The sequence below is a fragment of the Phoenix dactylifera genome, chromosome 11, assembly GCF_051530095.1.
Source record: "Phoenix dactylifera cultivar Ajwa chromosome 11, Ajwa_hap1_PhDact_Kaust_v1.1, whole genome shotgun sequence".
Classification (NCBI taxonomy): Eukaryota; Viridiplantae; Streptophyta; class Magnoliopsida; order Arecales; family Arecaceae; genus Phoenix; species Phoenix dactylifera.
In genome coordinates this window covers 2,848,760-3,068,689 of record NC_143200.1, presented here as the reverse complement: position 1 = coordinate 3,068,689, position 219,930 = coordinate 2,848,760, and the positions used below count along the sequence as shown (strand labels likewise).

Sequence of the window (219,930 nt, the reverse complement as noted above, 5' to 3'; positions counted from 1 at the left end):
CAAATTATTTCCGATATTTGTTTATGAAGCCCCTAAAAACTTGAGTTGAGTGTTCTATCTATACATTACTTTTTTTTTTAAGGAGATAAAAAGAAGCAAGCAATCATAGCAACCATACTTCCTCTTCTATGTTTCAATTACATGTGCTCATTGCTAGTTCCATCTAGTTTAAAGCTTTGCTACTTTTCAAATAGGTTCAAATATTTTGATAAATGTGTTATTTGAAATCGTGCAATCTTTTGTCAAGACCGTAAACACACCAGCCAAAAGTCCCATAATGAAAAACATATAAATAAATGCATATATACATGTATAAGTACATGAATGTAAATGAATAGATATACACATACAAATATACATATAGAATTTGACTATTAAAATTTAATTTTTAATTTTAATTTATTTTTATTATTTTTTTATTACATTTTTAATGATATTAACTATTTTATGTGTATTATATACATATATATAACACAACTCATGGATAAACATGTGATAATTCTTCTCATATAAAAATATGTTGAGGAACATAGGTGAAGTCTAAAATAGTTTATTAATAGAGATAAAAAAGATAAATAATCTTGAAAGAGCAAGCGATAGCACCTATATTAGGAAGTGAAAAGTCATGTGCATCACTTATTCTCTCTCTAATAATTAGGCAAAGTTCAAAGGGCTAGCTTTGACTCTCTCTTTTTCCCCCAAAGTGTTTGTCTAATTTCATGTTTTTAGTATCATTCATGTTCTCAAAACTCAAATTTAGTGAGAAAAAGATCAAAAAGTTTACCATCTTGTAAGAGAGGGCTCATGACATATTTGATTGTAGATGAGTGTTTTTCTTTATTAATTTGCTATGCAAGAATGAGCTTGTTAGAATGGGATACATCTATCTAAAGAATTTTAATAAAGTTTTCTCTTACCCCAAGCAGAGAGAGAGAGGTAGTTCCATAAAGCTAAGCTTATTGATAAGACCTCAAAATTGTTTATGAATGTCAAATTAAGAGACTATAGAAAAAATTTATTTGATAAATATGATGCAGTGGGATGTCCTTGTCAAATGTACGAAACTTTCTGTCACGACCCCCGCCCCGTTCCCGGCGGGCCGCCGCGACGGTCCTAGGGTGCGGGTAGGCATAAGGCCACCAGCCACCGCGTAGAACCCTACTACCTATCAATCATCAATAAATCTTGAAAAAATTTGGCATGATGCATGCACAAAATGATCACTTTTCCTATAGTGACCTGTCAGGATTATCTCAATACATACAACACACTACCTGTCAGAGCAGCAATCACATAATCTGTCACATAATAAACCTGGACAATATATAGCAATACATCATCTCAGGCATATAACTCATCTGCACACATATATATATACCTGCTTCCTAATCCATCCATGGTCAAACCCATATCCACAACAGGATCTATAACTGTAACTATGCACTATATACAATAGAAGGTTTATAATACACCAAAAGGTATAAACCTCTATCTACATTATACTATACTATGGAGCGGCACAGCTAGCAGGCAACCACTAATCCTGCTCCTCTCTATACAATACCTGCCCTGCAATCAAAAACACCAAACTGGGGAGTGAGTATATAAATACTCAGTGAGTGGAGTAGAGAGTACTATGCACATGAGACAGAATATAATCATGGCTCGAGATGAAATCTCAAGATCAATAACAAGATGAACATGAACTCAATATAGAGAATATGGAGTGAATCATCACAATCCCAATCAACACATCTGGAGCACATATGGAATAATCAAGTAATTATATATGCTACCCATGAATATGCTCAATAGGTCATAGTACTGAATCATATAAATCAGGTGTCAATAGGCTGAATCATCAACAAGACAGCTATCGGGAGGTGGGTTTTACGCCCCAGGCGAACCAGCAACAACTCCCTACTGCCATATAAATACATCGAATATGACACCACACCAATATGTAAATCATCACTAGACAGCTGTTGGGAGGTGGGTTTTACGCCCCAGGCGAACCAGCAACAACTCCCCACTGTCACATGCATATGCAGAATAAGACACCATACTGATAATGTAAATGCTGGCCAGTATCCAGAACAGAAATCCATCTCACATCTATATACTAAACGGCACCTCGCGGGAATTCTACATCCGCGGAAAGCCATACTGCACCTCGCGGGGTCTTACTATGCCCGGCGGCAAGCAGAATATAAGTCGTAGGACCGGCCGATCCTACGCCTAGGGCCGTGTCCCCCCCTAGGAAGGGACTGGGCTCCGCCCACCCAGAAGGCTACTATGTGCACAAAGGCCGATGTTCAACCCCCATCGACTATAGGTGTCCTGCAGATACTGCCAAGCCATGCATAAATGCCATAATGCACCCTCCCAATACTCTACTAAAAAGGAGTATAATCAAGACTACCACTCACTTGATCATGACCCAATCATAAACTAACATCAGGGTTAGAAGTGAGGGTCAAGGAAGTGCAATACAACTCAATATACCACTAAAAAGGCTCTACAAATCTTTGAAATGGAGGAAATGAAATCAATTTACAAAAGAAGTTATTTCACAATTTGGAACCAATTTAATTACTCATAAAAGAGTAAAATCAAGCTACGACTCACAAGTCTTTAAAATAGAGGAAATGAAATCAATTTACAAAAGAAATCATTTCACAATTCGGAATCAATTTGATTACTCATCAACCCCTCGTAATTCCTCTCAATGTTCCCTCAAATGCATGTACAGAATAATCAAGCATGGAGAATCAAGATTATAGAGGAATCTACTACAATATCAATCAATATGCTCAAGTGGAATCAATTCACACTTGGCGACATTCATGAAAATGAATTAAGAATGCTCATAGTGCAAAGTACATGACTCCCACTCACAAGTCTTTGAAATAGATGAAATGAAATCACTTTACAAAAGATGTCATTTCCCAATTCAGATCCATCGTAATTCCTCTCAATGTTCCCTCGAATGCATGTACAGAATAATCAAGTATGGAGAACAAAATATAGAGGAATCTACAACAACAATTAATCAATAGGCTCAGGTGGAATCAAGTCACACTTGGCAACATTCATGAAAATGAATAAGGAATGCTCATGGTGCAAAGTACATGACTCCCACTCACCTGCCAATCCGGCACGGCCTCGATACGCCTCTAGAATTTTACAGTAGACAGCAGGAAACTTCTTCCTCTTGTTCCCTAGCTTCTTGCCCAACTGTGACATGCATTTACAATACATTTAGTTTTGTATCAAGGGCTATAATCTACGTGCCAATTATAATATAGGGAACTTTAATTGATTCAACTCCCCCATTCCTTAAATCTTTTCTTTTCTTTCTCTTTTTCTTTTTCTATTAATTAACTCATCATTTATGTGTATTAGGGACTCCCTTGCACGAGTACAAGGTCTCCCTTAGCCTAATCTAGGCTTAATACCCTATTATGGCATGAAATCCCTTATTTTCCACCCGGATGAACAGTAATCCGAACTGACAGTGGGTTACTTCATCCCGGTTTTGATCCACTTTCAGGACTCCAAATTTGATGAAATTTTTACCTAACATTCTACACTCATAGAGGATTCCAAAGAGATAACATGCATCATCATCGGAGGCCGTTTGACCCCCTAAATAATTCGCCGAAGTTGGGACTTCGACACAGTTTTTCCGTAGTGCCGGAAAAATTTGTTAAAATCCGATTCTTCCTCTTTTAACCGCCTCTACAATCCTTATCCGACCCCTCTAGACTATATCCACCCTTTGTATAGCCTAATGTCATCAAAAGACTAGATAGGGACGGATATTTACCTTTTTCTTTTTGGAAATCGAGGTCTTTGCGTAGAGGGGAAGGAGATCTACACTTTTCCCTTCAGCTGGAAGTGCAACCGAGATTTCTTTCCCTTTCTTTTTCTTCTTCTTCTTCCTCTTCCTTTCTTCCTTTTCTTTCATCTTCTTCTTTTTTCTTCCTCTCTGTCGCCTGAGAACTCCCTCTCCTCTCTGTTTCACGTCTGAGCCACCAAACCCTCCTAATTAAGTCACATCACACACCAAAAATTCCCATTTTGCCCCTAACACTTCAACATATCTACTGTTATGCCATTAACTTTTGATTCCTTCCAATTTTACCCTTACCACTTCAATACATCTACAACTATGCCATTATCTTTTGATTCCTTCCAATTTTACCCCTCATATCAATTTTAAAGGACTATTCTATCCTTTTTTATATAAAAAAAATATTTTGGGGTTATTACATCCTCCCCCCCTTATATAAAATTCGTCCTCGAATTTAAAAGAGTAAATTACCTGATTACTCAAAGGGGTGAGTGTATCTGCTTTTCATATTCTGCTCGGTGTGGTATTGGAAATCAAATCAATTAGAAGTGTTTTACCTTCTATCTCTACCACACAGGTAGGATACACATACTTCGCTTTTATACTATCCCCTACAGGTGTACTAATAGCTAAGAGAATATGCATCAATATCTTATCCTTAGCTAACTTTTTAGCAAAATAAGGGGACACAAATGAATGGGTAGCTCCAGAATCAAATAACACTCTAGCTTTAATCTTATCAATGAGGAGCATACCTGTCACAGCTGCATTTGATGCCCGTGCCTCCTGTGGATTTACCGTGAACACCCTTCCTTGCCCTCTGCCTACTGGAGCTGACAGTTGAGATGGTCCAGCACTCTGCTGTGATGTTTGTGCTTGACCTCTGCCTCTGCCTACAGGCCTCCTACTACTAGGCCTGTCCATCTGCACAGAAGGGTAGGATGCCAAGGGCACAAATTGCTGGGTGGCACCCTGCGGGCATTCTCTGGCAAAATGACCCGGCTGTCCACATCTGTAGCACACTCCCTGGCCCATTCTGCATCTGCCAGGGTGCTGCTTCCCACATATGCCACATACTGGCCATGATTGGAACTTGGATTCCGTTCTGGCCATAGTGACCGGAGGACGAGGTACTGATGGCAGAAAAGTATCTTGTGATTGACCTCTTTCCCTCCATTTCCTCTTACGTGGGGCAGGTGGAGCTGAGCGTACAGACTGCTCCGTCGGGCCCTCCGAGAGATCTACTCCCTCAGATCTACCTCTACTGCTTTGCTCCTTCCCCACACTCATTTTTCTCTGTTCTCTTTCAGCTCTTTCCTCTTTGTTTCTGGTCTCCCACTGTTTTGCTTTATCTATCAACCTAGACAAGGTGGGGACCTCTACTGCCAGTACTGCATTATAAAGCGGGAAAATCAGACCTCGTCTGAACCTTTCTATCCTGGCAGCTTCAGTGGGGATGATGTAAGGAGCATACTTCCCCAATCTAGTGAACTCACGAGCGTACCAGATACGCTCATTCCGGGCATCTGCTTCAGCCTCTCAAACTGAAGAGCCCGATTCTGCCTCTCAGCCGGAGACAAGAACTCATCCATCACTGCTTGCCTGAACTCTTCCCAGGTTGGAGGATTCCTACTGTACAATCTGTCCTCCACGTGCCTCTGGTACCAGCCCCAGGCATCTTCTTTCATTGTGAGCCCTACAAGTTCTATTGCCCTTGCATCAGAACAGGGCAGTCTCCGTATCATCTTTTCAGTCTCCTCCAGAAATCTCTGAGGATCTTCACCTTCTTCCCCCTTAAACTCCGGGGTTCTGAGCCTCAGAAACTCCTGTACAGTAATCCCCTCATCATCTAGAGCCCGCCTGGCCAAACTTCTTGGCACAGGTACAGGAGGTGGGATAGATACTACTGACGGGGCAGGAGGTTTCCCCCGAGCAATCTGCTCCCTCAGAGCCTGATTCTCCGCCAGTAACTGTTCCATTAATGCATCTCTACTTCCTACCTCTCCTTGATCATCAACCCTCCGTCTATCAGCAGAAGGAGGTTTTTCTCTTTGGGGCTCGACATGTGCAGAACCCACATCCAATGCTATATCTGGCTCCATTTTCCTTGGAAGTATTCTTTATATGTCTCTAAAAGAGTCAAAAAGAGACGGCAGTCGTTACACAGAGCCATAATATATTTTACTGAATTGTAAATGACTCAAAATAACATACAGAAAAATCCTACGCTCCATAGTATAATCCTATACTTAATCCTGACTCACTCTATTGCTCTGACAGGACTCTTCTTAACCCTTGGCTCTGATACCAAGCTTTGTCACGACCCCCGCCCCGTTCCCGGCGGGCCGCCGCGACGGTCCTAGGGTGCGGGTAGGCATAAGGCCACCAGCCACCGCGTAGAACCCTACTACCTATCAATCATCAATAAATCTTGAAAAAATTTGGCATGATGCATGCACAAAATGATCACTTTTCCTATAGTGACCTGTCAGGATTATCTCAATACATACAACACACTACCTGTCAGAGCAGCAATCACATAATCTGTCACATAATAAACCTGGACAATATATAGCAATACATCATCTCAGGCATATAACTCATCTGCACACATATATATATACCTGCTTCCTAATCCATCCATGGTCAAACCCATATCCACAACAGGATCTATGACTGTAACTATGCACTATATACAATAGAAGGTTTATAATACACCAAAAGGTATAAACCTCTATCTACATTATACTATACTATGGAGCGGCACAGCTAGCAGGCAACCACTAATCCTGCTCCTCTCTATACAATACCTGCCCTGCAATCAAAAACACCAAACTGGGGAGTGAGTATATAAATACTCAGTGAGTGGAGTAGAGAGTACTATGCACATGAGACAGAATATAATCATGGCTCGAGATGAAATCTCAAGATCAATAACAAGATGAACATGAACTCAATATAGAGAATATGGAGTGAATCATCACAATCCCAATCAACACATCTGGAGCACATATGGAATAATCAAGTAATTATATATGCTACCCATGAATATGCTCAATAGGTCATAGTACTGAATCATATAAATCAGGTGTCAATAGGCTGAATCATCAACAAGACAGCTATCGGGAGGTGGGTTTTACGCCCCAGGCGAACCAGCAACAACTCCCTACTGCCATATAAATACATCGAATATGACACCACACCAATATGTAAATCATCACTAGACAGCTGTTGGGAGGTGGGTTTTACGCCCCAGGCGAACCAGCAACAACTCCCCACTGTCACATGCATATGCAGAATAAGACACCATACTGATAATGTAAATGCTGGCCAGTATCCAGAACAGAAATCCATCTCACATCTATATACTAAACGGCACCTCGCGGGAATTCTACATCCGCGGAAAGCCATACTGCACCTCGCGGGGTCTTACTATGCCCGGCGGCAAGCAGAATATAAGTCGTAGGACCGGCCGATCCTACGCCTAGGGCCGTGTCCCCCCCTAGGAAGGGACTGGGCTCCGCCCACCCAGAAGGCTACTATGTGCACAAAGGCCGATGTTCAACCCCCATCGACTATAGGTGTCCTGCAGATACTGCCAAGCCATGCATAAATGCCATAATGCACCCTCCCAATACTCTACTAAAAAGGAGTATAATCAAGACTACCACTCACTTGATCATGACCCAATCATAAACTAACATCAGGGTTAGAAGTGAGGGTCAAGGAAGTGCAATACAACTCAATATACCACTAAAAAGGCTCTACAAATCTTTGAAATGGAGGAAATGAAATCAATTTACAAAAGAAGTTATTTCACAATTTGGAACCAATTTAATTACTCATAAAAGAGTAAAATCAAGCTACGACTCACAAGTCTTTAAAATAGAGGAAATGAAATCAATTTACAAAAGAAATCATTTCACAATTCGGAATCAATTTGATTACTCATCAACCCCTCGTAATTCCTCTCAATGTTCCCTCAAATGCATGTACAGAATAATCAAGCATGGAGAATCAAGATTATAGAGGAATCTACTACAATATCAATCAATATGCTCAAGTGGAATCAATTCACACTTGGCGACATTCATGAAAATGAATTAAGAATGCTCATAGTGCAAAGTACATGACTCTCACTCACAAGTCTTTGAAATAGATGAAATGAAATCACTTTACAAAAGATGTCATTTCCCAATTCAGATCCATCGTAATTCCTCTCAATGTTCCCTCGAATGCATGTACAGAATAATCAAGTATGGAGAACAAAATATAGAGGAATCTACAACAACAATTAATCAATAGGCTCAGGTGGAATCAAGTCACACTTGGCAACATTCATGAAAATGAATAAGGAATGCTCATGGTGCAAAGTACATGACTCCCACTCACCTGCCAATCCGGCACGGCCTCGATACGCCTCTAGAATTTTACAGTAGACAGCAGGAAACTTCTTCCTCTTGTTCCCTAGCTTCTTGCCCAACTGTGACATGCATTTACAATACATTTAGTTTTGTATCAAGGGCTATAATCTACGTGCCAATTATAATATAGGGAACTTTAATTGATTCAACTCCCCCATTCCTTAAATCTTTTCTTTTCTTTCTCTTTTTCTTTTTCTATTAATTAACTCATCATTTATGTGTATTAGGGACTCCCTTGCACGAGTACAAGGTCTCCCTTAGCCTAATCTAGGCTTAATACCCTATTATGGCATGAAATCCCTTATTTTCCACCCGGATGAACAGTAATCCGAACTGACAGTGGGTTACTTCATCCCGGTTTTGATCCACTTTCAGGACTCCAAATTTGATGAAATTTTTACCTAACATTCTACACTCATAGAGGATTCCAAAGAGATAACATGCATCATCATCGGAGGCCGTTTGACCCCCTAAATAATTCGCCGAAGTTGGGACTTCGACACAGTTTTTCCGTAGTGCCGGAAAAATTTGTTAAAATCCGATTCTTCCTCTTTTAACCGCCTCTACAATCCTTATCCGACCCCTCTAGACTATATCCACCCTTTGTATAGCCTAATGTCATCAAAAGACTAGATAGGGACGGATATTTACCTTTTTCTTTTTGGAAATCGAGGTCTTTGCGTAGAGGGGAAGGAGATCTACACTTTTCCCTTCAGCTGGAAGTGCAACCGAGATTTCTTTCCCTTTCTTTTTCTTCTTCTTCTTCCTCTTCCTTTCTTCCTTTTCTTTCATCTTCTTCTTTTTTCTTCCTCTCTGTCGCCTGAGAACTCCCTCTCCTCTCTGTTTCACGTCTGAGCCACCAAACCCTCCTAATTAAGTCACATCACACACCAAAAATTCTCATTTTGCCCCTAACACTTCAACATATCTACTGTTATGCCATTAACTTTTGATTCCTTCCAATTTTACCCTTACCACTTCAATACATCTACAACTATGCCATTATCTTTTGATTCCTTCCAATTTTACCCCTCATATCAATTTTAAAGGACTATTCTATCCTTTTTTATATAAAAAAAATATTTTGGGGTTATTACACTTTCTCCTAGTCATTTGTGCCATCATTGAGGCCACTATGACTAAGTGGGCAATAATAAGGACACAAGCAACTAGAGCACACACCATCACTCATGAGATAATATTGCCCAGTTATGAAAATTTGAGCAATCAAAAAAAATTATATGCGTGCCTTAAAAATTAATGTTCCCAAATTTCAAGCTAAAAACTAAATTGTTTAATTAGAAAGCAAATATCTTAGTTGTGCATTATCTGTTGGGAATTATGTCCTAAATCCAATCAATTGTTGATTGTAAATGTATTTGAATCAATTATAAATAACATGGTATTTATTCATCACCAGAACATCTTCACAAACTCCGATGTGATGAAGTCCTTAGGACTGCTTTGTGTAATGAAATATGATTTTGTCACACAGGTCCTTAAAAGTTCATGATCGTATGATATACTATTAATAGGACGATAGTATTATCGGGCGTAGGTCATTGTGTATCATATTTGTTGGTTGTCTTCCAAACCAAAGAGTATAGAGATACTAGTATGTTATACAGGTGAATGGTAGTCTACGTTCACTGAACGTGACCAATTGACGGACTCTCTCTTGTCAAGAGTTGTTCCGAGTGGATATGGGTATATGTATCCTTTAGACCTAAGATTGCAACCGGTGGCTTGCAAGCAACTCACTGTACTTTGGTGCCGGACTACCTAGATTTCTAATCCAGCGACGGAAGGTTTCTGGGTCCAGTCAAGTACTTGTGGTAGTCAGTTGCAAATCAAGATGGGATTGACCTCCCTTAGGAATAAGGGTGAATGTCTTGTGTTTTCAATTAAGTAGTACCCTGGCCAGGGAAAGTCAAATCTCTATCACTTGACTTATTGAATTGAAACATATTTCCGGATGGATCGTTTCAGGATAGACAGACTCTGAACCCACCCTGGGCATTTTCTGGTCAAGAGGATGAATTATGCGGTAACCATGGTCCATAGGTTCTAGAATGTTGCTTTGCATCTATTCGGCCTATCCGGTCGTCGGGTCCCATTGCTAGATGGTTACTTCGATTAGTGCAGAAAGTGTTCTTGTACTACCGGCTTAGGTTCGAACCTGTGAGGTCACACGCTTAGAAGTTTCAGGATTGATCAAATGGCTGATTGACGATTGAGAATCGTCTAGAGGTAAAATAGTCAATGTGATTGACTGATTGCCCTAAGCAATTGTTGCTTGGAGAAGTTAATTGGTGATTAGATCACTGATTAGACTCAATTTGATTGAGTAATAGAGATTGGGCTTGACCAAATTCAAATATGATTTGAAATTTGGTAAAACCGTAATTGACACCAAAATTGGTTTGGTGAAAATGTCTAATTTGCTCAACCAAATCAGATTTGGCTTGAGTCAAATTGGATTAAAATCAATTATGATCCTAGTATGACTAGGACTTCCTTCCCTATGTGGGACCCACATACTGTATGTGGGACCCACATCCTGCCTAGGTGGGACCCACACACTGTATGTGGGACCCATGTCCTGCTTAGGTGGGACCCACATACTATATGTGGGACCCACATCCCGGCCACCTCACCCCTTTGCATGCGTGACACGTGGCGGAGCAGGATACCTCTTTTGCTTGCATGTGTGACATGTGGCGGGCCTGGACACCTCACACTCTTCCTGATGTCATCCATGACCTCATCTGCCTCATGAGGTCACCCATGACATCGCCCTCCAGGCCACCTCACCCCTTTGCATGCGTGACACGTGGCGGAGCAGGACATCTCTCTTCCTTGCATGTGTGATATATGTCCTGGCAGGACACCTCACAGGACACCTCATAGGGACACCTCACCTTCTTCTTGGCCTATAAATAGGCCACCCCTCTTCCTTCTTCTCAACACATGAAGAGCACCAGAGAAAGAGAGTGAGAGGAGAGAGTAGTTCTGAAGGTGAAAGCCCAAGAAGGAGTTCTTGAGCTGTAAAGGTCCATCTTCTTCCTTCTCCTTTTCAGCCAACCTTCTGCCTCCCTGCGAGTTAGCACTCCCCGGGAGCTGATCATTCCGGAGCTTCGCGTGGACGAGTCATCGAGGCCGGACGCTTGTGCGGCTGCGAAGCATCCTTGAAGGAACCCCCTTCTAAAGGTAAGAGACCTGATCTCTTTTACGGTTGAGATATGATCTCAATCTTCAAATCACAAGAAGTTGTGATTTATGCATATTTATTCGAATCACATAATCCTCGGGATCTGAGGGCTTTGTGATATTTGGTGTCAAAGCAAAGGATTAGTGGAGACTATCCGATTCTCGGGAACTCTCACGCGTGATCGTGTGACAAAGCGTGGCTCTCCACCCGGGGGCTCATATGATGAGTGCTTTGATAGGCACGTGCGGGTGTCACCCTATGTATTGGGACTAAGCCCGTGCCACATGTGATGTGTAGTTGAAGATTGTCTTCGACTGGTACAAGAGTTAAAATATCTAAAATATCAAGCATGTTATGGGTTAAAATGTTTAACCCGTTCTTTCCGCATAAAAATTTTCTGAAATTCATGCTTAGCCCTCTGCACGCATACTATCATTATCGTATACCTATGCTATTCTAATTAAACTTATCATATATACATATGCATGTAGATCAAATTATATCAAATAAAAACTTTTACTAAGATTTTATATACAAAAATTTATCTTATTTAATTATATTCATTTTGAGTTTGTAAACAGAGGCTTATACCAACCGCCATATTACTCTACATGGTGATCAAAGATTCTGATTCTAACCCTAAATAATATATCTTCAGATGTTTATAACTAAATACTTATATTATAAATAAGTTTCTATTTTAAAAAAATATTTGTTTTGACAAATCTTGATTAAGTTAGATTTTGATGTGTCATACATGTCGGATACGAATATATCTAAAAAAAGTCAAAAATAATAATTTTCAGAATACACCGGATAATCTTCTTTTTTCTAGCCACAGAGTTTTTCAACATGATTAGTACATAGAAGGCTACCTAATTTATTATTTTATTAGCCCCATAGCCCTTGGATTTGATAGTGTCGCAATGCCGAATTAATTTGGATGTTCGGCACACTTAGATTCCTTTTGACAAAAGCCCAAGATTACTTGTCGTAGCTTATCTTGAAAATAGTACAGGAAGGAGGTTGGCTCATTTCTTAGAATCCTTAAACAATCAAGAAGATTACTGACTGCAGCTTATTCTTTTGGTCGGCCAAGTTAGATGCTTCACTTTTTTCACACCACTGGAGTTGGACCTATTTATGCTTCAAAGTAGAAGCGAGATTGAGCAATATCCATCATACGACCGATGTGCATTTTAAGATGGGACCCACCATGACGCGACACCAACTTTTTTTTTTTTTTTTTTGCTAATGCGGGTGGATCATACCTGATGGGTACGGATACACCCAATAAAATCAACAAATAGGATACCTCGGAGTGCCAAAGGCAGCTCCCCATTTTCAGTCCACAAGGTGCCTCCGGAATGACTAATTACATACGCAGTCACCCAATCCGCCGCATCATTGGCTTCACGGTAAATATGCTTGGCCTGAAAGCCCCATCCATCCCTCACTATAGCCCAAATGTTCCGGAGCAAGAAATGGTCTCTACCGTCACTTCTAGGATTTTCCTGAATCCAACTGATAACGGTAGCGACACCAACTCTTTAGCCCAACCCTTTGAGCCGCCGTGTTGGGAGCATTGCGTGCGGTGCCGAGCGAGAAAGTTGGGCATCCCGAGTTTTTGGGGACACCCAATAGGATCAGCGGGACCCACCCACCTTATCCCGTGATGTATCGGACGGTCGGTGGCTGTCTGAAACGGAAAATCCAATCACGCAACGGGAGTTAGGCCCGGAGTCTTAACCACCAACCCACTTGTCGTGCCATGCGCCAATTAATTGGTGGACAACCTTATCACCCATGTAACAAGAATTGGCAGCTTCTCCACCAACAACATGCTTCAGGTTTCCATATGATACATATGTATATAAGAAGTCAAAGAGAAATTGAACTATGGAACGATCGACCTCGTGTAGTGGACCGGTTGACCTAGCGATCAGACTTGCCATGATGATCGCATGATGTAAACTTCGAATGGTAATCTTTTGTCATAGTTTGTGAAAGTTTTGTCGCAAATATCTTGGTCATTGCATGTGCCCAAACTTGATTGTGATGGGTAAATTTTTTCGGACAGTGGATTCTGTTAAAAAGGATGTGTAAATATATTTATGCTTTCGGGTTTATAAGTTGATATCTATTTTGCAAGGGATAATGAGTGGCCGTTTAATCAAGATAAGATTAGGAGAATAAGGTCATCCGATGCTCTAAACTGCTATTAAAATAAACTCATGGATCAATAATAAAGGCATTGGCTTTGTTGAATAGGCTGGATGGTATAATATGGGTCTAGGTTGTTTAAAAAGAGTTGCCTTGTTATCTTTCATTATATACTCAAGAAGTTCCAAAGTATCATCCTTAAAAGATAGTGTGTGCAGCATGATCATGAAGCCATTTTTGATTATGAAAGGTTTCCAATCAAGAATGGAACTACAGTAGAGTTTTAGTTTCTATTTTTGTTGTTCTTCGTAGCTCTTAAGTAGGTTGCAGCATCAGTTTTCGATAGAGGTAGAATGAAAGATTAGCATGAAGGAAGAGATGCCTGAGCTTATTTGAAGAATAAAACATAGCCCTCAATACCTGGTTGTAAAAGGGTACTCTTATGTGAGATCTACAAGAAAGATTACCACAAGTATATGGAACAGAAGCATGGAAGTTTAAATAGTTAGTTTCGTGATGGCTTTTTAGGACTTTTAATTCTATTATTTAAAAGTTAATGAATGTTTAGCAGGAGCTCTTTGGTTGTCTTTGGAAATGTGTTGATTGCCCAAGTAATGATTGAAGAACTTTCATTACCAATTAGGTGAATAATAATTTGATTGCTTTGCTCAACTTTTCAACCAACCCTAAGAATGACAATCAAGATATATTAGCCATCAATTTGTGATTGTTCAGCAGTTAAAGTTAATCTTTTTTTCTTGTACCTACATTATATTCATGACCATTAATTGTGGTCCTCTAGAGGTTAAGCGTTCTTTCAAAGCAGGCTTCTATGCTCTTGGTTTCATTGGAGCAAAGGACTTTTATTCGAGGTCATAATATTCTTGAACTTATGCATTCTCTTCTATTCTATCCTTGTTCTCGTGGATTGATAATGTTCAAGGTGGATATGGAGAAGGCTTAAGACGGGATTCAATAGCACTTTCTTCTTTAGGTCCTCAAGCAATTTAATTTTCATGATAAATTTATTAAATGGATTGAAGTCTATGTTGCTCCGCTGCAGTTTGCTTTGCTTATCAATGGAAGTCCCACCGAGTGGTTTACCATTGCATGTAGGTTGAGGCAAAGATGTCCCTTGTTGCCCTACTTATTCATATTATGGTTTCGAGATGTTTTCTGAGTCACTCACGCTGCTGTCCAAACAAACCTATTACGAGCATATCAGCCTCAGCCAATAGGATCTATGATTTCTCATGTGTTGTGTAAAAATACTTGCAAAAGAAAAGAAAAACCAAAAAAAAGTGAGAAAAAAATAATTTTTTTTCTTTGTTCTACTATATTCGGTACATCTCAGGGGTTATATATACTTGTGTATAGACTCGATACAAAAACAATAATATTCGCTGATACAAGTTGATCATGCTAATAAAGAAAAATAATATGAGTTGATACAGATTGTTATGTGATTTTTAAAATTGTGCTAATATGTGGTTTGCTCACAATTACTTACCGGTTACCAAAGCCATAGTTCACAATGCATTATGTCTTAAAGCTAGTCTTGGATGCTTATTGTTCTTATTCAGGGTAGGCGGTTAAGACTGCCAAATTCCATTTCCTATTCAGCCCAACCACTCCTAGAGCTATCACTCATGTTATGTAACAACTCAGGACCTCACCCAAAATGGCTAGCCGGAAGTTATTATTTGGGTTCCTTGATCCTATATAAATACCCAAGATCTACCCAGCGAATAACCGATGTGGGACTAAACACACGCCCGCACGGATCCTCACATACTCCCCCGTTCAAGCCCTGACGTCCTCGTTATGCTAAGGGTTCAAATTCATTCGAATATAATCACAAACACCACGATCAGCCCATGGTCAGCTCCAATAGATCCGTGCTGCAGTGTCCCCTAGTCCACATAGGTTATGGGCCGGGTCCGCTCTGATACCATTTGTAACAACCTAGGACCTCATCCAAAATGGCTAGCCGGAAGTTATTATTTGGGTTCCTTGATCCTGTATAAGTACCCAAGATCTACCCAATGAATAACCGATGTGGGACTAAACACACGCCCACACGGGTCCTCACATGTTATAGCTTCTTATTCCTTGGGATACCATTTGTCACTTCCTATCTTCTCTCTTTCTTCCATGCATGTGCCTTGTTCGGTGATAAAGACAATGGAGAAGGAACTCCATGGGAGGTGGTAGCCCAATGGAAACGTGGCCTTACTTCCAACCAAATAGTTCCGAGTTCGAAACGCACGGGCATCGATTAAATTGTGGAGACCGGATGCTCCCTACTCGGACACGGGGTCTGGAAGGGCGTATCGCTTTGTTGGTAGCCTTGGTGGTGCCAGATGTGATGTACTCACATGTGGTATTCGTGCCGGAGCCCAGAGGGGTAACCGAGTCGGACCCACAGGTGGGGAAGGTATGAGTAAAATCGGTCGGGATGCCCAACATACGGTCATTTCTGCCCGCATCAAACATTCTCCTGGCAGGATGGGAGCCCAGTGGGGGCTGCTACGCGGGGGTGGGCTTGTCCCTTCCTCCCCCCTTCCCCTTTTATTTACCAAAAAAAAAAGAGTATGCTATGCGGCATTAATTGTATTATCGCACAAAATGTTACTAGTGCAATTCATAGGGATAAGTTGAATTAGTATATGCCACACTAGTGCTATATCGATATTTGAAACTTTATGTGTGATTAGCATTTTCATATTATATAATAAAGAGTTTTTTTGCATGAATATCCTCTTAAATATCGAATTTTGCATGAATACCCTTCCAAAGGTGATATTTGTATGTATACCCTTGTTTTGTTATTTTGTCTTTTTTTTTTATTCTTATTTTTGCATATATATTCACTTCATCTAACGCATTAAAAAATTAATGGTTTCAAATTAAAATGACTAAAATATCCTTAATAGATAGATATACAAAAAGAAACATTTATAAAGCGATCACAATGGGAAACAAAAAAGTAATTTAAAATTTTATTTATTTTAAAGTAATAAATATGGTTTTATTAATGGTGTTAGAAAAAGCATTATGTTAGGGGCATTTGTGCAAAAATAGTATTTTACGAAGGTGCAAAAATAAATATAAATTTTAAAAGAATATTTACGTAAATTTGAATTTTTAGAAGGGTATTTATGTAAAAAAAATCTATAATACAACATGCACCTATGTCTTCTAAAAATTGTTGCCTACTTTATGACAATCATAATTAACAAAAACTACAAATTCTTACAAGTTTGAAAGGTATCGAGTCTGGCAAGATCTTTAACTTTATGCTTTTTATTTTCTGAGATTAGAAGACCCTAATCTACACTTTTCTACCCTATACCCACCCTATTCTCGGGGGCTGCTCCAATTGGAATCAAACACTCATCTCCTTATCCAAGCGACAAAGAATGATACCATCTTAGCAAGGGCTCAGTTAATTCTATATCTGTAGTTATAAATAACCACAATGCAACAACAAGATTTCTTTTATTTTTTAATCGCATCTAGGTTTAAATTATCCCAACTTCTACTTTTTCCTACCCGTTCAGACCTCTCAAAACTCTCCACCTATGGGCTCGTTTGGTTCGCGGGAAGTATTTTCCTTCCTAGGAATATGATTCCTGGGAATCAGATTCCTAGGAAGAGGATACCTAGGAAAGTACTTTTGGCATGTTTGGTTAACCATGGGAAAGTGACAAATTTCCAAAGTGCTTATGTTTGGTTGACCATCCACTTTCCTAGGAAAATTATGTATAATTCCTATTATGCCCTTAATAAAAAATAGGTCTTTAATGCCTCTTTAATGCTTCTTTAATGCTGAAGGGTCTTTTTGGGAAAAAATAAAAAAGGAGTGATTCCCACCTCATGGGAAAGTAACTTTCCCATGTTTTTCATGGGAAAGACTTTCCCATGAAATGTGGGAATCATATTCCCATGGGAATACAACTTTCCCATCTCTCTCCTTTGAAAACTCCAACCAAACAAGAGGCATTTCATTACTTTTCCGTTGACCACACTTTCCCCCCTCCTTTTTCTGCGAACCAAACGAGCCCTATGTGTAATTCTCTGGGATTCTCCTTTTGAGTTAATTTATATGGAGCTTTATAATTCAAGCTACAATTATTACCTTATATCTATTTTTTAAACTAATAGATGGGTTTTGCTATAATGCTACATAAGATTCCATACCTTATTTTTTTCAAAATAATATCGGCCAATCATTGAAGAATCGATGGTTAAGATGAATCCAAAATTGACCGGTGATGGCCAATTCCAAACTTTGGCAAGTACGATAGTTAGGAAAAAAATTGTAAGGATATTTTTTTCTTCGGAAATGAGAAAAGTTGAGCCTTCTTTGCTCTATCGAGCCTGTAGGGTGGCCACTGCTCCTTGCTCTTGTTGGATGCTCCCCGTGATGTCCTCTCCTCCGACTCTCACCTCATCATGCCACTAAAAAACCTGATGCTATTGATTTGGTGAGGATAACATCGATCGACAGTATGACAACCCAAAACATCACCCAAAATAGTTAGCCGGAAGATATTATTTGGATTTTTTGATCCTAAATAAATACCCAAGATTCGTCCATACGGATTTTTATATGCTCCTCCTATTTAAGCCCGATGTCATCGTCAAACTAAAAGTTCAAATCCATTCAAATTTAATCACAAGCATTATGATCGGTCTATGTTCAGCGTCAATGAATTCGTGCTGCAACGTCTTCTAGTCTACATAGATTATGAGTCAGGTTCGCTTTGATGCTATTTGTAACAACCTAGGACCTCATCCAAAATGGCAAGTCGAAAAGTATTATTTAAGCTTCTTGATCCGGTATGAGTATGTAAGATTTATCCATCGAATAACCGATGTGGAATTAAACATATGCCTGTATGGGTCCTTACAGGTAGCCTCCTGTCTAATAAATTTTTCTCCTCCACTGCCATTGGCAGAGAGAGGGAGAGATAAGGTCGCCAGAGGAGGAGGCAGAGAGAAACGGATGGAGATGGGATTATGGTGGGGAAATGAGTTGGAGGCTACAGCGAGGAAGGGGCCAACGAGTTTAGGAAGGGTGCGGGCGTGTACGGGAAGAACGAGTCGGAGGTTAGGTGGGGGAAGAGTGAGGGAGAGGTTGCTGTTGAGAGAGGACAATCAGATAGATACCGGTTAAGCTAAATTTCAAATTATAACGTCAGACAATGAATGGCGATTTGTTGCATGCCCCCACCCAAAAAAGGATGGAGTTCCTTCTCCATTGTCTTTATCACCGAACAAGGCACACGCACAGAAGAAAGAGAAAAGATAGGAAGTGACAAATGGTATCCCAAGGAATAAGAAGATATAACATGAGTGATAGCTCTAGGAGTGGTTGGGCTGAATAGGAAATGGAATTTGGCGTTTCGAACTCGGAACCACTTGATTGGAAGTAACCCCTTTATTGAGTTTGAATACATACATGCTTGTTGGTTTTGGCTTGTATGGCTCATGTGGATGATTCCATTCTCCACCCATAGCCCAATTAAGAGGAAAATAAATGGGAACACTTGACTTGCAAGTGTCCAAATAGCTTAACATTTTGCAGAAATTGGTCAACATGTAATGTTAGGTATAGTTTGACGTATATCGATTTGAAATATAGCTTCATACTGTTTAGAATATATTGAATTTAAATTTCAACTGAAAGATTTCTAATGCTATTTAAATCACCTCATTGGAGCTCGGATGAGACAGATATGGCAGAATGCTGAAGAAATGTTAGTGCAGTTGAGTTTAAAGACCAAAAATATGAGAGCCAGGTCGGTGCCATTGGATATCTAACAACAGTACCAAGACCATTAGGCCTATTTTCTAATGACAGTTACCTATTTTCATATCCAAATTGGCCTTAAAAGTCCAAAGTCATCACACAATGAGTCATGGTCAAGATGAAAGAAAGACTACATTGAGATATGTTTTTTGAGCTACAACATTCACTTGGTCATCAAAGAAGCAACCTTTTTGTACCATCAACTTGTGAAATAAAATTTGTTAATATCAACTCACATATAAATGAATACTAATTTGTATTATACAATGCTTCCTTTTTTTTCATGCCACATCATGCTTCCCCAAGGGAAAATCCTGGATCCACCCTATGCCGAGCACTTTTTTGGTTGCAACAGGCTTTATTAGCTCCTCCCTCTTCTGCGTCAGAATAGCATTACTCCAAATCTTTTTGTATCTTTTCATCACTTTTTAGTAATCATTCGTACTTTCTTAATAAAAATAAATTTCTCCAAAGAGTTGAGAGTAGGTCATGAATTTCTTCTACATTTTTTCATGAAAGCCAGTGCATAGAGTCTTGATGCACAGCCAATCTATTTTAATGAGGAAAAACATACCCAATGACGAGGAAATGTCATTAGCCTATTTTTCCACACAAATTCTGATAGTTTGACATAGCAAGACAGCCAGTTCAGGCTCAACAGCTTCAGGAAATGTCATGAGAAATTAACATGAATGCTTACCATCGACGGTGGACATCTTCTCCATCAGCCATAGCCCATAAGCAATGTTGTCAGGCAGATCAGACCTCTGAAATTAAAGTTTTAGCCTCAGCAACTGGCCATTGCAGGTCTCCAACCAGGAGTTGCATCCATACACCTGTCCTTGAATCGAAAGTAATCCACCACCTTACATCTGATGAATTTTATACATAAAAATTGCATTGCTTCGTGCAATTGTTAAAATGCTGGATTACTAAATTCATCTATCAATCAAAATCAAGGATGCCCATCTTTTTAACTTCTCACATACATGCCAGCAACAAGTACAAATAGATGACTAACCAAAATTGCAGTGGAGAATGCAGATAAGCCCATATTCCTACCAACTAGGTCTACCAGGACAACATTGGGTGTCTTTGGGGTTTATTCATCCACAGCTGCAGAAGCTATGCTCCACTTGCATCAGACTAGTTCAGTGCAACCATCAGTTTCCCCTCAATCTGATCATTCAACTTCTTTGATGATTCTCCTTTTCCTGAAGGGTTGTACAGGCATGCTTCCTGGGGCACTGTGAGCTCTCTTCCTCTCATCTTTCTTCCTCTCCGCTTCCATCATTGTCCGTCTCAAAGAAGCTGCCTTGTATATTGGTTTTGGCAAATGCCTATGTCTGCGCAACAAATTATTCCATCAAGGAATCATGATATTTTGATAATATATTCTCACAATTTTGCTACGTTGTAATTGGGAACTGCAATTTTAGAGAAGCACAAAGAAGATAACTTGAAATTGAATTTCAGTAAACAATGGCCATGGTGCAGCTTCGTTTCAATAGTCTTTATCATTCTACATTCTCATATGAGATTGGAATGACGTAAGAATTTCTGGCGGGGCCTTTGATTCACGGATTATACTGTGTACCTTGAGGAGTTTTTTTCTTTATTTACCAGACGCTAGAGTTGATGCATACAATAAACAGCTTACCTAACTATGCGCTTGACCTCAGGAAGGTGCTTATACCGCTCCTTGACAGCATCAAGGTATTCTTGCTTTTTCTGTTCCCTTGGAAGAAGCTGTATAATATAAAGCAACTTGTCAGAGTGATCACAACAGAAGATATCTTTTGATGACGTAAATTACTGTAAGTTAAGCCCAAAGGAATAATAAAATCAACAGCAATTGTCTAAGTAACCTTAAGCAGTGAGACCATTGGTGCAATCACTCTTTTGTTCAGTGGAATGTAAATCAAGAAAATAAATGAAAAGAAAAAAGAAATACAGACTGCACCTTAAATAGAGATAGAGCAATTGTGGGGTAATACATATTGCAACCATGGTAAATTGTAACACATATTACTTTGACATGAATGAACATTATGTTACCAGGAGTACTGTACCAGATCTGTGAAAAATGGCATAGCAAATTAGTTTTACCAGATAATCCTGAGTTTGAGCCTCACATGGAAAATATTGCCTCATGATACTGGTAATCAAAATCCTATTTGAAGTTGCAGCGAAGAATTACATTGTGTACAACTTATTACTTGTTTTAGGGGATGTTAGGATTTCCATATGGATACAATCTGGAGGGGCAGGGAAGAGCAAAAAACTTAACTAAATTCCACATGACAGAATTTTAATACTTCAAGATCACTTTATTCTCGCAAAGCCATTTCCTGTCAATATGAACTTTTCTTCACTTACCCTCCAGCATAAACTTTGCATGTGATTCTGAAATTTAAAAATTAAATAAAGGCCACCTCCTCTGCCACCCCCCCCCCCAACCCTCCACTTCAGACTACTACAGAAATCTGATGCATAAAAAGAATCCCTCCCTTCGCCACCTCCCACTCCTTCCCTTAATGTGGTCTAGCTTAAGGGATCAATGATCCGATGACTCATGAGACTGCTTTAAAGCTGGGTCTCAGCTTTGGCTAACACCTCAGGAGGAGGTGCCAAAATTTCTTACAAGGCAACTCTGGGCAAGAAAGGCTCATCATGAACCTCCGAAGCCAGTTGGCAGGTGGAGAGACTACCTCAATGAGTCACAGACAGTTCATGCCACTAACAAGCAACTCCCAGTTAAATAGCAAAGAAATACTTACAACTCCCAGCTGTTCCGAAGCTTTGGCTTTCCACAGCCGAAGGTTGGTATCATCACTCCCAGAAATAACATAAGATCCATCACAGCTATATTTTACACAAAATACCCTACATAGGAGAGGTGATTTGTGTCAGCACCTAGGAGAAAGGAAAAGGACACATAGTAGAAGGAAAGGCATGATGATAACAGAAATGCTGTAATACAAGAGAAAAAAGACGTAAACCAAACAATATACCAAATCATAAACCAAGAAATAGTATTGAAGGTGCTAGCAAATTTGTCGCAAATAAAATTCAAGTACTTACATAACTAATATTTTATCATGTGCGGTTTAAGAGAGAGCTTATAAAAAGATTGATAAGTAAAATTAAACAATAAGCTCCGAATTAAGGGCAGAGAGAAAGCTAGAGATAGGAAAACCTTTGCATCCTCTTAGTATGGTATATCTCCCTGCTATGGTCTCCATTATACTGGAACAACCTTACCTGCAAAGTCGGGAGTTCATTATTTAATTTTTTTTACATGCAAATACTTCCATGATAACTTAATATTGTCATGGGAAAAACATTATTTAGAAAGAGTCAAACTCACTGTTCTATCATAGGAGCCGGTTACAAATTCCCGGCCTGTTGGAGAGTAATCAATATCCATCCTGTAATTAATACCATTTAACAACATATATTTACTGACTTGCACAGAAAGGTATTATGTAGCAAGGTTTGGAGATAAGATAACAGCAAGTTATTCTAGCCAGGTTACTCACACTGCAGAAACATGATCTCTATGAACAACCTTGGCTTCGTTCAATTTTCTAGCATCATAGCTATAGCAGTTGCAATCTTCATTAGCCTGCAATAATATTCAGCGTATTCGTTAGCCTTTTAAGCATTATATCCATACGTGTTTCGAGGCATGGCGCATAATTAGTTTTGACCGCATATGAGAGTAAGAATAATATGGACATGCAACTGCCAAAATAAAGCTTATTGGACCCAGTCAAATTTGGTTCCTTGGACAGACTCGTGAAATAATAAATGCTCATATCATCCCAACAAGAAAGCTTAGTTAACTGTTCAGAAATCCCAAATCCCAGGACAAAAGCACAATGGGAAGGGCAGAAACAACTAGTACAGGCTAAACAATCACATTATTCTTGAAAAGGTATTTCCACAAAAAAGAAATTGTGAATGTCATAAAGAATTAACTTCTATTGGCATTGCTTACAGCTGTGAAGTTCATTGGCTCCATAGGATTCCAGCATAGTGCATTTGTTTTTGTCTGTATATCAACAAAACAAGTGTCAGCTTCCCTGAAAGACATTCATGAACCAGCAAATGTTGAATGCCCAATAAATACTGCAGTAGACAGATTCCATATTACCAATAAAAACAGTTGATACTATGGCAAACCACACTGTCTAAAATGACTCTTCTAAGTTCTAACGATAAATAAATAACCACCATAAAGGCATATTATGATTGGTCAGTCCAATCAAGCATTATGTAATATGAATATTTAAAACAACATCAGAGGTTGCCAGAAGCTTATGCTCATGTACTATACTACTAGCCAATATAATGTTTTGAGACATCATAATCTACAATGACTTTATATCAGTAAAAGTGGGTGAAACAGCAGGGACATATTGATTGTCCATTTTTAACATAAATAAATATGTTATGCTATACATCAATGAACTTCTACTTAAGCATTTCTTAATGGACCTTATGAAACAGAAGTTTGGTTTTGACTATATTTGGATTTTCCTATTTTTAAGATAAACTTTATGAAATCTGGGACAAAACCCGGATTTGCTTACCAAATTAAGCAGTAATGCTTCTCTGAGTGTATCTCACTGATCTCCATCAACGGTGATTATTTTGTACTAAGTAGTCAGCTATATCAACTTTCCAACTACATTGCTATTTTAATACAAATACTATTTTAATACACTGGAAGCCCCTTTGATGAGATCCTTATATTGTTTATGTAAATGACAATTAAAATTACTGGAAATAGAAAATGAATGGACAGATAGAAGGCTTCATCATAAAAACTTCCATATCAAAGATTCGGGGTCAAGGTACATTTTGAGAATTAAAGTGGCAAGATTTAAGATGTTTGTCTTGAAACAAGTATGTGGTTGATCTTTCGATAAAGAACAGATTGCTAGAAACACCGCCAGTAGATACTGCAGTGAACTGAAATACTAAACGTAGTAGTAGATCAAGTGGATCTTTTAAATAATAATGAACTCTTACAGGAAGACAATAATAATATAATGTAAAATTTAAATAATGAAATTAAATAGCATAGTTATTTAGATATTGTATGATAAAGAACACATGCTGTAAAAATATGCAAAGATAATAAAAACAAACTTTACTGAATAAGACCTGGTTGTGTTGGAAACCTGACATTACTAATAGATGCTCAATGGAAAAGCATCAGAATTCAGAACTTGGTGGTCCAAGGTTTTAAATACCGGTGCTGAAATTTTTTCCATTGGAAGGTACCAGTATCAACGGCATGCCCCGAAACTGAAAATATCAAAAAGAATAAAAAAACCATCGGTACGGACTTGTACGGTTGGTATGGAACCATCATTATGCACTAACATGCATGGGTATGGACTGATAAGGCCAGTATATAACAGTATAGTGGCATCCCCTCACCCATCTGGGTGCTGCCTTAACATTGGAACAATCGGTAACGATGGTACTGTCCTGTTTCAGTGGCTTTTGAATCCACTTAGTGCTCCCAGTGTAAGATTTCTTTGTTGATGAAAGCTCATAGCATGGTATCCCATACCGGCCCGAACCGAACGGTATATAACATACCATACCGTACCGATTCGGTACCGGTACCTAGTACGGATGACGTACCGACACTTGGTACGCCAAAAAAAATTTGCATCGGACCGTACCGACACCGTACTAGTGTAACACCAGTACGGAGTCCGGTACGAAAACAGCGAACCTTGGCTCATAGAAAATTTCCATGCAAATGTAACACCCTAGGCAAATAAGATGCTTATGTAGGAGCTTTTCCCTGAGAAGTGTCTTCCACGCACTCATAAGAGAATCATGCATAGGAGGTCTCCCACCCACAAGAAAATCATGCATATAATTTTCCTTTTAAATTGGACCAGAAAAGTCACCATCGAGGTATTGTAACTTCATTGAAGTGAATGGGTGACTTAGAAGAACAAGAAACAGGCGTTGTTGCTAGATCCAAGAAGCCAAGCAATGGCTAACAAAACCATGTGGAGTTAACTACTTAAGCTGCTAAAGATATTGATGCACGAGGTTGCATTTGGTAATATTGAGAACAACCCATGTATTAGTATGAATCTCCATCAACCAGCAGCAACCTACATAGCATGTAACCTCATGCTTCAAGAGCAAATGAATCAATATCAAAACTGACCGTCTTTCATAAGAGAGATAATAACTAAATTCAGTCAGATATATCATCAATAACTGGGAAACAGCTATCTGTATTCTCAAAAAAGTCCCACCAAGTGCTCCAAACATCCTCAACATCAAGCTGCATGTACTCTAGCTTGAATATTGTTGAGGAAATAATTAAAAAAAGAAATGCATTGGGGTATAATCTCTTGCTTTCACCTAAATGAATTTACACACATTTCTTCACACCAGACTAGTAGCAACAACCCCATTTATAGCCGGACTCACTAAAAGGTATTTTCCCATTTGCTAAAACTAGTTTGGAAACCTTAATTATATAAAAGAGAGAGGGCAAACAGTCCATATGTCTGTGGTGCATCCACTTGTTCCCTCATTTATTCTTTTGTTTCTTCTATCTAACTTGTCCGCTGTTATTCTTAACTTTCTTTCGTTATAATTTCTTCTATTTCTTCATTGTTTTTGTTGTTTCACATCCATCCTACTCGTTAAGGCATTAAACCCCCATATAGGACAAAAAACATTATTTAAGGACTTAATCCACAACAACTTGTAAATATGATGATAAAAATCCTAAATCCACAAGCCTAAGGATTCCCTTTGGTTATCACCAATATGCACTCTAAAATAACAAGACAAAAATTGTAAGTCCCTATTACTTTTAATTTTTAGCTAAATCTAAACCGTCAAAGAAATCATTATGCACACTACATGTATTGTGCTCATGCAAATGCACACAAAAAGCACACATGCATTTTCAATGCACATAAAAACCTTTATCCATGCAAACAAAACAATCAATATAGTCCTCTCTTTGCAATAAAAGTAAATAAATTAAATAAAATGGGAGTAGGAGAAAAGAAAAACATAAGTATGGAAAGCCCCTACATGATTATGTTATAGCATTGCTCACAAGACGAGGGACAGGAAGCCCTCTCCTCCATAATCAATCAGAAAAATGCTTGGACTTTTTAAAACATGATAATTAGAAATATTGTGACCAGTAATGATCTACAGATTTATTTCAAAATATTGTTAAGGATTTGTTGTTGAATGTTCAATCCTTAGAAAATGAACTACATCAAGAAGAGGGACCTTCCACAATGAGCCCCCACTCTCATAGACTGATGATTAGTTCACATTGGACAATCCTAGCGCACTCCATATTTTGAGTTTTTTGACATGTCGGACACTTGGGGTGCTTGATGACATTCCTTAACACTTCAAACTATCAAAATAATATGCCATCATCATTACATGTCTACTTTCAGGACTCCTATTTGAACATTTCAATTCCAACACAACAATTAGAACCAATTTATTAAATTTTATGAACTTAAGGACCATACATCTAGCTCATTATTCATTAATCGCATCCAACAATACATATTTACACATACACACACAGACACACACGCATGCACACACACGCACACGCACGCATTCACATATATAAGATACGTCTGTCCTCGTGTCCATTTTTAGAAGATTCTTGTCTCGGAATCTCATGGACTCCAAGCTAGTGGGCAACTAAAGAATTTGGTTACTTCAAAGCATGCAGAATTGAAATGCCAACAATCCCAACCAACCGAGGAATCTCATGAAATGACCATCAATTTTGGCTTTGGATGGAATGGGTACCAGGTGGTGGCTAATAAGAGTCATTAATCAGTGAGCATCTCAGGAAGAAAAAGAAAATTATGTTCTACCTTTCTTAGCAAGGTAGAAACTTAGAATACATAAAATCGCTGACTTAGTACACATGTCAACAAAATCTTACTTTTTACCATTAAAAAACATAGGCTAAGCAAGCTATGAGCTTTGAAAGACTGTATTCGAACTTTGATAATTATCCATATAAAATATTTAGCAAATGAAGGCAAAACATATAGCCTTGTGAAACAAAGGTCAGCAATGCACGTTCACTGATGAAACCAATGAAATAGGCGCATAGGCTTATATCAAAGATCCAAATTTGACTGGATAAATTGGAGGATTCAAATGGTGATCTGTATCATAGCATGCCTTACAATATGTACAGTGCTGCAAAACTGTCAAACAACACATGTTGTACCTAGAAAAGCAACAAGTATAGATGGGGAACTGTCCCTAATAGCTCATATCGAGTGTGTCACAGTGGCTTAAGAGAGAAAGCATCATCATGTCGTACATTATGATACAATTTAGTACATAATGATAATGGTACCTTGTAGTAATGAGCTTTTATTGATTACATTGCACCGTTCACATAGAATATGATTATTAGGGCCATGGTTAGTCATAAATTGATTAATACTTGTTACATTCAAATTCGAGTTCCACTTTGTTTTTTGTTAAAGCCCTATATAATCCTAGTTCGCTAGTTTCTTTGCTGGCTTTGTTGACATAGCATAATGCACATCTTTAGTTTTCCAAGAATATCTTAGCATGTAATTTTTTGTGCTGTTACATGCCAAAGGTTGACATAAAAGGGTCTGCAAATATCTGGGCTGTAATAAACACAGGCACGATGTGCAGTATTTTGATCCTTTGCTCAAATCTTTGCAGGTAAATAAGCATCAAATACCTCTCCATGCCCCAATTGTACCACTACACACATTAGAACTTCTGATCTCATGGTTGATTGATGACTAGAACTTAAAATTATAACAATAAAGATTCAAAAGCATCCAAATCACAGAGATATAATCTAAAAAAAGCGAACAGATAATGAGAGGCCATCTTTTGCCTCCATGAATAATGAAATTTTGGTTATGGAAGAGGACATCTATGAAAGCATGCTTTCAGCTGAAATGAATTCTTGCTTTTATTATGACAATGTGATTAACAATAAATGTCCATGAGGTATTAATGACTAGGAAATTTAGTGCACAAAAGATTTGCTGTCCATTAAATATAGGAAATAAATTTGCAAAGTTATAGCCGAAATTTGTTGAAAAGAAGGGAGCCTTATGCTCTGTTCCTTGAACGGGTCCGTCAAATACCGAAGAAGAGAATAAAGTCAGGTTCATTTTCATTGATAATGTCTCATTATTATCCAGTTGACTAACAAACCCCTCAATCTAAACCAACTTATGGAGTTGCAAAATATGGCACATCCCATCTTAAAATCATGCCCATAAGCTTTAACTGCCTTCTTAGAAAAACCTCAAGAAAAGGTCTTTACATTCAAGTTTCAAACTGACTTCAAATTCAAATTCCAAAAGAAAGTATATTAAAAGCTATATGGAATTTTGTTTACTATTGTACTTCTAGCAAATACTGAAATTGCCACTGAAGCAATCTTTAATTGGAAAATCAGGTACAAGTAAACCAACCATAGAAAACAAAATATGTAAATAGAATATTCCAAACAGATAAAAGAATGACGAGTTTGGTTCCTGCAAGTACAGCTAATTCAATAAACAAGTCGTCAAGATTGTGAAAATGATAATAATATTAGCGTCTACAAGTAAGACTGGAAGTCATAAGTATACCTTCATTATTAGTTTCCTAGCTGGAGATGACATTCGTAGGTCATACAGTGTTATGCTGCGATCGCTACAAAATCATATTCACTCCCTTAATGAGCACAGTTGCAGCAGTAAAGAGCTCAAAAAGATAAAACAATATCAATGAATTATATGTCAAACTACAAGAATATCAAACGGGCAAGCAGCAAGCCTGCTAATTTTCTGCTAGAAACAAACAGCCAAGAATCACTAAGGATCGAAAATGTCAATCTTGTTAAGTTGGAAACTGAGAGATACTTAACATGGTTTGGCAAAAAAAATTATTATGAAAGACGACATGTCTCTCCCTTGTCAGTAGTCATGTAGTTACTAGTGCACGAAAATTATGAATATTATTGTTAACAATAAAATGTCCATAAGGTATTCATGACTAGCAATGGGTGCTATTTTGCAAGATATTGCAAAAATAGTTTAATTTGACCAGTTTACAGAAACATTAAAAAAATTATAGTATCATTAGAATGTTTGGTGGAAAAGGGTCTTAAAAATACGTCAAACTAACCATAGAGGATAAGAATGCAAAATCTTGAAGGAAATATATTAAGAAAGCAGATTCCTTACATAAATGTAATGGAGAATATGCACTATATCATCTGTAATATTCTCAGTTAATATAAAAAAAAAAACGAAATGTTCCTAATAAATAAGGATTCAGAAATTGCATGTTATGATTAAGGCCAGCAAAATATCAGTACGATTATCACGTTGAGTGTCAGAACAAACTAGCACATTAGAAAGCAGAATTTAGGTGAAACATGTAAAGGATATACTGAAAAAAAATATGAATCCTTTTCTAACTCTGGGTTGATTTTGTTTTTTTACAACAACAATTTGGATGACACTTTTAAATATGATGTTTTCTATCTTCTAGACAATTATTCTAAACATCCGCAACTTAGCTCAAAAACATAATCAACATTTAATTACCCAATGTGCTAAAATAAATTCCTTTATTACTTCAAATTTTCATGAAAAACAAAAAATTGTGTATTAAAAGAAAAATGATCTCTTGTCGATCCTATATGTTGTTTTCATCATCATTTATTTAGTCCTAGATCTCATGGGGAACCTCTAGCGCGACACTAGTAGATCCCCAACTCACGGAGCACAATGCATCCAGATACTTCAAATCAACCACAACTCCTGGTAGGATGTAGTAAATGTTGCACCAATAGCGCCCCCCAACTGAGATCCAACAAAACAAATAGCAAACAAGAGAACAAGAAATACTTAACATGGCTTGGCAAAAACCTGCCTATGGACAAGGGAGAGCATAGATGATCCACTATTTGTAGAGAAAATTATGAAGGGTAGAGAAACAACAAGCTAACACAAAAAACCTAAGCCCTGAAACAAATCCCATTTCCCTGTTCCTGGTGTATGCTCTCTCTCCTTAGTGACCATATGTAGATGCAGCTGCTGATTGTTTGGATGCATGGTGAACTATGATTAATTTGCTGATGAGGATTCATTTGCATTCACTTAACCCCAACAAATTAAAAAAGTAAAACAAAATATGTTAAAATGGAAACTGAACATGGTGAACGAAAACTTTAAAAAATCCATTAAGATTGTATCAAAAATTGGTGGCGCTTCATGCACATCTAGAAGGAATCTAGAGCTCCCTAATTAGCTTTTAATAGAATGAAATATAAATAATATAATCTTTCATCTGCATACTAATTAGGACAAACATATATGAGTCAGAGAATATAGAATTTACTTTTTATGGCTAATGTATGTATTCTTAGAAAGGATTAAGCTGCATCCGCCCAAAACTTGAATTAGCAAAATTAATGATAGAATCTTTGTTTTTGTGGGGGTGGAGGGGGCAATGATAGAATCTTTTTGAGAGCAAAGAGTTGCATACCTAGATGATGTTGCCAGCACATCAGGTTCTCCAGGATTGAATCGTACAGAAATAACAGTATCCTTACCCCACTCAAAAGTGTTAACTGGCTCTGACCTATTCTCAGGAAAGAACTTGTATTTATGTCAGAGAAATACCATATTTCATGGACTAAAATAAAGATAGAAAATAAAAATAACACCTGTTGTGATCCCATATGTCAACCTGTGCGCCAGCCGTGGCAAAGAGGTTACCATCCCACTGGTGATCAACAGCCCTAAGAGTGTAAGATAAATAAGTGAATGAACAAACTCAAGAGCAATCATAAAGACATAAAATGAAAATTAAACCTAACAAATAATCAGATCCAAGTATCACTGTAAAATTGTATTAGACACAATTTTTTCATATATAGTTCTATTGTGAATCTAAATTCTCACCAGAATGCATGCTTCCATACATAAACTGCCAACGGCTGAAATGGCAAAACACCCACTTAGGCACGCCAAGAGATAAGGCAAAAGGAACATAATACTATTCCACAATATATTGTTCACTAGGAAACTACATACCTTCGAGGCATTTTCCATTGAGTCACTAAAGTCCATTTTTAAAACAGGAACTTTCCAGAGCCTCACACTGTCCACAGCAAAATGGATTACACAAAATATGCATGGAAATCTTTCACATGTACTGTCCTAATACTGATGAAACTATACACCAACAATATTTTAAAAACAAAAGATAAAGCATGCCACCACCATTTTTTTTGTTTTTTAACGCAACAAGGTCAACAAGATCAAATATAATTAGGATAGGTATACTTATCCCTTCTTCTTTTTGATCATCAGGACAAGATGTGCATTAACTCAAATGGAGAAAACTAAGGTGAAATTGGGCTAGGCAGCAGGAATAAACTTACGTGCAATCAGTACCACATGATATGAGAACATCACCATCTGTAGATGCTGTTAAGCCTCGTACAGCACCTTGGTGTCCAGGGAATTGCCGCATTGTTTTCCTTTTTTTAGAAAATAAAGCATTGATCATGCAAGCTGCCTGGAAGGCTTCCAGAATTGAAAAATAACACAACAATGATGTGGAATGAATGATAGTCTATGCAACAAACATAACATCCAGTAAAAATAAGGATTTCCCCAAAAGGAGAACGAAAAAAACAGAGCAAATATAAAAGAACTAAGCATAAAAAGGAAGCCACACTAAGACCATTTCACAACAACTCACAAAATTATATCTGCCATACTTTGTAATAGATATTTAATAAAAATGGTCAATTCTCAGAGACAAAACAAAAGAAAATGAAGCACGGATCTTGGTGGTAGTACCTGGTTGCTATGTCCCAAAGACGAATATCTGCAACAGAACAGAGTGTTAGAATGGTTCCCCTTTCCAAATCCAAAAGCACATGAAACCATTTTAAAAGAACAGCCAAAAGAACAAAACTAGAAATATATGGAACCACTTAAGAAGTACAATGAGGACGAAATTAACCTCCATACTTCACTTCTTCAATCCACCAAAGCAAAGATAATGGAAATATGAATAGTCTTACACGTCACTTTCCTAGTTCAGAAGCCAAAGAAACCCTCTTTACCTAACTTTGGCTGGTATACGAGTGGGAACAGGCTCAGTTCAAAAACCATATCTGTCAAAAAATACCATTACCAACTGAAATTTGACAATGGATGAAACGGGGATGAGTCCTAAGGATACAAAGATCAATGTGGGACTTAGATCAACTCATCTTCGTTTTGTGTATTTGTGAATCATTTTTTGATTGGCTTTTCCGAAATCGCCTAATTACATTGTTGTCATCAATAAGGCATCACTCACATGAGTCAAAAATAAACTCTCCCAATGATAGCTATCACCTCTTTGCTCACAAGGGCATCAGGATAAGCATCACAATAAAGAGAGAGTTTTTCTGAAAGGAGTTAAAATGAGATGTATGCCTGAAGAAGGCGAAAGTGAAAAGTTTACAGATGGAGTTTTGGAAAAAGGGCTTAGGTCAAAAGAAGTTAAGGCCGTATTTCTTAGCAATCTGGTTATTTTCTTTGCCCACATAAACAAAAGTTTAATAGATGTAACTGATTGCATGTTAAATATGCCTTTTCTTGTAGATATAACAGATTATTTACAATACAAAAGATAAAGGACGACAACAATATCTAATTATACCATGTTGGTAGAGACAATAAAAGGAAGAATAGAACAGAGCTTATATAAGTTAACCATAAACAAAGCCAGTAATTGACTCTTATAAGGAAATGTACTTTAGTTTGTGTTGGGGGTTGTAAGAAAAGAAGAGGGAGACTTATATTAACAATTCTGAGGAAGGATATGGAGAAACTTAAGAGTAACATCAGACGTGATCCTAGATAGGAATACTTGGCAATGAGGATCCATAAAGCCGACCCTAGATAGTTAAAAAAAAGTTAGATGGTTCTGATTATGATTACGATAAACAAAGCCAGTAATCCTTAGTTACTAGTGCTTCCTACCAACAACCAAATGGTAAAAGGAAATAATGGTATCAGTTTTCTCTCTCCTGATTCCCATTCCCATTCCAATTCAACCGTATGCACCAAAAGTCAAACAATAACAAAGTTGACATATTAACAAAAATGAATTCCCTAAATACTGCTATCTATCCCAAGCTTTATACAGGTACCATATTTACTATCACAAGAAAAGGTCAGAAAATAGAAATGCCGCACTTGTATGGAGCAAGTACCTCCATCCATTGAACCTGAAAATATCCCTTTCAGGTGATTTGGGTTCTTTGCCATACAGGATACAGCGTCGATGTGCCCATCCATGGCTCCAACAAAAGGTCTTGCAAATATCTGAGACAATAATAAACCATTAATGGGGACAAGACAGCAAAAATTATGCATTAAAAAACAACAATTAAAAAAAAATAAAAGAGGCACACCTTGTCCAATTTTGCAGCATTAAGAGCCCTCGTGTATTCAACTGCTTTTTCTTGAGTACGAAGGCTTGGATCATAATTGTGGAAAACTTTCTGTTGGAAGATAGGAGAAGTGAATCAGGAAAATCCCCCACAAATATCAGAAATTAAATCATAAAACCCTGCAGACTAAACTAGAAATAATTGATCTGCTTCAAGACAACAGGATCATCCAAATATTAAACATGTGTATCAATGAAGAACCCAGAATTTGTTTTTTTCGGAACCATGTTTCATATTGAGGGCTTGACTAACGCACAGATAAGGTGCATTGATCAGTAAGCCAGATTTAGCCACATCACACAAACAATGAAAAACTAACCCTGCCCACCACAGTGATCCATTGAAGTGTTATTCCAAATTATCTTTTAGTTCAATTGTCATATCCAATTTCTATCTCTATCCTCAAGAAATCCCATGAGCACCCAAATATTCATTGAAATCAGTATAAATCAAGAAAACTACCGACTAGGTTGCTTGTATGAATGCAAGAATTGCTTGTCGGTTTCAGCAAGAAATCCCCAAGAAACCAAAAAAGAAACGTTTTGCTTGTACCAAATTAAAAATCTTCGAGGTTTCAGGGAAAGGAAACAATTTTGCACTTCAAAAGGAGCTGAAGAGTGAACGGAAAACAAGTATCAACTGAATAAAGTAACCATAATAAAGGAAAAACACAGTAAAGCAATTGGACAAGTCACCTGAAGATCTTGGCTCCTTTCGCGAGTGAATTCGTCTGTGGACCGAGATATGACCTTCACCTTCATCTCTCACGGTTTCAGAGGCCTCAGACTGTGGATTACGTCCCAAATCAGATCATAAAAGGAAAAGAGAGAGAAAGAGAGAGAGAGAGAGATCAAACTACAGCAGCCCAAAAAAATATGATCGCAGAGAAACATAGTTGTGGGTTTTCTGAATAAAAAAAATAATCGAAACCCTAAGGAGGACCTGTTAACTGGAATGAAAGAGGAAGAGAACCGAGCAGCCAAATCACCCAAAAGGATCGTTGAGGAGGACTTGAGCAAGCCAACGTCGCTGGACCAGTTCGTCGTGATCCCTCGGGAGATCGACGCGGTGGAGGAGAGCGAGAATAGATGTCGAGCACGCCGCGACGCCGGACGGAAGGATATTTCGATCGGGAATCTAGCTAGGGTTTCGAAGGGAAAATAGGGGGAATCGAAACTAGGGTCGGGACGCGGGAGAGCTCGACCTACCCCTTCCGGGTTATCGGGTTTGCCGGATTCCGGTCGGGTGAGAACGGGTAATAAATAAACAGACTTTTTTAGATCCGGATAACAAATGGGTCGGATCAGATCCAAACGGGTCAAAAAAATAGCTAACTTAAACCCAGCCTAAAATACGGCCTATGGGAACCAATCAAGCTAGCCCTGCAGATCCTTTAAAATAGATGGATTAGATTAAATCTAAGCAGGTTGGATCAAGTCGAGGCCGATCAACCTAACCTATTTACAGCCTTACTCATTATTTATAAAAAAAAAATTCAACATAGAGAAGAGAAAAAAAAACCTAGATACCACTTCTGATTCAAAATCTTAGGTTTTTCTCCGATCTTGATCCAAGATCAAAGGCCTCCAGTAATAATCCAATTTTGTTAGATCTTAATAAATTGTTTGATATATTTTGATCACGAATGTGCATGTGACATAATCTATGTCAGAAGATATAATGGTGTCTTCTATTTTTCTCGTGGAAGAAAAATATCAGCATCGAAAAGTTTTCCAATCTAAGGGCAAGGCTTGTTCAAAGATCTTTTATTCTCATCTTATACTCTTCAAGAATGCCAGTTCTATTTAATCTCTCCTGATACTGAATTTGATCTTCGATTACCATTATCTTTTTTGGAGCGATAAATATGGTAATTGTTGACATATGAGAATGAGGAATTTTTTAAATTTTATGCTTTATGGCTTTTTATTATAAAGATTCTTTCTTGGGACTGCATGAAGAATTGAAGGATGTTTATCTAAGAACATAATAAAACAGGACTGAATATGATTATAGTACTCATCAAATTCACTGCAGTTGGGAGAAACATTTTAAGTTGCCATTTTGACAGGATGTAGATAGCTTGCTTTTCAATGATTCTATCATTCTATTGGTAATAAACATAATTCTATTGGTATTAGTGATCGCTGTAATTCTGGTGACAATGAAGCCCATTAAAGCAATGTAGGTTCTTTTTCCTATCTCATGTATTTGTGTTTGTTAATTGATATTTTTATACTATGTTGTTGGTATACTTTGATTATTTCAAAGTTTGTGTGCTCGCACTTTTATCGTTTTATATTTCGTCACATTCGACTAGTAAATTTGCATGCTATGCAGCATGATGTATGCAATCTACTAGCAAATTTTGCTTCATAATGTTTGGCTAATTCTGCAGGTGCTAATTCTGCAGGTGTTAAACTTTTACATATATTACATCCTACTCAGATAAAAATATTTAGTTGTGCTATATATTTTGAGTTATATTCAATTAGCATATAGTCCTACTAAGTAGTTTGCTGAGTAATGGTTAAGCCCCTCTTGTTGAATGTTGCTGCTAAATGTGAGAAAGTGCAACATTTTCTTTTCCTTCAGTTATGCAACTAAGTCTAATTGGCATTCTTTGGTAATTTTATTCTAAATATATTGGAACAAAAATCCTCTAGTGCGCGCACCAAAAGAAATTATATGGAGTAGTATTTCTTTTTTGCCATATATCCTATTGCATCCATCTTAAAGTGAAAGTTGAAGAGTCAAAGTAAGACGGAACTCCTCTTACTAATAGAGTCTGTCCGTCTTGTGACTTAAAAAAAAAAATACATGAAGCATCGTCCATGAAACTGTCTGCTTGTATTCCTCTATTCTTTCTTGTTAAGCAACTTTTTTCTCTCTATCCATCCGTGAGGCCTCCTCCTCCTTGAATCCCTCTTTCATCCTCTGAAATACGGAGTCCTTTTTCTCCTTGTGGTCATAGACTATATTCATCAATATACAGTACATGACCAAATGATACATACCTAGCAAACTAATCACCTAACAACCCTTACATACCCCCAACAATTCGATATACAGTTTTCAGAATATTGTATTTACTAGTACACAATACATATCCAAGTGATATACACTCTCTAGGTTTCTGATACATATTTTAATACGTACTCAATAACAACCCAAAACGTACCTCCAGGCAAATGAATACATATTCAACTAAATTGATAAATAGTTTCCAAAACATTGTGTTCACTAGTACACAGTATATATTCAAGTGATACATACTCGATTGGTTTCTGAGATATACTTAAAGCTTCTTTGATACATACCTAGCAACGATCTGATATACACCTCCAAGCAAATTGATATACGGTTTTCAAAATACCATAGTTACCAGTGTACAATATATGTTCAAGTGATACACACTCAATGGATTTAGAATACATACTTTAAATTTTATTATGCAAACCTAGCAATGACCTAATACATACCTTTAGGCAAATCGATATATAGTTTCAAAAATATGTACTAGTATACGGTCTATGGGCACATGATACATAGTTGGGATGAACGTCTTCATGAGAGAAAATTTAGAGAAGGACAAAGGGACCCAGGAACAAGGAGAAAGACCTTACAAAACGATGGAAAGAGAGGGATGGTTTGATGAGGAAGAAGAGAGAGATACGAACCAATGGCCTCATGGGCAATGCTTTACATATTTTCTTTTTTATTTGGATGGATGAACCTTGTTAGTAGGACTTTTGTCCCACTTTGACTTCTCGATTTCCACTTTAATACCGATGTGATAGGATATGTAATCAAAATAAACTGTTCCATATGATCATAATATTTGTGTTCATCATATTGGGCATGCATCCATTATTTGTCGTGATCCCCCTTGTGGAGAAGGTGGGTCTCTTTGTAGAAAGGAGGGTAGGTCAGCTCAAGGGCAGGCTGCAGCATTTGCTACCGAAGCAAAAAAAACCTTTTAGGTTGCAAATCCATTTTCCTATTTGCTTGCTATAATTTTTTGTTTTCTTAAAGAGTTTTTAGTTGGACTTAATTCAACAATTTTTCAATAGTATATTGGGTCATTTGATAAAATTATGAAGTCCTTGTTCATCTTATTTTGGTTGTATATGGATTTGGATTATTTTTGGGCGACCATAAAGAATTTGTGGTGGCTTCCTTAGTTTCAATACATGTATGACCAGTTTTCTTTAATTCCTTATTATAAGTCTAATCACAAGTCTAGTTTGATGTTTCATTAATAAATACACTTGACTTGCTTAGCCTTGGGCAAAAAATGATCCAAGGTGAGGAAACAAGAGAAAAGTCAAAAAATGGAAGTTAATAACTATTCTAGAAACTAATAGCAATTAAGCAAACTTTTTTGTGTATTGTCTGTAACATAATATTAAATTGAGTAGCAATTTTTTAGATCAGGATCCAATTCAGATATAAATTTTCATGTTAGGTCCGGATCATATATGGATCCGACTCTATTCTGAGTGATCTGTTGGATCTAAAAATTTTGACCGTGGAACCAACCTGATCCAATCTGATCTTTTACTAACTTGAGTCTGGTTCCAATATTAGAATCCGATCAAGAAACCAGGTTGGATCGAGGTTGCTCTTGCCCAGACCTAACCTATTCTCCTCCCACCACCTGTCTCCTTTAAAATTAGCAGCTCTTAGCCCACCTTTGGCCAAAATCTCCCAACGGCCTTCCCCCAAAAAATAGAGCCCTCCGAACGAACGAAAACCAGGTCCCCACCATCTGGCGCAATCCAAGTTGTGGGCTTTCAACAACAGCGACCTCTTCTTCCTCCCCTCCTCTCTTTCTCTCTCCCTCTCTCTCTCTCTCTCTCTCTCTCTCTCTCTCTGAAAACAAGAAGAAGAAGAAGGAAAGCTGATGTCTGTTGCTCTGGGAGCTCCCTCAGGCTCCATGGACATTGCATTTGCCACCCCGGAGATGGAGAAAGAAGAGAACAAGGACAAGAAGCAAGAGGAGGCGGATGAGGAGGTGGAAAAAGGGAGTGAGACCAATGGCGATGCTGACGAGAAGCTGAGCAGGAAATACAGCTGCACTTCGGTCGGTTCGACCGACATCAACGACGACGATGGTGGCGATGATGACGACGACGACGAGAAGAGAGCGGTGCAGCTTGGCCCCCAGGTCCCACTCAAGGAGCAGCTGGAGATGGACAAGGTGGTTTGGTGACACTGTTGGTGTTCATAGTTTTGGTTAAGGAAAAGTAGACTCACTGTTTTCAGATTCTTGTTGGCTTTGGCTTTGGCTTTTCCTAATACAACTGGGGGTGTTGGGAATGGGAAATGTGGTTGGCAGGATGATGAGAGCTTAAGGAGGTGGAAGGAGCAGCTCCTGGGAAGTGTTGATCTTAATGATGTTGGAGGTATTTCTTCTTGGAATTCATTTGCTCATTTATTCATTTCTTCAATCTTATTTTAGTGTAGTAGTTGTATGCCTGCCTGTTTAGTTAACGCCTAGTTTTTTTTTTTAATTTTTTTAATTAGTTTTCGGAGTTTTCTTTCTGCCATGATTCTAGAGAATGATTTCCCTTCATTGGTTACATGGGGACAGTTTGTTTATACATGGTGAAATTTATACCTATCGAGGTACATATTTCATTAATTTTCTCATTTACCTTTAAAGTCCATTTATACTGTATTTTCCTATTCTCTAAAATTTGATCTTATGGTTTTATTCTCGAAACAAACAAAAAGAAAGATGAAACATAAATCATGATCAACTAAGCCCTCTCCAGGGCTTGCTTAAGAATAAGAAAGAGAAGTCTTATGAAAATATTATGGAATAAGATTTGATCTATTCACGAAGATTCCGTAAATATCCCATTCTGAAAATAGAAAGTTTGAAACAATCGGTTGCAGTTACTAATTCATGATCTGGCATGTACATAATGAAAACTTCATTTTAGAAACCTATTTCAGAATTTCATTGTTTGCTGGTAATACAATTATTTTGGTGCTCTGAATGCTTGACACTAATTTGTCATTCCTTCATTTTGTAAATTTAATGTTCGATAAGGCCATGCTAAACCTTGGAAGCATTTATCTCCAAACTATGTTGTCTAACATTCTTGTTAACAGCAAATATTCTGTTGCTCCTTCATCTTCATTCTTTCATGTCCCTAGTCCTGTTTTCGGCCCCTGGCTTCTAAACCACTTTTTTTCAAAGAGAAAAAGGAAAGAAAAATATCCATCAGCTACTATGTGTCACAATGACCCATTATGTTCATACATATTGTAAGTTTGACATTGGAAAACTTTTGTTAGTTTCATATGAAAGGTATTCAAGAAAACCAGTTCTGCTTTTTATTGTATTTTTTCTGAAAAACTTGCTGTGGGATCTTTACAGAGAATCCAGATCCCCAAGTAAACATCCTTAACCTTACCATCCTGACTCCTGGTCGTCCGGATCTTGTTTTACCGATTCCCTTCATCCCTGATGCAAAGGGATATGCATTTGCTCTCAAAGAAGGTAGCCGCTACCATCTCAAGTTCTCTTTCATTGTCTCCAACAACATTGTCTCTGGGCTCAGATACACAAACACAGTGTGGAAGACTGGAGTCAGAGGTATATTAGATTCTCTTTGGCTTCTTTTGCTAGAGCTAGAGCAATTTCTGAACTTGATTGAATTCATTAATTTTCTTAGGAAATGGAAATGTGCCTGTATTTTCTTAACTACTTTTACACAAAATGCTCATTAATTACCCAACTTAAGCAGCATGTTGAATCTCTCTGCAGTGGAGAACACAAAAGTGATGCTAGGGACTTTCAGTCCTCAAAAGGAGCCTTACACATATGAATTGGAAGAAGAGACCACCCCTTCTGGTATTTTTGCAAGGGGATCCTATTCTGCTAGAACAAAGGTAAAATTTAATGCAACTAGATACTTTTCATATAATTTTTTGAAAGAATTGCATAGATTATGGTTTGTGGCTCTCTTTATTTCAGTTCTTGGATGATGATGGGAAGGTCTATCTGGACATGAGTTACTACTTTGAGATTAGAAAGGATTGGCCAACTACTTCTTGAGCATGCTACTAAGTTTACTGATGATTGAGTAAAGATGTTCTTCTATCAAATGTTGTATGCTTCCATCCACAAATGAATTCATATTGATATTTCCTAGCAGGCTTAAGTGAGAGATTTGACTTGTTTTTTTCGCATAATTGCAATTGAATGACGACTTTACAACGAAGTAAGCTGCGGGATTCTTGTACTGAAATATTATACTCCCATGCTGGAATCCTTTCTCTCTATCAACCTTTGGTATGGAGATTCTTTTTGACAATTCTTATGTTTTCTTACCCTCCTTGTCTTGTTTAGCAGATCTATTTGGTTGTTTCTTATGATTGGTGAGACCGGACGGTAGAAATTAGTTTTGGTTTGCCCATGTTGCATCATGACATTACTGTCAATCTCAAGGTGGCCTTTCATGACTTGTATTCTGCTCATGTGCAACGAAGGCTTCTAAAATCATAAACTAACAGAAGAAAACAGCGACAATTTAGTCTGCCCTGTTCGGCTTAAAACGTTCAGAGTGCTCAAATATCTATAATTGTGGGATATACCAACCTACAAATCCTTGCATCTTGTCTCTTTATGTTTCAAGAGAAGATCAAGATTGGACTTCCACCTTGATGCACCTCAAAGTTCTTGACTCTTCTTGGAGTCTTAAAACTTAAAGTCTTTGACAAGCATAGCGAGTTAAGTAAGCTCCTCCAAACTTATAAGTTTATACGTTAAGCTCCTTACACATCTTGCTCGGCTGTCTCCTTCAGGTGTATTCAAGGTTTGCCGAACCGGTACTAAGATCCGTACCAGTCGGTGTCCGGTACAGGTCGATACCGGTTCCAACCGAGTTGAACTGGATGGAACTATTCGGTTCTGGTCGGTTCCGGCCGATTTCGGCCTGAGCCAATCAGATCGGAACCATTTTCTACTGTCGAATCGACCCAGTCGGAGACCAGGTCTGCTAGGTTCGGGCTGAACCAGCCGGTTCAGTCCAGTTCAACTTTTTTTGGGTGTATTACATGCTCTCGATACCTACCTGAAGATAGATCCTTGCTAACAAAGGAATTGGTCATACTAAAGTCTATCCATGAGCAGGTAGTATCAAGGAATCCATCGAAACCATTGCCTTATTGCCCCAATTAAAATCTTGCCTATGCTCCTCCAGATTCCTGACACTCCCCTGCCTTCTCAACCAAGCATCTCTTGCATTCTACTGATCAAAGGTAGAGACAGGAAGATGGATACTTTAACGTTATTTTGTGAATACAAGGTCCCAGTTTCTTGGGCTTGGCATCATCAAGCATTTGCACCTCTGGTATTCTAATGGGACCCAAATGATCCCCAGCTCTGTATGCCCGGTTTTAGCCCGGCCCAGTAGGCAATATGAGGCCCGAAGGCCTGTTTCTGAAGAAAACGGGGCAACGCCCCTATTTAAAATCCGAGGAGTCGTCGAACTACTCCTCCTCCTCTTCGATCATCGGTGGGCCGCCCCCAGCTCTGGCTCTTCTTCTTCTTCCTCTCTCACTCTCTCTTGTTCTTTTTTTTTTCTTCTTAGTTTTCGTCGTCGCATCCGGCTATTGATTGTGCTCGCCGCCGCCGCCAATTGCTGGAGATGAGGTATGAAGCACCCTACTCCTATTTATTTTCCTCTCCGGCCTTTCATCTTCTCCGATGAGCGCTTGCCGCCCGGATTCTACCGAGAAATTGGTCGAAAATCGACCAAGGCCTCTGCTCACTTTCCGTATTTTTCTGGTCTATTTCTCTCTCTTTTCCGGCCACCACGGTTGCTGCTTATGTTGTTGAACCATCGGAAGTCCCCATGGGTGACCATCCGGAAGAAAACGCCCCATTTTTTTGGCCCTTTTCCTTAATTTTTTTGTCGCCGGCCGGTCGCTGCCCCAGGCTGTTCCGCCTCCGGCCGTCAACCATGACCCCTTGCACCGCCTCCGGCCTCTACTTCCTCATCTAAGAGAGACGACCAAGCACCGCCCACGACTGCCACCACCCCCTTCCTTTCTCTTCTTCCTCTTCCTAGGGAACGGCAAGAGGAGGCTTTCGTACTCCACTATGTTCCCAAAAATTAAAAAACAAAGAAAAGAAAAGGAAAAAAAATCTTTTCCATCATCCTCCGTCGCCGACCGCGAGCTGTTTCGTGCCATTACAGTCGTTCGTCACCAGAACCCTGACAGATGCCCATCACCACCACCGTTCTCCTCTACCTCTTGTTGAAACAACAAAGACGCCCTTTCTCTATTTTGATTAAAAAAAAAATCCCAAAAAAAATCCATCCCCAATATCTCTCTCTGCATGTTCCATGGTTTTTTTTTTTAATCAGAGGCTCTGAACCATCCTGGAGCCTTTTTGAAATCCACCATTGACGATCCTTGTTATACGATTTTAGACCATGGTTAAGTTTCTTCTTTGTGATCCATCGATCATGCCACGAGACATCATGACCTCTCCAACCAGTTCTTTTTTCTCTCTCTTAAAATTTTAATACTATTAAAATTATTGAATATATATTAATTAAATTTGGTATGCCGTTGAAAAGGTTTAGTTGATTCGCATAATTGAATTCTAAAGGTTCAATATGAAAAAGATAAATAATTCTTATACTTTTTACTAATTTTGAAACTTTTAAGTAGTTCTTACATACTTTATTAACTTTTAAATTATCACATATTTTTCATGCATGTGGTTTCTGTAAATATATAAAAATAATATCTATTGTTGATGATATCATATTTTTCTAAAAAATAGAAAATCACACATATATATATAATAAAAATTATATTCTTTTAATAAAAAGTGGTTCTTAGAATATTTTAATAAAAATAATTTATTTATGAAATATCAGTCTTATTATGCCATTAGTGCTTTTTAACCTACTTATTAGTATGTTTTAAGAAAAAATATAGATATTTTAAAGACTCTTGGATGGCTATGTATGATCTCTAGAATTAGGGTAAATCGACACCCAATCTAGTTCTATACAAGCTATGGCCCTGCCAGCAAGTATAAAGTTGGTGTACGAACTATGACTCGTTACGCTTTATTGATTATGACTCTGTCAAGGATATGAAATGAGCTTAGAATAAATATTTGTGAGCATGTTTTGAACTATAATATGGCTAAATGGTAAAATAATTTGACTTTATTTGTGCAAGATGTTTGGGGCCATGTTTATGAAATATTAATAATTTATGCTTGTATAATTGATTGTGCTTTGTTTTATCAGAATGTACTCTGGAATATTTTATTTTGCAGTGAGAGTGATTTTTTTTTCAATAATGCATTGATTAATGCAAAAATTTATGCTTAATCTAGCAAATTGATCTCTATATCTCACTTCTCTTTTTACTTTTTTAAGGCTTAGAGATTTTGTAGAAAATTTTTTAATTTTTTAATTGATTATTGGTTTGTAGTCGATGATTTTATGAATTTTGAGCTTAGTGGTTTTTGGCATTTAAATTTGGACTTAGAGGCGGTGTACCAGCATTTATTTATTTATTTAATAGAAAATAGATTTTGGACTCTTTGTTATATTTGAGGTGGATTTTCATATAGGTTTACTATTGTTGGTTCATGTTATCGTAGGTGGTACCCTACAATAGTATGGTTGTATTATATGACGCCCCAAAAATCCACAATAACACAGTAATACAGCCATTGCTGCTGTAGGGCATAAAGCTAACAATAGTAAACCTATATGAAAGTCCATGTCAAATAAAACAAAAAATCCAAAATCTACCATCCATTAAATAAATAAATAAATAAAAGCCGGGTTGTTTCAACAAGAGGTGAAAGAGAGCAGTGGTGGTGATGGGCACCTATCGAGGTTTTGGTGACAGATGACTGCTGTAAAGCCACGATACAAGACTGCAGTGCCTTTCAGGCAGTGCATGTGTATTGAAAGTCAAATATGGCCGCAGATTGGATCGCCTCCTATGCTATACAACACTTCAGAAAAGTTCTCTGGACACACCAGGGGATTTCTTCTTCACCGTTTTGTTAGATTCTCGCTATTGATTCTGCTGGCTACACCTATACTAGAGTAGGGTGAGCAGCCGTTGTACCAAAAAAAAAAAAGGCACGAGACAGCCGGTGGAGGACGAAAGTGAATAGAGGCCTTCTTGGTCAATTTCCTACTGATTTCTTGGCGGAATTCGGCCAGCAATTGCTCAGCGGAGAAGGTGAAAGGCCAGAGGGGGAAATAAACAAGAGTGAGGTGCTCCAGTAAGTGGCGGTAGCATGCACAATAACCATATGTGATGGCAAAAACCAAGAAAAAAAAGAAAGAAGGGAGGAGGAAGAAGAAGAACCAGAAGTCTAGGTACAACCTCTCAGGATGATGATGAGGGTCTTATATAGCCAATGGAGGCTAGGTTTTCTACCCCCAATTGGTGATCGAAAAGGAGTTCAATTCCTCCTCGGATTGAAATAAAGGCTCTGCCCTATTTTCTTTGGCAATATGCCTTCAGGCCTTATTTTGGCTACGGTGCCAGGCCAAAGCCGGGCCTTACAAGCTCGGTTCCAAGACTCCAGCACTACAGCCGTAAGACACCACCATGACCACCTTCCATAGCATTACCATCACCAGCTTGAGCTGCCGCCATATTCTTTTTTGCCTTTATAACATTTGATGGCTACTTTCTTTATAACAAGAAATACTCCTGTGAAGGTCAGATGTGGTGGAAGAAAAGAGTCCGATTTAAAGAAAACTTTCACTTTTTGTTAACTAATTTGAATCGAGTCTCTGATGGAACTTATAAGACACTCAAATTCTAAGATAACCATCGATTAAAAGGCATATTTTCACACCAGGGGCCATATGTAGTGTCACATCGCCTGAGATACTGAGGAAGCAGTGCGACAAATGCAAAGGAAACAATCACAACTAGAGAACTTATTTTGGTAAAGAAACAACTTCAATCAGAGTTTAGGCAGCTATTCAAATCAGTATATACATTCAATGATATTTGTTTGATTGGGCCACTCCATGCACCCTTCACTATCCTAACAAACAATGGGAACCTACAAATCCAGCTTCCAATATAAACCTGATCCAACACAACCTGTTGTCTCAAAGATTTAAACAAATAGATAGAAGAAAAAAAAGAAACAGCATACATTAGTAGTCCAATTACACTGTCAGTTGTCTGTGGTTGCTGCACACCTATCGGCTTCCACTATCATCAGTTGAGGACTCAGATGCAGAATCATCCACCGTCGAATTTGAGATAGTTTCAGATGAACTTCCGTTTTCACCATCTGATGCCACAGATCTGTCTTCAGCTGGCCTTCTCGAGTGCCAGTACATGATACTTGCTGTCAGTGTAAGCATCATCTTTTGATTCACCTGACAAAGTATACCCCAAAAGGGATTAGACAAAAGAATACAGGTAGCAGCAACTCAGGAAAAAAGTGCACCTTTCAAAAGTAACTCATCTTCAATTCTTTAATTTCATTTGACCAATTACCTCTAGTATATCTTCCGGCAGCAAAAATATGGAGCAACCAAGCTTCCTTGCCACCGAGATAATATAAGAGGCATTCATCTTTTTCTCTTCATCTGCACATTGCTTCCAATTATTAACCCATCAATTTTCAGCTGTAGTATAGCAAAGATGGCATAAGTATGTCTTGATTCATAAAATCAGGTACCACATGCAATAACTTCCTAGTATGAACATAATAGTTGACTAAAGATGCAACAGCAAGTCCAGTTGCATGACAAGAATAGTATATATTAAGCTTGTAATTTCGAAAGTAAACTTCTCTATCAGCGCACAGCTACTAGATGGATACAGGCAGCAGAGCAGATCACTTACACAGCTTAAACAGAATAGGAACTGACTCAATAAGTTAAATGGAGATGATGAGTGACAAGAACTCAAGCAGCAATATTATAATGTCTGGGTCTCTTTTGGGAAGGAAATCATGCCTGACAACAAAGTCATGATTATAAGACTACTTATCTTGGATGTTACTAATCAATAATCATTGACTGTCTTTCCAGCTTGTTTTAGCGCACCCATGATATGAAACTTCAGCAGTAATTATTACTTGGGTCTTGATTGCTAAGAGCAAGAAGAGAGAAAAACACATCAACCATAAAAAATGTACCGTGTTCAAAGACCTCAGAATCTTGAAGTTCTAAAGACAAAAAGGGCCAGATCAAAGGACATATTTACTGACATCAGACGCAGAGAAAGAACCTTTAGGAGACTTCCATAGTTGAAAAGATGCATTCTCACAAAAAGATGCATATGATCATGGTGATCCCAAGGAATAAAACTCTTGATGAATGGATGGATTATGTGAAGAGATGCATTATGCTTAAGCATCTAATCATACTCAGCCTTTTACATCTATAAAAGAAAAGGAATTGTACTTTCTATCTATATCCTTTTCTATCTTAATAGCACCAAAATTAGAGAAGAGAAGTGAGAGCACTAAGTGAGTGAACTCAAAAGTACACCCATTAAGCATTGGAAAAGAGGATTGTGTCCACATATAAGAGGATTGAGAGAGATTGCTTCAATCAAATTTGCTGATTTTTAATACATTTGGGTATGGCTAGTTCAGGTTCGACCTTAATTCTCCTTTGCTATAGTGTACTTCAAGGAGAACACGAAGCGATTCATTGTATTTTGAGAGTAGACCATTATCAATTGTTCGCACCCGGGCAGGGCGAATTTTACTCTACAGGAAGCACGTTTCATAGCGTGCCTCAAACCAAGTAACATTAAAACTTAATTTATTTATTTAGTGTGTGCATAAAGTCATTAATTAAATATTTATCATAAAACAATAAAATCATATAAAAGAGATTTATAACATTTTAGAAGATGGATTTTTCCAACAAAAACTGCCCCCACTGATCATATGTATATAGTTTCTTTTTTCATATAGGGAACATTGTATATAAGAAAAGTGAAATTATCCGGTAAACCAGATGCTCTTATGGCACAAAGTAATTGTAAATAAATCGAAATATAATGTCTCATTACACGGTGTTCTTAGGTCCTCCCTTGGATGCAGACACATGGTCCAGATGTCAAGGCACTGTGGAGGCAGTTTTTGTTCCAAGTAAATGAGTTTTAATGTTGTGGATATGTTAAGTCCTCTCACAGTGCCTCGGAACAAAAACTGCCTCCACTTGATCGTACATATGTAGTTTCTTTTTTCATATAGGGAACATTGTAGGTCTTTTATAAGAAAAGTGAAATTATTCAATAAACCAGATGATCTAATGGCACAAAGTAATTTGTAAATAAATTGAAATATAATGTCTCATGATGAAAAAAACTTACATATTAAGGTACAACAGAAGAAAATGAAACATCTTAAACAACATCATGGATGTCAAAGTTTACCGTTTTCTCCTTTAGTAACAAGGCTCCGGTTCACGACTCGGGGCTCCACAGCACTAAGCAAGTCAAGGAAAAAAATGCCACTTGAAAGATTTTTATCCTGGACAAATGGAAAAACTGTGACACATTATCAAAGTTTTCCATACGTAATTGCTTTTGAAAAAAATGGCGACAAGATTAAAAATTGACGATGAAAGAATGCAAGTACACAATACATACAATCAAAATTGAGGCAAGGGGACAATGGACTTTGGTTTTTATTGGCTTTTTTTTTTCTTATTACAAAAAGAAACACATAAAACTATGAAAATACAATCTTACATAATGAAACAACTTGACTAAAATGGGATTTAAAATAATGTAGCTAAATTTTGTATGTGAGCTATGATAGAATCCATGAGGAGAAAATGATATAAGTCAGCTGTTGCAAAGTTTTCAGGGATGTAACAGAAACCAAAGTCATGGACAGTATCTAAAAGCAGAGACTACTGTAGAACTGTGACTAGCTGAGAGAGCTGAGAGCATCTACAATTTTAAATAGAAATATGTACTTTTCCTATACTTCTTAGTATTGTGAATTTAATAAATAAGTCTACAGATCTCAACAGCAAATGTTGTCGTTAAGACACTTGCAGGAATCATGTAACAGATGATCTTTGCAATAATAAAATGTAGATATACAGTACCTTAAAACTCCCCATACGAGAGTACCTTCCCGAATTTTTCACTTTATCATTAGCCCAGTTCAATATATCAATATCTGCTATCTCCTTCTCATGAGAATGAAATCTCAAATTCTTTAGAAGTTGGAGGATATTATACCGCATTAATTGCCACAAAAAAGCTGGAAAAAGAACAAGATTTATCTGAACACCAGAAATTTGGATAGAGAATTTATAACTCAGTTCCAAATGCATCACCGCAGAGAGCTCAATTATGAAAGTCAAGACTCCCAGTTGTAATATGAAAAAATGCAGACGGCTTTGTAATCAACATTCTAAACTTACCCAAAATGAGCTTCTTGTTTCCTTGCACAATATCATTCCCAGCAACATTAACCAGGGAAAATTTCAATTGTTTCCCTATTTTCACAACTTGATTACAGTTTTCTACTTTTCTGAATGGCATTTTAATTGGGGGCTTGTTCGCAACCTTCCAACAGACTACTCCTGGAGCTACCTTGTCAATGGCTTCTAGAAGGACCCATCTGCAAAATTACAGCAATTATTTCTCAGCATAAATATCAACTAGAAAGGACAAAAGGAAATATGAGCAGCTTACCCATTCCTAAGATCTTCAAAAACATTATTGATGTATGTTGAGATTCCAAGACTATTTATCCATAATCGAAATGCTCTCTCTTCCCTAGAAACTTGTGCATCATCGGACATTGCTTCTAGAAATGATATTTGTTTCATCTGTGATGACAGCCCATTTCTACAGCCAACAATTGGATACTGTTCAGCATCCACATGTGTAAGGATATCCATATTTATACATCTCATAGAAACTATGAATGTAAACACCAATTGGCATGGCATGATATGTGCCATGCAAGTGCCTTACTAGCACAACTATCAAAGTCTTCGCAGTATGCCTGTACGTGGCATGCTGTCATGCCAATGCATGCCAAGCACTATGTGTCAAGCTGCAGGCATGGTAAGTTCAATCTTTCTTGAAGTAGGAAGCAATTGATTATTGCGGCCACGAGAAATAGGGAATTGTTTAGAGAAAAGAATAATAAATTTTACTAACAGTAATCTTAATTGAAACAAAAGTCTTGGCCATGTTTTTCCCTTCCTCTCTGTCTACTCTTTTCTTCTATTCCCTTCCTCACTTTTCTTTCTTATTCTCTAAAATCATATTGCCAGATGCCGCAGCTTCTTTGATTCCCATTCTATTTTAGAGATTATTGCCTACTGATTCAATGAATTAATGCTCATTTCCCATCTCCTGTTTTGAATTATTCACTTAGCCTATCTGAAAAAACATGAGAACTGCAGATAGTTGGGATTTATCCAGAAATCAGCCCAATACATCTGAGAAATACTTAGAAGAGAACTAGGGAGCAGCACCAATCATACAATCAACCCTAGCTCCCTTCTTATGACCCTTACCTCCATCAAGAAGCTGCACTAGGAATTTTTTGACCCTTATAATTTTTATAATGGTCAAAAATGCATTTCCTGTCTTGTTCTTTATAATGGAAAAGCAATGTGATTTGTTGATACAAACCCTAGTTTTTCCTAAAACTTTAGGTCCACTATGCATATGCAGACCCTTCCTGATTATCCTGCATAACTCATTTATTATAATATGAACTCCCACTATATATAATGTCAGTCAATTGAACATGCAATATTTTCAAGAAAAAACTAAAAACCACAAGGTGGACTAGATTCTTGTTGATCAGATTTGAAATCGGCTCCAGTCAGTCCTGATTGCACAGAGGGGATATGACATCCACATTTAGAGCCATTGTATTTGAACTACAACCTCTAAACTATTTATAATTTTATACATTGGAAAACATATTAGGAGACCCTAGCCTATGCATCAAGTGGTCAAAAGACATATGTTGTTTTGTGATATTTAAATTGTCCATTTTTTGACCACTTGATGCATAGGCTAGAGGCTCCAATTTACATATTTTATTGTGTGTAAGCAATTTAAAATAATAAATCACATCTAATGGCTCGAATCATTAGTATTGGAACCCCATCATCTGGTCAAGCTTGACTGGATCTAAGTTGAGATCCGGGCGACCGGATTCTAGTCCACATCCTGAAACCGTTATAAAAACACTATTATAAATCTCAATCACAAAAAAATTGTACACATGTAGACATGGTTGATCTTCGAAAAGAAGCATGTATATCATCTCTATGGAACTGCCTGCATCACATGGCAATTTTCTTGAATGAGGGTGGCTGGTCAATTACTATTCTTTTAGCTAAACAATACCTATAATCAATATGTTGTCTCAAAAATTGAAATAGACTAGAAATTCACCGTGATCCTCACCTTTTTTGAAAAATATGCGCAACGAAAGCAAGGTTAAGATTTGGTGAACCTTCAACAATGTCTTTTGGGGTCAGATATCTTTTGCAACCCATCCTTTCTGCATGCTCAAGAACTAGTTTTGCTCTCTGTAGAGGATCTTTCACAGTCATTGCAGATGGCTTACTACAATGTTCAGGTGCCAGCACATTCAGTAAGCAAGCATAGGCCTCTCCATCCTGCAGTAGAAACAGATTTTATGATCAAACATTATGAGTGAGCCATAAGTTGTTCAGTTTACAAAGACTATACAATGGATGAAATGGACTGTATAAGTGTACAGTTTACAACTTCCTTTTCCAATGTAAATAGCAATGTTGAGGGACGAGGGGCGAGATCTATCATTAATTACTGAAGTACAATCCCACCAAAGAATATGTATTTTTTCAAATTCTACATTAGAGAATAGCACAGATGTATTTGGACACAATAGGACCTTTAATATATTAGAGTTGCACGGGGAAGTTGAAACATGTTTAGAAAAATAAAGAGAACTTTCTTTTCTGGTAGATGAAATAAGAGGGACTTTGGGTTATGGTGCTTTAGTTAGTTTCATCACTACACCAAGTGCACTTCTAAGATAGGTCAAAGGTGTCCTCACAAATTTGTGGGTAGGTGGGAATCCCAGAAGTCAAGCTATAAGGAAATGTGACAGCCTAGTTCTATCTAAAAACTGGTAGAAACTACAGTCTTAAAAAATAGGTTGTTGGCCCACTCAGACTAAAGCAACTGCCATGATGACTAATCTCAGTTTATACCGTTGAAGATGAATGACTTGTTTTCCTTCTCAAAATGACTCAAAAAATCAAAAATATCAGCAGAGAAGGGTCCAAATATTAAAATGAAGGGACTGTGTGCACGTATACATGTGCATAAATAAAGCATAGGCAACACATGCACATGCATACACATAATGAGTTTAGGAAGTAATTAGTTAACGCCCAAAAACATGAAATTACTTGCACTTTAACCGACCAGCAGCACCAGTAACTAAACCAAGAAGCAATGTTCTCCTGCACACTTACCAGCCTTTTTGCTATCATAATGAGTCCCCATCTGTCTAAACTCTAAAGTGCCTTGGCTAGGAAATCAGAACTAATGCAAAACGTTGGCATCAGGTTGAGAATCATTAAATTCTCTCAAACATGATCGCATCATTTTTTATGATTGTCAAAACCAGCTTGATATGCATAAGACAAGGCTTGTTGGTAGTGTTATTACAATTGACTTTTGATAGGTTGCATACAATGGTGCAAATTCTCAATCTACAAGGCCCATCAAGCACCTCTCGCTCATTCTTTGAGCGAACCATGATACTAGTAGGAACTTAGCTCAAATGATATTGGTAGACAAATATATGTGCTAGAATGATATCGATATCAATTAGTAAGACATTAAAAGCCTATGATATAAACAAGCTAAATCAGATTCGTTGAAGCTAAGAATTGACAAGTAAAAATACTCTTAGCAGTGAAAACTGTAAATTTAATTGACAATCTATGCCTTACAAAATCCTTGAACAAAATTCATGCAAAGTCAGTATGTTGATATTCATTAATTATTTTTTCAGTTAGTCCCATTACTGATTAAATATAAATTTAGAATACAACATTTTGAAAGAATAAAATGGACCACTGAGTTTTGAAAATCTGGAGTTGAAGTAAACAAAATATTTTTTGAATTATTTGTCTTTAAAGTCACATGGACCTACCTTTACATCTGATGAGAAGTTTGTTATCAGTCTCTTAAAGCTACCTTTCTTCAGCTGAAAGTTCATCCACCTAAGTAATATCTTCTCAGGTGGTAGACTCATCAGTTCCTCAACATCCTGTAGATCCAAGAGAACTCAAAACTAATTTATGTCCCATGTACTTGATGCAGAACTTTTTAAATTATGAAAGCCAATCAAAATTTCTAAAAGGATACACTATTAATTAGATATTATGACAAACCTTACTGTCATCAACCAACTCTACTAATTGAGGAGTTTTCTTCAGGTTAACGTCTGCCAGAAGTTGTATCTGTAGTGACATTATGATGAACACAAAGTAAAATCGTTCTTCCAATAATATGATATGATATTAAAAAAATCAACAGTCACAGTGTTGCTGCTTTTTAATATATACCAATTACGCCAATCTGTTTATTGAATAAAATAGGAATTTACGATAAAGACAAGTATCGACTTTTGAAATTTGAATGTTCAAGATACAACTAAAGTAATTCTGGGATCACCAGAACATACCTTAATAATTTGAGATATCAATCCAAGAACAAGATGAGGCTGCAAGTGTATGGGAGTGGTAAGTAAAGATGGACAGATACAATCTTCAGAAAAGATGTATTGCAAGTCTACAACTGAAAAGAAAGTCTATCTAAGCATTTTTATAGTAGAGCGTGGTGACTCATAGTCAAAGAATTTCAATAAAGATCATTCCAATATAGTCCAACTTCATTAATAATATTATGAACAAGACAGGATGATTGTCATATGCAGGACAGAAACTAAATGTAGTGATTTCACAGCATTAATATGCAGCATGTTGATAAACAAGGTAAGGTATTTTTATATAGGGTGAAAATTATCAATAACAAATAATTTAATTGGACAAAAGAAGGACTCATGCTACTTGTATTCAACCAAGTTTTACAACAAAAAATACAACAGAGCCATGTGTAAATTAAGACCCAGAATAGCAACAAATGTTCTGTAAAAACACAGAATATTTAATGTTACTGATAGTTGAGAAGGTTAGGATTGCTCTTTTGTTACATGATAGAATCTCCAAAGAAATGAGCGAGGCGTGCATTATTTCAGCTGCAATCATTTCAACAACAACAACAACAACAAAACATGCAAATGGGCTAACTTGTTCTCATCAAACGAGAAGCAAAAGTTCAGCCTTACATTGAAAAAAAAACAAGTAAATCAACCTTCTAAAATCTTACAAACCTGAAAACCATGTCATAACTAGCCCAGAAACTTAAAATCTTATAGACAGCCGGCAGTCACAAATAGTGTTTCATGTATATCAAGAATACTTTTGCCCCCAGGCTACAGTATAATGTCATCCACATCATCCACAGACTTACACCATCAAGCGTCACAAAAAAAGAGCTCTTGTCCACATGCAAATTTGAAGAGAGAATAGACAAATATATCAAAAATAAAGATGCAGCAGAGACATCCAATAAACCAGATAAGACTTCTGGACAGGACAAAATTATAAAAACGAAGTCAAAAGAAGCCAGAAACTCCCAGAACGCTCCTTACAAGCTCTAAAGCACATTCATATCAAGCTACGAAATATATTAATCTTCACATTTCTAAAATATTCACATGATGACTCCAAAAAGAAATCTTTGGCTATTTGATCAGTACTAAAAAATAAAATATACTTATATATACTCACTCTCCCCTCGGCAAGGTCTTGCGTTCCGATGTTAACGACAGTACATCCAATTGCCTTGGCCGAGTTGAGGCACAGCGTGTGGTTCTCGTTCTTCTCCCACAGGTTCAGCACCCTCTTCGTATTGATCGCCCGCTCGTCGATGGTCCCCGGAACAGCCACATTAATGAGTTTACTTCATACACAATACCAATCCTTAGCTCCACATTCTGCTCGCCAAATTCCAAGAAATAGCCAGAAAAACGAAAGGCAAAACAGTCTCTCACCATAGAAGCACACCATCCTTCGATTTCTCGAAGAGATCGTCGGTCATCGGATCGATCGGGAGATATTTCTTCAAAGACCCATCTCCTTCCAGATAGCTATTGATGTGAGCAACGTAGGCAGCCTTCTCCGACTCGCTGATCGTATGAAGCAGAGTGGTGGTAGCAGCCTTGAGGAACGCCGACGACGAGCTCTTCGCCCCCATCTGGCCTTGCATCTTCAAATAAACCTTTAAAGCAATCACCGAACCACCCATCAACCAAACACCCAGAAACCAGTCTTCCAGCTTAAGGACAGAGAAAGCAAGGGTGCCGAACCCGGAGGAAGAGCTCGAAGTCGACATTGTCGTCGAGGTTGGGGAACGATTCTTGGAGAAAGGAGGCTCGCTCCGCCTCGCTGAGGCCGTCGCCGCCGATCTTCAGCTCCGACATCGCGCCTGCCAGGTCCCCGAGCTTCAGGCCGCCGGTGGAGCATCCGTGATCTCTCATCGACAGGAACTGCGATCGGCGCACCAGAAGAAGATCAGCTCCATAAAAAAATCAAAAGATCTAAAGAGATAGGAAGAAACGAGCGTAGTCGGGTCATTGATTACCTGGGATTTAAGGGACCGGAGTTCCACCTGCGTGAACTGGTTCTGGAGCCAGGGATCAGAGACAAGAACTCCCACAAAACCAGCCATTCCTTAGGCTCTTGGCTTCGGAGAGTTTCTTTTGCTTCTCTTGGGCTTGGCTTGGCGGATGCGGTCCTTCTCCTCCTTTCTTGATCTCTCGAACCTCAGCAATGTAGACGGAGGAGGGTTCTTGATCTCTCGAACCTCAGCAATGTAGACGGAGGAAGGCGACGGACAAGAGAGTAAAGAGAGAAGTAGCACAGACGCATCGCAGGGGGGCGAGGCTCCGTTAGAATTTAAAATTAAAGCGGTTGTCATTAAAAACTGTAATTGATGATTACTACAGTGGAAAGCAGGAAGGTAATCATGGGAACACCAGAGTAATTGACAGTGTTATTTGGAAACGGTTATATGAATCGAATATTTTAGTTATAGTTTACTTTAATTAAAGCAAGATTGGAATCCCCTGTGAACTGTTTCATTTATTGTTAAACACACCAAATGGGTACTGAATCAATTGGCCTAGACTTTGAAGTACAAAAGGTATTGTTGCCAAATGTCCTAATGTGGATAATAAATTTGGGTAGGGGATGGGTATCATACTGATGTCAATTGCATGTCCCCCTTGGTGCTTTAGTTTCTAAGTACTTTTCATGAGCCACATGCTACAAAGAAAGTTAAGTGATGTCACAATGGGTCACAAGATCATTACATTTTTCAGGCAAAAGTAGAGCTAACATCCATTTGTGGGGATTGGTATGATCAGGTTTGTTGGCAAAGATATTCAATATTAGCAGCATTGTGAGTTGGAATCTTCAAAATCTTGGTTATTTAATTTCAAGTGACCGGTTTGAGCATTTGTAAAAAAAGTTTTTTTTTTTGCATTGATGCTTTTCTAAATATCGAATTTTACATGAACAGCCTTCCAAAGTTAATATTTACATATATACCCTTATAAAACTTTGTTATTGTATAAATGTTCCTAACGGTATTAAGAAAAATCATATTTATATTGATTAAAAATAAAATAAAATTTTAAAATTATGCTATTGTTCCTGTCTTCTTCTCTTGCTGCTATTGGGATTGTGATCTATTTGCATGTCTACCCATTAAAAATATTTTAGTCATTTTAATTTGAAACCGTTAATTTTTTAACGTTGTTAGATAGCATGGGTATATATGTAAAAACAAAAATAAAAAAAGGATAGAATAGCAAAACAAGTATTTTATGAGGGTATATATGTAAATATTAATTTTGGAAGGGTATTCATACAAAATCTGATATTTAGGAGGGTATTCATGCAAAAAATCTTTTGTAAAACTAGGCAGGTGAACAATAACCATACATTCACTCATCATCTCCCATAATTTTCTTAAGATTATGATGCAACATAGTGAAAAATTCTGTTGAAAAATTTTGATTATTGGATTTGCAAATATGGCTCATCTTTCTTTTTTTCCGAAAGTGATATGTTTTGAATTTTATTAGATCTTATACCTCTATTGTTGCATATATATACTCAAAAGAATACTTTGATCAACATCCATTTATCTATTTGTGGGAGCATAATGATCTAGTAAAATCTGAAATGGATTGCTTTTAAAAAGAAAATACTTAGATATAAGAAAAAATAAATAAATATATCTTTTTCTGCAAATAGGATGATGAAACTGAATTTTTCACACATTTATCTTGTCTATCTTAAAGTGGAGGTTTCAGGTTTACTGATGAGCGGAAGGGAGTTAGAAGATCCCGGATACCAGTGGACATTTGGACATTGTAATTGGACTATTTTTATTATCTAAGAATAATAGAATATTTTATTTTATACTTAATAATGTGATTATATTGTTGATGCATTTGTGCATTTAGTAGGTCTTGCATATTTTTTGGAGCTATATCTTATGGAATGTGCAGTCATATCAACTGACATTATGAGTGATGGGTTTGGAGAGTGACATTGAGCCCTTGCAAAGATAAAAAGGAGAAAATTAGCTTTTGATCTCGGCTATCACAAAGTGCAAATGCTCACATATAAACATTTGGTTACACACACAAATATTTACATTCATATGCATGCAAAGTAAAGAAGCCTTATACTTCTCTACCATGCAACAAGGAAAATCATCATCTACGTGTCTACTGCTTCATAAAATCTTTCTGACCCAATTCACAAATAAAATCACAATCCTTTGCTCATGGATGGCAAGTTGTTGCATTATTTTTTTTAACTTTTGCAGATTAGTCCTCAAAATTTTCTATATTTATATATTACTATGTATCTTTTTTATACCTAAATCTTGAAATCTTGTAACCTACTGGTTATATCCCTCCCAGATTGAGTTAACTAGATGATAATGACATATTTAACCTATATTCTTCCAATAGTATTATTATATGTTCTAAATGCATTTGCCCTTAGCTCTTATACTTAATTGACCTCTTAATCTATGTCCATCCACCGTTGATTCCTTAGCAGTTAAATGTCAAATGAGTTAAAGGCAAAGTAGACGAGAAGGGACCAACTCTTGAGTAGGGACGGCAATTAGAGTCAGGTCGGCTCAGATATGGGTCAGATCGAATATAGGTTATGTCAAAAATTCATCAACCTGAACTCAACATGTTTATTGAATAAGTCAAAATTTCAGACATGAATCCGATCTGTTTATTAAACAGGTAACCCCCACATAACATATTTATTAAGCAAGTCAAGTCACTTTAAATGGATTAAACAAATTTTTAACAGATTAAATGAATTTAAATAAATTAAACAAGTTAAGCGGAAGGGTTAAATAGATTAGAAACAGGTTAAGCAGATTATAAATAGGTTAAATAGGTCCAATTATGATCCGACCTAATTATTAAATAGGGTAAATGGGTTAAATGGGCTAAAGGTCTAAATCTTAACCCAATCCATTTAATAAATGGGTCTAGACGGATTGATACATATTCAAATACATTTATGTCAACCCAAATTTGCTCAAAATGGATCGTTTGCAGATTGAATAATAAATTACCACCCTTAGTTTTGAGCCTTTTTTGCCGCTAAGCCAAAGATTTGATCATTTTGCAACTCTAACCAACCTGAATCCATCCAAAAGCTGAGAAAATCGTACAAATAGATAATTTTATAAATTATATATATATAACTTAATATATAAATAGAGAAGATGTTAGGGACTTATCTGCAGAACTTCTCTCTAACGTCAAACGTGCCTTCTACCGGTGCTCTTCCGGTCTTCCACATCTCTGGTTCGGCTCGATAATCGGGTCGGTCCGGGTTATATCTAAATTCTCAACCCGGTCCGAATCCCGCCGGTTTTACGCCTGGTTCAGCTCGGCACCGAGTCGCATCCCCAGCTTAAAGGTCGCGTGAGTCTTCCGGTGCCTCCTCACCCGTCTCTCAACCCACCACTTCTTGTTCTTGATTTCTCTTCTTAGCAGAAGCATCAGGAGCGATGCTAAGAGACTTTTAGCGATGAAGCTCGTCCGCCGGGACCTGGTCCCCAACGGACCTGGCAGCGTTAAGGTGAATTAATATGTTATTCTCCTTTTCTCTTCGTCAAATCGAATTTTTAGTTAATTGATTATGTTTGGGAAAACGTAATTCTTGGGCATCCAGGTCGTTCCTGAGGAAGATGATGATATGTGGCATGCCTACAATCTGATTTGCGAAGGTGACAGCGTTCAAGCTGTTACGGTTAGGTAGAATCTTGTCTTTTTGTTTATTTGTTTATTTTTTTTACTTTTATATTATAGATATTCGACATGGGCAGTGCTCTGATTCTTGGTGGAGAGGATTAGAGTAGTTCGTTATTGTTCTTGAAAAAATTGGGTTTTTCTGATATAATTGGCGATGAATTAGAAGAAAGTAGTTTGTCGTTAAAGCCCTAAGTTTGCTATGATATTTTGATTCCATATCAAATTAATTCGATACAAGAGGCATGTGAAGAGATGTTACTCAGTTTTTTTTTATTATTTCTTATTTTTTTGGGGCCTTGGACTTGATCCTACCTTGTGAGCGAGAATTTGTCGATGAACAACGTGTTGAACATCAGATTTTGTGAAAAAATGTTCTAGGCGCATGACTTATACTGGGCATGGAGAGAAGAATGATCTATCCAGTCTTTTCTACTTCACTTTATGCATGAATTTGATAGGTAATCACGGGCAAAAATTGTTAGCAAGCGCAGGAGACTAAAAACTTTAGGAGCATGAACAGTCTTATGCTTTGTTAAATCATCAGAGGGAGTTTTGAGAGATATACGTGAAATTTAACTCATAAATGTTTTCTTAGGACTTAAGATTCTGAAATTGGCATGCTATCTTTACAATAGGAAGCAGAGTTGCATTAACCTGAGCCCAGATTTGTAACATATGGGCCATTTACAGATGATCGTTGTTGGAGGTTCTAACATTTCCCCTTAGTTTTGATGGGTTACATCGTTTCTTGGACATCGATCCACACCCGAAGGGACAAGCCTCACATCTCTAATACTTATGTTGATGTTTGTTTAAAACTTTAATTAGGATTAACCAAGATGGATATTTTGCATCCAATAATGTTAATCCTTTGATGCTAGTTTAGTCTCAAATTCTCTTAAAGAACAAAACTCAACTCAAAAGCTACAATCCACTCCCCAACAGTCTACATCTAATAAGTGTGATCAGTTGTTTTATCAGCTACTAGGAACTAGGTAGGAGTAATAATGATACCCGAAATTCAGATGACCATTATTATGATCCTTTCATTTCGACAGTGACTAATAACTCTTGTGTAGGACAGCTTACAATACATCATGGTGTTCCAAGCACCATGTCTTATGTTGCTTTAGATCAAATTTGAGAACATTTCACCTTGAGTCTCTTACAAGGTTAATTTGAAACAGAGGGCTTCATTTATGATCTAATATGAACCTTAACTATCCTGAGATGCCTCATATACTAAACAAGTGACTTATGCGGTCTATTTAGTGGAAAAAATACACCCTATGGTAACCTCAAGCACAAAAATGCATCCTGTAATAACTTGAATCCTAAGCATGTGCGATATTGTCTTAGATAAGAGGATTTGCCAGCACTTGAGTTTGAATTGCCCATGTAACATAAACCTAAAGCTTCTCTTAGAAGTCGAGCCTGATATGGCTAATCCGAGCCATATGTTCTATTTTGTAGAGTGAACTCGACAAAAGAAAGCAGTAGAGAACATATTTAATTGCAGAAATAAAACTGCGTCATAGGAGCACATCTTTAATAAAAGGAAAAAAATGAAAGTTGTAAAATAGATAAAAGGAATCAGGCACAAGTTATTTATTTCTAGGAATGGAAATTAACTTTTGATTAAAAACTCTAGATTGGACTACTGGCCCAAATATAAAAACAATATATTAACTCTTCATGTCTAGTGCATTCTTCTCTTATTTTACTGGTTAGTATCTATGTCCTTTTATATGGGGTCAATTAGCACAATGTTAGGAAGTGAAAAAAAGAAGAAGCAAGAAAATACAGAGGACAATGTGCAGTGAAACGAAATGGATATTGATAAAAAATATGGAAAGTATATTAAGGAATAGGAATCATGTCTGATGAAAGTTTGTAGTTTGTAGTTTTTGAAAAACTTAAGGATATTCTTGTCACAAATATGCAGTAGATTCTCTATAAGAAGGAAATAAGTTGTGGAAAAACATGTAAAGTAATGGGAAGCAGCATTTTTAGTACCAGACCATACTGATCCATTCTAGGCATACTAACCTATACTGGGTATCTGCACCAAGAACCTGTCTGTACCAACATTGTACAGGTTGGGTATTGATACATTTGTTGAAATTGGTAGTGAAGACCTTGATATGAAGCTTACCTGACAAAAGGATACAGCTCATGACAATTCAAGCAGATTCCTGTAAATATATTTAGTAGATAAAAGTACACTAACCTCAACATACTTCTTAAGTTCAAATCTAACCTTTATTATGTGATCTTACCATGTTAGACATGCAATTGTCTCTCTAAAATCTCTTATAGTTTGGTATGTAACACAATATAGCATGGGACCTAGGAACCTTATGGCCTTAGATTCTACTTGACCTTTCTAGGGGGTTATAGATCAGGAAGGGCTTTTAGGCTTTAGTCTCTGGGAACTCCTACCCTATTTTTTTTTTTAGATTTATCACCAAATGGCTTTAATGATCTGAACACTGATGAGTAGAACAGTAGTGCTAACTTTACCATTGTTTAGGGGTTTAAACAATTTTGGAGATGTTTTAAACATTTCTATTGTCATAGATTGGAACTGGCTTAAAAAATGTTGTCTCCTTTATGATGCCTGGCATATGCTTGCTTGTGCCTCCACTGCCATTTCAATGTTGTTTATGGTTCCTATTTGTTTGAATTCTTGCTAATTGGAGAATCCTAAATTCTTCAAAAAAAAAACACAACATGGTCATGATTGTCTACATAGAATATAATGGACGAATATTACTTATAGAAAGATAGCTGAAGTTCTGAAGCTTAGACAAACTTTATTGTCTAATGCCTGCTTCTGTAGAGTATTGGATATGCTGTTGTAGATTGTTTACTATTATTTTGATGATCTTGATAACTATAATTACTTTATTAGTGCTCAATATCTATGTGGAATGAATACGCTAAGTTCTTGTTTACATTCATTCATTTGCTCAACTATTGACAGAAAAGTTCTCAAAGAGAAGGCTTCTGGAGGGCGGGATGCTGAACGTGTTAAATTAAAGCTGGAAATTAAAGTTGAGGTGAGATTAATATTATGCCCTTGAATAATTAAACATTACACAAGCAAAACATGACCCACTAGTAATGATATGATTTATTATTTAAAAAATTTAAAATAATGTGCAAACAATTGAGATTAGCTCATGAGAATTGGAGAAAGTGATTTTTGCATATCATAATATAGGAGAATGATAAAGGCTAACTTATAGGTACGCACAATGCACTGTACATATAATAAATAAAAGATAAAGATATTTTAAGAAATCCAGTTGATACTTAAACTTAGGAATTAACTAAAAGGGTTAATTAGATATACTATCATAATTCATAACTCTAAGAATCCTTGTGAAGGGGCATTTTCCTACCCGCTTGGTTAGAGGGTGGGCTGATGTACCTTCTGATTATGCTAATGATCCGGATTTCTATAAGAGACATCGCCACTCGATGAGATTCTAGATATTGACATGTATATTGTACTTTAAATATATGTAATTGATTGTATCATTTTATGTTTTGCATGCTATTAATTGATTTTAGGATATTTCATGTTGCTTTTTCTAGTATGCAAATCATTCTAGAAACAGAAATTACACTTAAAAATATTTTATGTTTTGTATCACTCTAAAATATCAAAAGGTATCATTTAGAATATATCGGGATTATAGAAACATAAAAAAATATCAAAAAATATCAAATTATACTTCAAAGCTTTGAAAAAATTGAAAAAAAATGATTATCATTAATTCAAACTTAAAAAATATTGAAAAAAATTGGCGTGCCAGTTTGGAACTGACACCCCTTGTGTACCGTGAGTCGCCGGTATTATACCAAACTAGCCACCAACCGATATGGGTCTCAGTACTGGTTTGGCAGACCTTGTGCACAACCCTAAACCCAAAAGCATAAACCCTATACACATGCACGCACATGTACCCACATATAAATATATATTGTGGACTGTATTATGTTAAAGTTTATTATATGATATATAGGCTATATATAAAGTTTAATTAAATCCATGATACAAGGGGCCTTTTATTACTTCTCATATGGTACTACCAAAGAATTATTCCATTAATTTAACCTTCCTTAGCAAATCTTGCTTCTTTTATTTCTCTATCTGAACTTAGCAATAACTTCTCCCAACTTCAATTCAGTTTTTCTTTAGGCTGTTTTTTAGTTGCTGAAAGTGAATACTGTATATGCATTCTCTACCAATTTGCCTCTGCCTTGTGACAACTGACCCCATTATTTGAATATGATCTCCATCCATTTATTCTCATTCGATTATACCATCTCTAATATGATCATGCTGGGTTTTAGGTTATGCTGAAGTGACTGCATCACTAATAAAGTTCCTGTTTATATTTTTCATTCTTAGATTAACTTTCTAATTTCTTATGGCCATCTGAAGACGTCTTTTCCTTTTTTGCATCCCATTATTTTTTTATCTAAAACCATTTCTTGGCAATTAAATATTGGTTCTAATTCATTGCACTACTCAGTCTGTTGATTATGACAAGGAGGGGTCAGTATTGCGTATACGCGGAAAGAATATTTTGGAGAATGAACATGTGAAGGTCAGTTAAGTTCTATAATAAATTAAATGTAGTTGCTGATGTGGCACCATTTAGAAGTAGCACCAGTAACTTTGTTTGTACTAAATGCAGATTGGACAATTTCATACTCTAGAGATTGAGCCACATAGGCCTTTTGTGCTAAGGAAGGTAAACTCTCAATCATTAATTTCTCTCTGTCAAATAATCTCATTCAGCAAAAAGATATTACGAAAGATAATGTTCTCTCTGCAACAAAGATAGTATTCTCTTTTTTCTATAGAAAACTCCACTTTTGTTTTCTTTAGTCTATCCACTAAATTGAAATTCACACGAAGAAACCTAAGCTTAATTTGTGGATTTTTCTGACCTTTAACTTGACATTCACATCGATCATTTAGCTATCTGCTTAATGTATTAATGTTAGAACATCTTGCCATTGGAATAAATAAAATATTAATCAGATGCAGTTGTTAATGTTAAATGACAGGATTCATTAATATTTGACAAAAAGATGAGCTGAAACATGTCCAGAGTTTTTTGAATGTCATAATCTTTGGGATTTATACTGTATTTTTTAATTATTATAAACTTAAAGAGTAACTAATGAACTTCTAATGCTTAATTACATAACTGATTGCCATGAAAATGATCCACATATATAATGTTCTTTTGTTGATACAAATTAATTTTACACTTCGCACTTATTTATAATTATTCATTATAAAAATACCTTGTATGGAAATACTCTAACTGCTAAAGTTTTTTCCTTTTGGAGTTAATTTCCAACAAATGTTAGTATGCAGATCCTATATTCATGATCAAGCAACATGAAGGCAAGTGGTAACCAGTCTTGGTCAAAATGGCCTATTATGTTTTGATTCTAACCATTTTTTCAAAGCTGGAGAATGGGCGTTGAAGCTACCAAGCTTCCACCTATACTTTTGCCTGTTCTAACTTCCTCAAACCATTTTACCTCTGATTTGGTATGTAGAATAACCATTGCAACCTAGTCATGATATTCCATATGTTTTTTTTAGAATGATAACATAATTTCCAGCTATGCGTATTCAATGGCATAATTATAATCACATTTCCTTAGCACTGTGGCAAAACATTGATCTTAGGACGAGAATACTTCTAATCACATGATTCACTACATTTATATGCCATGGTTTGATAATTATTTGCCGATCTCCACTCAATCAGCGAACTACACGGTAAACACCATAATGACATTCCTCTTTCGGAGCATGTCATAGATATTCTAGAATATATACTAATTTAGGAGGGTGACCTTCTTGATGAACAAGAATTTGAAATCATCCAAACAAATTGAATAGGCAAGATAAGAAAAACAAACAACAAAACACTCAACCATGCATAGTTACACACTAATTTAGGAGGGCGACCTTCTCGATGGGCAAGACTTTGAAATCACCCGAACAAATTGAGTAGGCAAGATAAGAGAAAAAACAACAAAACACTCAACCATATTTATGTATACAGCAACAGTCACAAAGACATATTTGGTTCATAGAAATCACATGAAAAACATCATATTCATTCATTAATACCCTAAATTACTTGAGAGTCGATAAATTCTGTAACATACGTGAAGAAACATGGCTGGAATTTGCAGTGATAAATAATATCATAGGTGCACGCCTTGTAAAAGCAGTCAAAGGTGGCAATTTGCGCTTGATTAGGCACCAATCTATGTGCTTGGGTAGCTGCCCTGTTTGACAGCTAGGAAGACATCAGGCGCCTCGGCGTAGGAGTTGCCCAAGCTCCTAAGTGGGACTGCCTACATGGTTGCCTGTGATGACACTGCACGCAACACATAGAAGAGTTTAGGAATGGATTGCTTTCATTCAACTTGTTCTCCGAAGGGTCCAATTCACGGGTTATTTATAGTACTCAACCCTAACACCTTCCTAAAAGGGACCTATTGTACATTTTCATAGTTTTTTTAATTCATGAGATCATTAAAAAGCAATAAATTAAATCTTGACTTCTTTTTTCTTTGTCTACTCTTTTCATGCCTGGTGGAAACTTCGAGTTTGCTTCCTAGTTGCATGAGTTTGAAACATGGAATTCATAAGGTAGCTGTTTGGAAACCCATCAATTACCCCACTGGGATTCATGCTAATTACCTCTCTGGCTCGAGTTTACCTTTGCTGGGAGTTTGGCTCCCTTTCATGGAGGATTTGTCAAGTTGACTATCCATTGTACAATATTCTGAACCTTTTGTGGATCACACATTGATCTATCAATTGGCCTATATGCTTGCTGGTTAAGGGTTTTCTGATGTAGTGCATAACTGTGTATATCAATCTTCATTACCAATTAAATGAAGATGTATTGTGGTAAGGAAATTGTAAAGTTCTTAGAGAGGTCTGTGAACTTCTCATGGGAAAATATACTGATTTTAGCTGTCTTCTGGTCATCCATAACAAAGTGCTGCTGCATCTGAATCTTCACAAGCATCAGTTTTTTCTTAAAACGTCATAATTCAAACCACTTAATTTAAAGATTATAAAGAATGTTAAAATTGTGGTTTTCATAGTATGGTGCTATACTAAACATAATAAGTAATTGAATGTTGACCGGTATAAATATAAACTCTATATGGTGATTTCATTATAGTTTATTTTATTGATGATATTAGGTGAGTATGGTGTGCACCATATTAGTCAGTGACAAAAATTATTAATTGGAAAGGAAAATTGTAATGAGAAAATGGATCCTTTGCTTCCTATGTCTGGTTTCTATGTCTGTCAGATCCTTAAATCTAATCTGCTTATTCTTTTGCTTAGTACTAACCTAGAGAGCAGAAACATGAGTTAATAATGCAACTTTGCATACTCTTTGGCAGTTAAATTCCAGGTGGTTTATAATAACTTTCTGATTTTGTATTTGTTCCTTCTTCACTATTTTCCTTATTGATTCATCGAGTGACTTGAATGTAGAGTATAAGTGCTCCAATTGAGAGGAGGAAGAATATTCACATATTTCTAGAAAGAAACTTTCTTTAAATGCAGTCTTCCTATCTGATTGAAGTGAAGTTCCATCTCCAAGCATGTAATATCATTCATGATATTGCCTGAGTTTTTCTAGTTGCGCTAGTCTATCGACACTTGTTAATTTTTACCTGTTTATGCTGTTGTTTGGCACATTCTTTTTTATTTAAGATTACCATTTGGACATTAATATGCAGATTAAGTGCATTTGTTCTTTTTTATCATGCTATACCTGAATTGCATTCCTTAATAAAATTTCAATAAATCCTCTAGGATGTTTGGGATTCGATGGCACGTGATGTTCTCCAACAAGCATGTGGTATGCTGTCTTTTAGTTCAATAAATGCCTCATATATTTATCGGTTTTCTCGTTAGAGCTATTGCTCTTTCTTATGGTTTTCCCTACATTGCTGTAAATAGGAGTATTGGTTGAGGTATACTTGATTGATTTACTGACATAATGTTTCTATAGACTATGTAGCCTCACACTTAATTATTTATTTATGGTTAAAGGTTGTTGGTTACTTCAAAGGTTCGCAACATGGAAGGCGATACCATCCCGAATCATCTGATTTGGAGAGCGGACATGGTCCTCTCCTTGGTTCGAGAAATCCGACGAGGGAGGGGGAGAGGGAGAAAGAAAGAGAGGAAAAAAAAGAGAGAGGGAGATGGACGGAGGGAGATGGAGGGAGGGAGGGCTTTCGAGCCTCCATCTCCTTTGACCTTATGAAAACAAGGGCTCTGCCCTGCAGGCTCTGTCGCCCCTCCGCGGCTCTCCGATGGAGGCCACAGGTCTCCTCCCTCCCTCTCTTCCCCGCGCTCTCTCTCGTTCTCTTTTTCTTTTCCGACTCTGACGGGGAAGAGCTGGCCGGTTCGTTCTGGCCAGTTCCGGTATGAACCGGAACCGTACGGATCCGGTAGGCGACCGGCGAACCTTGATACAATATATATATATATACATGCACCCATTTTGGACAAAAACCAGAATTATGCCCTCTTCGAGACATATAGGGTTCACAGGTAATGTGTCAATGAAGTGGGTGCGAATTTATCTATTGTTAGAAGTGGGTGTGTCAATCATACTGCCAAAATAATGTTTGCATGGGAAAGCTTGAAGAAACTTGAGGACACAAAGCTAAAATATGCATCAGTGGAAGTTGACAGAGCTATTCTCTAAAACTATCATAGGATGACAATGTTGCTGGGATAAAGCTACAACATGCAAGGTCTGAACTCTGAAGTTTGCTTTCGGTTTCAGTTCTGTTCAGGACTCAGTTTCAATTTCAGCAGATCTGATCAAAAACAAGGAAAAAAATGAAAACAACGAAGTAGTAGAAAAATATACTATAATTATTGGATACATGGTTTTAATTATTGTAAACATGGTTTTTATGTTATGAGGTGAAAGTACAAGGCATTTAATTTTTTTTGTTAATTATAAAAAAATCACTGGAAATGTTAAAAAAGATGTTATGCATCGATTTAAATTGTGGTATGTTATTTAATTGTTTGAGGACAATCTAACTATTTAAGAGTACACAAAGAAATTTGAGAGTAAAATTTACAGAATACAAACACAAAAGTGCATACAAAGATAAACTTGATATGAAGATCGCCATTATACCAAGTAATGATTACCAACAAATAGCTTGTAATCTATGTAAATTTGAAAATGTGCTCACAACATAACTGGTCAAAGGCCAAATCATGTCCTGGAGAATTTCTAGTTTGATCAAGCCCTTTGATGTTAGACTACTGATGACTTTGATCGAAATTGATCAATTGTAGCTAGTTTCCTGTTCTTTTATATTATATACGTTTGAAGTCCTTTTTTGTGGCTTGTTTCTTTTGGGTAGCAAAGCAGAAGCATGTTTACCTTCTAATTAATGTCATGGAACCAAATTTCAGATCCTTCTGCAAGTGCTGATCTGGCTGTCATTCTGATGCAAGAAGGGCTGGCTCACTTGTTTCTCATTGGCAAAAGGTACTTGGTATCATGATATACTTGTCATGAATTAAAAAAAATAATACTTCAATTTTTAATGGTTGTTACTCAATTTGGACATTCTGCAACTAGCCGAAATTTCTGCTTTCTCTATTTAATGGATCATAGCATCATTGAGAATATGAGCGATCATTTTTGAAAAGTTGTAAGACATCATTTATTCCAGTGACATCCAATTATTCTATGTCAATTTCATATTTTAATCAATAGTTCCTTCTATAGTAGATCACAAACCAAAACTGTTTGACAACATGTTACATATTGTAAATTGTACTTGTGAAATTTGTATACGGTTCATTCAATTTTGTTTGTTAAAACTATAGCTTTCCTCTTTCATGTTGTGCCAATCATGGTTAGGAATGTATTCTAAATTTGTAACAACCCATGACTTGACTCAAAAAAGCTAGCCGGAAAATATTATTTGGCTTTCTTGGTCCTATATAAGTACCCAGTATTATCCAGTGCGTAACTGATGTCGGACTAAATGCATGTCCTCACGGGCCCTCACATACATTCCTTTGTTTAAGCCTTGGCATCCTTGCCAGGTAAGGGTCAAAATCTATTCAAATTCGATCACAAATACCATTAATCCAATCACAAGGGCTACAAATCTAATCACAAACACCACGATTGAGCAACCTCAACGAGTTCATGCTGCAGTTTTCTCTAGTTCACATGGGTCATGGGCTGGGTCCTAGTTCTGATACTTTTTATAACAACCTGGGACCTTACCCAAAAAGGCTAGCAGGAAGGACTTATTTGGGTTTCTTGGCCCTGAAGTATCGAAAATCTACTTAGTGCATGGCCAATATGGGAACAAACACATGCCTGTATGGGTCCTCACAGCATTCTCTCTCTTTTAATGTAGCATCCCTACTGTGACTTTGTGTATCTTGTGGTTTATCTTCCAAGGTAGTCTTGTCGCATCTTATGATGTAGAATACTTGGCAAAAGCCCCGGTATCTGTAACTCAACTTGCAGACTACATAAGATGAGCGTGAGTAAATTGCCGGGCATTTCATCCTTGCAAGTGCACTTTATTCATAGGCGTTTGGGAAGGAATTATGAGAACTATGATGTTTAGTAGATGTATTCAGAAGCCCTGTCCTGCTAGCTGTGAGCTCCATCCATTTACCACTCTTATAGCTTTTTTTTTTTTGTCTTTGATCAACATTAATGTGATGGCTCATCTATCTTTTAGTAGGGTTTAAATTTGGCTGATGGGTCCTGACTATTAAGGAAGTCATATTGATATGAATCTGATGGTGAGATTGTTGAGTAGGCCCTTTTAGGTATTTCTTTTCAGAGGATAAAGGGAGGTAGAGCCACCTAAAATTTGTTCCAAATAAGAAAATAATTACAATAGAAGAAGGGAGCACAGAACGAAAGAGAGAGCGAGCAAAAGAAAATGAAGGCAGGGTCTTTAACAAGAAAGGCATATCTACTATTAAGTAGAACCTCCGCAAGCTATGTCTAATAAGACACCAATATTCGGAGAACCCTATCAATGGCTTCTGGCTACATAAGATAGACTAGTTGTTGAATATCCTAATGCTAGCTTGAAGAACTTGACTCTCTGATGAAGATCAATTTAGGAATATTTTGGCGTTTCTTTCATTCCAACATGACCACAGAATTGCTGCACATAGTTGATCAAATGCCGCTCGAAATTCTCTAGGAATATAAGACGATCTCCATCTCATCCAAAGTGATATGAAAGAAATTGGGTAGTGCTGGCTGTTTAGTTTGTCCAGAACCTCAACCCAAATGGCTTTGATAATGCACCTTAGAAAGAGATGGTCATGTGACTCAACAGGTTCACCACAAAGTACACATCCTCCACCAAAGTCTTGTTGGTCTTCCTGTTCAGCTATTCTCTGGTTTTGAGTCGGATCTTGAAGCTTAACCATGGAAAGATTTTGACTTTTAGAGGCACTGTGAGTTTCCATGGAGTTTCTGCAAAGGGACATTGTAAGCCATTGGAGCTTAAGAAGTTGCACAGAAAAGCAGTTGCATAGTTGTAGGAAACATTGTCCTTCTAGAAAATTGTATTGGAGTTTGTTGATGGCCTATGGTGTTCAGGAAGATCAAGCAGTTTGTTCAATTCCAAAGTATCTTCAAATGGTAGAGGATGACAGACCTGGACTTTCCAAGTAGAGTGTTTCTTTTTACATTGTGAGGCAGCAGTAACCCATTTCTTCTTGCAGCAATTGTAGAGTTTGGGGAAGAAATAATAAAGGATTAATTCTTCCAGTTAGGTATCTACCCAGAATTTAACAAGGTTTTGAGTACTGGTGTGACAGTGCGGCATCCCATTGTCCCGAGTGTCGGGATAGAACCGGTCAAGAAATGGACTGGTAAGGGACATGACATCCACCATCCTGAGCGGACGGCACTTGGGGCATCCTGTTCCAAGCAAAAACCAGGATGACCCCATCTCATGGTGTTCAAAACCTTGGAACTTAACATCCAGCCTGTTACCCTGTTTGATACCGGATTCTGTTCTGGAAATGAGTTGAAGCAGAAATGATGTTTTTCCATATAAAAAAGCTTGTTTTTTCCCCTTCATAGGCTTCCACCTTGCACTTGTCTTGATTTTTTTATGGTATGTCAAGAGGATCTGGTTCCTCCAAATTGGCTTTACCAAGTTTCAGATATGTCCACCCCCGCTTAGCCATCAGAGACTGATCCATAAGGCCAAGGCCTTTAATTCCCAGTTGACCATCTACTTTTCTTTTACAAGCTAACTTCCGGTGGACTAGGCAGGCCAGTCCAATGGCTGAAATGCAAAAGTTATACACACCTCTTCATATCTGATTTATGAATTATTTTTCTCTATTAATTTGCATTGAGGCCATACTTTTCGGACTGCAAAATGCAAGTCACTAGTAGAGTTGTACTTTACAATTACACAAACGATTCTGTAACGCAACTTTTCTTAGAAGAGTAGTTAATTAGTTTCTCCTTGCTTTGTGCTAGAGTAAAATTGGGACCTCCTAGTTTGAATGTTGTTACCTGGGTATAATTTATTTAGGTTTTAAGTAGTTGCAATGATTGATTTATGGCAACATTTTACTGAATGCTTCTATGTAGTGCTTTGCCTCCCCCCTACCCCCCCTCCCCTGCGCGGTACCTGTTGGTGAAAAAGTTTATATGAAAAATAATTTGGTTGCTAACGTTTCCAGATTTATGTGTCCATGCGTACATCTTTACATTTGTATGTATGTGTGTCTACTTACAGATTCACAGACATATATGTACATACATCCACACAATGTATACTATATTTTTTAGGCTCTACATAAATGATCTAGAAAAACTGGGGTAATATAGAGTAATTACTTTTTCAATATACTGTTTTCGTGCATTATAAATATTTACTTATAAGGTAATTATTGCCTTCGAACAGTATAACCGCAACTCGCTCTCGCATAGAGACCTCGATTCCAAGGAAGCATGGTCCTGCCATTGCTGGTTACGAATCGGTATGCTAGAACTTGTATTTTCAGTTGTAACCTGAAATTGTATACTTGATACCATTAGAATCACTTATCAAGTAAATTGACTGGTTTCATTTATAGGCTTTGAAGAAATTTTTTGAGAATGTTTTACAGGTGAGTTTGGCTGAAAATGCTTTGTTTCCTTTTACAAATTACTTGTCATATATTCTATAATCATGCTCATGCGCACATCTTTTTGAGAACTGACATAAGAGGCATGATTCTTAGGCTTTGCTGAAGCATATTGATTTTAAAGTTGTTCGCTGTGTAGTAATTGCAAGCCCAGGCTTCACAAAGGTTCAGTCCACTAACCTCTAAAGAACAGTTTTGTAACCTTTATTTACAATTACCCTGTTACTTATGGTTTCACAGTCTTAAGGAGAATGCCTGAAAACTTGAGCTGAATTTTATTAACTTTTGCTCTCTGGAAATTCTTCTGTCACTCATAAGAAGTACAAAAGATAAAGTTTTGTAGTTGAGACGAATATGATAATTCTGCATGGTAATAGGATTGACGTCAAAATTGTTCAGACTTATTCTTCTTTCAGGATATTCTCATAGTCTGTAGCTTGTAAAAGAAATGCTTAAGATGATTTTCATTACTTCATGTGCTGTTTGTTTATGTCCCTGCTTCTGGCAACCATTGGACACCGTTAAAAAGCCTGCATATGTAGCAGCCACCTGGGATCTCAGGGACTTCTGTGCAGTGTAAGCCAAATGTGCTAGTTAATGCACTGGAGACCATTTGGTATTCAGAAATTATCAAGAATATTATGCCATGCATGATTTTATTGTTTAAACCAAGATATCTTGGTTCCTGTTTCAGATTTGGACAGGAAAACTTTCCATTAGATTTTTTGGCTTATCATTTACTTCTGGAAAAAATGCCATTATTTTGGAGATGGATTTCAATCTTATGCAGGTGAAAATGGAAAAAATTCATTACCTTACCAGGAAATATCTACATAATAAAAAAAATCATTTAACTGTAGTCTTCTGCCATAATTAATTCTGTAAAAACATGTGGAGAGAACTGATGAATTGCTATCCTATTATTTTTCCTTGATCTTAAGCATAATGAGTAAATTGATGGAAAAACGTTGTGATAACTTTAAAACCGAAGGCATATTTAATTTTGTAAGCTTTTCTACTGAGACGAGATACAAAAATGGTAGTACGGGTACATCTGTGCGTGGGATTATGGTCAATTAATTTTGAAAGAGGTAACTGGTCATTGGGAAGCATGGGATGGCCCTATAGCTAAGGAACTTAATCAAAAAATCTTAAAGATTAAGAAACCATATTTTTTGTTTTTACAATTTTTATATTTTCCAGTTCTATCTAAAATTATAATATAACATTTTAAATTGCTCCAATACCACTTGATTTCTCATGCCCGTGACCGAAAATAATGAGCCAGAGATATGGCAACTATGGCATACTTACGGGACATGTCCTGCAAGCACGCAAGGCATCCATTTTTGATGTAGTCCCAGGACTCCATCTTGTACATAGTTTATGTTTTTTGTTGTTTCTGTGTTTTCTATCTAAAGCCATGTTTAGGCTTGAATTTTTAGTTAAGTCATGTACTAGGACTGCCAAGCAAAAAAGGGTCCACCTAGGTGTGATAGAAAGCCTAACCCAACCACAAACCACTACACTTAATTGCTTGAGCTTTGGCCTTTCTTCAATGCCCACGGCCATCACTAATCTCTAGGAACGAAGGATGGGTAAAAGTCTTGGAGATAGAATTGTGCATATTGAATGTATGGAAGAAGGGGGAAGGAAGTTAGAAAAGAGAACAAAAAGAAAAAGTTACTGTTCACATAAACAGTACCCGATCCGAGTTACTGTTCATGGAATAGTAATAGGCGGTAAAATGGAAGATAAGGATAAGTGGGGGAAAGATAAGGGCTATTGGGGAAGTTGTTGGATAAGGATCAGTGGAGAAGTTATAGAAACCGTTTTGGAGGATTTTAGAAAGATTGTTCAACTGTTTTGGCACATATAAAAAGAAGGGATAGTAGCCATTAAAAGAAAGAATAAAAAGAAAACCTAGAAAGGTGAGTGCCACCGTAGGCAAAGCCCTGAGAAAGGATTACTTGATGATGCATTATTTATAATTTAACTGATCTGTTTAACCTTCTAGCATTTGAACTAAAAGTCTCTGTTAATTGCCATGATGTCTATGATGCTTGATGCCATATTCATGTAAATGCCTTCATTCTCTCCTTTTATAGCTATGGATCAAAAAATTCATTAACTTTTATGTTATTTATGCTTCATGATTAAAGTAAAGGAGGAAGACACATACAATGTTTGGGCATGAATTATTGTTGGTACTTTCTTAAGGATTTTTGTTCTGATTATTTTTTCTTTCAATATGTCATAGGATCAATTTCGTGATTATTTACTTTTAGAAGCAGAACGACGACAATTAAGATCGATCATTGAGAACAAATCACATCTAATTCTTGCACATTCAACATCCGGTTACAAGTGAGTTCTCTGGCTATGTTTTCGAATAATGATATCTGTAATTTGATTAACATTATACATATAATATTTTGTTTCTGTTGTTCAAGGTAATCCTTGTATTTAAATTATATAATATTGATCTTCTTTCAACATTCCTCAGTGACAATAGTCAATAGCTTGCCTTCTGATCTAATTTTTAGCTTTGATTCATTTTAGCTCGCTGGATGAAGTTCTAGAAGCAATGTTTGAAAGATCTGAATTGAATGTGTCATCATTGCATTTGCTAATTAGAGTCATTCCATCAAAGTGGTCAATTTGTTTACATCATCTGAGGTTATCTCCTGCAACTTCTTAGTGTGTTATATATTAGTAAGTAGCGTTCAAGAGGGCTGCTAAGGATAGGAGGAATGGTTCATTAAGAAGGACAGGAGGAATGGAATACCCATTCAAATGCCTAATGAAAACGTTTAAACTTGGGATGAGTTTGCTCGAACCAGAAGAGAATCAATGTGCCACTATTGCAATTAAAATTATTAGTCATCATGCCAAAGTGTCGAAGTTTGTTTATGTAATGAGAGGCTTCCTGTGCAGTTTTATGTCATTAACTAGTTTATTGGAGAGTCATTACTCATTAAGGATCGGAGAGATGGGTTGATAAGTACAAAATCATAGTCAAAAGTATTTAAAGATCATGGTCATTAAAGAGTCACTGAAGTAGTATTTCCAGAGTTTAAAGCTTTCTTACTCAGTCATGGTGCTCTCTTCCTCCATTCCTCTTCTATTTTCTCTTTTTTTTTCATCCATGTTCGCCCTTTAGTTCTAGTTCTTATTCCTTCTTGGAGAACAAATGAATTTTCACGGACAAACCAAGTAAATAGTGACATTCTTCTATAATGAAACCACATTTATTTTGCCTCGTCTGAATCCCACATAAGGAATTGAGCTGAAACTATGAATTTGAGTTTTGAGCTGCACATTTCAAATATAGTTTTTAAACCGAATGCACTCAAATCTGTGGAAATACAGATCGTAATTGCTAGCCAATATACACTACTAGACTAGACTAGTGCATTTTGATTGAAATAACAAAGGATGCATAGACTCCTCCACAAGACCACATAATGCACAGATAATGTTAAACACTAGGCTAAATTTGATGTATTTTTCTTAAAAAAATACGTTTTAGCAGCCATTGGTTGATTCTTAGGGTCTTCTAAAGTTTTCCAATTCATAAAGGGATCAATGTCAGGTTGAGAGCTGTAGAAGATACTCAAGCTTCATCGAGTCATTCATTCCTTGATATATAAAGCCAATACCAATGTATGCGAGAAGCTTGGTGATCTAAATAAAATTCTTGGGTCTTAACCGATCATTCTTTAGGTGGCCATTAGTCTTGGTCAGTCACTTAGCTGTCCTCCTTAAGTTTTTGACGTGTTGGTATCCGTGTATATATATATATATATATATATATATATATATATATATATATATATATATATATTATATGGTCTATCCACTTAGCAGGGTCTTTGATGGAACCCCATCATTCAAGCTCCTGACTTGTCCAAATGTCACATGCCATTTTTGTGAAAATACCTTAAAAAATTAAGTATACTAATATTTCATATCTTCATAGTTTAGGCCTAAACCATGTCCAAGTACATGCGAGTCTCATATTTTATCCGTGGGAAATCCTTTTAACAATGAAGGGAAGATTTCAAAACATGCTACTTATGATACACGTGTATCTCACTTATGTACACTGTGATTCAAGGTTCACCAAACCGGTACTAGCCTACTAGGGCTCTACTGGTCGACAACTAGCATGGTATGGTATGGGTTTGTAGCGTAACATGGAGGGGCATTTCAGACCTTTTTAGTTTCAAATTTTGAACTAAAGTTGATAGACCATTTGCCGAGTTTACTAAAGAAAAGTTGGTATATAGTTTGCCGACTTCAATTCAGAATTCAAAAATAAAAAAAAGAGTTCGAAACCCTTTCTCCCTTGTTTCGAAACAAAAACGGCAGGAGAGAGAGGAGGAGACGGAGTAGGAGAGAGAGGAGGAGAGGGAGTAGGAGGAGAGGGAGAGGAAGGGAGTAAGAGAGAGGAAGGAGGAGAGGGGGGAGAGAGAGGGAGAGAGAGAGAGAGAGAAGAAACTCTTTGGAGAGCTTCGAAGGGGGATGGAGGCCAGCAATGAAGACTGAGAGAGAGGGAGAGAGAGAGAAACTTACTTCTGAATCTGATTGCCATTGGGTTTCGAAGGGGGATAAAGGGTTTGAAAGCAGGATGGAGTGTTTTGAAGGGGCCTTCGGCATTTCTCTGGTTTTCCAACATGGTGAACAAAGTGATGGAGCCTTCGGCCGACTGTTTCAAAGCGAATATTACACGTGAAGAGGGTTTTGAAGGGAATAGAGCCGACCAACCTTATATCCTATTTTGAACTAGTGAACCGTGCCAGTAACCAATCGGCCCAATTCGGAACGCCCCGAACCGGCTGGTTCGCATGGTTCGTTAATCCTTGCTGTGATTACTCAAAACTATTAAGGGGTATTTTGTGTCAAAACCAATCAAGACCTACTAGTCTTGTAGAACCATTAAAGGTCAATCTTTCCTCTTGAGTTGAATTCAAATTGACCGAATTTGGGAGTGACACGAATCTCTTGCTCAAACCTTATCAAACTTGATACAATCACAAACTTGGGCCAAATTTAGGTAGATCATGGTTTTTTGCTATACAAACTTGTATTGCCTGGTACCGGCTGTACCATACTTTATCAATAAGGTACCGGGGTTTGATATGACATGAGGGCCAAACTGGCTTATACTGGGTGGAACCAACTATTTCCACTTGGTCTCATATCGTGCTGATTTGTATTGCCCGGTTTTGGTCAATACTATTGCTGGGTGGGAGAAAAGGGTCTCTTGACCATGTGTCGGTATGAGGTGTGTATCATATCGCATCCTGACCTTGTGTCGGTATGAGGGTGTATCATATCATATCTCGATCTTGTGTCGGTGTGAGGGATGTATAGTATCGTATTGGTAAGGTACCAATATGGTACCTAGTACTAGTACAATGGACTTTGAGCCAGATTGTCTTAGGATAATTATATAAGAGGGTTCAAGCATGAACTTTTTTCATAATTGAGTCCCAATAAGGCTCTTGTTTTGAACTAATCATGATTTCTATTTGAACATGTGTTTGATTAAGTTAGCTTCAAGAATGAATCCAATCTTGTTGGGCACCTCATTGACATGATTGGGTTTATGCAGGGACCTAATGTCTGATTACAACAGAGATGGTTTTCGTGTTGAACCTTTGATTGCATACCATAAGTTAATTGCATATGTACCCATCAGTTCTTTCCCATTGTCAATTTTTTTGGTACAAACAATGTCAAATTACAATATTGCCTTTTATGATAATATTTTTAAAGTTTGAAGTATTAATATATTTATAAACTATACTGAATGTTTCAAGAATTAAAACATACAACTACTTCAATGCCCATATATCAGGGACATTTCAGTCATTTTATGCTGATCTTCAAATAGTCCAGGTAGAACACTAGGTCACACAGAACAAAAGGACAATGCAATAACCCTAGATAGAGCAGAGTTCATCCACTTTTATTCATTTATGCATTTCTGTGAACATGTTGTAGCCAATGGTTTTGTAATCATTGATGGTACATATTTATTTATTGTTACATTGTATCTTAGATGGGTTGTTAATTTTCAGCCTGCTTAGTTGGAGTTTGCTTGCTAATTATGAGCGCAATTAGTCACAGTTCTGGCAAGGAGGCTAAGAAACAGTGTCCACATCTACCTTCTATTTCAGATAAAGTGAAGCTCCCTTAAGAGTTTAGCCTCTCTTTTGTGGGGATGCACACACTTCCTGTTTAAGTACTATGCCGCTCTTGGCTCCTCATGTACTGCAATCGCCTTTCAAAAACACTGAAATTTATATAGGCCAATATTGCTTATCTTTTCTTTTATTTTTCATCACAAACCAGTATATAAATGTAAGGAAGAAGTAAATTTGACCCTTCTTATTTGAAAGAACCTGTATGAACCTAAATGATTTTCTCCTGAACAAGCAGGAGCTAAAACATGTTATAGTCATTTGAAGATCTTGTACTATCTCATGGTCAAAGGTTTAAAATATTTTCATTCTAGATGAAGCAGTAAATCATGTTTCTTACTTGTCACATCTAAAAGTTTATTAACACTTGGCACCAGGATACCTTCTTGAATTGATATAATAAATATTTATTTTAGTTGAGTCAATTGTTGTCTTAATGCATGGAAGATGACACCCGAGGTTTCCAAACCACCTAAGCATTGGCGTCCTTAAAGGTTTGCACAAAATGCCCCGCGATTAGGTTCGCATGGAATAAAAGTCGTTAAAAATTAATAAATTGTTAATACTTTTATATATAGAATCATCAATAGCCTACATGATCCAATAACCATATGTACATATATTTCATTCATAAATGACACATCAGAGAACATCATATTATCAAATAGTTAGGTCATGATTTATTTAAATGATGCAGCAATGAAATGTTTACTACATCACTTTTACTATGTGATAAAATTTTTTATCCAGTGATCTCGAGTATCTAAAACTTTCTACAAATGTAGCATGATCTAGCACCATTTAGTATCTATAGGAACGTATTATGAATGCATTCCATGTTTCTCTCTTTACGTACATACTTAAAAGGAGAATTAGTTGAAAGTATAATGCGTTAAATAAACTGAGAAACAAGGTGCCAGCATAAGACAGTGGCAGCCCCTCGGCAGCCAGGCATTTGCCTGGGGTCATTTGTACAGCTGCATTGTGTAAAAGCCTGAAGATCACCATGGCAGTTGGGTTCTCCAGGCATGTAGGTGACTGCTTTTTACAGCCTTGATCACTGTGCTTACAGTACTGACCTGTACTGGCTGGCATGGTACTGGTACAGTATGAGGGCTTGGTACACCCCTATACTAACACATGGTACAACTGCTATCTCGGCTCCAACAACGTACCATGAATTTCTATTGCGACCTACCAATAGACCTGGCTTGTATCGGTAAGTTAGTAGTATGGGGCTCCATACCAAGACAAAGAACCATGGATGGCACTTATTCATATTAGCATCACAAGAAGATTAATTTACAAAGACATGACTGATGTATGTGAAATATGCATCAAATCTATCGCTTACCAATCACTTAATAAATAAGAAAGTATATTTAACATAATCAAGGGTGCTGTATGCATCTTTTTCATGCTGGTCTATGCCATCTTGGCCTATAACAGCATGCATCATTTTGACATGCATTATACAGGTTTGGAAAAAAATGACAGATAGAATCTTGATGGAAATTTGAAATTCTCATTTATTAATATATTATAGATAGTTAGTAACAAGATGGAATAAGTAATTCATAGTTCTGTTAGATATTTTGTAGATTCCCCTTGGAAATCTTTTTTTTGTAGGAGATCTTGGTTTTGTGATATCATATTTGAGGGAGCACAGATACTTCATTGTTGATTCCTATTCTCATGTATGTGTATTTGGAAATGGTTGCTTGGTTTGTTTGTTCATCTGTTTCCTTTCTCCTCCTGGACCATTTGGGTGGAAGATATTTTATGGGTGCCTTGGAATGTATAATAGCGTAGTTCCACATTTATACTGTCCTTTTAAACTGTTTTACTTTAATAGTCTAAAAGAGTACTTTTTACCATTTTCCATACTTACCGCTCATTATTCTTGAGTATAGGCATAGTTTGAAGGAGGTCTTGGATGCCCCGAGTGTCATGACCTTGATCAAAGACACAAAAGCAGCACAAGAAGTAATCTGATCTCCTAAGACTGCTATAGTGCTATACGTGTTCTGTGTTACTTTTCTTTTGACCTATTTAATTCTCTGTGACTTATATATATTAACTAATGTTGCCATGTAGTCTATCATGTTTTAGTTCCAACACCTTTTTCCTTTGTGCCTTTTCCTTTCAGGTCCGAGCCTTGAAGGATTTCTTCAATATGCTTTCAAATGTAAGTTTCTATACTTAATGTAATTACTAGTTTTAAGATTAAATTCTTGATTTATGCATGTAATTAAAGTACAATTGCATATAAATATAGAATACAGCAACCAAGACTTTATTGAGTGCTAAATAATTTTGATCTTGAAGCACACCATGCGTCTCTTCTAAGCTAGTATATGTCCTTTTTGGAGGACTAAGAGGATCATGCAAAGAGAAATGGAGTATACAAGTAGCCATCTTGCCTTGAATGATGATTGACACACTGCACGTATCTTTTCAGTTCACTTCTAACTCTATCTAGCCAAATTGACTTGCTTTATACTCCAATTTGTTATCTTACTGTTCTTTCTGCTCAAGTCTCGAAAGCTAGAACCTGCTGATTATGTGGTAAATTACAGCTGTTCAAATATACCTAGAATATATTGCATGTACTATGTCATAAATATGTAAACAGGTCACTATGTTCTAAATGCTATTTCTTTTATGATAAATTTGCGTACGGTATTTTTAAAATTTCTTCTGATTCATTCAATCTAGACCTATTTTCTGAAATCTGATGTCAAAATAATTGGGTATTTTTAGGATACTGCTCGTGCTTGTTATGGGCCTAAGCATGTTGAGGTTGCACATGAGCGCATGGCTGTCCAAACTCTTTTGATCACGGATAGTCTTTTTAAGTAAGCATTTATTATATTTTTGCTAAGTGAATCTTCATCTATAATATTATTGACTTTTGGATCTATTTTACATGTTCCCTTACAATTGTAGAGTTAAACTGTACTTTAGAAATGTGGGGTTTTGTAAACTTTTTCAAGCTTCAGTCTGCCTAAATTATTGAGCGCTGATTGAATGCTATACATTTAGTATACTATTCAAAATCAAATGAAGAATATTAAATTTTATAGGCTTTTCTAATGAAAGAAATTAGGCCACTGCATTATGACATTTTTACTATCATTTTCTCCCTTATGTTTTCTATTTAATGGTGGCAAGGGATCAGGTTGCATTGGCTTTGGGTCGGAGCAAATTCAGGTTGAGTCAAAAAACCTTTCAACCCATACCAAACCAATTTATTATCAGGTTGTGAAGAATAAACCCATGCCCAACCCAATCTTTATATGGACCTAAACCAACCAGCCTATCCTCTTTTTTTTCTGTTTGTGGACCTATACCTAAGAAAATAAACACAAACTAGGGCTAGAAAGAGGGAATCTATGGTTAAGCATCTAGAAAAAGTGTTGTAAGAGAGATTGGATTTGACAACCTGATCCCTCTAGATTCCAACTCCTAACCTTATTTGAAAGTCATGGAAGAAAGACGAGTAAACCTATGGTCAAGTTGGGGCTCTTATTTGGTTTTACTACATTGTAAACAGTTCTTTAGCTTCCCCTTTTCTGCTATGTGAAAGAAGGGCCAGTCTCCTACAAACCAATGTAAACTCAACAATTTATTTTCTCTGTAGAACTTAAGATTAGACCATTGGAGAATCCAAGCTTGACCATGGCTGCCCCCTCACACGACACCATTTTCTTTTGTAGTGAAGCTGAAACCACATATTTTTGTCATAATGCTATCCTAGAGACCGTAGTTAATCTTAATAATCATCTTATTGTGCATGCAGTTCATTGTTTTTTATAGTGCTAATGGTGTTATTAATACCATAAGGCGGCTTATGAATTAACATTGTAAAGTCATTAGAGTATCATCTTAACAAATAAATAGATCCTAGTTTTAAAAAACTAAATAGAAAATTATTTGATCCTATCCTTGATTTTCAATAACTATATTTTGAGGGTTTCGTCATTTTTTTTTGGAGAGAAGTGGGATTTGATATTACTAAAGTGAAAATTTTCAGTAAATTAATAATAAATTATAAGAGTTAGCTTGGCTTGCTTTTGAGAGTATTTGCTATCACGTACTTCTAAATTTTTACGATTGGATTTCCTATTAGGATTCATGCAGTGATAAAAACACCCAAACTTCATGTTCTTCCCTCAATATTTGATCTCTTTGTTTCTCACACTGTGGCCCAAATCCCATTTAATGGTTAGCCCCCTCCACCCCCTCCCCAATTCCCTTTCCCCCGATTGACAATTGTGAGCACCATTATGTCATGGTCAAAAGGCAACAATAGTAAGAAGTTGGATAAATATGGTTGTGGAAGGGTCCTAGGGAGAGAAGACAATAGGATTTGGGACCAGTGGTGAGGGGAGACTTAAGGAAAGGGATGGGTTGAAGGTTGCTTTAGTGAGTAGTGGGAGAGGGTAATGGCAAAGCAGCAGCCATTGACTGGTGAACTGCAGGATAAGATAAAGTGACAATGATTGTGGGAAGAACATGGGGTGGAGGGGGAAGCAAAACCTTGGCTATGTTATTTGGACATTCCATCTTTAAATTGTTTGGAAGTGTCAACATTTTTGGACTCTTAGACATGTGACACAACACGAAACAGCTGGATACTCTACTTTGAAGTGCCTTGATAACTTCAGGAAAAGTGCCCGACACTTGGCACTTTTTTTGAAGTGTCATGTAGGACATTCTTAGTTTTAAGTGCTGGATACTTTTAAGTGAAGTATCCTCATGGATACTTTAAGCAAAGTGTCCTTGTATTTGAATATCATTATATTCAAATAGAAATACATCATGGTTGGTTATCAATTTAAGTATCTCATCATAAGTAACATTTAGTGAATAAACTGTTCGGACTTACAACCCAAAAGCTTAGGTTGTTGGGAGGATCGGCCCAGGCTAATAAATTCATGTGGCACTCCTTTTATTAGTCAATATGTAATTATGACAATCTCCCCCTCCCAATCTTGTGACGCCCTCATCACGATTGGCTCTTCCTTGAGAAAGAGGGGTCCCACCCATGGCTTCGGTCTTACTTGACCCTACCGGTTCCTTCTTGACCCTATCAGGTCCTCTTTGACCCTGGTATATCTCAGTGAGAGGTCCACATGATGAATAAAGGTTGTGACGCACAATGGGTCTGGCTTTGATATCATTTGTCATGTATTCACAGTCCGAAAGCTTAATTCTAGGTATTTCTTTTTCACATGTGTGCATGTGTGTGTGTAATGTATCTCAAGACATCTTAAACCTAGTTAATAAATTTAAAAAACCTGTAAATTCACGGTTTGACTTTGAATTCACTTGTTATATAGCATTTATAATTCTAAGTTTCTCTTTTTTCAAATGAGCATCAAATTGCACAAAGCCACCTCTTTGTATATACATGCATGCATGCATGCCATATCCCGGTGCCTAGGATTTTGGAGGATGCTGTTTCTGAACTTGAGGGCATAGAGTTATGCATAAGTGCATGGGGGGCCAAGGTGTAAATGTAAAATAGCAATGGAAATCAAAGGGCAGGAATAAAACTTTCAGTCAACAGGGATTAAACATCAAACATCAGTCAATCTACGGGATAGACCTCAATGTTCCCGAGAATTTGTAACAAAAACAAATGTTGAATCAGCTTGGTATTTGTGAAGAAACGAAATAATTCTAATCCTTTATTTAGTAAAAAATGAGGATCATACAGGGGTTAATTTAGATAATTGGCATGCATTGTGTTAGACTGTGGCAATGCATTATACTTTATCTGGAACTAAAAAAGGCTAATGGAGTTTTGTCTCACTAGTTTCCAGCAATAATGCAAGTTAAACTAAGCATCTATAGTTGCAAGCTTTTGTTGATAATATGGATTACAACTAGTGGGTTTTTCTTAATTTCGGCAGTTATAAATTTCTGATCTTGAAGACTACCATGGCATTTTTTTCTTATATTATTTAATCATTTATTGTATGTGGTACTTCATTGCTCACAAGTTCACGTTTCTTGTCTATATGGAGTAAATTATTTGTTTTATTTCCAGAAATTCTGACATATCAACAAGGCAAAAGTACATTAAATTGGTCGAGTCAGTCAAGGATTCTGGTGGTGCTGTTCACATATTTTCTTCAATGCATGTATCTGGAGAACGTGAGTATAATTTTCCTGCTTCTCCCTTTTTCCTGACTGTTGTTTCTTCACGATATTCTGCAACCTCCAGTGCAACCTCCAGGGCACAAATAGTTCTGTGAGAAAAGTTATGTATTTTCATTCAGCACTATACTTTGAGAAGGATCAATTAGGATCCAATGAGCTTTAATGGAATCTATAGTGCGAACAGGGGTGTTCTGCAGTTTATATAGATTGTTATAAGGAAGCACAATTCCTTTAAATTTAATTTCTAAATTTATGATCAAACAGAACTGGCGCAGCTGACTGGAATTGCTGCTATACTTCGCTTTCCATTACCGGATTTGGAAGACATTGAGATGTGATGGATGTCAGCATTGATTTTATTTGCTTCAGAGATGCATGTCACATTCTTGCTCCCACCAAACTCTATACTCAGTTCAAAGTCTTCCCAGCAATCAGCATCTGGCACATTGCTATAGAATGAAAACAACTTTTATAGATGGGTCATCAGTGTTTCTCTTCAACTCTGAAAAAGCGGGGAGCAGTGTAAAGAAAGCAATCCATGCTATTCTGCTTGTGAACTTACTCTGAGGCTAAATCAGAAAATGCATACTTCATGCTAACAGCTAGAGAAGAACTATGGTGCCACCTTTGTGGAATTTTTTTTTATTGAAGATTCATGTTAACTGATCTGTTGAGTGGTTGCGTGACTTCCTATATTTACATTTTCAGCTTCTTGAAGGAGAATTCTGCACTTGGTTCAATTTCTTTGCAGTAAGCTTTGTTAGGGTTTCAACATGCACTTAAAGCTTTCGAAATGCATTGAAGGAAGGTAAAGGTGCATTTGCATTACACTTCCGGTATACTAGCTGACCTATCAGTATTAACAATCTGCTGTAGTTCCTGTCGTATCTGTGACTGCCAACTACAATCTCCTGTGTGAGCAGTAGAACCTGCCAGCCTATCTGCTGCTTGACTCGTTGGCGATAAGTGTGGCTCAGCCAGAACACGTGAAATCTTCTAGCCAACGGCGGTAAATGTGCAAGACAGGGTGGAGGGAGACATCCCAGAGGAAGTCCGTGCTAGATCCAGCAAAGGACCGTTGTCGTCGCAAAGTCGCCTAGTTAGATACCTGCTGCAGGAACCAAGAGTGTACCTGTTTTAAGGCTGCCATGGGCATGATGTTCTCCGAGCATGGGGTGGTGATGCAGTAAAAGTTTTCAAATTGAGGTCGGTGAAGCAGTGTGGTAATTGGTTAGGAGTAAACGAAATCTCCAGCAACCAATGGTCCAGACAAGGCATATGGACATTATACATCTGTACCATGAATTCATAGAGGGCACCAAGATCACACAAGAGTGGTTTGGAAAAAAAGAAAAAATTCTGGTGGTTTAGATTTTTTTATAGTTCTCCCACATAGGGCTTTTGTGGACATTAGGGACTTGGTTATTTACCCTTCTTTTTGATAGGAGACCACCCTTTTTCCGTAAAAGTGGGATAGGAAATTAACTACAGGATTCCTTAAACTTTTTCTTTCAGCATTATTGGTTTCATTCCTATCTGAATATTCCTGTCCAGATGTTTACCAAACTAGCCGAAATTATAAGATACATGGCATGCACATGAAGCTTGCTCGAGCCCCCAGCATGGCTTCCTAATCATATGCTGGCAATCAGGTGGGTATCGGATAAACTTGATGGCTGTATATGTGTCATTTATGTACTGTATATATGACTATGGCATGTAGAAGCATCCAATCAAGAAGTGGCCTTTGTTTTCTCTTCTGCATCTCTAATTGAGCCTTATTGCACTAGAATTAGAACAGCTCAAGCCAATTTGGCCCCGCCGTCTTCAACATTGTTGTGTGTTAGAAAAGCCAGACAGGAAGTGGTTCAGAATGTCTGATGCAGCAGGTCGAGCAAGCGCTGATATTCAAAATAAATATGAAAAATCAGGCAATATTTTTTGTTGTTCATGTGCATGATACGCATGGATAAGTTGGAATTCCTCTCAGGCTAAATGAAAGGTTTCAGCTCCATTTCTGTGGCCGATAATTCACTTCGAAATCCATTGCTCGGCTTGTTTCCAGGGAATTTTGCCGGTTTTTCTTTCTACTCTTTGGTAGGATATCTTGCCAGTTTTTCAATCCTCAAAACAACATTTGCTCGCTAGCTATCTTCTTCTTGGGGGAAGGAAAGCATTCTTTGGCTTGCCCACACGCTTTGGCCTCAATTTTGCCCTATAAATGAAAAGCCTAGCAGTTTTCCTGCAAGCTCTCACACTGAAAAAATTCATGGGCACTGAAATTTGTACCCTCAGGGAGCACAAACAAGTAGCTGCATCTTCTATCAGTGGCAGTTAAGGCTGTAAATGGGTCGGATTAACCTATAACCCGACCAGATCCAACCTGACTTATTTAGACCCGATCTGTTTTGGAGAACCCGGTTCTAAAATTGAATCCGTTTTATTTTCCGGGTTATGTCTAGGTTTATTGAATTCAGATTCGACCCGATCTGATCCGATGCATTTAAAATTTGGGTAATTTTGAATTTTCAGTCCTACGATCCGCCTCGACCTAACCCAATCCGAATCTATAAAATTATTTGGGCTTGCGTGCTATAGCCTGCGGGGGTGTAAACAAGTTCTGAAGTCATGGATGGGTTGACCCGAATCGGATTCAAATTTTTTGGGTTGGATTCGAGTTATACATGGACCCAACTCGACCCGAATGATCCGTTGGGTTGGCGGACTTGATCGGACCTGATCCGATCTTCTATTGGGTTAGATTTGGGTTCAAAATTAGAACCCGAACGGGAAGCCGGGTTAAGTTGGGGTCACTCATGACCCGATCTGACTCGACTCATTTGCACTTCTAGTAGCAGTTGCATGTCCAGCATAGCATACTGCAAGCAATGGCCGAGTATGTCGAAGTGCAGCGCTACTCAATCAAAAACAAATAACTCAAGACACCTGAATCATGTGAATTCCATGGCTTCACTAAGAGTTTGAAATTTCACTCCTGTCGTTGACAGGGATAAATGCTTATAGATGCAGGTAAGACGATAAGCAAGAAATAAAGGTCATGCATATAAATACAATAAATGCTGGGCGGTAGAGCAAAATGTTCACATATTTGAAACAGTTGAAATAAGATAACCCACTTCTTCGTTTTGGTTTCCCATGTACTGCAAAAACTATCTACAAATCATCAGCTGCCGTATACTGCATTCTGATACTTTTTCACTCATAACTTCATGCTTGAAATGTGACAAGATGACCTATCCAATTCATTTTTTCTTTTAAAATGAAGTACTTACTATAGATAATGTTGTTGGGAGATGATAATGATGTTTAGTTAACCTGTGGGGTGTGGGCTAAACCTATGCTAGAAAAGAGAAGAAACAGCATACTTAAGGAATAAGAATGGAAAGAAAATCAAGAAAATTTTATGAAATTAGAATTGTACTAAAAGTAATATCAAACCTTGCAGTTCTATGGTCCCCTCATATAATCAAAACTTCCATAGGTTAGGCAAGTTATATTCCGAATTTCCTTTGAAAGAACCCCTCATTACAAGAATTTCCAAGCTCTAGATTACTCCTGCAGCAATCTAGTTTTATTTAGCCTACCTAATTATAGAACAAAACTTTATTGGATTTACACATTTATACTTTTGGCACAAACTGAGCCTCATAGAAAGTGAGAATTTAAGTCTAAATCTTTGAGCCAACTACTCACAAGGCACCGAATGAGATCTAATTTGAGTGAAATTCTGATGAGCGATTAGAAACTTATGCCCATTTTAATAAATTCTAAGCAGAATCAAGGCCCATGGTGGGGATGGCAACTCTAGTCACTAAGATAGCATCCTTTTTAAGATGATGTTGGGAAAATGTGAAGATGACCTAATGGCTTGAGGAAGTTTTTGGACCATCTTCCATGCTCCTCATACATATTCATTGGATCATTTGCATTATACCATGTTTCTAATCAGCATAAATTGCCAAGAAGCTTCTAATAAATCAGAATAATCTTTTATTTTTTTGATCTCTATACCATGCTCTAGTGACTAGTGTTCTCTACCATCTGAAATGTCCAACTTTCTTGTTGTCTGCTTTTCTTCCTTGAAACATTGTAAAGATCCAAGCATTCCTTGCAGAATTACAGCATCATTATAATAGACAAAAGAAGTTTGGTAGGGCATTCTAGCTAGCCAAGTGACAAACCATGGCCAGTCACACCTCTGCCAAGCAAGCACTTGCACCATTATTCTAGACATCTGAAAATACATCACATTATGGTTGTTTTCTCTGAACTCTTAGTAATGGGTCTAAAAAGAGAGTTTATTGAGTGCTATAACAAGCTCAGAAGCTAATCACTCACAATGGTGGTAGCATTTCATGGGACTGAAAAAACTTTTTGGGGCTCTTCTGAGTGGCAGTGAACTACTAGACCACTTGTTTGGTCAATAGCCGCTGCAGCCCTGCTTGGTCTAAAAACTTTTGTTCCGTAAGAAATTTTGTGTAATTTTTGTCTTCAGCTAGGTAGAGTGACCCTCTCTCTCACACACACAGACACCAAGGATCACAATTCATGCTTTTGGGTGAAAAGTGCTGTACAGTCCAAAAGTACCAAATTTTTGGCATGTATCATTTTACATAGCAACTTCCTCCCAAAATTAAATCCATATTGATATAGAAAGCAATTTCCTACTATAACTAGTCCACATTCTAGTCCATGATCTCTTCAAAATCATTATCAATGAAGTGGAAATTTTAGAACATGAATCATGGCAGAGTTTCTTTTTTTCCCCAGGAAAAAGTGGAACAATGTCTTGTTTCTTATATGAAATGTAGATAAGAAAAGATGGAAAGAACAATGACAGTTAAAGGACTAAACACAGAAAGCTATAAGCAAACTATTTCACTCATTAGGGTCTGATTACTTCAGTGGGGTGGACGGAAAGATAGGAGGAACTTAAAATAGAGCTCGGTCGAGGCCGGAATCCATCTGGTGAAATCGGGAGTAAGAAGACTTCTATCGAGAGTCCTCTTCCCTCCTTGCACGTGCCACGCACGTATGCCCTTTTTTTTTTTTTCTTTTCCCTCTGTGCCAACTCTTGCATCTGGGCGGGTCAAACGGACTGGGCCGAGTTCCTTATCGGGCTGGGTATTACATAGATACACTCACAAAACCTGCAGAAATCTGAGTCTTATTACATGTATGTCAAGGTTCAACAAGTTAGCTAAAACAAATTTCAAGGAACACTGCAGCAGTTCTGGATAAGATCTTGGGCGGCATCACTGTCTGCCCTGTTGGATTCCATTGCACGAGGCCACCATCTTCTGAACTCACAGCCATCCGCACCAAGACCAGGGACTGGATCTGGGTAAAGGTCAAATGGAGCCCAAAAGCAGCGCAGTGGATGCAATGTTGAAGTCCAGAAAGTGGATTTGGGTTAAAGGTCCATGCACTCCCTATCCCTTCCCCACACTTGGAATTCTTCCGTCCTTGTGGCTAGGTTCCATCCCCTCATTTCTATTTAGTTATAGTTCTACACTGGCAAGACCCTCTCACCAGAATGCTGGTCGCCAGAAGAATATGCTTAAGCTCTGAAAGCAGTGGCCAGGGAAGCAGATGGTTTGGTCTCTTACATCACATCATGTAGACTAGAAGAAGGAGAGGTGGGGTTGGACCCTTGAGAAGGTCCAAATGCACTAGCGAATTATTTATGTTGCCTGTTTGCTGGGTTTTCTTTTACCTGTATCTCCTGGGCTCCTGGCCTTCCTATCTACATATAGGAGGCAAGGGGTCACTTAGGGAAGGGACATCCAGGTGAAGGAGAGATCATCAAGGTCAATGGGAGAAGAGAGAGAGTACAGCCTCACTCTCATGATAGTGGGGTGATGGAGAGCTGCACCCTCTCTCTTCTTCTCTTTGCTTTTGATGAAGGCAATATGTCAGTATTGCATGGCATTGTTGTTCTTAATTTTCTTTCATTAGATATCTATCTCTTTACTCTTGCATGAATATAAATGAAACAAGCAAGCTGATGCTCTGTTTTTTGGTCTCACTAGCTTTGATGAGCTTTAATCCATATTGCAATTATTTGCAACTGTTTATCACAACGCTTACAATATATGTTCATGTTCTCTTCTTTTCGTTTTTGGGTTGCTACCAAGAGCAGCTTATTTATCCAGGCGAGATCAGGAAGGAATGGCTCTTCTCATTATTTGTTTTATTGGACCTTTAAAGGCCTCTTGCATAAGACAATCAAGTGGCAAGTAGGTTAGATTTCTTTCAAGCACCTTTTATCCTGATTTTTTTTTTTCTTTTTCTCTTCCAGTTTAGAGCACTCATAATACTGGACCACCACGAAGTGGAAGGTTCCTCTGAATTTTTATTGCTCTGGGGAGATGGATTGGAGCATATGATATACCCATGGTAGTGGATCAGTATTTGGATGTATGGTAAAGCATGGACCATCATTTCAACATGGCATGCATCCTGCCACCCGGTTGGTCATGTAAACAACTGTTTTGGCTTAGTGAATGGCAAGGATGAAGGATCATTAGTGTAATAGGCAAAGCAGGAGGGTCATCTTCAATGTCATGAAAACTGCACTAGATCCTGTGGGTTGACAACCTTAGGTTCGTCGATCCCTCAAAATACCTCTTACTCGATCAACCTAATTTCCTTCACTGAAGTCATGAACATGGATTCAACCAAATTGGCCTATTGGATAGCCCTTTGTTTGTTCACTTCATACAGAATCAGATGCATTTCTGGATGTAACATAATGATGCTTTAATGAGATTATCATGCTGAACGATCTTGGAAATTTGTTTTAGTTCTGTATCGGCTGAAGCATATCCTTTTCTTGTTGCTATTGATTCAATACATGGGGAATAATCATTTTCCAAAAGATCAATGCAGGTTTAATGAATAATTTTTCTTATTTTTGAGGAAAGAGTTCAATGAATGAGTACCCACCACCTTTACTTACAAGCACAATATAATTCTTCCATGAGGTGTTAATTAGGTGCAATCTTGGTAGTCTTTTTCTTCAATTAGGGTCAACCAAAATAAAATGCATCTTTCTTTTCATGTCTTCAAACAATACCCTATTAATGAACTTTGTTAGGGATACCTTCATCAAGGTGTCCCCCTATGAAAGGTTGCAGTGGCAAGAAAATCAATTTGATGACCACAAGACTCCAAAAAAAAATCTTAGTAAAGCTGGATTGGAGTACCAATATCTCGAGCATGATGATATATTATGGAAGCACAAAGTTTTTTAACTTCTAGATATTTGGAGGCCATGACACCAAGTTCAATTTCTTATGTACCATTGTTGCTCATGCAAAATATAAAAGCCAAGGATTCAATCATCACAGGTAACTGGCATTTTTACTATCATACTAGGATTTGCAGAGCTAAGGAAGACCTTTCTAGCCAATTGTCTTGTCTTTTCCTTATCTAGCTAAACAAAGGAGCTTAAACTTACTTTTCATAATTAATTGTGGATATCTATTTTGCATGAGGAAATTGATTTATCCATCATAACTCCACAACCTAATAGTGTGTGTCAAGCATACCTGACAGACATGTAGATATCTCTTGACCTAATGAGGCTCTTTCTAGTATGATATTTTGGTATGACACTAACAACATGTTCATACTTAGGAGAGCCTTACTGTTATCATTAACTGTGGACATCATAGGCATGTAATCTCAAAACATAATATAAACAAATCTTAACTGATGGAATTGTAGAAAACTATAGTTATTATATTATTAACTCACTTGACACTGGGGTGTTGATTGAACTGGGGAGAACATGCCACGTGTTCTTTGTCGAGGGAAGGAGATGGAAGCGGAGAGGTAGTCGAAGAAAATCAAAGTGAAACAGATTTCCAAGCTCTTTCCATGGTGCCTCCCAAGTTGGTAAGCAATAGAGGGCGATCTCTCCTTAATGCTAGTACTTGTGTTGCTTGGTTATCTAATTACCAGTTACTTTTTCTTATATATGGGGGTAAGACTATGTACATCTAACCCTTGTTAAACCTTAAATAGTAAGAGCCTCGTGCATCTGGTCGCCCTTTTTATCTTGTACATGGTTGTATACTTATATTATAATTGTTCTTAGTACTTGTCTCTTTTGCTGCTCATACATCCAGCCTAAGATTAATTGTAACAAGACCTTTGTCATATGTGTGGGTTGGAGAGGAGGATTAGCTGCAACATGCAGCTGCCTTAGATTGTGAACCGGAAGGAATGCATATCAAGTACTTAGGTCTTCCTCTGCGTACTACGTGGTTAGGAAGGAGGATTGGAGATCCCCTATTGATAGAATTTGAGAAGAGGCTGGATGGTTGGAAAGGTACTTTTTAATCTATTGCTGGTCTTTTTACTTTGATTGATGTTCTCTTCAATCTCCCCAATTTACTATATGTCGATTTATAGACCACCAAATTGGGTGTCAATATTCACCGAGCACTTTCTCTGGAGAGGTTCAGACATGGCCTGTCTTGCCTAACAGCATAAAAAATAATATGTAAATCTAAAGAGAAAGGGGGTCTAGGAGTCAAAAAAAATATGAAGTGGATATGGCACTGCTGAGTAAATGGCGTTGACGCTATATTACCTTGAGTGCTCTCCATTCAGGAAGATAATTAAAACATATACTACAGCGAAAAGTGTTGGACCCAGGAGCAGGAAATCCTTTCTGAAATGATTTAGACAAATACTTGGCTCTCCAACCTAATCTTAATTGTTTCAACCCAAATAAAACTTTTAACTTCAAGAACCATTAGAGGTAGGATTAGCCCAAATACTTCGGCTCTCCGAATTTGCATTTTCTACTGAAGTTGCAAAGGTTTTGGGAAATTGATTTACAAACTCCTCTACATGAATCACTCTTTTTTTTGGTCCCGGTTAAAGCTCAAAGCTACACTTTTTTGGACCCAAGGTCCAGTGACTAGGATTGGAGGAAATGCTGCGTGTGCTCTCATCAGCCATCAATTTAATTTTTAGCAATTCCTACTCGCCGGGAATTAGGTCAATAGACTCCTCTGGCCACTGTTGATTATTACATCAACAAACTTCAATCAAAAGCACAATTTGGAGGCTTCGCTCCATTCCCTAGTTTTATGACATTTGCAAGAAGTGATGGGAGTTGGGTTTGCATCAGGTGATTGCAGATGACACTTAAATTGCAGCCACACCATCTAGCTCAAATCCAGCAATAAACTATAGAACTTCAACAACCAAAGAGACATTACATATATTCTAAGAACACCTGAGAAAATGTAGGAAATTACACATTAAAGGTCCGCTACTTTACCACATGAGCCCTTCAAAAAAATAGATGCAAGGAGAATCGCAAAATAAAAAGAGGTCATCCAACAAGAGATTGGCAGAGAATTGACAAGAGCTTAGGGGGCGAATCTTACTCGTTAATCGAAGTATAAGCATGAGATGGGGAAGAAAACCGAGTACACTATGGTAAACATAAAATTGAGTATACAACATAGAAGGCACGAAGAAATAAAACTGAATATAAGCCTATAGTTCAAAAGGCATGATTTAGGACATATGAACAGACAAAGGAAACAAAAGAAAACAAAAGTAACAAACCAAACAAGAATATGATTTACATTCCATCCTAGAATTAGAAACAGGACCCGTTCACCGACCTGACCAGCCTATCTGAAGCCCTGCAGAAGGATGTCAGTCCAGCAGATAAAAATGAACTGAACAGCAACTTACAAGATGATGATAAGCAGCATGAGTTCAAGAAATTCACATGCGAAAATGATTGTAGCTGCTAAATCATCTAGTTCAACAAAGGCATGTTGACAAAGCTACCATATACATGAAGCTAGGAGAAGAACAAGTTCTCAACGACAAACAGGCTCTGCGAGATGATCCTTGGCAAAGGAAAAGCAAACTAAGAAAAAAAAAATGTAATTTTTTCTTTTTCTTGTTCTGTTTTGGAGAAAGAAAATAACTTGTGACCATACTCCTAAGTGAAGAATCAAAAAATACAAGGAAAGCAAAATAGGCTATGCAACACATCAAAAGATACTGCAATCCTTGAGACAATTTGATCCTAAAATCATACAAGCTTACAATAGTAAAAGTTGGAAAGCCAACTAGTAAAGAAACTATATGAGGATAACTGTTGATGAAAAACTATATACCTTAAAAGAAGTGCATGATAAGAAGAAATTGGGCTTTGGTATACTTTATTTCCATTTTACTCTCCCACTCATAGTGATTTTGCCATATACAGTTTCAAGCACAGCAAAGAGGAATAAATTGGGGGAAGCAACTACGAAAAAATACATGGGAAAAAATTTGCCACAAACAAAATTTCCACAAATTCGTATCAAAATAAACTTGTACATTGGCTTTATGCTGTCAAAATTTTTTGGAGGTAAAGAAACAGACTGCAAGGGAGCCTTTTTGTTTTAAGGGGCCATTAGTCCTTCAATTGTATATAAAAGAGACTCCGCCCAGTCAGACCTGAATAATAACGTCTGTAGTGTCTGCATCACATCATAATCCGGATCCAGCTTACGCTGCCAGCCCTACAGAAAAATGGACCTCAATTTAATTAAATCTGTCCTTGGAAAATTTCTAATTGTGAGAACAACTAACAAACTTCCAGTTCATTGGTCATAGAAATATCAAATCCATTGAACATGTCTTCTTATGCCTTGAATATATGAAGAAGAACCCAATGCCTGAACCTAGATAAGAAACCAAAGCATTCACATATCCAAGGTTTAAGAGCCAAAATTACATTCATTTTATCTATACGCATGACAGAAAAGAAAAAAAGGGCAGCCCAATGCATGAGGCTCCCACTATTATGGGGTATAGGGAGGGTCAGATAATACACATCCCCATCCCCACGTGCAAAGAAGCTATTTCCATGACCTCGAACTCACAGTGGAGCAACCTAACCGTTTTCACCCTCTTTGCATGACAACAAAGAGCTGGTGCCAATTGGTATCAACAATGAAATCTGGTTGGATAACTCAGAACCATTTAACCAAGATCTGCTCCTATAAGAGAAACAAATTTATATCAAATATGTTTTAGAAGTCGTTTTCAGATAAAAATTGAAATGCCAACATAGGGCTCACTTGCGTAGCATCTCGTGGTATGTAACTAGTTGTATGTAAGACATGACCATACATAGTAAAACTCAATAAAACTAATGATTTATGGGTATTGTACTACTAGAATTGTATGAACCACAAAACTATTACATGCAAGGTGTTAGCTAGGTCATCTCAACTTCCCAATATGCGTGAAGGCACAAACACAGAATTGAAGGTGCTCTTACAAATTCTGTAAAAGAGACATTTTGAACACTGTAATTAAAAAGCTCACCTGAAACAAGATCTTATTACAAATTCTGAAAGGATACATTTGAATTCTGATAATCAAAAAAGCTCACTTAAAACAAAATCTACCTAATGTAATTAATTCAGAAGTTAGGAAATGGTCATGTTAAAGAAGGTTACATACAGATGAGTTGATGTTGGAATTATTTGGCTATTGCATCATTTTTTTCAGAAATTGAAATTCACAAATACCCGATATGCTAGATAGAAAGACTAACACAGATGGACATGAACAAACAATGATGCAAATGACCTTAACAAAAGAGATTACCTCAAGAACCAAAGTTGTGACCATTACAGTGCAAACATTGCCGTCGATGTTGACTTTATGGCGTCGGACTTGCTCAAGCAATTGATGCATGCACTCAGCTGGGTGAACAGAGTCACCTTCGGCAGTTCCCCAAAAAGTTAGTGACTTCTCCACTTCCTGCTAACAGCAAAACTGAAGATAAATCTCAAAACAGGACTCATTTCACACACACATGCATGCACACATATGCACAGTAAGAAAGTGATATGCCTAAGAAGATAACTCATACAAAGAAAAAGGAGTATATATCAAAGCTCTTTAGCATTTAATCTGCAGACTGTAGTATTGGTTAATGACAAAGAACAAGGATGCTATCTAAATAACGAATTTAAAAGTGCTACTGGCATGAAACATGCCACCTATTGATCAGCATGGCATGCACATAACCATGTTGCGCTCACACACATCATGCCATTCCAAAACACTAAAAGGGAAAAAAAAGGCATCAGGATTCCTTTTTGACTTGGTACTATGTGACACCGAGCTGTGTCAACATGCATCCAACCAGCACAAGTCAATACAAGCCATCTCTGCTCAATACCAAGCGACATGTCTGGTACTTGGTACTGACCCAGTACTGAGTGCCAAAAATAGCATGGCACATGCCAGCACTTGAAATCCTGGTCCGAAACAAATTTATGCATCGAGCGAGGATAACGGCCTCAGAATTAATTAAATTAAACAACGAATAGGAAATGCAATTTTATTAGAAAGAATGGGTTCCTAGTATAAGTTTCAAATCCCTACACCAACATCCCCCCTCCCCCGAAAAAACAAAATTGCAAAGAGATGAGAAGGTGAAGGAAACAAAATCAACAATAAAGAAAGCATCTTCTCTAAGCAGTAAAGTAATCAATGGTTAATGGTAGAATTTAAGAGGAAATCTTTTTAAGGCAATGAACGTTGATATGTGATTATATAGAGTGCGAAGACAGAATACGAGCATTGCATGGAGGACACTGTTAAAGTAGACGAGTTGTAAAATTAGGACAAACAAACTCTGATCAAAAGGTTGGGTGTATTGTGTACCATAGATGGATGAAATAGGAATATGTTTTCTAAAGGGTTTTGTTATTGTTACATGTAAGTGAAACTTAGCAGACGTTTTCTGACCTGCAACTAGGCAAGTTGCACGTCAATTTGCTTCAAGTGGCTTGCCAGCGGGCGCTTGCAAACTTTTGGTTGCTTGTAAGCCACTTCGACTGCAAGCAACTGACTTGCAACTTTTGTCCCTTTTGCTGCAAACATGGTTGCAATTGCACTCGCAGCCTCTCTGGTTATTCTGACTTCCCACCTATCTCGTCCTCTTCAAACGCACATCCCTTCTATTAGTATAATAACTCTATGTTAATATATTAGTATGACAATAGATCACGACATTAATATCATACAGAAACACTAAGTCATATACATTATATAGCAATGATATATGACATATACTATATTAATACTATTATATCGTATCATTAAAATAATGCATCTATAGTAGTATCTTAAGATGGATGGACCTCATAAAGTTGGTATCTTGAAAAGAGAAAATGTCTCCATCTTGAAGTTCAGATGATTGGTTGCTAGAGTAGGGTGAGTTGAACCAAAAGGTTCCGAAAGATAAGGTAATCAGTGCAGTCTATTTTTTACGATAACTACAACAAGATGCTTTGAAATGAAAAGCTATTACAGGTTGGGTGGTTGAAGACAAACTACTACAACATTAGAGTCAGTGTGACCAGGATTCTTTTGCAGATAACTTTCTTTGAATCAAATTTTGTTATTTATGCGCTCGTCAAGTGATAATAGTTCAGATTCTTTAGGCCTTAGGAAATGGCAGATTATACTGAGCAAGAATTCAAATGATAATATCTCATATTTATTCACAACATGCCTTAGACAATATAATATCATTTCATATGTTCAATGTACTCTCTAATGGTAACTGCATGGTCCCACATATTTTCTTTATTGACATGCAAATTGACTCCAGTTTACGTTTAATATTTTTCAGATGAATTTCAATAATCAAACAAATACCGTGTTTCTACAGGTTCATGAAAATTTAATAGGACAAAAAGAGCCAAAGAACATACACGGCCAGTATCAAACTGCTAAAAGAATGGTATATAGAGCATTTTTACAGGAGATGAATTTCAGGCTCCTCATGTCGCTAGGTTATAATCAACAAGTACCTCTATAAAAGCCTTTGGATTTGGACAATTTTGTTGTTTTGATAACCTCAGGGTGCACTCTGCTGCAGTACGGCCATCCCTAAGAGCAACAGCCTTGAAGAACTCCAGCAAATTTACACGATCATTGCTGGAAAGCTCAGCAGTCATGCCTACATCAAGGAAAACAACATGAGGCCTTGACTTAAAGAGCCCTTTATTTGTCCGCTGGGGTTGAGATACTCGAACGAGGATATTGCCAGGATGCATATCTGCATGTATAAAATTGTCCACCTGAAAAAAAAAAGGCAATTCAGAAATTTGCAATAACACATACCCCCATTTTACGATATCCATCAAATCAGAAAGGGGGTTCAGCATAAAAAAATTGTTGTCACTAGTGCAGAAAACTTCAAAAGTACAAATATGCAAAGAGTTAAGTTGAAAGGGAAGCATGCTGAAAGATTGACAGAAATATAGTTAAAGGTAATAATCCTATGGCTAATGTGTTAAAATGAGATTGCATGTCTTATACTTTTCCTAAGCTTTTCCTATGACATGCTTACAAGGCAAGCACTTCACAGTTTCAATTTTAAATTTCATAAATAATGTGACAGGTATAAGAAGCTTTCAAGCTGAATTGCTCTTTGATAGGTAAACTTATTTATACAGAAGGAAAGGCAGAAACTAGGCCTTATACCATTAGGATGGATCAGCTATGAAGCACAATTTTAAACCAAAAAGCACCAAAAAGGTTTTCCCAGAACTATTTATACAAAGCATGATATGTATATATCTCCAGTTAAATCGGTGACTTCACTTTCCAATTGAAAAGATATAAGAAAAATCTTAATAAAAGAAAATAAAAATATACCAGAAGCATCTTCAGGAGTGCATGGGTCCCGATGTGAGCAAGGGCACTTTTAAGTCGATTATGTCCTTCAAGCTCATCAACAAAATGAGAAACGCTTTCTCCATGCTCATATGTCTCCACCAAAACAGCAGGATGCACTAGTGGATAAAGAGGCTTTGGGAAAGAAACATCCTTCCACCTGCGGAAGTTGTAAATGAAACGGCTCAAATGGGCAGCTTCCCTTGCAAGATCAACTTGAGACATCATGAAAACGGCAAACTGTTGCACACTTTCATCCAGGCGCAACCACTTCAACGCAGGAACGAATGTGGAGATCTTGGCCACTATATTAATGATCATGAAATCCCTCCTAATTGACTCGCCAACACCAGGATGTCTAACTTTTACAGCAACTACAACATTCTTGACCTTTTGACCAGGATATCGAAATCTCAAAGAAGCTCTATGTACCTGAGCAACACTTCCTGATGCCACAGGTTCCTCCTCAAAATTCTCAAAAACATCATTGAGCTTACGACTGAATGCTTTTTCAATGGTTTTTTTGGTGTAGGAAAAGCTATGTGCAGGTGCTTTGCTGTGGAGCTTTGTCAACTCGGCACAAAGATCACTAGGGAAGAGATCTGGGCGTGTAGCTGCCCACTGACCCCATTTTATAAATGCAGGACCTGCACTTTCTAAAGTACGATGGACAAGACGGAGCCATGTTTTCCTATACTGCATGCCAAAACTGTCTGCAAATGGAGCCATTACTATCATAGGCGAGAATAGAATTGCCAAATAGACTGCTCTTAGAAATAAAATAAAACACTCAAAAATTGAAAAAATTAAAGAAGTGAGATAAACATGGCCATCTTGTGCCCGCGTGTAAAGGGAATTCCTAGATGGAATGTACTCCCCATCTGCCCATGCTGTCTTACTCATTGCCATCTTTCCCGCAATAAATGCAAGGATACTGGGAATTAAATGAGATCTACAAACAGCCAAGCTCATGGCACAAGAAATCCTATAGACCGACGGAGAGGCAATTCCTCTATAAAAGCATATCATGGAAAGCCTTTTCCAAGCAACTTGGGCATGATGTCTCACTGAACTGCTGGCTGAAAGGACTGCTAGCTTCTTCACATGGTTGATCTCGTTTAGGTTTTCTTTAGCTTTACAGAGTGTAAATGAAGTGTTTTGTCTACTAGGAAACTTGTACCGTGAAAAGGCTCTGCATGAGACAGATAAACCATCTATAAAAGGTGATCTATGACTGCGAATTGTAGAATAGCAGGGTACTCGATCCACTCGAAAAGAATAGCCAATTTTTTTGATCATTCCAAATGCCAAAAACCTGCAATTATAGAAAGGATATTAGCACTATATTATAGAACTTTAAGAAATTGTGAATATAACTACCTATTTTGCACCAGAAAAATACAGTAAGTAGCATATAAGTAACATGATTTATTCATTATGTTATCATACTTTGTTAACATCCCAATAAATAAAAAAATAACACAAGATGTGTTGATAGTGATCGAAAGAGTCAGAATGTGTTCTCAACTCATATGTCTAAACCATACATTTTGTACAGTCCATTCTGTTTTCTTTTCTTTTTTTTGATGAAGATACAGTCCATTCTGTTTTCAATCATGCATAAAAACATCTATTAAACACAAAATTATATGTTTTAAAGCAATTTGAATGCTGTAGACCATGATTAAATGTATGAAAATCAAATTTGATTGTGCACTGGTTGGTAGTGATGATAGAAATAAACACCAAATTTAACCATAATTACCGCCTATTGGACTGGTCACTGTGCCTGACTAATCTTGGCAAAGTTACATGTGGCTAATGGGAAGAACAGAGATGTGCAACAGGTTTCTATCCAGGATACGCTTTGCTAGAATTAGAGATCTGAACCATGATGTATGGAGATTGAATTATCATTATTAGATTGGTAGGATCTGGTCTTCCTGATGCCACCTCAATCTAATCAGTTAGACTAGTTAAAAGGCATAAAAGTGGAAGTTGTATCATTTTTCTTTGAAAAGTAGTAGTCTAAATCAGTACTTTAAGGACAAAGGTTTAGCAGTCAGAACCCAAAGAAGAATACTTGGCACCTACACAAAGATCAATTTCGCAGAAACTTACAGATAATGGTGCCAGACGAAGTGTTTGTATTTATTTATCAGAAGTTGTGTCAAAATTTTATTTCTTAAATCACTAATAGTGGATTAATTAAGTTCACATGATCGAAGAACAAGAGTGTAATGAAATTGGAACTTAAGATGAAGTTGTTAAGAACCAACATAACAAGCAATTTTGACTCCACGGGTCAAACTAGAAACTCAAACAAACTTTACCTCAAATATCGACTTCCTTCAGTCAAGAAAACCTGAAACTTACTCTGTAGTTAAGGGGCAAGAAGCTACTTTAATCAAATGGACCCTGTGGTGCACATGGTCTTGTTTAACTTTTATGAAGTTGAGCTGCTATATGAAGTAGGGTATAGGCTACTTCTTAACTTCATGTCTTCATCCAAAATTGAAGAGATTCACTACAAACTTAGGAGCATTCTCCAATATAATTCAGAATAAACATCAGTTAGGACCAAAATCAAGGGGTGATTTCACTTTTTATTACCAAGAACTAGTTCTAAAAATATGTAATGTATAACTTTCAGATAATGTTGAGGCTAGATGTAGTGTATTATGTGTTTGGTAGCATACAGGATCATAGAAAAACCGAATGGATGAGTTGGCATGAAAGAAAATTATACAACATGTTGGTGTTCGGATGATCTTTGCAGAATGGTATCTGGCTGGTTAACGATGTGGAATGGCTTATGGCTGCGATGCAGAGTGGTGGTAAAGAATAAAAATTACTTGAATGGATGTTAGGGACTAGTCATGAATCAACATTTTAGACTCAAATATTTATCTGAATTTCATGCACTTTTGGGGGGCTCCTTTCATCTGCTAGTATAGAACAGTCTCAATAGTCAGAACTGCTGTCAAATTTAAACATCTGCAAGAATCTATGAACCAATGGTGGTAATTTGGCACAGAAATGCTGAGAAGATAGAATGAGAAGAAAAAAAAGGGAAAAACAAGAGAATAAGAAATGAGAAGGCCTGGGTCAGGAAAAATCACTCCAACATAAAACTATGCACTGGTCAATAATAATATCTAAAAGAGAGAGTTACTCAGAGTCTCAAGACCTTTAAATAGCTTTTGCTAGTTATCAGTCATGCCTCGATTAGAGTTCCCAAATTAAGAAGTAAAACAGCCACTTAATTGAGTACCAACAGGACTCATAAAATAAGAAACATACCCCAGGCAACAGATAAACTGATCTTGGATAATTTTGTGATGCTCCAATTATTAAAATGTTTGTCTTTATTTTCAGCAATAAAAATGATCCAAGAGAACAATATGCAACTACATAAATAGCACAAGTTGAAGAAAATAATGGAGCAGACATTGAGATGAGTATGGTTTATTTCTTATTTTAAGAGTCCTTTGGCTAGAAATTATTTCTTATTTTAGGAATCCTATTGAGAGTCAATCACATGACTTTTATTTCTTAGTTTGTGAATCCCGGTTGGTTAGGGTCACTAATAATTTTAACATATCAAAAGTCTTGGTCGCCGGCTGTTATAGAGATTATTATTGACTTCTTTGCAGTTATTCTCTGCATTCCCATGCTAAATTAGATTCTTGCTGTCAATCAGATCTCAGATCGGTTTTGAGACCTTTTATACTGGCTAGCTAAAAGAAGATCCCAGAAAAAAAGGTGCAAACTTTGTATAGAAATTCAGATTGAAGAAATCCAACAATCTATTGGCGGTATCCATGCAAAATTTGGAGAAATTAGATACAGGATTGGATCGATGGTCCGGAGAGAAACCCAGTACCTATGATGTGATGGGATTTTTGAAGTGTCTAGACTCTAAAGCAAGATGAAACTGAAACATTCTCCTATTTCATAAGAAGATAGGGTGTTGAATTATCCGACAAAGAAAACAATCTTCTAATCTCCTTCCACAAAGTTCAGGAAAGCAACTTGCTGAAATCATAAATCCTAGAAGACATGTTGAAGCTTTAAAAAATCAAGGGCAACACCTTCTTGGTTTTCAAATATGACGTGCAGGTTGACTAACTTTTTATTCAAAATCAGCAACAAGTGGACAAAAAGCAAATCTGAATGCCATCCAACTGTTTAGTGGATATGAAGAACTGCTTAAGGGGAAAAAAAGGAAAAAAAAAACTTCAAGGAAAGTGGTTGAGAATAAATTTGAGAACAGCAGAAGTGACATACATGCCTTTTGCCCTATTTGGAAGGTGGAATGGACAATTTGTGGATGATAATGATGGGAGAAATCATTATGATAGGTCGAGCTTGTGGTTTCTCTCATCCTAATTTATGGGATAAGATGAATCATTTCTATAGTGATTCAAGGTATTCTAGAAAAACAAAAATTGCAGAATCAAGAGCAAGGATCGTCGTCTCAGTACGGGACCCCATATTGGTGCTACACTAGCATTGTGTCGATACGGTATGGTATAAATTTGTTTTTGGCATATCGAGTGTCAATATGCCTTCCGTATCGGGTACCAGTACTGAACCAGTACAGTACGCCCTATACTACCCGGTTCAACCGATACGGCGAACCATAATCAAGAGAAACATGATCTCCTTCTTCAATTGTCTTTCTAAGTAGGTGCCCCCACTGGTTGAGAGATATCAACGGACAATTCCTTCCATCATTCAAAAAGCTCCTTCATGTTCAGGCGTAGGCTCAAAATAATCAAACCAGAGATTGTATATAAAAATAAAAATCAACAAAGATAACACCTAAAACAAATGAACACTGGCATACAATGGCACCATCAACTATCAATTGACAGAACCATATAAAGGCAAATGGCGCCAGTATATAAAACAAAATCATAAATGTTTAAAATCTTGACAATGGTGACTTCACACTCAAACAAGAGACAAATTGTTCTTTGAGCATATGACACTGTTCATTATTTCATCTTCCTCTCACTTCAGAGTTTAGGTGTTCTTTCCATAAAATACTAATATATCTATTTCCACAGACTTCGCAAGTAACCATGATTGGCATAGAGAACTGCTTGTCTTCAACATAACTGCAAAAATGTCTGGCCAGCTACCACTTTCAACATAAACAAGCTAGTTTTTAAAACCCATATTTGATTCCACGCGATGGAATAGCAACCAACTTGCTTATGATTCTTAATTTCGCACTATTCTTATATCTATCCCAAAATAACAGGATGCGAAAACCAGCCGGATAATTCCATCTTATAAACAGAAATTTGGAACTGACCTTGCCATCAAGTTCTTCTCTAGAAACAACCTCCGATTCACCCACTAAATTCCCTTCAACTGTCACCTTAAGCCTCCGATGTAATGGGAAGAGCTGAAATAAGATGCAACGTATCTTATTGAAAAAGATTTCCAGTATTTAATACAAAACCAAATCACGATATAAAAGTTTCTTCCGTGATGTCCATATAGATATCGCCTGCAGGAAAGGAGTAGGGATTTCACTTTGTTCTCTCCTTCTCTGCAGGGCTCTTTCGCTCATCAAATGACGAAAAGCAGAAATTTTTATGTCGGAAATCACAACGAACCTTTGCTTTCCTAATCAACGATCTAGGACCGGCTACAGCGACCTCCTCAACGGCGGAGCGGGCGGTTCCAGAATCGGACGCCTCGGGAAGCCATCAGAACTCCATCAACGAGGTCTCGGGCGACATAGAAGATCTCAGAATGACGCCTGTGCGCGTCTGAAAGGTAGGAAAGACGGAGAGGAGGATGGCGATCGGATTCCTCCCTCCGAATAGGGGAAACGAAAGGGCGAGCCAAGAGCGACGGGCAGAGAAGGGATCGAGAATTAGGGTTAGGGTTAGGGTTCCGAGAAGGAGGCAGAGAGGGATTGGAGGGAAGGGAGGAGCTGATCGTATAAGGAACCCCGCGCGATGCGCGGGAACAATGCAGGAGGTAAGGTGGGAGAGAGAGAGAGAGAGAGAGAGAGGTGGAAATTATCCGGGCGCCGTAAGTTCACGGGCGCACGCGAGGATATGATATCTCCACTCCCCGTGGAGCGGCGAAGGCCGGTCAAAACGAGCGAACGAGCGAGCGAGCCGGATGCCAGGAGGCCAATGAGGTTGGAGTTAAAAATTAGCCTACCACCTTCGTGTTCAACTTTTTAGTACTATGCTAAGACTTTGGTTTCAGAAAAAATATTTTTTACTGTAATATTTTTTTTTAGATATATAATATCAGAAAAAAAAATTATATATTTAGTTAGTTATTAAAAAATAATATATTTTAAAATAGTTTATATTTTATTAAGCAGATATTTTTCCAAAAACAATATATAAAATACTTGTTATGTCGGTTCTATCTAAAAATTTAAAAGTACATTTCGAAAAAAATTACACTAATTCTCAGTGGGGATTTGAACTTTTCCACATTCTATATGGATTTTTCTTTCCTATGGGTTATGGATCGTGAAAATCTTATTTTCATAAAAAAGTTACTTTTTTATCTCTCTTCTTTCGAAAACTTCAACCAAACATGAAATTTTTCTTCATTTTTCTATTGACTATACTTTCCCTCGTCCGCTTCCAACGAAGGAAACGAGTTCTTGGAGTAAAGTAATAGACCTACAGATTTAAATTAAATTTACAGATTTGTAGAAATATTAACTTTATTTTTTTATAGCAATAGTTTCTTTTCAATTAATATCTAATCGAATTATCCTGATCTTATTTTTATGTAATGCAAGATTGAAATTAACATGTATACATATTATGTATTTGCATATACAATACACACATTCTGTCTAAGAATACTTTCGCATGTAAAATACCTAATCGGTGCATATGTGAACTAATTAGTACAAATACATAAATATATAGATATCTATGATACATATTTGTAGATAAAAGGATGTTTTTTAAGGGTAATCCGCACATTGAGACCAATCGATGTATATACATTCATCAATACATAGACAAAATATGGATTAAGGATGCATACTTCTTTATTAACCAACACACATATTCTAGAGTATGAAGTTTGAGTAATGTTGATTAAGTCAAGGTCAATTCAGTCAAGAAACTAAAAAAAAAATGAAAACTAATTGTTTCCATAGAACGAAATAAAAATAGTTGTTTTGCCTTTTATATAAAATTCCTTTGGAAAAACCACAAGTTGATTCATTGTTTTACAGAGACCAATTGAAGTAGTTATTAATCTTCTTCACATACTCCATCACCTTCCCTTGTCCACCTCAACCTTCCTCCATTGCACTTCATCATCCTTTGTAGGATCAACTTTGATGACTAGTTGCTAATAATAATTAGAACCTCCAACAGATCAGGTCAATCATTATTCATATTTGGTCTCATTTCAGTCAAGGAAAGTTTGATCTGATTTTTGATACTATGACTCAGTTGAGAAAATTAAGCTTGGCCTCGATCATATACTTCTTGCTTGATATGGTCTTTAGACTTAAGTCACTCAACTTCTATACCAGCTGATTTTCAATGGAACATTTTCCCAAATCTATGCAACTCAACCTAAAAAGCTATGAATTTAAATTTCCTAAACCTTTTATCTTTCATCCATTTGCCATATTTAGGTTTGTGGATTGGCTATCGAGCTATTTATTTGTATGTTAAAGGTTCAATTGGAATTGATCATGTTTTTTTGTCAACAGCTATAGTAATACAAATCCATATCAACAAGTTTTTTTTAATACTTCTAATTAGTTTTTCATATCATGACTAAATTTTTCTGAATATATAATGAATGCTTTTAGAAAACCTGCATTGTAGATTTCAGTCATAAGGCACAGCAGATTATACTATTTTATTGGGAAAGAAAGTCTTTATTAAGACTCGTAAACTTGAGTAGCCCATATGGGAATTTAATCCTAGCATATAACTAGAAATACAGTTCTTGCGTGACATGTGGGACTTGTAAAAACTAAAAAGAAGTTTATATATATTGGATTCAGATCCCTCTCTTCTTATAGCTACAAAATTCAAAAGCTATTAGAGATGAGACCGGCTTAGTTGTTGTTCAGTAAAGAATTCGGCATCAACAAGTATGCTTCAAACTTTTATCATCCAATTTATTGCCATGATCAATCATGGAACTATAGTTTTGACTTACAATCTATATGTAAAGAGTTTTATATTAAAATTTTCATGAGAACTATTGAAATGCCATGTTTAGACCTTTTCATATTCTTATTTATTACTACCCATTCATGCATCATTTTATAATGTGGTAGCTAGACCTTTTATTCTATCTACTTGCCTATCTATCGCCATGTAAATTCATTGTCATATTTTGTTTCTTGTAGCTAAACCAGTATAAGCGTATGCAAAAGCCACTAAAGCCACCAAGGCATTAAGTGCATGACACCTAAACGCCTTGGCCATCCATGTACATGTATTTTATGCACTAATATAACATGCATCTCCTTTTATGTTTTGTATATTAGGCTCTAGTCCTCCACCACATATTATAGATCTTAATTCCTGGTTTGTCCCCCTTGTATTGAAGGGAAAAAAAAAAAACTCGTGTCCTCTACCAGTTCATATATTATATATATTTTTCATACAAATTGATTCATCTAATCAGACTCAAACAATTCAAATTTGTATAATATCTCATACCATTGAGATATTTATAAGCTATTTTAAATTTTTTGTGTTTCGGATCTATTAAATATATCTCAGCTTTGATTGCTAGGAGCATCAAGGTAAAAAATTTCTATTTTTTTAAAAAAAATCTGGTTTAAAATACGATAAGTCTATCCACAATAAATAGTTGTCTAATATATCGCTTGAAAAAAATCCAAACATATCAAAAAGATTTTTATCCAAAAACTTAAAAAGAAAATTAGGAATGTCTTTTTAGCAAGCATGCTCTCTAACTCCAAAATTTTTTGATTTGATTTAGATAGATACCATGGCTCTTGGCCCTAACTAAGGCATAACTCGTAAGTCTAATTCTACTGGGTACACATATTGGTGAGCCAACATAACGTATCCCAGGCCCTTCCAGGAGATTAAAAGGCAGAAAAAAATGAAAAAGAAAATAAAACCAGCCATTGGTTAACAGGCACAGGTTGCATCTTTCGCACGAAAGAAGGAATCATTCTTTCATACGAATCCACCATTAGATCATGCAATAATCACTTCAAGATCTATACAAGCAGATGGAAGAAAGGGTTCAGAGTGCTTTGAGAGCTGTCCAACATAATCCATCGATCGATGTATCCTATATCTGTTATTCGTTAGGAAGATCTTGATATTTATATAGGACTAAAAAATTCAAAAAAATACTTTACAACTAGCTATTTTGGATAAGATTCTATATTTCTATAAATGGTATCAGAGCAGATTAGACTCATGGTGTACGTGAATTAAGAGAGATACATAGCTTAAATATGGGAGTATATAAGAAAAACCCATGCAAGCATGTGTTGAGTCCTCCATCAGTTATCTGGAGAGATTATAAAACATATCTGGGCTATTCAGCATTCTAAAATGAGTAATTCCCAAATAATTTATAAAAAAAATCTTATTCTCCGGACTTGACAAGGAATCCTAATAAGGAAAAAATTATATATAAACATAAAAAACCTAGCTCTCGTGTGGCTGGAGATCGGCTAACGCGCTTCCGTGCGACGAAGGCGGATCGCTCGCCACGGCGGAGAGAGAGCAAAGAAACAGAGAAAAAAGGGGCGATTTTTGCGGGTAATTATTATAATAGTGAGAATAGCCAGTTTCCCACGAAGGAATTATTAGGAGCGGCGTTGGTTTGGTACAGTTGTGGATGCAACCCCCATCGCTAGTTTCTCTCACCGTTGACTCGGCTCTCCTCCACATCGCCCACATCACCGATCTCTCGGCGATCCCCGACCCCATCCTCGTCGAGCTCTTCCTGGTACCCCACACTTCCTCTGCTCTTTTCTTTCTTTCTTTCTTTCTTTTGGTTTCTTTTGGGGTATTAGTGCTGTTGGATGAGGTGATCTCTTTCTTTGCTCTTTCGAATTTGTAATTAGATTCATGATTCTATTCTTTCCCTCAACCTGATTGCTGATGCCTTTTGATTGATTAATTATTTATTTGTTAGTGATGCTGGATTTTGAAAGAAAGGAGGTGGAATTACGTGAAAGAGATTTTGGGTTGAATTAGGCGAAATTGCAATTGCAATTAATACTGTTTTCTTGCTATTGGCTATTAAGTTTTCATCTGCTGAACTAGGAGGATTGTCGGTATGGTTTTCTTGCTGCTGAGCGATATATTTGCGAGGATCGGATGATGCCCTAGGTTTTCAGATGAATAGTTATGAGATTCTTTTAGAAGGAGCTACCAAGATATCTTGCCCCTTTTGGACTGTAATGCATATAGAAAGTTCGAATTAGAAGAGGTCAGTGTGACATTGGAGTCATAGTAATTCGACGTATTGCATGTGTCTGAAATGAAAATGCAGTACCTTTCCGCCATCAGTAATTTCTGGCCACATTGAGCCAGAAGTATGCTTTATGGTTGACGAGTCTCAAGCTCTGAGCACATCAGTTGATTGAGATTTAGTCATCTTTTCAAGATTGTAAGAGCAGGCAAGATTGGTGATAATTGGCTTTTAGTTAGGATGCCTTGCACTGATAAAAGTATGCATTTCAAGAGATTATGAATGACCACACCACCGCAGAGAAGCCATTTTTAGGGGTGTTATGCAAAGTTACCTAATTTGTTGGTTTATTTGTTCTGGGTTTGGGTTCATTCTTCCCGATTCCCTCTTTTCAATGAGCTTTGTCTGCCTGCATTAAGATGAGGTTTTAATTTTTTATTGGTTCATACACTTGATTTTTTATATATATATATATATATATATATATATATATATATATATATATATATATATATATATATATATATATATATATATATATATATATATATATATATATATATATATATATATATATATATATATATATATATATATATATAGATAATCTATTCATAACATGGTCTCAAATCACCAGGAAATATGGGAAACTGGGATTAATAGTACTAGCAATTTAGGGGACAACTTGAGGGGGGAATGAGGGGAGGTAACATCTATGGAGAATTCTTAATATAATCATTTCATTAGAATAAACCATATTGTGAACTGTTTCACCCATTGGTGAATTAAGTATCTACGATTCAAATTACCACTGTCTGCTTGAAATGTAGTTCAGGGAAAAAAACATTCAAATATTATTGCAAATATTGATGCTGAAGTTCTTAGGCATAAAATAGCCCTAAACCAAAAACAATGATGGCAGTGATGCCTGTCTCATGGACAATGTTTCGTTATCACTGTGATCCTACTTCATTTTAAGAAGATGTGATTAATTACGCTTATTGTGAGAATCAAATGATACGAAGAGACTAACAAAAATGACTTCATTTATGATTTCATAAATCAAAAGATGGTGAAGAACTAGAGAAGATTCCTATAAATGCAGAACTAACAGGGAAATGCTAGAACTCCCTATGAGAGAGATCGCCAAGACCATGATACACCCCAGCAACCTTCTTTTTATGACATTCTAAGTTTCTGACACAGTCGAAGATGAAGAGTGAGATCAGACTTTGATAATGGTTGATATGCTGAGTGTTAGGATATATGCTCATGACCAACAAGTGGTTAATTTGAAGAATGTGGAACAACATAGTGGCCAAAAGTATTAAAATCTGAGGCAAGAATGCCCGGATTAAAATTTTTCAAAGAAAAGAGGTAAGCACTTCTCTAAGATTACAATGGAATTGTTATGCATGAGGTAAAATACATGCAAGAAGTATGATATTGCTAGGTACACTTGAGTCTGAAATCCAATTATCCAAGTATATGCATACTTAATGCAGTGTGCATATTTTAGGTAATGGGAGTTGTGGCTGAATCAAACTTAGTGGCTTGCACTAGTATCTTCAACTAGCCAAGGGAAAAATTTCTAAAAGAAATGACGTGCTGTAGCAATATCGGACGCTGCTCTTATAGCTTCCTCTCGGCAGACTTGATTTACGCCTATGTGAAATTACCATCGCCTTCATTAATAAAAATGCACTATCAAGTCTGACGTTTCAGCTGAAAGCGTCCATTTCAGCCAGAAACCCAAAGCTGACCGATTTCGGTCCAGTTTTGGCAGAAACTGATTTTGTGCTATTTTTATTCATAATATTGATACCTAGTTTCGTCATGGTGTCATTTTTTCATTTAATTTAACATTTATCATCATTTCAGGGTATTTCTGCATTTCTAAATTAAATTTGGCTTAATAATGTCAATTTTGGGTCAACTTTTTCTTTTTTTATTTTTTCTTAAAGTCAAAAGTAGAGATACCTTTCATGAAAAATTTACTTATGGGAAGTGAGAAGCACTTTCTCAAGATTAACCTTATGCTTTTGGAATATCTTATAGAAATCAAAGCTTTTGGATGCTTGGCTTTGAGAAATTTAAGAGAAGGTAGCTTTTCCTAGGTATAAGATAACTTTCTGGATCTTTAAGATGATTTTTTAAGAGAAATAAGAAAAAAATGGTTTATGCATTATATCAAGCTCAAGCCTCCTCAATAAGGTAACATTCTCATCCTAAAAGATTTTTATATTTTTACATCCTTTCAAACTTTTAGCCTGAAAACACCAAAACCATAAATCCAAACATTACAAACAATATGCCTCAAAATTCTGTAACTTTTATTTCCTTGTCTGGTTTAAATTTATTTTATTATTCTCTAAGTTTTTCATCAAATTTGGCCAAAGCTCTGAAACTAGGTCGAAACGACTGAAATTGGCGAAGCCGAAACTTGGTTGGGCCGGCTGAAATCACAAAACAAGTTTTTAAGCTTGCTCTCTAGAAAGCCAGAACCAATGTGTGAAGTAGAAGCAGCATGAGATGCGAACTGAGTGGTGATCTAAACTAAGTACACTATAGTGGGATGCTGCATGGCAAGAACCCAAAGATGTCTCTTTTCCCAGCATATTGAATCAAGAATCAGCCTGGTCTAGCCTATAAAATCATGCCCTTGGTAGATCCAGCCAAAGCCTAGTCAAAGAAGGCTGGCCTAACCATTATTTTGGCTTCAAGACTTAGCATCTACTTAGCAATTTGACCAGATATAGAAAATCTGGACTTGATCAGGGCTTTAAGGAGTGGCGGGTCACATAAGATTCAGTTTATTATTATTTCCTAGATCTTAGGGATTTAATTATTATTCAATGTAATATTTTTATTTCTGTTTTGTCAAGATCCTCATAGGACTCAAATTAGTAGTGAATAGTAACCTGTTAAGACTATCTAAAATGGGAGTGGCCTGCTGAAATGGTAGTTGTCATTTGATAGTTTGTGAAGTGAAGGAGGGAGGAATGTATCCCTTCTTTCCTCTCTCTTATCTTATCTTTTCTCTTCCCTTTTCTTGATTCTTATGCTCTAATTTTATGCACGCTGCTGTTGTATAGCAAAAAAGAACGTATCTCAATCAGATATAAACCATTTTCTTGGGAACTGGAGATAGCAGAGGATGTAGGTATTCTGATTTCTTCGTAAGTAATTACCCTTAGATCTATTTGGACAACTGTGGAAGGCATGGAAGCAACACAACTTACTAATATGTCTTGCCAAGAGCAAACATTTTTTGAGTCTTAGTTGTGACAATGGGTCATTATTGCTGAAAGGACTGACCAAAGTTCTTTACTATTTTTAGCAAAGAAAATTCCTGTGCATTTTACTTATGAATATTTGATGCGCCAAAATAGGTTTCTCATGCTTATATTTAGGGGTTGGGAATTGGGATATCATCAAACTTAATCATGTTACATCATTGTTTTGATTGTACCATGCCATTCAGTCCTTTTTTGGAATTGCATGCTAAGCTAATCTTATTAAATGAGCTTTCCATGGTTGATGGAGCCTTGGAGTGTTTTCACCAGTGTTATCCTGGTGAATTTGGTAGCGTTGCTTCTACAACTATTCAATGGGTCTTTCCATGAGTGTTGTCCTTCACTCTTCAAGTTAATCACAAGGTCATCGAACCAAATCTCATGTTGACCTCTGACCTTGTGCATGTGCATTTGAATATATGCAGCAATCATTACTGGTATATATTAAGTATCAGGTCCAGGGGCAGGGCCATGTAGTTTACAAGAAGACTCCTCTGGAGGTCATTTATGTTTCTTTATAAGTATTATTATGGATCATCCATGGGGAGTTTTGCAAAAGTATGTTACTTTTGCTCCAGGAAAGCACATTATGTTCATAACTAACAACATTCTCTTTTACCCGTTCGTTATTTTACTTTGAATTATATGCTGGTGGGTAGGTCATGCTTCTTTTGCCTGCTAATGTTACCTTCATTAACCTCCCATGTACTTTAAATGTACAGAAAACCTTACATGCAGGAAAGCTGACAGAGAAGATTCTGAAGTTATTCACGGCAACTGGTAACGAGGAGATCCTTTTCTTTGTACAGTCCCTCAACATCAAACAGATCCTTACCCCAATTCTTCCTACCAGTAAGTAACTTCCCTTTAGCTTTCAATATAAATATATAATGTAAGAATATAGAATTTTCACCTTCTAAGTTGCACATTGCAGGGTGCTCCGAAAAATTTTAGAGCTGCAGTTGAAATCAGTTCCTTTAGTTGAAGACTATCCTTTTCAAGTTGAGCTTTTTGGTTCCAGCAAGATGTCTTTGAACATTGAGGACAATGAGGTTGATATCGTGATTGCGGCACTCCGATCTGATCTCACTGCTTTCATGGAGAAATGGCGACCATTTTTTTCCCGCTTCCACCTCATAATCATCAAAGATCCTGACATGGAAGAGGACCTACAAATACCCCCAGGCTTTGATCATCAGGTGTTCACAAAATCTGATATGGCTCAGATTCTGGGAGCCACTTCCATCAACTTCTCCGGTCATTCATGCCGGTACTTTGGTTATCTCATCTCACGCAAGAAATACATTATCTCCATCGATGATGACTGTCTTCCTGCAAGGGACAATACTGGCACCTTAGTCGATGCTGTAGCACAGCACATAGTGAATCTTAAGACACCTGCCACACCATTCTTCTTCAACACACTCTATGATCCATTTTGCAAAGGTGCAGACTTTGTCCGAGGCTATCCATTCAGTCTGCGAAATGGAGTTGAATGCGCACTGTCTTGTGGCCTATGGCTCAACATTGCTGACTATGATGCTCCCACTCAGGTTGTAAAACCAAATGAGAGAAACGTTCGATATGTGGATGCTGTGATGACAGTTCCAGTTAGGGCGATGATGCCTATGAGTGGAATCAATATTGGGTTCAACAGGGAGTTGCTTGGTCCTGCATTGCTTCCAGGGTTACGTTTGGCAGGAGAGGGCAAGCAAAGATGGGAGACAATGGAGGATATATGGTGTGGGATGTGTGCCAAGGTGGTGTGCGACCACTTGGGTCTTGGGGTGAAGAGCGGGCTGCCGTATGTTTGGAGGGGCGATGGGGTTGATGTGAAGGGTGCCATGGAGAGCTTGAAGAGGGAATGGGAAGGCGTGAAATTGATGGAGGAGGTTGCGCCCTTCTTCCAGTCGGTGAGGTTGCCAAGGACTGCAGTTACCGCAGAGGATTGTGTAATTGAGATGGCAGCGATGGTGAAAGAACAGCTGGGGCCACTGAATCCGGTGTTTGCAGGTGCTGCAGATGCCATGTTGGAGTGGGTCAAGCTCTGGAAGGCTGCAGGATCTCAGGGAGCATAAGTTGGATCGGATTTATTTTTAGGGTCCATTTCACTCTTTCCCATTTAACCTTTGAAGCTTTATGCTTATAATATTTCTGTGGCTGATAAATAAATTTTTTTACGTGCTTGTTAAAAGCATGGATACTGAAGCCAAAGAAACATTATCTTCTGGATAACTGCTGCTGGATTATGAGATCGTTCATTAGTTTATGTAATAAACATTTCATTGCTTGTTAAACCATCTGCAGGCAACTTTATCACAAACATGTCAAAGATGGTTACTCTTGCTTTTTTTCAATGCTTTCTATTGTTTTCTTTCTATCGTGTTGTGCTAATCCTCTGATGACTCTACTCACATGTACGGATAACTTCTGATGAGTATTGTATTCTTTTTGTCCATGTTGCATGTATCACTGCTGTACAGTCATCCTGACAGATCCACCAAACACTTATTTAGTAGATAAAATAAAGATGCAGCTGTTCAGTTTATTTGACAATGGTCTGCTTGTGAGTATTGGATTCATGACATGGATCCCCTACTACCTTCATCTTGAATCCCAAATGCATGGATTACACACTAACTAGATGGTCATCAGTAAGAGGTAAGAAGGCACACAGCTCTATCTTGAATATGCTATTCAGGGAATGCTTTCCAGCTGAAGCACAAATTCTGGCGCAAAGGCTATCTCATGTTGTCTCCAGCTTCATGGTGCAAACGAATTCGCTTAAATCCAACATGACTTGGGGGCCTGGGGCCGACATATTATCTCGAGGCGGCATACCGAGTTGGATTAGGTTGGTTGTGGATCAGGTGCGATCTGAAAGAGCGATGCTTGAACTTTCATACTAATATTTGTCTGAGCAGGTCACCTCAGCTTGGATCTTAATTCTGCGGTATCCATTTGCGGTTGGAGTTCACCTTTCACCATGGGACCATGCATCAAACTCGCAGGTGTGGTATTCAGGTAAGTGTAAACTTGGTTAAATGTCAGGGATGCATGAGTTGGTTCCAGATATCCATGACCCTGCTCTCGGTTTCATTTGTCACTCTGGAGCGCACAATCTATCTCAAGACTACCAGGGTGTTATGATTCATAACATGAAAATGAGAGAACAAATTCGCAGGAGGGGTGACGCCAACATCGGCCTTGGCTTGAGCTACAGCTAATTTTAATGGGCATTGCAGAACCCTTCAAAGCAGTAGGACAAGTTGAGATCTAGAAGAGGTAATAATTCCCTGAACACATGCAAGCCTTGGCAGGTTCTCTTCTTCTGTAGCCTGGCTGGGACTAACTATTTGAGCAAATTCTTAGTGAGTGTTGTCAAGAAAGCCACCAGCAGCGGCGACGGCGGTCGGACAAGCTGGCTAGACAACAGCATTAATGTCAGTAGAGTGGATTACTACTACCATGTGTGGTGAAGGTGATACAATGGGAGTGGTGAATCTGATTTATTTTCCTGTGTGTGCTCATTACTACCGTTACAAGGGCTTGCTATCTGTAAAAGAATAAATCTTCGGGGTACAAGTATGGTCTATATGGTAGGGTAGCAGTTGAAGCATTGGTTAGAAAAAAGTGGAAGTTACTAAAACGATGCAGAGGTGTTTGTGGCGAAGGTGATACAATGAGCAACTAAAGCTTTAACTCAATCTACTAACATACATTATGCAGGGAATCAGGGGTTCAATGTGTAATGTAACAGTAAATTACAATTATTTAAGGCGATGGAGGAGCTATAAATCTAGGTCCAAGGAGAAGCTGGTCATAGGAAAGTTTCGCCAAGTTTAGGTGAGAAAACATTAGACCAAATAAGATTTCATTCTGACAAGAAAATCATAATAAAGGCTGCTAATGCCTTATGCGGATCAAATGCATGTTAGGTTGGAAGTTGGCCAGGATGGGCCGGGCCATGCCTCTATCCGAATCCAGCCCGATTTTTTTTTGGGCTTCGGTCTGAAAATTTTTGGATAATCCAGAGCCAAGCTTGACCCTGACTCAGGCCCGAGCCCGACTATAACCCGATTGGGCCAGCCTGAATTATCGGTTAGGGCCAAAAATAGGTCTGGCCTGAACCCGATTCAAGTTTAATATTTTATAATATTGCTTCACAAGTAAATGAGGTAGCTAAAAATTGGGCTCCCTCCTACAATGCAAGTAAATGATACATGATATATTATTCTCAGCTAAACTCATTTTAATTTGTCATTTACTTCCCCATTATTCTCTCTAAATAACAACATACAAAAATAAATTGATTTGGTCTTGAATTTGGGCTTCATTTCGGGCCTTAGTCGGGCTCGAGCTCGAGCGAGGCCAATGACATATCCGAACCTTGCCCAAAAAATAAATGGCTCTACACTTAAGGCCAAACCCGGTCTAAGCTCTTTTGGGCCTAGCCCGAAGCCCGGTCCGAAGTTCGTCTGGCCCGATGGGCCTCAAGCCCACCCGAGCCCATTTACAGCATGCACCAAAGGTAGTGGATGTGTAATATATTTAGGACAAATTCTTTGAGATGTACAAAAATAGCACTCTAATGAGCTATACATATGGGATGAATGCACCATATATACATTACAATATTCCATTAAAGAATATCAGTAAAAAAAAAAGAAAAAAAGATACATCTGTATGGAGAAAATAATCTTTGGCTACTGCAGCATTTCTATACCAATACCATGTAGAAAGCCTCCAGTACACAACAAAATCTAGGTTGAATCATGCCCAGAGAATTTGTTGAAAAACAATTAATGATATACGTTGAAAATAGAAATGCAGATATCAAGACATATTTCTCTTTTATGATTAAGAGTCACTCAGAAATGTCTTTCATTGTAATGGATAAGAATTTTACAACCATTGCAGTGATATTTGCAGTCCAAACAGTTGCTTGACTTGATATTCCTCCTTATGAGGAGAATGCCAAAGCGGCAAAGTTGTTACGCTGATTGTAGAGTCAGCACTTTCTAATCACTGGACTCGTTTACCATGGAAACCCGAGGAACCACTAATGGTCCACCACGAACCTTTTCGAGAGCAAAGCTTATCCTCAAAGGTCGGCCTAATAATACCTGCAAAATAGAACCATGACCATCACATCAATTGATCTGTTTATATATACAATAGGTCTCTTTAACAAAGTCAACCCACTCAGCTACAGGGCACACATATTTTACCTTTCCATCCATAGCATCTTTGGCACATTTAGCTTCATGTTCTGTGGAAAAATGGACAAACCCAAAGCCTCTTGCCCTTCCAGTGTTCTTGTCATACATTATCCTAACTGAGAAAAAGAGGATAATTTGTGTCACTTTTTAACTTAAAATATGAATGATTTTCAAGTATGTGCAGTTTATCATGCATCAGAGTCAAATGAAAACAAATCATGAAAGTTCAATACCGGAAACAGAGAAAGCCCAGTTAATCTGTTCAGTTTCTATTTACGAGCACTTTACAAGTCCTTTGCATGTGCACATTATCGAAGCTTTTTTATTCTTATCATCAATTTCTTGCTTGCCAATGGAGATGACATCTGGGAGCAAATTTTACTTAGGAAAAGGGACATATAAAATGATAAAGTGGGACCTCATCGGAGGTTGCAAATGAAACTAAAGCACGATGGAGAAGATGCAAAGAGAGGTGGGCTCACTCACATGATAAGACTATTGAAGATTTGACAGTTGATTGATCACAAACCATATTGTTGTTGAAGCTTTAATGCTCCTAAAGTAACACAATCTTAACTAATGCTTTAGGGGCGAAGAGCTCATGGTCACACCTTAAGTGTAATTTCCTTAATCATTACTACAAAAGAAAGAGGCTCATGGCCAGACATGTTGAACTGGGCGCCAATCTCCTTTTCCTCCTCCCATTCTTTTGAGACAACCTTTGCATCTTCCCTGTATGTACTTGTCATTTATTATTCTTTTTTTTTGCCCTTTTGGATTCCACCAAAGGTTAGTTCTTTTACCACTCATGAGGAGCAAGGGTACAACACCCGATACAAACCCAAACCAACTTGATATCTGGGTCTAGTTGAGTAGATATGCGCTGAACTTGCATCAAGGTTAAGTTAAAAAAAAATCACCAAGACTGCTGCTTCACCCAACAGATCTTGGGAGTTTGTAGATATTAAACTCACAGAGACATGCTGGGTAGACCACTCTATGTAGAGGCTGAACCATCCATTATAGAAGGCATTGTTGTATTGGATCTGATAGCGATCAAGAATGGATTGATTGATTTAGGCCAGGAAACGAGCTTCCAAAAATTGCCTAAGCATCCTTGCCAAAATTGTCGTGGTGCTTCTGAATGGGAAATTGAATGGCCAAGAAGACTACCAGAGGATGTTTCTACGCTATTGCAGTTAGATTATAGGAACTGATGTTAGTAGTTGGCACACCAAACTAGAGTGCAGAATCACATCTCCAATAGGAGTATAGTCTCTCTCTCTCTCTCTCTCTCTCTCTCTCTCTCTCCAAAAAAAGGAGAGTATAGTATGCGATTTGACCTCATTAGCTCTATATCAATGGAGTGTTATTAGACTTTTACTAGCTTCAGTGCTAATTTATCAACCAAAAAGAAAAACTTCATATGCATCAAGTATCTATGCAACAATTTCTCGAACACCTTCGCTGCCCTTTTCACATGCACAGACTTAATCACATAAGACACTAGAATTCAAACCAAATGATGAGAACCCTTAAATGCAAACAACAAAGCTACACTCAGCAGACAGAAAGATGCAGCACACTTGAGAAGGAAAAGAATACAACCAACATCATTAAGCTTCCCGATTCAAAGATCATACAACCTATATACTAACATGGATGCAATTAGATACACGATTCAGTAATACTACCATACATAAACCGAACATCAAGACAATCAAACTGAACTAACAATATGAACAGGTTGGTTTAAGACAATGAAAGTGGTTAAACTTGACAACAATTACTAAATTGGTTTAAGACCATGAAAGAAGTGAAACAGAGCAAAAGAAGCAAGAGGAAAGGGAATGCTGATGATGTACCTTCAGCGACCTCACCAAAAGAAGAGAAAGCATCTTTTAACGACTTCTCATCCACCGACCATGAAAGACCTTCCCCATTCACGGCAAATAAGAATCATCAAGAAGTAATAATTTTAGAGAGAGAGAGAGAGAGAGAGAAGAACGAGAGTCCAACCTGCAACGAATAGCTTGGAATTGGATGGAGGAGGAGAAGGAGGGAAAGCGCAGTGGAAGCGCAGCAGCTGAAGAAGTGGCGGAGGAGGCTGCGACGGTCTCAGCCTGCTCGCCAAATGCATCCCGGCTCGGTTTCCGGAGTCGGATCTTAGATTTTTCGAGAGAGATATCTTTATATATACCCCTGGGTTCAGTTGCTAGCGAACCGCCGGTGGAGTCCGGCCCGACCCGGTCCGGTCCAACTCCTAATGCCCGATGATATGGATGCCCCCCGATTCCCGCCTCTCGTGCTCTATAATAAATGAAGTCTCCTCGTTCCATCCTCTCCCGTTGGCGTTCCATCCGTCCGTCTGGGAAAAGCCTCTCCACCCACCACCCGTTCGGCGGAACGCCCCCAAAGGATTTTTCCTCTTATCTCAACGCCGACAACCCCATCTCCACCCTTCTCCTCGCGCTCCGCTGCGGCACAACTCTACGACCCCATGACTTCCCTCCCGTCCTGGCCGCGTGCTCCTCCTTCCACAACCTAGGACGTCAAGTCCACGCTCTCATGCTCAAGACCGCCGTCCATTCCCAACCCATTCCCGCCACTGCCCTTCTTAGCATGCACTCCGGATGCGGCCGTGTCGACGACGCCCTTTTAGTCTTCGATGAAATGCCCGTGAGGGATGCCGTTGCCTGGAACGCCCTCATCTCCTGCCTTGTCCGCCACGGCATCGCCTCCCATGCAATTGCGGCCTTCCACTCGATGGTTGATGACGGAATCGCATTCACCGGGCACACTTTGTGCTCTGTACTGAAAGCTTGTGCCTCCTTGCGTGCCCTTCGGCAGGGGAAGCAGATCCATGCTTGGGTAGTCAGCAATGGTTATAATTCCTTGGTCATGGGTACTGCATTGATTGATTTCTATTCTAGTTTTGGGATGATCCAGGATGCTATGGAGGTCTTTACCAGATTGAATTGCCCGAGGGATGTTGCGGTTTATAATGCTTTAGTTGGTGGGTGCATCCAAAACCGGCAGTACAAAGAGGCATTTACAGTGCTTAGAGAAGTGAGGCCAAATGGTATCACCCTTACCTCTGCTCTCTCTGCTTGCTCAGAGTTGCTGAATTTGTCCTACGGGAAGCAAATACACTGTGTGGTGATACGCCGTGGCTTTGATTCAGATGTTATCTTGTGTAATGCCCTTATGGACTTGTATGCAAAGTGTGGAGAAATAACAGCTGCTCGCTTGGTCTTTAATTTGATCGCCGAGAAGAATGTGGTTTCTTGGACTTGTATAATTGATGCCTATGGGAGTTATGGACATGGGACTGAAGCTTTAATGTTGTTCAGGATGATGGAAGAAGGAAAATGTCAAGAAGTTACACCAAATGCTGTGACTTTCCTTGCAATACTTACAGCTTGTGCTCATTCAGGTATGGTGGACGAGGGACGGGACTGCTTTTTTTTGATGAGAGATAAGTATGGCATTGATCCAGGTCCAGAGCATTATGCCTGTTTTATTGACCTGCTGGGCCGGGCAGGGAGAATAGATGAAGCATGGGATCTTTATTGTGGGCTGAGTGAAAATGCTGGTAAGCTGACACCTGCAGTTTGTGTAGCTATGCTGAATGCTTGCCGAACTAGTACGGATTTGGTGAAAGGGGATCACGTCGCAAAGCATCTTCTGCATCTGGACTGTGATAACCCTGGAAGTTATGTCTTGGTTTCAAACTTTTATGCGGCTGTTGGAAGGTGGGAAGGGGCAGAGGACTTGAGAAAGCAGATGACGGGCAGAGGGCTGAAAAAGGAGGTAGGTAGCAGCCAGATTGCCGTCAAAGGTTGCAACTGAGATACCGTGTTCGACTGGCTAGGTTAGTTTTTTTTTCTGAGAAGCTCTTTTGAGAAATTGTTGACATTCTGATATTATTATTATAAAATGCATATTTCCTTTAGCATCAAAACTAGCAGTCATGCAGCTTATTTTTGTTTTGTTTAGATAGATATCTCTTAAACAACTATACTTAAACTAATGGCTTATTGAAGACTCAACATCCTACCTAGCATGGTCTGCCGTAACGGTCCATATCGGCTGGTATAGGCCGGTACGTACCGGCCTGGCCTGAGATCTGTATCGGATTAGCGTGGAATCCGGTACCGGTAGTTTATTATTGAAGAACCGGTACGGAACCGGTGCGGAACCGGTACGGGACCTGTACGTACCGGTCCGGGCCGCCACCGATACGCCGGCCGGTACCGGTACGGCGAACCTTTCTACCTAGTTGTACTCGATGAGTAATAGTTACTATAAAACAAACTATGCATGAAAACTCAAGAGCTGTGTCCACACTCCTGATGATTGAATTTTATCATGACAAATCATTAAGTTTGACTTCATAAATTGTCCATGACCCCCTACACTAATAAAGCTCCACAACTATTCATGCTCGCACGCTTGGTCCCGCAAAAATTACCTTTGAATGATTAGTACAATGTTTTTTTGCTTTTGCATAACTTAGCCACTAGCTAGAGGGTGTCTTCATCATCTATACCAACTATAAGAGATTAACCCCTTCTGATGCTGAAAATTCAGTATAGAGCACTAGAGAAACCTGGAAAATTCAGTAGCACTCAAGGGTTGAGGTTTCGAGAGCTGGAAGGATTTTTATAAAACCTAGAAGATTTTGGAGAAATTTTGTACATATTATAAACATGGCACATTTTTTCATTTGGAACAAATGTCAAATTGACTTAAGGTTTTTATACTAATCAGCATCAGAAGGGTTAATCTCTTATAGTTGGTATAGATGACAAAGGTACCCTCTAGCTAGTGGCTAAGTAATGCAAAAGTAGAAAACATTGTTTATGCATTACAGAGATAGTTTTTGTTGGGCCAACTGTGCGAGCATGAACAGTTGTGGAACTTCATTAGTGTAGGTGGTCATGGACAATTATAAAGTACGACTTAATGATTTGTCATGATAAAAGCCAATCAAGAGGAGTGTGGAGACATGTTTTGGAATCTTGAACAAGAGATGTTCATGTTGCAATGGACACATCAAGGGCCCATGCCTAGTATCCGAGCAAAGAGCTCCATAATTGTAGGAGCACATTGCCACTTTCCTTAACTATAGAGATTTAAAGATAAAAGGTTAGGATCTTAAAGTATTTTGTGGCATGAATTAAAGTGCCAGTTGTCATGGTCATTATGACATGGTATGTATGTTACTATGTGCAAGTTCTTGACACATCATGGGGCTAGTGCATGCCAAGTGCTGGTACGCTGCACATGGCTTTGGCAAGAAACTTGTTACATGCTTGTGCTTGACACAGCATCAAACTAATGCATGCCAAGTGCTGGCATGATACAACATGTCATAGTATTTAGCTTGCCAGTGCCAAGGCTGCAACACCAGCACACAGTACCTCAATCCATGCTTCATGGCATATAGGGCAATGGCACCAGGAGAAAGCTTAAGGATGCCTTTGGGTCTAACATGATACCATGTGCACCAAAAGGTTGCCAAGTTGCCTTATAGTCTTTGGCATTGACCCTTTTAAGGGCCTAGCCAAAATGCCTAGGTGACATGGAAAGCACTTGACTAGAAAAGATCCTAGAAGTTTATAAAATTGGTCTTTTTTCATATATAGAGTCATATATAGTTCATAAAGAGTTCATGAAAGAATACCCTATTTATAAACAATATGGTTGTCAATTGCTTAATTTACATAATAATGAAAACTTTGATTTAATTACTTTAGATTACTTAATCTTTTTTTATTAAGTCATTTAAAGTTTCAACCATGACATGTTCAAACATCAATTAATATCTAATGGATAGATGGACTTAATGTCTTTCCCTCTTCAAGTAACTACTTATTTACTTAAAGAGGGAATTAATTAAGAATTTAATGCCCCATATACCAACAAACAAGGTATCTTCTGAGATAAAGGCTGCCTTCTAGGCAGCCAGGCATCAACTTATGTGCTTGGATGTCTGCATTGCGTGAAGGCCATGAAAGTATTAGCCTATTAGGTGCCTAGGTGGTTGGATTGTCCAAGTGCCAAGGTAATTGGATTTTCCAGCCACCTAGGCAGGACCACATAGGCTCCTAGGTGGCCTCATGTGACAACCTTGGTGAAATAGAGTTGGAGAATTGCCGTTGGCAGGTGAAATATTTCATTTGGTCATTTGCTTTGAGATGAGTTTGAGAAGGTGCAAACAATGGTCACATATCTAAAAAACAATAAGATGCTGGTGGAGAGCATATAGGCATAAATTATTGCTCTTTGGACTGGCTAACAGCACATGCTTGGTAATTAGGGATAAGAATGATATGTTCTTGAACATCATTGCTATGGATGAAGTAATAATTGCATTGTCTTGGAACCAAGAAACTAAATTTGTCCTTGCCAGTGATGAAAAAGCCTATCAAATCTGGGGAAGGTGAAGTGGCGTGAGAGTGTGAGATGGGACTAAGATAAGCAGACTAGTATAAGTGGAAATGTAGAGATAGGTTAGAGATTTCATCAGAGGGTGGTACACATAATAAAGAATGAAATTTTATAAGGACCTTTATAAATCTTAGTTTGTTGCAATTTGCATCTGACCATGAATGTACTATGCCATGCATGCACTCGGGAAGCCAAAGAATGGTCACGTATGCTGCATGCACCCAACTATCATCTATGCTTGAATGATTTGTATTTTTTCATGTAGAAAGAGGTAAGTTAAACCACATGTATCTAGCATTTATGAAACTTGAGATGCCAAAAGAACTTAATACTTGTGGTTTGTGTGCAGTTTCTAAGTTTAAAGAGAATCTCACAAATTCGAAAGGGAAGAATTTCTCTTCACAACATCAGAACATTTCAGAAGCTGCAAAATATGGTGTAAGATATTTATATTTTCAAATAGTCTATCAATGTTTGCAAATGGCAAAAGATTAAGCTTAATTTGGTATTATTATGACATTAATAGTGTTAGCATTCAGGTAATACCTCTGGACGGGTGCAGGTGGCAGTTGTTAATGTCAGGACATCAGAATTGAATGGGAACTTCGAAGCAACACATACGTTTGTAAGTACCAATCTCTACATGGAATCGACAGGATTCAGCTTTAGCAATAATTGATACTTCAACTTCTATCCTGTATGCTTTCAATAAAGTTTATACTGATGATAATTTTATTTCATGCTTCATCAAGTTTGAATAAGTTGATCATGAACTCACGCATGCACAACATGCATGACTGTTTTTTTTTTCTTCTGGAAACATACATGCTTAGATAGTGTAGACAAATTTCTGTACGGTCATATTTTTCACCCTTTTGAAAATGGACAGTGTAAATGGGTTTTTTTTTTGATAACTATGGTTTGCAATTTAATGTTCTGACTATGTGATCTATAATTGTCTTCTTTTTAGAAAATTGATCATTTTGTAAGCAACGTAGCTGAAGGTTTGTTAGTCTCAAACAGGGATATCTTTTGAGTATAATGTCTTAAAACTCTAAGGGTGTAACTACATACATTTTTGTGTATGTATGCATGTAATTATTTATGTGTGTACATGAATATTCACAGGGTTGACAATTTGACATATAATGTTGCAGGAAGGATTTGAGCCCAAATTCTGTCAATTAAAAAGACATAATAAGTCATCTAAAATTAGAATTCAACACAATTTAGCATGGCTTATGATATTAATATTTCATGTTTTGGACGTTTTGTACCTATTCATTTAGTGGTTACGAAATACAAGATTGAGAGATATTATTCAATATTGAGATGTATCAAATTGCATCTGCCCGGTGTTTAATTTTCGGCATATCATTTTCGCAAGAGTTTTGCATCCAAATGAAGTAATCATGCATATAAGATATAATAACATGTGATTCGTAATTAGTGCAGTAAGGAATGAGATAGGGAAAGCATATCAATGCTTTCATCTTATGAAAGATTCGGTACAAATGTGGAGTGGCGCTTCTATTGCTATTGTATTTTTAAGTTGTTTTTAAAAAGATGATATTAGTCACTAGATATGTTTGGACATTATCGCTCATCTTAATTAGGAAAGTAACAGCAGAATTTTAACCATATGAAAATAAAAATGTCTTACAGCATGACGGGCTGAGGATTTGAAGATCAAGATATGATGATGTCATGGGTTTAACAATATGAATAGTATTTCAATTTCTTTAATTTCTGGTTGGATCCTTTTTAACCATCTTCACCTCTGATCTTATTTGGTCTTTCTTTTACACCTTACCGAAATCTTTTATGAAAGCTTTCAATACCAGTCTCGAGCATATATAATTATGTGGATTGGTGATATTGTTGCGATACTATTGGACAAAAGCCAAACTATAATTTAACACTAATCTTTCAATATTGAATAGGCATAACAGAAATGCTCATTTCCACTGGAATCAGTCATCATGGATTGATCATCTGTTATGGAAAAAACTTTGTTCAACTCAGGCATCCAATTTTCCCCTCCCCCCCTCCAACCAAAAAAAACAAAAAAAGAGAAAAAAACTCAGATCATTTGCTATAAAATTTTCTTTTAATCTAGCTGCTAACTATGGCTTTAGATGTATTTGCTCCGGTTTTTCTTTTCATTTTTTTCTCCAATAAATGCATACTGGTTAGTTCTTTATTCGCATTTAATGGTAGATATATCTAATTCACCAACTCTTGTCCATAGGATGGAGATGGACATGTGACTCTCTTTGGTCTACCAAGATGTTTAATGAAATTGCCAGGGGAGTTGTCTTAATAAAATGGCAAGTCGAGAACTCAAGATTGCCACGCTGATCCAGGCCCTCGGACACTGAATTACTTAACCGGCCCATCCAGAAGCTTACTTTATCTTAAATGAATGAATATATCAGAAAAAAGAATTGCCTTGTGCTGTGATGGTGGATAAATGGTGAATGGTTTTTCCTCGTGATGAAAGTCAGCTTGATATTGATTCAGACAATCCATGCCTGATGAAAGTTAACCTGATTTTGATTCCGACAGTCTACATTTCCTTGAAGAATGAAGAAGAGATCCAGGATGTATTTATGTGCGATACTGCTCTCTAGCATAGGCAATGATAAAAGAGAAATTTGTCGTTGAATTTATTTAAATGATGGTTGACCATATGTGAAATTTCGGCCGATTGTCTTTACCTTTTTGTGAAGGGCAAGTTTTCTGTATTGGGATGGCATTCTTTTGTAGTTTTTCAATTGTATGATTTCTTCCAAAGATGGCAAATTTTTCACTTTGTTAGAGATTGGCTTCTCCATGGTCTGACTCACAGCGACAAATTATGTGATATTGCAGGCATCTGAAAAATCGAAACTTAAATCCTTTTGGAATCTGCAGAGACTCCGTGATTCTGTATGTGGCATTTAAGATGACATTTTGACTCCCAATTGGATGAGTTCACTGGAATTGTAAAGAATCATGCTCCAGTTGGCAGGATTAAAGCTGCAGTGCTGCCACATTTGCAGGTATTATTGGATCAAAGTTCTGAGCCCTGTTCGACACCTTGGACTGGTCCGTCTGGGGACAAGCCTTGATTCTTGGAGTTGAAGGTGAAGCAGGTTGGACGAGGAAGTTGACTGTTGATGCATATGATTCAGTGTAAAAGTGTACCAATGATGTTTTTAACCCTAAGCAACCCCATGCTGTTATTCGCTGGCTATTTATAATGCACTGGAGCTTCTTAATGACTCATGATAATATTTTTATATGAAAGCAAGACAAAGTTTCTCATTTGCAATCCAAAGTATTTGCTGGCTATCTACAAAGTCTCCAATTAAAAGCTGTTTTCGCACCATCCACTGACCAATTTCCGTCTTCACACAAAATGATTACTCCATGATTAAATGTTCATTGCTTCTGATGGATTTCAGGTCACACCCTCTAACATCATCGACTTGTTAGCTTATCTGAATACATTGCAAATCTATAATTTTTTCACTTCATTTTTCTCCTACATCTGAAGAACCAATCAATAAAAAAATGTGGTTGAGGAGGCCCAATACCAGATGGGACACCATGAGGAGCCAGCTTTCTGATTTGGTGAGAGGTTTCAAAACTCCAAATGAAAAGAGCATGGCTTGTGCATTCATGGAGTCATCACCATTACCCAAATAAAACAATAATAGCATCAACAAGAACAATGGCCAGAGATGTCCCTACTCATATTAGCAGCTACTGGGACCAGAACAATATAATACAAGCATGCAACTGAACTAACGAGGCCAAGCAGGCCTGCATGACAGATAAGGGGGTATGAACCTTTAAGCTGAGTTCAAGCTGAACTTTGTCCATAAGCGAGACATACTTGATGGAAGGGAACTGTCAGCACTCCAATTCCAAGTATTGACAGCAACTAGGCCTTTATCAATGCAACTTGCTTCAGAAAAAATTCGGTCTGTCTCCTAGATAACTTTGGTCCAATGTCAGTCAAAAGCTTTGTGATAGGCTTTTTTTTTTTTTGGGTGTGTGTGTGTGTGTGTGTGTGTGAAAAAGGAGAACATGGCTCTCTGATCATAAGGTGATGATACCCATGGTTCAAGGAGACCCTGTGAGAGGCCATGATCCCAAGAGCTGCATACATCTTGGCCTTGGCTTTGGGAAATATATTTGGAGTTCTCAAAACTCCAATTGGCCCTTGGTTCTGCAAGTTGATCCATGCTGAGATGATTCGAGATATTAATTTATCGAGGCTTTAATCCAAGATCTCAGCCGATGGAAAATGCTTTTAGTGTACATAGAAAGATCTCCAAGCCAGTTTGATGCTGGATTGGCAACTGCAAAACTATTAACTAGCTGCATATTGCATCAAATCCCCTCCTACCCTGCAGCAGAAGGAATTTTTTGTGTGCATGAGAGCTGCATAACATTACTATTCTACTATACATTGGCTGAGGTGAATATTGATTGACATGGTAGAAACAAGATTAACTATCACTTAATGTGATGGTTTTAACATTGGTAATTAAAAGGCAGATTTAATACAATAAGGAATTGGTTATCAAATTTTGGCTGTTTATTTATGCTGTTCCGGATATATCGGTTTGCATTGGCGAGATAATGAGGATAGCTGATTGAAACCGATGTTTTTGACTGAGATCTTGGTCTAGATCTGTTTAAAGAGAAACTAAACTATGGCTCAATTGGGTTGCTAGCATGCCCGATCGGGCAAATCGACTACGGAGCTTGATTAGATCAAGAGACAGGTTCGGTCTTGCCTTAGTAAGAGGACTTCTACAATTTCTAGTAGAATAAGAATTATACAAAGGAAAGTAATAAGGAGATGTAATAACTTTCAGATGTGAGAAACCTCCAATAGAATTGATTATAGTAGGAAAGTAATTGAGTACAAACAAGGTTCTAGGCAGAATGCTTGGTCACACCGGAGCACTAAGGATACAAAGAGCTTTAATGGAAAATCCAATGTGGATATAAGGTAGTTGTATTGAGATGTTCATGATCCCCGCATCGAATATCACCTCGTTCTCTTATATTTGATAACCGCAAGATAACAATCCAACTTAGAACTTTCTCGACTCTCGTTTGTGGTTAAGCATCCTTATGTTAAGTATCGATCGGTCATATGATCAATCGTTGGGGAATATAGTCGGACATACGTTCAATTCTATTTTATAAGTAGATCTTGGCTATCACTTGCCATCTGGCTGCAGAATGAAAATTTAAAACAAACAAGATAAAAAATATAGTCCGCTTGTAAGAAATTATTAGGTTATTATATCTGTCGATTGCTCATTCCTTGCTTATGCAGCAAAGGAGGACCGTTCGATATGATCCCAGCAACCTCTTGTTAAATTAATAGTTGTGATGCCATCTATGGTGGTCTAGGATTATTCCTGCATGAAATGCCAACTCCAATCCTGGTTATCTGTAAATGGTGGGAATGCTCCATTTTTTTTTTTTTTGAAGATCTCAAATAACGACCATTGGATTTCCAGTTTTTTTTTCTTTTTTCTGGGTTTTCTAAAAAAAATTATTTTTTTTCTCTCATCATATCACATCGAGTGCATGGTTTTTTTTTTTCTCCTTAAGATGATTTGAGTGCATGCGTTAGAGGTGGGCCTCATTCACTAGTATTACACCAAATACGAAGCCATTATTATCAACCAACCCACCTCTCTCTCTCTCTCAAACATCCATTGCATTCCGGCCTCTTCTAGCCTTCTTTCTTTAAATATTATCATTCATTTCCAAACTTTGACCAGGGTATAAACAAATTCCATATTCTATAAGTTTTAATTCAACCGTCTGATGAATCTAGCTAATTTGCTTAAAATCTATGACTGTCACTGTTTTGCAGGCTATGGCCAACCAATGGAGGATCTGCCAATACTCAATAGCTATTAAAAAAAAAAAATCATCAACTTTTGAAAATCTCACCACTTACCATACTCTAATTAATGGCTTCTATCATGAATATTTTGATAATATTATTGTTTATAGGGGGACCGATGGCTATGCTTGTCTTATTTTTTATTATAATAGTTGCATTAAACTTTCTCCATTTAGAGAGAGAGAGAGAGTTGGTGTACGTATGCAATATTTTTTCGCCCCACTTCATTTGCTTGTAAAATGTAAACAAACTTCTATATTTATGAATCGAGGGGTCCATCCACAATTAAAATGTCTGGTGAGGACATATATTGAATTCTTTAAAATAATTCACTTAGTCCCTGGATCCATCTTCAGTGAAAATCTTCCCCAAATTTGCCAATGACTTTGGTCTCCTCTCCTCTATCCCCCAAATCTAACCTCCCCTTCACAGATAGATACTATAGCAGCAGGATAGATTCGTCCCTTCCAATCAACTCAAGAAAGCCTGCTAATTAACATAATCCTACATCAGTAGACCCACCAAAAGGTGAGATATTGACTAAAGGTACATGAGAGAGGACTAATATACACCATTAGAGGACAATCTCTGGCTTTTATATTGTTCCTGTATCTCCTTTATCCTGCTTTCCCATTAGGATTTTATCTAATGGGAGTTGGTTGCCTGTTGAGTTATACCAGTACCAGAAAGATCAATAGATAACCACACAACATTACAATTTACCATATGCCACAAAGACAGGGCCTATTCATCTTTAATCTAGGATATTAGGAGCTAAATGCAGGGCTCAAATAAGATGTTGGTCATGTATATTGATGATTGAAGATGGTGATGGAGGCTTGGATCTCACTTTCCTATCAAATGCTAGATGACTTTTACTTTCTCTAAAAGATAGACACTAGCTCTACAAGCATCAATGTCATGTGCATTATGTCATAATCGCATCCATGAATGTTGCACTTTTCTTAGCTTGATAATTATATTCATCTCAATAGCCAAGAATTCCTTTTAAATATGACTACCACTAATTTCTAGTCTAATTTGGCTCAAATGAGCAAGTTTGGTTCTTCATGCTCTTCTTTTACTTGGTCAATCCTAGTGCGAAATGGAAGATTTCCACAGAGGCTAATACAATTATTGAAAAAGTAAAACATGACTTCTCTAATAAAATATAGAGGTAGCAGAAGTTACTTTTACTTATAAGAGTGTGCTAAGTCGACATATAAATGACACCGACATGAACTATGACATTAAGTAGCTACTTGGGTGCTAATAGATACCATAAGATATTTAATCTATAACGTAACTTTTGCGTGAAGTAACTACAACAAGTCAAAGAAACCATTTTCTCGAGGTTAGAGACTAATCTAATCGTGTGGATATGGATCAAAATTGTAATACGGCTTTTGATATAAATATACAAATTATCAAACACTTAAATATTATATGTATCCAATTGTATTTAATAATATAAGATCTCAACCTCCTAATACTCAACAAAGGATTAAGTTATTCTAGTAAGTTCTCGATAAATATGCTAGCTATAAGGATGTAAAAAATAATGCAACCCAAAATGAACAACTATCCAAGCACAAGAGCGAGTCAATCCTTCATGCGAGTTTGATAATCAACCACAAGTCATTTCCTTTCGAGGCATGCAATTATCATACATATTGCATGACTTCGTGCATGCAGCAACTTCACACTCACAATATACAATTTAGGTTTTAGATTATATAATTGTACCAATTCGAAAATGCCAAATTGGTTGAGATTCCAGCTAATTTACATACAACGTTGGGTCGCAACCTACGCTTTATTTGCTTGCAATATTAGATTAAATATAGAATAGTCATAACTTGTCATTGCATGTTAATGGAGTCGAAAAGTGTGTATATTAGTCCAATTGCTATCTAAATATAGATTGAACAATTGATATAAATTTATACGTTCTTTAGACCCTTTTATAGGGTCGGATGAGCCAAAATGGTCCAAAAAAACTCAAAACAATCTTGAGTTTCAAATGAAAAATTAAAAAATTGGATTGCATTCCACCTTTATTTAGAATTTTTTTTTTCTCTTTCCTTTTTTTTTTTAATTTAAGGGAGGCCAATGGCTGCTCCTTTTAAGCCAACTTTTTCCAACATGCTAGAGCTTACTATTTCACATATATAAACTTCCAAACCTACACAAGTAGCTACCAGTCTAGTCATAGGCATTTATAAATTTATCAATACTCTCTTGCCATGTTTGATCTGGAACATCACATGCATTCCATCATCACAACATTGCTCCAAACTTAACCTAACCTTGACATGTTAATATTAGATATTTGGTAGGACAAGATCCCACAACCTACCTCAAATCTTTCAATCAATAGTTTAATATACATTGATTGACTCCTAGTATAAGCTATTCACACATCCATCTCAACCTTAAACTTGATGACTCCCCCTCGTTAGCCAAACTACGTGCGGTATCCTGCCTTCATTTTAATACCCTTTTCCTGTCCAACACCCCACGTGCGTATCTTGTGCGCCCTCGGAAGGAGTACGTGGCAGAGGAATAACACGCCCCCTCCTCCACCAATCCCAGCCTTCCACCTCACGCATTAAAGACCGCCGTGATAGCCAGGAGGAGAATCACAGCAAAGCCGCAGCAATGACGACGGAGAAAGTCCTGTCTGCTAAAGCCATTGACGGTGGAAATTTCGAAAATAGAGTTTTTATAAAAAAATATTTACTGTTTAGTACTTTTTTTTTTAAAGTCATAGAATTCTAATATATATTTAATAAACTTATAGGAAATGCATGCGGTTGCCCGCAGGTCGTGTAATTTGCTGGCCAGCAGAGTGAAGCTGCTTTTAGTGGCCTAGTTGCATCATTTTGGCAAGTTTTTTTTAGTTGTATCTGAGAAGCAATAAATTATAGAGACAATGATGTTAACTAATAAATATAAAATTTTAAAAATTATCATATTAATTAATGTGTCTAATTTTTTTTTCATTTATTGTAATTTTTTTACATATATATTTTTTTAAATATGCTAAATTACATAAATAAAGTTGATTTTTGCTTGTATATTTTTATAAATATTTTTTTTGTGTACCTATCATTAAGAATATTTTAATATTTTAATTTAAAATAATTAGTTTGTAAAAAAATAGCAAAACAAGCATTATACGAGGGTATATATATAAATATTAATTTTAAAAAAATATTCGTATAAATTCGATATTTAAGGGGTTGTTTATGAATAAAAAACCGAATATATTAATACATAAATATATAATATAAAATAATATTATTGTGATATAATATAATATTATTACAATACACGCTCACGGCTCACCTCCGCCCTTCTCCTCCCCGCCTCCTCCAACCCCAGCCTTCCAGCTCACGCATTGGAGACCGCCGTGACAGCCAAGGAGAAGGAGAGACAACGAAAGAGAGAGGGAAAACCCCAAGAAGAATCACAACAACCGACGCCGGCAAGCAACGGCGGAGAAAGAGGGGCGGAGGGTTTGGACGGTGGGTCCCATCCGCCCTTCAATTATTGCTCCCTGTTCTCCATCCCACCCCTTCGACCCCTCTCTTGTTCTTTTCCTTCCCTTCCTTGCGCTTTTATCATTCCACCTCTTAAACTCTCTCTTCCCTTCTTCTCTTTGTCCTATCTCTATCACCTTCCAATTCCAATTCCGGAAGAAAATAAGGAGAGTGCGAAGGAGCAGCATGCCGATCGTTTTATTCCTCTGCCTCTCTCTGTCTTCGTTGCTTTCATCGGCTTCGGCGTCGGAGCCGGCGGCGGGGGGTGCGATGAGCGCCTACGAGGTGCTGAAATCGCACGGATTGCCGATGGGGCTGCTGCCGAAAGGGATACAAGACTTCCGGGTGGACGGCGAGGGGCGGTTCGAGGTCCGGCTTGAGGCGGCGTGCACGGCCAGGTTCGAGAGCCAGAGCGAGGTCCGGTTCAACTCCACCGTCTCCGGCACGCTGTCCTACGGACAGATCGCTCCACTCTCTGGCGTCGCCGCCCAGGAACTCTTCCTCTGGTTCCCCGTCCGCGGCATCCGCGTAGACATCCCCAGCTCCGGCCTCATCTACTTCGACGTCGGCGTCATCTACAAGCGCTTCTCCCTCTCCCTCTTCGAGACCCCGCCCGATTGCATCCCTCTTTCCTCCTTCTCGGAAGCCCTCGGCGAGGGCTCCCGCATCGCCCGTCTCGTCTCCAAGGTATGCTCTTCCTTGTTGGTTCATTGATTCATCGGTCAGATCTAACAGTTCTGGTTGATTTGGATTCCAGAGTCAGTTGGGGGAGCTGCGTTACAACCTCGATCAAAAGGGTGCTCGAGGGGTTGTTCTGTGAATCGAACACCATGGCCGAGAGAATTACCCCTTGGTTTCAGACAAGTCTTGTGGTTTAGGCTTGGCTCGGCTTGGCTTCTACAATGTGTGTGATTGCAGTGTAGAAATTCCCTTGGATTTGCTCTATCCTAGCAACAGAGGAAATTTTGACTGAGTGAAGGATTGAGTCGTCGCCACTGTGAGAAAAATTGCGGTAGATATTCGAGAGGATGTAGTAAAAGGAGTTGAGGGAGTTCCATTCCATCCAAAACAAAAACAAAAAAGCAAAAAAAAATCTGGTAATGAATGTTATATATAGGTTGCAAGTTTTGATTTTTGTTACCCACTATCATGATCCTGTTAAAAAGGCTACATATATGTAGTAGGGGAGTTGGGACGGACCTTGTTCTTCCCTGCTATGTTGTGTTTGTTGTGTTATGAGTGAGCAATGCTTCAAGTCTCTGTGTATATGCCGGAATCATATCTCTTTATATATTCTCTAAACACTTGTTAGATTGGATGCAGCTAATATGTATCTCTTGTTTGCATGATGAATTGCTATCTTTTGGAGTCGCTTAAACTATGTTTTGCTTCTATTTATTTTCTTTCTTTTTGATTCAATTGGATTTAGGTTTTGCTTATTATATTGGTCATCTAGATGAGCGATCTATGGAGATGGAAGAAGGAAAAAAAATATTTTCAGGATGAAGGGATCAAATAGGAATGTAGGTAGATACTGCAAAACAGCTAGAACATATCTCTTGTTTGCAAAGGTGAATCACTACCTCTTGGAGTTACTTGCACTGTGTTTTGCTTCTATTTCCCTTCTTGGTTTATCTAAATTAGGGATTCAGTTATTTGAATTACCTACATGAGATGCTCACATAGCTGAGCAAAGGCTTGTAAATTTTTCTAGTTAAATTCTCCTAATAATTTGGATTCATGGCTACGACATGATAAGCACCAGTATACATGAGATATACTTCAACACTGGTGTCGCATGGCTGGAAATCATGTAGGTATGTTCTTAGATTTGAGCTTGTCTCAATTTTTTAGTGTATGGATGGCCGTATTAGAACAGAATGCATGCAAGCGTACGTTTTCTGTACTGAGAATTGATGATCATGGAGGCAACAGTTGCAAGGACAGAAGGTTAGCAGATATTACTATGCTTTGGGTGGAGAGATAAAGTCTTGCTGGAAATCATGTAGGTATGTTCTTAGATTTGAGCTTGTCTCAAATTTTTAGTGTATGGATGGCCGTATTAGAACGGAATGCATGCAAGCGTACGTTTTCTGTACTGAGATCTGATGATCATGGAGGCAACAGTTGCAAGGACAAAAGGTTGGCAAATATTACTATGCTTTGGGTGGAGAGATAAAGTCTTGCTGCTGTACCTGAATTCTTGTGGCATTGTAGCTATCTGGAAGTTATCTTGCAGCAGTTCTGACTTCAATTGATGTTTGGATGTTTGCTTCAGAATACAGCTTAGAAGATCGGTGGAACTACGATGGATGCTAGAATTTTTTTTGTGGGCAGCAGAAATGGGCACTTGTGGTGTAGATTGCTTCAGTCAATTCTCTGACAGTGAGTTCCTAAGTGAGACACTGATGTTTCATTGCATGGTCTTCACCAGGGAGCAAGCAACTTGATCATCCAAAGCTTCAAGCAGAACATCTAATATGGTAGAAGTGGATTTAATATTTCAAAAAAAAAAATCCAAAAACTTGTGCAGTTAAATAAGTAGATGTTTGTTCTGCTGTTAGGTTTATGCGGTGTGTGTTGGCTCTTTGATGACTAGGCTTCTAAAGCTGCCTTCTCTCTGGTCATCAGTGTGGATTGGTGGAGACTAGAATATTTGGCAATTAAATTTTGATTCATTTTATATGAAAATGTCTTAGTGCACATGACCTATTCTTCTGGGGAAGCTGACTCTTGTGGAGTAAAATTGTCAGATTGAAGGTCTCAAATCTGTCAAGCATGGACTACGGCATGTTTTGCAGTTATTTGATGTGCAAGAAGGTTATTGCAGTGAGAGCAGGTTTTCTAGAATTTGTATTGAGTTAGAGACCATGGCAAAGAGGGCAAATTGTTGCGGCCAATTAATGGATGTAATCCATGGATACTGAACATAGCTTGATGAAGGCGAATGCAACAGGGATTGGATGGTCAGGTTAGAGAGGGGGACCATTTCATTTAATGGATTGTAAAAATCCAAGGTATATTTTTAAGGCTTGTGAAGAAGAATGCTTTCTTGTAGATGGTACACATCACATTTTTACCTTTCTCTTGTGCATGTGTTGGAAGCTAGGAGGGATGTTGATTTTAAGATGTGCACCGACAGGCAGCTAATATAAATTCTGGTTCATGATGCTGATATTCATGAGGGCATTTTTTGCCACACCCTAACTTAAGAGAATAAAAGTGCAAAGGAGAAACAGTACAACAATTGATGTGCAAGGCCTGAAAAGATTAAAAAAAAGATGCTTAAGACAAAACCAGAGCTAAATCAAGGTGGAACAATACTAAAAGGTGCCTCTTAAAATTAAATTTTTTTTTACTTAGATACTCCCTCAATTTAGAGCTAGTTTTATCTAGCACCTTTTGAATTTAAAAAGTTTCAAAGTAGTCTTTAAAGTTAGTTAAGTGGTTTAATATGATTCCGAGCTTCATTTAGTACCCAACGCTATTAAGCTGCTATCTTAAAGGATAATAATTTGCTCTTACTGAAATGACTTATTTATCAAATAATGCCCTCTTTTCTCCTCATCTCATCTCTCCTCACTCCCTCACTATCACCTTTTTCTCCTCTCCAAATCTCGCGGCCGTCCTTATTTCTCATGTCCATCACTTCTCTCTATCTAACCCGATCCTTCTCGAGCTCCATCTACTCCCACCATCTCTTTCTCTTTTAATACCTCCTCCTCCTCCTCCTCCTGTATAAATCCTACCACCGTCCTCATCCCTCATCTCGATCCCTCCTCTCATCACAAAAGTACTTTAGGTATAAAAGTTTCATGAGACCATCATATGATAGAATTCTGTAGGTCCTGATAGATGAAGATGAACGGTAGAATCATATGAAATCACTTAACTAACTTTGTGGATAATTTTGAAATTTTTTAAACTCGAGAAGTACTGAATAAAATCGGTTTTAAATTGAAAGGGTGTTCAAATAATTTTTTCTAAAATAAACTAGAATTACCAAAAGATCAAAAAGTACCTACAACTAGGGAACCGATGTCATCTTGCTTTAAATCCGTGACATTTAACCATATGAAAGCTACCAACCTGCAACTACACCCTCATTCTTAGCTAGATAGTTGTGCAAATAATGCATGTAGGCATGCTTTGTATGGTGCCGCTGCTTCAAGATAGTAACACCTCTGTGCATGTAACCACTTGAGAAGATATGGCTGGATACCCTCACAAAGGTTAGATTATCTCCTCAGCGTTCTGCATCCATTGATGAGCCAAAATGTTTCCTTCCAATAACACCTTATCCCCACTCATCCCCGAACATTTCTCTATTCCAATGAGAACTGGAAGGACAAACTTATCCAATTTAATAAAGAAACGTCCTCTTTCTATCCCAATCCTCGCAAAAGATCCAAAAAGCAACTTCAGCTTCCGTGCGGTTTTTTTTTTCTTGCTAGAGCAGGTGGATTCATACCTGACGAGTATGAATCCACTCAATAGAGACAGAAAACAGAATGTCATAAAGTGCCCGAGGCACCTTATCATCACCAGCCTATAGAGTACTTTCGCAGTGACTGACCACGTAAGCAGCCATCCAATCCGCAGCTCCATTAGCTTCTCAAAAAATATGCTTAGCCTAGAAAGCCCCTCCTCCCTCACTATAGCCTAGATGTCACGGAGCAGTGGATGGTCCCAATTGACCATAGCCAAGATGTCACTGCTTCCATGCAATCATTACCGGGGATAACAATGTTTGTCCCAATTGACAATTTCATGCTGTTGTCACTTATCCTTCCTGATCTGCACCCACCATGGATAACTCCAAGTCATCTTTATTTCTACTATCCACCAACCAAACTGGATCTTAGAGTTGACATAGCTTTTTATGTTCAGGAAAAAAATTCCTGTACCAAAAAAATAAGCTTTGAGCTTCAAACTGGCGCCCCACCAAACAAAATAAAAACTTCAAATGGTGCATGATTGCAAGCAGCTATTAAGTAACTGTTTACCCACCAAGCGAACCACTACTATTTGTTTCTTATCATGTAAAACATCTACCATAAATATTAGGTAAGATATATGGCATATGTGGTACTATAAACACTTCCAAAGTGCTCCAAGAAATTAGAGGCTGGTAGACCAAATAAGGCCCAATAGCTGATAAAAGGCATTAGCTGGGAATTAGCTCGGGAGCCTTAATTTTAACCCCTTAACCCTTAAAATTATGCATAGCCTATGCCTAACCAATCCACTTCGTTTGATTGATAAACCTCTGCACAAATACCAACCCTACTGTTCCACATAACAAACTCTTTTTTTTTTTTTTGTAAATCAGAGTGTATATATATTTGTCGGAATCAGCAAACAAAATATTTGATAATAGATAAAGATTTGTCGTAGAGTTCTATAATATCGATCCTGTATGATTGGCCATGAAACATAACAGACTTTTTATAGCACTGCTCTTGTTGGATGCTACATTCAACTAAAAAAGTAACTTATTGTATCCCTAAATTTTAGACATCAAATCTCCTTTTTTTTCCTATTTTATTTCTATCAACATGCCTACTACCATGGGAGATTGTGTCCTGATATCCAAACAGGGCCTTCATTTTTCCCAACATCGCTCCACTAATTATGCTTTAATAAAGTGCAAGGCCCATATTCAATAACAGTGCATAACAAAGTGCGCTTTTTTTCCCACTAAACAGGGCATTTGTAATACTTGCTAAGATGGGTAGATCATACTAGACGAGTATGGATGTACCCAATAAAATCAAAAAACAAAATCTATTTCAAGATCTGATCAGAAGAACAATAAGAAGAAATTAAGAGTTTAATAAAATAGAATGATTTAATTCTCATGTCTTTAGAAATTGGGGAAAGTTTTATTGAGAAATTTAGCCGATTAGAATCAATCTAATCCAGATATTAAGTTGGTGGTGGTCGCATCAGTTTCTTGCTTATTTGCCATCTGGATTGGAGAGATTTGAATTACAGTAACAATACTTTTCTGAATGTATTACCTTGATCCAAGGGGATCCAAAAAACCAAAGGCGTTGATGGAGACTGCGACTGCTCTACGACATTCACGATCTGCTATATAAATGCATCTTTCATCGGGTCTTTCAGATCTATAGAGAAGATAATAAGGCAGCAGATTGAGTGGCCTCCTATGCAGTTCATTATTCTAAGGATTTCATCTGAGTGGATTATGCTTCTGTCACGTCTTCTCTACCGTCTAAATTACCAAAACACCCCCCCTCCTTCCCATGCTGGTAATTCCGTTATTTCATTTCCCCTTCTACTCTTGCTTTTGCCCCCATCCATGGTTCTTTCTTGTGCGCTCGTGGCTCTCCGGATCTCTCTCTTCGATCCTCTCCTCCTCCATCTACTTCGTCTCTTTGTCTGAATCCGGCCTTCCATGGGGCCAATCGGAGGGCTACGGGGTTGCCCGCCTCGTGGTTTTCGATGGACGCCACCCAGCGAGGGGGCAGGGCGGTGGTGGTGAGCTCGTCAAGCCTGGAGATGGCGGCTCCGGTCGTCGGGCAGGTGACGGAGGTGAACAAGGACACCTTCTACCCCCTCGTGAATGCCTCCAGCTCCGAGATCGTCATTCTTGACATGTATACCCAATGGTAGGATCCCTCGCTTCTTCCCCTCTGTCGTTTCTGATTTCGACCTTTTTTTTTCCATCGGTTTGGTGGAAAGTACTGTTTTGGTTTCATTTTAGCTTAGTAGTTAGAATTTTGCTAGGCAAGTAAGTTATCTTACATTTTCCAGGATATTGAGAAGAGATGAACTAGTGACTTGCATGTGTACAAGATTAAAGATTTGGTTACATGAGTATATGAAAGAACAATTTAAGATGAACAATCTATCCTTCGCAAATTGCAATGCCATATAGAAAATGCCACAAATTACCAACATCAGTCATCCATTCCTGTATTTTGAGGATCTCTGAATCAATTAGTTGATCTTGGCAAGCATCATGACCATATGAGGATGACTTAGATCGTTGAACCGAGTCGTGCTATATTCTGGAGTGGATGTGGTTACTGTTATAAAACTAAACAGGAAATTAAATTAAACAATGTTAGTTGTAGGAAAGAAATAAAGGAAAAACTTGGGAAGCTTTGGTTCACGTCTAGAAATACTTTCCCTTGATAACATTACATTCCCTCGAGGTGCACAGGATACTGGTGGTTACCCCAAGATATAATGATCTATCTCCCTTGAACAGTGTACTGTAGTGAGGAAGTCAATCCAAATGGTGGGTGTAGCAATCACCCAAACAAACACATTGTTGATAGTATACAATAGATAGAAAAGTCTTTTGGTTGGGAAACCTTTTTCTTTGACACTCCTGAAGGAGAGAGTTGAGATACCTATATAGACCCCAACTATAACACTCCAAAACACACTTGGCATCGCATCAGGAGGTCGATATGAGCACAATAGGTTCACGATAAAATCTCTCAGAATGATAAAAGACCGAGCCAAAATAAGTAAACATGATAAAAATAAAGAATAAAAATAAATAATAAAAATAAAAGGAATTTAAAAGAAATAAAACTTGTTTAATAAGAAAAGTCTTAAAACAAGTTCTAATGATCCCCCTCTTGTTTTAGAATTTGGCCAGAGCAAATAATAGGATGGCATTATATGCCCTGTTTGATGATAAATACCTTCCGGACTTGAACCTACACCCAACATTGACAATTTCCCATCCGCATAGTTTCTAGGTGACTTTTGTCTTGAACTTGGAACCTTCAAGTGCAGGATTTATCTAATCAAATGCACTATACAAGGCTACAAGGTATAGATCATTCAATTTTGTGCTTCAATGGTCATATGCACATATCTTGGTTTTTAGGAGTGTTCTAGGGATTACCCTGACTCCCATAGGTCGTGATCTCTTGGCTACACTGATATAGGTGAGCTCTACAAGGATCTCATAGCTAGATGGATGTAGGTGAGCTCTTCCACAGGCCAAGTAGATAGTAGTTTCAACTTTCTTGTGGCTTGTGATCTACACTTGCCTTTGAGAAATTAGGAAATTTATAAGATAATGTGAGGCCTATAATATGAGAAGGTTCAAAACCATTCAGTACTTAAGGAATTCAAGTGCAAAAAATGATCATAGAAAAGATGATAACATTGAGATGAATAGGTAGTAAAATTATGAACAAAGCAGTAGCAAATGATTTTCTTTCCTTGATGACAAGTCTTTGTTACACGGATTTGGGTACGAGGTTCAGGGACCAGTATGCCTCTAGATGTTGGATCCTTTTAATTTTAAAGAATCTCTTCTTGCATACTCATACCAACATCTTCCAATCACATATATGAGTCTACGACAATAACCAATCACTTGCATTTGCCTATAAGGGCATTTACTTTAAACAACTAATGGACTTTCAGCTTCATCTCATTTTAATTTGAATCAATCAGGTGATACGGCATCACAAGTCCTAACAGTGTGTACTTACTTGACTGCATCCAGGTCTGCTACAGCAGATCTTTAATGTCTAAAATCATCCAATCATAGAGTGCATTGATATTTGGAAATGTCAATGTGACAGTAATCAATTATTGATTGTCACTTTGTAATTGCTTTCCATTTTTGTATGCATGTCTTGATTTTTGGTTTAATTTGTCTATAAATGGTCTGTTGAATTTCATCCTGGCATTCAGCAGAATTGTAGACATTTTTATAGTCTTGAGTTGGTGACATTTTTATAGACTCCTAAGTTTTACGGTTATTAAAACTTTCTGTTGAAGGCGTGGTCCTTGTGAGGTGATGGCTGCTAAGTGTCAAGAATTGTCTGAGAAGCACCTTGATGTTGTATTTCTTAAGCTTGACTGCAAGCAAGAAAATAAGGTATTCCGATAATCCTCTTCAATGTTTTTTTGCTTCCTATCTTACTTCCCCATTTTGATCCTTGTTATGTTGCTTGCAGGCCCTTGCAAAAGAGTTGGACATACGGGTCGTCCCGACCTTTAAGATTATCAAGGATAGCAAGGTTGTAAAAGAAGTAAGAGGGGCCAAATTTGATGACTTAGTTGCTGCAACAGAGACAGTGAAGTCAAGCTGACATTTTCTTATTCAAATTGGCCCCTCCAGATAATCAAATATGAGTACGCATTGGAAGAATCTTTATCAAGTTAATTCTATAAAATTGCTTGGATCATCTGGACCGGGTGTTCCTTGGCTGTAAAGAATTGGAAATGAAACTTCAAATAATAAGGATATTGATTAAACTAGAATGTGCTCATTTTACATTTATGTTCAGATTAAGAGTATGATGCACGAGCACCTGTGCAGGGCATCAAAGGTGAAACAGATTGTCTTTTGAGTTGCTACAAAATACCAGATTAGCAATCAAGGAAAGGTTCCTTACATGATTTTGCAGCATACTGTTATCATAGGTCATTGACCCCGGAAATTCATACTGTTATCATGAATCATCAGAATGGCCAGCGGAAGCCAATATTGAGAATTTGGTCTTGTTTCATAATTTAAATCAACAATACCTCTTTTCATTTGCTTGTTTTCAAATAAATGATCATTGTTGCTGGAAATTGGACCCGGGGGCGACCGTGAGCCGAGAGGGGAGGAGCTCCGCTGCTGGAACAGTAGGTGGCGGTGCGTCAGCTGGTGGCGTCCTCCTGGAGAATCCTGCAAGAAAGCCGGTGGCCGGGATTTCCGGCACCGGCCCTCCGATGCTTAAGTCAGAGGGGGGCTAGTGTATGAGTGGAGTAAAAGAGGAGAATGTTTGTTCTTGTATCTCTCCCTTTCCTTTTCCCCCAGGTTTCCTTTTATAGAAGGATATTATGTTACCTGAGAGGTGACAGGGTAGATTGTCTTTTTCGTGATAATTGGGCACGATCACGCTCATTAATGGCGTTGTAGAGAATAAGACCGGATCAGACCGGAGTCAGCGAACTGTCATGGTTGATCAGACCTGTTGGAGTGGTTGAACCGCCGGCCGTGGTGGGCCTGGGGTTCGTAGATAGCAAGTGCATTGATTGCTGAGTGAACCGGTGATCAGGGAGAGCCATACGCTTTGATAGTCCAGTGATCCGGAGATCATCTTGAGCCGTGTTCATTTAATGGTTGAGTGCATTGGAGGCCCGCAGGGGTCACACGCATTAATGATAGGGCGTGCCGAAGGCCTGCAGAAGTCACGTGCCTTAATGGCTTGATGACGGTAACAGAGTACGGTGGAGTCGGGTATCTAATTGTCAGATCCTCTAGAGGATTAGGCGGGGGTCGGATATTTGGTTAAGGCATGGGCTCGGCACGGGTGCCGAGCCGAGCCAGTTGCTCAGCGGGGTGCCTCCAGCTTGAGCGTTGTGAGGTCGGGCGCCTTCTTGGTCGGCGCTTTTCTGGTCGAGCGCCTTGGTCGAGCGCCTCCCTGATTGGGCGCCTTTCTGGTCGGGCGCCTTTCTGGTCGGGCGCCTTCCTGGTTGGCATGACTTGGTTTTTTCCCCCAATACTACGACTTTGGTTTTCCCCCAACAATCATTAACTTGTATGCACCAAACCCCAATCAGGATCATTAGCAGGTTTGGGTGCCAAAGCCTGCATGAAAATGCCTACTTGACGCCTGCAAGTTCTTAAGTTAATCATCTGGACTGTGCGTATTAGGAGGTCAGCAATTCAGTTATGGATGCAGTGTTATTATTTACTCAAATTGCTGAATCTGGTAGCACAGCCTGAACCTTAATCCTGGTATCAGCTTGGAAGCTGTTTACTTTTTTGTAGCATACAACTATTACATGGAACAGTGAAGGCATGCAGAATAAAAACTTGAAAAGATTTTTGTTATGAATTATGGTTATGATTACCCAACAACCTTCTTGCTGTCTTAATCAGTTGGTTGTTTTATCACTGTTGCATTTCCAAGATCGATATTGGTATGGCTATGCAGATGAAAGCCTCTATATTCAAGGAAAAAGGGAAGAGAATATTTACAATATTGTCAGATCCCAAATTCATACCGAGAAAAGAGGATTTTTAACAAATCAGCAACATGATTACCTTATTGTTTCTTGACACCTTGGATCTTATATAAATTCTGAAAATTTGTGTCTTCTGCCTTCCTTGTTCATGCAGTTTTTTGATATCAGAACTTTGTATCTTCTGTTCTATTTTGCAAATGTACCTTTAAGAAAGGAAATTTCTCTATCAATATATAGTCATTATCATTCCAATACACACTGCCTTTGGACAACTTGGCATGTTTGAGGACCATATTCTACGTTCTGGTGAAAGTATCAGAGTTTAAAGAACGAGACAACTGCTGTCTGAAGACATTTTCCAGTGTTGTGTATCGAAACCAATGATGGATCAGTGGAAGAAGAGCATGTGTGCATTGTCACTCGCACTGGAAGGACCAGGACTTGAGGGACATGCTAAACCTCTCATGGGTGTAGTTGAAGGAGATCTTCTGCAGTGGAGCCAGAGGCAAACCCCCATCAACAACGCAGTCATCATAACCAACCACTCTGCACACTCTTGGATCCGCAAGGGACTGAGGGAATGCTGCACACTGTAAGTGCACATCAATGGCAGGACACATCGGGCAGCTGTTCTGGACCACCACCATGAACTTTGGAGGCTTGCCGAAGCCCACCTGGATCTGCTGTACTATTGGGATGTTTGCTTCGCAGCGCGTCGCCCACCCTGCAAAATAAAACAGTAGACTTCAGTAAATTGAGCTACCAGCATTGCCAAAACTTGTTTTCAGAAGAACTGGGTGAGGATTAGCTTTTCAGACCATGGTGGAGTATCAGGAAGAGAGCTACAAGGATAGAAGCCCAAGAGAGGAGCTTGGAGAGCATCTTCTTTTCTGTGAACACTGGCAGTTGGTGTTTGGAGAGATGATGGGTTCCCACAACCCCATGCAGTGCACCTCATTATATAAGATGACAGAGGGAAAGAGAGTCACATGTGAGGAAAGTTAAAGGACCTCATGAGAAGATGTGGAGGGGGAGAGCTTTTCCCTTCCAAACATCTTGATTCACATGGAGGGAAGGCTCTTTGCAGAGCCTGCAAAGATACCTCTGCAGTCTGAGAGACTAATGAATTGCTTTAGCAGAGATAAATATGATAGCATTACTGTACCATGTAAGTGGATGCATCTCTATTGGGGTTTTCCTGCTTTTTTTCCTTTAGACTTATGGCTGGCTTGTTCACTGCCACATCTTTTCTATTTGGTGAAGCAGAATTATTTACTTTGCCAATCAGGTAATTCCCCTCCAACTTCTACTTGCTCTTTCTTCTAAACCATCAAATCAGATCATTGAGCACTGGGACACAACCTAAGATTCAATCTCTTAGATGTTACTATTGTTTGTTCTGCTGGCTTTCAGTGGCCCAGTGTTAGGCATCTGGGACCGAGCTGTAAATCCATGGCTTTTGTCACTTCTCAGCAGCAAGATTATCCATCCCTCCCTTGGCTGATGCTATGTCATTAGATTAATTTCTATAGGTGATTTGAACTGCCATCTAGTTCTAGCATGACCTAAAGTTACCTGTTTTTACCTCTCCTCCTGCTTTGGAAGTTGGGGGCAAGAGAATTTGGAGATTTTCTCCATGTTGATTAAATTTTTGTGTACAGGCCGAAGGAAGGGGCTTATGGGGATCAAGACAGAGGGCCCTGGGTCCTTGCCTTGTACAGAATTTTGAGTGATGCTGTACTTCAAAGATTTCAACTCGAGTAATTTAGCCCTGGGATTTCCCTCGTGCATATCCTGAGTTCGCACCTCAGACTAACCCAGGTACTTCGAAACTTCCATCCTTAACTAATAATAATAACAATAGTAATAACAGCAACAGTAACAATAATAATTATAATGTATAACTATATATAAAACCATGAATGATAATGTCTAACTATATATTAAGTCATGAATAGTTCGTCTCTTAAGAACGTCAAGGGTTTTCCATACCCTTTGGGCAACTGGAATATCAATTTGCTGAGAGGTTGTTGCAATGAAGCCCTTGTGGACTGTTGATATTGTCTCCCTTGACCTAGATGTGAACGTTTCTGTCAACTGGGTTAGGGCGAAAATTTGATTTCAGGGTGCAAGCAAGTCATGTGTATAACACACTTTTTTTCTCCGCATCCATATCAATCCATGTTGCTAGGAGTGGCATTTGAGTCAGGTCGGGTCAAATATAGGTTGATTGAGTGCCGGTTGGGTCAAAATTCTGTAAACCCGAACCCGGCTTTTTAATTAAATGGATAAAAAATGTAGATCAAAATATAATCTTTTTGTTAAACATGTAACCTAGCCCGGCCCACGTAACTTGTTTAATAAATAGGTTCGAAGGAGTTATGTAGGTTGAGTAGATCCTATATGGGTTAAATAAATTTTAAACGAGTTAAGCAGTTCTTAGATGGATCGACTTGACTTAATTAATTATTAAACAAGCCAATGGATTAAAAAGGTCAGAAGTTTAAACCAGGACAAGTGAAGCCATTTATGGCCTAGACCCGCTTATGCTAAATCTAAATTTGCTTAATACGGGTTGGGTTGGCAGATTGGATCATAAATTACCACCTTTATAAATAAGTTCCACGAAGCAGGCATCCCCCAAGGGCTAATTCTTTCATTGTGATGGAGCTTTGCCATTGTTGGATCGAAGTGCTTCTGGCATCTAGGAAATTAATATCAGAAGTTGTATCTTAGTTGGAAACTTAGAGGATCAATCCACATTGCATCAGTATGTTCTTCCAAGATTGGCCGAGTCTGAGCAACAAACCTCGAACCATGTAAGGTGGAAGCATTTGCAGTAATAATTATACTAGCCTAACAAAGTGTTGACTCTTTGTGAAGCAGACAAGGAGAAAAAAGACACTGTCGTGAGGTCATAAGAGCTCAATCTAGAGTGTTTCTATCAGGTTTGGCTTGTATCTTTTGTGCGAAAGAATGATTCACTTTCTTTCATAATATCCGCCATTGGATCACGCAATGGCGATCTTTGCAGGTAAATTGAAGAAAAATTTGGAGTGCTTTAAGATCTATGCCCGATGCTATTACGTTGTTGATGTTGTAAAAGACGATCAATTATTCTTTCATACGAAAGACATAGCTCGAATCCGTTGCTGTCATGTCCCATTCAGGCTTTCCCACATGAGCCAAGTAGCATGCCTGCCCTCAAATCCGATTGGAGCGAGCCAAGAGTATGGAGATACTTTAGTTGGTAACCTTCTCCGCAAGGCCCTCCATGCAAAACATCTGCCCTCGAGCGAGACGGGGTTTGTTTTGAAGGTTCCCTGCTTCCAGGGAATAGAGGAGTGCTAAGTCAAAGTCCTGGGTTGCAATGGAAACTAGTAAGCCAAGCTTGATGCACCCATGCCCACTGTGTCATGCTTCCAAACCCAAAGATTTGGAGCATTTCCGATACAAGGAACATAAACAATCAAGGTTCGTTGTCTCCGGACTCTACACCGGTGCCATATTAGTATAATATTAGTACCGTATGGTATAATTTTTTTTTAACATACTGAGTGTTGATACATCTTCCGTACTGGATACCAATATCGAATTGATACGATATGATATATCTGTACCATCCGATTAGGGCTAGTACAGCATATCTTGCTAACAATGTTCCAAAAATATTCGACCATAACTTGCTCCAAGGTCTGCATCAAAATCTGGTTAACAAACACACATTTGGAGTAACAACATTGATATTAATGGATCGTATTTTGTAAAAAAAATTCATAATAGCAATAACGCGAAATGGAATACTAGAAAATCATACAAATATGTAGAAGAACATGCTATTCATTGCCACCACTGATAAAATCTTGAAGATAGCCTGCAACTATGGACAAGAAAAGAGACTGAACGATAATTAGGACGTCAAAGCTAGGAATTTTCTCTACCTCTCCAATTTCTATACGGTGGCTCTTGGCAAGACAAACAACTACAAGTAGCTCATCAGGTAAGAGATCTAGCTTTAGGGTTAATTTTATTTTGGATTCTCTCATCAGGTAGCTCTGTCTTTAAAACAAGCCCTACACCATTTGTACTACGCTAAAGGGAATTACCAAGAAGGTATGGATTGCATTAAGTTGTACTGGGCTTTATCGATCTAACTTCGAACCCCTTTTTTTTCTTGCAATAGAAAAATTCAATCAGGGCGCACACAGTTAGAAAAAAAATTCAAACATATTGTACCCCGTTGCCCAAGGGCAATCTCTGCCGAGCCTGCGGCTTACTACGATTCTGCAATAAAGCAAGGATATGCTTAAAGGAAAAGCATATTTAGCAATTTTGGGATCCCTAATATATGTAATTCTCTGGCATGCCGCTTGGGCTAGAGCTGATCATAGGCTGGACTTGGACATAGAAAAAAATTAAACTTTAAATAGGCCCAATCTGAAGTCCGAATAAAAATAAATAGAGTTTTGATCCGAGGTCCAGGTCCGGCCACATAAAGAAGTGCTCAATCTTTGCCATGGTGTCAGGAATAGAATCAAGAAAAAAATTAGCAACCACAACTCTATGAGATAAATAGGGAATCAAGCTTTTCTTGCTTCTATTCCCAATAGTTGGGAATAGAATTAAAGAAGCAAGAAAAGAATTAGCAAGCACAACTCTAAGAGATAGATGGGGAATCAAGCTTCCGGCCCACCAGCTTATTATTAGCTTTCCGCACCCGGAACTGATGCTGGCCAGTCGAATTTGCTTCCCTGAAATATGGCTGGCCAGTCATAGTATGCTTCCATGAATTGAGCACTACCAAGTAAGAAAAAGGACAAGCATCTTCTTGCAAATTCATATCATACTATGCCATAATAAGCCGCCTAAGCCGATGGTGGGGCCATGAAGGAAATAAGACTAGTCTCATTAATGCCTTGGTTAATACGAGAATGATCACAAAAATCCTTATGGACTGCTTGGTCAACTTCTTTTGTCTGATTTTCTTGACTGTACTCATTTACGTTTAGTATGAGATGCCGATGTATTATAAAAAAATTTGGCATGGAGCTATATTTTTTTTTTTCAACATATCCTGTCACATTTATTTAAAGTAAAAATTGGAGAGTGAGGATGAGACAAAACTCGTTTTACTAGCCGTGTTTGTTCGTTAAAAGTAAAATATATACATATATATAAAGCATCGTCCTTTCTTGTCAAGCTGTCTTTTCTTCTTCATCCATCCACGAGGTTCTCCTCCGCAATATGGAGTCTCTTTCTTTCCACAACTATGGATTTAGCTCACTAGTACACAATACATGGTCGGATAAATACATATAGCAAATTAGTCATCCAACGACTCGTACTCACATCTAAGCAAATTAATATATAGTTTTCAAATATAATACTCTTTAGTATATAGTAATTTATAAGTGATACACACTCAGCAGATTCTTGATACATATTTTAATCTAGCAACTTAATATATATCTTTAAATAAATTAATATATAAATTTTAAAATATTATATGTATTAATATATGGTATATGGTTATGTGATATATATTGCTTTGAAAATATAATGTTTTTTTATGGTAAATTTCTCGAGGAGGGCTTGGGCTGGCCCAACTTGGCTCTCAAGGCTCGCCAACTTTTCCAGATTCCCAAATCTCTTACCCCGCTTTCTGCCGAGCATTATAATAATAATTTCTTATGACTACATAGCCGCCTGTCTATTGTCGTTATCTTCCATTCGAGCCCTAGAGGAGCAAGCAATCTTCGTCTCGTCGCCTCCTTTCCCCGTCGCCGCCGGAACTCGCCTTGAGCCCTCTCGGTCTTGGTTTATGAGGTGACATCAGATGAAAATTTCTATTTGTTTGGTCTTTGATATGGCACAGTTGAGTCGATGTTGGTGTTGAATTTTCCTTTGCTGTCTGTTTTTTTTTGGATTTTTAGGGGTTCTATTTTGTTTTGTTGATTCTTGTTTCTCCTGCTTCGATTATCCGTGTGGATCCATGTTCTTGATTGGATTTGGGAAGTTGTTTTCCCGTGGGAAAGATCCGATCTTGGTGGATTTAGCGCCTCCGAGGACTCGGATTTGTTATCGAGGATTTCTGATTGCGTGATGATTTCTTGATTCCTTACGGGTGTGAGATTTTGTGGGTAGAAGGGATTTTCTGGATCTTTTTTTTTCTTGATTGGGTTTTAATTGATTAGTTTGAAATACTAAAAACTTTATTTATTTTATTTATTTATTTTGACTGCATGTTGACAAATGAACCTGTATCTGTGATTTAGAACTCGGATTTGTTTTCTATGTTTACCGAGGACATCAAATTTCGTGATTATTTCTTGATTCCTTACGGGTGTGAGAATTTGTAGGTAGAAAGAATTTTTCTCGATACATCTTTTTATGGATTCAGATTTTAATTGATTTGTTTGAACTTTTTATGCTTGTCGATTTAACGACTTCAAAAACTAACTTTTTTTCTTTCTTTCTTTATTTAGACTGAGTCTTGACAAATTAATTTTCTTTTGGTTCTTTATGCAGCTCGAAGGAGAAGCCAACCCTCGGGTACGCTGGAATTTTTTAAATCTTTATATATATCACACATATTACTTTTTAAATAGATTAACTTGATGATTTATGCTGCATGTATGGGATCGGAGAAGCTTTTTGTTCTATGATTATTATGTTTGTGAATTCATCTGTGCCTGTGATTTCTGATTCATATTGTGGTGGGTACAATTGATGGACATTAATGCATATCAATCCAATTTTCACCAAAAAAAAGGCATATCAATCCAATAGCCCCAGGAGATAGTGTCTGAAGCATCCAAACAGATTAGTTTGCAGGCAAAAGGCATCTCATTTGTGCCCATTCCACAGAAAATTTGTGCCTATTATATTATCATCCTGAATCATGTCAGTCTGACTTTTTAAATACCTAACATTAGTTAATTAATTGAAAGCAAAATATTATATATATGCTTGTGCATAGAAATGAATTGATTAAATTTACGCGTCACTGTATTGGTGTCTTACAAAAAGTTTGCTACGATAATTGATATTATTTTCCCCTTTGTCCCCTTATAGTTAAAACCTACATTCATTTGTTATCGATGTTTTCCAGGCCTTCCATACATCTTTAGAGAAGTTCTACACATAAGAATTCTTCAACAACCTTAAAGGGTTATCCAGCCTTTTCGCAGCTATTTGGGGTTGGCTGAGTTTCACGCTTATCGAAATCTTTTTAATCACCGAGTTCTTTTCCCGATTTGATGACAGAAGTTTTATGTATATCTTTTTTAATTAATGTCCATATGCCCATGATACTAGTGACGATTCCGTTGTCATCCTTTTGTAATGGAGGGAGTTAGTTACTATTATTTGCTATTTATATGTTTCTTTTTGTTGCATCTTTTGTGAAATGGACCTGTGGCCATGTCAGATGCTCTGGGTTTTATGCTGTCTTTTGTTTTCTTATTTTATAATATTAGCCAGTATGCTAGTAATACATTATCGAAAGTTAATTGTAATACTAATGCAGTGGCACGCGGATCAAGACCCGCAAAAGGAATATAACTGCTCCTTTGGACCCTTCTGCTTTTGCAGATGCAGTGGTCCAGATATATCTGGATAATGCTGGTGATCTGGTAAAGCTTTCTATCTTTGAAGTATTTTTCGATTTCTTAATATGATAATATAGCACAAATAGGATGTAGAATGGAGAAAACTAATTATGTTGTTCCTAGGCTTTTAAAGTTGCAAACTTCTTTTAATTTTCTGTTTATAGAAGTTTGTGAGTGGGCAGGGGGGAAATTCCTGGAATGATCCATTGAGATTCACTCATTGCTATTTACTTTATTGCTCTACTAGGTTTTGCTCTACTAGTTATGCATGTGCTTTGGTTTAGATAATTCTTGTGGGCTTGCTTTGGCAACCCTGCTGCTGGAGCAGATTGACTTATTAGTGTACTGAATGTAAATTAGTTCCAATCCAAACTCATGTAAGACTAGGACTTTCTCATTTAATAGTTGGTAAGCAGTTCCTGATTTTCACTTAGCTCTTCTTGTTGACAGGAACTTGTGGCCAAAAGCATCGAATCTTCAGATCTTAACTTCTCGCGATATGGTGACACCTTTTTTGAGGTAATTCAAAATTTTCTTTTATTTGTGACCATGCATCATAAATTCTTTTGTTATCTCTTGTGCTTGCTTGCATGTTTTTGTGCACACATGTAAATGCACACAAACTGATATTTTAGTAACTGCGATATCTTTTATTCTATTGTGGGAACTTCAAGCATCATTCCTTGATGAATTGTCTCTAAGAAGCTTGGTCCTCTTCAATCATTATGACTGGATATTTTCTAAGTAGTTACTTTGTGAATTTCTTATGAGCGAGATACTGATGTTATGAAGAAATAAATTCTTTAAGAAATGGTCTACAAGTTGTTGCAAACATTAGTCTAAAAAAATAAGGTTAAAAGCTGAACTGTCCAGTTGAATACTGAAGGCATATCAACATCACTAAAAAAAAGTTTGGCATATTCACTTAACTCAAATAAAATCATATATTCATGCATTGAAGAATATAGCTTGATTTATGCTAATATCACCATCACATCAACCAGAAAACCTTTCCTCTCCCGCATTTTTGCTGGTTGATCTCAGTAAAGATCAAGATTGGGAGTTAATGGTCATAACAATATTAATTCACCCAGATTTTTTATTAACTCATCTTCATCTTAGGTGGTTCTAATTTTGGAAAGATCTGGAACCCCAGATAAGTATGTTGCAGCATTCAAGCCTAATTTTGATTGGAAATGAGTATCTCAGGTTTAAAGCTATAAGATTAAGAAATATCCCAGGAAAGAGGAAACGTTAATAAAAAAATAGGAAGGGAAGTGAAGTGAGAGAGAACAGAGAAGGGATGAGGATGATGGATCAATTGGGGGATACAATACATTGAAGGACCCAGTGAAAGGATTAAGTTGGGATGAGATTTATTGATTGCTTGCTGTCCTGAATTTGTGTAGGGGATAGCAGTAATCATATTGAAGAAAAGATAAGTGAGGGGCCTGCAAAAACTGCCCAACGGTTTTGGTGGATGTTGGGTATGGGATTCTTGAGATTTTTGGGTCAAATAAGTTGCCCCAAATGAGAAATCAGGGGGAAAGCGGCTGTCGGGGGGGGGGGGATTATTCGATTTGGAATTTTAAAAGAAACAAATGAGGAAGGTTTTTGTGCTGGTCACTGTTCACATTATTGCAGCATGAAAAATACCATGAAGAGTGACCCATAAGAGAAAAGAGGTCTACTTTCAAAATAGAACTCTCTATGATTCAAGCCCTTTTTGGCAGAGCTATTGGCAGTAGAGCTTTCGGAAATAAAGCTTTCGGAAGTAGAGTTTTTATAAAAAAGTATTTGATAACTATATTTCTAAAGTGCTGTGAGACTTTAATATGTGTTTGGTAAACAAACTAAGAAAGTACTTTTAGTATGACAAAATGACCATAAAGGACATTGCATAGTATTATACAATAGAGCATAATAAAATATAATATATATTAATACATAAATATATAATATAGTATAATAGTACTGTAATTTAATATATTATTATTATAATATAATAATATAATATTGTATACTATAGCATAATAATATAACATAATTTGATATTATATAACATAATATATCAATATATTATGATATAATGTAATATAATATTATATTTATTGTATAATACAATAATAACGATATAAAAATATTATAATTATTATCATTATATATTAATATTATCATTTTCTATAATTATTATATTTTATCATGGGTATTTTGGTCCAAAAGAAAAATTTTTATAACTCAAAACAACTTTTCGACGGGGCCTAAAAGTGCTTTTCCGGAAAAGCTCCAAATTGGAGCTTATTCCAAAAGGCTGTTTTAGGTTTCTGGCAAAACTAAAACAACTTTTCGATTTTTTTACCAAACACTCCTATTCTATTTAAAAGTGATTTTGGAGGGCCAGAAAGTGCTTTTTGCCCTCCAAAAGCTCTGCCAAATGGGGCCTCAAAATATTGATGAAATGTTAAAAGGACTTTTAATAGTGGAATATTATTGATGAGCTGTCCAACAAATCATGTCTGATGACAGCCTCATGACATGGAAATGAACAGAGAGAATGCTCCAGCATCAGATGAGAGGAGGCACATGACTCAAAGCATACCCATGGTTTCTTCTCTTTTGATTAAATAAACTTGGTGTTCCCCTAGTTATATCTAATTAAAATACCACTAAGGGATAGCTGGCTGCAGCTTCAACAATTTCATGTAATTGTGCAGCAATTTGGGACAAAAGCAAAAGAGGAAGGCTTTGCATGCCCATGGTTTCTTCTCTTTTTATTAAATAAACCAGATGGTGTTCCCCTAGTTATATCTAATTAAAATACCACTAAGGGAAAGCTGGCTGCATCTTAAACAATTTTGTGTAATTGTGCAGCAGTTTGAGACAAAAGCAAAAGGGGATGTCTTTGCATGTAAACTTGCCCAACTACAAATTTTCATAATATAACAATTGGGAAGTTGATTGACATTGACTAAGATCATCTAATACGGTAGCAAGCAAGGCTTGCAGACTGGTACTAGGGCTTTTACTAGCCGATGACTGGTTCGATATGGGTATGTGCCATACCATACCATGCCATGGCGTATCTAAACATGGGGAGGGAGAATGTGAGGAGGGAAGAGGGAAGAGGGAAGAGGGAGGGGGAAGAGAGAGAGGGGGGAAGTTTATTGAGCAACAACGTCGTGGCATCGAAGAGGAGGGAACGAGCGAGTGGGAGAGAGAGGGGGAGGCTTATCGATGATGGCGTTACTATGTCGGGGGGGGGGGGGGGAGCGAGCGAGCATCTGATGGATAGAAAGAGAGAGGGGATGCTTATCGGTGATAGTGTCGTAACGTTGGAAGAGGGGGGAGCTAGCAAGCCTCTAGTGGAGAGAGCATGAATGAGAGTGAGAGAGCTCTCAAGGTTTCCTGAAGCATCGAACCTAGAGAAGGGGGAGGGGTTTTATAACCGAATTGACCTACCTTGCCAAACTATCCTGACTTGGTGCCGATTCAGTTTGGTACGAGTCGAACTGCCCGGTTCGGGTTGGTTTGGTAATCACTGGTAACAAGGTCTGCAAAACAAAATAAATGCATCAAATACTAGTGCTAATTCATGCATTTTCATGAATTCAGGTGCCTGATTAATGCTACATTGGGCATTGGTTATGGTTGTTAGTTTGTAACAAGCTACATGACACTTTACCATTAGAAGTACGCTATGTACTGTTTAAACTGACTATGTAAAATATCATATGCCACAGTTGGTATAAAGTTCCAAGCATTAGTACAATCATAACCATTATACGGGCACAGTTGGTATAAAGTTCCAAGCATCAGTACAATCATAATCATGGTATGCTGTACTGTACCGAGCCGGATAATATGGGGCATACCATACTATATCGGTTTGGTACCGGTAACAGTACGGAGAGTGTACTGACACTTGGTATGCCAAATTGGCACGTACCGTACCAATATATTGATAGCATGGTACCACTGCGGAGCCTGGTACCGAGACGGTATACCTTAATCATAATATCTTTAAATAATTGAAAACTTGTTCTCGAATTTAGCTGGAATTTGTTATTTTGCTATATGCTTCTCTGATCTATTGCCAAATAATGTTTTGTGTAATTTTCTTTTGCCAAATAATATTTTGAGTAATTTGTACTCTCTTTTGCTTAGATATCAATTTTTTCGCATTAATCAAGCAATATCTCCTGCCATGTGTCTTTATCAGACTTTAGTACAACAGTTAAAATATTTGTATTATTTTGAATTTGCTCAAGTTGATGCCGATCCAAAATTTTGTCACATACCTTTTTCATATCAACAGCATCGGATTGTAATTTTCTGTTTTTGACTTCAGGTGGTCTTCACTGGAGGCCGTACCCAACCTGGCACAATAAAGCCTGATGAAGGAGAAAGACACCTCTATTCTGTTCTAGATTGTGAGCCTAAACGCGAAGCTATCTTGCCGTTTGTTCTCTACATCCAGAAAATCTTGCGCCGGAGGCCCTTTCTGATAAAGAGCCTTGAAAATGTTATGCGAAGATTCTTGCAGTCTTTGGAGCTTTTTGAGGAGAATGAGAGAAAGAAGCTTGCTATTTTCACTGCCCTTACATTCTCTCAGAAGCTATCAGGGCTTCCGCCTGAGAGTGTCGTCCAGCCGTTGCTCAAGGACAATCTTGTGGCCAAAGGGCTAGTTCTTTCATTCATTACAGATTTCTTCAAGGTTTATCTGATTGAAAATAATCTAGATGATCTTATATTGCTTTTGAAACGAGCTAAAGTGGAGGATAATCTCCTTGATTTCTTTCCAACTGCAAAACGCTCTACTGAAGGCTTTTCTGAGCATTTCACGTAGGTGTTCCATCTCCATCAGATATTATTCTCTTTCTTTATCTTTAAAAAGTTCAGTCAATGCATACTTCTTAATTACCTATTGAAAATCTTGGTATGTGCAAGCTACTCTTAAATAGATAATGCTGAGGTTTATTGGCACTATATAAACCTCTTAACATGTGACAGTAAGTTGTTAAGATGCCCTTCATTTTGTATACATATAGAAGCCTTCCTCTTCATCTTGTTTGTTATATAGTCATGTTTTAATATGCTTTACAACTCAGGCATACATTGTCAATACCAGATTAAGTGTTCTGCGAGTAATTATTAATTGCCTTCAAAAATTCTAATGGTATTTAGGACATTTCAAATTTGAGAAGTGATGAGGTGAGAATGGAGGAAGGATTTAACTTAATGATACTTTCAATGAGTTCCACTTTCAGTTATTTCTAATGATTGTTGTGCCATTTACATCGTAATCTTGCTGTTTTGTGTTTCCAGCAAAGAAGGATTATTATCTCTTGTTGAATACAATGAGAAGAAAATGTTTGAAGTGAAACTAAAGGAAATGAAATCGGCATTGACTACCCAGATTGCAGAAGAGACTGATATATCTGAAGTTATAGAGACTGTAAAACAGCAGGTTAAAGATGCTAAGTTGCCTGATATTGAGGTTGTACGCATTTTGTGGGATGTATTAATGGATGCTGTTCAATGGTCTGGGAAAAATCAGCAGCAAAATGCAAATGCTGCTCTCCGCCAGGTTATTGGTTTCCCCTCACTCGTAATTTTCTTTGAGTGAAAATTCAGTAGAGACCTGTTATCTCGTGACATATAATAATTCTTTGATGACACTGCATAATATTTATTTGTGTATGCCTGTATATATATATATATATATATATATATACACTTACATCTGTGTGTATATCTATATATTTGCAATGCTTGCTTTGTTAGAAGTTGACCCCTAAAGTCATTACTTCCTATTGCTAGTGCTAGGTATTTCGTTCTATATTTGCTCAGGAATTTTGTGGTTGCATGATCTGGATCTCAATGGGAATAATATACTCATTTTGCTTTATTTTCTCATGTTGCTTCAATTTGCAGCAATTTTAGCGTCAAGTTATGTAGTGCCATGTGCTAGATTTACAATGTTATAATTGCACCATATCATTTTGACTGATTTACTAAGTTCATTCTTGTGTTTGTGATGCTGCTTTAATCTGTATGGCAATGCACAATTTAGCTTCAGCCTGTCACTTCTTGCAAAATTAGCACCTTACTCGCTGAATAAAAATTCTTAAATTGGACGCTAACTTGTTATTCTATCTCTCTGGCTTTCCTCCTTTTTCATCCATAAATCTATGTTCCAAAGCATAATAAGTCTTATCTCTATGGTGCTTCATACCTTTCTTGCAATTTTTCCTTCTTGTCCATAAGTCTACAATCTACAGCACGAGCAATCCATCTCCATGGCGCGGAACCCTTTTTTTGGTTTTTTTTTGGAGGTTGGGGGTGGTGTTCTGCTTGCCATCATTCAATTGATCTTCATATTATTTGTATGAATTTGCAAATGGATGTTGTTATTGAATTTTGAGCTCTCATGATTTCCTACTTGTGTTATTTGTGCAGGTGAAAACATGGGCCAAACTTTTGAATGCTTTTTGTACAAATGGGAAGTTGGAACTTGAACTCGTGTACAAAGTCCAGATCCAATGCTACGAGGATGCCAAGCTGATGAAGTTATTTCCTGAAATAATTAGGTCTCTTTATGATCTAGATGTACTTGCCGAGGATACCATTCTTCACTGGTTCCGTAAAGGTGCTAACCCGAAGGGCAGGTATGATATTCTTCTTCTTTTAATCCTTCTTTACAATTTTGTTATTGTTGGACTAAAGTTAATACTTATGTTGATATTTCTGACAGTTTTTCTATGAAATTCTAAATTAGCAAAGATAAAGGAAAAGAAAATGGAAACAGATGTCCCTTTGTCTAGCCAATTTGTATGGAGTACATGCGGCAGTGGATTGGGTAGGGTTGGGTAACTCTGTCAATTATTTAAAAGACTGTATGCAGTCTGTGGCTGGCCAGGGGGCTCAACTCAAAGAAAGGTGGGAAGTTTTTTTTTTTTTTTGGGGGGGGGGGAGGCAAAAATAAATTCAAAAAGCTAAGCTAATATATCTAAGGAGACATTTATTAAAAAAAAGTTATAATTCAAAATGCGGAGGTTAAATATCCAACAAAAAGTTGCAAGTCAGTGGAGGACAGAAGGAGAGGAGTTGAGGCTTGGTGCGTGGAAAGGGTGTAAGGAAAGGGTTACATAACAGGGGAAGGAGAGGTATCTGAAGGAAAGGTGAAGACAGGAAAGGAGGTGGACCAATAAAGGGAATAGAAGGGTTGGATTTAGGGTTTTTTAATTCTAGAATAGGTTTGGCTGTAGTCATCCCCCTTCTTTTTCTTATTTGGATGACAAATTCAATCCCACCTTTAGTTCTCTTATATGTCTTCCTTGCATTGAGAAACAAAAAAAAGTTTGAGGGGTATATTTATTAAAATTTAGAATAGTTACTGTCTATAGAGAAACATGAAATGAGATTATGATGTGTATGGAGCATTTAACGATTCTTTTCCTTGGTAAGAAAAGGTCCTTACAAACTCAAACTCATACATTCATGAGTACAATGCATGTAGATGTGTATATGTATGTGTGTTGAGAGGAAGAACTCATGCTGCAATTACAATTGATGAGGAAGAAGACAATCTAAACCAATTGCTTGCAGCTAGGTCTGCCAGTAGATTGGATTGACATGTTTCTGATCTTGAGCAAGAGTCTAGTCCTAACTGAAGTTTTTTAAATGAGGCTTGCATTTGATTATTGGAAAATAGGATCTGTTTCAAATATGGATCATCAGTGGACCTAACGCATGCCTGAACCAACCCCAACTTAATAAGCTATAGTTTTCAGAACCTTACTTAAAGAAACTGATTTTCTTTAACCTTTATGAGTTAATCATTAATTTGTGTTCTTTATGTTAATTTCTATGTGGCTATTAGTCAATATTATGTGGAATGAGTTCTGATTGTGTCCACGTATTGTTTAATTGTTGTTTTCTTGTCTAATATATTTAGAATATGATTAACCAGTTTGTGCACGGTTCTTGTGGGTTCTGGGTTGTCCTTGAACCAATTTGACCTGAAAAACATGATGGAACAATAAAATATTCCTCATCCAATGCGACACCCTTACATCCCTACTTGCTGCAAAGGAAAGGATATGGGCATTTCCAAATTAAATAATAACAGTAACTATGAAGAAAGGATGTTTTGATGTATCATGTGATTGTTGTATGCAATCAATGCTAATCATTTTGACTTTATCGTCACAGATGTTAAACAGTCTTCCTATGTGTATTGAGAGAGTAAATTGTGGTGTAAATCACAAACAAAAGGACCAACATGATGCGTGGGAAAGTTTATAGTGCATCAAAGTGAATGAGAAAACTATTTCTAGTAAATTGGATAAATTTGTGCGTGGAAATTGTAGATGTGGTATATTTTATATTTATCTTGCTACGGAGCCAACTTACCAAAATTTAGAATTGTAAGAAAATGGTTATGAATAAGCCAAATATATCTCATGAGAAAAAGAAAATAATAAATTAATATATAAGATTAAGGAATGAAATGTTGGCTTATGTACCTAATTTTGAAACATAGAAAGAATAACAATTATTACAGAACAAGCATGGAAGGAATAAAAAGACGGAAGCATGAATCCTTCGTTATGGTTTTGAAGGTAAGCTTTTAGTAACCCCACTTCAAAATTTTGTTCTTTCAACAAAACTGTAGTTGTTTCAGAGATTGGAAAAAAAAGGAACTAGCAGGCCACCTCTATAACATATTTATTAACATCACATGATTACTTTATCAGCAATATTTATTGCTTACAAACAATTTCTTTACAACCCAGATCTATGAGTAGCCCAAACTATTGGGCTTAACTTGAAAGGTTCAACTGGAATTTTTGTAATATAAATGTCATATAGAAAATTCAGTATGATAACAAAGGAATAGATTTAAAGAAGTATGGCAACACGAAAGCTTCAAATTTTCATCCCAATCCATCACAGAAATCTTAGTTTTACTAACTCAAAATGACACTTAATTACCCACATCTAGTTGTAGATATATAAATCCCATTATGATTCTAAAAGTTAAATATCTGGCTATCAAACAACAGTGGTCGTTTGGTTAAACTAATCAAATTAGAAAATTGTTTTTCTCGGATAAACCAGGACAAAGTGTTCATTAAAATATCGAGGGCTAGAGAAACATAGTAGCATATTTTAATGAATATTAGCATATTAAGATGTCGCTTGCATTGCAGAAACCCTTATCACATCGTGGGGAAAATAAAAAAAAAAAAAACCACAAGTCTAATTCAACTTGTAGAACAAATTATTGTGATCATTGTACGATTCAAGAAGATGACAACCACTAAGGAAACAACTCCTCCAAGCTGAAAACGCATCTAGGGACTTTACTGTGCTCTTTGTTGACATACGTAGTGACACTGGTAAATGCTCATGGAAATTTTTGTTGCTCAAGTCATAGTGATAGTTGATGAGACAGCATCCAACAATCACACAGCATACTAGAAATACATTCTGTTGTTATATATCCGCTTTTGTTATTCAGTCATTTATCGCACAACATACTAGAAGTACATTCCCATGTCATCTATCTGATTGTTATTCAGTGGAATGCCTCAGCCACTACTCATTCCAGGTAATCGGTTTAAGCTATTCTCATGCTCATTTATATGGATTGAAGGCTTGGTTTCTGTTTGTGATCTGACTAAATATTTTTAAATTGCTTTGCTGATGATGAGATATTTACAAAAAAAAAACATAAATTGAATCGGTCTATTGTAATTGGGTCTACTATATGGTGGCTGATTTATTACTTGTGTTTTATCTCTTAGTTTTCTAATAATCATGTGATATTGCTTTAGGCAAACTTTTGTAAAAGCGCTGGAGCCATTTGTTAAATGGCTTGAGGAAGCTGAAGAGGAAGACTGATTGAGAGAAGGCTAAAGCTGACTTCCAGAGGGGACTAGTAATTTGTCTACTGCCATTTATTTCCCGTGGGTTCCATGTGTCAAGTAAAAAATATTAATGCGTAATCCGTGTCAAAAATCATAAGTTGTTATCACAATTCTTATGTTATATGCTGGTACCTGTTTCTGTTCTTGGACACGCACACGTTGTTGCTTGCATTAGAGCAGCAGTATCAAGTTCTATGAGACTTTTGGTGTGAAATGATAATGTTTACAGTCTGACTTTTGAGACATGATCATGCCGACATCCGTGTTTATTTTGCTGCTTACACCCATTCAGAATGAGAAAGCTAATTCGAGTCATTAGTTTCCATTCTTTCAACTGATCAATTACTTGATTCATTTAATCCTTGTGAACTTGTGCTTGTTTCCTGCAACAACTAGAATTTTGTCAATTCGAAGATCTGATGCATTTTTCTGCATTTTTCGAGTCAGGGTTCCCAAGATCTGACGCATTTTTCTGCTCCAAGCTCTCTTTTTTTTTGTAAATTAAATGAAGAGAACACAACGGATGTCACAACAACCAGTGGCATCCATTTTAATGGAAACTAATGAAATGATAATGTCATATTTTCAGCCTTATTGCTGCATGAAAAATACATCATCACCTTTTGGACTGACGTGGTTACTTTATTATTTTTTTTAAAAAAAATGATTCAATAGGAGCAATCATAGAAGTGTGAAATACTATATATTTCTTTTGTTAACATGAATGATGTGAATTTATAATGTGATGGGGACTTTGAGCACCATCATGTTTTAGGTGGTAAGCTATTTTTGTTTGATGGATGCTGATGCAGATTATATATTTAAGTATCTATCCATATGTGAGTAGATTCAGATGTGAAAACAAATTCAAACAGATATGATTACCCTAGCACTATGATGGATTTTATAGAGGGAGAGAAGAATGGGAAAGTAAAGGAACGAAATGAGTCATCTACCCATGAGCCTTCAAATAAGTTTCTAAATATGCAAGCGAAAGATCATATAAATTTATATAATTGGAGAATGGATTATTAACGATTCCCCAGCAGGTAGTCTCTGAAAAATCAAAAACATAGAATTTTGTGAAACTATTTGCTTATTAATAAAATTAATAGTATATTTTCAAATGAATATCAAATTGCTGTCTAAAAAAGTCTGTCATTGTATAATCCTAAACGAACCATGCGCAAATCTATGAAGGCTCACCCTAAAAGCAGGGGCATATTATCATGCTTCTCTAGTTTAGGTCAATCTAGTGTCGGCTCAATGCCATAATTCAGAACAGTGTCAACATTTGGGACCTTTAATGTCCTTCCCATGCTTTTGGACTCATGACCAAGAACGGAAAATTGAGATCAATCCTTTTTTTTTTTTTTTAATTCAAGACATGGTTTCTCTTGGTCTTTTCCAATTGGTTTTCACGATCAAGGAAAAAAGTCATGGATGATGAAAAGTTGGATTAATGTCATAGGAATGAGAGAAAAGCCATGCATGGTACTGGCAGCAAGAAAAAAAATTATTTGCAATTGGTTTAGTTGATGGAGAAGAAAGGCGGAACAGAAGACAAGAATGAATGTGAATATTTTACATTGTACCAAAAACAATGATTTTTTTACATAATTTTTTTAAAGAAATGTTATAGAATATGTTTTTACTTTAAAAGGGCTAAAGCATATAATTTTGTATCTTTAGGGCAAAAGAAGCATTCATCTTTCTTTGCACGAATCCACTATTGGATCGTACATCTACCATCTTAAGATCTCTACAGATTGATAAATGGAAGAGCTTGAAAGTACTTTGAGATTTGTATGAAATGCTATCCAATGTTTGTCATCATGAAAGAAGATCAGTCATTCTTTCGCGTGCGAAAAGTACAAACCAAATCATGTTGCAAAAATTTACAATTACTTTAGGATGACGGCTGATAGATGGTGAGCATTAAAAAAGCAGTTCAAAATACTAAATCAAAAGGTAGGAGGTGATATAGAATTTTCTCTAACGAAGAAGTTGGAGGAGAAGAAAAGATGCTTGAAAATGAAATACACTTTGCTTAGGATATATTTGATTCTAAGAAAATCCATAAAAAAGCAAATAATAATAATAATAATAATAACAATAATAATAATAATAATAATAATAATAATAATAATAATAATAATAATAATAATAATAATAATAATAATAATAATAATAATAATCTTAATAAAACAAATTAAGGGGAAAAAAGTAGATTTAAAATAAATAAATAATTAATTTTTTTAATATATTTTCCCCTGCAATCAAACGTGTCCTTGGCGGTGGTAATATTTGATTCTACTCGAGTCTAATTAGTTAATTAGACAAACTCAGCCAATTAAGTCCGTAATTGGGACCGGGAAGACCGTACCCAGCCCACCCCCATTTGGGGGTCGCCTTATCCGAATCGTTCGAAACGCCTGGCTCACACCCACCCGCCACCCGCTTAAAAGGGGGCCCCACTTATCCTGCGCTCTCGGCAGGATGGGCGATGACCATGAGCACTGCTGTCGCCTGGCCCCCCTCCGCCTTCGCCCGGCGGGCCCCTCCCGGCGGCCCCCTCCCCCTCCGCCGCCGCCGCCGCCACCACCACCGTTGCTGCTGTCGCGTCTTTAGCTCCTCCAGCAGCTCCGGTCGTCGGTGCTTCCTCCCGTTGCGCGGTATTCTTCCCTGCCCCTCCCTTCCCTTCCTTTCCGTTCTCTTGTTTGGATGGATGCTCCTTCGCCTTTCCAGCGTGACCCTGGATGTCTGGGGAATATAGATGAACACATAACATGGATGGTTGAGAGTTTCGTATGAGTTGAACTGATGGGAAGTTTGTGCTTATTGATGGTGATTCTAGATTTGCATTCTATTGAGCAAGGAATAAAATTGTGTATCCAAGATCGAGTTTGTTGGTTTGCCTGGTACGGAGGTCGAGGGTTTTCTTCCCTACGTGACATGATACCTAGGTGTTAATATTTGATGAGTCCAGTAATGTCATGATCTCAACCAAACCAACGGAATGGTTAGGAGCCTCATCTATTGGCTATCTTTCAACTGAAAACGCCTATTATTCATGCCATCAATTAGTTCTGTGCCGTGGGTTACTTAATTAAGATACTGTTTTCCTTCAAATTCTTTGTCATACTTGGACCAACATCATGTGACTACCCTTTTCTGTCTTCCCTGCTTCCAAAATTGTTTTGAATTCGATGCCGATTGAGTTGATGATGTGACCAATGGCTGATTTGTTACTATTTGTCTGTCTTCCTTGGAGGTATACTTTTTAGAGGGCCAAAAAAACATCTCATTTTTCTTTCTTGATTGTTAAATCAGAATATACTTCTGTCTGGTTTTGGTGCCTTATTCCTGACATGGTTGTGCTGGTCGACAACGACTGGCATGCTGTGGCATGTGTCTGATTGTGTGCAAGCACTGGCATGACACAATGCATATCATGTTTGTGCATGCTGGTAATATCATGTTCATGCATGCTGGTATGATTATCAGCATGCAACATTTAATGCTTTGCTTCCTAAATGCACTTGTCTACCTTCAGTATGACAATAAAGTATCATTCCAATTGCCGGCAGTTTGATATTCCATCGGTATAGCAAGCATATTAAGACTGACTGCCATATCATTCATTATAGTTACTCTGCTGGGCGCACTCCATGCCTCATGTTTCTTCCACACACTAGCTTGCTAACCTCTAAATAAAGTCTCATACTACTGAAAGTCTCTCCTTCCTCAATAAATGACTTAATGTAATTGAGGGGGGGCATCAAAACATGAATATCATACCTAATATTTGCTTGATAATAAACTATTCTTTTTGTAGCTTTATAGTATGCTCACTACCTAAGTGCTCATGCCTCGCATCATATGCATGTATGTAAAATGCACTGTTTCTCTGGGTGGAAGACAATTGCATGCTTTATGTTCAACATCCCTCAGTTTTCTCCAAGTAGCTAGTACATGAATTTATGCCTCACTGCATCATTTCCTTTTAGGTTGCTTTTGTTTCATTAGGAATCCATATTTTAGTGAACTCACGCATGCCTGTGCAGTTGTGGATGACTCCAAAGAGACAGAGACATCTCCTGATCGTTCAAATGAAAGATCTGAATCTGATAAGTTAGTTGACAGTATGGATTTTGGTGAACTTTGCAATGACTTTGAATGTATCAGTAGCCCCTTTGTGGAATCAACGGCAAGACAACTTGCACGGGATATTTTAGAGTTGCGAGAAGGAAATCGTGCATTAGGATCTTATTCAATTTCTGTCAAATATAAAGTAATTATCCTTTTCCTTTGACTTCTTAGATTTCTCTATTTTGCTAGTTGAAGATTAAATTTGATTACACTGGTTGCTAATGGAAGATGCCGAAATCTGTCTATTTCTTTTGTTTTTATTCTCATTTTGTAATTTAATAATTAGAAAGATTTCTTCTTTTCTTAATTTTCAGTCTTTATAGATATAACATTCTCATCATATTTTCCCAGGAGACACATGTTGTAAGTTGATGAATGACTGACGGTTTTTTATAATCTTCTTCGACAATAAAAAGTAAATGATTAGAACCTTCTCATGTGTAATTTGCATGGATGTGGATAGCAACCTAATTACTTCAGGATTTGCAAGTAAACTATTAAGTATCATATATAACATGACATGTTTCAGAAACATGAATCTTTTAGTGTGCCTGTTGAAAAGTTCAAAATAGGCAAAAAAAAGCCCATACCTTAGTGTGCCTGTTGAAATTGAAAACATGCTAAATGATTTGTTTGAAAAAAAGGTTATATATGTGGCATAAACTGGAATATAACATCTGAAAGAGAATAAAATTCCAATAAGACTTGCAGTGGAAGTCAGCTTCATCCGTTTTCTTTGTTTTCTTTAAAGTTCCATTTGAGATTATTGAGGTCCCAACTAAGATTCCTGCTGTGAATTATAATATTTTTTAAGGTTCTATCTAATTTGTCGAAAACTCGAAATTATAAAGAGAGATTTGATTTTGTTCTTTTGGGAATATTAAGATTTCCTAGTGCTTTCCTATCCAAAAATCACAGTAATCACATGTTGCTGAGATTTGGACAAACTCTTATTCTTGGTGATGAAACTCTATTTTTGAGTTGGAAGGACATATTAATTTATTAAAGATAGTAAATTTTGGAAGACTAAACAAATTTTTGTATGATTCTCTCAAAATTTTGGCATGCTATATCCTAAGAAAGGGTGCTTGTCTTTATTTACAAAAAAAAAACGACAACTTGTCAATAGACTATAAAAAACATACTATTGTGAACATCCATACAAGATGTATATCCGTCTGTAATGCCAATAACCTGCCAGCATGGTATGTATCACAATAAATGGTGCTATACATGCTGATACTGTAATCTTATTCCACACCCTAAATTTCTCCTTTTGTCTTGTAATCAGGAAATCATTTGCCATCTCATCTCTATGCCCTCATCCTGCACTCTGAGCCCCTCCCCTCGTGATATACATATAGACATGCATGCATGCATACTGCATATATTTATGCAAGGAGCTTCCTGTTGGATTGTCAACTTGGAGAAAACAGAAGAGCTTCGTATGCAAACTGCTGCTATTTCAACAAATCTGGTGCTGCTTCCATTTGTAAATAGCATTTAAGAAGAGAACTTTGCAAATTATATACTTTGTTTTCCTTGAGAAGCCCTTTCAATATGTAAGTTTTAAGTTGAAAGCAGCAAGTACCTTACCTGTTATAGTTAACAATCTCCATGTGATCCTCTTGCAATGTGGTCTGCAGCATCCTTCCTGCCCCCGAGGAAAGAATCTTAGTTCTTAACTTAGCAAGGACTGCTTTAAAGCTTTCTTACTTTTGTAGAAAAAAGGGTCTTTTACTTTGTTTTAATGACAATGACATGCATTCTAGAGTTTATGATGGTTGACACCAGACTTCTCACAGAAGCAGGCAAGTTGACAACTTCCCATTTTACCAGCTAAATGTTAGATAATGGGTCTATGTAAGACTGAAAGAGCATATATCCAACTTGTAAAAATATAATAAGAGGATCCAGTTGATACACGAACTTAACAATAGGACTGATCCACTGCCAATAGAAATAAGCATAAATTCAATCAGAGGTCAAATAATGGCGCAACACATTATCTATATTAATATATAAAGAGAACTCCACATGTCCATCGGACAATGAATGCACTATATCATGCATGATTCACGTAAAAAAGAAAACCATGGAGAAGAGTTGAAGCGGACTCTGGTTTCTTGATGAATATCTCTTGGTTTCTTGGGATAGAAAATCTTAAATAAATCATTCCCCGAGAACTGGGACTCTTAAATCCCCAAAAATTGGCTTCTTAAAACCGTCTCTTTCTACATTAATGTTTACCTGTGGAAATCTTGAGAAATTTTCTACACTGGATCTCAAGTCCCAATCCCAAAAAATTGGCAACTGAACAACTTTCTCTTTCCTAATATGTATCACAGGCATTATTCATTCCTCTCACGTGCAACCCACGCCAAATACTAGTCCATAGAGAATGATATGACAAAAAGATCACTTCCTGAACCTGTACGTGGCCAAGTCTTTGCATAGCTAGTTAACGCAATCAAGCTCATTTTATTGTTTCTTAGAGGTCAACCTGTTTTACTACTACTTTAGTTCTGCAGCTAGTCTGTCTCTCATTTATTTGGATATTAGTTTCATTAACATGTGCATTTCAGTTAGTTTCCTGAGCTTTTTCCATGAGCTTTTTAGTAAGTTACCAGTTCATAACTAATCAGTGTAATCAAGTCCACCATTCTCAACTTAGTAGAAGCCAACGTGATTTGCCACAGTGACAGTTTTGCAGCTAGTCTGCCCATCAATTATTTTGGATATTTGTTTCAAGTTTCAACTACACTTTTTGTTTTGGTTTGTTGCTTCAGTTTGACCTTCAATTCAGATTGGCCCTGACTGCTGCAACTGCCAAGACCTGTCTAGTCCACGATTAATCCCACTTAGACTTGTCTTGACTGTTAATTTGGCCATTTAGAATCTTGTACCCTCAGCACTTAACACTGTTTCCAATGACATAGTTATAAGAAGAAGAGGAGCTGACCTCTCTCTCTCTCTGTGCTTAACTGAAGTTTAGTTTGGAAAATATTCTCTCTAAACAATTACAAAGCAATAATTCAAGGTTGATGTGCATAACTATGCATGTTATTACACCAGTCTGCTTCTAGAAATTCTGGTACTTCTTGCCCATTGCAGTACAATTAAGTGATGCAAACTTTGACTCTGTTCTGTAGATTGACAATGCAATACGGATGTGTATAACTGAAACCTGTTTTATTCGAGAAAACATATAACTGAAATCTGGAAACTTAGGAATAATCTTTTGGTCGAATAAAACATATAAGTGAAATCTGTAAACTTAGGAATAATCTTTTGGTCCCAGGATGAGTGAAATTTGATAGCCTACATTCTGCCATGCATGGCTTTCACTCACTGTAGTAGGTTGCTCTTCTGATGCATGAATATATTATTCTTGTCTGTTTGTTGTATGTTATGCTGGTTGACGAATGAACTTTCCTATTACTCCAACATCTTCTGAATTATATTCTAATAGTGTAATTTTTGAACTATATTTTGAAATATATATATGTGAAGAAGTGGACTAAAGTAATTTTATCTCTGAGATTTAGCCATGATAAATTTGCTTGACTGTTTACAAGTAACATTCAGGGTGGCACATTTCTAATGATTGCAATTCATCAACTATATAGTAGAAACAAATGATCTTGTTCAGAACTGCTCAGGTCATTCCTCTATGAACAAATAGATAAGTACAGAAGCCTAAATAAAATGATTCTTTGTTTATGAAAGTTATTCTATCCTATTGCTGTTTGATTGTCTGCTTAGTTGTTGATTTCTGCAGAGAAATTTGTTTTTTTCATTTTTCAAATAAAATAAATGCTTAAATAATGTAGTGTAGAGTTCTTGTTAATTGCAGGATCCAGTTAGGACCTTTGTTGGACGTGAAAAATACAGGAGACCTCTATGGGCAACTGATGCATTGGACAAACCCTCAGTGGTGAGAGTCAACACTGCCTTTTCTTTATTACTTTTCTGGTATTTTGCATCATATTCTCTCCTGGTCTGCAATCCTGCTTTTATTGCGAAAAATTGTGGAATTTTGAAGTTACAATGTTTGCATAGCAAAGAACTGCTTGCTGACAAGCAATGAGAACTGCATTTCTAAGCAAAGGTTGACATATGTCAATTTTAAAGTTGAGAAAGAAAGGAAAGAAAAACAGAAAATCCCAGATATGATTAAGTGGCTAATTTACGAGGATTCATAGCTCATAAGCTAAAATGTATCTGCTGTAAAAACTCTTATGAGATGCAAATAGAAAAAGTAATGTTTACAAAACTTGAAAGCAAGAATTATTACGCCCTTTTCCTTTTTCTCTCTCTCTCTCTCTCTCTCTCTCTCTCTCTCTCTCTCTCTTCTCTCTCTCTCTTCTTTATGCGTATGCGTGCTTGCATGCATGTGCATCCACACATGGAAGAGGCCCATAGGCAAAGGTCTACACAACAAGGGATGGCCCTTCCTAAAATACGCCTGACCCCCCAAACCTTGAAGGTGGGAATTGCAGGAGTTGAACCTAGATCTCTAATACAACTGCCAAGATTTTACCAGCTTGACAAGCAGACACCAAGTACAAAATTCCACCCTTTATAGGACTGATTTTGATCAGGCTTTGTCTTGTAATATGGTGGATAAGAACTTTGGTATTTTATTTTGACTTGTCTAATCCATGACGCATTTCCTAAGTATAAAAAGATTATGCATTTTCCTTCTGTTTGTCACATGAACAAGCTTATGATATTGAAAACAATCCAAGTAGAGATTTGGAATGGAAAGGGTATATATTTTGATGCATAATTATTAATTAAACAATAATTTCTATGGAAGAAGGCAAAATATAGTGAGATTAAAAATGGAGTTTGATGAATTCTTTTGGAGAAATAGGTTCTTGTAGCGGACAATGTGAAAGATACAAGAAAAAAAACAAAGGTGAAGCCTCTGAAAACAACTGCATTCCTTACAATTTTCATTGAAATATTACATAAATTATTCGATGATAAAGTTTTCTCTTGCATCTTTTTAAATCTGTTCCCCAAAATTTGATAGATCTAAGATTCACATCTCCGAGGGTTGTGACAAGTAATTAAAGTATCAAAATGCCCTTTTAAGTGGATCCCCTTAGTGGCATTTGAACACTGATATTGGGTCTTGGTTATTTGTCAATTATCATTCTGTGAATTGAGCCTTGCCCTTGTGGTGGACCCCTCTTCTTAGCAGCCAGAGGTTCTAGGTTCGAATCTTAGGTGGTGCATCCCTAAGTATTGGGACTTGAGTAGTTATAGTGTGGGTAGATCTCCCTCCCTTTCCCTTAAAAATGAGTTATCATTCAATATGGTTCATCCATGATAGAATTCTGTAAATTAAAATTTTTATAATGCCCAGATCTTGTAAAATCAGACATTATGCAAACAGAATTATTATTATGCTTTGGTTTGTCTTATGAGATTAATATCAACTTGACATGGTCTCAAATTACTTCCTTCTCCATAGTTGGCTCAAGCTACTGCCATCTTTGTAATTCAAATTTTAATAATTGTAGTATTCAATTCTATATGTCAACCTGATTTGCAGCTATCATTGTAAATTCTGGCATTTGCATATCCTACTGATTAAAGACTGTGACACGTGCCAGACAGTGCAGGAGATGGCAATGCTGTCAACCAGTATACTGAACATCAAATGGACGCTAAGAGGGAAACCTAAAAGTCTGTTCGCAAGCATAGGAGGAGACTTGATACTTCGTGTGAACTCCCGATTCACATTAAACCAAATAAGTGGCCAAGTGACTGAACATGAGGAATCATGGGATTTGTCTGCATCGTCTGCAATTGCTCGGGGGTATTTCTGGGTTTCAAGGACGCTTTTCTCTGCCATTGAGGCTGGCAAAGATACAATTGATTCCATTAAGAACACTCCTTCTCGTTTCTCAAAAGAAAAGGAGAACTTGGAGATCTATCCAGACCCTTCTGGGGATCCTACAAAGGTAAATTTCTTTGCTGCAATATATTCCTTGGTGTTATCAGAACTATGATGGTAACCTAGCAAGTAATTGGTTTTTAACTATGCAATAATAAAGCTGGAGATATCTGGAGACGAGCATGGTGGCATGCTTTATATCAACTACTGACTTGACTGAAGTTACTACTCTCTATGACAAGAGTTTTGCTTGTGAAGGGTAGAACTAGAAACAAACGAATTGTGGTTTGGTAATAAATAGAAATACAAAACCTAGCTTGTGAGAAACTCGCACTAACCGATCTTTCCTGACAATGTCCGCATACACAAACGCCGCAAAAAGGGTATCTATGTAGAAATAAGTCATATATCAACTCTCGGTGCTTTTCTTGCCAAAGCAGGCATTTGGTTAAAAGTTATTAAATTCCGTATTAAATTATTTAGGATTGCACACCTGATGCTTAACCATAAACATAACAATCAAGCCTTGTCGTAGTATTGTTGACGTGATGCATAATAATTAGTAATGAAAAAATTTATGTTTTAGTTTTATGGCACATCTGCTAATGTTCTGAAGTTTGGGACTCCATCTTCAGTGCATAGAGGATGTATTCCAGAGAGGTGACTTATCAAATGTTTTGCAGGTCTGCTTCTGTTCAGTTATAGGAGATTTTGTGTAACACAATTGTGATTTTATTAATTAACAAAATAGGTGATAAATGAAGACTTTTGGATACAACAAAAACCAATACTATCTAGAGTGCATCAATAGAAAATTAAGCAGGACCAATACTTTAAGGATCAAAGTACAGTTGATCCTAGACTACCTGCAAGTGCAGTGCCTGCACCCTTAGCTCTTCTGTATTGCTGATTTGACTTTCCATAGCCTCAACTGTCCTCAGAAACACCCTAACATGTCTATCTAGACATGTCGGACAAGAAAAATCCATGGAAGCTATACAAAGAACAAATTATTCTGGATGCAATCCTGGATGGCGGTTTACAGGTTAGAAAATTGTTGAATTGAAAAGGAAGAGATCTAAATTATTTTAGATCCTTGTACATTGCAGATCATGGAAACTGTGTTCTAAGGATCTAGCAGAATATGTGATCCATAATTTCACTTCAGAAAGCAGAGTATGCAAATTGCTTTCCATTTCCAGTCATTTAGCTTGATATTCTTCAAAATTTAGAACTTTTACATTAAAGTAATCGGATGACCTAGATTTTCAAAGGCAATGTCTTGTTTTGGCCTTTGTATTTTGAAACAGCTAATACTCAGTTTTATTGTTTAGCCTGTAAATAACTATTGTAATGTTCACTAGCAACAACAACAAAAAAAAAGATGCTGCAAATAACATGATTTTCTGGTTTTTCTGATTCAGTTTTTCCAAAGAGACGACAGCTTACAGAGAGACGTCTATCAGATTGCACTTTTCTTGGCTGTAATCTATTTTGTTGTACAGTTTTTGAGAACAACCCTATGAATGTATAACTTCAAACCACAGCATTTCAAACTTTTATATCTCATTGTCCATATTGTATATTTGATCTAATATTCTAAACCCCCTTCCATATTGAATTCATTAATTTATTCATGCTGCATAATCTGCCAAGGACATTTTTTAATTCTCCAAGGAATTTCTTGGGAAGAGATTTGTTCATTTTTTCCTTCAAACAGAAGTCAGAACGCAGAAGAACCTGAGGTACTTTTGAACCTTCAATTCATAAATATGTTTCCCAACCTTAAACAGAAGATGCGCTGAAGGGAAAATGTAAAATACGAATCATGGTTTGCTTCATATACTGACTTCACTGGAACAAGGGGTACTGCAACAGATCTTTAGGAACTTCTGGGGCTCTCCTGTGGTCAGGGTCCACCTTGTTTGCTCAGCAAAATTCTCTCTTTTTTGCATGGCATGCCTTTCTTTTGGTGTAGCATAGTGGAGCACAGGTTTCCACTGAAAGCTTTTTTTTTTATTTTATTTTTTGCTGAAAACCACTGAAAGCTTGTTAGGCAAAGCATTTCTTTGCAAGAGAGGCACATTTGACGGCGTTGTTTCGTAACAGGTCATTCCACAACATGGCTTTTAATATTCATGCACGCGTCTTTGTATTATTTCTTGGCAAAAGAGAGCAATAGAGAGGTCCACCCAATCCACTTAGTGCCGAAGCCTCGTTTTGGAACTGGAGAAGATCCCGGCTAATCCTGTCGAGGTATTTTTCAGAGTCCAGCTTACATGTGATGATGCTTTCTTTCTTCGCTCTATGGCACTATGAAATGATCACACGCACAAGCAGATAGCAATCCAGAATGCGTAGTCCCTTGATGAAGGTTACTTGTGCTGAGCGGCGGTGGAGAGGGAGCATCCCTGCCCTTGATGAAGGTTACTTGTGCTGAGCGGCGGTGGAGAGGGAGCATCCCTGCTTCGGGATATTTGGACGATGGTGAGTAGCGGTGTGATCTTTTAAGTTAAGCATATGTTTAGAGAAACCAAAGAGACTGTAGACTGAATGGTTTCTTATGTGGCCTACCACTTTGGAGGTACTATGTGGGCTGGAGAGGTAGAGTTGCTTAGAGCACTCCAAGATTTTATTGGGTGTATCTAATTTTCCTTGGCCAATCAGTTGAAGAAATGGCATTATAATAGGCGTCAAAAGCAGAGGCATGCTTCGAATCTTCCTTCTAGGGAATGACGGTCTAGAATGCGAAGGAGGTCTTTCCTGTTCTGTCGCTTTGCAGTTCAGAGAAGATCCTGACGTCCTTGCTGCCTGATAGCGTTCCAGCAGAAGGATTTGACGAAGAGACTGGGAAATCCATCAGGTCCCGGAGTCTTTTTTGACTCGCAATTGGTGAGGCGTAGATTGCTTTCTTCACAGATCTTTGCGGAAATCGGTGAAGATGGCTCACATCAACAGTGGATCCCTGATTTAATGGCCAATGTGATCGAACTTCTTTCTACGGTAAACCATTCTCCCACCTTCTTTGCTGCCAAACGATATCTTATTTATGAATTGCACCACCATCTGGCAAGTGATCCACATCAGACTGCAACTTAGAAGAGGCCTTCCATCTCACTCAGCCTGGCGACTACCAAGTCGTTGCAAACCATGACATTTTCCCCATGGACATGAAACGTTACGTCCATGCAGACCGCATACATGGCAAACAGAGGACGAGTGAAAGGCGTCACGAGCAGCCAATTCACCCAAGTTGCATAAATATCAACTAAATATCAATTTTATAAATGTATAATATTGTTCACATAAATTTAATAATGTTTTGTTTTTTAAAAAAAATTTACGTCTAATCAAGCTGAACAGAAGCTGCTCACTGACAGCTCATTCATTTCACATAAAATTAATGGTATTTGCGGCCACTAATTAGACGTATCGTGGCTGGGAAAACCACCCATGATAACCAAGGGAATGGTAACTCTCGGAAAACCTGGCTCCAACATCGATCCGCTTCGCCGGAGGCACGAGAAGATGGACACAGAAGCATAGACAATAAACCAACACAAACATCTACTATTAATTATTTCTGCACATATTAACAATAAATGAAATGCTAAGGTTGGATGGGCACGGCACAGTAAACCCATGCTCCTGCTGGTTATCTTCCCCTTATGCCTTGTTGATGCTCTTCTTTGTTCTTGACTAACCATGAATGAAAAAATACAAGAAACTGATTTACATGAAGCCTAAAATTTTATACGGGGAAGAGGCTCTTGTACAAGGTTTGACTGGACACCAACAATTAGCACCGTCCGAGCCTCACAGAATCCTATCTACCACTAATAATTACACATGAACTACTGGAAACCAGACACTAGCAAGGCTCGGGCAATAATACCACTTCATAAGAAGGCTGAAGTATCATCAGGTCCTAAACCACCATAGAATCATTCTCACCTTCGTCGATGCTGATGCTGATGTTGATGCGCTCGTGCTATTCTATCTGCATACATTGGGAGGCGAACAATCTCCGAAATCTCATCTAGGAGCACTTCTTCGGTGATATTGTCATTAATACTCCGCATCACCTGTTAAGAAACCAGAAGTATTACAAGACCCTGCTACAAGACTCGTGCAGCAAAGCCAGGCCAAGGTGAGTACCTTCAGGTAAGTGTTAATATCATTTGGTGTTGTTTTATCTGCTCTCATTCGCATGCACACCCAACAGCCTCCGTCAGGATCCCACGAGCACTCAACGATCTTTCCTGAAAGGGATGAGACATCCACTTCGCCTACACAGATAAAGATCTCATTGGAATTTAAAGAAATTACAATGTCTAAACTCTGCTAATTTGTCAATGACAATGAGAGTCAAACGAGATGGGGACAACATTAACGACAAAAAACTTATAAAAAGGTATATCAGCAGTGGATGATTCAAAGCCCAAATAATATAAACCAGTACGCTACTCCAGACAGGCTGATGGAGGAGCTTTTCTTCAGGGATCCAACTGGATGCAGCAAGATCAAGGTAAATGGAAACAAGAAAATGAGGTACTAACAGTTAGATTAAGAGATAATTATGCCTGGACAGCCCATATCTAAAACTACATTTCCATTTCCCCACTGGCATCCAAACAAAGATTTTCAAGACACCAATAATAGATCACTGCCACCTCAATCTATGAATTAACCGCCCGCGAAGATCTTAGCTTGCCTTCAAAAAATTCTATGCAATGAAATGTTAAATTCTTGTTCTTCGTATGCCCACGAATATAGAACAACTACAAACTGCCTTCAGAGGTTCACTAGGTTCCAAGCATGGGGCCCAAATTGGTGATCAACATTTCCAACATGAGATCCTAGCAAGGATTTAGAAAGTGCTTTCCACGTAGATGTCTCTATTCAAATTAACTCACTGTTGGAGGATCAATTTTATTGCCAGTACCAAAAAAAATGTCACTTATGGCTGAGTCCAGGGTACCAGAAGTTATCGTCCACCATACAAGCTCCTAATGTAAATATAGTAGTGAATAGGGGTGAATGGAACAAGCTTAGATATGTTTCTTATTGATTCTTGATCTAGATAAACAGTTCTCAAGCATTCCATTAAACAATCAGAACCACAGATTCATCACAAAACAGTATCTATATAAGTAACATTGAACAGTATATTAGATACACTAATAGAATAGTTTAAGAACCTAAATCAACATCAAGCAATTGGACACAGTGGGGAGAGAATGGAACAGAGATAAGTGAACATCATAGAAACTATCGTACAAGAGAAAAAGGTGAATAACCAAAATAATTACCCACCTCTAAATATAACCCGTACCCCATCCATGAGTTTCTTTTTACCTCTCTCAAAAAGAAAAAGCAACTCGCGACTCTCACTTCCCACCTGCAGACATGAAACAAATATATTAAGTTCTCTACTATGCACAAACATGAATTTAGGAGACTAGTCTGCCATCAATCTAAGATTTAAACCTAAGATAAAATCATAATATCCATATTTCATAGATGAGGTCATGAACAAACCTCAAACAAAAAGTCGACTGAGTTCATCTCTGGATACTTCCACTTTAGAAGACCTTCATGCGTACGAGGCACATAAGGATCATCCCAACCCTAGCATAAGAAAGTGAAATAACCAACAGAGGTCATTACATTATATGTTCAGTACAATTACCTCATTATAAAAGTATGTCCAACAAAAAAAAAGCATCAAGCTTTTTAGAGATCAAATGGAGAGCTTTTGAAATACGCACTGTGAAGGATAATATTGGCATATACAGTGTACTTGCATCATATTGATTTCTCAAAGAAAAGGACCACAATAATGATGAAACAAAACGATATCGAACAACTACTTGCACGGAAATGAGAGTTCTCCCCAAGACATTGTGACTAATATCTTGCACACATGTTGCATTAAAACGTTATTGGAGACAAAACTCCACTGACGCAACTGCATGTTGGATTACTGTTGTGATACAAGATATAAACACCTACACAAGCTTTACAACAGTTTAACATTTTTTATGTTCATTCTTGAGCCCAACATTTTATTTGTAACTGACACTGCAATTTTCAGCAAAGCACATTAGTTTGCCAAACATATAAAGTCAAGTACACATTACTTTTTCTTATTGTCTTCACTAAAATTTGAGTAAGAAGCAAGATATCTTAGCATATTGAAACAACTGAGACATTCCACTCACAGTTCAACCTGATTGCTTCCGAGATCCTTCAAGGGAAAACATACTTGATGAGGTTACCAAGACTACCTGAACTTTTACCACTTTGAATTATTAAATAAGCAGTACGTAATATATTTTTCAAGATTTTCATAAGTTTTCCTTCTTTTACATAAACAAGTTTGTGACAGAAGTTGCAGACCATACTTGGCTATTGAAAGATCATGACTACTCAACTTCACTCGACTTTCCAGATTTTTGAGAACTCACAAAGCGAGTATTTTTGGAATTTTTTGCATGAAAGTGATCAGGAATATAGTTAGCATTGCTAAAGGTTATTTTTCAGTTCTACCTTTTGATTCTGCTATTTTTCGGCTGTCATAGAGTTTAGTTCAACCTGATGGCAAGGTAACATTGGCAACGAAGGATGCATTTGCTTTTGACGAGACAAAACACTTAAAGACATCTCTTCACTAAACTGGTGGTATTCTAAAATGAAGGGATGGTTAGATAAAAGTGTACTTGATTATGTTCTAGAGACAATAAATAAGAGAGGGGATATGTTCAAGGTGAGGGACACCAAGATATGGGTATGAGGATACTAGAATAGCCAAAAGAAAAGAGTAAATGGAAAAAGCATCTGACTCTTCAGTTTAGGTATATGTATGCCAGCACCGCTCCTCTTCTCTTCTGTTAAAAGCGACCACCACCTTTCAAAATGGTTGCTTTAGGGTTTTATTTATGGGAGCCCATGAGATGTAAAGTCCTTTATTTCGAAAATTGAATAAAGACATTGGTTACCAAAAAAAAAAGTTGAATAAAGAAAATGGCCGTTTTCTTCCTCGGGATACACGCGCTCCTCTGCCCAACTCCTCTCATTAATCTTTCTCTAGACAGGATCACCCAATTTATTTATTTTTATCATGGGTATCTTAATTGCTAGAAATCTATTTACCTGCTTCAATCTTTTTTCTACAACTTTGACTGAATTTTTTATTATCGCTCATATTTATATCAGTTTCTTTACAAGCTTTCTTATGCATTCACATTTCTTCTAATTCTGTCCACATCAATTTTGAGATTGCCTAGTGAATTTTAGTTATTGCATGCATATTAGATCTTTTTTAGCAAATAAGAGTAAGTTCAAAAACATTTTTCACGGCTTTCACATTCCTAAACTCTTTTAAGTAGCTGTTCTTCATCAAAAATCATATATTTCCATGGCCAGATATTCACGACAGTAATCAAGATTTTTCATAGAACACACTTAAGCTTTTAAAGGACCTTGAAAATGCTAGCTGACGTCCCCATTACATTAGGGTTGCATGAAATGTAGGACTGTAGTAGTAAAGGCAAAGCATTTGGTGAGACAGCATGGTTTGACTTCTTCAAGAAACTAAAAATTTCAAAACAAACTTTTATGACCAAGCACCTGAAATACAAGGCCATCAGCTGCATGTGAAAGCTTTGGAATGAACTCCTTTAGAAGCTTAACAACTGTAGATAACAACCAAAAGTCCTTCCTTCTAACCTGGTTATTTTTTAAAAATAATAATAAATGTCAAAAATATGAACAAGACATGCAGTTATATACAGATACTGAAAGAAATTACAAAATAATTGCATCATTTTAGATCTACTTACGCTAAACGGTTCCATGTCATATCTGTAAATTGGGTTACATTTGCCTTCACACTCGAACTGTTTTCTCTCATAATTCCGAGGCCGAACCACTTCCTCCTCAAGTAACTTCCACCTTTCAGCAAAGGGCAACTGCACCATGAAATGATGATATAGCATCATGATTTGGTTATGCAACAATTTTATAACAGTTAAGAAACAGAAAAAAATAAAATAATAATTCTAAAGAAGAAAAATACAAAATAATAATTCTTCAACTGGCAACCAAAATCAAGAATGCATTCATGTAGTCAAAATTTTACCGCACAAAAGTGATGACTAAATAGTAATATTAATACAACTATACTGAGAAAAACATGGTTTTCACAGTCTCAGCAGAAACCCCAAACCAAAACAGAGGTTGACTTCAGAATTTTGAATGAAGAAGGCCCAGGAATTTGGGAAATAAATGTCATTTTCGTTATAGAGATATATGCAACTAAACCATCAAATTCTTGTCCCAACTATCTGGCATGGGATCCTTATTTGCCAAGCATTCCTATTCAAGCCTTTCTTTGATGTTCTTTCAAGAAGAACTTTAAAACATGTCCTTTATTTTTATTGAGTTTAACACAAGGACTCCAACAACCCAAACCGCTCACCCAGTTCACCCAGTACAGAACCAGGTCTGAACCGAGCAAAACCAAGTTTTGCACAAGTTTGATAAGGGAACCAGTCCATACTGGTTTGGTTCGCTCGTTATCAACCCATACCACCCGATTTCAAGCCATATCATGATAAAAAATGAGAAAAAAAAGGGCTGAGAGCTATCTCGGTACAAGATGCATACTGTACCATACCGAACATACCATATCGAACTGGTGATGTACTAGCAAGGTACACGATACTGAAACTGCGGACCTTTGTTTTACATCTTGCTTGCTAATATAACATTAACCCTCCACCTTCTTCATCCAAAGATAGGACCAACAGTAGCAGCGATTACATATATGGCATCTTGTAAAACTACTTTATCATTTTTCTCATTTCTTTGAGATCTATTAAGCATCATGTCAAAATTAAGCAAAAGATTTGCAACAGAAGATTTTTGGAACCATCTTGAATTTAGATTTAAGAGAAGCCTATAGAAATACATTTGTTTCCATATTTTCCTACCCTACAGCAACATAGATATTCAGATAGCGATGCATCAGATTGTCACTAAAAAAAAGAACAGAATATTATACTCTAAAATAGCATGAAACACAATCGGCATTTTCTTCAATTTAAATAAAAATTATTATTTAGATCATTTCAGCATGAAAAATTGCTGAAAACAATGCAGTCGAATGCCCTAACCAGTAACAAGTTTTATGGTTTCAACGTTTTGCCCAAAACTTTGAAATTGAAACCAAAACCTTTGAGTTTCACCTTGGGCTGCAACTGAGCTGATATTTATTGAGTCTAGATCTGATCAAGTCAGCATTGATCCTATTTTCAAGCCTGAATTTTAGGATCGAGCATCATTAGTTTACTATTTATTGAGCCTAATTTGAGTTTATTCTTGAATGGAGCTAAATACAAGCCTAGCCGATGAGCTTGATAGTTATAATCAACCTGAAATTAATTCAAGCTTAGAATCAAGCTCGGTTCAAACTTGAATTGAAGCTTTCTCCAGCTTGAACTAACATTTAACAGACTCAAATAATCAAGGTTAGAAAACAATTAACATTTTATAACAAAACATGAATCTAGAAAATTATTGAATATATTATGAAATAAATTATCATGACATAAAACATGATAATTTTGTAACAAAGCATCAATTAAAATTTTTTTGCACATGCATTACTGGAACTGAGGATAGCAGAAAACAGTAATTGTTGTAAGTTAAATTTACTATAATTGTGAAAATGCAATAAAGAGTAAGGAGAGAAAGAAACATGATTTTTCTATAAGAAGCCATTACATAAATGAATACCTTGTCATAGTGTTTTTGGCATGCGTGTTATTTTATTCTCGATCCCAATATTGACATATTTTATATCCTGACTCACAAGCCAATCACGCTGAAAGTAATTCAAGCTTGGAATCAAGGTCGGTTCAAACTTGAATTGAAGCTTTCTCCAGCTTGAACTAACATTTAATTGACTCAAAGAATCAAGCTTAGAAGACAAATAACATTTTATCACAAAACTTAAATTTAGAAAATTATTAAATATGTTATGAAATATATTATCATGCCATAAAACATAGTATTTTGTAACTAAGCCATCAATGGCAATTTTTGTATGATAGTGTATATATTTATACTACTTTTCTGGCATATGCTGCACATGCATTGCTGGAATTCAGGATAGCAGGAAAACTTAAGTGTTACAATTTACTAAAATTGTGAAAATGCAACAAATAATAAGGAGGAAAAAACACATAATTTTTCTATAAGAAGTCATGGTACATAATAAATACCTTGGCATGTGTCTTATTATATTCTTGATCCACAATATTTGCATATTTTATATCCAAACTCACAAGGACATTAGATTCATAATATAAACACTAGACAAGCATTCCCAAGACACATCTAACATATTGTATATAGGAAACTAATGCAAAAATACTTCACATATGAATGCCTCCCCAAATATTGTTACGGGTCACAATATCTTTTGGGTATGGATTCCATTAAATAAGGAATCCTTGATGGAATAAATTCTCATCACATATCAAAGCCAGAAAATGACATTTATAATTCCTGGGTTTTGGTAAGTACATTAGTCTTCTAAACAAAAATCAAACAACAACATATGACATTGCAACCATTGGATATCCTACACAGTGAATCTTAAATAAAGGCATCTCCATGCAAACTTCCTGGTTGATCTTTCTTAAGCATCTGGCAAGAATTGAACAATGAAATTAATCATAATATAGAAAAGCTCTTGGACTTGTCTTTAAAATAAAGATGAACTACTTTCACCGATGCTTTCAAGATATTTTGTTTCGATTCATTCAAACCTCATCTAGCCATTTACTCAGTATCTCCATTCCAATTTGAAGTTGATTTCCATATCAGTTGCAGAAAATCAAAAGATCCGGATTCAAGATCTATGCCAAAAGTTTGATATGAAATTCCACCGCTTATCATTCTTCTAGCATTTTCAAGTGTTTCTAATCATTCTTCATTAATCATAATAGATTGTAAATTATAGACTATAAATTCCACAAGCTGTTTGCACATCATCATAAATATTAATTAAGAACACAGTTAATCTCAAGTAATTGACACATATTGTCTGAGAGCATTATTGCAGCAGGAACCAAATCATGCATTTCAAACTCATAAACATTCAGAGCTAGAGAATCATACAGAATCTTACATGATAATCTGGTGTCCTAGAATACCATACTATGGGGGAAAGAAACTTTCACATCAATGAGCAAGATATCTTGAAGGAAAAAAAGCAGGGAAGGATGGGAAGGAGAAAAATAAGAGGACAATGCACAACAACCACATACAGGGAAAGAGAACAGAGAAGGAAAAAAGGAGGTGGATAAGGAGACTCTTATGATAATTATTCATAGGTTAAATCTTGTTTGCATCACAGGGAACAGTACGGATTATTAACTACAACATTCAACAAGTGACACAAATTCCCTGAAATGTTATCATAACATTTAATACCTCTACAAACAAGAAGCAATACTAAACATTTTCGCAGCACTACCAACAGAATCCACCTGCCAAACATCATCCAAAAGCATTCATCCTTGCCAACAACCTTGTATAAAAAGAGAATGGCATATATTCTTAAATACAAGGCCAGTACTTAAGAGCTTATTCTGCTTGTGAAACTCTGTTTTCGTATATTTTTAAAAATGCTACCAATTAGGTGACAGCGCTGCTTTATGAGAAGGATGTAATTCACTTTTGTAACCAAAAAATGTTTCAAAAATAAAAAAGGATTGCAATCTAAACGTATGAAAAAAAGGCTATTTTGAGTATGCATTTCTTCAAATAAGTATTTAAAATTTTTGGCAATAAAGTAACCAGGTACAGATACCGGACATAAGGTTTGATCACAAAAACAAACCATCTATAGAAATAGAGGATAATAATTCCTTCAAACAGTCACAAGGCATGTTGTGGTTCTTAAAAATTAATAAGACAGATAAAGAGACCTTATGCTGGCGTAGAACACAAACCAACCCTTAAACCATCGGTAGTCTGTGGGGGACATGCCGATTTATGCCAGTCATAGATGGCGAAGGGGAAAGCAAGGGTAACAAGGGTGTCTGAAGGGCTGTGGAGGAGAAAGGCGATGCAATGGCTGTGTGGTTGTCAAGGTGCTTAATGGGAAAAAGGCAGCCTCTAGACCAATGAAGCATCCGGCGAGATTAAATTGAGCAGCACGAGTTGTCATAGGTTGCTACAGGGAACTTAAAAAAAAGAAGGAAAGAGAATGACGGGAAGCCCGATCCTCCATCATCCGAATGGCCATCATCACCTTCGCTTACAGCGACTGCATCACAATGGGCCATCGTACCACCATCCGCTATGTCAAGTCCGTCATCTAAGCCCAGTTGGGAGTCCCACGTCACCCTACGCCACGAGCCCTCAGACAGGATGAGGTTAATAGCGGAGACCAAAGGGTGTCCAAGGGGTAAGGTAAACAAGAGGCCAAACAAAGGCGGCAGCGGCATTAGATTCGAGATGAGATTGGAGGAGGTTGTTGATACAATGGGGCAGGGCAGTGATCGGAGAAGGGATAAGGAGGGCGAAGGAGGAGGGTGTGAGAGAGAGCGTATTCTAACCGACTTTTTTAACCTTCTAAAATTATCCTATTCCTCCCCATTCCCATCTTTTACAAGTCTAACCAGGTTCATTGATAGATCTCATGGATTTCATTTAAACAGGAAAAGAAATTTGCGGAAAAATTAAGGGCAAAACAGGAATGTAAAAAGTTGGATGAAGCTGCTGAAATATTAGCAGTAGATACACAGAATATACTAAATATCATATTACTTATACTGTATTGTGTTGTATTATACTGTATGTGCAAGCCTTATCAAGCTGACTGATCAGTTGAGTACATTTCAGGCTTAGAAATCAATTTGAGTCTGGGAACCAGGCCCAAGCTTGATTCAAGCTAAGTATAAGCTGAGCTCAAGATTCTCAGACCAATTGACAACCTTAGTTTTACCTAGAGCCAAACAAAAATTAGGGTGGATCAGTGACGCAGTTTCAGCTTAAACTAAATTATGTAAATGCAGCATGGATTGAAGTATAAAATCACTCTGTCAAGGTATTGGTATGAATACACTCCTAAGTACCATCACATGCTGACACACGATATTATGTCTCAATTTGGCAGTTTCAGCACACCAACAGGCATACCAAGTTTTGGTACAGTATAGTACCATTCTGCCTAAGGTGCAAGGGACTTCCAATTCCATCCTTGGTCCCTCATGTCATTGAGGCACTCAAAAAGGACATGGCTCATTTGAGCGCCAAGGCATCAAAAGGAACACGTTGATGACTTTGTCTCGTTTGTGTGTATGCCATGGTGGATGACCGCAAGTGTGTCATGAGCCATGATGATTGTCATTTTGTGTAAATGTATTTTGTGTGCATCTATGTTTGTGTGATTACTTGAGGGCATGACAGATTATTTTTGTATGTAGATTTTGTGTACGGTGTTTTTTTTCTATTGTCAAATGTGTTTAGCATCATAAATTCATATTGTAAAATACATACATATATAGAGATATAGATACTTATTTAAGTCATAAAATGATTGAAGCAAACCAATTTATAAACAAACAAATTCAAGGTTGAGAGTCATTAGGTTTTCGTCGAATAGGGTGTCATATATTAGAGTTCTGAATATTAGAACAACATAATTACATAAAGCTATTTTAGAAATGTGGAAATCTTCACATGGAAGAAATGTGAAGATTTTATTGTCATCTTAAGGATAAATTATGAATACATATATACATATATTAAGTTATAATAATGTGTATAAATATGTATATGTACATATATACATACTGACAAAGGACCATCTAATAAGAAATTTAGACACAGTTCAGTAGGCACAAATTAGAAATTAGAAAATTTTATTTTATTTGGAAATTAGGAAATTTTATTTTTATATGGACTCTAAGGACTAGAATTTTCTAAAGACTCCAGTTTTTTATTTCTATGCAGACTCTTATTAGGGTTTTGGGTCTATATAAACCCATTGATATGTAATTGAGAACACAATTTGCATTATTGAGATTTGAGAAAACAAAATATTGAGTTGCCCTCTCCCTTTGCCTTCTTCTCTTCCCTTCCCTCCTCTTCTTCTTTGTTTTCTCCTCTCTCCTTCTCCTGTCCTGTATCACATACATATTGCCTAGATTTGTGCCTTGTGCCTAGGTACAAAAAGACCTTGGAGCCGCTCGGGGCATTTAATAACTTCATGTATGTGAACTATCTACACTAATTTTGTATCATCACGTATTTCTTTCTACATGGAAGTATTTCCTCCAAATTAAACGTAGATTTTATGGTTTTGACAGGATTTGGAGTTGCAAGATTAGATTTCAATACATTAGGTTTGAAAGGTATTAGATTGTGTAAAGTTAAATTGACATTGATTAGTAAATTGAAATTTTACTCATCAGATATTACTATTTGAATGTTATATTTTTTAGAAACATAATATTTTGATTGTCTTAGTGAAATATCAGATGAAAATACATCCAAAGGCTCGAATCCAATGCACATATCTTGACTTATTTTTATTTCCTTTTTGGCAAATTTTTTTTTTTTTTTTTGATTTTATCTAATCTTCAATTGAATTTACCAATTGGAGCCAAAACCACATAAGTAAATCTCATTTTTTTCTAAACTAAAATCGAAACTGACTTTTCAAAAGTCGTTCAAAATGATATTTGTTTATCTTCTTGGCTGGTTTTATTGTTCCATTTTGCTCAATTTGAACAAGTTTCTGACAGTTAAAAATTGTTAGGAATAATACAGCTGAAACTAGAATCAAGACTTTCGAGACCGCCAAATCTATTTTTTTTTTAAAAAAAAAAAACTCATTGGTGGTCAATAAGAAGCCAAAGATGAAATTAAGCTTTTAAGTGTTGAACAATAAGGATGAAAGATGATGGTAACTATTGTTGTATTACTCACCAAAAGGATGAAAGACAGTTTCATTTACTTAGAAGTTATGAGAAGATAAAGTTTAAGCGAGCTCATATAGGAACAAGTTAATATCATTTGCTTCAATCTTCACTATCTGGTTAAAACCAGAAAGGCTGGATAACCACTACGGGCATTTGCATTCAAAAGGAACTCAAGCCTAATAAAGTATGCAACCAAGGACAGGTGCAGTCAAACTATGCGCCCATTTGCATTCACTCAAACAATGTTTCACATGCACAACCACCATGAACCTTTTGCATTCACTCAAACAATATTCACATGCACAACCACAGTAGTGTAAACCACGAACAACAATACAAGTACAGATACGACATGATATGGATCTCGCCAAGAAGACAAATCATTGTAAAGTATGATACAATATGGTTAAGATGGGCTAATAAATAAATATATATTATTAAAATAACTGTCCATGCTTTACATGATAGCATTGACATCCTCAAACTCTATCATTTAGTCATCATTCAAATTAATGAACTATAATCCATATTCCATATAATAATATGAACATTACATACATCAAAATAAATTGTTCATCATTAAAAGGCCAATATTTATAAAGAAAAAAACAAAAGTAAACCCTCCACCTCATCCTTTTGAGGCCCTGAGGTAATCATTTAGGCATATCCAAGAAGTATCCTAGGGGTATCCAAGTCGCATCCCGAACCTTCTTTGAATTTTAAAAAGGGATGCTCACAATAAGTATTCAACATGCATCCATGAAGTATTGGTATATAAAATGTATTTATTTTGGACACAATGTAGAATTTGAAGTATCCATGCTTTCTAGCTGCAATATATAGCCCAAAAGCATTCCAATTGTTTCCTGAGCAAGGTACTCTCATATACAACCCATGAGACATGATTAAAAGCATTTAATACCAACTTAGTTAAATTGTGATTCAAAGTGACATGCCTTAAGCAAGAGCACCGTGCTTTTCTACAAACTAGGAATGCAAAAACTCAGGCTTGAGATAGCAGTCAAGCTCAGCTCGTTCTATAAAAAAGTAAAGCTCAAGAGACCAAGTTGCTTTCAAGCCAAACTCGAGTTGTTCTGAACATCTTGTTTAAAGAATTCTGCGAGAGCAAAAGATCCGACAAGGCTTCACATGTGTAAGCTTTTAGCTTATTCCACAGTTAGATCTCAAGGACATGATTAAGACATACTCAAGGTTTTCAATACTAGTACTGAACTCTATACCATTTTCCTATTGGAACAGTATGATATTAGTATAGTGTCAGTATTGATGGTATATACAAAAACTAACAGCACTAAAAAGAGTGAAAAGCCATTGGTACTGACCAGTACAGTCTGCATGGTACCGATACATATGGTTTAACATCCCAGCCCCAGTACCGATGCCAATCCCACATCGGAACGGTATGTACTGATAGTAGCATCCAGTTCTGAAGATTTTTGAATCCACGAACATACTTTCTTAAAATTATGTTATTATTTAATAAATAATAACTGAATAATATGTGATATTAATTATTTGTCTATTCAAAATTTGAGCTTAATCCAAGCAAACAAGGTAGGCAAAGCTCAAGCATGGCTTGTCTACTAATCAAGTGAGCCATTCTCGCAAAATTCTGAGTCAAGCACAAGCTGTTCAAGAACAGCCTCTCTACTTTGGCACACCTAGGGTGTGCATGATAGGGCAGAATCACCTTTTTGCAGTACTCCCCCACTGAAGTTGCTCTCAAGAGAAATCTTGGTGGCAAGATAGCAAGCAAAGGACTAAAAACACCTAGCGCACCTTTAAACATGTAGCTCATGTGAGAAAAGCAATGTGTGGTAACAAGAAATTATTCATGAGATTTAGGTTTTAGGCCCACATTAAGCTTTTGGCAAAGTGACTTAGCAAAATACCACCATATCAAGACAAGAATTTCAGCTAAACTCGGACTGAATCATTTTACAACCATATACCCCTACCCCAAAATAACTTATAACTAGAAAGAAAGCATCTCCAAGGCTAAATAACCCTTTCTAATAACAAGAGTATTAACTTTTAGCTAGTTATGGCATACAAATTGGAAAAGGAAATGACTGGTTGAAGAGAAGGAAAATAAAATAAAATTAAATTGTGAATGTTTCAACTTTCAATTTCTGGTTTTGAATCTTTACCTTTATAACAGAATTTGAATTAAGTGCCACCAAATCATATAATAAATATCTTCTCTTCAGTCCTGTATCAGGTAGTGTGTCGATAATCATTTCCCCATCAATCAAAGTCAGGTTATGAAAACCCTTGCACATGATAATAAAAGCAGGTTACATTGTGCAAACAAGTCAGAACAAGTATGCTACTAAAAAGTACAGCATAACTTATTCTAGAATCGACATTTTGTACATACTAACCTCATTCACATTCTTCAGAGGAAAACGCATTTGAACCCTTCGAAAGCAAAAATTTCGGTCAATTAAGTAACAGCCATGTGTGGTAATAAGCATCATATACCGGGTCCCATCAGCTTTCCACGTAGCATAATAATACCGCTGTCTTAATAATTGCAGATTGTCCCTGCAAAGATAATGTTGATTAAGTATGAACTGAAAATAAAAATCATGATTAAGCATAGAGCAATGAATGCACAATAAATAATCAATTCAGCCAACCAAATTTAATATATATAGTATTTTATATTAAGGCGTTCATTGTTCTAACTGATGCAGATGCCTCTTGGACTGACTGATATGCAGTGAAGACGTCAGACGAACAGCATGAATTTGCAGCACTTTATGCAAATTCAGCTTAATCATCTGTCTTGAGAAGTTGTCACCCCTTTGAAATTTCACAGGTGATTTTAGAAGCCAAGTTTTCCAACTGTGCAGCAATGAGTTTTAGGTGAGAAAATGTTTAGGGTTCTCAGAAGTAAATATATAAGAAATCCAAAAAGTCTATTCAGAATTCATAAGGGATGACATGTCGTGTTTCTTATAGATGAGTAAAATCGTGTTTCTTATAGATGAGTAAAATCAAATTCAAATTTACTTACCATCCAAACTTAAGGAGAGAGATAATCAGCTCCAAGTGAAGGTAACAAAGGCAATAATAAGCCACAAAGCAAGCAGAAAATCAGAAACAAAATTTAAAGAAGAAAATAGAGAGAGAGAAAATAAAGTTGGACACTCTAATCAAGAGTTAAGAAGATTTGTGACCTTCTGAAGAGGAATATAATGAACCAACATTTGACTGGCAGGTAGATGCTACTTCACAGGAAACCAGAACTAAACTCAACCCCAGAACACATTCTGTTTTGCTCAAAGTACAGTCCCCCTCCACACACACACACCCCACCCCTTCTTTGAAAAAAAAAGTCCCATGCAATGACTCTTCTGTGCTGGCTTTTATACCTCATATTACCTTCCTGGATGGTAACTAGTGCAGTATGCAAAATGTGTTTGAACTAAGACATCATTTCTTAATTTCTCTTGAGCAAAATAGACAGAAAAACAGATATTGGCTTTAAATTATCCAGTGTTAAAAATCACACATCTGCAATATCATAAGCAAAGATTCCCGGGCTATTTCCCATAGGGAATTAAAAGTGGCAAACACTTCTAAAATCATTTCGACAAAGTTTGCTGTCCACCAAAGCACTCTACATCATGCACACCCTCACCACCCGATGGCCTATACCGTGCATCCATGACCTCTCCAACAGCCCCCACCACCAGCAGCTTTCCCCTTCTACCATTCACAATCCAGGGTCCTAAGCCACTTCCCCTCACCCACCAGCCTACAGCCTATGCACCATCATCATCATCATGCCCCCAATACTCTGCAAGCCTCCCCCGTTTTCATTAGATTTTCTATTTTTAACATAATATTTATTTCTCCATATTTATTCCATTTTAACATCCATAATTTGATTGGATGACCCAACAGTTGAACTGCAAACCTGGTGACCTGACCAAACCCTAGATCAGGTCAATATCTGATCCAAGTCTAATAGAATTCAACTGAAAAACTCCATCTACAAACCCTAGGCACATAAAGCTACCACATGCTATTCAGATGGAGCTTCCAAAAGAAGAAAAGTCTTTAAAAATATATCAGGGGAAAACTAAATGTGTAAGAAAACTACATTGTTTATGCCCAATTAGAGCAGCTCCTCTGGCTTAGACAATAATTATTTATCCTTTATATCTTTATTACTTATAACCAAGGTTTTCCATCTCAATACTGGACCCCGTAACAATACCATCTTGGTACAGCGTTGATATGCCCAATACATGTGCCGGCTCGGCATATTGATATGCGGTACACTCCCTACTAAGTACTGGTATAGTATGGTAAGCCCAGTACCGACCGGTATAGCGTAACATAGTTATCACAATATTCAATATTTCAATTTATATACTCTCTTATCTTAGTCTGAAAGCTTACTACTTGTATTGTCTACTAGATTCTAATGAATTTATTATTGTCCTTAGATAAATCATAACACTCTTATAAATTTTCAAAACTAAGTACGATCTTCAATTTATCAACTAGTTTGCCATAGCCTGTGCTTTTATTGATAAATCAAATGATCGGGCAAATTTTTTTTTTTCGACTACAAACCTAAACAGCCGATTTTCAAAATAGGGGTCTTGGCAGCCCTTGGCACCTTAATACACAGGCTGCAAGAAAATTAGCTGCAACAATGAATCATATACATGCAAATTAAGATGGCTTCTTGCATAAACATTAAGCTAGGAAAGATCCAAGTGAGGAAAAGATCAGGAGATGCCCAAGGTCTCAGAGGTGATACCTTCTGAAGATAACCTATTACATTGGTTTTAGCAAGGTTTGTAAAGTTCATGAAAATTATAAACATGAATACAAAGATACAAACCAAGAATAGAACAAGGTATCGATTTTAAAATGACTACAAAAGGGATTATATGGTCATCAAAAATACATAAACCACAACTACTCTTGGCTATGTATTCAATATTAGTGAGAGGATTTTGATTTGAAAGAAGAAATATACCTGTTGAGAGAAACAGGGTGTGATCCTGGAAATCGTGCATTTCCCCTTACCTATAGACCAAATATATATAAGTGTAAGAGATAATCCATCAAGATTGATAGTAAAACGCAAACTCCTAGAAAAATTTAACTAATATGCACTGGTTAGAAGTGTGAAATAAAAATACTTAAACCATATTGTAAAAAATACTTAATATTGCATAACATTGCATTAAATTTAATGGATTGCACTACCTTCTAAGTGAATGAATTGTAAAGTACAATTATTTTAGGTAAACAACAAATTATGTGTGTATCATAATGTCAAAGTCATGCTATAGGATTAAGCTAGCATTTGCAACAGTTCAAAACTTAAGCATTTACAAAACAATTTGGGAGAAATTGGAGATACGAGAAATAGTGTTTAACAAATATTGCAAACACCTTGATGAAGGTTCGCAATCTCGGTATCAGACCCTATACCAATACCGTGATGATAAAGTGTCGATACGCCAGATATAGGGATTAGTTCAGCAATACTGAGACTCAGTGTGCCCCCCATATGAAGTCTTGGTTTGGAAACGGTACAATATATTATACTTGGTATGAGATGATACGCACCGGTACCGCGAAACTTTCTTGATGGAAAAGACAAGAATGAAAAAGTTCAGAATAAACCCAGAATATATTCACAAAAACTCTCAAACTATTCTAAAAAATTAACAATAAAAACTCCAAAAAAAATGCTTTCTAGAAAACTGTAAATGAAGACTTCATAAAACTTGCAGTATTATTCACAGATTCAGATTTCAGACAGTTATCACACTATGGTATGTTAAATGGTGAACATGATATACAAATGTAGCAACTTCAAATGGACAATTAATTAAGTGTAGTATTTGAAAGGTAGAAGAGAGGTAATAGATTCCATACTGAAGGAGTTAAATCAAGCAACTGGTAACAAATCAGACGCAGAGAGTCTTGCTGGTCGTATGGTATTGCATCCCCCAAGACATCATCATTTGTTATAATTTTGTTTTCCATATGCTCCTGCCAGTATCATAGGATTCCCAAAGTCAGACAACTTACCCAAGATAACTAATAATAATTAGAGCTGCAATTAGATAAATGTTAAAACAAGTCAGAGAATCAGGACAAAAGAAATGGAGCTCATGACAATTGACGTTAGGGATCGCACCTGATTAAGAAGTGCTTTAAGCAAGAAAGATCGAAGAGAGTGAAGAATTAAACAGGACAGAATAATAAGAGGAAAAGAAGAAAAAAGAGGCGTGCAGCTACTTCTATACCGAAATAAATTCATGTACTGATTTTCCAGCAACATACATGTCTCTTTTAATAGCCAGACCACCTTCCAAAATAATTAAAAGAACATATTATCACACCCAGCTAATTCTAGTTGAACCCCTCCCTTGGAACCCAGTCAGGACTCCTAAAACAGAAGATAGCCAAATCATTTCAATTTTAGGAGGACCAACAGGCTGTTTTAGTTCCCCCAAGTTTGGCTCCTACTAGGACTCTTAAAACTAATTAAATTGGCACACATTGGGTGCCTAATTGCAGCCCATATTGACAGACAAAAGACTGAAATAATCCATGACGATTAGCAAAACAAATCCTACCACAACCTGAAAATATTAAAGCAGGCATCAATTTTTTATAAGGTACAGCATTTTATTCTAGATTCTGGACTAAATTAAGGAAGATAAGAACAAATGAGACCAAGTATTACTTTCTGAAGCGAAAGAAATATAGCATCAAAGAACACACACTTCAAATAAAAGAAGCTAATGAGTAATCAGAAAAGTTGCCCGAACATTACTAAACTCTATTCCATCGCCTTTCTTTTACTTCAAAATTGCAATATCTGATCTAAGAACATTAACAAATTGTAATAGCTGTTCTAAGCACATTAACCAATGTCACAGTTCTACTTCAGCAATCTCTAATTTCCTTCACAACATAGGCACATGTTCATCATTTGAAAGTATGTAGCTTCAGATTTGAAAGCATGTCTAGGAACTCTCTGCAAACCAGATAACAGGGAAAAGAGGAAATAACCATGAAGAGATTTATTATTGCATCACAAATTTAGCACTATTAAAATCTCAAACTTTAAGATGGTTAGCAAAGCTAATTTGCTTCCAATAAATGATATGATTCACGAGATCTGGTGCAATCCTGTGCCACAGGAATCAGGGAGCTACAACAAAAATTTAGAAGCTCAAGCTAATAAATACAAGCAAAAAGGAGGGAAAAAAATTAATTTTAATAAGACAATTAACTTTCCATGGAACACCCACATGTGAAAGAGTTGCAGTATTGCCATCATCATCATCATCCTGCACAGCTTCACCATTCAGATCAAGATCAGAAGACCTTTTCCACTCCGGAGTGGGAGGGCAGAACAAATTTTCAGGACTTTCATGGTAAAACATATAAAGTGACTCAATATAATCCTGCTTATATATCCCTGGAGGACGTGCTTGAGCAAATTTATGTAATGCCTGGCCAGTAGCAAAATCAAACATGGTGTTGAGGAAAAATAAGAAGTTAACAAGAGGTAAACCAAGAGGAAGGTTTGGAATATATGAACACAGCATACATCAGAGACATGCCACAGCTGGGAGCGCATGAGGAAATGGATAATCATAAACCCTGTACGATTATGCCCATGAGTACAGTGAACAAGAATATACTTCTTTGAATGCTTTTGGCGGGAGAGAAACTGCATAACCTGAAACGAAAGCATGATGGAAAAATTACATAACCATGTAATAAATTCTTCCAGATAAGATCTTCAAGAGAAAATTTAGCCAAATTAGAGAACATATATAAGCTCCAAAAAAGAAGCAATTATACTATTATCCAATAAATAACAAAACTTAAGATAACAAAAAGAGCAACAATTTGGATATACACAACTTTGGAAAGCACATCCAAGAACTGAAAAACATACATCCATGGTCTGCCGTACCGGTCCGTACCGGCCGGTACAGCCGGTACGTACCAATTCGGCCTGGGACCGGTACCGAATCAGCGTGGAATCCGGTACCGGTATTTTATTGTTAGAGAACCGGTACGGGACCGGTTCGAACCGGTATGGGACCAGTACAGGATGCCACCGGTACGCCGACCGGTACCAATACGGCGGACCTTGCATACATCCATACTAAATTTAGATAAACAATTACAGTTTCTGTTCATAAGCTTTGATAATTGTTGAAGTTAGTTATATCATCCAAGTCAAACAACCAATTAGAATGAACCATGAAACCTGTGTGCATGCCCAGAATCTTAAAGACAGGTAATATTCAAGAACGATCATTTAAAAACACCAAGGAAAACCCCTTCATTAAACCAAGACTTCTTGGGTACAAAGGAAGGCACCAGGCTCTCCAATAATGATGTTGAAGTTTGCCGTTGGCACCAACAGCTGCTGCCTACCTCTGAATTGATCTTTCTCCATTACTTCTGCTTGCAAGCTTCTGTCAGTAGATATATGGGTGGTGGATCTCTTATTAATTATCATAGATCTTGGTTATGGGCACTTCAGATCTTGAGATGGCTTGCTGTATTAGCCAAAATCTATAGTCAGTTATTAGGTTTGTCTGGCCTTTCTTCTTCCTTCCAATACCTGATTCCATTTTCCTAATGTTCTGTTGGAAGCAGTTAGCATCTGAATACATAAACATACCATTTGTCCTTTTTTTTGCAAATTTTATGATTCTATTGTGTAGACTTATTCTGTTTCCATTGTGTTATTTAGTTCTCAAATGCAAAGTTTATAATTCATGAAACTACCAGATAATTTCAATGGCTATCTAATTGGATTAAAAGCTGTTTAAGCAGTCCTCATAAAGATGTTAAATAGGTATCCAGCTTATTCGACCTCACTCTTTTAAGATATATGAAAGGCAAGGCCCTCATCATGGATCTTGGTTAAGGGCAGATGTCTTGCTTTATTAGCCAAACTATATAATTTCTCAGTGAGTTCTATCAGGCCATTCTCCTTTCTTCCAGTACTTGCTTTTTCTTCTATTTCTTGGGAAAATTATCTCACATGACCCACGTTGCGCTGTAAGCTGCAGGTTTTGATGGACAGATCTCATTGTCTGAAAACATAAGCAGACAAAACCATTTGATCATTGTGCAAATCTTAAGATTTTTAGTTTAGACCTATTTATGTTTAGGATAATTTATTCCCAAATAATGCAAGGCCTTTTAGTTTGTGAAATTACCAAAAACTACATTGGAAGTTTGATTGGATTAAAAGCTCTGTTATGATTATTAAATAGCATCCAGCTGATGTAATATCACTCTTTCGTGAACAGATGTTTGTAAGGACTTGTTTGGAAACACATGGAGTTGCAAGGAGGCTGGGGGAGTTTGCACACCATTCTGCAAAAATTACAAAGATAGCCTAAACAAAATTCAAATTCAGTAATCAATTGAGATTTTCCATCAAACTTTCATAATCTTGTGTATTTGTTATTGGCACATCAGAACACTACAAATTAGACACAAAAATCAAGTATATGGTAACAGGGTCTGAATTTCTCTTGCAATCTGCCGTAATACAGTACCTCCAATGCTTGAGACTCAAGACTGTACATCGCACCAACACTCGCTAAATTTTATTCACTAAACTTTGAATGAAAGGACTTCCAGATTTCCTACAATACTGTTGGCAACACATTCTTCAAAGATGAATATGGTGTGGCTGCAGCAACTGAGGATTTGAACATTGGGAACGTCAAAGCCCTAAAACAAAAAAACAAAAAAGTCTCTTGTCTTTGGAACCTTGACATATCTGTAGAAGTCATGTTTCATTAGCATTCACAGCAGCAACTTAGAGATTTTTTTTTTGGCAGCTTGGTTGCTTTTGTTTATTCTTAACAAGAACTAGATTGGAAATGTCATTTGTTGGAACATTTGCTACTACCATCCTAAGATGCTGGGATCAATTTAGTTTTCATTGAACACTCACTAAACATATTTTAGTGATCGTCTATCTCAAATTCTCAAGACGTTATCAGCTGTTTTAATGTTTCTTTAAGAAAAATTTTGCTGAGGTCTTTGTTTTTTACATGCACAACATATGCACAGCATAATTGAGAAGGGTAGATAAATCATAAACTGAATTTGAAAAATCCAGACCAAGCAACATTGACCAGACAGAACAAAACACCAATAACATGAAAATTGCACTACAGTGGAACCATCCAAGAGAAGACTGCAAAGCACCAAATAACGGAAATTTTTATTGCCTAACAAAAGGAAGATAAATGTCAAACAAAATAACTAATAGTGAACACTGATCACCTAGTATATGAAAAGGCAATTTTCATATGGAAACATTAAGAGGCCTGTCTTCAAAATGATATTTTAGAGATAGGCAGTTGATATAGTGAGGTGCTCTTCATAGAAGAGAGAAACGGCCTTCCCATTGCAGGATTGTTTCTTTGAGTTAAAACATGATGAAACAAAGTCCATACTTAATTTGACTTGTTTCTTTGGTATCAACATGGTGCTACAAGGTTCATATTTAATCTGATCAACTTATTAAATCAAGAATGCTGTAGTTTTCATATTTTGGTTTTTCACACATGCCTTATATTACAGGGTTTCTTGATCTGGACCTTGAGATTTACAAAATTTTCATGCATAATACAGAATATAATTAATTTGCATCCCCATTTTCCATCCAAAAGGTCTAATCAACAAACTATGATGACCCACCTTAAAGGCAACTAAAAATATATCCATATCATTATCCAATGTATAGACCAGAACACTAAAACCAAAACTAGAACTTCTCAGTTTGGCTCTGAACTGATTCAAAGTGGGGGCCATTTTGGAGTTTCAGAAAAACTAGTTTATAGACCAAATATAGTACACAGTCAATTTCAGGAAGCATCTTTGCAAGATCAAATTTGAACTTGAAATGTTTGAGAAACATTTCGAAGCATGAATATTGGCTACAAACAAATTTGGGAGGCCAATAAGGTATGCCTTAGTTATTGTAATACAAAGAGTCGCCAAAATCTCTAGCCAATAACCCAGTTTGTTCCTGGACCAATAAAGATTGTTGTCTTCCCATGACTCTATTAGTACATGAGTGTTCATTTACTCGTTCATGGTTTTAAATTATGGAGATCCTATAGTGGTTTTAATGATGATTAGCTTTTCTGTGGGGTTGCAACCATATCATGATGATTAATAATTTGCTTGAGTCCTAAAACCTATTTGAATGGCAAGTGAGCCAAAGCACAGGTTGAATGGGGGAGGGACATGATACCCAAGCAAACTATGACTATCATCTCCACTAGGCTTTGAGAAGCGCGGGAAGGGCATGGCAAGGTTCCACATTCGTGGTTACAGTGGCAAAGGGTGCTCAACGATGATAATGGGAGACTCAACCCCTTGCTTCGGACAACGTCAAGTGGTTTGGGGCAAGGTTCAACAAGGCTATTATTTTCAAAGTGGCCGAGCTTACTCGATTAAGGCGAAGCTAAATGGAACCTCAACCATGTGTTCCAATTGCAACTTGCTGTGGGGGATATAGTTGGCTTTCGATTTGTTTCAAAGCATGAATGATGAGGGTATGAGCATTGGGACCTTGATTGCTCGCCAGCAGTATGCTTGCAAAGGCCTAGTGACCAAACTTTGTCCCAACGACCGACATTATCTCCACAACTATCAAAGCAACAGCACTTAACATTGCTTTGGCTGCTAATGTTCCCTTTAGGATAGATCTATGCATAGAGTTGATGTCAAAAGAGCCTACCATGCTGATGAATTTCACCCGAGTGGTGGTGCGGCTAGACATCACTAGTCTGATTGTGCCTAGCATCCAGGTGGACACATTGAAGATGGGAGTATGGCGATAGTTTGTATATGAGAGCGTGGGGGTTGTGCTTCGGTTGTGGTTGCCTCAGGCACGACCATAAAGAGGGCACCTTCCCATAGTGCCAACTAAAAAAGGTTGTTGCCCATGACAACAAGGTCTACTGTCAGCAGCAGCCTCCTCAGCGAGGTCTATGGCTACTTCGGCCTCCCCAGCGAAGACACTCTATGGGTCATGGTTGGTGGCCCATCGCATCCCTGACCATAAGGGAAGGTGGTGCAAATGGGTGCTTTCAAGTTGAAGGCCAAATCAACTTCACAAAATTCAGGATCCAGTCACTCGATGACTCGTGCAGCAGAACCACCTACTCGGGGCAATATCGTGCCATCCTATACTAGGAATTGTTCGAAGGTGGGTGTATGGGTGGCAATACTCGAAAAAAGTTGCTCAACACTGCACCAATAGAGCTAGCCCCATAGCCATGCAAAAATCAATGATTGATGCCTCAAGGTCACGTTTCCCGAGTCTCCCTTCTAAGGACTGGTCTAGGGTTCCGCCCATGAACATGGGTCCTTTCATCGCGGGGTCCACGAAGAAGGTAAGAGCAAATGGAAGAAAAAGTGGCATCGAGAGGCTCTTCTTCAAGTTTTGACCCACCTATCATAGCTGATTCCCAAATCAAAGGGGCAGGCCCATCTCATGCCACATCAATAGATGGCAAGGGTAAGGAGAAGGCTAATGTTGACTAGGTCGCACCAATGCCAACAACTGGTCTCTTTCGTTTTGGGTCCGAGCAACCATGTAGACAGAACTCCAATAATTGAGGGGAACAACCAGTGCTTATCGATAGGTCTTCTGGCCCTCTGCTAATGAAGCAAATGGCAATGTCTGCCACCCGCTCCCATGTCACGAGGCTAAAGTCGATCAGGACCCTAGTGGTCTGCTGCTAGACACTACTATTGCGCAACCGACTACCACTAGCTCTAGCCTTGCGGATGCCCAGCAAGCAGCACATAATGCACCGAAGGCTTCCCTCGCCAGTTGTCATGCTTCTAGTTTGTCTACAACATCTCAACCAAATGTGGTAGCATAAAGTGGTTGGCATGGAGTCATCGGTGGTTTAGGTGACAGTCATTCATCGACTACATGCAACCTCTTTGGTAAACTATGACATCCCAAGGTGGGTCGCCTCTCAAGATCTTTTTTTAAATGTCCTCTCTGCCCACCCCCATTCACTAGGTCCATCATCAAAGTTGCACCACCAACATTATATGCGTCTGGGGCATACATAGGTGTCCTCTGTCAATACGTTTATGAAGTCCATGTTTTGTACATCTAGGGTGCTTTATTTTTCTGCTGGGTGTTTGCTTTCCACATCACCTTGGAGTGCTCCTTTTGTGTTGCATGCGGGTGTATCGTTGTGTCCTAGGTCAAGTACGTGTTTTGAGTTGCAGTTGGTTGCCGCTTGCTTGCTTGAACCATCTACTATCCTAAATAAACAAAACTGGGCTCGTGTTTCTTTTACCAAAAATAATTTGCTTGAAGCACCATCAATTATAACCCTATATTAGAAAATTTTAGGAAGTTGACAAATGAACTTGAGTAGTTTGTGATAAAAGTCAAACCATGTCAGATTAGTTTGGACTAATAATGCAAAATAAAATATGACAAAGTTACCGAGGTCTAATAATCTTAGGTAAGGTCAACTGAATCAACCAAGGACCCAAGTACCAGTCAACGTTGATCCTTCCTGATCATATAGAACCAACTAATGAAGGACCAAAATTTGTGACATTCCTTAGTACCCAATTTTGGGCAAACCAAGTTAAAACAAGGGGTGTACCACTCTATATCAACCAGTACCTAGCTATGCAGACCAGCCAGCATGTGCTAGTATTGGTAGGTATCAGGTGGTACCTAGTCAGAAAGTCTTCCATGCTTTTTTGTTTTCTTCCCAATTCACATACTTCCAATTCATTTCGAGGAGCAGAACAAGAGTGAGGGACTTTCGCTTTCTAGTGGATTCAATGAAGTTTTGGTCCGATTGACACCTAGAAATACAATTACCTAAGGTAAGAAACTCTCTACACTCCCCTTTTTTCTTTTGAATTTTCCAATATAAAAAAAGATCAAATAACACCAACCAATCCAGAGAGGGAAAAAGTGAAATTTTGTCCGTTCAGGTTTATTTTCAGATATTTTGTAGTTTGGGCATCAACCTACATCTCTGCATATTTGTTTATTTAATGTGTTTCCTGTTTTTAAATTGATTTTTTGTAAAATAATTACTTAAGATAAAAATAAGTTATTTCTAGAAAAAAATGGTGATATTTTTGCACTATGGATGTGCACATACTACCATAATATTGTTCCCATGTTGGGATGAGCTGAAAATACTGCTATACATGTTTGCATGTTTTCTTGTTCACCTAACAATTAAATTATAAATAAGTCATTGAAGCTTACATGTAAATATTTGCAGTTTTCACTTTTCAATAGAACCCTATGGCTCCCAATGCTTTAGTTTTCACTTAAAAAATGCATATTGTTCAAACTAATCAATTTTTCCTTCTTTAGTTTATGAGAACAAGTTTATTGCATATTTTGGCCCTAAACTAACCCTACCTAATAAAATTTGTAAAACACAAGGGTGACAAAAAAAAAGCAAGAAAAATAAATGAAGCCTCTTGCTCTGCCAGCACCAATTACCATCTTAGAATGGAATGTACAGAACCATAAAGGACCAACACCTGAGTAATACTGACATCAGTACCAATATTTCAACCTTGGCATCGACCATGCAGGTCAAACTTTGAGTTGGCTCTTATTATTACATGTTGACTATGATTCTAGTTATGTATGCAACTGATCCACTTGCAACCGTAAGATCACACCAGTTCTAATCTTTTAGTGTTCAGGTGATTTTCTCAGATAATGCATATGATATCATCCATTATATAGCTTTCAAATTGAGCTACCACACTAGAACTCATGTGGACCAACGTGGAATCAATGAAGTGAAATTTGCTTCATTTCCTCGATCAACGGAGGATCAACAGAATATCGCAGACCATCTCAAGCTAACTCCTAGCCTGATCAGCACTGGGATTCGGACTATGCAGCATTAATCAATCTCTTACAATAGCATCTTGTAGCTTGGCAACCCAATGCAACCTGCTGGAGGGTCATAAGTTGATAGATAGACCAGATCCCAAACTAAATACAACTCCCAATTTGAGTCAAGTAACTGATTCTATTAGATACTAAGCAAAGTCACAAATACGTTTGATCAAAAAACAGATGGCAGTTTGATAAACTGTTGATCCAATTCAATAGTAACCAAGTCAGGCCCAATTAATATAAAATATAAATATTATTTATAACATAACATAAATCTACAGCTGATTTGCCCCTTGACCACCAACATATCCTCCCTCCCGGAACCCTATTTCATCCCAGATCCCCTTCACCTCCACTCTGCACCCACCACCTGAAACCTAACAGCTTCCACCACCACAAGTAATGCCACTGCTCACGGGTAAAAGGTACCAAGTTCCAACAAGGAAAATTCCCCAACTTTATTCCGCCACCCTAACTTCTCATATCCTCCATCACTACCCTCCCCAATCCTTCCCATCAATATTTCCACACACTCCCCCCACTCTCATTCCCACCAATTCCTCCACCACTCTTTTATACCCTTCCTAATCCTACCTCTACACTCCACCCTCCCTGACTACACTCCTCCACCCTCTTTTATACCCCCTCCACCCCAGCCATACCTCAACCCTAATGCCTTCAGCAACAACCCCATGATATGCCTTCTCCACCATCAACATGCCTCTTCCACCCTTCTCAAATAAAACTAGCACAGCTTACCCAGTCTCGGACTGAAGGTCATTGAATCAAAGATTCAATTGCCAGCAATCCTCGATTTGGCGCGTATGTTCAATGATGCATAAATGGACACACTAGACAATAGGGATGTTTCCTCAGTAAAGGATCAGATGAAAATTACTATCAAACTAACCCAAATTAGGTCATCCTGTAGGCTTGTCCAAACAAGAAAGGCTAAATAGGAACCAGCATCCAATTGAATCCATGACACACTGCAACCAGCTTAACACAACACATAATTCACCCTGTGCACAAATCTAACTAAAATTTAGTAATACTATCACAAACTAAAATAATGAAAAATAAAATTCCTTCTAAATCCCAATCTGATACCTTTTTTTGTCTCATTTCACTCCCCAAGAAATCTTAGTCTAGGCTAGAGAAAGTAAGTGGGGGAAGGAAGGTAACAACTCATTCATACACATGCCCAACCATCTTAAACAGCTTGTTTATATTTGACACTGATTGGAAATATTTTGCATTAATCTTTTCTTTTTCCTTGACTTTTCTACTGAGAATTGAAGACCAGATCCACGGTAGAGCACAACAATGATTAAAAACATAATTCTAAATCACAGCAAAGGTCCCCCCCCTATTATTCAACATCACGAATGTTGAGACAATGTCAACATTCAAATAGAGTTTTATATTATTATTTTTTAATGGCAAATTACTTGAATATCGTACATAATAAACAGCAATTTGAAGAAATATCTAAGATGGAAAATGATTTTAGATGTCTATGAAATAATTAAAATCATGTTCATTTACACATATCTCTAGACATGTATAAAGCAATTAAAATCAGACTCTGGTTAAAAAAATAAAAAATATTGTTATCTTAATGTGCTAGTAGATAGATAGTTGATAATCCAACACTATATAAAAGCCTCAATTTTTCAAGATTTTTTACACTTCCAGTCCAATAATATAACTATCTTTCAAATATCTTAATATTAAATTACCCTTATCTGAAATTTATAGCATTTACACCAAATGCATTTTTGATAACTTATCTTAAAAATTAAAAAAAAAATACCTTTCCATCTCCAAGCCCCATTGCTCCTCACATATTCCAGTCTGCTACTGCCATGAGTTCCACATCCCAATATCTCCAAAATCTTACATACTATGGACTAGTCCAAATCATGGTATGTCGTACTGTACCAAATCGGACAATACTGGATGTACTGTACCATACCGATTCGGTACCAATACTAGTGGCGTACCGAAGTAACGCCAAAAAAACTCCGTACCGTACCAATATTATGCAGTGTGGCAACGGTACGGGGTCCGGTACCGCTAAAGCGAACCTTGCTCCAAATCGACCGCCATTCTTCCTTATCCAAGATCCCAATTTCACAGCTATCTCGCCCCTTTCTTCTATGGTGCTATAGAACATAGGCATGTATAAAATTTTAAAAATTTTATGTAATTTTATTTATTTTTTCAAGCACATAAATTATTTTTATTTCAATAAATAACAATTTTTTGGCTAGGTTTAGGTTTCCATGCAAATTTAAACCAAATAACCAATATATCACACATGACGCCTCTAAATTTTCTTAAGTGTGTTTTGGTTTCAACAGCTTGACGTACATCAAGCACCAGATATGAGATTCCACAAAAAAATGTTGCTCAAAATTTCTGAGTGGCACAGGGAATGATAGTAAGAAAAGGAATTGGAAGCATACTTCCAAAATAAGATCAGCACTATAATTTCACAGACCATGAAAGTAAGCAGCAAACAACCATCATATGACTTCGAAGCAATGAATGTGTGAATACAAGCAATAAAAGCAATATCCATTATCTTAAGGGCTTGATGGTAGCCATCTTTATCATCATGAGTCACTTGACCTTCCAGCTTAGTCTTGACGTACATCAAGCACCAGATATGAGATTCCACAAAAAAATGTTGCTCAAAATTTCTGAGTGGCACAGGGAATGATAGTAAGAAAAGGAATTGGAAGCATACTTCCAAAATAAGATCAGCACTATAATTTCACAGACCATGAAAGTAAGCAGCAAACAACCATCATATGACTTCGAAGCAATGAATGTGTGAATACAAGCAATAAAAGCAATATCCATTATCTTAAGGGCTTGATGGTAGCCATCTTTATCATCATGAGTCACTTGACCTTCCAGCTTACTATGACTGATCATGATAATTGCATGAATAAGAGAAAAAAAGAAGTTAATCTTTTACATGGACTTATATCATAAGTTTGTGTTCTCAGTTTTGAAATCAATAAAAGCCTCAAAACACTTTGGTCATTAAATAGTCCAATAATCATCTTACACGCGTTATGGCACCAAGTAGATCACCAACTCACAAATAATTGGTTGCTACTTAAATTGACAGTGATAGAAAATAAAGAAACGTATATCTAGCCATAATACAAGACAAAAGATGATTTCATTTGTCACAGAATATCTGAACAAGTTGTCAATTTTTCTACCTAAATTGATAACAAAGATTAAATAATAACATAACATGATGTTTTTTGGGGGGTGGGGTGTATAAAAATATGTCCAAGAAATTAGGAAGGAATATTACAGTAAATTACCTCATAAACAAATGTGTTTACAGACTCATTATCTGGCACAGCATCACGTCCCTTACATGGTATCTAAAACAGTAGGAGGAGATCAAATTGTATAAGACCTGACAGATACGTAGACAACAAAAACAACAACAATAAAAATAAAAATAATAAAAAGACAAAGTTTCTTACCTTAACATGCTTTATACCTTGCTTTGTCCACTCTGATGGTGAATAATAGCGAGTAGTATTTGTCAAATCGATCACCAACCCAAGCTGAACAAAGAACCAGAAATGAAGTTAAATAGAAGTATCATAGATTTTAAAAAAAAAAACAGAGAGAGAGAGAGAGCATTAGGTATCAATCAGGATGGCATCATAATAATATTCAACCATAAATTGCAACTCATAATGCTGCCACATATTCAGAAGTATTGAATTGTGTTCCAAAGATTGTCAAGGATAGCTTAATGGATGGTGCTTAAAAATGAATGGACATTTACCAAATTTAGTCAAAAAAGATCCATCCTAGTTGGAAATTTAAGTTCTCCGGTATAAAAAACATGTTTTCCTATAGCGTCTTGTGAACTTCAATGCTTTGAGTAGTTCCACCTTTTAATTTTTACGTGTAATTCTAAAACCGAAACATTTTTTGAAACCGATCCGGGACTGGTAGCAGTTTCAACTTTTGAGCCTAACTTGGGGACAAATTCATTGCATATGTGAGCTATGCATGCCTGAGGTTATGTTGTTTCTTCCTTTTTCCTTTTTCTTTCGCAAGGGGGAGCATTTTTCAGGAAGCATTTTCCTGAATGTCAGGATACATCCAAGCTAACTAGATTTTATACCTTAATCTTCTATCTATTCTAAAATCCATTGTTGTAATTAAATAAAAACTGGATGCTGAGGCATGCACTGCATGTGGATGGCCATGACTTTTTTTTTTGTTTATCCTTTAAAATTTAGATTGTTCAACAGGCTGAGAAAAAGAGAGAGAGGGTTGAGATTTGACTACTTCCAAACTGGTGCAAGGATTTGGGAGATTTAAGTAGCAGGTTTAAGAATACATAGTGAGCTTCCGTGTTGGCAACTGAAGAAAGAGATAAGTTAAAATATCAGGCTTCCGCATTGGGACTCTAAGAAAGAAATTGGTTCAGAGATGAACTAGCACTAGGACTCTAAGAAATGGATTAAAAATCTACAATAAAAGAGAGTGCATTCTCTTTCTCGCATGCTTATCACATGAAGAAACCATGGAGCGTGCAGCAAACATATACATGGATATCAAGACAAAAAAGATGAATAAGCCAGCTCAAGCATAATAAGGGATGACAGATTGCCTAACCTAATGTAGACATAGACAAGATCCACAAGATAAATCCTACACAAAAAAACTAATATCAAATGTTGATTTAAAATTTAAAAATATTAGAAGAATCTAAAGGGTCCTAATACAATGTGTTTTTTATTAAATACTTCAAGAAAATGAAGTCATCTCTTTAGTGTTGCTAGCACCCTAATTTTAAAAAGTTTAGGGTGTACAAAGGAAAAAAATACATTAATACCTACCAATAAAAGCAATACTTGAGACTTGCGACCAAGCTAGGTCCAACCTAGTATAGCTTGACCCAGCCCAATATTATCTTGCCCGAGAAAACTTTGCCCCCTGCTTCTCCAGGGGCCCACCAATGCAATTGAAATCACCAGCCACCATAGTGCGGATGCCCTACTAAATCGTGCAAAATACCTCACTCCACAATTCGCGCCACACCCTGTACTCCATACTAGCATACACAGCAGAAAAGCACCAAGGGTCACCATTGCTTTCAGTAATCACCATGATTGCTTGCTGATTGCATCTATTGAATATGTCGAAATTGCCAAAGCCCAACCTCCACAACACCATAATGCCCCCAGATAAGCCCTAGCATTCAATAGCAAAGAAGCCCCAAGGAGGGAATCGACACCTAGCCCGCTATAGACTCCTTTCTGACAATCTTATCTCTAGTAGAACACAAACATCCGGTCCATTTAGATGCACTAACCTCCAAAAGGTGGTAGGAAAGGAGGGCTTCCCAGCCCCGATGCAATTCTAGATTAGCAACTTCATCTTAATGGAGCTGAACCGTCCCCTGGACGAGCACCCTCGGTCCCCTCACTGGCTTCTACCGGGCCCACACCACCCACAGCATCTCCCACGGCCAGCCCACGGTTACCCAAGTCATATGGCTCCCCCACTAAGGCTGCCTTGATTTTCCAAACAACACGCCCATAATCGACATCCTCCGCCTGACCCTCCCAATCCAGTAGCCCCGACCTCCTCGCCATCCACCGTCGGCCTCATTGGCTGATGTGGACAGTAGCTGGTGGCACCTCCCGGCCAGTCCAATCCAGACCTTTCAGCCCCTACAACCTGCTCCACCTCCAAATCAACCACCATTGGGGGCGGGGGGCGGCCCCGCCATGGCCACCGTTGCCGAGGGCGACGAGATATGCCAGTGTGGTTCAGTGCGATCCCTCGAGGAAGAGGGCGATGGCTCGAGCTTTTGGGGGCTTGCCTCAGGCTAGGCCTGCGACGGGCCGGCTACCCCAGGATTTGCAATCCTTCGATCCACAAGCCTCCGTTCCATAGGTGGGCTTCTGGCCCGCTTAAGTTGGCTCGTGCCAAAGGCAGCCTCCGACATCGGTACGTCCACACACCCGAGCCCACTAGCCTGGCCCACCGCGCCCTTACCTTTGGCCTAGCCCACCGCGCCCTCCGCAACTCAGTCCTTGACTCCAGTTCAGAGCCGAGTTGACTCGCTCCCCCACCATTCTGAGCCAAGTCCGGGACGAGATACACCTCCGATGACCGCCGACGAGCCACTTACGTCGGCTTCTGCCAGCCATCAAAATCCAGTGACAAGCCTGGAGAACTCAGCCTGTTTTGTGGCAAACTCGGCCCAGACTGGGACGAGCCCAAACTATGGTAGGCTCCAGGGTTGACTCGGTCGTCTTCCTCAACTGAGCCCCACTCCTGGTGCCTCTAGGTTGTCGAATCTTGGCCATCACAAGCCACGGCCCAAACACAGGACCCCTCGTCGGTTCCGGCCCCTCCTCCATCAAAGTTGTCGTCTCTGGGTCGATCTCCACCACCATGGGAGCCGGGGACACCCTACCTCACCCATGGTCCTCCACTAATGGCATTGGCAAGGGGAACCGGCACTCCTCATCCTTATGGCCGATTCTCTGCCGAACCGGTAGTAAAACGACAGCACATTTTCATCGACAAAGCTCTGCCAAAACACCTTAGTTCGCCCCTGGCTTAGGATCCCAAGTTTGAGAGGGTCTAGGGCAATGATCTCCCGTTTCACCCGAGCATAACCCAGCTTCTGCAGCTGATCAGTGAAATCATCTAGAGCCAGTGGCTGGCCCACCGCCGCTGCGATTTCCAAGATCGACACCCTCTCCCAGTACTCCAGCGGCAGGCAAAGAAGCCGGACCCAAACCACTGCCGTCTTCACCCTATCCACTCCAGGAATGAAGTCTGAAAAACCCACAGTTCCATCGCCAGCAGTTGTTCGGCCACCCGCCACAAACCGCCGACCAGGGCCGCATCCCGATCGCCCCCGCTTCTAAATCAGAAGACATAGTGGTCCCCCGCCAACCAAAACATCTCCACATCATAATCGAGCTTTCCTCGAGTTTTGAGGTCCCGGGAGACCCATTCGGCGAGGACTCTTCGAACCCAAACTTCAGGTTATGACTGTCGTCTTCTCCCAAGCCTGTCGCAACGCTTCCATGTGGTCCTCCGACAACTCCAAAACATCAATAAAGTACCGCTAGCGCTTCTCAAGCTCCTCTAAAATCCGGCGGCTCGTCCAACCAGGTTGCCAGGGGATCCCCTACACCATGAGGACCCCTTCGTCGGCCTCGCCTTGTGATCACCCATCGTTCAATGCCCACCTTCTATTTGATGAAATCACCCAAACACCCCATGAAGATTAAAGCACCCTCACACTACGATCGCTCGAAGAGCGAACTCGTCTGGGTCAATTGCAATAATTGCAGAAAATATGGAAGAGAACTAATTTAGGATGGGCATGTGGATTAAACATCTAAGCCTTAGCGGGAGAGGAGCTCAAATTGCTGGAGGGTCAAGAAAATAAAGAAGTGGGCATGGATATAGAATTTGAAAAAGGATCTCAAAAAGTCTGCTGCAAAATTAAAAATCATATAAATCTTAAATTAAAAGAATAATGACATCCATAATCAACATAGTTGGGATCCGTGTTCTTTGCTAGTAATAATATATATGCATCATATCTAAATATTATGAATGGGTGATGTCGATAATCCAACACTTCCCATCAAAATATTTGCAATCATCAACCAAAGATCTAGTGTCCCCATCATAACCTAATTAGGATTAGGGTTGTCAGTTAATATTATAACTATGCTTGATGTCTCGATCTTATGCATCAGTGATTCAAAGATCTCAAACCCTTCCCATCTAATAGTCCAAAGCCAAACTTCCTTCACCTTCAACCAAAGTTCTAGTGTCTCAAAAATCCCCACCCATCCACACTCACATGCCTTATACAGACATATACTTGTATGATCCCTCCCTTATTAAATTAACACATATAGCTCTAGCCAACTCCAAAGTACCTAAACTGTAATCAATAATTAAAATCAAATCTTGTCTAGATCTAGTCCAAGCCAATGTAACCCAAATGCTCCAACATTCAACTTTCAGTTCACAAGAAACACAACCTCATGCAACCCTAATTCATGGTAGACTACTCTACAGATAAGATTTAGACCAGGATCTAATTTGGCAATAACCTACTCATTCTTAATCCGATCCAACCCAACTTATTTCTCAAATCATACAAAGTAAGCTACTCTCTGAAAAACATCTATCAAGATGAACACAGACATAGAGATTTACAAGATAATTAACAAGATGAGCAAATAGGTTGTGTTCTGAGATGACAGATCAAAACAATATTTTAAATTGTCAATTCATATCATGATCTTGTGTGGAAAGTCAAAATGCGTAGGCTCAACAAATCCAAGTACAAATTGAGGATGCAAAAACAATTTATAAACGTCCTGGTTGCCAAAAATTGTCGGGATAAACATAGAAGTTATATAGACAGCATTTTTTCACTTATATGGTATACTTACTTCCCGCCCCCCTCTTCTTTGCTTATTAATCACTTGTCTTGAAGAATATCTTTTGCCAGGCACCACAGACTCGTTATATGTCTCATCTAGAGGAACTTTAGAAGGAATAATATAACCAATGCACTGACCATATGCAGGGCAATCCAACCAACCTGTAATATCAACATGAATGAAATCTTGTCAAACAGCATGCACTAACAGGTTCTGCACAAAGGTGCATATGAGTAATGTAGTAACTTTCTAATCAATAAGGAAGCATTGGATGATATAAACTAAAAGAAAGGGGCCTCCAGGTGCAAGAGGCCCCTAGCATTGCAGGGTTTGGGAAGGATATATGCAGCCTTACCCCCGAGTGTCAAGAGGTTGTTCCCAAGATAGGATGATATAAACTAGGAATGTAAAAAAAAAAAAATAGAGTGAATAAGCGTCAAGACTCAAATGAAACAACGAAAAGAAAGAAAGCATCCAATTAACAAAATCTAGAAAGGAACAATATGCGGTTAAAAAAAAAAGTAGAAAAAGTGGAAGCTAGGAGGAAGAGAAACATCTTAATAAAAACCATCAGATAAAACAAACAAATCAAGTTTCATAAATTTATTGCCCAAAACAAATGCAAACATTCTATAACCTATGAGTTCCAAAAGCTTTTTGCAATCAATAGTAAGCCCGTGGCAAGCAATGCCAAAAAATTTTCAACATTCAATACTGCAGGAGAGAGTCATCTCATGGTAATATTGTTTTTTGATGTTTCATTACACAAGTTTGCTCAACAGAAGTTCAGCTACATACAGAAGTGGTATTTTAGATTTAAAAAGAAGACTTCAAAAAAATTCATATCTGAAGCATGTACCCACAATATTTCAGGTTAGAATTTTAGTTTTTAAGCATGTTTTAGGACAACCTTGGGCCAAAATATTTAAATGATTAGTTCAGTTTCAGACTTGTTCAAGTGGAAATAGGATCAAACTGAAAAGTCAATTTTTAATGTTGAAAACAAAATAAAATCAGAAAAAAAAAGGAAAAATAAGTAAAAAAATTTAACGTGGAAAACAAATGGTTTGAGATAGCTCAAGTGAACTTCAGTGATTGGACAAGCCTGTCATGCAAGCTACCATCCAGCTACCATTCAATCATCCTTCGATTCATCTATCTTCTATAATATTCAAATTTTGTACTATTTTCAAAAAAATAATATTTCAGAACACCCCAACATAAATATGCTGAACAACTGTATGAGTACACATGCAATTAATATAGCCTAAAAATCTTTTCTAAACTTGAGACAGGTTGTTTTTCATTATACAGTCTAATATTTCTTCACTTGCACCCATGTGCTGTTGATTTTAAAAAATGTAAAGAATACTTGTTATGCATGCATACAAAATCTATATCCATTGGCAATGATAGAACATATGAAAGCATATCCATGTGTATATATGAATACATATCTATATGTATTAGATTTGCATCCATGTATATAATACATGAAGCATATCCGTATGCATATATGAAAATATTGCCCGCATATACACATCCAGAAGTATGTGTATATACAATGATCCAAGAGGCAACCTCCTACGCATTTACAGGTTTCAATCAACCAGGTTTGAGCTTTTGGTTTTTTTTAGGCACTTAATTCTGTGTTTTCCTTAAGAGTAAAAAATCTGCAATAAGTCTCAACGTTTTGAAGAACTTAGCTAGTTGGGTTGTTTAGTATATAGTTAAAGTGTCTCAGTGTGCATCAGTTCTTTGTATCATGTTTATTAACATAATTTCGCATCAGATTTATGAATCATTGGTTCTACAATCCACATCTAAGTTACACACAATGTTTGAGCTGACGGCTAGATTGAAATTTCTTAAGGCACTTTTTAGATTACTCCATGGTTATAGTCTTTGCAAAGACATACGATTCATTTACGCACAATTGGAATCAAATTTTGTCTTCCTGGAAAACACTATTGGATTTGATATTGGAATCAAATTTTGTTCCCCTTGAACCAATTCATTAATTTTGCTCGGAGTACAACTTGCCTAAATGTGATTTTCTAACCCTAACTTCTAGAAAGGAACAGAACTTGTCTTTTACACCATCACCAATTCACCACAAAGAATATGAATATGCATAATAAACATTCTTCTTCATTCCATTGATTGTATTTGTATCAAATAAATGAACAGCAGCTATAATAATTACGAGTACCATTTCCTAAGAATTCCTTCAAGGTCAAGACGATAGCAAAAAGAAAAGCAAGCAATATTAGTGTAGATCCAACCTTAAGAAATTAGAAGGATGGAATGCATACCTTGAGGGACTTCCTTAACTCTTCCGTAGGATCTACCACTTCTATTTTGAGACATGAAATCATTTCTCATTGGTTGTGAGAACCGCTTTGCGCCTTCGTCTTGGTTTTCTCTTTTCAACCTACGCTTCCTTTCTTCTCGTTCCTATTAAGACAAAGCAGAAAGAAATGCGTACATTCACACATATAACTAGGTAAGTATTATAAGAAGTCTACCACTAATGCAACTAAAAACCAACATGACTAAAAAGCATCATAAGACAAATTACAAATGACAAGAAAAGTAAAATGAGATGAACATAGGAACGATGAGGCAACAATTGTTCACCATATTCTAAAGAGTTAAAATATACCCACGAATACAAGAGTTGATAAAACACATGAGGATATATGCTTGACGATAAAGACATTAAGGACTGTATCAGAAATAAGCCCTTTCTCTAAAAGGGCCGCCGACTTAATAACGTGTTATAGATGATGTAAACATGCGGCCAGTTATCGTGCATAACGAGCATTACATACCCTGCGCATGGTTGTAACAGCAGACTCTGCATGCTCTTCATGTATGATTTCACCCTCAACCTGTTCTTCATAAGGCGCGTCATCCTCTTCAGGTAAAGGAGACGCATTCAAGTCCATGGAGAGGATCATTCAACATCCACCAGCGCATAAACCTAGTGGTTCCTTGGTGAATTCACAGCTGAAGATAAAGAATACATTTCAACTAAAAACTTTAAAACAAATTATACCAACTAAGAATTAACAAAAAGAAATACTGAATACAAGTCTAATGGTACAATCATTAATATTTAGAAGTGTACAAATAAAAAAACAACAGCATAAAACCAGCAAGGTAATGACAGGTATTTATGCAAAAGAAGTAATTACAAATCCATATTACAACAAAAATCCATCATCAAAACTCTCAACAAGGATCATCTGCAGTGGAATATCAAAGTATAAAAGGTTGTCATTAAAAAAAAAGAAAAAAACTAACTTCATCAGTTCTAAATATAAAACAAGAGATTAGTTGGCGAAGGCACCAGACCACAAAAGTTCTAGTGATTAGGATAATTGTCAAATTCATAGTACATCGATTTAAGAGATGAAAAGGCTGATCGCTGAGTTAAATGATCAAGCATGCACTACCTTGTATTATTGTCGCACTCTCTTTGATTTCCCCCTCTCACAAACATTTTTCAGATGGTGCACTTCTTATTACAAACTTAAAAAAAAAGGTTATCCTCACAATGTGCTAATGAGGCAATGGAAACTTTCGAAAAGTACGATGCAGTTTGCATGAAATCGGAGAATCAAAGATCTCATAATTTATCTAGCACGATCATTATGTAATTCTAAACCCCACAGTGAGATATTAACTCAAGCTGTCATTAGTTTCCTAATTATATAGGATCAGAAATTTGGATAATCCCTAACATAGAACAATATGTTAATAAATTGGAGTAGCCAATAAAGGTGTTGCAAGTGAAGACTGTAAGTAACTGGAGAATTAAAGATGAAGAAAGTTACTCTCAGATCAAATAGGTTAAGTTGGTCGTGACAATGCAAAGACTTCTCCATGAATACAGTAGACAGAAGAAGGTAGTCCCAAAAAAATCTGAAAAGTTCAGGACTTTTTCAAGAACTGGAAGAAGAACTGCGAATTACTGTTGAAATTTCAACACAGCAAGCTGATTCCCTCTAGAGGTCCCATACGAATGTGCAACATACTCCAATGACATACTTACCTATTATCCAAAGAAGCACCAGAGATCAAGGTCCCAGAAAAATCCAAGACACCAGAAGAATTGCACAAGATCGTCTTAATTCCCACTTCCATCACACGTTACCAAAAAGAAGAGTTAAGAATTGTTTTTAAATTTTCGCCAATTCCCTCTAAAGATTCAAGAGGAGCACATGGATAGCAGTTCGCGTGCACGTTTCGAGAAAAGATCAAGGCGCGAAAAGGAAAACAAATACGGAAAAGGCAGCAGCGGAAGAAGGCAGCAGCACCCGCCACCGCAACGGCCGCCTGCTGTTACCTACTATCCGCTGCAAACGATCGAAAGGGGGAAGCAAAGAAGAGGAATAGGGGGAGAAGATGATAAAAATAGAATTAGCGAGACCTACCGGCCACCGCGTGCTGCGGCCGGCGGCTGTGTCTGCCGTCGAGTGTTACCGCCCTCCGGTTCGCCCCTTTTTCTCGTGTTCTCGGCCTCTTCTTTCCTCTGCTTCGCTCTCTTCTTCTTGCTTTACCTCGCTCTCAAGAATTGGGGTCTAGGGCACACGGACAGATCAAGCCGGGCTGGGGACACGGGTGAGGAAGGCATCATAAAAACCAGCGCCCGACCCGCCTTATATAGGGTCCTGCGCCGGGTCCACCTTTTATACCTACCCCCGTGCCCGACGCGCCTGAAGCGGGCCTGACGTCCGGTCCACGGCCCGGGCAGCACGGCGATGGAAATATAAAAATATAACTTTGGAAGATCGAGTCCCTTGGATCTACGAAAGATCCACTGTAATTGAAATTGAAATGTATGTTCTCCAATTCTTATGGTACTAAACATTATTACCTTCTTCGACATCTCTGTGCCTAGGTGCGGAGCCGAGGGCTGCCTGGCAGGCCTTCGACATGCCCAACTTGAGTTACGAGCCAACTCAACATCCTGGAGAGTGACTCGGCTACGGTCATTAATTGGATCGGAGGGGTGCCGGCGGCAACCATCTGTTGCTTCGAAATATTTGGACAATGACGAGGGATGGAGAAGCCTTTCAGGCCAAGCATATATTTCGTGAAACCAACAGAGCTGTGGATTAGGTGGTTGCCTATGTAGTCAGTCATACAGGTAGCGCCTTGTGGACTGAGAATAGGAAGTTGCTTCGAGCACTCTAAGATATTTAGTTTTCTGGTTTTATTGGATCCTAACCAAAAAAAAAAATAGTATTGCTTGAGATAAAATTTTATGTATTTTGATAAGAAAAGTTTAATCCGTTGAAGTGATCCATTTTAAAGTAGATTAGGCCAAATCTCTAATCTTTATCCTAACCTTTTTACGGTGACCCTCCAGTACGAAAAGGAGAGAATTACCATGAAATTAGAGAATGCTGCAACATAAAAAAAAAAAAAAACGTTGCAACATCTGAGAAAAAATTTGTATTCGAAGCTAAAGCATCTACAAGAATATGATATAAGTTATCTTCTTTTCTATCTTACCATCGTATCTTCTTATTACATAACATTTGTATTTTCTTTTCGTAAATACATTGTGTTGATACCCGAAAATTAGTTAACCGTTGACCAACTACATTAAATGGTCAAAAAAATTAGGTCGATTAAGATTTGGTTAATTATTTCTGCTATGACGGTTGCTATGCTTGTACTTGGCCTGTTATTAATCAATGAGAGGCTATAAATAGGTGGCTTGCCGATGAAACTAATTTTCTAAAGGAAGTGATCCAAATATAGGGCAATTACTTGGGAGAACAACTATCCGAAAGTAAGTTATTTATATAAAAAATTGCTAGTAACCATCAAAAAGGAATTATCAAGACAAGTTAGTGCTTGCTCTATCCATGTCTTGAGGCTTTAAGCTCTATCGAGCAAAGCTTCAAAGCTTTTCGAGTCCAAAACTACTTTTGGATAGTATCAGGGGGTTTGGTGAAAAATCTAAAAATTGTTTTGACTTTACGAGAAAGTTAAAAAGGTTACATGGAAGAAGCTCTATTTTGAAACTTCCTTGCAAAAATACTTTTTGATGGGTGTCGAGAAGTTGTTTTTTTATCTAATAAAATTTTCATATTGACCCAAACACTTAGAAACAAACCTCATAAATACATCTTATATTATATCATATCATATCTATTTATACGCCATCTTAGTAATTTAGCTAGCAGCTGAGAGTAAGCACCATATGAATCAAGTAGATGGGGGACCAGATAGAGTTCCAACTATGCTAAATTGCACCTAGTGAGAAGGCATAGTTTGAAGGAAGAAGGTTCGATTATGGCATTGATAAGCAAACTGAAAGCTCAAGACATAGCCAACATATAAGATGAATAATTGGCAAGAGTATACTAAGATTATTGAATCGATTTTCAGAATATTCCTAAAATGTAGAAGATTATATTATAGACCGAAGTAAAGAAAGACGGCAGTGTAAGACGTCTAAATTGACTAAGAATGAAAAGATATGATTATAGGCCTAAAAATTGCAAAGAAATCTTACTGATGAACGTGCATAGTTAATGATAACTAGCGTTAGTTATCAAAACTACTAGAAGTAGAGACTAGATATGGAAGCAACCATAGAGTGTGCAGTTACTATTTGTTAGTATAAATAAGTAAAAATTATATTTTATAAAGGATCCTTCAAGAATTTTTAATCAGAGAACGCAGCATACTAAACGTGACGTTCTTAGATTATTGAGGTTTAGGTTATCCGAGATGTGGATCACCGCTGATCTCATTTTAGTCGCCAAACGCTACCAAAGGAGTTGCAAGACGACCCGCTGCATCGCGCGTTGCGAAGGCAAAGGCGTAGCCTTTTGTCCGTGGAGGCAGCGTCGCCACCACCACGACATCGCGATGAGCCCGCCGCCGTGGTCGCCGTCATCCTCCCCTGTCATGGTCTCGGCTGAGGAGGCGCTCCGCGTCGTCTCGAGCATAGCCCAACGCCTGCCGTCGATCACCGCTCCACGAAGCCCTAAGGACGTCCGCGCTCCCGATCCTTTACCACCCTATCGGGCCTCCATCAAGGTTTGACGATCCTCTTCCCTCCTCTTCAATTCTTGAATCTCATGGCTTGCTGGTTTCAGTAATTCTTGGATTAAATTATAAAGATTGGATACTGCTTTTATTACTTTGCTGGGGATTGATGCTGGAACTGTAGGTTTCAGTTTACTTTTTAACTAGTCTGATTGGAAGATTGGGTGCGATGAACAAGAACATCGACGGGATTTTTGAGCATTCGATGAAAAAGTTCTATTTTTGATTGATACAAGTGGTCGAGCACCTTGAATGCAGTTATGAAAGTTTAGGAGGATTCGAACCATATTGAAAGGAATGCTGATGCTTATGGTATTTGTGGGTGTACTGTAAAAAATTATAATATTTTATGATTTTTTTCTTAAAATTACAGCTTATGATTTGAGACAATTTGGTGTTTGGTAGTACACTGAAATTTCATAAAATCTCTCAAATCATGGAATTAGAAATTTCTACTCTAAGCAATACTTTCTAAGTTCATGATTTGTTCCTCTATAGCCTTTGAACTTTTCAAGTTTGAATTTTTCTCCTTTTTAACAACCAAGCTTCTACTTAAAAAATAAATCATGTTTCAAAATTGAAAGTTGTAAATCAAAGAAACAGATAAGATCATGATTTCGAAATTTAAGATGTCTAAACACAACCTACATGGATGAAATTTTCAGAATTATGGCACGTAGATTTGTCAGATGGATTAGCAGCCCCATAGGCAAAAGTGACTAGCCAAGACTCCATGAGGAAGCCAGCCCACTTAGTGGAGCTCGTATACCTAGGTGCTTTTCTAATGGATAATCCACTCCTTGGCTGCCCTAGAGGTCCAAAGGTAAAAATTGCTCCCTTCCTCATCCGATAATCCAACAATGTTAGCTGCTTACGGACATTTTCTAAATATAGCATGTATAGATTGTGTCAGAGGCCATGACCGTGCAAAAACATTGGACAAAATGGCTCTTACTGCTTGTCTCATGCACCGTTTGAGTGCCTATTTGGAGATGCCTC

At 37.5% G+C, this 219,930-nt stretch overlaps 16 protein-coding genes across 44 annotated transcripts in view; 10 read left to right on the top strand and 6 right to left on the bottom strand.

Annotated features, from left to right (window-relative positions):
* Positions 1 to 20,314: 20,314 nt before the first annotated feature.
* LOC103715202 (WD repeat and SOF domain-containing protein 1) lies at positions 20,315 to 35,269 on the bottom strand. 2 transcript variants are annotated; one of them, XM_008802757.5, is made up of 18 exons: positions 34,978 to 35,269; positions 34,731 to 34,821; positions 33,997 to 34,086; positions 33,796 to 33,907; positions 32,387 to 32,414; positions 31,963 to 32,061; positions 31,613 to 31,679; positions 31,481 to 31,515; positions 31,243 to 31,317; positions 31,062 to 31,157; positions 29,156 to 29,219; positions 23,476 to 23,529; positions 23,015 to 23,100; positions 22,843 to 22,903; positions 22,672 to 22,736; positions 22,253 to 22,358; positions 21,133 to 21,221; positions 20,315 to 20,818 (listed from the first exon to the last, which is right to left on the bottom strand). In XM_008802757.5, the coding sequence occupies exons 2-18, from the start codon at positions 34,794 to 34,796 to the stop codon at positions 20,656 to 20,658; spliced, it is 1,356 nt and encodes a 451-aa protein (XP_008800979.2). In that variant the 5' UTR covers positions 34,797 to 34,821; positions 34,978 to 35,269; the 3' UTR covers positions 20,315 to 20,655. The 2 variants fall into 2 exon arrangements, with proteins under 2 accessions (XP_008800979.2, XP_088562532.1); XM_088706406.2 differs by lacking the exons at positions 33,796 to 33,907; positions 33,997 to 34,086; positions 34,731 to 34,821; positions 34,978 to 35,269 and having other exon boundaries at positions 31,963 to 32,099; positions 32,387 to 32,606.
* A 3,324-nt stretch (positions 35,270 to 38,593) lies between these two features.
* LOC103715201 (rho GDP-dissociation inhibitor 1-like) lies at positions 38,594 to 41,203 on the top strand. Its single transcript, XM_008802756.5, has 5 exons — positions 38,594 to 39,238; positions 39,377 to 39,443; positions 40,427 to 40,645; positions 40,817 to 40,941; positions 41,027 to 41,203. The coding sequence occupies exons 1-5, from the start codon at positions 38,942 to 38,944 to the stop codon at positions 41,105 to 41,107; spliced, it is 789 nt and encodes a 262-aa protein (XP_008800978.1). The 5' UTR covers positions 38,594 to 38,941; the 3' UTR covers positions 41,108 to 41,203.
* A 4,792-nt stretch (positions 41,204 to 45,995) lies between these two features.
* On the bottom strand, positions 45,996 to 56,081 carry LOC103715200 (fimbrin-2-like). 2 transcript variants are annotated; one of them, XM_008802755.6, is made up of 14 exons: positions 55,792 to 56,081; positions 55,517 to 55,696; positions 55,202 to 55,428; positions 54,939 to 55,110; positions 53,771 to 53,809; positions 53,478 to 53,546; positions 53,237 to 53,353; positions 51,490 to 51,704; positions 49,747 to 49,902; positions 49,473 to 49,672; positions 49,152 to 49,309; positions 48,469 to 48,565; positions 46,570 to 46,661; positions 45,996 to 46,448 (listed from the first exon to the last, which is right to left on the bottom strand). In XM_008802755.6, the coding sequence occupies exons 1-14, from the start codon at positions 55,876 to 55,878 to the stop codon at positions 46,266 to 46,268; spliced, it is 1,992 nt and encodes a 663-aa protein (XP_008800977.1). In that variant the 5' UTR covers positions 55,879 to 56,081; the 3' UTR covers positions 45,996 to 46,265. The 2 variants fall into 2 exon arrangements, with proteins under 2 accessions (XP_008800977.1, XP_088562531.1); XM_088706405.1 differs by lacking the exon at positions 45,996 to 46,448 and having other exon boundaries at positions 46,604 to 46,700.
* A 3,084-nt stretch (positions 56,082 to 59,165) lies between these two features.
* On the top strand, positions 59,166 to 85,893 carry PEL1 (Eukaryotic release factor 1 (eRF1) family protein). 3 transcript variants are annotated; one of them, XM_008802752.5, is made up of 16 exons: positions 59,166 to 59,339; positions 59,433 to 59,515; positions 62,499 to 62,574; positions 64,060 to 64,134; positions 64,225 to 64,281; positions 67,407 to 67,452; positions 69,042 to 69,117; positions 72,548 to 72,623; positions 72,720 to 72,752; positions 72,867 to 72,935; positions 75,031 to 75,137; positions 80,896 to 80,968; positions 81,132 to 81,170; positions 81,746 to 81,840; positions 85,041 to 85,147; positions 85,418 to 85,893. In XM_008802752.5, exons 1-16 carry the CDS (start codon positions 59,289 to 59,291, stop codon positions 85,489 to 85,491), a joined length of 1,137 nt encoding a protein of 378 aa, XP_008800974.2. In that variant the 5' UTR covers positions 59,166 to 59,288; the 3' UTR covers positions 85,492 to 85,893. The 3 variants fall into 3 exon arrangements, with proteins under 3 accessions (XP_008800974.2, XP_008800975.2, XP_088562530.1); XM_008802753.5 differs by lacking the exon at positions 72,867 to 72,935 and having other exon boundaries at positions 59,182 to 59,339; XM_088706404.1 differs by lacking the exons at positions 72,720 to 72,752; positions 72,867 to 72,935 and having other exon boundaries at positions 59,182 to 59,339.
* A 9,459-nt stretch (positions 85,894 to 95,352) lies between these two features.
* LOC103715198 (uncharacterized) lies at positions 95,353 to 106,062 on the bottom strand. 6 transcript variants are annotated; one of them, XR_015970997.1, is made up of 7 exons: positions 105,544 to 106,058; positions 105,237 to 105,329; positions 99,893 to 101,225; positions 99,043 to 99,312; positions 97,973 to 98,184; positions 96,821 to 96,991; positions 95,353 to 95,724 (listed from the first exon to the last, which is right to left on the bottom strand). XR_015970997.1 is itself a non-coding variant. In XM_008802747.3 (6 exons), the coding sequence occupies exons 2-6, from the start codon at positions 105,242 to 105,244 to the stop codon at positions 95,605 to 95,607; spliced, it is 1,887 nt and encodes a 628-aa protein (XP_008800969.1). In that variant the 5' UTR covers positions 105,245 to 105,329; positions 105,544 to 106,062; the 3' UTR covers positions 95,353 to 95,604. The 6 variants fall into 6 exon arrangements, 2 of the variants coding, with proteins under 2 accessions (XP_008800969.1, XP_026663535.2); XR_015970996.1 differs by having other exon boundaries at positions 96,821 to 96,976; XR_015970998.1 differs by having other exon boundaries at positions 96,821 to 96,976; positions 97,973 to 98,181.
* Positions 106,063 to 109,745: 3,683 nt separating this feature from the next.
* Positions 109,746 to 116,024, top strand: LOC103715197 (UDP-arabinopyranose mutase). Its single transcript, XM_017844734.4, has 3 exons — positions 109,746 to 109,882; positions 114,369 to 114,498; positions 114,581 to 116,024. The coding sequence occupies exons 1-3, from the start codon at positions 109,772 to 109,774 to the stop codon at positions 114,598 to 114,600; spliced, it is 261 nt and encodes an 86-aa protein (XP_017700223.2). The 5' UTR covers positions 109,746 to 109,771; the 3' UTR covers positions 114,601 to 116,024.
* On the top strand, positions 114,672 to 116,024 carry RGP5 (Alpha-1,4-glucan-protein synthase family protein). The gene has a single exon (XM_088706402.1). It carries the CDS (start codon positions 114,672 to 114,674, stop codon positions 115,722 to 115,724), a length of 1,053 nt encoding a protein of 350 aa, XP_088562528.1. The 3' UTR covers positions 115,725 to 116,024.
* Positions 116,025 to 118,461: 2,437 nt separating this feature from the next.
* On the bottom strand, positions 118,462 to 121,049 carry LOC103715194 (glycine-rich RNA-binding protein 4, mitochondrial). Its single transcript, XM_008802744.6, has 4 exons — positions 120,888 to 121,049; positions 120,734 to 120,802; positions 118,878 to 118,984; positions 118,462 to 118,772 (listed from the first exon to the last, which is right to left on the bottom strand). The coding sequence occupies exons 1-4, from the start codon at positions 121,006 to 121,008 to the stop codon at positions 118,668 to 118,670; spliced, it is 402 nt and encodes a 133-aa protein (XP_008800966.2). The 5' UTR covers positions 121,009 to 121,049; the 3' UTR covers positions 118,462 to 118,667.
* A 29-nt stretch (positions 121,050 to 121,078) lies between these two features.
* LOC103715219 (Tetratricopeptide repeat (TPR)-like superfamily protein) lies at positions 121,079 to 128,646 on the top strand. Of its 5 annotated transcripts, XM_088706400.2 has the most exons (5): positions 121,079 to 122,742; positions 125,674 to 125,762; positions 125,864 to 125,949; positions 127,576 to 128,103; positions 128,199 to 128,646. In XM_088706400.2, exon 1 carries the CDS (start codon positions 121,188 to 121,190, stop codon positions 122,718 to 122,720), a length of 1,533 nt encoding a protein of 510 aa, XP_088562526.1. In that variant the 5' UTR covers positions 121,079 to 121,187; the 3' UTR covers positions 122,721 to 122,742; positions 125,674 to 125,762; positions 125,864 to 125,949; positions 127,576 to 128,103; positions 128,199 to 128,646. The 5 variants fall into 5 exon arrangements, with proteins under 5 accessions (XP_088562526.1, XP_026663532.3, XP_038984283.2 ...); XM_026807731.4 differs by lacking the exon at positions 127,576 to 128,103; XM_039128355.3 differs by having other exon boundaries at positions 127,576 to 128,646.
* Positions 128,647 to 134,594: 5,948 nt separating this feature from the next.
* Positions 134,595 to 136,148, top strand: LOC103715193 (uncharacterized protein At5g01610-like). The gene is made up of 2 exons (XM_008802743.5): positions 134,595 to 135,482; positions 135,553 to 136,148. Exons 1-2 carry the CDS (start codon positions 134,982 to 134,984, stop codon positions 135,613 to 135,615), a joined length of 564 nt encoding a protein of 187 aa, XP_008800965.1. The 5' UTR covers positions 134,595 to 134,981; the 3' UTR covers positions 135,616 to 136,148.
* Positions 136,149 to 141,075: 4,927 nt separating this feature from the next.
* Positions 141,076 to 147,044, top strand: LOC103715192 (thioredoxin F-type, chloroplastic-like). The gene is made up of 3 exons (XM_008802742.5): positions 141,076 to 141,430; positions 143,577 to 143,676; positions 143,756 to 147,044. Exons 1-3 carry the CDS (start codon positions 141,264 to 141,266, stop codon positions 143,888 to 143,890), a joined length of 402 nt encoding a protein of 133 aa, XP_008800964.1. The 5' UTR covers positions 141,076 to 141,263; the 3' UTR covers positions 143,891 to 147,044.
* Positions 146,177 to 147,599, bottom strand: LOC103715191 (PHD finger protein). Its single transcript, XM_088707867.1, has 2 exons — positions 147,578 to 147,599; positions 146,177 to 146,484 (listed from the first exon to the last, which is right to left on the bottom strand). The coding sequence occupies exons 1-2, from the start codon at positions 147,597 to 147,599 to the stop codon at positions 146,177 to 146,179; spliced, it is 330 nt and encodes a 109-aa protein (XP_088563993.1).
* A 3,823-nt stretch (positions 147,600 to 151,422) lies between these two features.
* Positions 151,423 to 163,550, top strand: LOC103715190 (uncharacterized). Its single transcript, XM_008802740.4, has 8 exons — positions 151,423 to 151,586; positions 152,289 to 152,312; positions 153,289 to 153,394; positions 153,821 to 153,889; positions 157,719 to 158,212; positions 158,696 to 158,957; positions 159,830 to 160,038; positions 163,213 to 163,550. The coding sequence occupies exons 1-8, from the start codon at positions 151,582 to 151,584 to the stop codon at positions 163,277 to 163,279; spliced, it is 1,236 nt and encodes a 411-aa protein (XP_008800962.1). The 5' UTR covers positions 151,423 to 151,581; the 3' UTR covers positions 163,280 to 163,550.
* Positions 163,551 to 165,741: 2,191 nt separating this feature from the next.
* On the top strand, positions 165,742 to 175,849 carry LOC103715186 (transmembrane protein, putative (DUF2358)). Of its 4 annotated transcripts, XR_003387179.4 has the most exons (6): positions 165,742 to 165,980; positions 167,373 to 167,599; positions 171,314 to 171,394; positions 173,085 to 173,435; positions 175,478 to 175,624; positions 175,709 to 175,849. XR_003387179.4 is itself a non-coding variant. In XM_026807729.4 (5 exons), the coding sequence occupies exons 1-5, from the start codon at positions 165,812 to 165,814 to the stop codon at positions 175,499 to 175,501; spliced, it is 852 nt and encodes a 283-aa protein (XP_026663530.2). In that variant the 5' UTR covers positions 165,742 to 165,811; the 3' UTR covers positions 175,502 to 175,627. The 4 variants fall into 4 exon arrangements, 3 of the variants coding, with proteins under 3 accessions (XP_026663530.2, XP_008800955.2, XP_008800954.2); XM_026807729.4 differs by lacking the exon at positions 175,709 to 175,849 and having other exon boundaries at positions 175,478 to 175,627; XM_008802733.5 differs by lacking the exons at positions 175,478 to 175,624; positions 175,709 to 175,849 and adding an exon at positions 174,793 to 175,001 and having other exon boundaries at positions 173,094 to 173,435.
* Positions 175,850 to 176,913: 1,064 nt separating this feature from the next.
* Positions 176,914 to 216,523, bottom strand: LOC103715187 (uncharacterized). 4 transcript variants are annotated; one of them, XM_088706398.1, is made up of 19 exons: positions 216,297 to 216,497; positions 214,689 to 214,866; positions 214,170 to 214,311; positions 212,210 to 212,252; positions 211,864 to 212,015; positions 206,884 to 206,967; positions 206,716 to 206,778; positions 196,001 to 196,132; positions 195,699 to 195,902; positions 194,311 to 194,427; positions 193,400 to 193,449; positions 190,779 to 190,941; positions 190,545 to 190,667; positions 181,213 to 181,341; positions 181,001 to 181,099; positions 178,910 to 178,999; positions 178,685 to 178,769; positions 177,527 to 177,657; positions 176,914 to 177,453 (listed from the first exon to the last, which is right to left on the bottom strand). In XM_088706398.1, exons 3-19 carry the CDS (start codon positions 214,230 to 214,232, stop codon positions 177,319 to 177,321), a joined length of 1,863 nt encoding a protein of 620 aa, XP_088562524.1. In that variant the 5' UTR covers positions 214,233 to 214,311; positions 214,689 to 214,866; positions 216,297 to 216,497; the 3' UTR covers positions 176,914 to 177,318. The 4 variants fall into 4 exon arrangements, with proteins under 4 accessions (XP_088562524.1, XP_088562525.1, XP_008800956.2 ...); XM_088706399.1 differs by having other exon boundaries at positions 214,689 to 214,840; positions 216,297 to 216,494; XM_008802734.5 differs by lacking the exon at positions 212,210 to 212,252 and having other exon boundaries at positions 216,297 to 216,523.
* A 1,318-nt stretch (positions 216,524 to 217,841) lies between these two features.
* Positions 217,842 to 219,930, top strand: part of LOC103715188 (molybdopterin biosynthesis protein CNX1-like) — a 7,001-nt gene continuing 4,912 nt past the window's right edge. The window contains exon 1 of one of the 10 annotated variants that reach the window (XR_005512591.3): positions 217,842 to 218,922. The gene's annotated coding sequence lies outside the window, so the exon portion shown is untranslated. The remainder of the gene's footprint in view (positions 218,923 to 219,930) is intronic. The other 9 variants (XR_015970994.2, XR_005512588.3, XR_015970993.2 and 6 more) reach the window with 9 other exon arrangements.

Excerpts from the sequence above, each read along its gene's own strand:
- LOC103715202 (XM_008802757.5), bottom strand. The coding sequence starts at position 34,796 with ATGAAGGTGAAGGTCATATCTCGGTCCACAGACGAATTCACTCGCGAA. Across the intron at positions 32,062-32,386 it reads CTTTGGGACATAGCAACCAG|GAAAACAATGCGGCAATTCC; the intron begins GTACTACCACCA and ends TTCTAAAAAAAG. Across the intron at positions 31,516-31,612 it reads CAATGGAAAATGCCTCGAAG|CCGTTGGCAGTTTATGTATG; the intron begins GTATGTAGTTTC and ends TTGCCATTTCAG.
- LOC103715201 (XM_008802756.5), top strand. The coding sequence starts at position 38,942 with ATGTCTGTTGCTCTGGGAGCTCCCTCAGGCTCCATGGACATTGCATTT. Across the intron at positions 39,239-39,376 it reads AGCAGCTGGAGATGGACAAG|GATGATGAGAGCTTAAGGAG; the intron begins GTGGTTTGGTGA and ends TGTGGTTGGCAG. Across the intron at positions 40,646-40,816 it reads GTGGAAGACTGGAGTCAGAG|TGGAGAACACAAAAGTGATG; the intron begins GTATATTAGATT and ends ATCTCTCTGCAG.
- LOC103715200 (XM_008802755.6), bottom strand. The coding sequence starts at position 55,878 with ATGGCTGGTTTTGTGGGAGTTCTTGTCTCTGATCCCTGGCTCCAGAAC. Across the intron at positions 55,429-55,516 it reads ACTTCGAGCTCTTCCTCCGG|GTTTATTTGAAGATGCAAGG; the intron begins GTTCGGCACCCT and ends ATTGCTTTAAAG. Across the intron at positions 46,449-46,569 it reads TGCCGGAAGATATACTAGAG|GTGAATCAAAAGATGATGCT; the intron begins GTAATTGGTCAA and ends ATACTTTGTCAG.
- PEL1 (XM_008802752.5), top strand. The coding sequence starts at position 59,289 with ATGAAGCTCGTCCGCCGGGACCTGGTCCCCAACGGACCTGGCAGCGTT. Across the intron at positions 67,453-69,041 it reads TGTTCTCCAACAAGCATGTG|ATCCTTCTGCAAGTGCTGAT; the intron begins GTATGCTGTCTT and ends ACCAAATTTCAG. Across the intron at positions 72,936-75,030 it reads CAAGCCCAGGCTTCACAAAG|GATCAATTTCGTGATTATTT; the intron begins GTTCAGTCCACT and ends AATATGTCATAG.
- LOC103715198 (XM_008802747.3), bottom strand. Across the intron at positions 99,313-99,892 it reads CACTCCTGAAGATGCTTCTG|GTGGACAATTTTATACATGC; the intron begins GTATATTTTTAT and ends TTTTTTTTTCAG. Across the intron at positions 96,977-99,042 it reads ATCCAAAGGCTTTTATAGAG|GAAGTGGAGAAGTCACTAAC; the intron begins GTACTTGTTGAT and ends TGCTGTTAGCAG.
- LOC103715197 (XM_017844734.4), top strand. The coding sequence starts at position 109,772 with ATGCAACCCCCATCGCTAGTTTCTCTCACCGTTGACTCGGCTCTCCTC. Across the intron at positions 109,883-114,368 it reads TCCTCGTCGAGCTCTTCCTG|AAAACCTTACATGCAGGAAA; the intron begins GTACCCCACACT and ends TTAAATGTACAG. Across the intron at positions 114,499-114,580 it reads TACCCCAATTCTTCCTACCA|GGTGCTCCGAAAAATTTTAG; the intron begins GTAAGTAACTTC and ends TGCACATTGCAG.
- RGP5 (XM_088706402.1), top strand. The coding sequence starts at position 114,672 with ATGTCTTTGAACATTGAGGACAATGAGGTTGATATCGTGATTGCGGCA.
- LOC103715194 (XM_008802744.6), bottom strand. The coding sequence starts at position 121,008 with ATGCATTTGGCGAGCAGGCTGAGACCGTCGCAGCCTCCTCCGCCACTT. Across the intron at positions 118,985-120,733 it reads TTTTGGTGAGGTCGCTGAAG|TTAGGATAATGTATGACAAG; the intron begins GTACATCATCAG and ends TCTTTTTCTCAG. Across the intron at positions 118,773-118,877 it reads AAGATGCTATGGATGGAAAG|GTATTATTAGGCCGACCTTT; the intron begins GTAAAATATGTG and ends TCTATTTTGCAG.
- LOC103715219 (XM_026807731.4), top strand. The coding sequence starts at position 121,188 with ATGAAGTCTCCTCGTTCCATCCTCTCCCGTTGGCGTTCCATCCGTCCG.
- LOC103715193 (XM_008802743.5), top strand. The coding sequence starts at position 134,982 with ATGCCGATCGTTTTATTCCTCTGCCTCTCTCTGTCTTCGTTGCTTTCA. Across the intron at positions 135,483-135,552 it reads TCGCCCGTCTCGTCTCCAAG|AGTCAGTTGGGGGAGCTGCG; the intron begins GTATGCTCTTCC and ends TTTGGATTCCAG.
- LOC103715192 (XM_008802742.5), top strand. The coding sequence starts at position 141,264 with ATGGACGCCACCCAGCGAGGGGGCAGGGCGGTGGTGGTGAGCTCGTCA. Across the intron at positions 141,431-143,576 it reads CTTGACATGTATACCCAATG|GCGTGGTCCTTGTGAGGTGA; the intron begins GTAGGATCCCTC and ends TTTCTGTTGAAG. Across the intron at positions 143,677-143,755 it reads ACTGCAAGCAAGAAAATAAG|GCCCTTGCAAAAGAGTTGGA; the intron begins GTATTCCGATAA and ends TGTTGCTTGCAG.
- LOC103715191 (XM_088707867.1), bottom strand. The coding sequence starts at position 147,599 with ATGGAAGTTTCGAAGTACCTGG. Across the intron at positions 146,485-147,577 it reads GGAAGTTTCGAAGTACCTGG|GGTGGGCGACGCGCTGCGAA; the intron begins GTTAGTCTGAGG and ends TTTATTTTGCAG.
- LOC103715190 (XM_008802740.4), top strand. Across the intron at positions 152,313-153,288 it reads AAGGAGAAGCCAACCCTCGG|TGGCACGCGGATCAAGACCC; the intron begins GTACGCTGGAAT and ends ATACTAATGCAG. Across the intron at positions 160,039-163,212 it reads GGTGCTAACCCGAAGGGCAG|GCAAACTTTTGTAAAAGCGC; the intron begins GTATGATATTCT and ends ATATTGCTTTAG.
- LOC103715186 (XM_008802732.5), top strand. The coding sequence starts at position 165,812 with ATGACCATGAGCACTGCTGTCGCCTGGCCCCCCTCCGCCTTCGCCCGG. Across the intron at positions 165,981-167,372 it reads GTGCTTCCTCCCGTTGCGCG|TTGTGGATGACTCCAAAGAG; the intron begins GTATTCTTCCCT and ends ATGCCTGTGCAG. Across the intron at positions 171,395-173,084 it reads CATTGGACAAACCCTCAGTG|ACAGTGCAGGAGATGGCAAT; the intron begins GTGAGAGTCAAC and ends GACACGTGCCAG.
- LOC103715187 (XM_008802734.5), bottom strand. The coding sequence starts at position 214,817 with ATGATCCTCTCCATGGACTTGAATGCGTCTCCTTTACCTGAAGAGGAT. Across the intron at positions 214,312-214,688 it reads CTGTTACAACCATGCGCAGG|GAACGAGAAGAAAGGAAGCG; the intron begins GTATGTAATGCT and ends TTGTCTTAATAG. Across the intron at positions 179,000-181,000 it reads CTGATGGCCTTGTATTTCAG|GGTTGGGATGATCCTTATGT; the intron begins GTGCTTGGTCAT and ends TTCTTATGCTAG.